The 288,358-nt window shown below is 38.9% G+C and overlaps 15 protein-coding genes across 24 annotated transcripts in view; 9 read left to right on the top strand and 6 right to left on the bottom strand.

The window, feature by feature from the left end:
- The window catches only part of LOC129106094 (plasma membrane calcium-transporting ATPase 1-like), a 93,583-nt gene extending 52,926 nt beyond the window's left edge, over positions 1-40,657 (top strand). The window contains 16 exon segments of the mRNA XM_054617422.1: positions 1,329-1,364; positions 8,525-8,547; positions 8,550-8,709; positions 12,391-12,605; positions 12,737-12,979; positions 13,073-13,314; positions 13,411-13,648; positions 15,536-15,715; positions 16,714-16,801; positions 17,035-17,141; positions 21,293-21,484; positions 25,055-25,268; positions 25,373-25,584; positions 26,526-26,633; positions 27,840-28,022; positions 37,063-40,657. Coding sequence (XP_054473397.1) covers positions 1,329-1,364; positions 8,525-8,547; positions 8,550-8,709; positions 12,391-12,605; positions 12,737-12,979; positions 13,073-13,314; positions 13,411-13,648; positions 15,536-15,715; positions 16,714-16,801; positions 17,035-17,141; positions 21,293-21,484; positions 25,055-25,268; positions 25,373-25,584; positions 26,526-26,633; positions 27,840-28,022; positions 37,063-37,323 — 2,702 coding nt within the window. The 3' untranslated portion in view covers positions 37,324-40,657.
- A 12,101-nt stretch (positions 40,658-52,758) lies between these two features.
- Positions 52,759-55,703, top strand: pth4 (parathyroid hormone 4). 2 transcript variants are annotated; one of them, XM_054617856.1, is made up of 3 exons: positions 52,759-52,790; positions 54,314-54,402; positions 55,409-55,703. In XM_054617856.1, the coding sequence occupies exons 2-3, from the start codon at positions 54,317-54,319 to the stop codon at positions 55,677-55,679; spliced, it is 357 nt and encodes a 118-aa protein (XP_054473831.1). In that variant the 5' UTR covers positions 52,759-52,790; positions 54,314-54,316; the 3' UTR covers positions 55,680-55,703. The 2 variants fall into 2 exon arrangements, with proteins under 2 accessions (XP_054473831.1, XP_054473832.1); XM_054617857.1 differs by having other exon boundaries at positions 52,781-52,790; positions 54,317-54,402.
- Positions 55,704-58,989: 3,286 nt separating this feature from the next.
- On the top strand, positions 58,990-72,181 carry cept1b (choline/ethanolamine phosphotransferase 1b). 2 transcript variants are annotated; one of them, XM_054617386.1, is made up of 10 exons: positions 58,990-59,215; positions 61,019-61,322; positions 62,634-62,808; positions 64,098-64,245; positions 64,341-64,482; positions 66,864-66,948; positions 67,247-67,378; positions 68,323-68,481; positions 69,371-69,496; positions 70,049-72,181. In XM_054617386.1, the coding sequence occupies exons 2-10, from the start codon at positions 61,129-61,131 to the stop codon at positions 70,169-70,171; spliced, it is 1,284 nt and encodes a 427-aa protein (XP_054473361.1). In that variant the 5' UTR covers positions 58,990-59,215; positions 61,019-61,128; the 3' UTR covers positions 70,172-72,181. The 2 variants fall into 2 exon arrangements, with proteins under 2 accessions (XP_054473361.1, XP_054473362.1); XM_054617387.1 differs by having other exon boundaries at positions 58,990-59,283.
- A 2,185-nt stretch (positions 72,182-74,366) lies between these two features.
- dram2b (DNA-damage regulated autophagy modulator 2b) lies at positions 74,367-81,630 on the top strand. 2 transcript variants are annotated; one of them, XM_054616872.1, is made up of 9 exons: positions 74,367-74,523; positions 74,816-74,876; positions 76,213-76,403; positions 76,913-76,980; positions 77,221-77,363; positions 77,468-77,645; positions 78,531-78,613; positions 78,792-78,884; positions 79,370-81,630. In XM_054616872.1, the coding sequence occupies exons 3-9, from the start codon at positions 76,273-76,275 to the stop codon at positions 79,484-79,486; spliced, it is 813 nt and encodes a 270-aa protein (XP_054472847.1). In that variant the 5' UTR covers positions 74,367-74,523; positions 74,816-74,876; positions 76,213-76,272; the 3' UTR covers positions 79,487-81,630. The 2 variants fall into 2 exon arrangements, with proteins under 2 accessions (XP_054472847.1, XP_054472849.1); XM_054616874.1 differs by having other exon boundaries at positions 74,816-74,881.
- Positions 81,631-82,691: 1,061 nt separating this feature from the next.
- On the bottom strand, positions 82,692-88,536 carry c17h6orf89 (chromosome 17 C6orf89 homolog). Its single transcript, XM_054617251.1, has 8 exons — positions 88,350-88,536; positions 86,266-86,533; positions 85,534-85,699; positions 85,150-85,298; positions 84,706-84,857; positions 84,302-84,437; positions 83,936-84,059; positions 82,692-83,173 (listed from the first exon to the last, which is right to left on the bottom strand). Exons 2-8 carry the CDS (start codon positions 86,452-86,454, stop codon positions 83,091-83,093), a joined length of 999 nt encoding a protein of 332 aa, XP_054473226.1. The 5' UTR covers positions 86,455-86,533; positions 88,350-88,536; the 3' UTR covers positions 82,692-83,090.
- Positions 88,537-92,549: 4,013 nt separating this feature from the next.
- Positions 92,550-101,631, top strand: nfs1 (NFS1 cysteine desulfurase). The gene is made up of 13 exons (XM_054616887.1): positions 92,550-92,844; positions 95,388-95,467; positions 95,594-95,710; positions 95,936-96,019; positions 96,821-96,973; positions 97,132-97,225; positions 97,522-97,656; positions 98,104-98,261; positions 98,356-98,461; positions 98,633-98,714; positions 99,115-99,198; positions 99,668-99,757; positions 100,193-101,631. The coding sequence occupies exons 1-13, from the start codon at positions 92,739-92,741 to the stop codon at positions 100,254-100,256; spliced, it is 1,353 nt and encodes a 450-aa protein (XP_054472862.1). The 5' UTR covers positions 92,550-92,738; the 3' UTR covers positions 100,257-101,631.
- A 1,131-nt stretch (positions 101,632-102,762) lies between these two features.
- Positions 102,763-127,784, top strand: cpne1 (copine I). Of its 4 annotated transcripts, none has more exons than XM_054617876.1 (16): positions 102,763-102,872; positions 119,363-119,491; positions 119,600-119,779; positions 120,414-120,488; positions 120,854-120,925; positions 121,500-121,583; positions 121,875-121,964; positions 122,075-122,170; positions 122,255-122,341; positions 123,472-123,531; positions 123,804-123,937; positions 124,476-124,530; positions 124,698-124,752; positions 125,184-125,317; positions 125,402-125,638; positions 126,407-127,784. In XM_054617876.1, exons 2-16 carry the CDS (start codon positions 119,363-119,365, stop codon positions 126,542-126,544), a joined length of 1,626 nt encoding a protein of 541 aa, XP_054473851.1. In that variant the 5' UTR covers positions 102,763-102,872; the 3' UTR covers positions 126,545-127,784. The 4 variants fall into 4 exon arrangements, with proteins under 4 accessions (XP_054473851.1, XP_054473850.1, XP_054473853.1 ...); XM_054617878.1 differs by lacking the exon at positions 102,763-102,872 and adding an exon at positions 116,443-116,549; XM_054617877.1 differs by lacking the exon at positions 102,763-102,872 and adding an exon at positions 116,443-116,615.
- Positions 127,785-130,863: 3,079 nt separating this feature from the next.
- On the top strand, positions 130,864-162,145 carry fer1l4 (fer-1 like family member 4). The gene is made up of 49 exons (XM_054617033.1): positions 130,864-130,942; positions 132,950-133,005; positions 135,301-135,389; positions 135,548-135,647; positions 135,744-135,838; positions 136,326-136,370; positions 136,513-136,665; positions 136,754-136,814; positions 138,377-138,508; positions 139,524-139,586; positions 139,678-139,762; positions 139,849-140,014; positions 141,152-141,332; positions 141,790-141,976; positions 142,090-142,169; positions 142,766-142,891; positions 143,099-143,171; positions 143,797-143,900; positions 144,308-144,416; positions 145,224-145,452; positions 146,590-146,722; positions 146,834-146,934; positions 147,036-147,123; positions 147,232-147,348; positions 147,445-147,597; positions 147,736-147,931; positions 148,639-148,763; positions 149,379-149,513; positions 149,625-149,798; positions 150,748-150,858; positions 151,039-151,200; positions 151,325-151,499; positions 152,925-153,037; positions 153,151-153,276; positions 153,800-153,839; positions 154,482-154,585; positions 155,262-155,396; positions 155,472-155,591; positions 155,799-155,926; positions 156,006-156,176; positions 157,182-157,336; positions 157,617-157,798; positions 158,410-158,495; positions 158,852-158,950; positions 159,241-159,358; positions 159,926-160,049; positions 160,555-160,859; positions 161,045-161,145; positions 161,965-162,145. Exons 1-49 carry the CDS (start codon positions 130,864-130,866, stop codon positions 162,143-162,145), a joined length of 6,171 nt encoding a protein of 2,056 aa, XP_054473008.1.
- A 3,327-nt stretch (positions 162,146-165,472) lies between these two features.
- On the top strand, positions 165,473-182,249 carry LOC129105276 (arf-GAP with SH3 domain, ANK repeat and PH domain-containing protein 2-like). The gene is given in 29 exon segments (XM_054616209.1): positions 165,473-165,598; positions 169,786-169,858; positions 169,993-170,138; positions 171,137-171,211; positions 171,423-171,472; positions 172,190-172,319; positions 172,579-172,664; positions 172,871-172,946; positions 173,101-173,184; positions 173,308-173,405; positions 173,581-173,650; positions 173,768-173,855; positions 174,035-174,083; positions 174,196-174,368; positions 174,994-175,127; positions 175,843-175,934; positions 176,050-176,236; positions 176,563-176,648; positions 176,734-176,849; positions 177,219-177,286; positions 177,381-177,488; positions 178,109-178,394; positions 178,827-178,836; positions 178,838-178,992; positions 179,089-179,152; positions 180,082-180,125; positions 180,938-181,092; positions 181,617-181,742; positions 182,161-182,249. Coding segments are annotated over 29 exon segments (3,030 nt in total). The 3' UTR covers positions 182,236-182,249.
- A 5,464-nt stretch (positions 182,250-187,713) lies between these two features.
- Positions 187,714-202,528, bottom strand: st3gal8 (ST3 beta-galactoside alpha-2,3-sialyltransferase 8). 2 transcript variants are annotated; one of them, XM_054616210.1, is made up of 9 exons: positions 202,390-202,528; positions 193,147-193,542; positions 192,185-192,296; positions 191,950-192,088; positions 189,569-189,762; positions 189,299-189,478; positions 188,639-188,684; positions 188,248-188,367; positions 187,714-187,881 (listed from the first exon to the last, which is right to left on the bottom strand). In XM_054616210.1, the coding sequence occupies exons 2-9, from the start codon at positions 193,295-193,297 to the stop codon at positions 187,714-187,716; spliced, it is 1,110 nt and encodes a 369-aa protein (XP_054472185.1). In that variant the 5' UTR covers positions 193,298-193,542; positions 202,390-202,528. The 2 variants fall into 2 exon arrangements, with proteins under 2 accessions (XP_054472185.1, XP_054472186.1); XM_054616211.1 differs by having other exon boundaries at positions 192,185-192,293.
- Positions 202,529-205,563: 3,035 nt separating this feature from the next.
- Positions 205,564-220,105, bottom strand: LOC129105821 (protein SSUH2 homolog). The gene is made up of 12 exons (XM_054617026.1): positions 220,014-220,105; positions 217,287-217,361; positions 217,125-217,200; positions 216,864-216,993; positions 214,725-214,785; positions 214,014-214,135; positions 212,605-212,667; positions 212,387-212,466; positions 211,506-211,598; positions 210,038-210,143; positions 209,494-209,601; positions 205,564-208,307 (listed from the first exon to the last, which is right to left on the bottom strand). Exons 1-12 carry the CDS (start codon positions 220,027-220,029, stop codon positions 208,167-208,169), a joined length of 1,071 nt encoding a protein of 356 aa, XP_054473001.1. The 5' UTR covers positions 220,030-220,105; the 3' UTR covers positions 205,564-208,166.
- Positions 220,106-226,598: 6,493 nt separating this feature from the next.
- Positions 226,599-233,640, bottom strand: rem1 (RAS (RAD and GEM)-like GTP-binding 1). Of its 3 annotated transcripts, XM_054617283.1 has the most exons (6): positions 233,419-233,640; positions 232,544-232,661; positions 230,159-230,568; positions 228,242-228,324; positions 227,448-227,655; positions 226,599-227,349 (listed from the first exon to the last, which is right to left on the bottom strand). In XM_054617283.1, exons 3-6 carry the CDS (start codon positions 230,532-230,534, stop codon positions 227,072-227,074), a joined length of 945 nt encoding a protein of 314 aa, XP_054473258.1. In that variant the 5' UTR covers positions 230,535-230,568; positions 232,544-232,661; positions 233,419-233,640; the 3' UTR covers positions 226,599-227,071. The 3 variants fall into 3 exon arrangements, with proteins under 3 accessions (XP_054473258.1, XP_054473257.1, XP_054473259.1); XM_054617282.1 differs by lacking the exon at positions 233,419-233,640 and having other exon boundaries at positions 232,544-232,734; XM_054617284.1 differs by lacking the exon at positions 233,419-233,640 and having other exon boundaries at positions 227,448-227,652; positions 232,544-232,734.
- Positions 233,641-238,458: 4,818 nt separating this feature from the next.
- pnp4a (purine nucleoside phosphorylase 4a) lies at positions 238,459-243,778 on the bottom strand. Its single transcript, XM_054617471.1, is given in 8 exon segments — positions 238,459-238,608; positions 238,987-239,066; positions 239,544-239,734; positions 239,975-240,150; positions 241,328-241,431; positions 241,904-241,964; positions 241,966-242,068; positions 243,756-243,778. Coding segments are annotated over 8 exon segments (888 nt in total).
- A 19,153-nt stretch (positions 243,779-262,931) lies between these two features.
- Positions 262,932-270,245, top strand: trib3 (tribbles pseudokinase 3). The gene is made up of 5 exons (XM_054616779.1): positions 262,932-263,075; positions 263,227-263,525; positions 267,108-267,383; positions 267,634-267,926; positions 268,500-270,245. The coding sequence occupies exons 2-5, from the start codon at positions 263,397-263,399 to the stop codon at positions 268,987-268,989; spliced, it is 1,188 nt and encodes a 395-aa protein (XP_054472754.1). The 5' UTR covers positions 262,932-263,075; positions 263,227-263,396; the 3' UTR covers positions 268,990-270,245.
- Positions 270,246-270,943: 698 nt separating this feature from the next.
- Positions 270,944-282,913, bottom strand: atrip (ATR interacting protein). Its single transcript, XM_054617057.1, has 18 exons — positions 282,668-282,913; positions 281,007-281,338; positions 280,458-280,540; positions 279,658-279,828; positions 279,455-279,567; positions 278,390-278,535; positions 278,198-278,296; positions 277,299-277,404; positions 276,439-276,621; positions 275,642-275,897; positions 274,887-274,940; positions 274,449-274,636; positions 273,518-273,654; positions 273,271-273,362; positions 271,949-272,035; positions 271,790-271,868; positions 271,458-271,679; positions 270,944-271,240 (listed from the first exon to the last, which is right to left on the bottom strand). The coding sequence occupies exons 2-18, from the start codon at positions 281,335-281,337 to the stop codon at positions 271,167-271,169; spliced, it is 2,421 nt and encodes an 806-aa protein (XP_054473032.1). The 5' UTR covers position 281,338; positions 282,668-282,913; the 3' UTR covers positions 270,944-271,166.
- Positions 282,914-288,358: the final 5,445 nt, after the last annotated feature.

The raw sequence follows: 288,358 nt of genomic DNA, 5'->3' as shown, positions 1-288,358 counted from the left end.
TTATCTTACAGATAACAAGAGGATGCACACGCACACAGCTTCATCTGTGAAGCTGGTGAAGCTGATGAAGCTGTGTGTGTGTGTGTGTGTGTGTGCGCAAACACACACAGGCACAAACACACTTTGCAGCAGTTCAGTCTTTGTCATCAATCACAAACCACGAGCTGAATAACAAAGAGCTGTGTAAGTGTGTGTAAGTGTGTGTGTGTGTGTGTGTGTTCATGTTGGTTTCGACCTTGCCAAACCTCCTTTCGTGATAAAAGCAGAGAGCTCCATATTAGGGCAACAGGAAGCTAATGCCCTGCGGAGGAATATACCCCTGACCTCCACCTGTCACATATCTGATCAATACATGACAGCTGAGAGTGATAACGATCAGAGTTCAGATATATATGCAGAGAAGGAAGTAAACAGAATCCATCAAAGTCACTTCAACAACTAAACACAAGCTGAACCAGTCCGCACTTTGTTTGAGAAAAAGTGCAGCTTTGTCAACAGCTTCCCACTAAAAGTTGGAAGGATAATTGTTGACCAATCGTTACATTTGTTGACCTTTTATAAGAAAGTCGACAATAGAGAGTCGACAGGTTATTAAATGAGAGAGAGACTGCTGCCCCTGAAAGACCTGAACCAGAGACATTCTGATTTATGTCCAGCACCTTAAAGGAATAGTTCACCCTCAAACAATAAAAACTCTACCTAGTACTCACCTCCCTACTGGGACCATAGAGATTCTTTGGGAGGTGAGTACTATATTTAATTTATATGAGTATAATGAATTTAATTATTGATCAATTAAAATCAAGATAATGTTAGAATATAGTTTGTTGTCATTTCACAGATGAAGCATAAACACAAATAAATGCAGTTTAGTTTAAATTGCATAATTTAAACTAAACTGACCTTTAGAACAATAAATAAAAACCACAAAAACTCCAATATACCATACAAACAACAAGCTAGTGTGTATAAAACAGATGTACATGTACACAGAACATTGTAGTAAATCAGACCAATAATGTATAATAGTTTTATTGTTTTACATTCAATCAAATTTTCTGAATCAAACTTTTATTTATTTTGCTCACTGATTTATTGATGAATTGATGAGCTCTGCCGTCAAACACTGTTGGTCCTCCGCAGCAGGAAGTGGCGTTTCTCTCTCCTCTGATTGGTCCATTCCTGCCCCACAACACACACACGACACACGCACACACCTGTGGGTTTCTATCAGTTTGAACTTTTGTGTTCTCCCTCAGTTTGTTTTGATCTTATTTTTCTTTTGAGCCATCTTATCAGCATTCCGCCCTCTCTCTCTGTCCGAACAGGTAAAAAACAAGGACCCCCCGAAAATCGCAACAAAGGTAACCCCTCCATTCATCCATCTGTCGCTCTCTGTTCCTCCATCCTCCCTGTTACTCACCCCCTCCTCACCCTCCACCCAGCGGCAGGAGGGGGAGTGTCCAGTCCATCTCTCTTTCTCTCTCTCTCGCTCTCTCTCTCTCTCTCTCTCTCTGCTGTTTAAAGGGGGACGTTCTCTCGCCTTGCTTTACCTGTAAAAGGGTGCAACTCTCCACCTTCAGGCCTTTTGACAGCCAATCACAGCGTTCACAGTTTTCATGGTAACTGTCGAAGGGGTAATAATGGGAGTCATTTTTTGTGCCTCAAATTCTGAGAGCATGTTGGGACGTTTTGAGCACAAGACAATCATTTTTAAAACCACATTAATTTAATTTTGTGTAGAAATGATCAATTTGTATTTCAATTAATTAAACTAACGTTTGATTGAAAGCTAAGCAGCCAAATAATTAAATAATTGATGTAGTTGCATTATTTTTTTTTTACTTTAAGTGTGCCTCAGAATTTGAAATGATTCTAAATCTAAGAAAATATTTTTCTCTGCTATATTTAAGAGGTGAACTTATTGTCAGTTAATTGAAAATTAATCAGAAGCCATTTAATTGCCAGTTAATTGTCAGTTGTCATTGTTTTAAGCTAATATGACAAAACTTAACTGGTCAGTTTCTCAAATATGAATATTTTCCTTTTCTTTCTTGGTCTTCTATGATGCTAAAAACAAGCATTGTTTTTGTACTTTGTTATATACTGCTTTGTTATTATTGTTAATATGTCATGTTGGGTTTTTGGAAGTTGTCATTTTTAATTTTCAGACATTTTATAGACTGATTAATCACTAAAAAAAATCGCAAATAGATTGACAATAAAAATAATTGTTACTTGACAACCTAGGGTGGCTGATAGTATTTAGTTAGTCAGCTAGTTATATAAATATAACACACAATTCAGGGATTCACACTTAAAGTCTGTTATTTTAAAGGAACTACTTTAATGAAAATAATGCTGTATCTTTATCATGTAAGAAAACTAGCTTAATTCTTCTATATCTTATCTGGCTAGTTTGCTAGTTACCTACCGAGACAACTAGGTTACAACTTAATAAAATACACATAAACTTCCAGAACAGAATTTGATAAAGGTTATTGAAAACTAGTATCGGCAGAGTGAAAGAGGTTATCATTGTGTGCTTTTGTGCTTATAATATCTAACACAAAGTATATTTAATGAGTACAAAATACAATTTTGTTTGCAAAGTTAAATTATTTTAATATAGTTTCTCTATAAAATATAATTTATGTTCTTGCATAAACCCAAATGTCCCATCGCGCTCTGAGAATTGAGACACAAATGTATCTCCACCAGTGAGGGTCTCTCTCACATGCTCGTCTGACCTCTAAGGTGTCCTTCATGGGTGACGCTGTGTCGAAATCAAGCGCTCCCTCGGTGCTTCCCTCAATATTTAACATGCAAGGGATTTTCTGGCTGCATGTTTGTGTCGATGACGTCATCGCTCCAACCTCCAAACTCGACCTGCCAACCGTCCTCAATGTCCCGTGTGATCCGACACATGTCCAACTTCCTCTGCAAGCTGTCTCAACACACACACACACACACACACACACACACACACACACACACACACACACACACACACACACACACACACACACACACAAACACACACACACACACAAATGCACACCAACACACACTGCTCCCCTCCTCCCGACCTCCCATGGTTTGAGCATCTGCTGTGGACAGAATGCTTCTTGATGTACACAGAAACACACACACACACACACACTCCTTGCTTTTGGATGCTCATCACACTTTTTCACACAGAAATATTTCGCAGAGCTGCAGTCACGGATGACCTCCAATAAAAACACACGGAGAACAAAATACACAGAAACACCTTTAGTCAGATTGATGATTTTGTAGTTTTCAGTCGTGTAAGAAGTTTTCAGGTCCTTTAAAAACTGTAATCTGAAAAGTAACTAAAGCTGTCAGACAAAAGTAGTGGAGTAAAAGGTACAATATATCTAGATGTAGCGGAGTAGAAATATTAAGTTCCATGAAATCAAAATGCTCAACTGAAGTATGACTACCAAAAACTCGAACCTAAGTACAGTATTTAAGTTAATGTACTCACATTCCTTAACTTGAGATTTCTCACCACTCTGTTGAGCTCATTAGCCAATTTGAGCTCAGAGTTTTGGTTTATGAATGTTTTTGCACCAGCAGCTGTTTATTGCTTAGCTACAATGATATTTCTTTCTGTCTGCTGGATGTAGAAGAAGCCGGCTGTTTTTACTTTATATTATTATGTTTCTGTCAGTTTACGGTGGAGTTCTTCTGCCCCCTAGTGGCCCAAAAACAATGAATGCAGCTTTAAATCAAACCCTGACAGTTGTTTAATACCGACATACGCTTCCAGGTTTTTCCCGTCTCTGTTACGCTACTTTAACGTCCTTCAGATATTTCACTGTAAAAGCCTCCTAGGGAAAGGAGAATTAGCTCAGGATTATTTTTATTGACTATTGATCTGCCAATCACACTTACCTGAAGCCCAATTTGACATCCAAAACCCACAGATATTCTGTTTACTATCGCATGAGACAAAAGCAACAAAGCCTCACAAAGATAAACTGGGACAGGCTTGAAATATGATTTAAACCATTTATCGTTTCCCAAAATGGTTATGGTTAATGGTTAATTTTCTGTAAATTGTCTGGTTGATAAATCGACTAATTTGTCTGAGGGGAAATTCCCTTTGAGCTTCTGAAAAGCTTTTAAAGGGAAACATCTGTGCAGGAAATAACACAACAGCGATACGAATTACAGCGAAGTAGAAGCAACTGGACAAAAGAACCGAAGGAAAACAATATTAGTGTTCAGAATAATGAGAGCAGCAGAGTGGTGAAATTACTCCTGTTGTGCTGAAGTGTTTGTATGAACAACACATTACAGAAGAGCAAATCAGAAAACAGGGAAGCTTCTTAAAATCAATTAAAACCAGTCCAGCAGAGTCATGTCATTTCACCACTCTGCTGCTCTCACTTTCTCTTTTTAACACCAATACTGTTTTCATTCACTCAGTCACCTCTGTGTCGCCTTGTTCTTTTTATGATTTCGATTACTGTTAAATTAGCTTGAATGAAACTTCCTGCAGATGTTTCACATTAAAAGCCTACCAGGAAAAAGGTGGTGTTTGTCCTTTTGAGCTGCTGGGAGGCTTTTAATTTGAAACATCTGTGCAGAAGGTGTTTAGGAAGAAGAAGTAAAAAAGGCCACAATGTTTTCTTGAGTTAGTGCAGGATTTAAAATGTTTTCCCCCATCACACAATTGCACACATTTATTATATTCTGATGAATGTGAAACCCAACTGATCCAAACAGTGCCGTGATGTTTGTTTTTTTGGCTGAAGCGAGGCTGTGGGTGTGTGTGTGGGAGTTGCACCCTTGCAGTATTAGTGGGCTGTGGGCTGTCGTCTGCTCCGTTTGTGTCTCTTCAGTTCCTTTTTATCCTTTTTTCGCCTTTTTGATTCCTCTCAGCTCTCTCTCACTGTTGCCTCCTTGCAGGGTGTTGCTCAGGACTTCATGTTGTCTCGTAATCACCGTTTGACTCTCTCCCTCCTCTCTGTTATATTGTTCTGTCTTGCTGAAGTCTCCTGCAGCCTCCACAGCTCTGCAGCCTCCTCCACCTGTCTCTCTCTCTCTCTCTCTCTCTCTCTCTCTCTGTCGTGGTTCTGCATCGCTGTCGTTTTTTTCCGATCCTTTGAGTTTCGTCTTCTGTTTGTTGACTTGCTTTCTTTTCTTTTCTTTTTTTCTTTTTTTTAATTGTCAGACACTCCTTCCCCTCTGCCCGCCGTGCGCTCTCCCATGGTTCAGTGCTGCGCCTGTTTACAGTTCTGTGGTTGGTCCGTGGGTCTCAGTCCTGTTCATGTGAAGCTGTGTCAGTTAGTTCTATGTTGTGGCTTGTTTTCAGAGTGGACCATGTGCATAAAGCTCCACGGCTTCCTGGTTTGACACCGACTCATTCCCACATTCAGAGTGTTTTAAATGTCACGTTGCGGTCATGCTGTTGTGAAATGACTTCCCTTTTTAGCAAAAAGGGAAACTTCTGATGAAACCCGGTGAGGCAGCGACTATGACAGTGATGGAGTTTTGGTATAAAATAAACATTCATGTTAAAGATACACTCCCTGCTTTTGCACCAGTTCCCCAAACTCCCTGTGGATGTTTTCTACAAAACATGAACAGGAAATGATGGTAATAGTAGCAGATTTCCTTTTATTAGAGACATTGAGCCCCATGCAAGAACATTTCTTATTTCTTTTCCATCAGATTTGCTTCTTCGAGTGCACAAACATCCCTGGTTGTAAATCCTTCGTTGTTCACTTGATGGATACCACCTGTTCATCAGGAGGTGTACTTCCGTGAGATTTGGTTATTAGACTAATCGGTGCCCCCAAACTGGCTTTATGAGGCGATCTGCTCTGCTGCGTTTGTAGACGAGCTCTGTTTACAAAAATGTCCCACAAGAGTTAAAAGAAGAATTTCACGCTTCAAGTCAGAAATCACGAGACAAAAACAATTTTTTTTTTGCAAAAAGTCTAAATTACTTTACATCTTAAATCATAAATCACTAGAGTAAATGTCAAACCACGTAACTGGGAGTAACGTCTTAAATGGGAATTAAGTTCATAATTCATTAGTTTTAATACACCAACCTCATTAAAAACAATGACATACCCTCAGTGGCCACTTTATTAGGTACACCTGTACAATTTAATGCCGTCCATTACAATAATACTGCTCCGCCATAAAGTTTACCTTTATGTTGCCTATAATGTTCAGGTTTTTTTATCATGTATGTAAATTGGAAGGACACAATATGATGTATTCCAGTGCAACAAGACTTTAACTATAACTTTATTATTTTATTATTTTACAGTTGTATTAGATTGCTTTAAAATCTAATTGTGCAGCAGCGTTCAACAACAAGGCAATTCAAGGAGCTTTACAGGAGAAATAAAGGCACTGACACAAGACATAGAAGAGACACAAGTCGAGATCAAAAGACACACAAATAGGATTTAAAAGGATTAAAACAAAGTAAAGTAATTGGTCACTGAGTGTTGGTTTCCAAGTCTACATAGTACTTAGTAGTACTCAGACCATGATCTGTTAATTAATAGAAGAATTAAAACGTACTTACTATTACAGAAAATACATCTAGACATAAATAATATAATACCATTAAAACCTCACCGCGTTCCCACTTTCACACTGTAAACAATGCAACACAATAAGCCTCTTAACACATCTATCTATCTGTACATTAATTAAACAACAGGATAAATCCCTCAGTGCAACAAGTTCACTTTTCTTTTCTGTTTGTTTGTTCTTGCATGAGGTCCAATCAGTCAGTTTGTTCAAATACATTTTAACTTCAACTTACTTGTGGAAACTCACTGAAGAAACGGCACAAAAAAAGTATGATTTACACTCTTAAACAGTCCAGATTATTATAATAATTATAATTAGATAGTTATTTTTCTTTTGGCTGCTTCCAGTGAAAGTTTCTCCAGCAAAAAAAACAAACCCAAAATGGAACAAATCTGATCTGAACAGTCGATGAACCAACAGAATTCATTACTTAACACCTCAGTAGGTAATAAAGATGTGACAATAGGAACAGACATTTGCCTCATCACTTTTAAATTGTATTCAAATTTCATTCAAATTCCCTGCTTAGATTTTTATATCACACGGGCAGAGTTTCTTCTCGTTACCTAGAAACTTCTTCTTCTCGGTCACCCAGGAATCTAAACCTGCTTTATGTCCATGATCTGTCCGTATTGTCGGTTCCAGAAGTGATGTTGACGTTGTTACCAGCAGTGACTCACCAACAGGGTCCAATAAGGGACGATGTATACGATGAATCAGAACATTTCCAGTATTTAATGTTAATAAATCATCCCAGTTTCAGTCGGCGTTGTCAGCTCAGTTGTTCACATCAAACCTCGGCGTGTCAGATCAGTGTAGGCCTGCTCTGTTTACATTCATCAACAGCTCACATTTCTTTGGTATGGAGATATGACAAAACAGCAGAGGATGAAGGGAGTGTATGCTGAATGCAATGTAAGCTCTCTTCTGCAGAGATCAAACAGTTCCCCCCCCAAAAAAAATAAAAGCTCCACGTTACAACACTACAGTCCAAACAGGATCCCAGCTGATGAAGCGGAATGCAAATACGCAGTTTGTTTATGCAAATGAGGAGCAAAGCCGGCGAGCAGGACGTGAATCCAGACTTCATAACTCAGCCTCGTTCCAAACTCTGATGTGAAACAAACACCGTGTGTGTGTGTGTGTGTGTGTGTGTGTGTGTGTGTGTGTGTGTGTGTGTGTGTGTGTGTGTGTGTGTGTGTGTGTGTGTGTGTGTGTGTGTGTGTGTCTGTGTGTGTGATTGACAGCCCCACGGTTAAATCCTCTCTGTTGTATCTGCTGTTCTCTGTTCTGTCTGCTGCTCTTCATTACGAACTGCTGCTCCCAACTCGTCTCTCTGAAAGCTACCTGGACCTTTTTTTTTTTTCTTTTTTTTTTTCTTAAATGATTGTTCTGTGATCATTAAATTGATGAGACGCTGCTCTTTGCGTTCAGCCAAAGGGGGGTCACCATGTTCATAAAGATGTTAAAGTTGATAAAAGAGTCAGAGGTTATTTTTGTTCTGATCTCTGAGAAGAAAAAAAAAAACTTGTCCGGTTCGTTTTCAGCTTTCCCCTCCGACTGAATCTGTAACGTTTTCTCTGCCTCTCTGCCCTTCATCCCCAAACCACTCCTCAACCCTGCTCCCTCCTCTTTGATTTGTGATTTATTATTATTTATTGATTTAATTCATTCACCTTTTGTCAACCCGTCCTGCCTTCCTCCCCTCATCCTCTGCTCATGTTGAAAACTTTCCATCTTCATTCTTTAAAAAACACCCGTCTGCCTCCTTCATCTCCACCTCTTCTTCATCACAAACCCTTTCCTTGACCTCTCCTAAACCTCCTCCTCCTCATCTCTTTTTTTACTCTCCTTACCCCCTGGTCCCACCTTCCTCCTCCTTTTACCCCCCGACCCACCACCCTTATCAACCCCCCCCCCCTCCCCCTCTCAGCCAAAACCCAGGACGGCATCGCCCCCTGGAGATCCAGCCGCTGAAGAGCGAGGAGGCCACCGAGTCGGAGGAGAAGGAGGAGAAAGAGGAGGTCAAACCAGTGAAGAAGGTCAACGTGACCAAGAAGGAGAAGTCGGTGCTGCAGGGCAAACTGACCAAACTGGCCGTGCAGATCGGGAAAGCTGGTGAGGAGACACACACACACACACACACACACACACACACACACACACACACACACACACACACACACACACACACACACACACACACACACACACACACACACACACACACACATCATATCAGTTTTAATCTCAGGACATGTTTAGCTTGGCACAAAGACTGGAAGCAGAGAAAGGTTTAGCTCCGATAAAAGAACTTTAAAGTGAAGTCAGGTCAAGTTTTTTTATAGAACACATTCAAAAGTATTGATTTACTAAAGTGCTTTCAGATTTAAATGACTTAATTGTGCATTAGATTTGCATCAAATGGAAACTTTTCTTTATAACTGTCATGCACAACAATTATGCATCTTAAAATCGTAAAGTGGCAGTAATACAAAGCGATGAGTGGTTTGTTCTTCCACTGGCATCCATAAAAAAACATCACAACAGTGCAGGATACTCAACAGTTTTTAACAATAAATAATTAAAAGCATATTGCTTGGGAGGGGGTTTAGGGAAAACGGTGAGGAAACAGGGCAAAAATAAATAGGTGAATAGGTGTAATGGAAAATATTAAAGCAACCATGTGGTCATATTATGATTAAGTGGACTCAAACACAGTTATAAAACATTGTTTCTTCAGACGGGATAAAAAGCTTTACTTTGGACACAGCCTTGCATTGAACCATGCTAACGTCAGCATGCAAACAATGACAATGCTAACATGCTGATGTTTACCATGTGCACCTTCATAGTTTAGCATCTTAGCATGCTAACATTTGCTAATTAGCAGAAACCAAAAGCACAGCTGAGGCTGTTAGCACTGTCGTCAATTTCGCAGGTATTTCGTCAAAAGACAAATATTTAGAAGTTTTGGAGGAACTGAAACGTTGACCTGATGATAGTGCTAACATTTAGGGGGATCTACGGACCGGGTCCTCTTCAGAGTATTTTTGTGTCGGCGAGCGTACTTCTCCCACATGCTTGGCACATGGAAAAAGTTTATTTTCGGTTGCAATCTGCAACATCACCACTAGATGCCGCCAAATCCCAAACACTTGCTCTTTTAAGATATCGGCTCACTACAGAATGGATTGGTGATAACATGTTAGCTAACAAGATACAACATGTACATTTAAAAAGTTTGTGAGTTGTTGAAAGGTGGATTTTTTTTCTCTTTAAGTAGAGCTATACGCTAGCAGTTTCCCCCTGCTTCCAGTCTTTATGCTAAGCTAGGCTAACACCTCTAAGGCCGATCTCCGTACTAGACTCACAACGATGAAGCTGATGCTCATCTTCTTACCTGACTCTGGGGAAGACGATGAACAAGGGGATTTCCAGAAATTTGGGACTGATCCTTTAATAGCACACAAAATGATCAGGCAGTGAAGGGACTGAGGGTCAAAATGCACTCAGTTTATTGGAACATGATTCATCCCTGAATTTAAGGTATTTTTTGTGCCATTTCAATTGACCTTAATACACCGCGGGGCTTTCAGGACAGGCCTCAGTCATACACTACAGAAATAGAATTTGGGCCGAAACACTTTGACAGAAGGTGAGTGACGTGAGAGGTGAAGCAGAAAGACACAAGCGAAGGATTTCTCTGTTCCACCTGGTCTCACCTGATTCTGGTTTTACCCTCAGGGGGGATGTCTGACTCGAAGGCAAATATTTATGAGACAAAAAACTTTTTTGGTTTTATTAAGGGAACCGTGTGGTAACCTTTAGGGGGTGGTAACATTAAGGGGGTATATATATATATAATAACCTGAAAATAAGAATACTTAAGGTTTACAATAACGTTGTTACCTTAGAATGAGCCATTTATATCTACATACAAAGCCGTAGATAGATATATTCATCAAGTCTGCCATGTTGCAACACCAAGTTACATTACGTTACATTACAGTCATTTGGCAGACGCTTTTATCCAAAGCAACTTACAATAAGTGTATTCAACATAGGTATTCAAGAGAACTACTAGTCGCCAGAAGTCATAAGTGCATCTCCTTTCTTAAATAGCATCTAAAAGCATAAACCAGAGCAAAAGTATAGTGCAGAGGCAAAATACTACGAAAACAATAATTGCAACAAACTAATACGAATACAATAAGTGCTACAAACTAATACGAATAGGATAAGTGCAATAAACTAATACGAATACAATAAGTGCTACGAGGAAGGCTCAGGGTAGTACTTCATGAAGAGGTGAGTTTAAAGATGGGCAGTGACTCTGCTGTCCTGACATCAGTGGGAAGTTCATTCCACCACTGAGGGGCCAGGACAGAAAAAAGCTGTGACCGGGGCAACTAATCGCCCCGAGGCAGCAGAGCGAAGTGGTCGGGTGGGGGTGTAGGGCTTGACCAAGGCCTGGAGATAGGAAGGAGCTGTTCCTTTCACTGCCCTGTAGGCTAGCACCAGAGTCTTAAACTGGACGCGAGCTCTTACAGGGAGCCAGTGTAGAGAACGGAGAAGGGGAGTTGTGTGGGAGAACTTGGGGCGATTGAACACCAGACGAGCTGCAGCTTTCTGGACGAGCTCCAGAGGTCTGATGGCCGACGCCGGGGCTCCGGCAAGTAGTGAGTTGCAGTAGTCCAGGCGGGAGATGACCAGAGCCTGGATGAGCACCTGCGCCGTCTCCTCAGTGAGGAAGGGGCGAATCCTCCTGATGTTGTAGAGGAGGAATCTGCAGGAGCATGTGACCGATGCAATGTTTGCTGAGAACGACAGTTGGTCGTCCAGGGTCACACCCAGATTCCTCGCAGTCCGAGTTGGCGTCACCACGGCATCATCAATGGTGATGGACAGGTCTCGGTGCGGGCAACCCTTCCCCGGGAGGAACAGTAGCTCGGTTTTGTCCAGGTTGAGCTTCAGGTGGTGTGTCGCCATCCACTTCGAGTTTCTACAGTAGCCCAGAATGGACAAACCAAACACTGGCTCTAGAGAGGGACATTCACGTTTTGATGCCTTGCGTTTGCCACTGTAGTTCTCCAACTCATTTGGCACATGATAGAAGTTTCAGTTGGTTGCAATCTGCAGCCTCACCTCTAGATGTCGCCAAATCCAAAACACAGCACCATCAAGTACCAAGGCTTCCTGCTAATAGTTTTACCTTTGTTTTGCATCCAGACCTCGATGTCTTGCTAAAATATAAAACAATAATATTCTTTCGGCCAGAATCACCACCTTTGATTTCATTGCGTTTTAAAAGCTTGATATATCCAAATGTTGCATTTAGCAAGCAGTCAAGTCAAACATTAAAGAATAAGTGGATTGACAAATACGAAAGCATGCAACCTTTTGCAAACTTTATTTATATATTTATTATGACTTTATTTGTTAAATGATAGTAGAGACAGATGGAAAACATGGAGATAGAGCAATGTAACATGAAATGTTCAAAATCGAACAAACAAACTTTTTTATATAGCCTCAACCAAACCACATTTTTACTCGCAGTACTTACAATGTTTTATTTTAGTTATTTGACATCAGATAGTCCCTGAATGCCTCACCAGACATTTTAAAAGTGTTGCCACAACAGAAAAAATGACAAACAACACAGGCTTATTGCTGTAATTTGATACCTCCAGTATGTTTTTCATATTTCATGCCGTGGAAACCAGCGGCCTCTAAATATAAAGCTGACACCAAAAGGACGTGTGCTTGTGTTTAAACTCTGCTCCTTCTGACCAGGTCTGATCATGTCGGCTGTGACCGTCATCATCCTCATCCTCTACTTTGTGATCGACAACTTCGGGATCCAGGGTCGCTCCTGGGTGGCCGAGTGCACCCCCATCTACATCCAGTACTTCGTCAAGTTCTTCATCATCGGCGTGACGGTGCTGGTGGTGGCCGTTCCTGAGGGGCTGCCTCTTGCCGTCACCATCTCTCTGGCCTACTCCGTCAAGGTGAGCAGGATGGGGAACAGAGGGGATTGTGGGAAACAGTACTTGTTTCAACTTTAAGGCCACGTCATGTAGTTCTCAAACCCACATCTTAAAACAAACCTAAACGTCTGCCCTCCTTCTCCATATTTTAGAAAATGATGAAGGACAACAACCTGGTGCGTCACCTGGACGCCTGTGAGACCATGGGCAACGCCACGGCCATCTGCTCCGACAAGACGGGCACGCTGACCATGAACCGGATGACGGTGGTGCAGGCGTACATCGGTGACACGCACTACAAATCCGTCCCCGAACCCGACGCCCTCAAACCAGACACTCTGGAAGTTATGATCAACAGCATCTCCATCAACTCGGCGTACACCACCAAGATCCTGGTGAGGAAACAAAACAAAAACAAAACCGGTCCTCTTAATAAGTTGCCTCTGTACCTTTTAAACATCACATCCAAACCTTTTGTTCCTCCTCAGCCTCCGGAGAAAGAGGGCGGCCTTCCTCGCCACGTGGGCAACAAGACGGAGTGTGCTCTGCTGGGCATGGTACTGGAGCTGAAGAGGGACTACCAGCCGATCAGAGATGAGGTCCCAGAAGAGAAACTCTACAAGGTTTACACCTTCAACTCCTCCCGCAAGTCCATGAGCACGGTGCTGAAGAACGCTGACGGAGGTTACCGCATGTACAGCAAAGGAGCGTCGGAGATCGTCCTCAGAAAGTAAGAAAAGAGATAAACACTGAAAAGTATAAATCTGCCAGAGGGAAGATGGTCGGATGGAGTAAATGGGTGACATTTCTCATTTTCTCTTTCCAGATGCTCCCGTATCTTGGACGCCCAGGGTCAGGCTCGCGTCTTCAAGCCGAAGGACCGTGACGAGATGGTGCGAAAGGTGATCGAGCCGATGGCGTGCGACGGTCTGAGGACCATCTGCGTGGCCTACAGGGACTTCCCCGCCGAGGCCGGAGAGCCCAACTGGGAGAACGAGAACGACATCCTGAACGAGCTCACCTGCATCGTCGTGGTCGGCATCGAGGACCCCGTCAGACCTGAGGTACAGAATTTTTGTTTAACTCCGCCCACTCATATAACTGCCTGAAAACACTTCCTGTAATCAACACTTCCTGTAATCAACACCTGGTGCTGGGTTATAGTCCTGTTTGGAGAGCATCATTGTACATGATACTTCATCAATTTTTGTCCAGCAGCCAGACTTTTGCTTAATTTAAGTAAAACTGGATGCCCACACTGGGAACCTTATTTTGGTACAACTGAGTATCAACACTGATTTGTTATTCAGGACCACTCATTGAGGGTCCCCCCTGGTTTTTACTTAAGTAGAACTGGGGACCAGTTTAGTACATTGAGCTCGAATCACCAGAAAGAGACATGAGCTCCCCAGAAGGCCCCATTTGAGAAATCTAAGTAGAGCTCTAAAATATCGACTTTCTTTCCGTTTAAATGCATGTTTTCCTAAATACTAGGGTTCCCTAAATAAATATTAGGCTAATGGTGGTTATTTGTTCATAACAATTTCTGCTAAATTGTGTAACGTGTCACTGTTATCCTGCCATTTCTTCCTTAACATTCGAGGATGTAGTATATTCATTATTGTCATGTGATGTAGCCTCGGTTTGCATTACTTTGTTTAACAGACAAAATCATTGCCTTCGCATTGTGAAATGGCATTTTTATTGTTTCTAGAGTGTTTTAAAAAAATGATGTAACGGTGTAACGGTTTAGTATGAATCATATTTTGTTTAATTGTTGTCCCAGGATAAATATTCTCTGTATCAAATTTTCTTTTGTATGTTTTGCATATGTGCATGTGCACACTATCCTTTCACCAAAAGCCAAAGTGTATTTTGAACACTGAGTATATTTAAGGTCTTCACTGATCATCGGTGTTTGTAATCTGCAGCTGCTTTCACTGCTACAAAATGAGTTCCTTTGGGTTTAAAATGCTTTGCATGTTCTGCAGCTATGAAGCAGAGTCACTAGAAGTTCAGTTTGTTCCTGAAAGAACGAAGAAAACAAAGAGAACAAAGAAAACATGGAGCCCAAGAAACCAAACCGATCTGACAGGCTGCTCATAATAATATTAAAGGGAAAGTTGTTTGGCTGAAAACATCCAACAGTCCATGACAGACTTGAGATAAACGAACAATGTGAACAGCGCAGTGAGTCGTGGTCAGGTGTTCGGAGGCTCTGAAGTGTTAAATGAAGCCTGTAATGAAGCTCAGAGAGCGTCGGTGCTGCTGCCTGCTGCTTTAATGTCGGAGCACAAAGAACACAGACCGGATGGAAATAAGTGGAGAGCAGCAGGCGTCAGGTTATCGCCTCATGACCTGTCAACACCCTGCAGAAGATTTTAGCTTTTAGGCCTTAAATTCATAAAACCCCCATCCTAGTTACTGTTGCCATGCGCCTGGCAGCTTTCCATTCCAGCGCTGCATATATTTAGTTTACAATTATAACAGCATGATACGTACATGCTATTGTGCTATTGCATAAAGTCATATTTCATAATGGCGGTCCAACCCTCTTCACTTAGGTTAAGACTCCCCGCTGATTGAATCAAAGATGTGATGTGTGTTTGTATTTGTAACACAGAACTCCTGTCGGTTTTTCCATCAAATGCCAGTTTGAGCCGCCTGCTGAGAGGAGGGATTTGCTCACAGATGTCTGTCTGTATCTCTTTTCTCTTCACTCTGTTATCAGAGATGAATGAGGTCTCTGTTTGGATAAAGAGCAGCTACAGTGGAGAACCTGCTTGTTGGATGAGTCTAGTCTAATACGTTTGGGGGTCTGAAAATGTTGTTCTGGATCCAGATTTTATTAAAAGACAGTGTTTCATCTCTTAATCTCCTTTAAACCGATTTATAGATAGTTTCTCTGACCTTCTGAACGTCTTTCATGACGTTTCCTTTCTCTCTTCCAGGTACCTGAGGCTATTACCAAGTGCCAGCGTGCAGGCATCACCGTCCGTATGGTTACCGGGGACAACATCAACACGGCCCGCGCCATCGCATCCAAGTGTGGCATCCTGCTGCCCGGAGAGGACTTCCTGTGCATGGAGGGAAAAGAGTTCAACCAGCAGATCAGAAACGACCAGGGAGAGGTGAGACGGAAAGTTTGACGCAGCCAAAAGTATTTCATTTGAGTTTTAAGATGACGCATAAAAATTCACCTTGATGTCATTTTTGTCTCTTCAAGTCCTAAACATGTTTACACATCCAGTAGCTAGATGGGCAACCCTTCAGAGTCCAGTATTAGTTTAATCATGCTGTGGGAAATATATTAACTTAAAAACAGGTTGCACATTACACTTGAGTTAGAACTTGAAATGATCATCTTCCTGAGCAGGTGGAAGTTTCGTCTTATTCACTGTTGTCATAGATACAGAAAGATTGTCGTGACTAATGATAGAAAATCTTCTGACAAACTAGATCCTTGAACAACTTCTTTTGTTGTTTGTTGCAGAAACTGTTCAGGTGTTTACTTCTGCAGAATCATTTACACAAAGATTTAAGTTTTCAGGAGAATTATGTTTATTATTATTGTACAGTCATACTCAATATTAAACCCACGATTAATGATCAATGTTGTATTTTGGCTAATTCCCACAAGAAGGCATTTTTCACACTACTTTTTAAAAAGAAGTCAGAAAACAAGTAAATTGTTCTTTAATACTCCACATAAAGCAACTATCTTAATACAGATGTTTTAGATGAGTTTTGTTTTAAGAGTTGTGACTAAGATGTATACTAATATGACATTTTAGAGCTAAAAAAATAAGTCAGTGTTCATTCAATCCTAATTTTGCATTTTGGTTCTGCCATTTCTTGTTACTCGTGAGCCAAAATACACTGTGATATATCTGCAATGAGCAAATATTATTTATTATTCTGACTCTGTTTCAGCTGCTGCAACTGAATTCTGTTTCTTACAATTTGTCAAAAGTCAGTCTGGTTATATAACCTGGTTGGATCAGTAGAACCCTACTCTGTAGATTGATTATGGTTTTTTGATGGTGATGATGGTTTCTTCACTCATTGTGATTTCACAGTATTTGGTACCTAATGTTGATTTTTTTTTTTTCTTGTGTTCCGTTTCTAGGTGGAACAAGAGCGTCTGGACAAAGTTTGGCCCAAACTACGTGTTCTGGCTCGTTCCTCTCCGACAGACAAACACACTCTGGTCAAAGGTGGGTTCAGTATTATATAATGTTTGTTGTTTATTATGTTTTACTGCTGATCTCATGTGTATTTGTCCTTGTGTACAAGGTGAGATTGTTTTCAGCCATATCTCAGATTGATTGAACTCTAATTGATCTACGGTAAATTGTTCTGGAATGTCTATTTTGAATTAATTTGTTGAAATGTTCATGAACTCATTTAAATGGATATTTTTGGTGTTGTTGTTGTTGTTGTTGCTCAGGTATCATCGACAGCCTGGTGGGTGAAACCCGGCAGGTGGTGGCGGTGACAGGAGACGGTACCAACGACGGCCCCGCTCTCAAGAAAGCTGACGTTGGCTTCGCCATGGTAACCACCTCTTTTTATATTTCACCTTTTTTCTTTCCACAGCTCTTCACTGTTTCAGTCATCTGCTGCTCCAGACTGCTCCAAATCATCATTACATAAAAAAAGAAAAACCCTTTTGAGTTAATTACATTTCTAATGCAGCCATGAAAAAGGGTTATTATCTCTAAACTTCATCCACAATAACTCTTGAGTTTTTAATGCCATGGATTCATTAAGATAGCTGTGAAAAATAAATCAATAAATGTTGAGCTTGGATGATCTTCGGCTCAGAGGGTCCCTGCTGCTATTTTCCAGAGAATCATAACACAGAGAGGGTTCTGTCTCTTATTATTGAGGTTCATGTCTGTCAGACATGAGGCGGTAGAAAAACTCATGTCACGATTATCAAGGCACAAATAATTGCAATTAACAATATTATCCACCTATTCATCAATATATGTTTTAAGCTCTTAAAATGGCAATAAAACATACTGGAATCACTTTAACTTATATTTTGTTAAGAAAAAAATATTCTATAGCTTCACTGATATGACACAAACAATTAAGATCTTAAATAAGGTAATCACTAATCATAGGCTTCCCCTGCATGATTAGTCAAATAAAATATCAACATTGTGTGAGTCTGTTCTTATATGATAAATCCTGTATTTAAAATAAAATAAAAACATTTTTCTCAGTGAAAGAAATCACATTTTGTTCTTCTCTACTGGGACAGTGAGCTAGATAACTTTTCACCCCAATAATTGAATTCACCACAACTTATTGTGAGTATTCTTTATCACAAATCACGATAAGATCCTATATTGTTCCATCCTTAATGTCTGTCTCATATACAGTAAATAATCGCAGTCTTACATCCTGGTCACAGACAAACCTGATCAATGATGTGAGTCTTATCTTATTTTGTCAAAATTTGCATAAAACAAAATTTCTAGCCATTCTGGTGTGTTTTAGACATTTGGATTTCTTTTTATTAATTTCCCCACATTATGATTTTTTCTCATAAAAACTGTCCCAGAACATAACGTACACACACACACACAAAATTATGCCCAACATTAAGATAATAATAATGATAAATGACATGCCTATCAAGTAGGGGTTTGTGTGCTCTGATGGTTTAAAGGGTTAAATGCAGTTTGGTTTCGTCTGATAAATCTTGTTAAAATCGAGACAAAGACACATTTAAACGTGAAGCAGCTCTGCTCGCTGTCACTGTGTAGTAAACAATGAATGTTTCAGCTGCTGCAGATCCACAAATATTCACAGTGCTTGGTTTCTCACAGCTGAGAACAAAGAGTTCCACTGAACCAATGATCAGCTGATACTCTGGCCGATACGGATAAATCAGAGTAAATTGCCTGTGGATGAGCTCGGTAACATCAGCTGCCTCCTCAGTGTGTTGTTGTGACCTTTGTTTACTGAGGAAAGTCATCCAGACACCAGAGTGCCGCTGAGCAGCTGCTGCACAGCCAAACAGCCCTCTGACGATAGTTACTGCTCCTAAACGCACCACAGGGGCAGTCTGGGGAGTTAAAACCGATGACCCTTCAGTCCTAATGTGTCCCTTTGGGAATATTTCAGTTCACACCCCAGTGTCCCAGTTCAATTATCACCTGTTTGGCTGGAAAACAGAGAGCGACCCTCCAGACTCGTGTCTGGGAGAGTCTGACTCTGCAGAGAGACACGGTGACATCACAGCTTCTCAACACGACACCAGTCAACAATATTCTCTCTTTAAAGAGGCCCTATTATGCTATTTTCCGGGTGCATATTTTTATCTCCAGTGACAGTTACAACATGTTTACATGCATTAATGCTCATAATCCTCCTTGTCTTTCTCATCCTGGCTGTCCTGCAGCACCTCTTCTCACCCTCTCTCTGAAACGCTCCGTTGTAGCGCTTGCTCCTCCCTCCAGAAAGCAAAGTCTGTCCTGATTGGTCAGCTAGCCCGCTCTGTTGTGATTGGTCTACGATTCACATTTAAAAAACTCTTCCTCCAGAGATTTATGTCACCTCCATAACATTGTGACCTCATAAAGTTACGGAAGTGAAGGAGATAATTCAATGGAGCCGTTTCAGGCAGCTCAGGAGCTTCTGAGGGGGAGGATAACTCCTTTTAGGCGTGAACTTCAGGTTTTACTCTGTACGGACCTTTTACATGTAAAATTATATATATAACACACTAAAGAAGAGGGAAAAGGTGGAAAAGCATAATAGGGCCACTTTGTAATCTTGAGCTGCATTATACCTAAAACAAGAGGCCAATGGCCAGCTTGTTCTCTCTAAGAAACCTGGGTAAAGACAAGCCTTCTGTATAGACATATATATATATATATATATATATATATATATATATATATATATATATATATATATATATATATATATATGTATATATATATATATATATATATATATATGTGTATATATATGTATATATATGTATATGTGTATATATATGTGTATATATATATATATATATGTATATATATGTATGTATATATATGTATGTATATATATATGTATATATATATATGTGTGTATATATATATATATGTATATATATATATATTATATATATATGTATGTATATATATGTATATATATATATATATATATGTATATATATATATATATATATATATATATATTTTTATATTTTTAACATTGAATTTCAGCGGTTTCTAGTCTGAAGCTGAGCAGATGGTCTTTCCTCCTCCTCGTCCTCATACTTGTCATATTGCTTCTGCAGGAGAAGATGAACACGGCAGAGTTTGAACGTCAGTCACATTAAACTCTACGTAAAAATAATCAGATCATCATGAGACTCCAGCTGGATCTTTTTATTAGCGTTAGAAAGAGACAACTTGGTGTCACAGCTGAGGTTTTTATGTTGACCAATAAGCAGTGGGAGAAATCTCAAGTGAGCCGTCGCTGTTTGTAAAACCAAACATTGATGTTCCTCTCTCAGATTTGTGTTGCAATATGGAATATTTTTTCCTACTTTCTTTCCTTAAAGATCATCTTACGACCCATTAGGTTTATCTTGCAGAAAATGGTTATGATAGCTGGAACAGATGATTTATTTTATTGTATTTTTAGCTTTAGAGCAGCAGAGACTGTTTGATGTTTGGCCTCTTTGTTATCCAGTGAGGCTTGTTAGATATCAAAGAGGCCACATCTCATGCACTGATTCCTCCGTTTGGATTCATTCTGACATCACACATACCACGGCATCAGTTAGAGGATCAGTCCGGCTTTATTATTCTATTTTTCTAACTTTCAAGTAATCTCATTAAAAAACATTATGTAAGTCTGTCTCTCAGTGATTTCCTACTCTGTGGCTCTCAGACCCAAACTCATTGGTTTCAACTGAAGATGTAAAATACAAAATATAGTTTCATTTTTAGAGAAGACTAAAAGTAATTTCATAAAACAGCTGCTTACTGTAGTTTTGGATAAGCGTCACTCAAACACCAGGAGATTTTCAGCCTGGATTAATCCACATTTGGAGCTCTGGTTCAGTTTTACCTAAACTTTATTTAAAAAAACGACAAAACCATCAAGACCCAAATCACAATAGGCCTTATCTTTACATTTTGAGAAGAACAAATTTACCAAATATAAACAAAAAATAAACACATTTTTGTGACTGCCTTTTCCGAATCATTTCATATTATCTTGAATAGCAACACCAGCCATTTTGAAGAGATATGCGTTTGATAAATGACAATTTTCTTTATGCATGTGTTGTTGAAAACATATACAGTACACGTTAAAAACCAAATAAATGCATATAGCTAATACGCCTTCTCCTCCTTTTAATTTCCTCTCATCAGTTAAACAAACATATTGTACGCTCGCCTTTAATATTAGATTCAACTCCGCTACAATTATCAGACCAATATGAACATTCAGACTCCCTCATGTGGCTCTCAGATTTAATGCAGATATAAATGTTTAATAAAAGACTATGTAAGAAATTCTGCACATTTATTTGGGGACCCTAAATAAAATCTCATGTGACCCACCTGTGGGTCAAAACGTTGTATTTAGGTGGAGCAGCTATCTGATTATTCTGAGTTTAAGTCCTAAATCATGAACCAGGGTCTGATCGTCCTCTTCTCGATTCTTTTCCTTCTCTTCAGGGAATCGCCGGCACAGACGTGGCCAAGGAGGCGTCCGACATCATCCTGACCGACGACAACTTCACCAGCATCGTCAAGGCCGTGATGTGGGGGAGGAACGTCTACGACAGCATCTCAAAGTTCCTGCAGTTCCAGCTGACCGTCAACGTGGTGGCCGTGATCGTGGCGTTCACCGGCGCCTGCATCACTCAGGTAGGCTGAAGGATAAACGCTGATGTGGGGTTAACTGCTCATGGTGTTGTCACATCATCTTTAAACACCAGGATGATAATGATGGACCGGTCGGTGTTTACATCTGCTGTTAAAGCTGAAATGATCTACTAGGTTTAAAATAATCAACCCTTTCATACGAGTTTCTGTAACAGAAGACATATTTGGTGTTTGTATGGAAGTCCAAGGATGACAATATTATCATGAAATCATTCAGTCAAAATAATTCATTAAACCTTCGTTGTCCTTTTGTGTGCACATCATTTATGATAAAAGACAAAAAGATTAACTTAATGTTTGTGCAATTATTTTACAACGGCCAGACATGGTGTCCTGTGATTGGTGCAATCCAGCGTCCACAAAGTCACATGAAAATGATCTTAAAATTCAGTTCAGTATTAGAACTGAACTCAAACCAGAACAGAATTAAAATTCAAATTGTAAAAGTCGAGTTTACAGTTTCATTTTCATTTCAAGTTTCACATTTTGAGAGCGTCCATTCCACATTCAATTACATCATCATAATGTCCGTGTTTAGCTTCAGAGAACACTGAAAATAATTTGTCATAATCTTGTCATACATCATTTGCACATATATGAACAATTAAGTTTATTTAATTTAATATTCTCAGCTCTGGACTTCTTTATATTCGCGGTATGACTCTGTGGATGGAAATGTTGGTTGTTCCACCACTCGAGGTCTCTATGATGGATTGTCTTGGTATTTATGTATCAGACATGAACATCCACTTATATTTGATTTGTCATAACTTTCGTGATCACCTGACTTTCCAACATAAGGTCACTCTGTTTTATTACCAAACACCTGCAACACTAAGTATGTTCCCATTGGCTTCAGCTGTATTTTGTGTTTACAGCTAATTAGCAAATATTAGCATGCTAACTCGCTAAGTTAAGATAGTTAAGGTGGTAAAAACTAAACTTGCTAAATATCAGCATGTTAGCATTTAGCTCAAAGCACAGCTATGCTCTGTCACAAATAATTTATGGTTTAAATAAATCCCTACAGAAACATTTAGAGGCAAAAAAATGACTCCGTACTTCTTAGAGAACAGGAGATCTTTGATGTTTTCTACATTATTTGACCTTACTGCCTCCTGAAGTTTTACACCAAAGGATTAGAACAGAAAGCTCAGTCTGACTTCCTACAACTGAGATAAAAAGTCAAATTCTCCTCCACAGACTTTAAGCTTTAATATCACCATCATGTTTCTGTCTTCAGTCAGCTGATTCGACCTCATTCAGGATTCACACGTTTGAATGAGAACTTGAGTTGTGCAGTCAGCGAATCAGTTTTTCTACCTTCTCTGTGGATTAAGAACATGAGCTCAAGCTTGTGTCTCACTGGCTATGTTGAATTTTGAGACTTATCTAAATTTCTTTTTGATCAAAACTCCACATAAACAAGTAAAGTGAGTCATTTTCAGATTCTTTTTTGATGCAACCGTCTGAGCGCTGCGAGGAGGCGATGCAGTCGTGTAACTTTTTTTTTTTCTTTCATAATGTGCCTCTAATCAGGAAACTTAACTCCTGACACAATAAAAAAAAGAAAAAAAGGAAAAAAGTTTCTTGCGGCTGTGCATTAATTGAAAGGCTCACAGCTGGCAGGACAGATAACTAACTCGGCTACAGAGTACAGAGCACAAAGTAGGCTAAGATACAGCCTGAAACCATGGCAACACGTCACCATCATAATCCTATAACGTATCGGGAGCTCAGCAGGTCTGAGGTCTCTGCGCTGTGTTTATTCTCACTGATCATCTAGAAACTGCTCTCTGTTCGGCCACCGACACGTCGACTCAGATCATTAAAAGATGGTAAACTGATGTATGTCGTTATTGTGTGAACAGAGGAACATAACAGGAGCGTAGGTTTGGTTTTCAGAAGAGGAGGGGGGCCAATGAAATGTGTGTAAATGCCTTTTATATGCATTTAAGTCAGTCTAGCAGACAACACACGCTATGGTATGATTGCTTATTATTATGGTATAAAACATATTGTGAACAACAGGAAGTCTATTTCTATTATTTTTTATTAAAAATACTAGTTTTCATTCAAATGTCTGGAAAAAAGCCTGATGTTACAATTGTCAAATCATTTTTATTTGCTTTTATTGAGTTGATATGGGTTTAGTTGAAAGCCTTTTGTGTCTGATTATTTGCCTCTAGTGATGTCACTTGAGTCAGCGTCGGTTGGGACTGAAGACTCGACGTTTTCAAGTGGAAAGAAAAAGAATATGGAAGTGTGAAGTTAGAAAGGAGTGAGGTTACCATTACCTGCAGCTGCTATTAGCATACAAATGCAGGTGCATCGTGGGTAATGTAGGTGCCAGGGTTTGACAAGGAAGAACAAAATGTGGGGGGGAAAACATGACTGTTTCTGTTGCATCAATTTTTGATAATTTATTTGTTTTAATTGTCGAATGGTTTAACCACAGGCCTCTTGACAATTATGTTCCTGCTTCAATTCCAGCGGTGGGACATTGTTTGCATGTCATACCTCTCTATCACTCTCTACCCATTCTTCTTCTACACATCTGCCTGATAAAGGTGAAAAGTGGCCCAAAAAAAAACCTGTCCATCATGAGTGTGACAGTGTTATGGAATTGCAATGTTATATCTAGGGAGCACTCTTATAAAACCATATTGGGATTCCTTGATAGAGACCTGATGCTAGACGACAAATTCAGTATCTTTTTAATAACCGGTGCTGAGAAAGTAGAAGTCATTTTTTGTTTTTAGTGTCTGCAGATCTAAAGGTTGCATTTGGCCTCAACAGCCTCCACCAATACATGTCCCAGTGGAAATTAAGCTTTCGGATAGATCAAGCTGGAAAAACAATATGTGGTGACATTGAATCGCTCTCTGTGTCGGCCTGGCTGGAGTCCAAAGGCAGACTCCAGCAGGGAGCTGCAGTCTGCAGACACAACGTCCTGAGGTGACATTCTCAAAGTGTTCAGACTGAATGTGAAATGGCTTTTAAATGCGGCAAAAATGCAAATATATTCAAACCGCTGATGAAGAACTGAGATGAACTGAGACGTTTGTGCATAATTTGAAAAGCCAGTTCGAAGCATTTAAGGAGGTTTATTGGCAGATATTGAATATGATTTTAATAAGTATGTATTCTTTAGTGTATCATCACTGGAAAATAAGAATTTGTTGTCTCTTTTTGTTATCTTTTGAATGAGTCGTTTACGTCTTAATAGGAGGCAGTTCCACTATGTTGCACCGCCATATTTCTACAGTAGCCCTGAATGGACAAACCAAACACTGTCTCTACACGCTCATCACATGGGAGATGTCAGTTCGTTGCAATCTGCAGTCTCACCACTAAATGTCACTAAATCCTACACACTGGCCCTTTAAGAAGAAAACTGTGCACATATAAGAAAGCTAATGAAAATGTGCAGGGATGGACTGATTGGTTGTTGTTCATATTTTCCTATAATCTGTTTGCTCGCTCAGATTTCCATTCCTTCCTGTACATTAAACTCTTGACCTCCTCCTCCTCCTCCTCTTCCTCCTGCAGGACTCCCCTCTGAAGGCCGTCCAGATGCTGTGGGTCAACCTCATCATGGACACCCTGGCGTCTCTCGCTCTGGCCACCGAGCCGCCCACCGAGTCTCTGCTGCTGCGTAGACCGTACGGCCGCAACAAGCCGCTCATCTCCAGGACCATGATGAAGAACATCCTGGGTCACGCCGTCTACCAGCTCACCATCATCTTCACCCTGCTCTTCGCTGGTGAGTCAGACTAACTTCACACTGGAGAAACCAGACGGGTGTGTCCTTTTCAGAAGGGAATTCATGGATATTAAGATTTATATTATTATTTGTTTGTTTCTCAGGCGAGTCCATTTTCGACATTGATAACGGACGTAACTCTCCCCTTCACTCGCCGCCGTCGGAGCACTACACCATCGTGTTCAACGTGTTCGTCATGATGCAGCTCTTCAACGAGATCAACGCCAGGAAGATCCACGGAGAGAGGAACGTGTTCGAGGGCATCTACAGGAACCCCATCTTCTGCAGCGTCGTCCTGGGGACCTTCGCCCTACAGGTAACTCCATCACCATCATCACCATCATCACCACCGACCTTCTTCTCTCATACGCTTCTTTTAAAGATGCATAGATAAAAAATGTAACCTTAAGCATTTTTAAAAAAAGATCATTGATATAAAATGATGGAGGAAGGGGGTCTATTGTATTTAACTATTTCAACATTGTAAAAAATGGAAACATGTTTATGCTCCATGACTCGGATCCGCTGCAAAAGTTAATGAGTTCTTCACCAAGTTTCATGAAAACTGGGATAGAAATGTATCCATAATCCACCCGAACGACAAATCAAACCAACAAATTGAACTGAAAACATAAGCTACTTTGCGGAGGGAAGGAGTTAATCATCAATGATGTCGTCTTTTAACTTAATTAATCACAAAACGAGATGCGTCATGATCTGTTTTAGGTCGTTAGTTAAGTTACTCCAAATGTTCTTGTCTTTGTGGTTGCATTTTAACAAAGTTCTCCACAAGACCTTTGGTTCCTCATGAAGACATAAATCTTTACAAACTGCTCACAAATATATAGTTTAATATTTAAAAAAAACTCAGTAATTTGACTACAGCTGCTCACTGTAGTTCCTCAAACAGTAGGAAACTAGGAGACTTCTTCCATCGGCGGATTAATCCACATGTGGCGCTCTAGTGAGTATTTGTGGCAGCAGGACGGTGTGTGTGGGATTGAGTCAAAATGAACTACAATGATGAACACAGTGCAACACTGAGGCTCATTTATGTGTTTTTAATAGTTTCTGAACAACAATGGAGCTCTATTGCACAGAGGAAGAAGATTTTTCAGGCTTTGGATAAACAAATAATACTTGTTAGTGGATCAATTAATTGTTGGTTGTGGTTTTCACATGGAGATTTGTCTAGAATAAAACAAATACTGAAGATTAATCATTTAAGACGTCCCATGTGTTTGTTTTCCGCCTCAGATCGTCATCGTTCAGTTCGGAGGGAAGCCGTTCTCCTGCACGGCTCTGACCATCGACCAGTGGCTGTGGTGTGTCTTCATCGGTGTCGGAGAGCTGCTGTGGGGACAGGTGAGACCAGAACCAGAACCAGAACCAGAACCACAGTGTGGTTAGTTCTGAACAAAAACCCTCTGGATCTCTGTGAACAAACATCACGTACTGAGGAGAAGATGAAGAGGTGGATTCATGAGGTCTGAGGCAGCAAAACTGTTGCCTGTCACACTTGCGCTGCTGCAGCGTTGCCATCACAACCATCGCCATGGTAATGAGGGCGGCAACATGAAAGCAGCGCGACTCCTGTTTACGAGCACCGAGGGAAAACAAACCCAGCGTGTCAGTCCCTCTGTGGAAACACACAAACACACCATCAAATGCATGATCCTGTTAACATGTACACACACACACACACACACACACACACACACACACACACACACACACACACACGCACACGCAGGCTTAGAAAGCATACATTATATAGAAGAAAAAAAGTTCAGTTCCCAGAAGCCCGCTGGGGTTCAGTTGGAGGGCAGAGACGGAGAACAGAGAGACAGAAAGATGCTGACAGAAACAGACTGATCTGAAGTCTGTGATTTATTTTGTTTCTAACAGAGAGAGATGGAGACAGAACTAAAAAGCTGACGTGAAGCTGCAGCTTGAGGCTTGGCCTGTGAATAAAGATAATATAAAATATAACATGCTTATTATGTAACATAATAATAGCAATGGAAGTAAATGAACAGAACGTAATACGTACAGAAATATAATCTTGTTATTTTAATTTTCATTGAGTATTTTGGACTTGAGGTATGTTAAGAATAAATCAAGCTTCCGTTAAAGATAAAGAATTTTGCAAGTGATATCTAGATTAAGTATTGCACTTCTGATATGAGACTTAAAATAGACTTTATTAGCGCTCAGCTGAACAGTTGGAAGCCTCAAAGCTTCATTCATCATTCCAATCCGGTCAAATATCAGCCTGCTGTCCCGCTTGCCGCCCCTGAACGGCTCAAGTTCCAGAAACACTGGATCCTACATTTCCCATAATGCAACTGGATAGCATCTTTTTGTTGAACCCTGCCTGTTAAAAACTCTCTAAGCCTTTTTTAACTTCATCCCCGTTTGTAAGTGTCGACTGTGGCTCAGTGGTAGAGCGGGGTTGTCCTTCAATCAGAAGGTCGGTGGTTCAATCCCTGGCTCCACTAGTCCGTGTCGATGTGTTGTTGGGCAATACACTTAACCTAACTTTATTTTATTTATTTTTTTTAATCTCAGCTGATCTCGGCCATCCCCACCCACCACCTGAAGTTCCTGAAGGAAGCAGGTCACGGCACCACGAAGGAGGAGATGCACGAGGAGGAGCTGACGGAGGGCGCCGACGAGATCGACCACGCCGAGATGGAGCTGAGGAGAGGCCAGATCCTCTGGTTCAGAGGCCTGAACCGCATCCAGACTCAGGTACGCCCGCCGCTCTGCCCCCCGGCACACCGCAGAGTCTAACCTTAACTCTTAACTTTACTTTTTGTTTTAAGGTTTTTTTTTGATATCAGGTTTTCAAGGTGGTGACTCAGATATCTGTTGTGTCAAGAGAGCTGCAGAAAAACAACAGTTGCCATGGTGACGCAGGAGGCTCTGGAAGAAAAATTGGACTTATTTTTGATATTCTTTGTTTGTTTGCTGTCAGTTGTCACACTGGTGAATTGTTGTTCAAACACGAGAAGCCGTTCGGGTAGATTTCTGATCGCTGTTGTCTGCAAAACAAACTTAAAATCAAATTCAGCTGCTCCCTCCTCCCTCCTCCTCCTCCTCCTCCTCCTCCTCCTCCTCCTCCTCATCTTCATCTTCCCAAAATCCAACGAGCGTTCCCGAAACAACGGGAGGTAAAGAGCTGCGTTTCATCAGGACAGTGAGGAGGGATTGAATTCTTTACAAACATTTCAGGCAGTTAATTTATACGCACTGCAGATTCAAACGGGAGTTTGCAGAAAGAAGCTAGTTTAGATAATTAGATTGAAACGTGAGCCGTTTTGGAATCATTTATCCAGAGAACTGTGAAGTGCTTTTGGACTAAAAATACAGAAACGGATAAACACAATGTCTTTGTAATAAATTATATAAAAAAGGGCCCAAAAAATTGTTTTATAGTTGTTAATATAAACTAAAAAAGTAGCCATTTTAATAGTTTCTGCAAGTCTCGGAATATGCCAGCAGTAATGTTGAAGAAAAACTCATGAGGTCAAAGTTTAGACAAAGTATTCTACACTTTTTTTTTGTCCTTGACTTCACATGTAGGTAGCGTAAAGTTGTGATTAAAGAGGACAACAGCGATTTATTTGGTGAAAATACGCCGACTGATAAAGTAGAATGAACTGTTACTTATACTGTGTTGATTTAACTTAAGCTTCAACAGTTTCTGCAGCCAAGACGAACAACGAAACACAGCAAGTCAGAAACAAACATGTCACAGATCCAAAATTTCAGAGAAAAGAAAATTGAAGTCTTTCATAGTTAACTGCATTTAAAAGGTATAAAGTTCCAGAAGATAATTCTTCTCACAAGGTAACTAAAGAGTTAAACAGTTCTTGGCTCTGCTCTGATGAACAGAGGTTTTGAATTTCACAAGAGATAAAATGTGATCAAGTTAAGGAGACATTTATGAACAGAAAAAGATGACGTGTAGTTCTCCTCTTGTTGCCAGTGAGGACAAGCCTTCTTTTTTCATGCAGCACTCAGTCATATGTACGATATGTATCTCCTGCGGGGCTCAACAAACTGCACCAAGTTGTTTTAAGGTGGAATGAGCAGGATATCTCTATAGTCAGGAACAGACATGATGGTCTATTGCACAATGGCTTTCATTTCCTGGAGAGGAAAAAAAGAAAACATAAATCTTTCTGCATAAACTGCACTAAGCAGCTGATAAAATGTCTCCACTCAAGAGTTTATGTATCTGAAAACAAAGAGAGAAAACTTGATAAATCTTGAATGTGTTTTAGTTTAGAGTTTACTACTTTAGTGCAGATGCGTGTTGCTGAAGTCTGAAGGAAAACAAAACTCTAAAAGAGGAAATGTTTTTGCCGTGACACCTGCTCACATCTGTCTCCGGTCAGACTCTGAAATGGAGGCAATAAATTCTTTACTCGTATTTAAAATCCAGTTCAGACGAGCCGACTGCTTGTTTGCGTTTCTGACTGGAGCTTCATGAGGAAACCGTCCTCCACGTTGAACATGTTCAGCCATGTGTTTGTGTTTAAATTAAAACACAGTGAAGGTTGAATGGGATCATTTTTAACACACACACACACACACACACACACACACACACACACACACACACACACACACACACACACACACACACACACACACACACACACACACACACACACACACAGAGCATTTGTTGTCCAGTTAATTTCACACTCTGCTGCAGAGCTTCAGTACAGAAATTAAAGACGGCATGCAGCGTGGGACAAAAAGCTTATAGGGTATTTTTATTCTTCGCTCAGTCGGTGTTGAAGCTAAACAGCAGCACCTTCACAGCGTCGTCTTCCCCTGTGACTCATCTCACAGTCTGGGACTCTGCTGTGTGTGTGTGTGTGTGTGTGTGTGTGTGTGTGTGTGTGTGTGTGTGTGTGTGTGTGTGTGCGTGTGATCCTCCTCCTACAGGATTCATCTACTCTCACTGAGCATTAGCATGTCCACAGGCAGTCCTATTCAGTCCCTATGGGGTTCATTAGCCTCGATGCTAACACCCACCTACAGTAACAACGGCCAACACTCTGCTCACACACACACACACACACACACACACACACACACACACACACACACACACACACACACACACACACGTCAGGTGTTTTCCTCTCAACAGTGGACTCTTATTGTGGCCGCAGGATAAACACATCTGAATTAATAATAACTGATATCTTCTTCTGCTTTGTCCTCTCGAGTTTTCTCAGTTTGACCTCTGAAAAGACTCAAACTAACAAACTTCTCTGGCATTTTCTTAACTGTAACAATATATATGTATTTATGTGTGTGTGAAAATACAGATGTATTTAAATAACGATATGAAACGGATCGATCACAGTGATGAACCTACAGAGAATTATCACCTAAATCTGCAGCTCTGTTAAGCTTTACAGAGCTTCATAGTGAGTTTGAGCTCATTGTTTATCCGACCAGCATATCATTCACCCATTCACACACTGCAGGCTACCATGGTGCCACCATCAGACTGGTTCACTCTCCCAAGGACACATCGAAAACGCTCTGATTGGAAACTACCTTGCCCACGGATCTGGAGCTGCAAACAGCAGACAGACACAGCTAGAGAACAACTGGTGAACAAAGTGGAGCATGTAGCAGCTAAAGAGATGGATATTTGTAGTTTTAATAGTTGGAGGAGGAAAAAAAGCAGAGCCAAAAGAGAGCGAATGGTGGACAAACACTCCAAATGAATGATAGTGTTGCTCCGTAACTGCTGGATGAGTAAAAAAGAAATCGTTTGACATACAAACTTACATTTTTTATTTTATTTTTGAGTTTTAAATAGTTCAAACGCTAATGTTTAAAGGTTATTTTTTGACCTTGAATAGTAGCTGGATTTCCTTAAAGTGCTCGGAACAAAAATGCAAAAGTTTAACTCTATCTGCATCTCAATGACACCTTGGTAACTCCTCCTGCTGATCACCACCACGTGATCCGATCAGAAGCCACTGAAATGACAGGCGGGTGCAGCCTCGGAGGTGGAAAAACACTTCTGATGTGTCAGAAAATAACCTTCACCTGGCCTTCATGACGCCGTAGGGTCTAGCGATGCGAGGAGTAACACGGAAATAAAACATCTCCTCTGTCTCTCCACCATCCGACACGCTGCAGAGACAAAGACGAAGCTCTCTTTCTTTTTCTCTTCACGTCTGAGTATCTGTAATATCAGTCTGTCATCCTCCTGGGATGGGAGGACGGGAAGGAGGATGGAGGATGGAGGCAACGAATAAAAAAAGAAAATGTCTGCAAGCTAATTAGGTTCTTATCTCTCCACGCTCCTCTTCCTGTCCTCCTCCTCTCTAATCCTGGTGGGCAGCGTTACGCCGCTCAACGCCTCGACAGTCGCACACAGTGGGGGAATAATTGGTACAAGCAGCACCTCGCCGCCGAAACTTTATCAGTCACTCCGAGTGACACGTTTTTTTCCTCCTCTTTTCTCCGCTCCTTCCTCCTCTCAAAGCGCTTCAGTCGGAATTTTCAAAAGCTCTTTATTCATTGTTGCGTTTCTTTCCCTCGTCCCTTTCTTTCCATCTGAGCTTCCTCACGTTTTTGTCTTTCACTGACAGCTTTAACTTTCCTCCTCACTCCTGATCTCTCCCTCCTTTACTTCTCCTTGTCTTTGTCTCGTGTTCTTCTGTGTCCATCAACTTGATGAGAATGTCTTTCTGCTGCAGCACCTTTAGTGTGTGTTCTGTAGGTTATCCAATGGGAAGATGGGGAACTACTTCTTGTGTCTGTCCTGTTTTTGCTGCTCTGTAGACCTCAGATATGACTACTGACCCTTCAAAACTGTCAAACTGCCTCTTTTTAACCTCTGTAACCTCTCTAGAAGTCTTTCCTCCCTCTTTGTTTCCTCTTTCCTCTGTCCTGTCTCCTCTGTCCTGTCTCCTCGCTCTCTAACGGTGTGTTGCTGCTGTCCTTCCTTCAGATGGATGTGGTCTATACCTTCCAGACGGGCCAGGCTCCGGTGCCCGGTGCCCTGCGCCGCCAGCCGTCCGTCGTCAGCCAGCACAATGACTCCACCGCCGCCAAAACTCTCTCTAGCCCCACCCACGTAGGGCTTAGCTCCTCCACCTCTCTTACCAACTCGGCCGGGGCCCCGCCCCTCGCTGCTGCTGCTGCTGCTTCCTCCTCCACTGCAGGCAGTGAGTCGGTGACCGGAGGCCAGCTAACACCTCGCTTCACCCGGCTGGACTCTGCTCTTTGTTTTTCATCTCTCTTGAACCGCATGAACGCTGCATGACTCACCAACACTAAAACACTGTCTCTGTCATCAGCCGGCGTCTGCACATCCTCAGCTAATCTGAAATATCTGAATATGCTATTATTATTATCAGTAACCTTCTGATAAAACATGATGGGACTGATGTGTCCAAGTTGTTCAGAGGATATTATGTAACTTTCACCTCCGGTTTGACTTCAGGAAAGAGCTGAAACGGCCTCTGAGCAGCATAACTAGCATCATATTAGTATTAGGATTTTATCATTACATCATTTCTGTTTAGGATCCCATTTTTTATTCTTTTAATTTGGTAATTTGCAGGTCAAAAAGACATTTAGTAGTATTTTTCTAAAATGGGAACCAAGCCAAGCTGGCTGAAAATATTTATTAAAAAGCGCCATGAATCTCAGAGTTTAATATTTGCATTGTCTACAGTTGCTTCACAATAAAAGCCTTTCGAAAGGTTTTCCAGCAAAGAAATGCTTTTAATGTGAAGCAGGAAATGCTCAGTTTGCATTCGCAGTAATTAAAACAGAAAATAAACCTCTGAAACATCTGCAGGGAAGCAATAATTAAGCAGTAATAAGACCCCAAGAGGTACAGTTTGCAGATACAAAAGTCCTGACAGCTGTACGTTATATTTTTAACGAAATAGTTCCACACTTTGGGAAAAACATTTTCTGTCTGAGACTGAGATAAGGAGATGGATCTCAATTTCACATGTGTGTGTTTTAGTTCATAGCTGGAGTCAGGACTTGGTTAGCCTATTAGCATAAAGAGCAGGGGGAAACAGCTAGCCGGGCTCTCAAGGTTAAAAAATACACCCAGCAAAGCTCGCTAATTAACATGTTTAATCCAGAAATGTAAAATAACTGGGAAGTCAGTGAGTACTGAAGATGCATCAACAAAAATAGGTGGATATGGTCTTTTTGTGGAATTTGTTAACTGTAAGAAAAATAGAATAAGTCGAGCTTTATTCTGAAAACCATCTAAAAGGGAATTTGCAGACAGGCTGATCTGTGTTTCATCTCTGAAAACCAAACTGTGCCTCCTACTTCACCTTCCTCCGGCTTTTTCTCCTCCATCTTAATCTGCTTCTCCTCTTTCGTTTTTTGAAATTATCTTTCATCACTTCCCCGCAGCCTGCTGCCTCTTCCTCCTCCTCCTCCTCCTCCTCCTCCTCCTCCTGCATGTTGTGGAGATGTAAACTCTTGAACATGCGTCTATTAACCCTGATGTGACTTGCTGCCTGATGAGTCGAGTAAAGATCATCAACTGTTGGCTGACGAGAAAAAAAAAAAAAGAAGCAGGAAAAAAAAAAATCTTTTGTTTTTGTTGTTTTATTTTCTTCTTCTTCTTCTCTGAGGCAACAGCATGGGCACCAAGATAATTTAATGGGTTAATCCTGAGCAGGGTTAAATCTGTCAGGCTCAGCAAGTCTCTCATGGTTTAACAGCCAAGAGCTTTTTAGTGTGTGTGTGTGTGTGTGTGTGTGTGTGTGTGTGTGTGTGTGTGTGTGTGTGTGTGTGTGTGTGTGTGTGTTTGCAAGTGTGTGTTTGCAAGAGTGTATGTGTGTGTTTGCAAGAGTGTGTTTGCAAGAGTGTATGTGTGTGCATCCTTGTGTGATGGTTGCATGTATGCTCTAAGCTGCAGCTCTCTTGTGGTTCAGTAATATAGAGCTTTGAACTGCAGGGTTATTAATTATGATGAAGAGTGTCTGCTGGTGCGTATAAATCAGTGTGATCAGCTGCAGCCTCTGTGGATTCATGACAGAGGAAACGACTTAAGGCGGAGAGAAGAGAGCAGCCAGAGGACAAAATGATTCTGGCTCTCAATGTGATTATAAATACTTAACAGTGTGCATGTGTTTGTTGTTTTTCCAGAGAGTGTGTGTGTGTGTGTGTGTGTGTGTGTGTGTGTGTGTGTGTGTGTGTGTGTGTGTGTGTGTGTGTGTGTGTGTGTTGTTTACTGGGGACAGGAAGTTTCTGTACTAGTGACACCATGGAGGCTGTATTATTAGCTGCTAAAGTGATCCTCAGACCCCCGAGGCCCCAGAAGTCACAGCTTTCTTGCATGTCAAGTGGTTGTCGGTATTTATACATATTTATGTATGAATCAAAATTTGATTTATTGAACATTTGATGCTGACAGTTGCAAATATAAGCTCAGTACAGTAATTAAGAGTTTATAGGGTTTGACATTGCTCACCAGCCACTGTAGTCAAAGCTACTTGTTACTCAGCATTTTCACTTGCCACAAGTTTGTTGTTGATTAAAGTTGACTGTTGTGTGATACAAAAAACAAGATTTAAAACCATTTAAAATGCAAATGACCACTTTAAACACCCCGATCAAGACATAACATGTGTGTCCCTGCAGTGATCACAGTCAGCTCTGATGTTGTGTGTTCTGCTCCTTTTGCATGACGACACGCAACTGATTAAGACAAAAGGCATAAAAGAAAAGAGCTTCTTTCTAAAGAGGACTAAAGAGTGAGTCATCTCTCGCTTCCTTCTCATCTTTATTGAGAGTTGTCTCGAAAGACAATGGCGGAAAAGAATGAACCAACCACGTTACAATGAGTGAATTATTTCAGATGCCTTTTGAGAAGAATACAATACTTTGTATTTATACCTTATGTAAATGCAGAATGTGCCACCCACTAAAGAGGCTCGTAAGTGTCACTGCGTTACCCGACACTGCATAATTCCACCCACATTTGGCGGGTGGGTGGATGCCAATGTCAAGCCCTGACTGAATCTGTATCAATATATATACATAAACGTATGTAGTTTTGCAGATAATCTTGTGACCCAGACGTATAAGACTTTGTCTGAATAGAAAACAGGAAAATCAAAGCTAATGTCAGCAAGATAACATTTTTTTTTACCTCATTTTAATCTGAGCCCAAAAAAGTGTTGATGGTTAGTACCAAACCTTTGGCTGCATTCCCATGGATTCAGGCAGCAGTAGACGGCAAACTGGATGTCATTGTGAACACTGGTGGAAGCCATCCGTCCAAAGTAAAAATATTTAAACTTTTTGCCGTCCTCCAGAACGGAATTTAGAGCACGATTATAGGCAGCTCCCTCACACAAAGAGAAAGTTGTTTAAGTTTGCAGTAGAGTATTAAGAGAAAGCTGCAGTTTATAGCTTCATGCTTCACTAGAATAAATATATAGAATAATGGACACATGTGAATGTTGCATTAGTGTTTGAGGACATAGACAAGAATGAAAAGTCAAACTGAGAAGACTTGTGTTCCCTCTGAGTAATCTGGCCGTGGAGAGACCAATTTTGAGATACAAACTATATTTGAGATTTCTTTAAGTCCAAAACTAGCAAAAATGACAGTGGTCAAAGAACAGAAAACACAAAAAAGTTATGTAATCAAGAGATTAAGCCATAAATACTTGAGTTTCAAGAACTTCGTCTAAATGAAATACAGTTAAAATAAAGACTTTAAATCAAGAACTATCTGATCGAGCAGACCAAAAAAGTGCCGAAGTGTCAAATCCAGCATTCAGGTTCAGGAAAGACAAATGTAAGGTCATGTATGTGTTTGTTTGTCCAAAAGCATGCTGGGTCATGTAGGGAATCATTACGTGGTAGGAGGAGGGTTGAGGGAAAGTGTCCAAATGGGCAAACGGATGTAGACTTCCTGTTCTAGATCTGGGTGTGTGTTTCCTGGTTTGTGTCCCTTATCTCCCATGAAGATAAATCTCAATGCTCCGGTAGAAAACACTACTTCTATCTTTGTTAGTTTTGGGAAAACCCTTTCATCACTTAACATATCCTCCTGCACAAAGCCAGCTCCATTAAAAATGTTTTTCTAGTTCAGTGTGGAAGAATCTTGACTGGTCTGCACAGAGGTCTGACCTCAAACCGAAGCAACACTTTTGGGATGAACTGGAACATAAGTGTCACTGATGTCACATCCTTCAGCCCCAAAATCTGGTAGAAAGACAGAAACTAGAAGAGCGGAGAAAGTTAAAGCAGCAGATTAAGGTTTTGGAATAACGTCTCTGACTTTATCAGAGTTGAACTCAAATAATTTGGGATATAAAAGTCAGTGGGTATGACTGTGTGTGTGTGTGTGGTGTGTGTGGTGTGTGTGTGTGTGTGTGTGTGTGTGTGTGTGTGTGTGTGTGTGTGTGTAGCAGTTGTAGTTTGATGCTCCTCCACATTCAGCCTGTTGGTGATCATTTCGTTGCAGTTTATCTTCCTGCACTGTTTCATTTTTTACCTTTTTGTGTTAATGCGTTTGCTGCATTTCGTTTTTTTTAGTTCTCCCACCATGTTCTCTCATCCAGCCGGCCTCCCGTTGACGTTGTGGTTTTTTGTGGTTTTTGCACCTCCCTGCTCGGATTCAGACACCGTCAGCCCCCCTCCACCCTGCTGCCTGTTTGACATCACCCATTTCATTCCAATCCGTAGCGTTTCATTTTTGCTCGTCCTCTTGACGTTTGTTTCTTTTTTTTCCTTCCCGTCTCTGTTTCAGATTAAGGTGGTGAACGCGTTCCGTAGCTCCCTGTACCCGCTGGAGAGCCCAGAGTCCCGTAGCTCCATCCACAGCTTCATGGCCCATCCCGAGTTCGTCCCCCAGTCCGAGGAGGAGGCCCGCAACCCCATCATGGAGGAGACCGGAGACGAGATCGACCCCCCCCCAGCGCCGCCTCCTCCTCCGGGGGCGGCGGCCGGAGGCGGAGGAGGAGGAGAGCCGCCCAGCAGCTTCCCACGCAGCTGCGAGTCATCCATCTGAGCTCCTCCATCCTCCTCCTCCTCCTCCTCCTCCACCTCCCTCCTCTTTTGTCAGCATCATCTGTCATCCCACCAACTGAACTGTCGCACTGAGGAGGGAAGTCGCTCTGCATCCCGTCATCCTGCACACACACACACACACACACACACACACACACACACACACACACGCTCGCGCATCACATCGTCTCCACCCCCCAGTCATTCCTGCCACATTGTGTCTTTCATAAACTGTGGCGTCGTTCTGCCTGTAAGTTTGTTCTTCCACCTCCATCATCACCACACACGCACACACATACGTATGAGAAGGTGGAGTCCAAAGTCTCCACCGTGGAAGTCCCGTCTTTTGTCCATTCATGTATATTTTTTAACCTTGATGATCATTTTGAGAAAATCTTTTTAAACTACGTTGGGTTCGATCTTCGCGGGACTCGCAGCAGCATGTCGTGTTTCTGTAACTTGCTTCATTCCGGTGTAACGCTCTCAAAAAACGGCACAGAACTTTTCAAAGAGTGCAGTGATGCCCGTGTACATACGCTTCTTTTCTTTCTCCGCTCCTCTACACAGCTAACAGCCGGGGTTTTGGTGATCAGAAGATTTCTTTTTTTTAAGGCAAAATGCAAAAATGTAACCTTTTTTTGTTTTTGTTTGTTTTTGTTTGTTTTTAAAAAAAACCTCTAAAGAATGTTAATTGATGGTTGATTCAAACGCCTGAGAATGTCTTGTGAGTGTGACACTACAGTGTTCAAGGTTCAACTGTTAAAAAGAAATGTTCTTCCCTTTATCGTGTCTGTATGTGTTGCTTTTTTTTCTTTTTTTTTATCAGCCGTGCTGCATGTTGAAGGACAGAATGTTTACTACCCCAAAAATAGCTAACACGGCGGCGTCCAGAGGGGGCTGGCTCTCTGCTCGGTGGGGGTCCGACCTCATCTCATCCAGTCTAGGTTCTGGTTCTCTCTGCCCCCCCCCACTGCGTCCACAGTGTCGACAGGAAACAGGAGCGTGGCTCTTGTTCAGTAGGATGCATGTTGTGTTTCATTCGTGTTGAGTCGCATGATAATTTAGGGAATGAATATTTGGGATTCTGTTTTTTCGACGGCCGTATGTGTTTATCTGCAGCAGCTTCTTGTCAGAACAACTTTAACTTCCTGTCTGTAGGACTGAACTTCCTGTTACCACAAAAGGACAGAAAACAGACTCATCAGTTCTCACATACAGTTTCTGTCGCCGTAGTCTGCGGCTTCAGTTCGTTTAGGTCGAACAAATGGAAAGAAACTAAACCAGAATACTTCATAGATGAGGCATTCAATGTCTCAAGGTCTCCTTCCTCTTCCCCTCCTCTGACAGGCTCATATTAGATAAGACCCGCCCACTTGAGGTGTGACGACCAATCAAAAGTGACAACCTGTGACCGTGACACTGTGAGGCGACCCCCCCCCGCTAAAAAACTGCCCACTGTGCCGCTAAGTGTAATTTGGATCAGAGCCGACGAAACATTTAGCTCTCCGACCTGAACACTACTGCCATTCATCTCTTTGCCTCTTCAAAATAAAAGCCCTAGAGTTCGATGCTTTCTACTGCTGCTTATTTAGATCTGTGTTGCAGCTAACCTTGCACAACCAGAACGCGGACCAATTGCTGGCAGCTAGGCACGAAGTTCAGGTGTGTGTGAGACGACACGGAGAGGCAACTGTTAGCTGAAAGAGGTTAGCATCGATGCAGCAATTGCGTCAGGTATATCAGAACTGGAGAGTATTTCTTTTTGCCATTTTCCAAACATTTTAGAAGAAGGCTTCTCAGATGGTTCTCGGCAGTAAACCATCATGTTAGGTTGCAGTTGCACCACACTTAGAAAGGTTTCCCAGACGCATCTTGAAGCTCTTCCTGGTGGTTTTCTAAGTGTTCCCAGACCAGTTTGGATACATAATCCCCACAGTGTGTTCTGGATCTGCTGGGGGTCTGAAGGTAGATCTCAGTTTGCAGAGGGTCCAGAGGGGAACCGCTCCAGTATCGATGCGTCTGTTTTTTTCCGCTCACAGTGCAGGACGTTCAATCCAGACAGGAAGTTGATGGATCTCTGAACAGCGTCTGGACCGTCTCTGTGTTTGAGACAAATCTTAGTACCGGTTCTGACGTTTCTGTTCCCCTCGTTGAACTAAATCAGTGACATCACACAGCCAGCAGCAGAGAAGGTGTTTGATCATCATCATCATCATCATCATCTTCGTCATCATGCCTCTCCCACTGTGCTGTGTTTGATTGGCGATTAATAGGAGACTGATGATGTCACCGGTCAGCCTGTATAGTTAAAATCCACTGTGTGAGTCACCGCCGCCGCCGCCGCCGCTCAGTACTTCCTGCCTGCCGTTGTCCACAGATTACCGTCTTAAAAAGAGGAAGGACTCATCTTCCAATCAGAAGCAGCGATGTGTGTGTAATCCCCGTCTTAGTCTGACTAGCAGCCATCATCCCGTGTGCTACTACTGCCATATTTCCAACTTTTTGTCATGACTAGGTTCTTCCTCTCCCCTCTGATGAGCTTTTTCTATGTAACTCAGAGCCATATTTTATAGGTTGTCTGTATTGTTTTTTTATCTCATTGTTATCGAGGTTTCCTTTGGACTTTCTCCCCCCCCCTCCCTCCCACACACACCTCCTCCCTCCCACGGCCCCCCTTTTACTCCAAACACGACCAAAAAGCAAAGGAGAAAAATCTTCAGTCGTCACTGCCGAACTAAGTTTAAAGGACCTCTACAATGTTTACATGAAAAAGCGAGTGGGTGGCAGTCTGCCTGCACTTATCTCATCCGACCACTTCCCTTTCATTCCCTTGCTTTCCTGAATCTTAGAGTTACTATTTAACTGAATGGGGAATCTTTCTTGCATGGTTTTCATATAAAATTCAATGTTTTGCTCATTTTTTACAATTCTTCTGTATTTTTATATTAAGTACTTTTTAATATTTTGGAGATATATGAATATATATGTATAGGCTGAAGAGCTTGGTGACAGTACAGTACATGAATGAGATGAATCTAACGTGGACTCTGTCTTTTTACAGCTCTCTCTAATATTTATGCCACGTGTGTCATCTTGGTCACCTGATGTTAGGGCTCAGAAACCTGCAGTGACTTGTTTACTTCCTGTCGGCCGCTCAATTGGAATCTCAACAGTCTAGTCTCATCGGCCCCCTTTTGACATGAGTATATTCACTTAATCTAAGATGTTGTGACACACTACACGCTATGTGATTTCGCAGTTATCCAACTCCATTAGAGTGCAGCCAATGCAAGGTGAATCAAACATTAAATGGGAGTGTATAATTATTTATCCAACCTCTGGGTTTCTTTGTTTCTGCACTTTGAAGCTACTACGACTGATTTCTTTGAATGAGTGGATTGATGCTGTTTTTTTCCAACTGACTGGTGTCGGAGTTTAAACGGCTTTTAAAAAGAGGATGACAGCTGTGTCCCGCTTCAGGCTCCGCCTCTGTTGTGAGGGGGCGTGTCTTTTACAAAAACAAGCTTTCGACCACATAAACGGACCAAAACTTGAGTAACCACAGGACCAAAGCAGAGCCGGCAAGAATCCTAAAAGAACCAATGAGTTGGTCTGATCCCCTTGAGGTCTTTGAAGTGGACCCATGAAAAGAAAACCAACCTGAACCTGACGTGAATAATTCTTATTGTTTGTTTTTTAAAAGCATCTTAAGACCCATGATGGGATCCAAAAAAGGGACTAAAAGACAGTTAGGGCGCTTTCTCAAGCCAACATTTAGTCCTTTTGTAATCCAACTCTGATGTGGACCAAAACAATCGGTACGAGACCGTTAGCAAGAGGATGGACAACAAATACATGGCAGGTTAACATGAATAGGAGAAGACCGACTTGGACTTCTGCAGAAATCCAAAGTTTGATTTACATCGTGGCCGAAGAGAACATGCAGAATATTCTGAATTAAGTCCACAAAAGTCGTTTTTAAAGTCGAGATGAACTGGAGGAGAAGAGATTTGTTCTCGCAGTAGATCAGAGCCGAGTCAAAGCAGAAAAACTCCCAACAACAATATTTCAAAGTCTGTGATTACCTGCATAAAAGTGGGAGCTCTTGAGACAAAAAAGATCAATTCTCGCCTTCGTACACGTTTTATTTGTTCTGCTTTAATAAGCGAACCAGACTAAATAGAAAACAAACCAAAAGTGAGATCGATATTACTCTGTTTCGGACCAGCCAAACGGACTATGGCTTGTGAAAGCGCCCTTAGACTCGGTCTGAATTGGTCTGACACCAGTACAGGGGGGCCCTACAGGACCAGATTAGACCGAATATAATCTGAACCCAGCTCCACTTGGGTCCCGGTCCTGGTCTTGGTAGCTAGATATTGCTAGCTATTAATAACTGTGACCAGCCGCTGTAATACCTTTAAGTGTTGGGGTTGCCATGGCGAAATCATGTTGAAATTTTAATTTAGGTATTTGCATTTTTACAGCCAAACTGTTTTTGTTCATTTAAATGTTTGTCTTTTTTCATAGTTTGTAGTGAACTGCTGCTGTACATGTTTGCATACGTCGTAAATTCAGGCCAAAGAACAAGAGACGCCACATTTTCTTTGAATTTGGTCATGAAATTTGGACGTCAAAGGAGGCGGAGCCTATGACGGGACACAGCTGCAATCGTAGATGTCATTGCCATTTTTTTACACCACCGCCGACTTCAGAAACATTTCTCGGGAAGAGAGCAGGACTGTTGAAAAACGCTCGTGACATCACTTCCTCTTCCTGCCGTGTGGCTCTAAACGAGACGCACCTTTTTCCAAGACGATGGCGCGTTCTCCTCTTTTATTTCTGCTGAATCTGGCAGAACAGCTGTGCTCCTACAGTCAGTACATTGTAAATATTGTCATATAAGGGGGTGAAGTGTACCTGCTGTCTGTGTCTGGTGACAGGAAATGGGAAATAGGAGAGGGAGGGGGGGGAGTGGGAGGGGCAATCAGCCAATCATCACCCAGCAAAGCTTTAAGGATGTTCTGCCAAAGTCGTTTCTTTTCTTCTTCTGCACAAGTTTGTTTTTAGAAAGTTTGCAGTCACATGACCCTCCCCCAACCCCTCCCTCCCTCCCTCCCTCCCCCCCCCCCCCCTCCCCCTCCATGCCACTTGGATAAAATTGTCCCTCTGCTCTTGCCATGGCCTCTTCTGTGGCCGTGGTGGTGGTCGTCGGTTGGACTGGTTGGACTGGTTGGCCTGGTTGGACTGGTTGCCCTCATATCTCACACCAGGTTCCGCAGCACAGCTCCGCCATCAGAGACGCAGAGTTCAGAAAAATCTGTTTTTCCAAAATGGGACTTCTTAAATGGAAAAAGGAACTCGCCTCTTATCCAGTCATTGTTGCATTTTGACTGCTTCCTCCTCAGAGCACTGCCTTTTTTTCTCAGAACAGCTTCCTGTTGTCGGATCTTAAAGGAATTCTTTGGAGAACCCCTCACATCCACCTCAACATTCACAAATAAAAAAAAAAAAAAAAAACATGGTTCAAACAAACTGGAATATCACAGTTGGAAAAGTCATAACCACTCAACATATATATCTATATATTTATATATAATCTCTGTATATTTATATCTAGTATGTATGTACACATTTGTGTGTGTGTATATAAACTAGATATAAGTACATAGATATGTATATGTATATGGTTTCTCAGTTGAACTTCACTGCAAAAAAGACTGAAAAAGATTTGTTTTCTGTAATTACTATGATACACAGTAATAGGCTGTTGGTGTTATTTTTGTATAAACATAATATCATCTATGTGGCATGCATGACATATATACAAAAATTTGGTGGTTTAAAGCAATATGTCCAACCTGGTGCGATTGGTTCTGTCGTGTTCTGTGTAGCCTAAAGTCACTCTGTGCGAAAAAGAGGTATATATATATATATATATATAAATATATAAAAACAAAAAGAGAAACTGCATTTGGATAAAACTAACTGTTCAGTATATGTGTTCAATGTTCTGTGTTCTGCATGTTTTAGTATGGAATGAAACATCCCAGAAATGTTGACTTGTTTTTAATCAAATTAATCTCAAATACACGCCCCCAAACACATGCAACATTACACACACACACATGCAGACACACACACACACACACACACACACACACACACACACACACACACACACACACACACACACTCCTGTATTTACACTGTGAGGTGAAACACACTGAGGAAATTAAAACTGTGTGACTTCTGATGGATGGATTGATGAAAAGATGGAAGATTCTTCTTTTTTTGTTTTGTTTCCATCGTCTAATTTATCCAGAAACTAAATGACTTGTAAACGATCTGTCAGCTCATCATTCACTGTTTCATCCTCCCGTCCTCAAACACACACACACACACACACACACACACACACACACACACACACACACTGAGATTAACAAACTGTCCTGAACTCATCAACCACCCATCTGTGCAGTGAGAGGAGGAGGGAGACGATGACAGTTAACAGGCCTGAAACATTCAGGTAGGCTTCTGCTCTGCAGGTGTCATCATCTCACCAATCACAGCCATTGATCTCCATCATCCATTATCCTCCCGCTTCTCTCTGCCGGTCCAGGTTTATGGGAGAAAAATGGGGGATAATAGAGTTTGTTTCTCATCTGAAAAATGTCTGATTGTGTTGGAGCACGACCGATATGTTGACTGATTTAATTTGTCACGGATAAATCAGTTTATGTATCAATATGCCGGCTGATAGAAGATTTTAATTTAGAAGTTAGGGTTGTTCACCAGAGTGTACTGACAAGTTTATTCTTCAGCTGTAGTATGTCTGGCTGCAACTAACAATTAGTTTAAATGTTGAGCAATTCCTCGTGTTTCAGAAGCTAAAATCAAAGAACGTTTGACATTAAAATATCAAAATGATAATATTTTGATATTTTTAAACATCAAAATTGTTGCAGATTAATTGATTGACAGGAAATTAATCAACACCTATTTTGACTTATCGCTTTAGCTCCAGTGAAAATATCCCAATATTATATATTTTTTATATTATATATAATATATTAACCAAATTCATTTCATTCACTTTTAAAAACATGTTTAGTTATTCATGTGTTCAAACTGATTTTATTGATCAGGCTCTAATTCACATCTCTGTCAGACGGGCAGCGTTGTTTTGATGTGAGGACAGATTTGTAATTCAAGAAAAACATGTAAACTCTGGATCTAAATTTGAATCTGATTATTCACTGCCATTAAAAAAAAGTCCTCTGGATTTTAATATTTTCGGGATGTAAAAAAAACAAAACAAAAAAAAAAACCTGCCAAAGCCACAGCATCTCCTCTTCAGATTTCTATTTCTACACCTGAACAATACAGAAAAAGCTCACAACAGGATGAGACATGTGGAACAACAGAACAACAGTATTTCCTTAAATGTATTAACAAACAGCAAGAGGGATTAAATAACAGTTAGTGATAATCTACCAGAGTATCTGTTGGATACAAACTTCTGACTTCATCGTAACACAACTCAACAGTTCTCCTCAAATTAGAAATCTGTATAACATAACAAATGTATTTATTGATTTTTTTTTTCATCCCTCTGCAGAAATGGCCGTCATGGCGAAAGTCTTGACCACATTTAATGTTTTTCCATCGAGGTGTGGATGAATGTTGGACTGTGTGGTCACGTTAAAGTGAACCGAGTGTGTTGAGACGTTTGTTTGGCAAATCTGTCAGCCAGGATCCAAGAAACACTGAGACCAGAAAACAACTCATTTGTTGTTCATTAATAGTTTTATATTTTCTATATAGTTTATTCCACAACAAGAAGGTCTAAATGTTGTTTCAAATCCTTCTGATGAAGAAAAAGTGAATCCTGTATTTACTTGTTTTTGGCGTCAAAGTAGTCAAATTATTTCTTTGTTCCAGACTAAAATATCTCAAAAACTATTTGATGGATTGTCATTAAAGTTCGTAAAGTCATTCATGTTCCCCAGAAGATGAATCCCTCTGACTTTAGGGGATCCTCTGACTCTTCCTCTAGCGCTATCATGAGGTTTATAGTTGTAGTTTTGAGTGTCTCAAGAACTATTGGATGTGTTGTTAGGAAATAATAAATTCCTCAGACTCTTAATTTAGCTCATCAGGTCAAAATCTTAATTTTGTCCAAAACAAATACCTGCAAAACTAACAACATTCCCATCAGCCTCAGCTAACTAATGCTATTTGTTATGTAAACTAAGATGGTGAACGTAGTAAATATCCCACCTGCTAAACATCAGCAGGTTACCATACTGACGTTAGCATTTAGCTCAAAGTGACTGGACCTCCGTGTCTTCAGTCGTCCTTGTCTGGCAGATTCTGAGCCTCAGCGGTGATTTGTTTGGGAGACAAAATAAAACTTCCTGTGCTTCCCTTAGTGTGTGTGTGTACATGTGCGTGTGTGTGTGTGTGTGTGTGTGTCACTCTCGTCCTGTCCGTTTCCATCAAACATCCTCCTCCTGTTTGCTTCAATCTATGCAACAGAATCCTCCAGTTTGGCTCCAGTGGTTCATCTGGTTTCTCTCTCTCTCCTCACACTCTCACTCTGTCGGCTCGTCTCTCGTCTCTTTATCTGCTTTTTTATTTTTCAGTTCTTTCTACAAAACAACCACGATAACCTGTACATTGATGTATGTATGTGTGTGTGTGTGTGTGTGTGTGTGTGTGTGTGTGTGAGAGTGTGAGTGTGTGTGTGTGTCATGTTGTTTTCTTTACTCTTTTGTAAGATATGATCATGTGGAATGCCTTGGTCTTAGTGTCATGTCGTTTGAACTTAAGCTGAACAAAAGATGATAATCAAGCAACTGAGTAAAAGTTGTTACATGAGTATATATATAATATATATAAATATATATAAATATATACAAAACTATATACATAAAATAAAGCCATTGGAATTTGAAATACATCTGTGTCGATTTGTGATTATTTGAAAATGTATTTTTGCAGATATTCAATGTACTTGTTATTTAGGTTTATTTTTCAGGTACTGAATGAATGGCTTCTTCTGGGAGAAGAATGATCGTAACACCTCATAAATTATTATTAACATTGCACTTTGAACTGGAAATCACAGAATGCTTGAGTCAAGAGTTTGTTAATAAAGAGAGCAGTCTCAAGAGATTACGATGAAGGATTAAAGAGGACATATCGTGGTCATTCTCAGGTACATATTTGTATTCCTGGTTTCTACCAGAAGATGTTTACAGACCTTAATGCTAAAAAAAACACTTAATTGTTCTCATACTGTCTGTCTGAATATACTTGTATTCAACCTCTGTCCGAAACGACCAGTTTTAGAAGCCGGGTCCTTTTAGAAAGCCCACCCGAAAAACTCCAAACTGCTCTGATTGGCTTGCGATAAAAAAATATGCCTCACCTTTGCAAAAAACCTTTCCAATAAGATTGGGTGGAGACACTCAATTGTTGCGGTATATTCTAATTTGCTTGCATGGGATGTAGGAAGGGGATCCAGATCTAATTGGCATGCTGAGTTAATCAGGTTTTCTGATTTAGGAAACCAACAAAAAATCTGACTGGTTTCTCTTATTTCACAGTTTGTGGATTGGTAGGAACTCCAGAAACCCAAATGTATGTAAACAAGCACAAGAGAGTTTTGCATGATATGTCCACTTTAAGATTTAAGTCTGGTGATATTCCTTATTCTCAACAATGAAATGAAAAACTATGGAAATACCAAAACCAACAGTGACTTTAGGTATATAAGTTTAGGTATATAAGTATACACACACATATATATATGTATATATATATTTATATATATATATATATATATATATATATATATATATAAGTGTTTCCTGGGTTTAACCTGGGGCCTATTACCAGTTTGACGTGCCCAGAAAATGTCTAAAGTTTGTGAAAAATCTCATGTGTCACCATGGTGATCTCTCTTCCTGTCTTTGTGTCAAGTGTGAATCAAAAGTTCAGAAAGTAGATATTATTTTCACAGAGATGTGGTTGAAGGACGATTACCAGCAGAGAGCTTCCTGTGCAGGATTCAAATCCCAGAAATCACATTTATGTGGCGGACGTCTTAGATCATCACTGCGTTACCATGGAAACACAGCTGTGATCATACATGTTGACAACATCTGTGACAATGAGCAATAATACTCGGTCAGAAAATATCCCTTTATGCCATTTATTGCCAGATATAGATATAGATATATTCTCACTGAACACAGGTCGACTCCTGATAATCTCTCCTTCCTCTAGTGCAGAGAGTCAGGACGCCCTGAGGGGTCGCAGGATAAACCTGAAGAGTTGTAAGGAGATTAAAAGAGATTTTTAAAAGCAGTGATAATGTGAGTGCTAATCTACCTGAATTTTTTTTTTATTTTATCCAACTTTTCACCAAATTTTAGCTTTCTCTTATAAAGATTCTGGATATTTTTACCTCTTTATGACTGTAAAAGGTATTTAAATGAAATACTGTCTGTTTAAGTGACAGATGACATGTGCAACCTTTGATAAGAGGTCATGAGTTCATACGGCCTAGCTGTAAAGGTTGTGCAAGAGTTGTCTGGTGAAAGCACTGCACACTAAGGTTGGGGGTTTTGACCACAATAGTCTTTCTCAAGGAAAGTTCAAGATGTGCCAGATACAGCCTTATATATAAATATACACTAGAGGGCTTCACATGTTACAAAGATTTAAAAAAAAAAAAAGCTTCCTAAGCATAAACTGTAAAGATTGATATGATAAAACAAGACCTTAGGACAGTCAGATTCAATCAAAACAGACTTGAGGATAAATAGATCTGATAAAAAAAGAAGTTGATCTTAACAGACTGAAACAGAGAGAAATCTGGTGAACATGATTTGATCTGAGACCTGCAGCAAGACAAAGGGACTCTAACAGACCTGACTAGACTGAATTAGGACCTGACCTGACCCTGGTCAGGTCAGGTCCTAATTCAGTCTAATTCAGTCAGGTCTCGGTGTCAAGGCACCGGTTGGACATCTCCTCAGGACAAAAGAACCAACTTATAGAGCTGCTACTGAGGGGAAATTGATATTTGAAACTGCTATAAACATATACAGTATGTACCTCCTTTAGATGTTAATGACCCCATGACCTTTCCGTTGGAGCCATGTCAGTGCACACTCTGTTCCTATAAGGTTCTTAGAAAATGTCGGCTGTAATGAACACTTCCACCTCTAGGAAGCGCTATTCATCAGCATTTAACACATCAGACAAATAGGTTTGTTGTCTCCTGCAGCTCTAGTGGACCTCTTCTTCCTCAGAAACCCGGTGCAACACTGCCACCATGTGGCCATGACGGTCCTGCTGCTGCAGAACACCGGATTTATACATCAAAGCTGGTTATAGATGATGAGGTACAGTGATGACATTTTTTTCTGTAATTTAGCCGAGCCGATGGCAATATAATATCATCGTGATAGACATTAAGCTCATTGATCCCTTTTGACTGAATGTCACAGATTTGAGACTCTTAAATACTGAAATACTTGACTACTTCTGACTCTGTGACACTCAGCGTCTAAGCCGTTAATGCGGGTGAGATTTGTAAATCAAAAGCTTCAGACCCTTCAGACTCTTTCTTAACTCTGACGGTCCATTTCAGCGCCGCTCTAAACCTTCTGATTCTGAAATACTTCAGCTCTGCACAGTATCATTGCTAAATACTCAGGAACACAAATTAATTAAATCATTTAAATGATTTAATATGCACACCTGCTGTCTTAAAGGCAGGCCTGCCATCGGGGTCAAAGGGTAGAGATGACCCCGACCCAAAGCCCAGGACAGCAATTTACTTACCGCCATATCACTAACAATACTATTGATATGTATTAGCATGATAAATCATTTAAAACACATTTCAACTTGTCATCTCTAAGATATGCCACTAATATGAAGATGTATTTGACTTGTAAGTGCCTGCTTTCATTTCAACAAGAGTTGTGCTGGTTTCAAATTTTCACGATTATTAAGACCCAAAATATCACCATAAATGTTATTATCACGTTATTCATCAAATATTTCTCATTCAGATTTTAACAAAAAAACACTGGATAGTAAACCTTGTATTGAAACTGCAAACACATTAATACAAAATAATAAAAACAAGCTGACAGTTGACAGTAAATTTACTTTTATGCATCTCATCATGTTTTCACTCTTTGTGATTTTGATTATGTTTTCAGGTTTTTGTTGTCAGTCTGTCCTGACGATCCTTGTGAACGAGAAACCTCATGAACGCCTTGAGAGGATCTCATCAAATTGAAACAAACGTCCATCTTGACTCATAGAGGAACTGATTAGATGTAGGTGGTCAAAGGTCACTGTCACCTTTCTGGTGAACTGGATATCTTAGAAACGCCTGGAAGGAATTTCTTAAATTGGCAAACTCTGCACACCTTTCACTCGATGAATGAATCAAAGGCATTATCTCCTGATGCAAACAGTTTGCTCTCCGAGAGCTGAATAAAACCTTCTCCATGGAAACCGCTTAAGCTGAGCTGTGAAGTCAAAGCAGCGAGTTTCCTTGTTGTCCGACACTTTAGCAGGTCAACAAGCTCATTTTAGCAGGTCAAACTGTGGCCACAGTGACTTTGACCAACAAACAGACTGTGGTTTCTCTGCTGCTTTATCAAAGTCCGCTGCAAACTGCCACAGTGTTCGCTGGTGGTATCAATGAATACAACTACATCATCTGCAAAAGAGCGGAGATTCAATCCTGAGACCAACAAACGGTTGAAGGGCTTTTTATGTGTGTGAAGTTTTTTCCTTATCTGAATTAAGACTCTCAGGATAGAAGGTGTTTTATTTTAAAAAACCCTCTGCAACAAATTTATGATTTGTTCAGAAATGTTGTGTTTGCATAAGCCGTAACTTAATACAGCCCTGATACAGCTGTAAGTGAGTGAAGAGTTAACACTGAGGCTAATATAAGGACACTAAATTACATGCTGCATCGTTTTATGTGAATCTCTTTTGTGAGGGAAGGAAATCTAAATCCATCAGTAACAAACAAAACAGAAAACCAAAAGCCATAACTGAATTTCAGGAATTCAAACAGAATAGTTATCCATATATATCACAATTACAATAGTAATGACCAGTGATATTTAACACAATTACTCTTACTCATCATCAGGCCCTGTGATTTCTGCTATGAGAATTTTTTCCATCCATCTTCTCTTTCTCTCTTCAGTCTCGCCTCTCTTTCTTCTCTGTCCATTGTCTTGTCTCTGACTTTCCTCACACCTCCGTCATTTACTCCTTAATGGATTAAATCACTCATCCTCGCTCCTTCTCTCCGCCCACGAGCCTCCGATGGCAGCCTACATTTCTCACGGAGGGAAACCAGTCCTGGAAGGTGTTGTCAAGACGACTGAGTCTCTAATGGTGACTGTGATGACTCCGCGGCAACCAGAGGCTTCAGTTAACCGGAGGTTCATTAGTGGTGGAGGTGGTGGATTTAAATGTGAAGGAGCTGCAGAGGAGCTCCAGGCAACAAGCATCTGGACTACAGACGGAACTGTGTGTTCAGAAAAGTTTGTTTTTGAATTCTCTATGACGTCAATGTCTTTAATGCATTATTAACATAAACTGCCTTATGATCTGTTTATAGCCCTGTATAATCACAGTTATCAGTACTCAGACATATTAACAATGCTAATCACAATAATCATAACTCATTGTAAAGAGTTTTCTAATGACCTATAAGGTCAATTATCATAATTGCTGGTCAGTCATTGTCATTATTTTGCAAGGATCATAGTTCATTACAACTGCCATAGTTGTAATATTTTATTATATTTGTATGATGCATCATAATCACGTTATGGTGCATTTTAATCACTGTTATAATGCAATATAATGTGATCATAAGTTGCTCTACAAGTGGTCATTGTTCGCTTTGAATAAACATATTTTTTTACAAAGTTTTGTGTTATTTCTTATCTGTTTATAATGCAGTATAATCACGTTATGATGCATTATAATGTGATTATAAGTTACTTTAAGTGTTTATTGTTTGCTTTAAGTAAGGGAAAAATATAATTAAATCTATGCAAGAACAACAAACAAAGAGTTGTAAAGTTATTGTTTGCTTCACTTAAAACAAACAATGACCACTTATAGTAATTTATAATCACATTAGAATTCATCATAATGTGATATTAATGCATTAGAAACAGATTAGAAATAACACAAAACTTTGTAAAAAAAGTATGTTTATTTAAAGCGAACAATGACCACTTATAGAGTAACTTATGGTCACATTATAATGTATTAATACAGTGATTATAATGTATTAATACAGTGATTATAATGCATCATTACCTGATTATAATGCATTAAAAAGAGGTTATAAGTAACACAAAATATTGTTAAATTAGAGTTTACTTAAAGCAAACAATGACCACTTATAGATTAACTTATGATCACATTATAATGCATTAATACAGTGAGTAAAATGCATTATAACACTGATTATGATATATTATAACAGTGATGATAATGCATAACAACTATGACCAGCAATTATAAAGTATAAGCTATTTGACCTTACAAGTCTAAAATGTTTAATAATGTGTTGTGATTACTTTAATAAAGCATTATGGATATTGATGATTGCTTACAGCCATAATCACACAGTGCTATAGGCAGATTTTAATGCATTAATATAGGTATAGTATACAGTATGTTATTGGCGTCATAGAGGATGCTACCAAAAGTTTAAACCTGAGCTGACAGTTTGCTGACGTTCAGTTTATCCTCCCTGACTCACTATTGTGTGTCTGCAGCTGTCAAACATCAATAAAAAAAAACATTTCTATAAATTCCTCTTTGTCAGACTCCTGAACCTCTCCGAGAGGAACCGGACGGATTAGACCAGAAAATAGAAAAACTGATAATCCCTCAATTGAATTTCATCCTCCTTTTCAAAAACACCTGATTATGTAAAGAGTGTCTGCGAGTGTATAAAACCTCCTCCCCAGACTCAACGAGGAGCAGGAGGCTGTTTGGGATTGTGTTCTCACAAATAACCCGGAGAATGTTTGATATTTTTCACTCCACAGACACAAATAATCAGATGTAGCAGAGGTGAAGGCGGTGCTGACGTTTGTTTCACAGGCAAATCAAACGCCCCTCTTTGAATCTGTTGTGAGTCTTAAGCCTGTGGGAGGTTTGTGTGTGTGTGTGTGTGTGTGTGTGTGTGTGTGTGTGTGTGTGTGTGTGTGTGTGTGTGTGTGTGTGTGTGTGTGTGTGTGTGTGTGTGTGTGTGTGTGTGTGTGTGTGTGTGTGTGTGTGTGTGTGTGTCTCAGGGGGCTTTATAAAAAGGTCCGGAGGTCGACCCTGAAGTCAGTTTAGTGTCTGATCATTAGAGGAGCTGCTGTCACCAACATTGGCAATGTAAGTAGAGAGATCGTCACTTAACGAACGTGTGTGATTGTAATTTATTCTTGTGTTGTTTTTTAGTTACACTTTTGTTATCTGTGTTTTCTTCTGTTCTGTTAAGAGTCACTTCTGTAAATGTGGTTATTTACGTTCAACGTGTTTGTCTGTGAGGAACAAACTGCTTTGAGATTCTGTCAGGCAACAACATTTTAAAATGTCTGACTTTATAACTCTATTTTTGTATGAATTTGTTTGAAAATCGAGGAATAGAAAAGGGAATAGAGCAGTTTTTATTTTTATTGGGTCATTTAGTTTAATTGTCATGTGATTTTTCTTTTCTGCTTTTGACCGATCAATTGAACAGCTTACTTGACGCTCAGATCCACTTGATTTGTTATTCAGATTTACCCACAATACCTTTCTCTGCGTGACCTGCAGAGACCCTTTTCTTCGGAAAACCGTTACTGAACCTCTGATTGGCCGTTCATCTTGTCCAGCATCACACCTGCTTTCAGAAATCTTTCCCCTTTTTACAGTACAATGGTTGAAAATGTTCTTAACCAAAGTCTAAATCTAAATTTCAAAGAATCAAACACTTGAAAAAAAAAGTTAGTAGTTTGCTTCTTCACAGAAAACAGCAGCTGTGGTCCGTTTGGATTCTGATACAGGCAGAAAAAATACAACACAATGTCAATTCAGAACAGCAGCTGTGTGCTCGACCCATCTTATGGTCTATTTAGATCATGTTCTGTGTAAATGCAATAAGGAAGAAAAGTACAGCGGCCGAACAGTTGATTAAAGCTCCTAAATGTTAAACTTTACAGTGTTGTCTTCAAATGACTGAGGATCAGGCTGCAAAATGTTGATCACATCTGGCTCATGTTGTATTCAGCGATCAAACAAAAAACTTGACCCTCAAGGTCCTCCGGCATTTTCAAAAGGGTTAGCTTTTAGTTTTAGCGACCTGAAAGGAGTTTAAAGATTTAAAAACATATGGGTAACATTTTATTTTGCAGATTCTGTATATTTACATTCAATGGATGAGGATATTCATCCTTTTTTTAGGCGCTAAACAGTCAAGTTGTGTTTGTCATTGTTGAGGTTTTGTGCAGAAAAAGGGAAGAAAAAGGGATGAATATTTGTGAGGAGCTCCTCTTTACAGGCACTCATTTATAAATGTAGATTTTTTCTGACTTTTCTCAAATCTTTGCTCTTTTCTTGTTGGTGATTTCACATTTTCAGAACTTTTTATTCTCTGCTAAAGTTTTTTTGATGAGGTTGTTTTTCCTTTTCCGATGCGAGGGTCAAAAGAACAGACGATGTCGTATGCAGAACAGATTGTAGAGCCCTCTGAGGCTAATTTGTGATTTTGGGCTACACAAATAAATGTATATTGCATTGAGAAATTATTCAAATACAGCAAAGAAAAATTTATTTTCTTCGAACAGGTCACAAGCGATGAGGAGTTAGTAGAAATTCTTTCTTTTCTCTCACATGGAGAGTTTTGATTTGAGTGTTTCTTGCTGTTTTTCTTCCAGAAGATGGAGATGTCACTCAGGCCTGTGCAGTGGCTCGCTGTCATGCTTCTCGTCGTCTTCACAACCAGCCAGTGTCAACAAAACGAGAGGTGAGACGCATGTTCCCACCTAATGTCATCTTTTTTACATGGTGCAGAGAATTGAATGATTTTGAATCCCTAAATGAGAAGTAACTGAATAAAAGTAGCAGTGGGAAAATGTTTGATGTGCATCAGCTGCAGCTTAGAGGAATACTTTAAAATATACGAAGAATATTTCCTACTCACAAAAGAAGAAAAACATCAAAGCTCAACTCACTGTCCATTAACAACGGTTAAAAATGTGTTTTACATCAAAGCATCAAGATTCATTTTTTTTGTGTGTAACTGAGCGGATTAACAAAAGCAGAAGGTTTCTCCCTGACTTAGTTTTTCAGAGAAATGTAAAACTGATGAAATGTGATTGATAGAAATATCACTTTGTATATGTGGGCGATGTTTGATTCATGTCTCCTGATGTTTTTGAAATTACAAACTTAAAACCACATTCATTTAAATAGATGGTAATCTATTTGCTGTTATACTGTATATAACCACCTATTCAATAGTTACTTATTTGCACTGTTTATATTGTTTACAACTTACAGAAACATTTGTATTTAGACATTTTATTTAAGTTGGTCGTTGGTGCTCTTTATGTATACACCTATTTTTTCACTTACTTGTGTAAATAATAGTCCTGACTATTATTTATCTTTATTTGTCTCATTTTGTGGTCCTTGTTCTTAGCTTTTAATTTCTATGTAACTACATCGAGAGCAATGCAAAAAAACAAAAATTCCTTGTATGTTTTCACATACTTAAATGTAATAATAATTACGAGAAAACATTAATTTAAATTTAAATTTAAATTTTAATTTTAATTTTAATTTTAATTTTAATTTTAATTTAAATTTAAATTTAAATTTTAATAATTCTGTGGTATTTAATTTTAATTTATTTTTGTTTTGTTGCTTTTGTACATTTACTTTAAATCTGAATCTATATCTGTATAAAATGTGTTATTTCTGACCTATACTGACCTGTGTGCACCGCTCACTCTCTCTCCTCACCGCAGTCGTCGAGCTGTGACCGAACACCAGCTGATGCACGACCGCGGCCGAAACATCCAGAGTCTCAAGAGGCTCATCTGGCTGTCCAGCGCCATCGAGGGTCTCCACACTGCCCAGACCCGGTCCGCTGATTTCAACCCCACAAAGGTCCTGAACCTGGCTCTGAATCCAGCACTGGTCCCGGCTACTGGGAACCCCCAGCCCACCCGGGTCCAGAGCCTCCTGAGAGACTTCTTTAATCCCTACCTGACCCAACAGCAAGACAGAGAGGCTTAACATCACTTTAATGCATACACATGAAACCTCTGTACATATAATAATAATAATAAATAATAATTATTTGTGTCCATCGTTTGTCTTTAGACAATCTGTCAGCTGCAGACGTGTCCAAATGTCTCCAAGAGTTTAAAAGCAGAAGAATTCATTGAGTTTGAGCTTCCAGAAGGTGGCCTTTAGTTCATGTATGGTCACATGACACTTAACACTGAAGGCTGGGCGATAACAAATAAAAAAAAAATGTATTCAAGCACAATAAAAAAAAAAATGGTTTTCCCTACAAACAGCAAGACTAGAACCATACTTTAACTCATATTATTAACATTATAAGCAGCCTTAGGGTAGATTAACCAACGGCACACCAGCAATAAGTGTGCAAGAGGAAATGTTGAAATGCCAAATTACCTCTTTCGCAGACATTTGCAAGTTATTTGTTGTAGCTTAACCCTTTCTACTCTGCCTCTGCTGTCACCAACATTGGCAATGTAAGTAGAGAGATCGTCACTTAACGAACGTGTGTGATTGTAATTTATTCTTGTGTTGTTTTTTAGTTACACTTTTGTTATCTGTGTTTTCTTCTGTTCTGTTAAGAGTCACTTCTGTAAATGTGGTTATTTACGTTCAACGTGTTTGTCTGTGAGGAACAAACTGCTTTGTGATTCTGTCAGGCAACAACATTTTTCACGTTAAAGTTTAAAATGTCTGACTTGTGATTTTTCTTTTCTGCTTTTGACCGATCAATTGAACAGCTTACTTGACGCTCAGATCCACTTGATTTGTTATTCAGATTTACCCACAATACCTTTCTCTGCGTGACCTGCAGAGACCCTTTTCTTCGGAAAACCGTTACTGAACCTCTGATTGGCCGTTCATCTTGTCCAACATCACACCTGCTTTCAGAAATCTTTCCCCTTTTTACAGTACAATGGTTGAAAATGTTCTTAACCAAAGTCTAAATCTAAATTTCAAAGAATCAAACACTTGAAAAAAAAGATTTAGATCATGTTCTGTGTAAATGCAATAAGGAAGAAAAGTACAGCGGCCGAACAGTTGATTAAAGCTCCTAAATGTTAAACTTTACAGTGTTGTCTTCAAATGACTGAGGATGAGGCTGCAAAATGTTGATTACCTCTGGCTCATGTTGTATTCAGCGATCAAACAAAAATCTTGCACTTATACTTCAACCCTCAAGGTCCTCCGGCATTATCAAAAGGGTTAGCTTTTAGTTTTAGCGACCTGAAAGGAGTTTAAAGATTTAAAAACATATGGGTAACATTTTATTTTGCAGATTCTGTATATTTACATTCAATGGACGAGGATATTCATCCTTTTTTAGGACCTGGCTCTGAATCCAGCGCTGGTCCCGGCTACTGGGAACCCCCAGCCCACCCGGGTCCAGAGCCTCCTGAGAGACTTCTTTAATCCCTACCTGACCCAACAGCAAGACAGAGAGGCTTAACATCACTTTAATGCATACACATGAAACCTCTGTACATATAATAATAATAATAATAATAATAATAATAATAATAATAATAATAATAATAATAATAATAATAATAATAATAAAAATAATTATTTGTGTCCATCGTTTGTCTTTAGACAATCTGTCAGCTGCAGACGTGTCCAAATGTCTCCAAGAGTTTAATAGCAGAAGAATTCATTGAGTTTGAGCTTCCAGAAGGTGGCCTTTAGTTCATGTATGGTCACATGACACTTAACACTGAAGGCTGGGCGATAACAAATAAAATAAAAATGTATTCAAGCACAATAAAAAAGAAAATGGTTTTCCCTACAAACAGCAAGACTAGAACCATACTTTAACCTCATATTATTAACATTATAAGCAGCCTTAGGGTAGATTAACCAACGGCACACCAGCAATAAGTGTGCAAGAGGAAATGTTGAAATGCCAAATTACCTCTTTCGCAGACATTTGCGAGTTATTTGTTGTAGCTTAACCCTTTCTACTCTGCCTCTTTGCCTTCTTAGCAGAATTTGTTACCCTTAGTGCTGACGAACCAGATTGGTGGAAGTTTAGTAGGTTAATGATTTCCACTCAAAGATGTGGTTGTTTTCATGAGGACGGCAGTCTTCTTGTTTAGTGCTTTCATCAATAATAACAGTGTCCTGATTAATGGGAGAAAAGTGTTTTTCTTTTCTGTCTTGTTGCTATGCACGATGCCTACATGAATGTAATAAAAAATACAGATCTGTTGGAGATGCAAGATTTGATGTGGTGTCATAATTGTAAAGTGTTGACCTCAATGTTGTTATGGCACGCTGATGACAATAACATTCCAATAATGGATAGCATTCCCTTTACATGTAAACCAACTTTCAACTTGATAAAAATGTACCCTAATAGTAATAACAGGTATTCTCTGTCTCAGCAACACAAGATCTGGAAACTTAATACATTTTCTTTTTTGCTGTGTAAATATATAATGTTACTTCAAAAGAAAATGTAAATACCCTGTGCAAATATAACCCAATCTGCTTTTATCCATCCACACAACGTTCACAACATTTCCAAACGCGGATGTGTGAATGTTTGTGAATGAATTAGTTGGGCAAGTTATTCTGTATAAATCATAAAGTCTATGGTATGAATGTGTGTGTGAAAGGCTGAATGTTGAAAATCGCTTTTGGTAGTCGGAAGACCAGGAAGACTTAAAAAAAAAAAAGCAAGTCTATTTATCATTATTATGAGACAGTAAATGTATAACATTTCAAACCATTGAAAAAATGTATATATAAAAAACCATTGAATGAGAAGGTGTGTCCAAACTTTTGACTGGTACTGTATATATATAAATAAATATATATATATATATATATACAGTACCAGTCAAAAGTTTGGACACACCTTCTCATTCAATGGTTTTTCTTTATTTTTATTTTTAAAATTAATATTGAAGATTTTAATTTTATTTTTAAATATATTATTTAGACATCCAAATATATATTATTATTATGCTATCTCAATATATATATATAATATATATATAAAAATTAATATTGAATGAAATTAAAATGTTCACTGTAATTTAAAAATAAATAAATAATGAAAAACCATTGAATGAGAAGGTGTGTCCAAACTTTTGACTGGTACTGTAAATAAATTTTAAATAAGTAAGTAACTAAAAAAATAATTTATAATCTTATAAATACAGACAGAATAATTATAGTTTTAGTATTACTAAAAGAAATAATAAATAAAATAAAAAGCTTGAAACATCTTTTTTCATCCTGACTCAGCGCGAACAAAAAAAAAAAAAAAAACCTGAAACAACGCGAGACTTCCGCGATGGCTAACGTGATCGTACGAGAACTAGCTCGCTGTGACACCACAGTGACAGTCACCGGTCGTGGTGCTCCACCTCCAGCTGCGAACGTGGCCCCTGCGGCGGTGTAATTGTCCCAGGGAGCAACTCGACAAGCTAAACCCACAGAAGGACGTCCTGTCTGCCGGCTCGAAGCGTCCCCACCGCCCTCCTCGGAGCGTCCGCGGCTCTCGTCCTTTAATCGGCCAGGTCAGTCGGTTGTTAGCTAGCTAGTTAGCTAGCTAGCCAGGCTAGCTCAAACTAGCCTCCATCACCAGGTGAGGTGTCAATAACACACTCTGGATTCACACATATATTTAATATGATGCTATTTTAAGTCATGCACATGTGAAAAATGCATAACAAGGCGGCAGAAAGCGAGACTATCCCCGCTGACACACGACTTCCGTAGCCGCCAGCTAATGCTAACCCTCAGCAGCAGCAGCATTGAGGTGGAGCTAGCATGCTAGCTAGTTAGCAGCTAGCATGCTAGGCAGGTTGTTGTTTTGCCTTTGGTCAGTGGCTCATGTGTTGCTGACTGTCACAAGCAAGAGGACCGACAACAACACACGTGTGACAGGTACAAGTACTGCAGTACTGGGCTTTAGTGTACTTTGAAGTACTTGTAGTTTACAAGAGTATTTACATTTAGTGTCACTTTGTAGTTCTGCAATACTAAGTTTTTACTTTACTTTATTTGATACCTTTAGTTACTTTGATTCAGAATTATAACTCAAAGTATAATCCACATATATATATTTATATATATATATTTTTTATATTTATATATATATATTTATTTATATATATATATATTTATATATATATAAGGCAACAGCATAATAATAATATATATATTTGGATGTCTTCAATATTAATCTACAATGTATTAAAAAAATTAAAATAAAGGAAAACCATTAAATGAGAAGGTGTGTCCAAACTTTTGACTGGTACTGTATATATATATAAATAGATAAATAAAATAAAATAATATATTTATATATATATTTTTTTTATATATATATATAAGGCAACAGCATAATAATAATATATATATTTGGATGTCTTCAATATTAATTTTAAAAATAAAATTAAAATCTTCAATATTAATTTTAAAAATAAAATTAAAGAAAAACCATTGAATGAGAAGGTGTCCAAACTTTTGACTGGTACTGTGTATATATATATATATATATATATATATATATATATATATATATATATATATATATATATATAAATAAATAAATATATATTTATTTATATATATATATATATATATATATAAATATATATATATTTATAATGGTTTTTCTTTATTTTTTACAGTAGATTAATATTGAAGACATCTGTCAAAACACATATGTTTGGAAACAAACAAATGCTCATTCAGAATATGTTTTATATTTTAGATTCTTTAATTTAATTTTTTTTGACTGGTACTGTATATATATATATATATATATATATATATATATATATATAAGGTGGTAAGCACACACATGTAGGAAAAGGAATTAAGCATATGTAGTTTTATGCATAACTTGTGGAAGGTCTATGGAAAAGAAAAAGAAGTTATTTAATGTATGGTTGCTATTTATTTATTTATATGCATTCCTTTTGGAAAATATTCTTTTAGGGCTCTTTGATCAGTATATGTCATAAATAACTGCAACACTAAATCTACATCAGAAAACATCAATAGTTATTATTCAATAATATGATATACATTAATATGAAATTGGCTTTTCTGTATATTTTTACTTAAAGTCAATGTCTTTGGCTTTTGGAGTGTTTTTCCTACAAAATAAGACATTTGAAGACATCACCTTGCTGAAATGGACATTTCATGATTTGGATATAAAACAAATGATTAACAAAGAAATAGATAAACTGAGAAAACAACAACATTTGATGATGAAATAAATTTTGTTGCATAATATATCTGTGTTCATGCAGTATACTGTGATATTTTCACAGGGCAGTATTGTGATATTGGGCCTTTGTTCGTAGGTTTTCGAGCCTCATCCAGCCCCACTGTGGATCTTTAGCCCCTCCGGCAGGACAGTGGCAGAGGCAGAGGCAGAGGCATCGGGGACCAGACCAGCAGGCAGCGGGGCTCCATGAGTGCGACGGGGCAGCAGCAGCAAGGGGGGGCCCTGCGTTCTCGCCGAAGCCTCGGCCGGGACAAGGACCCCGGGCCGGGTATGGGCATGGAGGCCGCCTGCTGGCTGGCCCCCGGAGTGCTGCGCAGGCTGATCGAGCTGCCCTCACCCCCGCTGTCCCGACACCAGCTCAAGAGACTGGAGGAGCACAGGTAACACTTGAGTCCTCTGAGACAAAACTGAGGTCAAACCTTATGAAGAGTTATTTAATGTTAAGTACAGTGATTAATCTTGTTCTGTGGTTGAGCAGTGGAATGTACAGAACTAATGAGTGATGTCCGGAGGTTAAGCCGTCTGATATCGATGTGTTCAGTGTGCGTAGAGCAAATTCATATGTGGCTCCGCTGTGTGAAAGGGCTGTTTGTGACATCTTCAAGCTTGAAACGTCAATTTTAGCTGCTGTTGAGGCTGAACGATTTACATCTTGTTAGTATTATATAGTATTGATTGTATTTTAAATCGTGATTGTTTTCTGCAAATTAAACTCCAAGTCTGCTTTTGTGGTCTGCACAGATTGATCGTACCAAATATTTTCACAAACTTGACTTATTTCAACTTGAATAAAACCAAGTAAATTGACATTAGCGAAGATATTAGATTAGTTGTATAAGTAACAATACTCTTTAATACCTTCAAACGTACATTTATATTTATTGGTAACAGCTGCACAGTTTTTCGAATTGTCAAAATGGAAAAACTGCTGGTGTGTCAGATCTGAAGACGACTAAACCTAATAGTTGATGACTCTGCTCTGTAGCGGTTTGAGCTAACGTTAGCGCTTCCTAGACTGACAGGACAGACTGCTTCACAGCTCTGAGTCCGGGAGGTCTCAGGTCAGAGCCTTTTAAGGTGGTACATTTAAAACAACAATATGATTATATGATTAGAAGTTTAAACAGGAGATTCTGTTGTTTCTGCCTGCCAGCTGTCTGCTGAGCTACCTGCTACATGTCTGAAATTAATGTGAGGTGGGAAAGATTTGCTTTGACTCCATTGAGCTTTTTTGAACAGAAAAAAACCCACTCCTGTAAAATTGTAAATGTACAGACATCTACTTGCAGTGAGCACATTAACAAGAAAACATCCAGTATTTACTTTTTGTTATTGTGCAAACTTAAAGAATTAACATTATATCTACTGCTGAGGTGACACTTTTAATTGTAGCTGATAAAACTAGTGGTTGTCCGATTTAAATGTCACTTGCTTCAGCTTGTTTAGTTATTTAAGTAAGTGATTATTGAAATTGCAGCTCTTTCTATTTGAAAACCTTATCCAAAAGCTATTTCAGTATAAAAACTAAATTTTCAGCTCCAATCAAAGTCAACAACAGTCATATCAATTATCACCCGTCCTTTTTCATGACTCCAATATTGCTCCATCACCATCATTATTTCTGGGCGGGTCGGGTAAATCTCCAGAGTAAAGTCAGCAGCTCCTCACTTCGCTGTTGTTCGTCCCTGCAGGTACAGCAGCGCTGGACGCTCCTTGTTGGAGCCTCTGATGCAGCGTTACTGGGAATGGTTGGTGGGACGAGTCCCGTCCTGGATCGCCCCCAACCTCATCACCATCATCGGCCTGGCCACCAACGTCTTCACCACCCTCGTGCTCATTTATTATTGTCCAACCGCCACTGAACAGGTTAGTGGTCACTCTGAAACAACGTGATAGTGGAGGGTCTTCATGTTAAAATATATTTAACACTCTAGAGTGCTTGTTGTCCTTCACTCATTAATTCATGAATAAGCTGTATTTTTGAAACGGCAGGAAAAGCAGAGTATTGAGAACATGAATTTGAATTTACGGCAAATTAAAACAGAAGCAGATCATAAAACAAGAAAGCTTCTTCTTCAAATATGAAGAAATGAAAATGGAGATGAAGGCCTAGTTTAAAGATGTTTGGATCTGCTTTGAGTTAATAAGTTGGATCCCACACTCCCTGCAGCTCACCTGTGCGTAATACCATGTCAATATTAATGTATAGAGTACAAAATACGCTGGATTTGGAGGTCAAAGTTTGATCCTCTTCCACAGAGTGTGTCTGAACAGGTGACGGTTCTTCTGCCTCCACTGTCTGAAAGAATCCAAGGGTTGTTGTTTATTGACAGTGTCTTTATAATTAGCTTTTTTCTCGGGGACATTGTGGCCCTGAACTCTTGCCTCTACAGCTCAGCAGTCAGCTCTGCAGGTATCGGATTACGGGGACGTCTTATTAATAATGGAGCAGTTCAGTGAAACAGATCCCGATCGCAGCAATGACAAGTGACCCCTGTTTATAAAGATCAGGGTAGACAATTAAAATTCAAAGATGAATAGTTAGAGAACATTTTTTAATGCAAATGTCTGGAACAATAATGTCTAACTTGTGCTATGATTTGGTGCCAAATACATTGAAGCAGTCTATGAGTTGTATCAACGTCTGTGTGAAGTCAACAAGTGACTGTAACATCAAATTAAATTGACTAATATCTTAAAATATTGATAGTCAGTTTTCAAATTGAACTGAATGAATTATAAATAATATATTCTTGATCAATAGATAATTATTATTCTCTCATTTCAAGTAAAATAAACACTGGATTTAAAAATAAAATAAATAGCAGAAAGCTTTTCCCCTTTCCGTTAACATCATTGTTGGGCAGTAAATGAATGTATTCTGATCATATTGGGCTCTAAAATCCTTTTATTTCTGTGCCTTTATTTTGGATTTTAGTGGGAACGTTTGGTCAAAAGATTTGTGCTTTGTCTCGTTGTGGCGTTTGACATTGCCTTTTTAATAATTGCCACGTTCTCTGAAGATATGAGACACACTGGTAGTGACCCATGATGTGGACTGTGCTCTCTATTTATGTGGCTAAATGTCGTTCTGTGTCACCCGACCTTGTAGAGATCTGATTCTGGTAGAGTGACCCCTGAACGTGTTTTTTCAGGCTCCTCTCTGGGCGTACCTGCTCTGTGCCGTTGGTCTGTTCATCTACCAGTCGTTGGACGCCATCGACGGGAAGCAGGCCAGACGCACCAACAGCAGCTCTCCGCTGGGCGAGCTGTTCGACCACGGCTGTGACTCCCTCTCCACGGGTCAGTTTCCTCCTGTTTCACCTGGTTCTTCTGTGTTTCAGTGGATCTGAAGCCCTTTTTTTACACTGACTGTGTTCATGTGTTTGTCTCTGCAGTGTTCGTGGTGTTGGGAACCAGTATAGCAGTGCAGATGGGCACCAACCCGGACTGGATGTTCTTCTGCTGCTTCGCCGGGATGTTTATGTTCTACTGCGCTCACTGGCAAACATACGTGTCGGGAACGCTGCGCTTCGGCATGTGAGTCAACTAAGCTGCTTGTTTTTGTCATTTAATGGGTTTTATTTATTTATTGTTGTTTGTTTAAAGCAAGAACATAATTTCCAAGTTCGCTGATCTCAGGAGTTACAGTTCAGTTCTGAGCAGATCTGCTTTATGAAAATGAGTTTCAGTTCTGATTCCAAAACATGTTTTCCTACAAAAACATACAAAATGCATCAGTATTTAAGGTTATCGTGAAATTGAAATGTATTTATTAATTGAAAACAATGCAACGGACAACAATACAATCATACAACAGAAAGGTTTCTGCAGTCTGAAACAGATGTGTGCTGAAGCTACAGCTTATAATTCCAACTCTTTTTACAATACAGTAAAATAAATTGCATTTGACATCAAGAGATAACTTAAAGCTACATTAAATAAAGTATTGTAAAATAACTTTGTCTAAATAAAATTAACAGACTGATTTAAATCATGAAATATCTGATCCAAAAATAAGTAAATGCAACTGTAGACCTTTCCTTTACTTCCACCTTTCTGGACACTCACATTTATGTCCACTGGCCGGAGTGTTCACAGCTCAATCCCTCTCAGCGCTTTGATTGTGGTGTTTCATGTATTTTCTTTATTTGTTGTTTCTGTGTTTCTTTATTATTAAGATTAAGTCTGATTCTGGTAAACCAACGATTCAACAGAATCATGTTTATTGACAAATACGTTTTCACATAAGAGGAATTTGCCTTTGTGTTTTGGTGCATAACAGTCAAAATGAACTAAGAGTAAATAAATAAATAAGAGTAAATGCTGCAAAAGTCAAGAAAATGAATGTAGATAAATAAAACATAATAACATTAAGAATATGTACAATATATCTGTTTTTTAAATAAGTGAGCTGTACAGATTTGTGCAGCAATATGCAGATATTGATGATTATTTAACGTTAAAATCAGTGTTATATGTATGCACTCAATATTCAAAAAGGCAAAAAGTATATTGCCAAATTAAGTGAATCATGTAGGCTCTGTTAAACAGACCAAAAGCATGAAGATTGAGTGCTAAAAAAAACATTGAGTGGTTGTTAATCACCTCAACAGACCTGCAGCATAAAGTCTGAAACACGTCAGATGGACATGAAGAGGTTTTAGAATCTGAAAACACATTTTGTTCACTTGATTTATAAAAAGAATAGATGAGCTAGTTACACTTCAGCCTTAGTGATTCCATTAGTGGTTCCATATTCAGTCCCGCTGGAGTAAATGTGGATGTCTTCTGTGTGTAGAGTTGACATAACAGAGGTGCAGATCTGTCTAGCTGGATTACAGATGCTCACAGCCACTGTGGGTCCCTGTCTGTGGAACATGATGGTAAACCTCCTGGCTGTCACTGCATGGCTCCCTGCTGTCTGCTTCCACAATGACCCCTGACCTCCATGGAGTCACATGTCTCAAACGTGTTAAAGGGAACTAACTGTCAGACAAGCTGCCTGATCTTATAACTCCCAGTGTTTCCGTGCAAATTCTAAAATGGGATTTGATTTTAATTGACATTACTAAATTGGACAAATATCCATTTCACTCGGTACAGACTCAGGAAATGATAAAGTGGGAATATGTATAATTAAATGCCCCCTCCTTTACTAGGAATCAAAAGAACAAATTATACCTGAGAGATATTTTATTCCTAAACTTCACTTCCTAACTCGGCAATAAACCAGATTCAAGCTCTAATTAGTGATATTAAATACTACCTTATTTCTTATAGTGTGAGCAGAAAATTCGGTGCATTTATTGTAGAATAGTTTGTATCTGCCCCTGCTGCTATTTGTTCCCAGTTGTTTGTTTGCATTAATCACAAGTTTCATATTTGCATTTAATTCCAATAAATAATAAATAAATACTGAATAAATAAATAAATAAATAAATAATAATGATCATATATGATAAGTAATATTTGTTAAAACATTTTTAAGTTTTATTGATTTAAACTATCACTTTATCTTAAAAAATTATCAAAATATTTCTTGATAATGTAAATATTTCTAGTTGCAGCCGTAATAAACACAAATCCAGACAGTCTTCTCCTTCTGTCTGTGAGGTGTTTCACTCTCACGTCTCTGTGTTCAGGTGGTTAGCTTAGCCTAGCTTAGCGTAACACTTAGCATGTACAAAAGGACAGCGACTTCCTGGAGTCTCTTCTGGTTATTAAAGAAAAGAGCCACTGACATATAACTGACCGCATCTTCAATGCAGCTGCTTTCCTGTTGAATCTCCCAAACTAAACGTCCCGTCGGCTCCCGGGCCCAGCAGTGTGTTGTAGAAGAAGAACGCAGGACGACTGTGTGCTGCTGGTAGACGTCACTAATCCTCACTGTCAACTCTCTGCTTTCTCCTCCCACTCAGCATTGATGTGACTGAGGTGCAAATCTTCATTATAATCATGTATTTGCTGGCCGCCGTGGGAGGATCTGCTTTTTGGCAGTCACTGGTAATTCTGATCGGTTCTACTTCCTACAGTTTGAGATTAATTGAGAATGATGACATAATTATGAAATGATGTTTGTGTTACCTTGCTCTAACATTTCTTGTTTTGACTGTTTTAGCTGTAATTGTTATCAGGAATACAAAGAATGTCACTCAGAAGGCTTTTACCATTCTCTAACGTTACTCATGGTGTTTTCATTGTGGATGTACTCACAGCTGTGATCAACACATCTTTTAATGTAAATGTTTGACTTGTATTATTCCTTAATTTTATTGTTTTTTTAATGTCTTTAATGTCGTAGATTCCGATCCTTAATATCCAGGTGAAAATGGTTCCAGCCATCTGCACTTTCTTAGGAGCCATCTTCTCCTGCACCAATTACTTCAGAGTTATTTTTACGGGAGGAGTCGGCAAAAACGGATCCACAATAGCAGTAAGTCTGGAAACTTCAGCACTTCTCCTGAAAAGTTGTTTTCTAGAGAACAGATCAATGTATATAAGAGCATGTCGGAGGGTGGATGTTTTTTTTTGTTTCGTTTTTTTGCATGATAAATCAGAAAATAAATGCTTCAAAGGAACTTCACTAACTACGTTTACATGCACAAAATACTCCCTTACTCAGAAAAAGGAAATACTCTTAGTTGCCATGGCTACATAGCTAAGGAAAATAAATATTCCTCTAATATTCCCATTTACATGCAGCCGTGCAAACTCCGATTAACGTAATCTGTGGTAACCATGCCAACACTGCCTCCTGCTTTCATTCCTTCTACCACCCTCTTAAAAAGGTGGGCATTCAGATTTGAGTGCACATCCAAAACCCTCTTGATATCCAAGTATTTCATAAGGTTTAAAAGTAGGTGTGTTTCTCCTTCTGGCCAGTAATGTGGGCTTTTTTTTGTTTTTGTTTTTTTGGCATGCATCTCTGCAAACTGTTGGCTTGTTGGTTTGTGTTTAACAACGCACAGAGCTCACCGTAAACAGGCAAGAGGCTGTGCGCCGCAAATTGTGGTAAAAAGCCCCAATTTGAGAATCATATTTTCCAAATGCGCTTTATAAATGTCCAAAGAATACTCCTAAAACCTAAATGATATCTGCATATCCCACATGTCTTATATATCCAAACAGAATATACTGTTTATGACTCGGATCAAATTTTGAAAGTTGTCATAATAATAGTTGAATATTAGTGTTCATGTAAACGTAGTCATTGTGAGATGTGTGTACATGCATGGGGTAGGAAAAAAAAAACTGAATGACAGGAAGTTGTTTTTGGGCTGAAATCTGCACAAATTACAGATTCTGTCGTAGCGGCTCTACTGTCCGTCTCCACCGACATTAACCATCTGTGTCTTTGTTCTTGTGTCTCGTCCTCAGGGAACCAGCGTCCTCTCTCCAGTCTTACATATTGGTTCCGTTATAATTTTGGCGATGATGATATACAAGAAGTCGGCTGTCCAGCTCTTTGAGAAACATCCGTGTCTTTATATCCTGGCGTTTGGCTTCGTCTCGGCCAAGATCACCAATAAATTAGTTGTAAGTCAAACCTTCTTTTTTTACTGTATGAACGAGAGGTTTTTCAACATTTCCTTCTGTCTATTTGACTCTAAATGGACCATAATTAACTAAATGAACATCATGCTGTATTGAAGAAGACTTGAAACTAGAGATAGGGATCATACATTCAAGTTAACAATGTTTACTGAGGGAATAAATCAAGAGAGAAGTAGAGTCATTTTCTCATAGACTTCTATACAACCAGAGGAGTCGCCCCCTGATGGCCAACTTCCAAAACTCTGATTTGTTGAGCTTTACTTGACTAAAATCCTTCAGATTTTAAACTGAATTAATATAGAAAAGATTTAACCGTTTTAACATTGGCTCTTCTTTCGTTCTTGGTAGAGGACTTTTGGAAAATCATTGTCCAAATCATAGAAAATATCCAACTGTTGGCAAAGTTAGCGAGTAGCTGGTGGAAAAAGTGGAACAAAAAAGACAATACTGATTGTTTTCTCAAATTTCTCTCTGTTGCTCATTAAACTGGTTTTCACCTTTTGGCTCCATTTTTTAGCTGGAAATTGTAACATCTGACCTCCTGTTTTTCTTTTACCACATTAGTTCTAATGCTTTTTAGTTAAATTTACTCCCATTAAAACAAAACAACCCAACAGAGAAATAAAACCATCATATTAAAAGACATTAAAGTACACATTAAACAGTGAATACAAGAGAAAAACTAAATGTACTTTGTAGTACCGAAGGTTTGTCATTCAAGAGTCAAAACAGCCTCAGAGAATATTCTTCTTTTAGACCTTCACAGATTTATTAGAGTTTTCTTGTGACAGAAAGTTTCCACAACGTAAGAGTAAAACTGGAACACAACTTCCCTTCAAACTGCTTAAAGACTTTTTTCACTCTACCACAGGTAGCACATATGACAAAAAGTGAGATGCATCTCCACGATTTAGCCTTCCTTGGACCAGGACTCCTGTTCCTGGATCAGTATTTCAATAGTTTTATTGACGAGTACCTGGTGCTGTGGATTGCGTTGGTAAGTACACAGATCATGCTAGCATTGGATACATTAACTAAATAAATAGATATATAATATGTGTGTGTAATTGAGATTGGTTGATGCCTTTTGTTATTTAAAGCTCAGAAAATCTACCTCATTCTGAAAAAAAAGTGTCACTTTTTCGCTGCACATTATTTACCTTCTGTGTGAAAGAAATCATGACAAAAACAACATTAACATATATTGACGTGTGAATTCATCGCATGATAAAAAGGTAAAAAATATTATGTATTAAGACACCTACATAATACATACATAAGATACAATATTAAGATATTATTACTAATAATACAAAGTCTAAATTCTGAGATACTGAGTAGACATTCTGAAATTGAGATGCAAAGCCAAAAGTGTGAAACACTAAGTTGGAATTGTGATTTTATAGGTGGAAACTAATTAAATCGTAAGTCAGAATTAACAAATGTGAAAGTAAAAACTATGCAACAATAATGACTTTCTTTTCCTTCAGTAATGTGTTTCCTCCTCCGCGTGCACAGAGTTTGACGCAGTGTCTTTCTCCTCCTGCAGATCATTTCCTTCTTTGACTTGGTACGTTACTGTGTCAGTGTTTGCAACCAGATTGCCTGCCATCTTCACATTTTTGTTTTCAAAATCAAGCCTTGTTCACTGCTCAGTTCAGCCGCTCACTGAGGACACGGCGCGCAACGACTGACTCTGTCCCTCCCCCCTTTTAGTCGCACTCATATTTCCTCCCCCCAAACGTAGAGATGCAGAGGATGACGTGTTGTTAGAAAAAAAAAAAAAAAAATATGTGCTTCTGCCAACTGAATGTGAGGACAAATAATATATATTGAGATACCGGAGTATTACTGTCATTGTTTCTTTTTCACCAGTGCAGAATTTGAATTTGTACCAGTTTCATCTTCTGCCCCAGTAATAAGAATTCTCCTTCTGAGAAACTCATGAACAAATATTTCAGGAGAGTACAGGTGCTACTCGGTATGTTCAACCAGAGAAACTTCAGTGTGTTTTAACTGTTTGTGTGCAAAGAAAAATGTATAGGAAACGAATCAAACTCTTTGCTTTTTCATGATTATAATTTTTGTAATATTTGCATAACTTTACCTTTTTTCTTTTTTTGCTATTGTAAATACCGAACTGTTACAGTGTCCGTGCTTTTATTTTAAGTTTAAAAAAAAAAAAAAAATCCTGCTTTGACACATTTATAAACCTTCATGTATATGATTTTTAAAACAAACGTTATCTCCTGCACATTAAAGGAAACTGTGCAACTGTTCAGCAAAAAAAAAAAAAAAAATACTGGTTTTGGTGGAAACTCAATGAAAAAACCTGCGAAATATTCACTGCCAATGTTCTTCATTTAATTTGTCGACTGAAACCACTTACTCTTTTGGGCGTTTTTCAGCCCTGCGTAGGGATTCTTTTGTGTTTTTACTGTCACGTCCAATGTTATTGGCTAATATATTCATTATGATAGTTTGGTTAATGCTTCATGGAGTTATGCTTCCATTACACTTATATTGTTTTTTATTGTAAATAGATTAAGATGAGAAAGACACGACAGTCCGGTCAGATATTTTCCAACATCTACCAAAAATATCTAAACTCAGAGGTCCACTCACTAGCAGTCCGAGCTATGCAGATATCCGGTACGAAGGCCTTTGAGTTCAGATTTCTCCACATTTTGCAGTTGATATGTTTAACGTTTATTTTTTAATCACCAGCCGTCATTTAGCTTCCTGTTACTTCACATCACTCCTCGTTTGCACCTTGTTTTATTATTCTATATGTTTCTTATTGTCAAAAAAATCCCATGAAAAGACCTAAACCAACAATGTGTCAGTCACTAAACACTTTCTGACTTCCTTGGTTACTAATGAAGACGTAAATCTTTAAAAACACCTCACAAAAATATAGTTATTCAGGAATTCCCTCAAGCAGCTTTTTTTTTATCAAACGTGACTCAAACAGGAGGAAATAGTGCATTTGTTGGGGACTATTTTCAGCAACGGATTAATCCACATGTGGTGCTTTGAGTTTTTGTGGCAGCAGAACGGTGTGTGTGGGATTAAGTCAAATTAAACTAAAGTGTGTGTGTTTTTAATAATGAAGGAACATGTCATTCAGTGCAACAGTGACGCTAATTGATGTGTTTTGAATGTTTTTTAAGACAAAAATGGAGCTCTATGGCTCAGAGGAAGAAGATATCATTGTTGATTTTGGTCTTTTCATGGTATTTGTTGACAATAAGAAAAAAACTGAAGATCACCAGACTTACGACTACCTACCACCATAACTGTTATTCATGTGAACGTCACTCCTTCATCTGTAACATAATCTGGTCGACGTTGTGTTTCCCCCAAAACAACACTCTGTACCTGGTGAACAGCTGAACGTTGGTCTCCATGTGCAGGAGATGAGGTCACACCATGACATCACAGTTTTTAAAGTGGTGACTGACGAGAATCAGATCAATTTATTATAGTTTTTTTGTCATTGACGGTTAATAAAAACCTGTTTAATTTGAAGTGGCTGCTGCTCACTCCGCCTCCAACATCATCTGATACTGTTACCGAGTGAGTGTTTTAACGTTGCTGCTTCTGAAGACAGCTTGTAGTGATGTATTAATGTGGAGAACATGTCTGTCCTTAACAACAGAGACTCTTTCTTGCTTTTGCATTTCGTGCCAGTGTGTTTTTTTTATTCATGGTTCGTTGAACAAACTCCTGTCTGCAGATGCTGCAGCCTACTGAGCCTCCACAGTTTGTTTAAAATGTCCAAGAAGATCTATGATGCCACTGATAACTACGAAGCTTCAGTGTGGAGTTCAGGTTCAGGGTGGTTTGGTCGTAAACCACAGTTATCTTCCACACACACAAAATTGATAAAGAGTCACTTCATTGAAATCAACAAAACATTTGTTCATTGATGCCTGGCGGTATCTTAACGATGGCATATTAGAGAAATATTAAGAATATTATGAGATTTATACAATAAAGATATTAATATTCTGAGAAAAAAGTTGTTTTTCATTAAAATAAAGGTTTGGTTATGATTTATTTTAAAATTCATAATGCATTTGAAGTTAGACTAAATTCAAATAAAGTGATCTAAAAAAAATAGGATTTTATTATCAGTTGGCTTACTGCTATTGGTGAAAAAACATTAATTGTTTTAACAATAAAAACAGTATTTTGAAGAAGAAAAAAGTTTGAATATTACAAGATTGAAGTAATTATTTTCCAAAGAATAAAGCACAAATAAGTGCAGCACCTGAGTAAATGTACATATAACATTCCACCAATTTTCATGACCATACACTTTTTTGTGTGCAAAATATTGATTATAATTCATTTGATTTGGGTTGTACAGTACCAGTCAAAAGTTTGGACACACCTTCTCATTCAACTACTTTGAAGAATCTAAAATATAAAACATATTCTGGTTTGTTGAGCATTTGTTTGTTTACCACATAATTCCATATGTGTTCCTTCATAGTTTGGATGTCTTCAATATTAATCTACAATGTAGAAATAATATTAAAAAAATAAAGAAAAACCATTGAATGAGAAGGTGTGTCCAAACCTTTGACTGGTACTATATATAAATAAATAAAAAAAAAAAATATATACATTTATATTATATATATATAATATAAAATAATATACATAAATAAATATATATATTTATATATAAATATATAAACCTTTGACTGATATGTATATATATAAATAAATAAAAATATATATATAAATAAATATATATATATATATAAATAAATATATATATATATATATATAGAAAAACCATTGAATGAGAAGGTGTGTCCAAACTTTTGACTGGTACTGTACATTAATCAGAATTACTAATTATTCCAAGCCTCTAAATTATCATTATAATAACATTAAATTATGTTTTATTAACTCTTCATATCTTCATCTCGCCTGACTCAGTGTCATAAGTATAAATATTTGTTTATTTAACATATATATAGTTTGGATGTCTTCAATATAATACAATAAATGATAAACTACTGGTACTGTATATATATATAAATAAAAATATATATTTATTTATATATATAAATAAATAAATATATACATAAATAAATATATATATATATAATAAATATATATATATATATATTGAATGAGAAGGTGTGTCCAAACATTTGACTGGTATGTATATATATAAAATAAATAAATATATATATATAATTTATTTATATATATAAAATATAAATACATAAATAAATATATATATATATAAATATATATACATAAGAAAAACCATTTGAGAAGTGTTCATAAATATATAAGAAAAACCATTGAATGAGAAGGTGTGTCCAAACTTTTGACTGGTATTGTATATATATAAAACAATATATATATATATATTTTATTTATATATATAAATATATATATACATAAATAAATATATATATATATATATATATATATATATATATATTATTTATGTATATATATAAATAAAAAATATATATACATAAATAAATATATATACATAAATAAATAAATAAGAAAAACCATTGAATGAGAAGGTGTGTCCAAACTTTTGACTGGTACTGTGTATGTAACCAAGAGTTAATCAGAATTACTACCTTATTCCAAGCCTCTAAATTATCATCATAATAACATTAAATTAAGTTTTATTAACTCTTCATGTGATCTTCAGCTGAGGACACACGTGTTTCCGGTTTGTGTTTCAGTCTCGCCTGTGAGGCAGAACTCAGGACAAAAATAACCCTCAGTGTCTTTACCTGCGCATGCGCAGTTCACCGAATACATCCGCCCAGTGGCAACACTTGTATCTCTTTAATGGCAGAGTCGCTGCGCATGCGCAATGCACCGCTCTAGACTGATCGGATGCAGCAGTCCAGGGGCAACACTTGTGTCTCTTTAATGGAGGGTTCCTGCACCAGTGTCCTCTGTGAACACCAGTGAATGCATGCAGATTAGTCTCTGGAGGGAGGTGATGGTCTCTGGAGGACTCTAACAAAGGTGAGTGTCATTATAACCCGAGTTTATGTCAGTGTGGCCACATCACGTGATGTTTTCTGCTTATCTCAGCTTAGTGTTGCTGTATGTGTGGTTTTTTTTATTTCATGTATGTGCAATTAAATGTGTCTGGTGGTTTCTTGTTGTGTTTTGGTGCAAAACAAGCAAACTTTTAAGAAGAAAAGCCTAAAATTGATTGTTTTTTGAATGGAGTCTGGTGTGTGAGAAACTTCCTTATCCATTTTTTTTTTTTTTTGCATATCTGTGTCTGACTTTCATTGTTTCACTTCCTCAGAGAGAACAAGGGGATTTCTCCAAACAGATCACAAGTGAAGCTGTGTGTGGAGGAGCTTCTGGTCAGGTTCATTTAAGATACATGTTGCCTCTTTTGTCTGTACATATAATATTTCAGTTATTGTGGCTTTTTTACTGTTTTTTTATTGCTTATTTATGTTTTTATTTCATTTTATTTTTAACTTGTCTTTCTTTTACTATGTCTCTTGTGTGCACTTTACCCTATGCTGCTGTAATCCTGCAAATTTCCCCGCTGCGGGAATAATAAAGGATTATTTTATTTTAGGAAGTCACATAAACTGATCTGAAATCAAGTTTTTTAAGTTTTACTCAGCCTGTAATAACTTATGTTCTGTGACAGATCAGGATACTAAATGCCCTATAGTGATCATAATGACAGCTGTTATACCTCAGTCTTCAAATTCTTTACATTTAAGCAGTTAATCGACAAATCTACAGACTATTTGATCAATTAATCATCTAATTGCTTTGTTTAATAAATGTCAGAAAATGGTAAAATATTAGTTTTTCCACAGTCCAAACTGACGTCTTCAAATGTTTTGTCCAACCGACAGTTGAAAACCCAAAGAGATTCACTCTACAATAAAAACATTAAAAGTATAAAATACTAAAATAAGGAAAGCCAGTATTTACCAATCGACTAATCACTTAAACCGCTTCTGCTCTATCAGATTATTTTACTTTGAAAACCCTATCCACATCAAACACCTTTACACATGGAAATAAATAAAGTCAATGTATTAATCATAAATAGTCATATCTTCAAATTTCACAAATATATATGTGGAGAGGAAAAGTTTCCCTCACAGTTCCCCCAGGCATTATTAGACCAGGGTTCCCAACCTGTAAACCAGTCATTGAAAACGCATGTAAAATAACAGAAAAAGTCAAATAATCTGAAAAGTCCTGTGTTGTCCTGTCAAGTTATTTCAACATACTGTATTTTACCAAAAACGATTCCTTCATTATATTACGACGAAGGTCACAAATTATGACAGTGGATAAAAGAAGACGTCGTCAAATGTCGTGTTTTGTCCAAACAGTCCAAAATACTCAGTTAACAAGAATATACAACAAAGAAAAGCAGCAGATTCAAACATTGGAGACACGGCAACATGAGAATGGATGTTGTTTTTGATTTATGGGTGACATAAACTATTGATTGATTAAGTTGAATCAAAATTGTTGACTTACTAGCCTTGTTTCAGCCCTACAGTGTAGATCAACTGCAAAATTCATCCGCAATTGTGTACGGAAAAATAATAAACAATGTCTGCAGCTTTATAATATTTGCTGCATTTTGACAATAAGACAGCAGGAGGAGGATGATGGCTGCTGTGTATAACAATGTGTGTTATGTTTGTGTGTTGTGTACAGGCCAGATTGAATAAACACACACACACACACACACACACACACACGGACAGTGAGGAGACCATGTGGTGGTTCCAGCAGGGTATGTGCTTCCTGCCTGCGGCGCTGGTCGTCTGGACGGCGGCGTCCTTTGTCTTCGCTTACATCACAGCCGTGGTGCTGAAACACGTGGATCCTCTGGTGCCTTACATCAGGTCTGAGTCTGGTCACACACACACACACACACACACACACACACACACACACACACACACACACACACACACACAAGCACTGTCACACTCAGTAGTTTCCATATGTAGAATTAATTTGGTCTACACACCTAAAATTATATATACATATACATATATTTTTTACTTTTTCAAAAGTTTCCATGATAATGCGGCTGAAAGTCGAGTATAATTTTATTTTTGTAACTCTGCAATTGTGTAAAAGAAAATTAACAGGACATTTGTTTAGTAAGTGAAATGTTAGAATATAGTTATAAATAGTTAAAAATCCACATTGCAATTTCCCACCTCCTTAGTTACCGTTGCCATGCCTCTCAATCTTTCAGTTCTCTTTATTTGGCGACTGATGCCAATATATGAGCTCCAGAACCACAATCAACCTTTTATCCTCTTCTTGACCTTACATTTTTAACTATGAACTCTTTTTTTTTTTCTCCAAACTCCTTTTGAATTAACTTTGTTTTATGTTACAGTGACACAGGAACGATGGCACCAGAGAGGTGTGTGTTCGGCATCATGCTGGATGTGTCCGCTTTTTTAGGTAAAAACACACACGAACACAAACACACACACACACACGATGAAACTTTATCATGTAAAACAGTTTCATTCAGTGCTCTGGGAACTTCGATGATCAATTTAATGTACAGATGTTCAATATTTTGTTTTAAAATTCAACTTCATATACAAAAAAAATCCTATATGTAAACAAAAAAACAGCTGATTATTGTTATTGGATTTTGTTTACTTTTAATTTATTATTTTGTGTGTGTGTTTGCAGGTATGGCCACAGTGTACGTGCGTTACAAACAGGTGGAGGCTCTGAAAGATGAAGGCGAGCTCAAGCTGAACAGACTGAACCGCTTCGGGCTGGTGCTCGGCTTGATCAGCTCCTTCGGGATGGCCGTGGTCGCCAACTTCCAGGTGAGCTCTGCTGGTCCTGGATCAGTTCACACCTGTACAGTGTGTGTGTGTGTGTGAAGTGTTGAACGTGTCATATGTGAATCTTTGTGTGTGTGTCTGAGCAGAAGACCACGATCTTCTCCATGCACCTGGTGGGGGCGGTGCTGACCTTCGGGGTCGGGGCTCTCTACATCCTGGTCCAGACGCTGCTCTCGTTCTACATGCAGCCTCACGTCCACAGCAGGACCACCTACCTGACCCGGCTCGGCATCGGACTCATGACCCTGAGCAGCATCATCAGCAGTATCCTTCAACGCGCTGACGGCCGGTCCAGAGCTGCAGACCAAAAACCTTAAGAGGTTATTTAAAGTTCAGGTTAAAGATCAGGTTAAAGGAAGATCAGAGTCAAAGGTCGTTGAGTTTCTTTAGTGGAAAGAAAAGCAGCCAGCTGCCGGTCACACTCTGACTCTCTGCTCCAAACCTTAAAATCATGTTGTTGTTTAAATCATGGAAGTCATTATAATGAGAAACTTTCTTGAAATAATGAACTAGTATCCCAAAAATAATCAGCAAATAGTCATTCTTTTGTCATTATTGAGAGATATTATGTCATTATTTTAAGAAAGTTTACCATTTTGAGATACTGAGTAATTTTTTTGATACCAACAAATCATTTTTAGATACTGTCTTATAATTTTGAGAAAGTTTCTTGTCATTTTAAGATACCAAGTGATTACTTGAGATACTAAGTCATTGTTTTAAAATACTAACTAATTATTTTTAGATACTGTCTCATCATTTTGAGAAAGTTACTTGTCATTTTGATATGCTAAGTCATTATATTTTATGATCCAAGTCATTATTTGTAGATACTAAGTTATTATTTTAAGATACATTCTCATTCATTTAAGATACTATCTCATTATTTTTAGATGATAATATCTTTATGGATCTTTCTTTTGAATCACAATAAGTTTTCATACATTTTTTTTTCTCTTACAGGCAGAAATGTGCTTCCATAACATCTTTCACACAGTTGACATGTAAAAACAAATAACAAGGCAGCAAAACATGCATGTCTGATAATCTGAAACAGAATATGAACCACATAGTGAAACACACGTCCTGTTGTATTAAAGCGTAATGTGTTTGAGCATCGCGCTGTGATCCCTAACAGCTTCCTGTCAGTGTTCGTATCGTCAGTCATCATGTACACTAGTCTGCCGGGAGTGGACGTACCTAACAAACTGCACTGGATCCCTGGAGAGACGGTCAGTTCTGCAGCATTAGAGCTGGATTTCATTTTTTTTAAAGTACTCGTGCTGATATGATGTCAAAGCTTGAGATATATAAACATGTTTCTAACTTTTCAGATGATTTCTGAACTCAAGCAGCTACAACAGAACATTATTTAAATCAAATAATTACACATTGTGGTTGGTTTTTCAGGGTTACACGGCTCACATTATCAGCACAATATCTGAATGGACTCTGGCCTTCTCCTTCATCAGCTTCTTCCTCACCTACATCAGAGATTTTCAGGTAATCTGATTTTTAAAATGTCTAGTCCACATTGTTTTGTTTGTCATATTTACTGTAAACAACCAGACAAATGATGTAGCAACAAAGAAGAGTGTAGAGATATTAAAGGTCCAGAAGTATAACTGTGTAGGTTCACGACTTGAAGGAATAGCTCGACATTTTGAGAACTTCCTTATTTGCTTTCTTGCAGAAAGTTAAATAAGATCAAAACCACATTCATGCCTGTAAAGTAAAGCATTTTTTATACTTCTGCTCTAAGAGTTAAAATATAACTAGTAGTTAACCTGTGAGGCTGGTGTATAACAGGATCATGTGACACTGGCAAAATGTGACACAATGGCAAAATATTTCTTTACACAATCATTCTTTTAAGGTCTTTTAAAGATCGGGGTTGAAAAATCGAATTCTTTCATTTTTATGTGGTTTCATTCTTTCTTTCTTTCTTTCTTTCTTTCTTTCTTTCTTTCTTTCTTTCTTTCATGAAGAAAATAACCTTGCGAGCAGAAGTAGATCAGCAGGGCACTCACCTGTACGACACCTGGCCGTCACATCTCAAACGAGACACCGCCGAGTCGTCTCCACTGCTGGCAGGAGGAACGTGACCGGCTGCACAGAATCCTCCTGATTTTAACTTTTTCTAAACTTGTTTAAAGGCTTTTTTAAAAAGACTCTTAAAGCTGGTGGCTCTTAAAGGGCCAGTACACCCCCCAAAAAACATATCCTCTCTTTTCTCTAAGTGGCATCTATCCAGTCAAATAGTTTGGATTGATTTCTGCCTCCGACCCAAAACATTGGAGGTTCATTTAGTAGTTAATCATTAAGTAATAAAATGTATAGTTTTTAAATTTAGTTTTGGGAGCTTGCAGCATTTTAACATGACAATGGTGGACAAATAACATCACAACTATCTGACTGGGGAGACAAAAGAGTGCTGCAGGAATGAGTCCTAAAACCCAGAAATGAGTTTAATTGCTACATTTCTGGTTCCCTCGTCTCTAATCGATCAATTGGTTGAATGTTTTTTTTTTTGTTAGATGCCTAAAATAAGGTCTGTGGTTAACACAAGCTTAAGAGATTTTAATGTAAGTCAGCAGATTCCCCTCTGGTGAACTTGTGTCTTGCATTCACGCTTGAAAAATTATAAAAGTTGTGTTTATTTGGTAAGATTATCATGCTGAACAAGCAATGAGGAACAAAAAATGAAAGTATCAAAACTTGTGTTTGCATAACCTGAAATCCATTGCCTCTTTGTGGAGGGAACCAGTGTGAGGCTAACTTCTGGGTTTGCTTACAAAACTACGTCATCCCTGCTGCACTCTAAACGAGGAGAATAGATGGACTATTTTTGTATTTTGGGTGAAATTACCTTTTTATCCCCAAATATGAGGCTTTGCCATCTTCCTTCAAACTGCAACAGTCTCTCTCTGCGACTTTGTCCACTTCAGCGCTGCACTTTATGCCACTTATACTTGCTTTTTAATTTTCTAAATACTACTGCTGCCTTTTAACTTTCAGTTATAAGTTACACCTATTCCTCCTGAAGCCCACTGGGGGTCAAATGTTTTTTTATCAATGATTGATGTTGTAATCAGAGCACAGATTATTGAACTGTAAACAGGGAGAGAATATTTGTACAAATACTGAGTTTCTAGTCTATTTACAGCGTACAGGATGGGTTAATATCTTCACTATTTATCACTCAGTTATCGGTCCGTGCTTTCTTTTAACAGTACGTTTTCAGTAAATACTTCTGATTATTACAGAATAACTTCCGGTTGTTGCTGTAAAGGCCAGATGAATATTCCAGATGCCTTCCTTCAGAATTCTTTACGTACTGTAGGAACTGAACTGCTGCTTTGCTTTTCTGTAGGTGCTGCTGCTTTGCAGGTTTTACAAATGCTCTGATAATAACTGAAGAGTCAGCGGCCTGATGAATACCAGAGTGTGGTAACAGGTGCTGCAGTGTGCCACAGGAGTAATTATATATTTCAACAGTGGTAAAATATTTTTTTTTAAATCAATTAAAGGATAACTTTATTCAATTTGTATTTGAATAACGCATAAACAAACTCAAGTCTAAAACTTTATAAAAACATTAATTTCCCAATTCATTTTATTTTATTATTGTTCATTCTGTTTTAAACAATTAATTAATTATAGCATTTTAAGGGTTCAATTTATTAATGCTAATTTAATTATATTCTGTTAATTTGTCTATTCAATATCACAGTTCATGTCTACTTCTTTATATTTCACTGTTTCTTACCAAAACACATCATTGATGTCTAACAAACGTACTGAGCTCATTTATTTCCTTCCTAAAAATTCACAACTTTTGTTTTTTTCTCAATAGTTTGATTTGTGCATTGTTTACCTAAATGTTTATGAGCTATCGCTCTACTTCCTGACTGCATTTGTTTATAATTTACTGCCACCAACTGAAAACTTTGCTACAAAGCGCTACAAGTTGTCAAACGTATTTATTATTTAGGTGTCACATGACTAAAAAAATGGAAACTGTCTCTAAATTTATTGTGTTTTTAAACTTATCAAATGATTTATTATAGTTTAAAGTCTCTAATTATTCTGGTGGCACAGTCCAGACTCTAAGTACCTGCTGTCTATTAACTAAGAACATATCTACAACATCTAATCACATACAAACCTTCATATCTTCTAACTCAGAGTTTCTACTGTACATTCCACTGTTGGTACATTATTCATGTTAAGACTAATAAAGATTTATGTATTGTTTGAAGTTGCTATGGTCACAATTTTTCTACTTCAAACTGCAGTCAAGTTAAATGTCAATGTCGTGTTTATATAATTCATTTAGATGTTTTAAAGCTGCACTAATCAATATTTGATTCTCAATGGATTAATGACATTTAGGTTGACGTTGAGTTTTACACGTCGCTCCGACAAGTTGAAGTTCATCTGCCGTCAGTTCGTCATCCAGCTGTTCTCTGATCAGCTGCTTCCAACAGGTCTGACCTTTAAAACAACTCGACACATTCTGATCTGTTTGGGACATAACTATCAAAAATACGTCAATATGTCCGCTTACAAAAGCACTCAGCGTCCTCTGCTGTTTTGTTCTTTTATTTACCTTCATCCTGTGAGCTTGATTATGATTTAGAAATAGTCCAAATTATACCAATATATATTTTTCTCTTGATTGCCTCTTTATCTACCCCTCTATTTTAAAAGCACTTCAAAAAACAATAAATATCCAACGCAAATGGACGCAAATACAACATACAGTTTAAATTTTCTCTTAAATTTAAGACTTTGAAAAAGATTCACTTCCTGTTTTTTTAAGACCCCCAGATTTGACATTAACGTCCAGCAAGTCAAGACATCAAATATCAACCAAATGTTCCCACAATGCACTGCAAAAAATAAAGAAAGGGGGCTCAATGACTGGATGAACGAATCAGCCCGAGCTCTGAGTGTCCCTAAATATAATCTGGTTTGTAAATTGATTAAATGCACAAAGACTATGCACCTCGTAAACAAATAATCTGAATGTTGTTTCTCTTCATTCTTCAGTTTAATGTCATGTCAGCTGTTTTCTGTTTGGGAGGGAGCTTAACTTTAAAGTTTGACATGTTGATTGAAGAAAAAGTAGGACTTGTTCTTCCTTAAAGTGGACTTACATGAACCTGTACAGCTGCAAACATTCTGTCTTAACCTGAAGACATTTCACTTCCTCTGGCCTTTAAATACGTTATCACCTACGAAGCTTCTGAACCAGTGTGATGCCAAACACTCAGCAGTGTTTCAGTAACTTCAGACAGAGAGAGACACACCCAACGGTTTGATGAAGTGTTTTTAATTGCTAGAGATCAGCTTGAAGCTATGGCACGAGCACAGCACATCCACAACATCGAAGCTGCTGCAGAGAGTTTAAAATACACAAAGACGAAGTCAGTCGTTTCGTTTCTCAGTCCTCGGACGACGACTCTCTAAACCTGCAGGAAATCCCTTTTTTGTTCAAACTGGCGTAATGTGTGCAGTGGTTTCCAGTTTTTTGAGGATGCTGGGAGGATTTTTCCAACGGACGGAAGGGGTCAGAAGAAAAAAGACTGGAGGGTTGTAAGGCATCAGTGGGCGGGGCCACAGAAAGGCCGGCGAGCTCCCTAATTCTACATTCACAGCCGATCTGCACGTCCTGAACTCTGTCCTTTTGCTTCCACCTGAACTTTAGAAGGCCGATCCGTCACAGATGATGTTCTGGCCTCGGCCCGGGAACAGCTCCATCTGCCAGTACCGAGGGTCGGCGTAGACTAGAGGAGGTCAGAGAGAACAAACATCAAGTCAACGTTCAGGAGAACAGACGCAGCAGGACTGAGCTACAGTTATGTTTATTTATGACGACACGCTGCCTCCTCTTAATCAGACTGTAGACATTTTTACATATTTGGTTCTGTTTAATTTGTGCACAAAATAATATATATCATAAATAATAATATTTTGTGTGCACAAGATAATAAGAATTATTTATCGATTTATTTTATTGGGTGGTGGCGCAAAATATATTTAAGTACTGTATAAAAAAAAAAATGTAATAGTCTTCTGTTGTAATCCACAGGTAATTTTCTAATTATTTGTTTAAATTCAGAGCCCTTTTTTTCCTTATGTGCACAAAATAAATATTTATACACACAAGATAATAACTTTTTTATTATTTATTCGGCAGTGCAAAACATTTTAATATAGTAAAACAGTATGACTGTATACACAAAAGATAATTATTATTATGACATCTTCAGGCGGCTCCATATAAAACACACATGCACACAAGACAATAATTACATCTATTTATATATTGATTTACTAATTGGGAAATGGGACAAAATGTATTTTTTAAATGTATAAACATCTGTCTGCTGTTGTTTTCCACAAGTGATCGATGTGTTTCATACGGAGCCCAAAGATATATTTTATATTCTGTGAAAACAAGACCAGAGTGTATTTGTACATTGTTGAATTGTCTTTCTGTCTCGTTAAATGTGTTTGTGGATTAAAACGGGTGCTGCGGTTGTTACCCATGTCTCCAGGTGTCAGCCACAGGTTGAAGGAGCTGCAGTGTTTCTGGCAGCGTTGAACGGGCAGAACTCGAACCGTTGGAAGACCCTCGCCGACCACCAGCCAGCCGAACACCCCGACACCCTGAAACACAGGATGAGTCACCGTTAGAGCAGAGGCTGAATACAGACTGTATATAAGAAGTGGACGTAGTCATCGTGACGTCACCCAGCGGTTTGGTGACTTCTGTTTTTTTGAAACCTCGAGTTTGGTACATAGTAAACTTTGCTTCTTGCTTTCATTTTCTGCCCTTATCACTCCTGTCAGTAACATGAACTCTGTATTCCTGTTTCTCAGTGTGGGGATGTCCTGACGTGTGAACTCACTTTGCTCTGGGAGTTTGTGCTGTGGGTGACCAGGCAGCGCTGCACGATGGTCCCAGCACTGTCCAGCAGGGGGCAGAGCTCCGCCTTCGGGAAGAGCCACCTCAAGACCTTCTCCCTGGTCCCAGAGCTGAACCTCCTGCACCAACAGCACAATGAAGTCATTATAATATACACCTCTGTGTCTCATGTAATCAAAGATTTACTCCACAAGGTTTATATAACCGTAGATGTAGACAAGGACACATTTCTTACAGTTCAAAATTGTCTTTTTATAGCATAAATCTTTTGCATCTACTTCTGATTTTCCTGAAATATTGTCCCACTGTGATTATGATGCAGGTCTGTGTTCCTCAGAACCGAAGTGGACCGGTGAAAACCTCGACTTTGGACAGAAACATATGTACCAGAGCAGAGTGAAGTTGGCGGGTCCTTGGGGGAGGCCCAGGTTATGGTTGGGCAGACCGTCGTCCTCCTCCAGCAGGATGGACATGGAGCCTGAATGAGCCAAGTAGAGCTCCTCGAGCTGCTGCCGCTGCACGCTGAGGGACTCCCCACCCTGCAGAGACCAGTACGGACAATAAGAAACCAGGTTACATGGTTAGATGAGGGGCATTTATCAAACATTACTGCTCATCATGACATCATAATAGTCGTGACAATGACATGATAACAGAGCAAAGAGATTTTGAATATCTAACAATAATCAAATTGTGATCACAAATCTTCTCTTCTCTCTCTTCAGCAACTTTCCAGTCTCTGCAAGTTTATTTTCTAAAGAAATGAGGTGAGAGTGAAGTTTCATAACCCTAAAGTTCAATCTTCTCATCTGGCAGGGTTTGACCTCTGACCTTTAGCAGGACGAGCTGCGGCCCCCGTCGCAGAGCCACCGTCCCTCTGAGGCTCTCCGGGACCTCCAGCACCGAGGAGATCTCCGCACAGCCAGAACAGTTGACCAGGTTCTGCCTGAGAGAGCCGGCACTCCACCATTCATGGAAACCTGCAGCACACACACACACACACACACACACACACACACACACACACACACACACACACACACACACACACACACACACACACACACACACACACACACACACACACACACACACACACACACACACACACACAAAAAGTAAAAACTCACAACTTTACTATGTGTGTTATTTTTCCTTTAGATACTCAGGAATGTCTCATTAAAAACTGTGTTTGTGTGCGTTCGTGCTTCAGACCTTGCAGGTTGTACTTCTTGGCGATGGGCAGGGACAGCAGGCGGACGTGGCTGAGGGGGGACGACCAGTTGTAACAGCCGAGGTTGACCAGACCCAGCTGTGGGCCGCTCTGAGGGTACGTGAAGGCGAGAAACGCCACCAGCAGGAAGCCCACCGCCACCACAAACTGCAGAGACAACGGGGGACATTACCAACACTGACGGATGTGTACAAACCTGTATGTTCTGTGTACTCTACAACTGGAAAGTGATTTATTTTACTGCAAGAAAAAAATCTGTATTTTCTAGAGACTAAATTCAGTTGGATCTGCATCAGTTTCTATATATTGGCAATCAAATGATCGCTTTCTAACACGATTTTGAGCCCAATGTGAGGCTTTAGCAGTCAATCAGATCATCCAAAATATAGTCTTTTTAGTTTGTAATCACTGTAATGTGTTATTGCTTAACCGCAATGGACAAATAGTACAACAAAGAGAGTATTTCAACAGTACAAACACAAGGAAGAACTTCCTCGCAAAGCCTGCAGTTGAAAATAAACAATTTTTGTGTGACAAACACTTAAAAAAAACCTTAAGAAGAATTAAACAACAATAAAAAAAGGCATAAAAAGCAACTAAATCCTCACATTTATCGTGCACTTTTACGTGATTACAGCCTTCAGTGATTCACTGATTATATTTCTCTCAACTAGAGGCCTTATCAGAGTCATATTAGCTTCGACAGGCTCTACCTTTATGGTGGCTCTCAGGATGGGGAACTGTGGAGGCTCTCTCCTCGGCTCGTTGGTCTCCAGCACCTGCTTGATGAACCTCTCGATCTCCCTCTCCGACATGCCGTAGCGGTAGCCCGACTGCCGGAGGATGTCGATGCTCTCCGACAGCTTGTCGTAGATGCACGGCTCGCTCGTCGTCGTTCCCATGACGACGGCGTTGGCTGCAGCCTTCTCGGTCAAACGCGTCGATGTTCAGCTGCTGCGGTCTCCAGGATCATGGTGTCAACTATGGAGTCATCAGAAATGTTAAATGCCACTTTGTGACTTTCAAAAGAACGGCCATCTATCATAACTAACATTATTTAAAAGGTGTTGACGTTAATTATTAAGTGCAATCTAAATGTGGTTGTTGATGTGTGTGTGTGTTCTCTCTTGTGTGGAGACAACAAGCATCATGCCAGAGTCACGCATACAAACAGAAAGTGCTGGGAAATATGGAGAAAATCAAATATGACAATACTGTGAACTTACATAATGAGACTTTTGATAAATAATCATCAGTAATGTGGATATAATGACTATGTGGGTTAAGGAAAATAATAGAACAGCTATCACAGTTCAGAAAATAACATCTCGTAACTGTAATGTAGCCTTTAAAACCAGGAAAAGACTTTATGCCAAATAACAATATCCAAAATCTATTATGTTATCTAGTCTCATATCACTATATCAATATAGTATTGATATATTGCCCTGCCCTACAAACAGGTTCATTCTCAATAGTTAAAAAGGGAATTCACTCATGGTCCAGGCCTGTTGTTTACCTGAAGAACTGAAGTTTGAATATGATGCAAATCTACAACAACAAACTAAACTAAATAAACATTATAGGTACATAGATAGATCTTCTATTCACCAGATCATCAAAGTAACTAGTTTTATCCTTGACAGGCTTTGTTAAGTATTTATAGAAATATTCTATAACACTACAGTGGTGAAAGAAGTACTCAGATCCTTTACTTGAGTAAAAGTGTACAGAACCAGTCAAAAGTTTAGACACACCTTCTCATTCAACTACTTTGAGTCAAAATATAAAACATATTCAGTTTGGAGCATTTGTTTGTTTACACACCTTCTTCATTTGGATGTCAACTACTTTGAAAAATCTAAAATATAAAAAAAACATATTCTGGTTTGTTGAGCATTTGTTTGTTTACCACATAATTCCAACTATGTGTTCCTATCTGGTTTGAGATTTGTTTGTTTACAATATTAATCTACAATGTAGAAAAAATAAAAATAAAGAAAAACCATTGAATGAGAAGGTGTGTCCAAACCTTTGACTGGTACTGTATATATATAAATAAATAAATATATATACAAATATATATATTTATTTATATATATAAAAAAATATATATATATATTTATATATATATAAAAATAATATATATATATATAAATATATATATATATACAGTACCAGTCAAAAGTTTGGACACACCTTCTCATTCAACTACTTTGAAGAATCTAAAATATAAGTTTGTGTCCAAACTTTTGACTGGTACTGTATATACACTACAGTCTAATAATACTTATTTACTATTATTATAGAAAAGAAACATATCCACAAATATATTGTATAATACAAAATATTGGTAATGTTGCTTTGTATACTACTGGGTGGATTAAATACAAGCATGCATTGTCAACAAATAGTGGAGTAAAGAAAACAATATGTGCTTCTAAAATATAGTGTAGTTGTACATGAAAGTATAAAGTAGCATACTTCAAAGTACAAGTACCTTTAAACTGTACTTGAGGAACCTTAAATGTACTTGATGTCAGTAAACGTCACATTCCAGCACTGGGCTGCTGCGTTTAAAATAATCGGACATTTGCATTGTCACTACAAACTCATCAAGAGTGCAACTCCAATATGTAACATTCACGGTCGTATTTAACTCCACGGGGTGTTGTAAACGTTATAACGTGACCACATCAGCTGCAGGTGCACTGACGTCTTAGTGCTCGTTTTGCTTTTGATCAACACTTTATGTTTATGTGGGTTAAAAAAAAACAGACGGCCCTGAACGCCTCACCTTAGAATGGCATCCAGCGCAGCAGAGAGGCGTCTGTTCTTCTTCGTGTTAAATGCAGAAATAAATGTATTTTTTAATCAAACTAGCTTTCTAGTTAAGTGACATGGCTCCCACAAACACACAGCCCGGAAGCAGATGTTAATTCTTCTTCTTTGGTGTTTGTTTTGATGGTAGGAAATGACGCTCAGAGGCGCATTACCGCCCCCTGCTGGACACTGAGGGTAGAACAGGAGGTTAATAAATCAATTAATTTAATACTTTTTTGTGATTTGTTTTTTGCTTTATAAGTTTCTTTTTGAAATTGTTAAGATAAGATAAAATAAGATAATCCTTTATTGGTCCCACAGCATGGACATTTGCAGGATTACAGCAGCAGAGAGGATAGTGCAAACAAGATACATAAGTAATAAAAAACAAAATCAAAACAAGTATTGTAAATAAGTAATCACACAGTAAAGAATAATAAGTAATCACACAGTAAAGAATAATAAGTAATCACACAGTAAAGAATAATAAATAAGTAAACTTTAAAAATCCACAATAACTAAAATATTTTATAAACAGACTTTTGCACAGATTTAGATTGTCATGTTTTTGTGTTTTATGTTCATATATATACTTGTATAGTATATAGTATGAATGTAATACTTTTTTGTGATTCTTTTCGCTTAATACGTTTCTTTTTAAAATGGTTAAGATAAGATAAAATAAGATAATCCTTTATTGGTCCCACAGCATGGAAATTTGCAGGATTACAGCAGCAGAGAGGATAAAACAAGATCAAAACAAGTATTGTAAATAAGTAAATAAGTAATCACACAGTAAAGAATAATAAATAAGTAAACTTTAAAAATCCACAATAACTAAAATATTATATAAACAGACTTTTGCACAGATTTAGATTGTCATGTTATTGTGTTTTATGTTCATATATATACTTATATAGTATATAGTATGAATCTAATACTTTTTTGTGATTCTTTTCACTTAATAAGATAAGATAAGAAAAAATAAGATAATCCTTTATTGGTCCCACAGAATAATAAATAAGTAAAACATTTGCAGGATGACAGCAGCAGAGAGGATAAAAACAAGATCAAAGTATTATAAATAAGTAAATAAGTAATCACACAGTAAAGAATAATAAACAAGTCAAAACTTTAAAAATCCACAATAACTAAAATATTATATAAACAGACTTTTGCACATATTTAGATTGTCATGTTATTGTCTTTTATGTTCATATACACTACTGTTATATATATATACAGTACCAGTCAAAAGTTTGGACACACCTTCTCCTTCAACTACTTTGAAGAATCTAAAATATAAAACATATTCTGGTTTGTTTACCACATAATTCCACATGTGTTCCTTCATAGTTTGGATGTCTTCAATATTAATCTACAATGTAGAAAAAAATAAAAATAAAAATAAAGAAAAAACATTGAATGAGAAGGTGTGTCCAAACTTTTGACTGGTACTGTATATATATTTGTTTATATTTATATGTGCACATAGTAGTTAAAAGTCTATGCTTACCTTAATTCTACCTGCACACCTTGCACCAATATCTTTGGAGACATCTGCAAAAATAAACACAGAGTCTAAAAAATGCTGATCCCAATAGTTCTGGACTATGCGCCAAACTGGAAGTTTCTGTTTCCTGTTTTTCATCTCCTGCTGTAAATTGAGGTCTATACTTGGCAAGAGGATTAACCAACTGAAACAATGGGGCTGTTCTGTAATTATGTAATCCTACTGTTTCTGCCTTTCCGTTCTGTCTCATTCCCAGCAGTCTGTCAAAATGCTCTTGGCAGGATGTGTACTGTGTTGCCTCTGGAGATAAACCCAGTATGCCTGCATTAACGTCACTTTTCTGATCTGCAAAGGCATTTTTGCCATTTCCACTCGCATCTCTGATACTTGAGATGTTTTGAATGATCCACTACGGACCCTCAGGGCCTGATCTTGTAATATATTGACCTCTTAGGGTTTGATCAAGGACAGATCTCATGAGTGTCAGGGTATATATTTGTAGAGATGCTCTACTTGCTCCCTACTCCTGTCCTGAACAGCAGCAAAGTATAATGATGACCTTTTACATTTGTTCTTAACTTTATCCAAATGCACATTCCGGATGTGGCTACAGTCTTCTTTATCTACTAGTACTTTTGGGGTTTTAATGGCGGTTGGCAACATTTGTTTAATTGAAAGTGCAGTGAATCTCAGTGGATCAACGATTAATTGTAGGTTCCAGTATTCATACTTCCATACTACTTAGTGTGCCAGAAAAATATTTGATATGTCCCAGTACATAGTATGTCAAATGCAGGATGCCAAAAATACCAGGATGTTCTATAACATCAGGTCGCATTTTGTAGTATGCAAGCCAGCATGCCTTTCTGGCTATTCTGACCCACAATCCTTTGCAAGGCAGATATATGAGCAAGAGGGTCAAAGCTCAAGGTGCTGTGTTATGACGAAATACGTTGGCCCAATTGAATGCGTACTGCATGCAACATTTAGTACTTTGTAAGGACAGCTGCAGTAAGTAAAAAATACATAGCACAAATGACTAACAACATAAATACAAATATTGCTTTAATTTGCAGATTCAGATTGATAACATAAAAATATGATCAACAAATAAATGATGATGCATTATTATAGATTAAGATAACACTTTATTCATCCACAGGGGGGACTACCCAAGCTACCCAGCAGATAGAGTATAATAAGTAGTTTTTGATATACTTCTTCTTCTTCTTCCTCTTCTTCTTCTTGTGAAAATGTGTGAGAGTTACACATTTCAATAGAAAAGCAGTGTAACTAATCACCAAGACACCTGAGTCATTTGAAGGTATTTGTACTTATATATTTGAAATTTGTGCGCCGTTGTGAGAACAAAAAATGTAAGTGAGGTTAAAATACAATAGAAGTGTTGAGGTAAAAGCTGATTAAGTTCTAAGTAAGATGCATCTTCTCAAATATACAGGAAGACTGGGGGCTTTAGTGCTGAATTGCAGAGAAAGCTAATGTGAAAGTCAGCAGAACACAATTATTTGTTAGAAATATAAACTGGGAGGAGGTCACTAATGTAATCTGTCGTAAGGTAGTGGAGTAATTTGAAAATGCAAAAAAAGCACCTTGCAAGTCATTGATGGTTGGGTGGAATACTTTGCATGAGAGGATTTACACAAAGAGCATGTTGATTAATATGCTTAGTAGTAATACAAACCATTAGAGAATAATTTTAATTTTATTGTATAATATATGTATTTATTATCTGTTTCTATGTAGTTGAGCTGCTGCAACACCTTTTCTAATTTCCCCATGGGGATCAATAAAGGAATATAATAATAAGAATAATTCCTATAACTGATATTAATAATAAATATATAAAACATTAAAGAAAATGCATGCAGGTGATGAAAACAAATGATACAAATATAATCAAATATATGATTAAGTGTTGACACAGAAGTTCCTTGTCTATTAAAACCACTACTGCTGATTGTTTGTGATTGTGGAAAGAAGCCATCAGACTAAACAACAGCGGAGCTTATGCTGATTGTTTGTGATTGTTTGTGATTGTTTGTGATTGTTGGAATAGTGGAAAGAATAATTCCTATAACTGATATTAATAATAAATATATAAAACATTTTTTTAAATGCATGCAGGTGATGAAATCAAATGATACAAATATAATCAAATATATGATTAAGTGTTGACACAGAAGTTCCTTGTCTCCCTGCTATAGCTGCTATATTTTACTTAAACTCTGGGTCAACCAAGGTTTCATAAGCTCCTGGATGTAACCAATCACAGCACAGAGAGCTGCTTCAAAACAACGCGTATCGACCAATCAGAGCAGCAGCCCGGTTAAAGGAAGTCCCGCCCCCTGTTTCCGCATCTTGTGCAACAACGACACCGCGTTACGTAAAGCTGTACGTCACACCGGAAACACTGCTGAAAGATTTACAAAATAAAACAGAATAAGTTTTCAAATACAACATTACCAGATTATAAAACTTATATTACAATTAAATATTAACCTATATATATATTTAAACACAAAAAACAACAAAACAGTCTTTTTGGGGGATTTTTACAAAAGAAAACATCGACACTAATTGTTCAAATATTTTATTTTGAAAGTAACCAAGAAGTATTGGTGTGCAGTGTGACATGCTTGATTGTGAGTCCATAACCTGGATCCAGTGTTTCTCCAACCAAACAGAAGCTCTCTTAATATAACATTTAAACAATAACTCAGTGATAAATCTGCTTTATTTTCTTCCACAGGAACCAGCAGGTTAAACTGGTTTCAGACAGGTGCACACAGGTGTTGTTGTTACTGGAGGTCAACCAGCCCCACATCCAAGATGCTTTCCCCAGGCATGACCGCCTCCTCTCGGCTGCTCAGGCCGATTTCAAGGCTCCCTCTCTGGCTGGGCTCTGATGGAAGAGCCGCCAGTTCTCTGCAGAAAGGTAAGAGAAGCCCGGGACAGGTGTGTCTGGTTATCTGGAGCCATGGAGCATGTTGGCACCAAACTAATCCCAAAGTGACGCAGTTCAGCAGGGAGACAAATATATATATATATACATATATTTGATTATATTTGTATCATTTGATTTCATCACCTGCATGCATTTTTTTTATATATTTATTATTAATATCAGTTATAGGAATTATTCTTTCCACTATTCCAACAATCACAAACAATCAGCAGTAGTGGTTTTAATGATGTTGTATAAGCTGTTTTAATATAATTCTGTGTCAACACTTAATCTATATTTGATTATATTTGTATCATTTGATTTCATCACCTGCATGCATTTTTTTTAATATATTTATTATTAATATCAGTTATAGGAATTATTCTTTCCACTATTCCAACAATCACAAACAATCAGCAGTAGTGGTTTTAATAGACAAGGAACTTCTGTGTCAACACTTAATAATATATTTGATTATATTTGTATCATTTGATTTCATCACCTGCATGCATTTTTTTTAATGTTTTATATTTTATTATTAATATCAGTTATAGGAATTATTCTTTCCACTATTCCAACAATCACAAACAATCACAAACAATCAGCAGTAGTGGTTTTAATGATGTTGTATAAGCTGTTATAACAGGTCTTAAATCCCTGTCTAATATCCACTTTATATTGCTGATAAGACATACAGTACCAGTCAAAAGTTTGGACACACCTTCTCATTCAATGGTTTTTCTTTATTTTAATTATTTATTTATTTTTCTACATTGTAGATTAATATTGAAGACATCCAAACTATGAAGGAACACATATGGAATTATGTGGTAAACAAACAAATGCTCAACAAACCAGAATATGTTTTATATTTTAGATTCTTCAAAGTAGTTGAATGAGAAGGTGTGTCCAAACTTTTGACTGGTACTGTATCTTTCAAATTGCTTTATTTATTAAAGTTTTCTTCCAAAAATGAAATTACATAAGATTACATTTGAATATATCATGATCATTTTATAATTTACCTTCACCCAATACTCCTTTTTACTGAATAGATCTTGAACACATCATAATGTCACCCATACATTAGCTGTTCTAACGTTAACTAGCTTTAATCAGGCTGATTTGTTGTTAACATTGTAGTATTATCACGGAAAGTTTACTAGAAAGTATTAATGCCGAGCTCCTGATTGCATATTTTTACAAAAATATTGGTCGATCCCTAATAAAGATCACATTTATTTTTCAATTGCCTGATCGGAAAACTGCATGAGGCATTCCACTTGTCCTAATACAGAGTTTAGTTGTTCCTGAGGAATGAAATAAAATAAAATAAATGGTTATATCAATGACAAAAGTATGCAGTAACATTTAAAGGGTCCATGTGAAATCTTTGACCTCTAGTTGCGCTAATGAGTCAGTCATAGTCGGTCCTAGTTTTGTTTGTAACAAGGGTGACTCAATACTAGGATTGTCACTGTTTCCGAAAATCAGGTTTGAACAAATTTGGAATGACCTGCAATTCAAAAAACTTTCCATTATGATGTAAGTTAGCTGCTCAGGTCAAAAGGTCAACTGAAAATGGATGTCTGGAGCGCCCTCTGCTGAATGACAAGGAAAAAGAATCCAAACGTTCCTTTGCACTTAAACTTAAAATTTTGATTTCGTACCGGTCATTACAACAAATCTATTGTTTGTTTCCAAGAAAACTCAACCGAACACCACTAAGTAGTGTTACACAGTAAACTCATCGCAAGATTGTGTTTTGCTGATAGGGGGGCTAATAAAGTGCAGTCTCACATATAAAGATGATGTGCCTTATTTTTGTTATGAAAGATTAAAAGTCAACAAAATATGTTTGAAATATATGTTAGAAAGATCATAATATTACACATGGCATGTACATATGTTTTGATACCAACTTGATATCTGATACAATGTTACATTTTCTGAACTCAACAGTTTTCCGTACCTGACCCACGAAATAGTTTGTTACATAGAACTGTCTGAGAAGTCAGCATTGGAACCTGTTTGGAAAAGGGCAGGCACTTAAAAAAACATACCTGGCAGGTGATTGGATGAACCACCTGTCAATCAAACTCTCACGGAAGCCATTGGAAGAGGAGCAAAAACATCTTTTTTTTTATGAGCAAAGCCTTCAGTCTGACCTTCAGACTGAAGAAGAAATGCTATGCTAACATCTTCAGGAGCCGCCATTGTTGTTTAGAACAAACAGTGGCACTGATTGGTCTGTGCTCTGGCTAACGGGACACAAACACATTACTTAAAGCCTGACAAGATTATCTTTTGTGTGATATGTGATGCCTGCGATTCTCTTGTGATCTTGTGACAACACTAAGAATAAAGCTGCCGTGCAAGGTAGCTGTTTTCCAGGCTCTGCTCTACAAAAAGAGTTGACAAATGAGTCTTCCAGTACCGACCCGCCTGTTGTGTGACTCAGTATTTAAGTCCAGCATCATCCAGATCTGATTAAAACCAGCTGACTGTCTTTCTGTTGTTGTTGTTTTTTGCAGTAGAGTTGATAAAGAAACATGAACTGGAGAAAGATGAGCCCCGCCCCCTCTACATGGACTTCCAGGCCACCACGCCCATGGTAACCATTACCAACCACTTTGTCATGGTTACATGCTTTACCAGCTGATGTCAGAAAGTTACTTACACTTACTTGAACATTTACACTTAAACTTGTGTGTGTTTGTCTTTGTTTTTGTGTGTGTAGGACCCCCGGGTGCTGGACGCCATGTTGCCATACCAGGTGAATTACTACGGCAACCCTCACTCCAGAACACACGCCTACGGCTGGGAGAGCGAGAGCGCCATGGAGATGGCCAGGAAGGTAGAGAGACACTCAGTCTGTACAGAGAGAGAAAAATAAATAAAAATAATTAGTTCTTATTCATTACAGTGCAGTGTGTATTAATGTTTAAACCATTAGTGGTCTTTTCATGTAAATTCTGTAGTTTACTTGATCATCATTTCATTAAATCTGAATCTGACAGACTGTTGTCTCTCTCTCTCTCTCTCTCTCTCTCTCTCTCTCTCTCTCTCTCTCTCTGAGCAGCAGGTGGCTGATCTGATTGGAGCCGATCCCAGAGAGATCATCTTCACCAGCGGAGCCACCGAGTCCAACAACATGGCCATCAAGGTCTCACTCTGCTCCTCTTCTTCACCACTTTCTCTTTATTACCTCCTCTTCATCACAACTACTCTCCCTCTGCTCTCACTATTAACATGCTGGTGCTAATCAGTAACAACAACTGGCAGATCTTCTCTCCAGTTCCTCTTTACGGTGCTGTTTATTACCTTGTAAATGTTCTTTAGGGTCCTAGTTTGTTAGCTTCCTCCATTTTAGATCAAGACTTGGAAGCAATGTGAGTTTTGTAAAATATTTTCGTGAAAGGCCTTTTTATACCTGATTCTGACAAGGCAGCACCAACCTCATTTAAAAATAACTGTGACTCTATCAACATGCAATATTGGCAACTAAATGTAGTTTGACAAATAAAAATGTACCAACATCTCTTTATTTTCGTTGACAAAAAGAGGAGACATAATATTATTATTATTTTTATTTTTTTAAAGTAAAGAATGACAACAACAGGACTCGTTGTTATTTCTCTGAAACTAGATTGGCTGAAATTTTCAATATAATCTGATTACTAGAAAAAAACAAAAATGTTAACAGTGTTATCAACTAAAACTATAATAAAATAACTATTAGATAAGACAAGAACGCCCAGACCTTTCGTCAACTACAACAAAGACAGTCAAGACAGCTGCTTTTGGTCATTGGCCTGAATATTCGTGTCAAAGTTCATTCAAGTTGAAATCGACGTAAAAAAATCAACTGCCCAAATTTACCTCAACCGTGTGATCAAATCTACTGATTCATGCAGAGCTAGAAAAACTGTTTGATATCTCTTTATTGACCCCATCTCTCCTGCAGGGCGTGGCCAGGTTCTACCAGACGAAGAAGCGTCATGTGATCACCACGCAGACGGAGCACAAATGTGTGCTGGACTCGTGTCGAGTTCTGGAGTCCGAAGGGTTCAGTGTCACCTACCTGCCAGTCCGGTCGAACGGACTGCTGGACCTGGAGGTACAAACGCCGAACGTACAGAGTGAAACGCATTCAGACCAGAAGTCATTGTACAAATTAATAACTCTGTGTGTGTGTGTGTGTGTGTGTGTGTGTGTGTGTGTGTGTGTGTGTGTGTGTGTGTGTGTGTGTGTGTGTGTGTGTGTGTGTGTGTTCAGCTGTTGGAGGCCTCCATCCGTCCTGACACCTCCCTGTTGTCAGTGATGACCGTCAACAATGAGATCGGAGTCAAGCAGCCCATCAAGGAGATTGGTAACCATGGCAACACATTTTTTTACTCCATTCGTTAGGCAAAAATCACCACTGGGTTGCACCAGCTATGTTTAAACCTAAACAATGCAACCAAACATCGACAAAGCTTTAGTATCAAACTAACTAGTTTCAGCGTATCGCTCAGTGAGTCTTTGCAACCAAACTTAAGAGAGAACTTTCTTATAGCTGGTGCAACAGGCTGCTGATTTCAGAAACATCCATGTGTCCGTGTGCACTGTAGTCTCTGATCTGATCAAAGCTGTTGATTAACAGAACTCTTCTCTTCCTGTCCACAGGTCAGATTTGTCGCTCTAAGGGAGTCTTCCTCCACACCGACGCCGCTCAGGCCGTCGGAAAGATTCCCATCAACGTCACGGACTGGAAGATTGATCTGATGTCCATCAGCGGCCACAAGATCTACGGACCTAAAGGTTAGCTGTAGCATTACTGTAGAGACAATCTAAACTGTTAGCTCAACAGACAAGATGAGGCTGTTTACAAACAACACATTTCACACATGTGGCTGTAAAGAGTGTTTTAAAAAATTGCATAAAACTTTCTTTCCAGAAGAAACGTGAAATAAAACCTAGATCCCCTAAATTATGAATTTTTAAAAATAAACTAGAATATGGCTTGAGCATATTTTTTATAAATTGCACTGAATATACATTTACCTTCTTAGTTTGAACCATTTGAAAAACTATTTGACCTACACTGACAACTAGTCTACGAAAGCATTTACCTTAGTTTATTAGGTAAACATGGCGAAACTGAAAAGACGGAAGATAGTGAGTCAGTGCCGAATTATTGACCAGAAAGGGGCCAAGTTGTGAGGTCATGCTGTTACAAAACGTGTGTGTGTGTGTGTGTGTGTACAGGTGTGGGTGCTTTGTACGTGCGTCGTCGGCCCAGAGTGCGCTTGGAGCCGCTGCAGAACGGCGGCGGGCAGGAGAGGGGGCTCCGCTCCGGCACCGTCCCCACCCCGCTGGCTGTGGGGCTGGGAGCCGCCTGCAGCATCGCACAGCAGGAGATGGAGGTGAAAACAAACGCACCCAAACATCCTGAGACTCAACAAACTCATCCAAACATCCTGGGACTAAATGTGTGTGCGTGTGTGTGTGCGTGTGCAGTATGATGATTACAGAGTGTCCATGCTGGCTAATCGTCTGGTCCAGAAGCTCACGTCTGAGCTTCCTGACGTCATCCTGAACGGAGATGCAGAACAACGCTACAATGGTACACTAACAAACACACACACACACACACAAACAGAAGTGCACAAATACACACCACTGTCTCATGCTTTACTTTCAACCAACGTTAGAGTTTTCTGTCGTAGGTCTGTGTTATGTGTCAAAAACTACAGAAGGAGAGGCAGATGAATTGATCTGTTTGTGTGCTTCTCAGGCTGCATCAACTTGTCCTTTGCTTATGTGGAGGGAGAGAGTCTGCTGATGGCGCTGAAGGATGTGGCTCTGTCATCTGGGAGGTCAGACACAAAATATAACAAAATAAAAATAAAAAACAGGCCTGAAGTTTTAGTTGGAGCCGGTGCTCCTGATGACTCAAGCTGTTTAGTCAAACTATGTTTATTCATGTTAATTTAACAGTTTTTGACTATTGTAGTTGCACGTGTATTCGTGCAGGCAGCATGGTACACATTCCTGCTGCCTGTTAATCCACATTATTCCCCTGACTGCTAGTTAGCAAACATGTAAACAATGTACAATTTAAAATATTTAAAAAATGATTCATGAGGAATGAAATTCATTCAAAATGTTTGTTAGACTTTAGGGAAGCTCATAATGTATTTTGATGAGAAACAACTTTTTGTTTGAGCTTTTTCTTGTATCTAAAAGATGAATGACTGTTTGTTTGTGTGCACACAGTGCATGTACGTCAGCGTCTCTGGAGCCGTCATACGTCCTCAGAGCGATCGGAACAGATGAGGACCTGGCTCACTCATCCATCAGGTACAAACACCCACACCCTCACTTTAATCCAGACCATAATCCTGATTACAACGTTGATTATAATCAAGTTTAAATAAATAAATAATTTCAATTCAACAACATTTTTTAAGAAGTATATTATGATAAATTATTTGTTGTTTAAATTGTAAGAAATAAATTATCTTCAAGACTAGAGTGTAAATTAAAATCATTTTTTGAAAATTAAACTCGGTTGACTGAAACATCTGTCTGAACATCAGCAGCTGGAGATGATTCTCTGCAGCCTTTCATCTGCTTTGACTTCAGTTGAATCACATGTAGGTTAAAGTAAACCTGTGTGTGTGTGTGTGTGTGTGTGTGTGTGTGTGTGTGTGTGTGTGTGTGTGTGTGTGTGTGTGTGTGTGTGTGTGTGTGTGTGTGTGTGTGTGTGTGTGTGTGTGTGTGTGTGTGTGTGTGTGTGTGTGTGTGTGTGTGTGTGTGTGTGTGTTAGGTTTGGTATTGGCAGGTTCACCACAGAGGCAGAGGTGGACTACACAGCAGAGAAATGTATCACGCAGGTCAGCCGGCTCAGAGAGATGAGGTGAGTTCAGCTGGACCCATAATTACGTTTTATTTTTTTCTCATTTCGTTCTTAATTCGGTGTCGTTGTCCAGGATTTCTATTAGGAATGTGTTACCCAGATCTCAGATATTAACTAGATGGGAAAAATATTGTTACTAGTGATAGAAATTATGAAAGACTAAGCTCTGAAAATAACCAGAATTAAACTGGTGCGCCACTTTATCTGTCAATGGCAATATTGTCTGTTATGTGTTATAAATCATTATAGAGTTATGGGAACTAACCGATAACCTGTCTCTCTCTCTCTCTCTCTCTCTCTCTCCCTCTCTCTTCCTGTCTCACTCTCGCTCTCTCTCTGTCTCTCTTTGTCTCTGTCTCTCTATATCCCTGTCTATATCTCTCTCTCATTGTCTCTCTTTCTGTCTCTCTCTGTGTCTATCTCTCTCTCTCTCAGTCCTCTGTGGGAGATGGTCCAAGAAGGCATCGATCTGAAGAGCATCAAGTGGACGCAGCACTAGACTCCCCCCCACTTCCCGTTTACTTCCTGATGACGACGATAGATTCCCAGGGAACTCTGGGAATTCACTAGCTTTAACTTCCTGTAAACAAACACGCACAAACTTCCTGTCCGACTTGAAGTCTGTTTGTAGCTGCAGCTCTGTGTCTCCGTAGAAGCTCCCCTCGTTGCTCTGTCAGGAGATTGTTGATAAGAGTTTGTTGTAAGTTGTTCTGTGACACCGTGGTCCCGTATCACAAAGTCTGTCTTTATGTGGGTTACCTGGCTTCACTTTAAGTTATCTCTGGGTTCAATAATCCAGTTCTGAAAGAGGAGCTCTTAATTACAGACGGTCACATGTAACAACATGAATTATTTTATATGAAATGAGATGAAACTGCGAATCCTGCAGGGAAAAATATATTACTGAAGCAGCAAAAAGTGGTTTAAGGTGAAAGATATCAGATGTAATCACACAACTAGAATAAAATAACAAGCTGTTGAAGGATTTATGTTCAGATATTAAGAGAAAGGCAGTTTATCCGAGTGGGAGTCTACTGATCTATAATCATGTCTCTACTGCTCTTTATTACTCGTCAGATCATTGTGAACACAGTACTTTCATCTCTGTCAAAACCCTGTGTCTATTTTTCCAGTGATTGATTGGACAGTGCTGGACTGTTGTTGATGGGTTTTGATCTGAACCTCTGCACCACATTGATCTAACCCGGTTAAAAGGGAGCGAGTGTCATGATGACAAAAAACCTGAGTTAAAGTCAAAGGTAGCCGTCTATCCTCGCTGTGGAAACAACAGAGGAACAGAGACAGTGTTACGCTCGGGGCTGCAGCTGAAGGCAGCAGAGAGATATTTACTGAGCGGATATTTAATGATCCAGTTGATGATACACAGTTTGACTCCTGCTCTGTTCACATGTGATACTCTCTCCTCTCTGTCTCAGAACTCCCTCTCACAGTTTTCCTTCCTTCTCTCACATCAGATATTCAGTTTTCAGTAAAATGCAGTGTCATGTCAGTTTATCAGCAGTGTTTACTGTGTTAGCAGCCGCAGTAGTTTGATTATTTTGTTAAAGTCCGGAACGCACTACAAGACTGTAGCCTTGATTTGACCACAACGGCTGATTTTCAACAGTAAGAACAGATGAGGTCCAGTCTCACATTCTAACTGAGACCAAAGTGTGTCTGATGATTGTTGCTAGACTCTGGAGGTGATCGTGAAAGTCTGATCACAAAAATCTGAAATATTTGGGTGATAACTGGGTTTTCACACTGATATGATTTTCAAAGTCTTGTATTGTGTTCCTGGATGTTCCATCTACTGTTACTCTTCATGATACATAAGTTATATTATCCAATAAAAGCCTGCTGAATTGTTATGCAATAAACCCTGAGTTCTTCTTTTATTTTTATAAACCCCAAATGCTTTATACCGCATAATTTATAGCCTGAGCTAGTTTTCAAGGCCTGTCCATAATTGGGCCTGAACACAAATACACAAATACACATTTCAACAAGCAAAAATATACACAACACAAAAAGACAATTGGTAAAATCAAAATACAATAAAAATATATACCTAAATATCTTCTACCTAAGTTATATAAGTGCTTAAGTGTTCATCTTTATCACTACAGTCCACTAGACACCAGCAGACTATTTATTTTACATTATATATAGTATACATGTATAAACTTGTATTTGTATAGTAAATGTATTTATTTTTTTTGCTCTTGCATTTCACTAGCTCAAACATGTACATAAGTATCCTTCCACCATAAAGTAAACAGATTCCTAAATGAACCATGTTTATACAAAATAAAGTTTTGTTTCAAGTTATTGTTATATGCAAAACAATTACAGATTTGCAGAATAGTGCAAAAATATATTAAAAATAAATAAATAATATATATATATATATATGTGTACACTAGTTGCGTACTGAATTAACTCTAATGTAAACAGGAATTAAGTACATGTGAGAAGTTATAAACATGCAGTATTTTTACATATATAAACAGGTTGTAAAACAATAACACCAAGGCAAAAACATTATTCTAAAATAAAGCAAACAAATTCATAAATGAACCATGTTTATGCAAAATAAGTTATTGTTATATGCAAAACAATTACAGACATGCAGAGAAGTGCAAAAATACATTTAAAATTTATATATATATATATATATATATATCAAATATATATATATATATATATACACTAGTTGCAAATTGAATTAACTCTAATGCAAACAGGAATTAAGTTATTGTTATATACAAAACAATTACAGACTTGCAAAATAGTGCAAAAATATATTTAAAATGTATAATATATATAAAATATATATATATATATATATAAAATATATATATATATATATATAAAAATATATATATATATATATATATATATATATGTACTCTAGTTGCAAGTCAGTCTTCAGCCTGTAGGGGGCGATCTGACGTCATAGAAAAGCTCACCCTAACTCTCGCGTAATCTCGTGTGTTATCGCGGTGTTTGCTCCGACATTTCGTGCATCAGCGGCCACCACGGAGAGAGAGAGAGAGAAAGAGAGGAGCGTTCATGAGTTAAAACCTCAGTGTGTTTGTTGACAAATTTCTCGGTAAGAATCAAGCGGCGGCAGGACCGCTCAGTGACACACTCTGCACCGGGAGAGCGAGAGAGGAGCCGGTGCTCGCTGCTCCGCTCCGACACACGCACACAAAGCGTCCAAAACAAGCTAGGCGGCTAAGCTAAGCTAAGCTAGCTAAGCTAAACTCAGTATTTACGTCTTACGTCAGCTATCAAACCGACACTAATTTATCCACTGCGGGTTACTAATGTGTCCACTGCGGGTTCATGGTGTAGTTTCACTGTATGGAGGGAGCAGGGAGGTGTTTTGTCAGGTTTTAACCACATACATGTGTCGGGTGTGCAAGAAGGAGTTTTCCGCTGCAGTGAAAAGGGCCACGCCCCGGAAGTGACGTCAATCTGGTGGAATTAGCATATTGGAGATGAGTGACGGTTGTCTTGGAGACGGTGTGGGTTTTAGATTTTTGCCACTTTCTTTTTTTTTTTTTTTTTTACCAGAAACCAATTACAGATGGAGAATGGTTGAAAAATAATTAAATAAATTTATGAATTATATATTTTATTTATATTTTATTTATATATATATATATATATATAATAAATTAATACATTTAAAAGAGGTTTTATTTTGGTGGTTTTATATTAGGATGTATTGGCAATGACAATTATGGATGTATAGTACCAGTCAAAAGTTTGGACACACCTTCTCATTCAATGGTTTTTATTTTTTTTTATTTATTTATATATATATATATATATATAAATAAATATATATTTTTAAATTTATTTATATATATACAGTATCAGTCAAAAGTTTGGACACACCTTCTCATTCAACTACTTTGAAGAATATGTGTTCCTTCATAGTTTAAAATAAAGAAAAAACATAAAAATAAAGAAAAACCATTGAATGAGAAGGTGTGTCCAAACTTTTTGACTAGTACTGTAAATATATTTTTATTTATTTATATATATAATATACAGTACCAGTCAAAAGTTTGGACACACCTTCTCATTCAATGGTTTTTCTTTATTTCTTTATTGTTATTTTTTTCTACATTGTAGATTAATATTGAAGACATCCAAACTATGAAGGAACACATATGGAATTATGTGGTAAACAAACAAATGCTCAACAAACCAGAATATGTTTTATATTTTAGATTCTTCAAAGTAGTTGAAGGAGAAGGTGTGTCCAAACTTTTGACTGGTAATGTATACATTAATATTATATTATTTTGGTGGTTTTATTTTAGGATGTATTGGCAATGAGTATTATGGATGTAAAGCCAGATATGTAGTCTGCACAGCAACTTATGGGTCAGGTCCTGGTTAAAGCTTCGAGCTGAAATGTATTGGTATATATATCATACCCAAAATATCAATATTGTTAAAGGCTACCAAAATCCAGTATCTGTCAGGTAATTGTTCCCTCACAATGTGCTGTACGTTAAGGGTTTTGTTGCATATATCTTCTTCTATGTCAGTCGTTTCTCTTTTTGTCCCTGTGCAGGTCAGTGGACTTCTGTACAAGCAGAACCAGAGATGTTTATCAGTGACTTTTGAAACAGATGGATGAATATGGTCTGGAGTTCACATGTTGTATTTAAGGGTTTATTAAGATGCAACAAAAGTCTTGTGTGCTCCAGGGTTTCTATCACAACGGATCCTCTTGTTTTTCTCTCTGTTGAGATTTGAGCTCCAACATGTGGAGATTCCCTCATCCTTGTTCTTAAAAAAAAAAGATGCAATCTTTGTTTCTGAGTTATTAAGTCCACGGGTGTCGTTCCACTCTTCTCGTCCAATCCCATTCTTTTTGCTGTGTTTTGAGGTTGATGACAACATGTGGACAGCAATGTTTTCCAGCTTTGATCAAGGCAGTGTTTTGCTCTTTAATCCTGAATTTTCTGGTTTTCTGGCTGTTTTGAAGGAGGTTATTTTCTGTATCCTATCAGCTCTATCTTGTTTCTTGGCTTATGTGAGTGCAAACTTCAGCCTCGGTTGAACCTTTTCCCCTCTCTGGTTGCCTCTGACACGATTAGCTGTTGCCGTTTCCTCTCCTGCTGTGTTTTATCCTCTTTCTGCTGTTGATGTTTCTCACAGACTGTCCGAGGTTGACACCCAGAAGTAACATGAGAAGTGAATGTCCAGGTTGGAAATTCCTAAAAGGTAAATCTTGAAGAAGCATTAGGAGAACTGACGATCAAATGTCAGTGTTGTTGTGAATTGTCTGTGCTGAGGTTTAGAAATAAAACCATTGACGTTTTGCATTGTGTGTGGTCGGCTGCAGGTAGCAGTCTCACACCCAAGACTGCCTGAAATGTCTGAGTTTAGTGAGATCTTCATTTAGGACTATGATGTCAGACAGTCCTGGATCAGGGCTAGTTGGAGAACAGAACCTGAAGATGTGTATGAGGATCAGAGGATTGTGTTAGCAGCGAGCATTGCTCCATTCGCTGTTTCTCAGTTGGACAACAGGGTTTATCAGTGTTCCTCTGCACCTAACTTCTGTTTGCTTTCTCTTCTGATCAGCTGCTGTCTTTGGTGCTGTGCTGTCAATCAGTCGCTGATGTTGCTCTGGATTTCATAATGCTAATGTCAATCTGGTTGATATAATGCTAATGTTGCTCTGGTTTACATGTACCTGACATTGCTTTTGTTAAAATGTTGGTGACATTGATCTCATTGCTCTGGTTGGTAAGTTACTGCTGTTGCTCATGATGTTTTTTGTCAATGTATAACAGATTTGCAGGTTGAAATGTTGCTTGTGTGATGTTCTACAACCAGTTGCTGAAGGTCTGCGGGCTGATGTTGTTTGAGGATTGAGGAGGCAGAAGGTTCAGTCCTGCTCAGCTGCTTGTTGCTGGTTGTCTGGGTTGTTTCTTGGTGTTTGGAGGGAGTTGCTGGTTTGTTGGAGTTGGTTGCTGGCTGGTTGCATTTCAGCATGTCCAGTCTTCAGTTTACTATTTGTTCTTATCACATTGATTGATATTTTGGGAACGCTGCCAGGCTTTAGTGATAATAGAATTTGGTTTTGGACCGGTTTGTCTGCACTGAATTCTGATTTTCTTCCCCCCCTGTTGCTAGTTGTAAGTCTTTTGTGGCTGTTGATGATCTTGATTGGGTAGTTTTTATCGTTATGTTCAGCGTAAAGACAACCTTTTAGGAGTAGGGCATAAAATCATACAACACACAATACTTTGTAAATATTTGACCTTTCGTTAAAACTGAATGAGTCAGTTATTCACGCTGATTAAAAACAGCCTGCCAACTGCTGAAAACACCAAAACTTAGCCTACTTCCAGTATATTCTGTGAAGAGTTGAATTCCATCAAACTGTTTTGAACAGGAATGTGTTTTTCATCTGACCTTTTTCACCAGGTTTCAGCTTCCTGCAGAAATCCTGTCTGTTAAACAGTGAAACTATACACACAGCCTAGTTGCATTGGTGAGTTGCAAGTTGCATGAGATTCATGAAGGTTTACTCTTGTAAAAAATATTTCAGACTACAAGGGACGTATTTGTACTGCATGGTAGACAACAGTAAGGTTTAATTAAAAGAGCCAAAGAGACATGTACTAATTAAGTTGCATCATTTTTGTGTAAGACTGGCATTGAGCTGAACTGCTTTGCTGAAACACAAAAGGGACGGTACATGCATTCGCCCTCAAACCTTTCTGTTTGGTACGCAACATCCTTTATGTACGCCGTGTGACCCAAACAGTTGTTTATGTCTTCTATTTGCACATAAGGAATATCAATTCTGGGGCGCAAGTCTTTCCAAAAAAGTTTTGGCAGCCCATTCTCTAGTTGTCGCCCTCAAACTGTAGCCGGTTGTAGTACGGAAAGCCGGGTAAATAAAGCTCAATGTGCAATGATTTGTGTTAAACTGTATGGCGACATTGTTAAACTGAAGTCTGGTATATCTGTACACTTAAAACATTAAATTACAACTTTGCCTGAATGTATCAATTAGCAGAGCGAACCAAAAACAGACTAGATTGACAATATGACAATATATGAGTAATTTAACTGTTACAGTAAGAAAAAAGGCCAATGAGCTTTGTTTTTCAAAATACTTAAAAAAAAAAAATAAAAAAAAGTTTGTACCAAAACGTATTGAATCGTGAAAACCAAACTTCATCCTGAACCTAAGTTTTGTAGAACGTTACATCCCTAATATGTAGATATTGCTCTTGTACAGTCGCACCTGTATTAACTGGGCGGTCTAGCAGCAATCTAACAGCACCATAGCATACATTTATATAACAAAATTGAACAATATTTTACCCATTTTTTTCGGATGATAATGTCATTAAACATGACGACAGACATTCAACCTTTGTCCAGAAACCTCAATCAAAGCCTCGAATGTTAATCGAAAAGACATTCGCTACAGCCCTAGTATGTACACTTACATACAGCATCAGGGATATGCTAGCATGTTGTTAATGTTTATTATGCACTACTGAAATACGGTGAGGCATAGAGAAAGAGAGACCGAATAGCGCAAAATTCATAACACGTTTTATAATTGAATATTGTTCTTTTATCGTGGAAAAGTGAGGACCGTTATAGTGGCCTGCCAATATTGTTGAACAATAATCTCGTCATATAGCCCATGCCTAATGTATACGTTTTCATTTATTTCTATGTATCTGACAAAACGTGAGCAGATTAATGAACAGTGGAGATATGTTAATGCTTAAGATTGCTTCCGTTAGGGTTTAACAAAAAGTCTTATGTGCAGCATAATCTCTTAAGATCTGACACAAGTTAATCAAATTTACTAAAGGCTGCAGATGGATGGAGACAGTTTCAGTTGAGCTTTCTTGCTAGTTTTCTTGGAAATGTTTCACCCCCAAATCCGTTTGAATTACCACTGGTTTCCAAATGTCTGGACTCCAAAATTGGTCCATAAAATGTAAACACGTTGTCAGGGTTATTCTGAAGAAACTTAAATGTTAGCAATGTTGGCTAAGATTTTAGTGGCCTACTAAGTCACCTCTGAGTTCCCTGAGGAAACATCTGGAAACCACTGGTCTCCCCCTTTTTGCTCTTCATCTGACAGTAGTGTTGCTTTTTCCCCAGGTTGTAGGGCTGTTGTTTAGCAGTCAGTATGGCGGTAGTCATCAGGCTACAGGGCCTGCCCATAGTGGCCGGCACCATGGACATCAGACACTTCTTCTCTGGCCTAACCATCCCTGACGGGGGAGTGCACATCGTGGGGGGTGAACATGGCGAAGCCTTCATTGTCTTCGCCACCGACGAAGACGCTAGGCTGGGGATGATGCGTACAGGCGGGTCCATCAAGAACTCCAAAGTGTCGCTGTTGCTTAGCAGCAAGACAGAGATGCAGAACATGATTGAACTCAGCCGCCGCAGGTTTGAGGCTGGGGCGGGCTCTGTGGAGACCGCCACACCTTCAGCAGGAAACGCTAATCGACAAGCAGGCACTGCCCCCATACCCACAGTGCATCAAGGGGCAGGAGGTAGAAGCAGTAGCCATGGAAACCAAGGTTTCGGTAATACCCAAGTCTCAGTGACGGCGGCAAGCTCTTCTCAGGAGCAACCGAGCAACAAGGCAGTAGTCAGTGTGGTGCCCAGCTTCCCCAACAGTTACAGCTCCGCCCCCACAATCACCACAGCTCTTGCATCGCTCAATGCAGGCCCCCCACCCATCCCTCCACTTCCCAGCATGCCTTCCATGCCCCCCATGCCCTCAATGCCCAATATTCCAGTTCCTCCTCCAGTGACCTCCATTCCGCCCTTACCTACTGTCTCCCCCATGTCCCAAGGACCTCCAATGCCTCCTATGTCCCACCTCTCCCACATGTCCTCCATGCCTCCCTTCAACCCCTCCCTACCTCCCCCAGGAGGAATGGGTTCAGGCCTCCCTCTTGGAACCCCCAACCCCATGCTGTTTAACCCTCTCTCCCCTCTCGCCTCGCTGGGCCTCCAGGCTCATATGAAGGCTGCTGCTGCTGCTGCAGCGGCCGGAGCTGGAGTGGCCCATCCCGATGAGTTGTTTGTCCTCCTGCAGAACCTCCCGTTCTCCTGCTCAGAGATGGAGGTCAGGGAGTTTTTTCGGGGTCTGGGGGTGGAAGGGGCTCGCCTGCTGAGGGACGGGCAGGGACGGCCAACTGGCAGGGCTATGGTCAAGTTCTTCTCACCCCAGGACAGCTTTGAAGCTGTGAAGAGGGGAGGTGGCATGATGGGCCAAAGGTTCATTGAAATCACCCCAGGCTCTGAGCGGCAATGGGCCAGCCTCAATGACGGCATGATAATCCATGCTCCTCACAATATCGGCAAGTCAAATAACAGCAACGAGTCACAGGAACAGCATCATCGCCGTGGTAATGTCATGGCAGGAGGCAGGGAACAGCGAGGAAGGTCACGATCTCCGCACCGGCAAGAATTCTGTGTCTACTTGAAGGGCCTGCCCTACGAGGCGGACAAGAAACAGATAAAAGAGTTTTTTACTAATTTGTCCATCATGGAGGACAGCGTCTACATTGCTTATGGGCCCAACGGGCGAGCCACAGGAGAGGGCTTCCTTGAGTTCAGAGCAGAACAGGACTACAAGACTGCTCTGGGTGCTCACATGCAGTATATGGGCACCCGCTTCATCCAGGTCCACCCAATCAGCCGTAAGGGAATGCTTGAAAAAATAGACACCATTCGCAAACGTGAAGCATCACAGGGTGACGGCAAGAACCAGGATGGCTTGAAAGTTCCCAGGAACTGCGCCCACATCACCAACATCCCTTACAATGTCTCCAAGAAGGATGTCCGTGCCTTCCTGGAGGGTGTGGGGCTTTACGAGGACACCCTTAAAGTTCTGACTGATAGCCATGGCAACGGTTTAGGGCAAGCTATCTTTCAGCTGCGGACCGAGGAAGACGCCCGCAAGGCCGAGAGACTGCACCGCCAAAAACTCAATGGCCGTGATGCCTTTGTCCACCTGGTGACCTTTGATCAGATGAAGGAAATTGAAAGGAATCCTCCTCCTCAGAACAAGAGGGGCCAACGCAACCAGAACCAGCAGAACCAAAATCAGAACCAGCACCAGCAAGCCCAGCCCAGTCCCCAGCAACCCCAGATCAACCCATTTGCTGGGATTAGTGGGGAGGAGTTTAACTTTCTCAGAAACACCATGGGGAACCTCAATAATGCCCCCTTTGTGACTCCATTCTCAGCCCCAGGGAATGGTCTAGCAGGCCCTCCTCCTCTCCCTCCTCTGGGAGCAGGGCTGGGGGAGGTTAACCTTGGCGTGGCTCCCCCATTAGTTGCAGGTCTTCCTGGAGCTCCAATCATGGAGCCCCCGGGCTTTCGACCTGGAGCAGCAGGAGGAGCTCCGTTCAGCCAGGATGGGCTGAGAGGGTTGGTGCCGTTTGACAATGCAAACAGAAAAGGAGGTGGAGGAGGACAGCCCAGAGGGGGAGGGGCTAACAACAACCAAGGGCGGCCAGGGGGAGGAGCTACTGGTGGTCAGCAGGTGTTCACTCCAGGAACTGAAGGTCTCCGTAACCAGCCAGCCCCTGGAGGATCCCAACAGTCCCAACACAATCCCAACAGTCAGCGTGGTGCTCCTGGCCCAACAATCGTAAAGCTTCAGAACATGCCGTTCACTGTGACCGTGGACGAGATCATGGACTTCTTCTATGGCTACCAGGTGCTGCAAGGCTCAGTCTGCCTGCAGTTCAGTGAGAAAGGCCTGCCAACTGGCGAGGCCATGGTGGCCTTCCAGAACCACGAGGAGGCCACTGCCGCTGTTATGGACCTCAATGACCGACCTATTGGAGCACGTAAGGTCAAGATAAGCCTGGGTTAAAGCCCTGCCTAAAACAGACTCAGTAAACAACATGTTACACCTACCTGGATCAACCATACAGGTGAAACAAAGCCAACTAAATCCAAGCAAGATTCTGGAGTCAAACACAACTACAGCTCAGTTTAGACCTGGTCCTGCCGCTGGATCACTGAAGCCCCTCCCCCTATGTGTAGATAATGACAGGTAAGCCCCCCCTCTCCTGCGAGTTGTCCAGTAGAAAGACTCTGATCAAGACTTTGCTCTTTTCTGCAGCTCGTCCACTGACTCTTGTAGCACAAACCTTTGATGTTGATGTTGGCAGGATTTTGGTCCTTTCTTACCCTGTTTCCAATGCAGTCATGTCCAGAGTTGACACACTGAATATATTCACCTGTTTTGTTGTTATGGTAAGGTATCATGATCATAAAGAGGGTGACAAACATTGTTGCTGTATGCGCTTAAATATGCTGTGCCGCTGTGGTTTAAAATGTAAATGCTCTGTTGCTATGGTAATATCTTAACATGTTTGTTGCTGTCCTAAAATGATGATGCAAAGCCACAGTATGTTGCTGTCCTAGAATGTTTATTCTCTGTTGATATGGTTAAATCTTAACATGCTCTGTTGCTATCTGAAATGATGATTTAAAAAGCCACAGCGTGTTGCTATGATAAAATGTTTATGCTCTTTTGCCATGGCGAATTTGTTGCCATGGTAATATCTTCATCTATGCTCTGTTGCTACGTTAAATTCTTCACATGCTCTGTTGCTATGGTAAACCATGCTGTAGATGAAACGACCACAGTGTGTGGTTCTCTGTTGCTATGATAAGGTCTTCACATTCTCTGTTGCTATGGTAAAATGATGATAAAACGCTATGTTGCCATGATCAAATGTTTCTGCTCTGTTGCTACGGTCAATTCTGAGTTGCGACACTGCTCTGTTGCTTTCTAGAGGGATTTGGGACAGATTGCTGACAGATGTTTTATTTTGTATATAAGTACTTTTTGTCGCTGAATCTTTTTCTTCTGTCCCATTTTTTTCTAATGTTGCTGTGTTTGAACAATGCCACCTTCTTACCTTCCCTTTCTGCAGCACATGCTCAATACTGTGTGTGTTTGGACTTTTGAGTGCTGAGATGAAATCTGTAGAGATTTTTTAGTTCGGTAGCTTTTTTGTTGTTTGTATGTTTTGGATGTTTCCACCTTTAAAGCAAATTTTTTTGTTTCTATTGTCAGTGTGAACAAACTTGTATGATCGTATTACCATACATGATGTGGAGTCTCCTTTGCTTTGGCTAATAAAAGGACGTTCCTGATACTCGACTGCTCTTCACTCTCTGATGGAAACTTATCTGATTAATGGATTCAATGGAGTTAATGACATTTCTTTACTTTGTAAAACTTGAATGGACGTGTAGGTTGGTTTTTGTTTGGAATACAGATGACCATCTCATGGACAGCTTCAATGCTATATAAGGTACTTAAAATAACTCAATATTCAGCATGCTACAGCTGAGAGCTGCTGGGTTAATACTTTGTTTTTTAGCTCCCTTGCATTAACGGTAGAATTTGGTTTTGTGAACTACCTTTTGTATTTCTGAGAAAGAAAACCTGAATCTTTCTTATAATCTTTTCCCCCTACTTGTGTTGTGGTTACATTGCAGAAAAGTGAATTAAAGGCAATAATGCGAAAAGTTTTGTAAAGTAACGCAGAAGTACTGCAAGTCATGTAAAAAGTAGTTTGCTGTGACCTTAAGGGGGTTCTGTTTTGATCAAATCAATCATCTGTTTTTTCTCAAGAAAGTGCAATAATTATTAAGGCTCATATTAAAGGGAAAATTTAAGCTAAACAAACGATTACATTCTGATTTCCACATTAATGTCAACGCTGTGGCTCTCAGCTTCTGTGATGTCATTCATGCTGCAGATTTAAAATAAAGCTTCACTTATTCAAGTTAAGTCAACACATGCAGCCTCTTGTACTGAACCTAACAAGCAGGAAGCATCAGTTGAAGCATACTTGTCTATAGAGTCGGCTACTAACAGGTAGTGGTTAACCTCAAAACTGGTACAATGATAACCATATTCAAATGCTTGTGCATGCAGCCTTGGAGTGTGTGTGGGTGTGAAATAAATAAATAAACAGGCTTTAATAAACTGAACTGATATCCTGTCTAGACAAATGGTTGTTGGTAAAAATCATGTGTTGTGGAGGATACGCATTGGAATAAAACGAAAAATCCTGACGATTTGGCTTGTGGATGGAGGCCGTGAGTCTGAGCGGTGTCTCTGTGGGTGGGTTTGATACAGATGTACTGACGCAGAGCTATGAAGCATTCAATAGCCCCCCCCCCTCTCTCTCTCGCCTGTTCAATAGACAAAAAGAAGGCAGGACTTGCAGGTGAGTAACGGATGCAAAGATGCTCCATTAAAAACATGAGAAGTGACAGACAAACTGATACACTGTTGTCATAGATGGATAGATTCATTATTGTCCTTTTGCATGGAAATGTATCGCCACAGGCGGTTAAATTTAAGATTCACATTGACTGACCAAAAGAGCATAAATGTTATTTATAATAGGATTTAATAGATCGTAGCATTAGATGCTGGGTTGGGCCCTCTAGGTGGTAGATTGTGGTTTGGAGATAGTGTTTGGATAGTAAATGGTGGACTGTAAACTAGTGTTTAGCTAGATGGTGGCCTGTAAATGGTCACGTTTAGATAATAGATGGTGGTCAACTGATGGTTAACGGTGGCATGGAATTGGTAGTGTTTAATAGATGGTAGATGGTGGCCTGATAATATGGTGGCCTGTAGACGTTTTAGATAATATGTGGTGGCCTGTAGATGGTAGCGTTTAGATAATATGTGGTGGCCTGTAGATGGTCAAGTTTAGATAATATGTGGTGGCCTGTAGATGGTCAAGTTTAGATAATAGATGATGGTCTACTGACAGTAAATGGTTACGTTTAGTTGATAGATTGTGGCCTGGAATTGGTAGCGTTTACATAATAGATGGCGGCCTGCAGGTGGTAGGTGATGGCCTGTAGATGGTACCATATAGATGTTAAATGGTGTCCTCTAAAGGTAGGTGGTAGCTTTTAGATGATAAAAGGTGGCCTATAGGGGGAAGATGGTGCTTTGTAGGGGGTAGGTGGTTGCCTGTATATGGTAGCGCTTAAATGAAAGATGGTGGTCTGTAGATGGTAGTGTTAGATGATGAATGGTGGCCTGTAGGGAGTAGATTGTGCCCTGTAGAGGGTAGGAGTTGGCAAGTAGGGCGTAGGAGGTGGCATGTAGGGGGTAGGTGGTCGCCTGTAGATGGTAGAATGGGCCGTGTAGGGGCTAGATGTTGCCCTGTAGGGGGGAGGTGGTGTTCTGTAGAGGGTAGGTGGTGGCTTGTAGGGGGTAGGTGGTGGCTTGTAGGGGGTAGGTGGTGGCTTGTAGAGGGTAGATAGTGGCTTGTAGAGGGTAAGTGGTGGCTTGTAGATGGTGACCTGTAGAGGGTAGGTGGTGGCCTGTAGGGTTTGGATGATAAATGGTGGCGTGAAGGGGGTAGATGGTAGATGGTGGACTATAGATGGTAGTATTTAGATAATGGATGGTGGCCTAGAGGTTAGTGTTTGGGGATCTGTAGGTTGTAGAATGTGGCGTCAAAGGCCATTTTTGTTATGTTCTTGCTAGTTTGACTGTTTATTTCCACGCAAATCTTAAAGTAATAGATCTATAAAACTGTTCTTCTCACCATAGTTTTAGTGCAGGTCCTGGTATGACTAACTCAGTACAGACCTGTAGTTTGGTTAATAAACTAAATTCTATTTCCAGACATCTGTGTTGCTGCATCCAAACTGCTTCTTTTTAAAGAATAAGATCATTTGACAATTAAAGTGATTATAGTATTGTTTGATTCCTTGTTGGGTTATAAGATGAATATAAAAACAAATCATTAAATTTATACAATCAAATAGCATTCAGTAGCCCTCCTATTTCACCACGAGTCTGTCCGACAGATTCACACACAGTATCCTGGGTGTAAGCTCTTCATTGAAGCTGTGTGATGTTGTGGGTGGTTTTTTCCAGGGAGGTGAATCACTAGCGGATGAGAGTGATATGATGACGTCAGAGATGGCTGAGGGAGGAGTGTGTGGATGTGATTAACAGGATTGAACAGAACATTATGGTTCTGTATATGATGCCGCTTTCTCTTTCTCAGCACTGTGTTTGTTCTGTGTTTTGGTCTTTCCTGTTCTGTTTCTCATCAGTGATGTGACGCTCTGCTGCCTTTTCTGACTCCATGGTGGTTCTACTGCAAAGGATGAATAAAGTGAAACTGTTTTGCTATGTATGAGGAAGATGGATCAGGTTGTTCTACTGCTCTCCATTATACTCCTGAAGCGTTTCTATCTTGTCTCTGATCATCACAGTTCAGTTTATTATCAGATACTAAGTGCTTAAGCAACAGTACTTCCGGCTTGAGTGTCTCCCCTTCAACATAAAAGCACATCAATTTACTTTTCAACCAGTCTTGCCTTTTCAAGTGTGAAATCTCATTGATTACTTTGAAAACTGTAGTTTGACAAAAAATAAAAACTAACAAAGAGACCACTTAGTAATAAGTCATATGTAAGGCTGAATTTATTAGGCTGATGATTATCTAGCCAGAGCAGTTTCTAAATGAAACATTGCACAATTAATACATTTCTTTATGAACAAATGTAATGTACAAACACTGCTGTTCTGTTTGTTAAAAAAACTATTAAATTATTTTTATTTGATTACTGTAGGAGTATTTTACTCCTAGTTTAATTTACCTGTATCAAAATATTAAATAGTGTGTTAGCTTGGACTAAAAATTGAAAATATCTCATTTAGGACCAAATTAGTATTGTTGCATTCATTTTTATCTATTGAACAAGTCATATTATTAGCCTGGATTATATTATTTATCCTTAAATACTTTTAGGAGAGAGCAATCTCAGTTTTACAAGATATCAATGAAGGGCTTGAGGGACCATGGACTTAAATAAAGTCATATAATAAAGCAGCCTGTCTGATTCTGCTTACTTTGGACCCTCTCTTTTCTTTATTTTGTGCTATGCTCTTTGTGGTGTTGGCTTCATGGAAGCAGAATAGGGATTTCTGGCCCAAAATCACCCTCCTCCAAGGTGCAATAAAGTTGTTGTTTATCCTACAAGTGTTGATGGAGTTTTGACCTCTGTGGCAACTTAATTCAGAAGTTCATGAAATAAGTTGCAGCCTGTATTAACCTGTGTTAACTGTCCAAATGGGCAAAGCATTTGCTACAAGCTGATTAATTACAGCCAATCCTGTGCAATACTATATCTATAATTATTCTGTCTGTATTTATAAGATTTTTTTTTAGTTATTGTGGATTTTCTATTTTTCTTCCTTCCTTCCTTAGTTAAAATACTTGTCTGTTTTTTCTACTATGTACCTTGTTTGCAGTATGTCTATGCTGCTGTAATCCTGTAAATTTCCCCGCTGCGGGACTAATAAAGGATTATTTTATTTTATCTTATTTTATCCTATTTTATCCTATTTTATCTTATTTTATTTTATCTTATTTTATCCATGGGAGGATTTGAAAGTATTTACTGTGGTGCCCGCTTTTATTCTGAAGGAGCTTGGGCGGGACTCTCTCCAGCTAGCGTGACTGACAGTGTTCTTACCCAATCAGAGCGCGGCTTTGTATCCGCCTGTCCAATCAGAGCGCGGCTTTGTATCTGCCTGTCCAATCAGAGCGCGGCATGTCATAGTGCCGCTCCCTGCTTGCTTAACCAGCTGCACGGAAGAGAAATACTTATTTTCTGCTGCATTTAAGCTCAAATATCAACTCAAGCTGTGGTGAAACTTTGTAAAACAGTCTGACAGGTAACAGTTAGTGTTGTCTCAGGTGTGTTTACTCTGAAAAGGGCTCGTTTCCTGTTCCAGACTAATGTGAGTGTTTGTTCTTGTGGTTTGAAGAAGATAAAGTAAAGATAAAGTGATTTTAAAAGTGTGTATTGACACAATACCATGTGTGTGAGAGAGAACAGTGTGTGTTTTTATTATACTGGTTAAACTGGCTCACTGGTTTTGCAGCCTCATGTTCTCCAGACCTCCATTCATTCCATGCTGGTGTTGCGTTCAGGTGCTGCTCGTTCAGTTCAGAGAGTTTGAAAATAAAACAATCTCAGGTTGATTTCAAAGTGTAATTTTGTCCAGTAAATTATCAGGGTGACTTGTAGGATCCCAGCAGAAGTTTGAGTTAAGGTGTGACATTAAAGCTGTCTGTGTTCAGGTGACTTAGTTCAATTAAGTCACCTGAAACCTGCAATTAACTTAATTGATGGTTATTTTAACAAGGTATTTGAATGCATCACTTTGGACTGTATGTTTCATAACTACTCAGTTATTGGGGAAAGATCAATTAAAACTAAAAAACTAGGATCTGTGAACTAATGCAGCTATTTTATTATCACATAATCTACCATTTATTTTACCATTTAGAGTCTGCAGTGAAGGTCTGTAGTTGTAGTTCTTTGTTTATATGTTTTTATTGGTGGTGTCGAGAAGGGCTGCAACTAATGCAGCTATTTTATTATCACAATCTACCATTTATTTTCTTGATTTGTTGGTTAATTGTTTGCTCTATAAGATGTTGACAAACGTTGATTTCAATTCCCTAAAGCCCAAGTTGTTGCTTGTTTTGTCTCCCAAAAGAATCCCAACATGTGTGATGTGATGTGATTTCTGCTTGACGAGTGACAAACGATTCACTTTGGACTGTAGGAAATTGTTATAGTTTCATAACTACTCAGTGATTGGGGAAAGTCATTTTCAGATCAATGAAAGAAAAATTGCAGAAATGAAACTAGGATCTGTGAAAAATGTTGCTCCTGATGCAGAAGTAGGTGTTGTACTGTCAACATGGAAAGTTATGAATTCTATCCAATGGTCAAGATGTTCTTCCTTAGTAAAGTACATAAGTAAATAAAAAAACAAAACTTTTTAACCTTTAAATTAATCTACAAAACCAACATGTATAAACTGCATTCACCAACAGATTAATTGAGAACCAAAATAGCTATAAATTGTGACTCATCTTTGTTCCAACATATTGAAAGCAGGTGTGGATGAAATATTTACATCTTTTGCAAGTTAAAGTTGTAAAGTTGATATCTGACAGAATTGTCAACTCGTTACGCTCAGGTTCAGTCGACATGAAATAGGTGGAGTTGGTGGATTCAGAGGTGTGGTTGGCAAAGTCAAACTAGAAATACCACAATTTTTAAAAGCATTATCAGCAAAATGAGCTTGGAGTATGAAAGTTAAAATTCATTATGGAGGCAAGGCGGGCTTTTACATTATTATTTATTGTGCTTTTAGATTATAGTACTGATGCATAATGAGTAATATGAAAACAGTATTTTATTGATGCTAATTTTAACCATTTTAAAGACACTTAGGTGGTAAAGTTTACTGTTTAACAATGCATTGTATTTTATTTGCTTAATATAGGTTTTTAAAATCCTCATATGCAATGTAAGTAGAATCTGTAGCTGCTAAATTAATGTTTTGGAGCAAAAAGTACAATATTTCTGTCTGTAATGTAGTGGAGGAGAGTATTAAAAAAAGAACATGTACCTCAAGATTGTACTTTTAACTTGAGTAATTGTACATGGTTACTTTCAACCACTGGTTGGTAGTTAGAAGAAACTTAAGGTGATTAATATAATATTTGGCATATTTGTCTATAAACAATAATGCAATAATAATTACATTATTGTATCACTATCAATATATGACAGTATAAGTCCCCTGAAGCACAATTTGAAAAGTTGCATTACTCTTTGTAGTTTTTTGTAGTTTTACTGGAAGCAAAAATCCTCTAATTTACCAAAAATCCCTCAGTATTTTCTCTTTACTTCAGGCTGTATATTTTGTCACATTTAACTTGTTTTTCAGTGACTGATCACATCTGCTTCAGAGAGATTATTCACCACAACATCCTGCCCACAGCTCAGCCTCCCTTTATAACTGCTATTAAAGAAGATTATCGGAGGCTTCCGCTGTGGATCACAACGTTCATTGACTGGTCGCTTCTTTTGCATGCGGCAAAGAGACATTTGTAGAGTCATACAGTGTTCTCTTAATCAAGGGCCACAGAGAGCTTATGACAACCATAAAGTGAGGCAAGAGAACAAGATAATGATCCCAGTTGAACTCTTACCTCACTGAAAAATGTTTATGTCTTTGTCTCTCTGGTGCAGCAGTGAAGTAAAAGGACAAGGATTGTTTTTAGTGCAGATTAAAGTTTGAAGAATCATAAAGAAACTGTTTGGATTCAGCGTTGAGTCTGCAGTGAAGGTCTGTAGTTGTAGTTCTTTGTTTATATGTTTTTATTGGTGGTGTCGAGAAGGGCTGCAACTAATGCAGCTATTTTATTATCACAATCTACCATTTATTTTCTTGATTTGTTGGTTAATTGTTTGCTCTATAAAATGGTGACAAACGTTGATCTCAATTCCCTAAAGCCCAAGTTGTTGCTTGTTTTGTCTCAAAAAAGAGTCCGAAACGCAAAGAATGTGATGTGATTTCTGCTTGACGAGTGACAAACGATTCATCAAATGTCGAAACAGTCGCTGATTCATTTTCTGTTGCGTTGAATCCTGATCTGAAGGTCTCTCTCTGCCCCCCCTCAGATGGCGGACTGTGTCACTAAAGTGGAGCTGAGTATCTCCTGCACCGACCTGCTGGATAAAGATGTCGGCTCAAAGTCTGATCCCTTGTGTGTGCTGCTGCAGAGCTCAGGAAAGGACAGCTGGACCGAGGTAACGTAAACAATACACGGGTCTTTGATATATATTTTTTGGGATTTTACAACTCAAACAAACCGTCCTCTCCCTCTCTCTCTGTCTGTTTGTCCGTCTCCCTCTCAGCTGGCTCGTACTGAGCGTTTGAAGAACACCTCCAGTCCGTCCTTCAGTCAGCGTCTCAGGCTGGATTATCACTTTGAGACGGTGCAGAATCTGAAGCTGGGCGTCTACGATATCGACAACTCCAGCTCTGACCTCGGAGATGACGACTACCTGGGAGGGGTGGAGCTAACACTGGGACAGGTAAACACGCCAGACTCTGTAGAAGCGTGTTTTTTTCCCCTTTGACTCTGGGAAAAGTGGGAAAAGATGATTAAACTGATGCTTTTTTGGTTGTTTACCTTTTATAATATGCTACTCTATATATTACACTGGTTTGGAGACTCTGACTTTGTTTACATGCACATTAATACTCCACTATTATTCTGAAATTGATACTGGTTACCTAAACAGCATATTCCATTTGGATATTCTGAATAAGACCTTATTCTGATTGTAATATTATCTGATAAAGAAATGTGGGAAATGCTGATACTACTCCTGTTTTAGGAGCATTCTTTGGACATACAGCATATATACAGCGTATACAGCACATAACTGATGCCGCAGGTCGAAGGCAGTAAAACTGATTTGATGATTTGTCATTTTCAATATTTTACATAAAGTCATTATGAACATTTTTACCATTTTCTGTTACTAAGATTCAGAATAGTTTCTCCGGTTCACACCGCCCTCTGCTGGATGAACTGTGTGATCACAACACTGTCTCTGAATTATATGCACTGTATTTATGTAGAGCTTTTATCCAGAGTGCTTTACAGTTGCTGCTGTAACAACAACCTGATACAAAGATTTACCTCCTCCGTGTGATTTTCAGGTAGTTTCCAGTAAAACCCTGACCAGACCTCTGCAGCTGAAGAAAGGCAAACCTGCAGGGAAAGGAAGCATCACCGTATGTACTGTTTGTGTGTTTGTTTGTTTGTTTGTTTGTGTGTGTGTGTGTGTGTGTGTGTGTGTGTGTGTGTGTGTGTGTGTGTGTGTGTGTGTTTTGTGTTTGTTTGTTTGTTTGTTTGTTTGTTTGTTTGTTTGTTTGTTTGTTTGTTTGTTTGTTTGTGTGTGGCTTGCTTGCGTGTGTTCTTAAAGTATAACTTTCCCAAAAAATAATTGTATCACAAGATTGAAATTATGGAGCTAAATGTCATACATTGTCTCCATGAAGAATCCTGATCAAAACAATATTCAGATTATTGCGACTATAAAGCTCAGTGTGTGTTTGTTTGTTTATGTGTCGGTGTGTGTGTGTGTGTGTGTGTGTAGGTTACAGCAGAGGAGATTAAGGACAACAGAGCCATTGAGTTGGAGTTTGAGGCTAAAAACCTGGACAAGAAGGTAACTGTGCTCCTCATCACCTCTCCACTTCTCTGCTCTGTCATACTTCTTTTATTGCTCTTCATATTGCTCATCTTCGTCTTTCTACTTGAACCAGCTTTTCATTAATCAGTCAATAAGTTTGTGTTCAAAGGCCTTCCTTAGTTCTCAGTAATTACAACTAAACCAGGTTGTACCACTAAAACTTAAGGAGTGTATTGTCCAGTGAAGACTAAAGTAGATGTAAATCAGTTGCTAGGAAACTTCTGTAGTGCCCTCCAATCAAAAACAAACAACAATGTAAACAAGAAGTCACTTCATCATGATCTCTTGCTTAACATCCAGTTTATATTTATATTTAAACTATCAAACTTACCTGACAATCTGTTTGAATTGTATCTGTATACATGCATATTTCAGATTTCTGTCATTTCATTCAGTCAACAGTTTCTCCTGTAGTATCTGATTGGAAATATTTCATTACAACAACCTGAGAATTAGGACATTTGCACTAAAATCAGGTTGTAAACCAGTTACTTAAGTACATGTAAACACACTGAATGAGACAGCAGCATGTTCTCTTTTCTCTGTCCAGGACACGTTTGGAAAGTCTGATCCATTCCTGGAGATTTTTAAAAAAGGAGACGATGGAAAGTGGCAGCTGGTCCACAGAACAGAGGTACACACACACACACACACACACACACACACACACACACACACACACACAACACAGTCGTTTGTACCTACTACTCTGAGCTATTGTTGCTAATTTAGTTATGAATATTTAATGTTATAGAGAAATAATTAAGATTTGAAACCATGTTGACAAAATGTCCTCGCTTCTAAAGGTCTAAAGCTATAATTGAGCTAATTTAAGAGCACATATACACACACATTGAAGATGATGTCATTGTGATGAAGATGATGGTGACCATTATGAGAATGATGAAGGTGTTTGTGTGTGTAGGTGGTGAAGAACAACCTGAATCCCACCTGGAAGAAGTTCTCTGTTCCTCTGCAGACGCTCTGCTGCAGCGACCTCGAGAGACCGCTGAAGGTTAAACCAATCAAAATCTCCCTGAATTAAAATCAACCAATCAGAATCCACCTTCAGTCATTACAGCCAATACAATCTTAGTTACGTTAAATCTCCTCCTCCCTCTGCAGGTGGATTGCTCTGATTATGACAGCGATGGAACTCACGATCTGATTGGCTCCTTCACCACTAAAGTGTCCGAGCTGCAGAAAGCTGGAGGGTCACCGGTGAGTTCACTGACAATAAAACATTAGACGTCTTTCTATTGGCCAGTCAGAGGTCATTAGACTGTCTTATGTGTCTTCCTCCAGGTGTCGTTTGACTGCATCCACCCCGAGAAACAGAAGAAGAAGAAGAGCTACAAGAACTCTGGAGTCGTCTCTCTGAAGAGCTGCAAGGTAGAGACCACGTTACCCAGAGTTCTCTGCTTTGTAAACCTTAAAGCTTTAGAGTAGAAATTGCTGTCAGTCCGAGAGTAGATTCCTCCTTCGATCAATCTTTATCATCTGTAACCTGAACCGAGCCGTCTGATTGGCTCTATGAGGCGCATACAGGAAGAAATCATTGTTTATGTGCTTTTGATTTTTACTTCCACATTCACCACTGGAGACCTTGATCCGCCATTTTAATTGTCTCATAATATTTTAACAACATATAGATGGCTGCATTTAGAGATCACAATCACTTACAGAAACAGAGGGGGAAAAAAAGGAAATGGCTTTAAAAAATAAAACTGCTTCCAGTCACCACATGTACACTTATCTACTTATGTGTCTTGAAGTAAGTAACCATCTGTTACATGTAGAAGTCCTGCAATGCAATTAAGTATACTTAGCTAAAAGTACAAAAGTATTAGCATCAAAATGTGCTTAAAGTGCACTTTATGCACAATGGCCCATTTCAGAAATATCTAATTATTATATTTCTGGATTATAATTATTGATGAGTTAATGTGTTCATCACTTTAGCGTGGCAGCTGCTGAATGTGAAGTTTATTTGAATTACTTTATATTTTGCTGGGGTTACTTAACCTTTCATAATACATCATGATTTATGAGTTGATTTACAATTTGTAACGAGCTAAAGCTGTCTTATAAATGTAGAGAAATAAAAGGTAAATATATGCCTCTGAGATGTAGTGGAGTATAAGTATAAAGTAGCATTAAATGTAAATACTCTAGTAACGTACAAGTACTGCAAAATATCACTTTAGTACAGTACTTTAGTCAATGCACTTAGTTACATTCCACCACTGGATTGATATACGTTTCAGTCGGATGTTGTGAATGCATCCGTCTTTACTCCGTCTTTACTGTAACTACGTCAATAAGTCTGTGGAAATGAACATTTAAAAGCTCACTACACTGGATATCTTTCAGCATAGTTTCGTGCCGTAACTGCTAAAGCGTGAATGTTTTGGTGTATTTTTAAACTTCAGGTCATTTTCCTCTGATTCATGTGTGTGATTTTAATTGAGTGTATTTTATAATATACTCATGAGCCATTTATTCACACTGTTTGTTTGCAGCTGTTGACCCAGTACTCCTTCCTGGACTATGTGATGGGCGGCTGCCAGATCAACTTCACCGTATGTCAACATAAATCAACACATACACTTTTTAAATGCTTTATTTAAATCCACCAGTCACATTCAAGTTCACGATTGAAATAGAAAAAGAAGATTGCAACATTTTGATCGAGATAATTGAGCTTGTTAGCCTTGTGAACAGAGATCTATTAAAAACACACTTTTTGATTAAATTAACATCGAAACAATGTATTTGTATAATAAATGAATGAATGAATGTTTGTAAGTGGGTGTTCATGAATGAATGAATGAATGTTGTATGAATTCTGCAGGTGGGGATCGACTTCACCGGCTCTAATGGAGACCCTCGCTCGCCCAACTCTCTCCACTACATGAGCCCAGACGGGTTGAACCAGTACCTGACGGCCCTGTGGTCCGTGGGTCACGTGGTCCAGGACTACGACACGTTAGTACACACTCGCACACAACCTACACCTGAAAAACTACACCTTCAAAGTTATGCACAGTAACTATTTAGGATTACAGGGCCTACATCTATAATCCAACACCTAAACTGTATTCCTACTCCCTAAACCTTACATCCTTTGACCTGAACCCTGCACCCTTACACCCCTACATTCTAAACTCCACAAACCCTAAACGCTAAACCCTTACAACCTACACACTGATCAAATGCTTAAATCCTATTCTATATTCTAAACCCTACATCCTACATCCTAAACCCTACATCCTATATTCTAAACCCTACATCCTACATCCTAAACCCTACATCCTATATTCTAAATCCTACATGCTAAAACTTACATCCTTTATTATATCCCCTACATCCTAAACCCTAAATCCTACATCCTAAACCCTACATACCACATTCTAAACCCTACATACCACATTCTAAACCCTACATACCACATTCTAAACCCGTACAGTAAAGTGCTTCTTCTTCTGTGACTGTAACAGTGTTTTTTTCTTGTTTCATGTTTCAGTGATAAACTATTCCCAGCATTTGGTTTTGGAGCCAAACTGCCTCCAGACTACAAGGTCAGTTCTCTAACAAACCAATCACAACACAGCATTCCAGAGGCTCTATTGGTCTAGTGTGACATTGCTTTTTTTTTTACACTTTACCGAAAGTGTGCTGTGTGAAAACATTACCTGATTTTGTGATTTAATTGAATTAATTTAGTCTTGTGTTGCTGATCTTACAGGCTGCACACCATGAGTTCGCCCTCAACTTCAACCCCACTAACCCCTTCTGCCAAGGTACACACACACACACACACACACACACACACACACACACACACACACACACACACAAGCTTATACACACACACACACACACACACACACACACACACACACACAGTAAAAGTCCTGTATTCGAAATCATACTTAAGTAAAAGTTCTGAAGGCCCCTGAGACTGACATATTATATTATATGAGACTAGTACTGATGTACTAATGTGTAACATTTAACAACCTATGGGTTACATTGAGTCACTGTATTTTATATTAAAAACTTGACCAAAATTTGAGAAGAACTTCCAAGAAATACTTGGATTAAATTCCCTGTAATCAGCTCTAATTTCATAACCTGTTTTCTCATTTTCCATATTTGGATTGTTTCAGCTGTTCAGCGTATATGAAATATTTTCATCTGTGTTAAACGTCTTCCCGTCTGTCTCTCTCAGGTATTCAGGGGATCGTTGAGGCCTACAGGATGGTGATACCTCAGCTGAGACTCTCTGGACCCACAAACTTCTCTCCCATCATCACTCACGTCGCCTCCATCGCCGCCCAAGCCGCGCAGACCAACACCGCCTCTGTGAGGACACACAAAAACACACACAAACACTCAAAATTTAAACCAAAAACACACACATTAACCCACGTCTGTGTCTCTGTGCAGCAATACTACGTCCTCCTCATCCTCACTGACGGCGAGATCACTGACTTCGATCAGACCCGGGACGCCATCGTCCGGGCGTCGCGGCTGCCGCTGTCGATCATCATCGTGGGGGTAGGGCCGGCGGACTTTAAGGCCATGGAGCTTCTGGACGGAGACGACGGCGTGCTGAGGTCGACGGTGGGGGAGGCCGTCGCCAGAGACATCGTCCAGTTCGTCCCGTACAGGAAGTTCAAAGATGTAAGTGTGTTTGATTCGGCGCTCAGATCCTGTTCCGAAATGTAATGAGTTCTTCTTTGACCCATGCTTCACTCTTCCTCAAAGTTTCATGAAAATTGTGCCTGTAGTTTTTCATGTCAACATACAAACAAACCTTACCAAAAACAAAATATCCTTTTGGGTGGTACTTCAACAATCTGAAGAATAAGATAAAGATAGACAGAAGATGAAGTTTATGAATATACAGTACGTCATACAAGTATTCAAATGTTGCTGTGCAGTTTTTAAGTTTATAAAAAAATGTACATGCACATTTGTCAGAGTTGTAAACGGTACAATACAATTTTGCACACACAATTTTGCAAATATGCGATCTGCAGGACAATGTGAAGGATTCACAGAGGAGAATGTGCTCGTTTGAGAATATACACAGGTCAAAGTTCAAAGACTCATCCCCAGAGGAACTAAACTAAGAACTAACAGTCACCTTTTTTCATTCCTGTATGCATTTCAAGGTTGAAACAAAGATTTCTGAACAAACATGGGACATCCTGCAGACTCTGGTGTTAGAGTTGGATGTGTTGCTGAAGCCTCATATGAGCTTCAGATCATCTTTTCTATACACTTTTGCACAAAACAAAGACTGTAGATTTTTTCCCCCCATAACCTAGATTGGAAGCACATAAAGAAACAACTACAGGAGGAATGATTGTTTTTGTTATGATGGTTTTTAGACAGACCTGTCCTCTGATGGTCTCTTACATCCCGTCTCTCTTTGTCTCTCTTCAGTCTCCACAGGCGTCTCTGGCTCAGTCTGTCCTCGCTGAGGTTCCCAACCAGCTGATCTCTTATTACAAAATGAGAGGCCTCGAACCACCTAAACCAGCTCCAGCTGCAGCTGCACCTGCACCTGCACCCAAATCCTAAAGCCTGCACCCACAAAGCCTTAACACCCCTGCACTCCCTACGCCCACCCTTAAAGCTGAAGCCCCCCCCCACATCTCATTCCAGGATCAGACCACTAGCAATGTTGACCGACCCTTCAGGGGACCAATCTGATGTGTTGCTAGAATTTCAGCCAATCAAAATGCGGCATTCAGCTGTCAGCCAATCAGAATGCCATGGGAAAATCTATTTTGTTTTTTTATGTTTCTCTTTAATGAGTGGGATGATAGTAATGTAGAATAGTTGATTTTTGATTGATTCCTTCTGCTGCTTCCACACTAACTATGCAAATCACATGTTTTTACTAACATGTGTTTAATAATCACAGACACACACACACACACATACAGTAAAAGTGTCGGCCATTTTTGGCTCCACATTCCGTCTCCTTTATCGTTGCCACAGTAACAGAAAAAGGTCGATGATCTCCTGAGAGCAGGAGTTTGTATGTGTAGAGAGAAATGTAGGGTTTGCCCGTTCACCTCCATTATAGTCATATCACAGCAGCATCTAGTGGATATGAGAAGAACTGCAGCTGCAGGGCACTCACTTTAAACAGTATATGTTACCATGGCAACACCGTGGTCCAGCTCTATGTGTGTGTGTGTGTGTGGCTCTGATTAGCTTTATTGATCAGGTATCGTTACTTAGCACTTTGCTCTTGCACTATATGCTGGAATATTGTATCATGAGTATATTATATACACCTTATCATAGCTTTAATCCTGTTGCCTTAACATAAAACTTAGCTATAGCCTTAAAGTAGTCTTTAGTGCCGCCTGTATGACCTTTGCACGCCATGTTTCCAGATTGTTCTGTCACGACTCTCAGTGGTTTGTTGATGCCGCCATCAAGACGCGTTCAAGAACCTGCGTGTCCTAAAATGGGTCTGACCCCTGTTTGACCCTTAAAAACACCAAACTTAATCACCTATCAGTATTACACACATTTTATCATCAATTAATCGATTATCCCGAATCAACCAACTACATAGTGTAGTGTACACACCCTGAAGGTGTACCTGAGCATCACACTGAGAGTCCGTCTGAACATCTGCCTTATTTCTTTGCCAAAGACTTCAGTCCTGTCAAAATGTGTCAAATCTCATGTTTACTGTCGCGAAGCCACAGTTTATGTTACATTTATGAAAGAGTTATTGCCAACACTTCTTCTGCACTCCACAATCACTTAGAATAAACTTTTATAAGCACTTATATCACCACCACCTTTGCTTTGGCTGGGTTTTTTTTTTTTCAGGGTCCATTTTATTAAAATGAAATATTTGTATATTTTAAGCGCTGAGGTTTGTTTGAATTTAAAAAAAAAAGGGTTTATTCTTCATGTTTGGGAACAAATTAACGATTGAATGCTCTTGAAGAAAAGCTAGGAAGTGATTATTTTGTCTAACATATCGGTGGTCTAATTTTAGTTGAAACATTCTTTTATATATCAGGCAGTTTGTCTTCTTTCGTCCTCTGAGGTGCCAACAGTCTGCTGCTTGTTTTTAAACAACAAGATAACAACAGAAGATGTTACCGGATGATTGAAGAGAAAAATAGTTTACAGCGTCTTCTGCCTTCTCATCTTCAATTTTTTTTTAGTTTTCTGATTTTTCCAAAGGTTTTTATATTTTGGCAAAATGTTAAAATCAGTTCTTAAGGACCATTTAAACCGTAGCACAAAAAAAAACCATGAAATGCACATGAATGCTCCATATTAAGCTGATTAAATGGACCATAACTTCAGATTGTTTTCTTTATTTTGATGCCATCTGCCTCACATTCTGTAGATTGGAGTTTGTCCCTGTCAGGCTGCCATGATGTCTATTTGTTTCTATTTTGTTGCCAAGAACTTGTTTTGTCTGTTCTCTTGAAGGGGATTTTTGTTCTCACAAATATGGTTTAAAATGTTAAACGTATTCGAACGGGAGGAAACTTTAAAATGACTGTTAATGAAGCAAAGTTAATTTTATCAAATTCAACATCATTATGGAAATCTGATCTGAGTTCAGCTGAACATGCTATATTGTCACTGCAACCCTGGCTGCATGGTCACATGGTGCTGTGATGTCATCAATTAAAGGAGAAATGTTGCCCAAATTTCTAAAAGCTGCAAAGAATGTGAAAAAAAGGCTGCCTTAGCTTGTCTTCATAAAGAACTACCCCTCCCATAATGCTTTGCTCCACAGTGTAGCTCACTGTGATCAAAAAGCTTTTCATCCTCTTTGCTGTTAAACGTTTGTTAAACTGATTGATCGACAGCATCAAGTGACCACCAGCTCCACTGCTCACTTATTCAACTAACTGCTATTAACTAACAAGTATGACTAAACCAGTATAACCAGTAACATCATGTCTGTATGAATGTACCTGTTATAATACAAGAATAAAAAAAGGTTTGGGAAAGAAAAACATATTTTAACTGTGTTTCATTGGATAGAGTTGCTGTTTGAAGGATTATTCCGCTTTATTCCAACTTTTATTTTCATAGTTTTTACTATAATTTCTTTCCTCTGAATGTGTGTTTTATTGGCCTGTTGATCTTCTTTTTCACTGATGCCACTGTGTCGCCAGATCTCACCTATGAACTTGGTGAGTACAACGTAATTGATGATGGGACACTTCATCAGTCATTCCTCATCTTTAAATCATTTTCTCATGTAAAAGTAAAACACTGCATTGTTTGAAAATATAAAACTAAACTTCAAGCCTAAATTTGGCTTATGTTTTATATACAAATTACATATGTGTTTCTTCTGCAGTGGTGGAAAGTAACTAAGTACACTTACTCAAATACTGTACTTAAGTAAAATATATAGATACTCCATGTGATTATTTCAGTTTTTTTGTCTCAAGAGGTAAATATTGTATTTTTTTACTCCACTACATTTATTAAGGTTACTTTTCAGATTAAGATTTCCCAAGAAAAATATCAGATTTCGTTTTTCAGATAGTTTCAGTCGAAAAAAGGCCCAAAGAGGTTAAAAAGAACAAATAATTTCTCCCATTAATCATCTAATGACCCCTCAGATTTATCCGGTGACCCTTTGGGGACAGTTGACCCTTAAATTGATAACCACTGGACGGACGGGCACGAGGGAACCTTTCCATTGCCTCTCAACGGCTCTCAACATGTCGGTGGCGAGCCGGCGGCTGATAGCTAACGATGCTAACTAGACATTACTACACAATATCTTTACATGGATAAAAGTTATTGATCAGTATTCATGTTCAAAATGTTAAATACAGCTTATTTAAATACCTAAAGTAGTTCAAAGTAGCTCCACCTTTAGTAGCTATCAGTAAAATGCTACTAACAGACTGAGGCATCAGTATAACAAATATGGTAATGTCATAATCATATATGAGGAACTAAACAAGTAGTTTTACTTAGTAAAATTGTTTTTAATTTTTCTGTACTTTTACAAGAAACATTTTAAAGGCGGGACTTTTACTCGTAGCAGTATTTTTGCATTGTTGTATTGGTGCTTTTTTTTCAGTAAATGATACTTCTTTCATAACTGTGCTACAGCAAGAAACTGAACAATGCTACATTATTAGGAAATAATACTGAAGTATAAAAAACAGGTGTGATTGACTGTATGTTTAAATTAAATTCCTATTTAACACTGTTTTGCTTCCCGTCTTTATCTAACCAGAACTCCAGATGTGTCTATGAGGTGGCTGATAGATCAGTTTTTGACCGTCTCCTCCAGTAAGTAGCGTTTAAATTGTAGATATGTAGAAAACTTTTAGTAAAATTATGAAGTAAACACTGTTTAACTTTCCTTTCTGGTTTTCTTCTTTCTTCCAGCTCGGTTGTTTTTTTTTTCAAACAAAAGAGAAACAGACGTCAAAGAGAACAAACACCAGACTTCATGAAGAAAAGAGCAACTTTAATTCAGCACTATGATTTTGCAGCTTTTGGTTTTAAATACACAACCTGGTGTGTGTGTGTGTTTTTATAAGGAGGAAACTAGTTGAGCAACTCTATTTGCATTCTCAAACATAAGACAGGACCTGCCCTAACACACGCACACACACACACACACACACACACACACACACACACACACACACACACACACACACACACACACACACACACACACACACACACACACATCCTTTCACACTGTTTGACAGAAAACACACACAGCAGTTTAGTTAGTTTCCAACTGTTGAAGAAGGAAGACATAAGAGAGCTCATAAGACGACTTCAGAGGGACACAATGTAGAAACCTGAACAGGTAGACAGGTGAACAGGTGTACAGGTTTGAACAGACATTCATCAGGATCATCATGTCCATCAGTGTGAATCTGAGGAAGATCTCCAACCTGCCGGGACGATACGACAGGAAGGTCGAGCTTTGCTTCAGAGGTCGGTAACAAACACTCACCTGTCCGTTCGTATCTACACGGAGAAAACTAGACTACCGTAACTTTAGTGTACTTTTGGTCTCTGAATTGTTTTCATGGTTTGTTTTTGACAGCTTCCAAAGTACATTTACTCAATAACTGTACTTAAGTGCTTTAATTGAGTATTTCCATTTAATGCTACTTTGTACTTCCATGACAATTCAGAGGCAAATATTGTACTTTTTACCCCACTACATTTATCAATTAACTTATGTTACATGTTACTTGCTGATGTAATATTATAGCTAAAACTTTATTCATAAGCTGCCCAACAAAGTTATTGAAATTAATTCGATTACGTTTATGTAAGTACAATAAATGAGTACTTCTTCCACCTCTGGGCAGAGATGTGAGATGTGTTCAAATACCACACTTTAAAACTTCTTCATTTTAAGTAAAACTTCTTATTTGAAAAATAGTAAAAGCTTATCAGTATTAAGTAAGTACTCTTTATGTAGAATGTCTCATTTCAGATTGTTGTAATATTATATACAATAGTGTATTACTGTTATGAAGTACTCTAACGTTTTACTGTTGTAGCTGGTCAATGTAGAACTCATTTCCACTGCTCTTCATCCTATTAGGTGGTTTAATCTATAAGTAATGAATCGTAGTCTTTCAGGTCATCGTTTGTTTAATTTTTTTTTAAAAGTCTTCATTTCCTGGAGTAGAAGTTTAGAGGCGCTTAAATAGAAAGTGCTTAAAACTTGTGCATGAGTGGACATATTGACTTTTGAATAAAAGAAAAGGAGACATGTCCCTCGACTGCCGCTCAGTGACGAACACAAAGGACATTTTATACTAAAAGTACATTCATTTTGGAATATAATCCAGATGTTTGAAGTGTAGATTTTGTCCACCATCACTTCCATTGGAAGCATGTTATAATTGGATTTTTTTATCTCCAGTATGAACAGGAGGAATAATCTCAAAAAGCAAAATGAGCACACAACTATTGTTTTAAGACAGACTGTTGAAAAAACGTGAACCATTCCTTATGTGTAGATGTTTATCAGAGCTCACTGTTTTAAAGTACATGGCTCTAATGAGCTCATATCTTTGTTAGTTTTATTTAATTTCCACATAATAACCAAATACGTAAGATGCAGTATGCAGTATTCCAGTAATATTCAGGTCATGGTAAGAAAAAAGAAAATATAAAGTAATTACTTTGAATTATCTACAAGCACGTATTAATTAGAAAATTTTCTCCATGATAACATTTTTAAGGAAACAACTAGTTTCTTCATTGATCTATCGATATAATATTAAATATTTATTTAGATTTCTCTTTATAAAATCTACTTCATATACACTTCCAGCATCAACAAAACAAAACAAAACAAAAAACAACACCACATTTAACCGCTATGTAAAACAAACAAATTCAATCTCAGTATCTTCATTATTAAACATAAAGATACGTCATATATAAGTCTTTGAATACAGGTAATCTCAATGGAGAACATCCATCTTTTGTCCTTCACTATTTAAAACAACAACAATACATATGATCCTGTTGTGTCATTAGTTTAAATAAACAAAAAACAATAACCTCAAATTAGGTTATGCTATAATTTAATACTATATATTTGTCATTTTCAATAGTTTTTTCCATTTTCAAATAATTAAACATTTCTTTGTTTACATTGCAGTAGTGTAGCAAGTTACAGTGTGCTTCTTAAAAGTTAATTTAATCCAGTAATATAATACATATTATTGTGAAAGTGGCCACACTGCACAATTACCTTTCTCTTACTTTTTTAATGTATATTTGGACGCTAAGATTGTTGTACTTTTACTTGAGAACGTTTTTGAATGCAAGGCTTTTACTTTCTTACATTTTTACAATGCAGTATTGCCATTTTTACTTAATTTAAAGATCTAAGTACTTTTTCCACCAAGTTCCACCAGCCGGTTAACATCAGTACTGTTGCTGTGGTTACATGTCTGTCTGTTTGTCCTCCAGGTTTCACCCATAAAACCAAAGTCCTGCAGTGTGAGAACTTTGCCATCTTCAACGAGGTCAGTAAACCAACGTCGCCACAGGTGGACACGTTCAGAGCCAATCAGAACACAGAACGATGATGTCATCGTTAGAACCAGCCTCACTTTCTCTAACGTTTACTAACATAAGACTTTGGTTGTATTGAAGTGAATGGGATGTGAGAGTGAAGATTACAGACGGTCGGTTCAGGTAGAAGCAGCTGAGAGGATGAGACGCAGCTGAGATTTCAGATCACATGACCTTCATCATACCTGTGTGTGTGTGCGTGTGTGTGTTACAGCAGGTAGCTGCAGTTGTTTGTCTGCTTCAGATTGAAACTATTTTAATGGAGCTGATAGGAAACTGTACCACTCCTACAGTACACACTCAGACACACAGCCGTTCCTTCAACACACACACACACACACCTACAGACGTGATTCTATTTTATTCTACTGCACTCTACTGTACCCATCAGGGCCCGAGGAGAAATAAAACAACAACAAAAAACTATTAATCCTCTTGAATTAACAGTTTTTAGCAGGAATTACCACACTAGTGGCTCCAGGGATTACAATGTCAGTTTAATTCAGACTAAAACATCTCAACAACGATTTGATAGATTTTTAAGACCTTTTGACAATCATCTTTCTCAGAGGATGAATCCTAATGACTTAATATTAGCATGAGCAGCTTAATACTAGCATGCTAAAATAAGATGGCGAACATGGTAAACATAATACCTGCAAAATGTCATGTTTTCAGCATTGTGATTGAGAACATTTTACCATAGACATTAAGCCATGACGTCACCCATAGGTGTCTGAAGTCGTGTGTTTGACGGCTCTCTTGAGGACATTTGAGCCATTTTTTAACACTTTTCCTAAGTCCCCATTTCTGCAGAATTTGCCCCAGGTAATTACCCACAATTCTCTGCATTGTGACTTAAAACACAAGGTCAACAGGGGAAGCATTTTTGAGAAAACCGAGTAGGTCAAAGGCCTGGAGTAACTTCAAATGATATAATTTAAATTGGTGAGTTGTATGAAAATTCACCTCCCGTTCAGTTGTAATTAAAAGGGAAATTAGCTAAAGACCAAAAACATTTATTGTACCAGGCTGTAAGTTCTGCTTTAAAGTTGGGCATTTTAACAAGGGGATCTCGAAGTCTCACTGTTGGCTTAATTTTTCAGCACTGGAGGTTGATATTCGATTCGGACACAGCCCTATAGTCTCATTAAACCAAAGTGGTCGACGAGCCGCAGTGTACTTTAATGAGTGTACCATCCGTGACTTGGTGGGTTTAACCAAACAACGACAGCCGCTGAGGCTCATAGGAACTGTAGTGTCTAGAGAGCTAGTCAACTGGAGACTTTCTTGAAAACAAGCCTCATTAAAGTGTATGAATTTACAAATTGAGAACATGTTTGTTCACCCGCTTCATCACATTGCCACCTGTTTGTTGACATAATCACTGCCGACAGGTCAGAAGATGTAATTACAGGAACCTCTGTGTGATGTCAACACAGCAGTGAGTCCTGAGTATCTGTGTTTAGTTATTTTCCTCTGTGGAGCCTCTGAGTAAGGCTGGTGTTTGTTCTTCAGGTGTGACCAGGTGTGTGTGTGTGTGTGTGTGTGTGTGTGTGTGTGTGTGTGTGTGTGTGTGTGTGTGTGTGTGTGTGTGTGTGTGTGTGTGTGTGTGTGTGTGTGTGTGTGTGTGTGTGTGTGTGTGTGTGTGTGTGTGTGTGTGTGTGTGTGTGTGTGCACCTAGACCTACTGTAGCACACGGTGATTAATGGGTGTGGTTGGAAATATCCAGTGTAAAGACAGAAATACGCTCTTCCTTCTTCCTCTAGGCTGAGTTTTTCTTTTGAACAAAAGTTAGCAGTTGGCCTGATACTTCAATGTTTAGCTGCTGTATCTCATTGTGTTGGCCGTTAATCACAGGGTTGGTGGTTCAATCCCCGTCTCTGAAGTGTCTTTGAGCAAGAAAAGGAACTCTAAATTGATCCTGATGTGTGTGTATTCAACCTTTATTTCAACCTTTTTGGTAAATTACACAAGAGACAATATATGGGAGAAAAAATATCAATGCGGGCGTTCATGTGACCGTACTTTGCTTATGTTATGACACTTGACCTATTAACATATACTGAAGAAGGCTGTGAGATCTGACTGATAGTTTGGAAAAAGCAAATATATATATATATATATATATATAAGCAAATATATATTTTGTATTTACTTGTATTTTCTTTTCAGTTAATTTCAAAACATAAATGAAGCAATTTTACAAAAAAAGTAACCTGTTGCATGTGTCCTTGTGTGCACAGCATTTCCGGTGGCCTCACTATGGTAAAGTGATCAGAGATGAAGTTTTGTCCATCAGTGTTTACAACTGCAGTAAAGTCTTCTCCAACAGGTAACACACACACACACACACACACACACACACACACACACACACACACACACACACACACACACACACACACACACACACACACACACACACACACACACATATATTGTTTTAATCTCAGACAAACAAAAAATGTCTGTGTGTGTGTGTGTTCATAGACTGCTGGGTAAGCTGGTCGTCAGCCTCCAGCATGTCGTCACAGCGGGGAGGCTGTTGCTACGGGAACCGCTTACTGACGCCAACTACAGCCCGACTGATGTAAGGACACACACAAATAAACACGCACATATATTAAAACGTCACCAATGTTGTTTGACATCTCTTTGGTCTTTTCTTCTTCTTCTCTCTCTGTAGATTTACATCGAGTTGGACATTCGGTATCATCCAGTTGAGGGAGCAGCAGGAAACTGGGAGGGACTCGACTTCCTGAAAGTCGAAGACCAGGATGAGTAAGACATCGTTTCCACACTGAACCCAAAAACCCCCCACATATTCCACTTAACTTTAAAATAAGTGAGGAAAACATAACTTTTTAGTCATCATTTGCAGGAGCACTCCCACATTCGTCTTAATCTTCTTCTTCCCTTTCTTCTCCAGAGTCGTAAGAGAAGACTGGTTTCACAGAGATCATTTAGACTGCTCTGTAAATGTAGGCCATTTCCGCTCTTAGATTATTCAAATGAAAGTTGGACAGTTTTGACAAAATAAAGACTTATTTTAAGCCGTAAAAGTTAGCCACCCGACTGCCAGGCTAATTGTCATAATTGGTGGTTTGCTATGAACAGATAACTATCACTGGATCACTTTGATAATGAATACAATTTAAAAAACGGATGATTCTCAGACAAACTCTGGTGTTATAAGAAGTTTTTTTGTGCAGACCTCCAGATCTGACCAGACTGAACACATGAGTCTTTTCTCTTCCTTCATCCTCAGATCAGCTCTGGTCATCAGGAATGACGGATTTAATGACCCTGAAAGGTGAGAAGTTACACAACTCACATGTTCATTGTCTTAGCTGGAGCCTTACTGGATACTGATACAGTTGTTTCTATAAAAAGGTACTGTCCAAGTATGCCCACAGTATTAACTATTCTCTCTCTTTCTCTCTCCCTACTGTTAGTCAGCTGACTGTCGCTCGCCCAGGTCAGCTGGAGAGAGAGGCTCGTCATCTGGGCCGGAGCCTGGTCCGGACTGGGGATGAAGATGGAGATGACAGTGATGATGACATTATGGACCTGGAGGCCTCCGACATCATCTTCACTCCTCTGCTGAGGTCTGGTTCCTTCACTGTCTATTTGTTTACCTGAGTTCTGTCAACTCATGATCTGCTGACAACAATGTGTGTGTGTGTGTGTGTGTAGTCGTTGCAGGCCGATGAACAAATATGTTGCCACTTCGATGCCCAAAGTCCAGAGCTTCCAGGTGAGTTCATTCCTCCAAATCCTTTTTTCTGAGGCGTCTGTGCTGGTGGATGTTACCGTGGCAACATGGTAATCAAGGCAGCCCAGACATCCTTTTCTCCAGCCGCATCCTCAGGCTACGACTGGAAGGGTCCTGAGGTGATGTGTAATCCCTCCAGCATGGCCAGAAATCCTTTAATTAAAGTGACTATTATATATATATTTATTTATCTCTATGGTAGAGGATGAACCTGCAAAAAATGATCAGCTGACTCTGCAGCTCACATTGACTTAACAGAGTATTTAAAGTGATTTTCAGCTGTTTGTTTAGTTCTCTGACCCAAAACTTTACAGTTTTTGTTCACTCTCACATTCATTCTGCAGCAGGAAGTGGTTTTAACCTTAAAACCCCTAGAGGCTAAAGGGTAAATGATGATCAACAATGTTTTGAATATGGGCTAAGCCTTATTTTAAAAAAAGGGTTTAGAGAAACAGCTGTAAAAACCCAATGTACACGACTTGCTCAGCACCAAACAGCAGATAGACATAGTAAGGCCAAATTCCAATCTCCACACTCACAGGTCAGAAGGTTACCCACAATTCCCCACAATTCATAGCGTTGTGATATTAAACAGGTTTAATAAAGGCCTATAAAAAAAAGTTAAAATAAAGAGAACAGCACATCTGTGTTCAGCCTGGTATATTAAATATACACAGAAACGTTAACTTTAGGGATTAACAATGGCACATAAAAACACATGAAATCAGAGGAATGCAAGCAGAGACTATATTACACACCTGGTTCATTCATTAACCAGGTCTTAAAAAAAATTATTCAAGCAGTTTTGACAAAAGCAGGTAAATAGATTATTTCACATTTATCTCTCATCTCGAAAAGGCAAGAGCCTGGAAAACATTCAAATCAGGGAGTAAATAATGTAAAATAAACACCCACAATTGTACCGAACATGTTTTCATGTTCTCAAGGTTACGTTTTATGTCGCAGCAAAGTGCTGTCCCATTCGTATTTATACCATTTCAAGCTGTTGCAGCCTCTCACACTCCAGAGGGGTTCAGGGTTTAAGCCTTTAGGAGGGACTTTGGGCCTCAGAGACAGGCTGGTGAACTAAGTGGAACATTTTTAGCAGCTAAAGAGACGGATATTACCCTTTGATAAAGTGCTTTACCTCCCGCCTGAGAATATGGACATAACTCTGGTTTTAGACCATTTCACACTTTCACATAAATATTTTAAATATGTTTTATTTCCTGTTGCAGTGTTTGTGAATGACATAAGATGATTGGAAGTGAACACGGACCCAAGCTTTTGCCTTTGAAACAGTCTATACAAGCACTAGCGCTCTGTACTTCTGCAACAGCCCCACCAAGACATTCTAAGGGTCATAATCCCTCTTCAAGTCCACAAAACATATAGACTGGATGTGCAAACTCCAATAGACCCTGCAGCATCCTTGATTACTGTTCCGCTGATTAGCAGACAGACGTCCCTGCCATTCAGAGGACACCATGAAGCTTTACTCACATGATTGAGGTGTGCATAAGTGTGTTTGTGTGTGTTTGCAGTTGAACGTGAACATCCTGGAGGCTCAGAAACTGGTCGGAGTGAACATCAACCCTGTAGTTTTCATCAGAGTGGGGGATCAGAAAAAACGCACCCAGACGCAGAAATCCACCAACTGCCCGTTCTACAACGAGGTAATGCAGAGAGGTGACTGTGCAGAGGAGTATAGTACAGTAGAGTATAATGGAATAGACATTACAGGTGGGGACGGGGGGTTGTTCAGGGGCAGATAGGAGGTCAACAGCATCTTTCAAATAGACATGGTGTACATCATCTGAAAGCTTGTGAGATGAATATTAATTTGAGATGGAGTTTAGCACTGTGTGTCAAGTTTTTCTTGTCATTAATCATAAATACAAAAAATATTGAATTAATCAATTGGCTTACAATAAATTGTGAAAGTGTGAAAGGGCTTAGAACATGATGATGGAAGAATATAACGGCCGTTCCCATGCTCACTTGTGTCTCATAAGTTGTTGCATCCATATTTGATTTGATATCATTTGTTACACAGATTTGGTGTTAAATTTTAAAAAAAAAATTTACCACTTGAGAACTAATCAAAATTTGTTGAGGAACAACATAGGAAAAAAATGCTTTAATTTGATATAAAATATTTTTGATACTTGTGTTTTTTCACTATTGGATGGCGAGAGCCTCTGTGCGGGAAAGTTTTCAGAAACCCCCTTACAATCAATAAACCTAGGAAAATCATACATGTGGCATTTTTATGTGATTATCATAGAGGTCACAATAGGTCATTTTATACAGTGATGTCAAGTTTCAAAAAATGGTGTCACTATGTGTCAATGTGGACTAACATCATCACACTTACATATATACGAATAATAAAATTGGACTAATTGGATCCTTAATATCAGTATCAACTTTCCAGTCACACTGTTTAGGGACCCAGTATGCAGAAATATTAAAATACACAATTTTAGAATAGGTGAAAATTACACATTTGCATTGCATGCAAAAAAATGCACAGCCCCCTTCCCAACAAGCTAGAATGACATGGTTCAAATGGATTTCTGAGGGTGTCTAGTTTGACATCTTTCCAGTATCTTCACTCTACCTCTAAAGATAACTAAAACCCTCAGCCTTTGAAATACAGCATGTCGGTTTCCTCCTATTCTCTTTCAGAACTTCCAGTTTGAGTTTCAGGAGGCTCCACAGATCCTCTTTGATAAAGTCATAGAGATAAAGGTCAGTTCTGCTCTTTGGTTGTTTTGTTTTTTCACTTCTCTTTATACTGCTGTTACCATGGTGACAAACTGTAAATGTCACCTCCTCTCAGGTGTTCCACCGGCGGACTCTGGCCTTCCTGTTGACCCACATTGGAACCTTTAAGATTGACATCTCCACCGTGTACAACCAGCCAGGTACCAGTACGGCTCACACTGCAGCACTGATCAAAACACAGCACAGCACTCACTGAGCTCTGACCTCCTCTCTGCGACCTCTCCAGACCACCGCTTCTACCAGAAGTGGGCTCCTCTCACCGACCCGACAGACACCAGGTCAGGGATCAAGGGTTACGTCAAGGCCAGCCTCAGTGTGCTGATGAAGGGAGACGCTATGAGCATGCCCAGTCTGCCACCACCCTCATCTGGAGCCAGTGAGGACATTGAAAAGTCAGTAACGACACATCTTGAATTCATTGTCATATAATAATAATATTAGTAATTATATAGAGCCTTTTTAAAAAAAACAATGTTACAAAGTGCTTTTCAATTAAAACATGATCCAAGTAAATAAGATCAAGATTTAAGCAAGATAAAATCATTAAAATAAAAAATAAAAACAATTTACCATCAGTAAAGAAAAAGCCTTTAAATAAAAGTTAGTCTCAAGAAGAGATTTTACGGAAGATACTAAGTTCTACAGCTGAGCGGCAAAATCCTGATCACCTTTAATGACAAGTCTGGATTTTGGAAGCATTAGTATGGCCTTGCTAGAAAATCTTAAGTAAAGACAGGAATCAGATCATCCAAGGCTTAAAACAAGCAATAAAATCTTAAAATCCACTCTAAAAATCACAGGTAACCATGAAGGGCAGTTTGGTGTGATGTGGTCGCTTCTCTTAGTAAAATCCTGGCAGCAGTGTTTTGTATCAACTGCCTGTTTTTCGATGTTCTGCCTGCTGAAACCAGAATAAAGTGCGTTGCAATAATCAATTTTGGAGGAGATAAAAGCATGGATGATCTTTTTTAAGTTTTCAGAGGAAAGGAGTGATTTCATCTGATGGTAAGCTGTCTTATTTGGGCAAAGCAGGACTGTACAACTTTAGTCACCTGAGCATCAAAAGACAAATCAGAATCAAAATTGACACATAGCTTTTAGGCCTAATTAGATAAATTGTTATAAAGGCGCCCAGACTAGAGAAGAGATTATGAATGCTGCGAGTGCTTGGGCTACAGTAATAATGATGGTAATAATGTCGATTTCTGATTTGGAGTCATTCAGCTGCAGGATATCAATTTTTTTATTAACGCTTGTGGTACCAGGCCTTAATGGGACATACAGTTGCGTATCATCTGCATAGCGGTTGACGTCAATGTTGTGTTTGCGCATATGAATCATTGATCAATCATCATTTCTTTGATCACATAAAATATAAGTCATGAATTGGACATGGCCAGATAGACATACATGGGGCCTTGAGAAAAATGAGGTGTGGGTCACCGAGAGCGGGACCTCCAAACTACATTAGTAAAAAATTGGACTACTTTGAGGCTAAGTTTAAACAGCTGGTGAATTGTTTCTTGCAGGAACCTGTTGCTTCCTCGTGGTATGGCTTCTGAGCGTCCGTGGGCTCGGTTCCGTGTCCGGGTCTACAGGGCCGAGGGTCTGCCCACCATGGATGCGGGGCTGATGGCCAAGATGTCAAAGGCCACTGACCGGACAATCTTCATCGATCCATACGTACTTTTGACCTTTGCTGGACAACAGGTACTCAGACATGTGTATATGCACATGTTTTTATATATTTTGTGCGTTGTATATGTTCTATCTTCCAAGTAGGCTACCAAAACAGTCCATGCTCTGGGGGAATGTTTGGGGCTGAGCTTCCTGGGCTGGTCGTAACTGATTGTTGGTGGAGTAGTAATCAGATCACTTACTTCAGTAAAAATACCAATACCAAAGTGTAGAAATACTTAGGTATTGGTAGGTAAAATGTGTACATCCCAAGTACTACTTCAATAGAAGTTCTTAAGTATTAACAACGAAATGTACTTCAAGTATCAACTTGTTCATGTGGTGGAAACCTAAACAGGAATAAGCAAAGGGAACTTGTTGTTACTTCTTTCTTTCATCTTGCTCCAGAGTTCTTGGAACCTTTTGGTTGAAAACGCTAATTGTCTTTTAATTTTACAACAACTGTGTGTTTGTGTGTTTGTGTCTGCAGGGGGAGACGTCGGTTGCCAGCGCCACCAACTGTCCAGTTTGGAACGAGGAAATCTCCTTCATTGAGCAGTTTCCTCCTCTGGCTCAGCGAATCAGAGTCCAGGTCCTCGATGACGCCAAGATGGGAGACATCGCCCTGGCAACACACTTCCTGGACCTGCAGCAGATTTCTGACCACACTAGGAATGGTACGACCCGCAGTTTATACACACACTTTTTCACTTTAATGGAGACCAGCCAGACTCCAATGTCTGAATGTCAGCCCACCTTGAGAATTTACGGTAAAATATCTGTCCTGCAGGGTTTAATCCCACTTTTGGACCAAGTTGGGTGAACCTGTACGGATCTCCTCAGAACTCGACCCTTGGAGACGTCCACCAGGTAAACCAGACAGGACCAAATCAATCCTAATATTTAATATTAAAAGTTGTCACTCATAATTCTGCATTGCATCCAATCACAATAACGCTTTGAGCGAATCACTGCACAATCGATACAGTGTCATGGCTTTCATCATATGGGAGTTGGTGTGGTTTCATCCAAAGTGGGCTGGGAAAATGATAGGCACGTCTACACCTATTGCGGATTCAGTACCAGTATGGGCTGAGCCATATGTCAAAACTAAAGTTTGAGATTCTTTCTCAAACCGTAACATTGGTTGGAACCTATGCCACCCCCTTTAGACCCCCATGTTCAAAATGCCCAACTTTATAGCAGAAATATACAAGTTTACAGCCTGGTACAAAAATCTTTTGGACTCTATATAAAATGTTCCTGTCTATGACAATGAATTTTTAGATAACTCACTTGTTTAAATTATATTAAAGCTTAAAGTCAGTCATAAATGAGGGCGTGGACAGGTGGGTGCTATATAATATTTTATACAGTCTATGGTTGTTATTCTGCCCTTTTCAAGCCACCTATTATGTTTACAACAAGTATTAGAACAACCCTCACTAACTGACTCTCTTCTCCAGGCCTTGAACCAGGGTCTGGGTGAAGGAATCTTCTACCGCGGTCGGATCCTTCTCGCTCTCTCTGTGGAGGTTTACTCCTCCCCTACTGCCGTCACCCCAGAAAAAAGCTCTGCTGCCTTAGGAAAGGTACGTCCTACTTATTGTATGTTACCACAGACTTTAAACCAGGACAACACTGCAGTTTATCAGCAGCTAGTAATGATTTTGTTACCTTGGCAACCACGATATCTAATAAAATCGTATGTAACCTTAATGATACCAACCTGATCAGCTCATCGAATCTCAAATATCCCTTTTGACTCTTATGTGACTCCTTCTTGTGTGTCTTTGAAGGTGAAGGGAGCGCTGGGGAAGTTCGGACTGAAGAAGAAGAAGAGGAGCAGCAAGAAGGGAAATAATAAGGAAGGTCAGTCTGTTGAGGAGAAGCAGGAGGAACAACTTTAAATGGGAGAGTGTGGTTTCTAGTTGTCATTTAGTGGAAACAGAGAGGTGAACCAGTTTCATGTTTTAGCTCAAGGACATAGATGGATATCAGTTTCTTCTCTGAATGTCCACTGTCGAGACCAGAGCATGCTAAGTTTAGCTTAGCACGCAGACTAGAAGTAGGGGGAGACTGGAAGCCATCCAACAAGTCACAAATATGTCTGGTTCACTATCTAATTTATTGACTCAGATGAAGGATCTCAAAACAGAATGTTTCCCAATGTTTGAGATTTATTCCAGCTGTAGTTCAAATATTTGCTTTTAAAAATGATTTGTCTCAAAGCCACGATGTTGAAAGAAAAAGCAGAAGAAATTATGCCATACTACAGTACAAATGTCAGTGATTTCTGATATTTCCGCCCCTAAAGAAGTTCAGAGTAACGACAACCTGGGAACAATAAACAGTCTCTGTCACTGTCAGTGTTGATCATATTATTACAGACTCATATAAGTCGCCCCACGGGCATTTTTTCGACGTCTTGGTTAGATTCCTCCACATGTTTTTGTAGTTTATTCATTGGTTTGTTTATTTGTTGTTGTTGTCGTAGCGTCTGCTTCTGCCAGCGCAGTGGTCGACGACTCTGGGGACGCTGGAGTTGAGGTACCAGAGACTGTTACCGTGGAGATTGAGGAGATCCACCCACTCCCGGAGGTCAGTGCCACCAGCATAGATACTAACATTGTTGAGAGGCAATGCTAATTGGTAGTTCCATTGTAATATTAGTGGGAAGAAGCATAGTAACCCCATTTTTGACTGAAGGCAACCACTGCATATCATAGATCTCTAATTCTTTTTTGCGTGTGGACAAACATTTTTCATTTTCACCTCTCATCTCTAACGTATAATTGAATATCATCTGCATAGCAGTAACAAGATATACTTTTAGAACTAGTTTTTACCTGCTCAAGTGGAAGGACATACAACACAGGTCAAACAAAAGAGGACCCAGAACAAGACTTCACCCCACAAGTCAGAGTTGCAGATGAGCAGGTGATCCAGGTAGAAAAGAGAGTGAAGTCCTGTAGCTCTCAGGTTTTCTTATTATTTTTCGTCCTCAGGGTTTCGCGGGACAACCGGAGGACTTTCTGTTGTTTGCATCTCTGTTTGAAGTCACTTTGATGGACCCATCTGTAGGAACCAGGCCGGTGACCTTTGAACTCTCCATAGGTAAACAGTTTATTCTATTTCCTGGATATCTGTACTAGGACAATTATGAAACTATGTCATAAAACACTGATCCTTCACAATAACATTAAACAAAGGAAAGCTGGAACAATTTTTCTTAGAAAAGTATGTAAACGATTAATCAATTATCAAAACAGTTGTTGAATCATTTTTTGGAGACAAAAAATCCATCAATTGACTATTCGTTTAAGCCCTAATCTGCACAGTTAAATAAATGTTTCACTGCTTTTCCAGACCAGATGATACGAAAATGTTATCTCCCATCATTTATTATCGTGCAGAGCACATTCTCATGGATACGTCCAGTTTGTAGAAACTGAACATCTGCTGCAGTTTCAAACTTGGCTTAAATACAACCAGCTTCACCCTGAAGTTGGCAAAAACCCCAAAACACACAAAGCATTAAAAAAAATGAAAGTGTTCTTTCTTTTCAGCATCGAATGAGTTGGAAGAGGACAGTTCTTGTATTGGATCATCAATATGGCATATTTGTAAACACAGTTGAAATTCAAGCTTTTAAACAACATCATTTGGATTTAATCAAAACTTTTCTGGTACCAGAGGACCAAATGTGAGCTGGCTCCAGCTCATTTGGAGGTTGGCTCAGTTTTGGGGGTATGGACTAAGGATAACTTTGATTAAAAAGAAACAAAAAAAAAATTTTAGTTAGTGCGATGGGCCAGATTTATGCCACTGCTGAGCCAGACCCCTTTGGCTGAGAGTTCAGAAGTGTAACTGTATTTCGAACATCAAACCCCTGAGCTCCATCAACCGTTTTGTTTCTGGCAGGGAATAATGGGAAGGCCGTGGGGGTTGAGAGATCCAAGAAGAGCCAGAGCAAGGAGGAGCTGAGGAGGAGCAGGGAGGAGCTCAGGAGGAGCAGAGAGGATCTGAACGAGGAAGCGCAGGGCCTGCTGGAGTCAGAGGACGAGCTGGACCGAGAGGAGGTCCTGAGTGCCGAACCCGAGTCCAGATCTGTGTCTGCTCCAGTTAGACCCGAGCCCACCGAGTTTGACAGGTATTTGACCACCAAATCCACGACTATGACACGTGTAGTGTCTGCATGGGGGGGAAAGGCCACACAAACCATCCAAAATGTGCAAACCTGGCCAAAAATGTATGATACAGTGTTTTCATGTACAAAACAAGGTGTATCCCAACTCTCATTTGACAAAAACACAAGAACAGAGGTGGAAAATGTCTCAATTCCATTCAAGGTTAACTGAAAATGATTCAGAAATATTATGGCCCAATGTTAATATTTCCATCCTAACAAATAACCATAAAGATGTGGCCTGTCACCATTGCTGTCAGCTTTGTACAGACTTCCTGGTTGTTATGAAGACATAGCTAATGGCTGCTTACAAATAAATCCAACAGCTAAGGTAAATAAATAAGGTAAATAAAAATAAACGGTTAAAGAAAGTCCATAGACTTTCTTTAACCGTGTAAAAGAAAGTCTATGGAAAGCAAGAAATGTATGAGTTATGAGAAAAGAATGTATCCCACATAGAATTGTTGTGAGATGAATAACATCTTCACCGATTATTTGTTAAAAGACAGTTCAACAACAGGAAATTAAAGAAAGTTATTGTGGCGTGTTGCTCAAACTCTTTTGCCCTTTCTTTGAGAATGCAAAGTCTTTTTTAGTGGAAAATAATAAGTAAGGAAAAATTGTTATAGCAAAAGTGAATCTGAAAAGTTGAATGTCTTTGAGTGTGAAAAATGTGTGTGTCTTTGATACCTTTGTACTTTGTTACCCATGCACAGGACTTAATATACATCTAAAAAATTGAAAGTGACCAAAAAAGAGACACCCTTCTCCCGAGTCACATCATCCAGCTACCTCTGGGTGATTCCAAATCTGAATTCTAAATCGAAATCTGCCTGAGAGTTTATGGAGCAAAGCCATAAAGATGGCAGAATGATGCTACTCTAGGATTGGCCAGTCTGTGTTTTTGGGCGGGGCTTAGCAAAGGGTGAAATAGTCCCAATAGGTAGGCCACTCCCTTGGATGGTAACTCGCTGCCATTAATGTAGTCCATCTACCATCTACCACTGACAAGGTGGCAATTCTTTGAGGAGTTACATCTAAAGTAACAATCCAAAAACACTATCAACTGGCTGTGTGTCTGCTCTTCTGTCTGTCTCTCAGGTCGTTCCAGTGTATTCCTCTCCAGCCTCCCTCCGAGAAACAGAAGCCTTGTTTGTTTGTCTGGTCTCAGTTTGAAGATCACAACTTTCGTTTCTATCAGTCCAACTGGCTCAACAAGACGGCCGACAGGCTGGTGAGTGATCTCTTCATTTCCTTTTCATTAACAAATAGAGTGTATCACACAATCCGTTAATAATGGTGGACATATTTCATCCTCTCTTCTGCTTCACTCTCCTTCTTTTAGGAGTTCGGTCTTGATGAGGTGGAGCGTCTCTCGAGGAGGCCGAGGAGCAACGCGAAGGAGCGATTGGTGGATGTGCTGCTGGAGCTGGTGGCCGCATGCAAGTCAGTCTCCACCTCCCGAACAATTTATAAGAATAGATTTAGTTTGATTAGATTTTTATTGGTTTGTCTCTCTGACTGTCCTCCTGTCTGTCTCTCTGCAGGCAGTTTAATGTTTTCGCAGACAGGAGGTCTCAGTCTCGTCCCAACAACCTGGACAGATGCAGGAAGGACTTTATCAAGAAGAATTTGGTGAGTCTCCTCCCACCTGCCTCCATCTACCTGCCTGACTGTCTGACTTAATGTCTGTCTGTCTGACTTAATGTCTGTCTGTCTGACTTAATGTCCGCCTGTCTCCAGGTCTTTCTGGCCAGACAGGCAGTGAGGTTCAGGCGGAGGCTCACCAGGCGGATGGTCAAACAGCGGTTGATGGACAGCAAGAAACTCCTGAGGAAACTGCGCCTGCTGGCTAAAGAGGTCAGAGGTCATGAAGCGGTCTCTATATGTCGCCGCAAAGACAATCAAAGGTTGCAGTATGTTCAGTATGTCTGACATATCACCCTCTCTCTACAGCCTCAGACCACCATCCCAGACGCGTTTCTGTGGTTACTGAGTGGAAGCAAGCGGTTGGCTTACGTCCGGATCCCCGCCTACTCCATCCTCTTTTCATTGGTGGAGGAGCAGAGGGGGCGGGACTGTGGCAAAGTCACCACCCTCTACATGAAGGTAACGGACCTAACACTGACGACCATTTAAAAAAAATCATTGATGACGTTCTCTGATCTGATTCGTCTGTCTGTCTGTCTGTCTGTCTGTCTGTCTGTCTGTCTGTCTGTCTGTCTGTCTGTCTGTCCGTCTGTCCAGTCGCCAGGAGGTTCAGCGTATCAGATCTTCGCGAAGCTGGAGGTCTACCTGTGGCTCGGTCTGGCCAAGTACAGCAAAGAGGTCACCACCTCCCTGCCGGAGGAGTTTAAACCGGTCTATGAGGAAGAGGAAGAGGAGCAGAGGAGGCTGGTGACGCCAGGGAAGAGGAAGCTTCCTCTCACTCTGTCCTGCCAGGGTGAGTCAGCAGGGGGGGAGGGGCGTGGCTTCTGCACAAGGATAATTGTTCAGGACTTCTTCTCTGTTGTCTTAATGAATGGAGAAATGTTTGTCCTTCAAAATAAAAGCCCAGTGATTAGTTTTATTTTTTGACTTGTCAATCCTGAAGCTCTACCTGGACTCAGTAGCAGTCTGTCCTAGAAAAGTTTAAAATGTACTTTTACAAGACATGTAGGTCCTACTTTTACACATTTAATGACCTACATGTACACTCTAGCTATTTGTTATATTATCACAAGGAGGCTTTAATGACATAATTTCTTTAGTTTTGTTTTCCTGGTCAGAAATGGCAAATACAACATCCATGAAGGATATTTTTTTATTTCTCCTTTTGCCTTTGCAAAACAGAACTTAAAATAGTTAATTAGTTTACAAAGTGCCTAGATTTTTAATTGATTATTTATCATAAGGAGGCAAGTCTCTCTACAATTTTGTCTGCCTGATGTGTTGAACGTCACGCCCCCTAAATTCTGATTTTGATTGTCTGTTAGTGTTTTTATCATTCATCAAATTGCTCTGAAAGTGATCCCAACGATATCGGTCACCACTGTTGTTCTTGTTGTAATAGATGTGTTGTGGAATTATTTTTTTTAAATGATGATTTTAAGTTATTGTTGATGTGGACGGCCCTTTACTCTCTCTCTCTCTCTCTCTCTCTCTCTGCAGACAGCAGGTACTTCCAGCTACGATGTCACCTGTACCAGGGGCGTGGCCTGAGAGCTGCCGATGACAACGGCCTATCAGATCCTTTCGTCAAGGTCGTCTTCTCTACACAGTGCCAGGTCACCCGGGTAGGTCAACCGTCCCAACTTGTTAAAAAGTGATATTGATTTAAAAACTCTGATAATTCACATTTTTCAACCTGCTCTGATAAATCAAAAGTACTAATCAGTTTTTCAAAATAAAACTGTGATTGGTGTCAAACAATCTGAAGTCTTCAGTGTGTAGTATGTCACAACATCAGTATTTGTCCTTTACAATGAAATTCAGTCTGTTCTTTTATGTCGCAGAATACGAGAGGAAGTCAGAAAGAAGGATGTTTTCTGTCCGTTGTAAAAATGTGTTATTATCTCCAGTGAGATATGAAAAGGGTCAAAATCTGTTCGGCAGATGCAGAGATATACTGACTTTTAATTCCTGGTAAAAGCTAGGTAGTAATACCACCTGGCTGTACATTTTCCCATGATGCAATGGGATAGTGTCTTTCTTAAGCCCCTTGTTGCCTTGACCCATGTCTTTCAAACTCCACACCTCCAGTTTGTCTGCAGGTTATACATTTGTAGTCTCAAAATAAAATACAACTGTTTTCATACATATTCTGTGTGTGTTTGTGTGTGTGTATGTGTGTGTGTGTGTGTGTGTGTGTGTGTGTGTGTGTGTGTTTGTGTGTGTGTATGTGTCTTCAGGTGATAAATGAGACTCTCTCTCCCGCCTGGTGTGAGTGTTTGCTGTTTGACAGAGTTCTGCTGGAGGGGACGAGGGAGGAGCTCCAACAAGACCCGCCTCTCGTCGTCATCAACATCTATGACCAAGACTCCATGGTAATGCTGACGTTCTTCTTCTCCTCACACATTCTGTTTTCTGCACATTCAGTGACGTCATATAAGCTTGTGTGTGTGCGTGTGTGTGTGTGTGTGTGTGTGTGTGTGCAGGGCAGTATAAAGCCTCTGGGTCGGGCATTCGCCGAGCCAGAGTTCAAGTTGGTGGAGCAGCACTACCAGAAGCCCCACCTCCGTTACTATGACATCATCATGGGCAAGGCACCCGCTGGCGAGCTGTTGGCCGCCTTCGAGTTCATCGAGCTGGACTACTCTGGGTTTGGAGAGGTGACACCTGTCGACCAATCAATGTCTCTCTGTTTGTACCTCTTTATTGTCCATCATTACTATCAGTGAAAGTAACATTGTTTGTAGTTGAGATCGAGGCATCACTAAAAGGAGGTTTGACAAATTCAGATCCCACCTGAAGGGTTGATCCTACCAGGTGATATGTAGAAGCTTGAGTCTGGTAACATTTCAGTCTATGGACCCCCTTATTATAAAATCGCACCAAAGTCAGGCTTAATTTTGGGGATGGAAAACTGGCATGGCGATTTTCAAAGGGGTCCCTTGACCTCTCACCTCAAGCAAAAAGTCTGGGAAGTGATTAAATTGGGTTTGACATGAAAGCTGAGACACTTGTTGATCCAAAGACTCCAATTGTATTGTTGTGACCTCTAGAAAAATCACAGCCTCATGAAACTTAACAACCACAAAGTAGAGCAGAAGCTCAGCACTCACTCTGCGGTTTCCCTAAGGTAAACACTGTTTGCTCTGTCAGCACTTTTGCCGAAGTTTGTACTGTTAGCTCTGTTAGCATCGTTAGCTGTGAGCTGCCGGCTCGCCTTCGCCATTTTGATAGGCAATTGAAATTCTTCCAATATCTTGCACCTGTAACTTTAATACTTACAACATTTAGAGGGTCCAAGGTCCAATCCAGTCTCATGAATTTTCTAATGGAAAACACTGTATTACGTCATCCAAAACAGGAAGCCACCCAATTTGAGACTTATTCCGGCACCTCTGGATTAGATCATTTGAATAAACTTGTCAGATTTATTTTTAGTGATGTCGGCATTTTTTCAAATCGCTGCTTTTAACTTTGTGAAAAAGATGTTACGTTTACTGATAGAAATGATGGACAAAACCAAAAGTCTTGAAACACTTAAACACAAAAAAGCAGAGTTGATGAATTAATTCTAGACATTGAACTAGAATATAATTTCCCTCCCTGTAGCCCTGCCTCCCCAGCAGTGTGGAGCCTAAAGAGCTGACCTATCTGGAGGAGCACTATTGTTACATCATCCCAGAAGGAGTCCGACCTGTTCTGAAGACCTTCAGGATTGAGGTCACACACACACACACACACACACACACACACACACACACACACACACACACACACACACACACACACACACACACACACACACATACACACACACACACAATACATTGACTTACAGACATTTCCTGGAGACATAAACGTGTCTGTGAAGTAACGGGTCCTACCTGTGTGTTTGTTCAGGTGCTGTTCTGGGGTCTGCGGGAGCTGAAGCGGGTGAACCTGTTTGAGGTAGAGCGCCCCCTGGTGAGGGTGGAGTGTGCTGGACAACAGCTGGAGTCTGAAGAGATGGAGAGCTACAAGATTCACTCCAACTTCAAAGAAATCGTCCGCTACATCAACGTGGTCGGTTTCTAGTTATTAGCTACTTAAGTCCACAGATCTTCTTAAAGAAATACCTTTACTGGACTTAGAGACATGGCTCACCTTCTCTTTACTGTTTCCTCTTTCTGTGTTTATGTCCGATCAGGAGCTGCCGGAGCAGGCCTACCTCCACCCTCCTCTGACGCTGTTCGTGCTGGAGCATCGGGCATTAGGTCGGCTCGCTCTGGTCGGGACCCACATGGTCCAGAGCCTCATAGACTACGCTCCACGCACGCCCGGTGGGGAGGACGATGAGGAGGAAGACGAACGTAAACCAAAAGGTTAGAACTATGAGAGAAGTGATGGTATTCACAGCAGTAGTGTCGGCTAGATAGTTGGTCGTGTTTGTTACAACCAGACAAGGTATTAGGTATATAGATATGTTTCCATAATAAGTAAATTGACCACTTTCTAAGCCTTGTCTCTCTAGTTGCTGTTGCTCTGCCTGTCAAGCGTTTGATTATGAACGACAGGTACACGAGTTGCAGATTTACCACCAAAATGTTCCATATGTTTTGAAGAAATGGAGCCAACAAAAGCAGTTTATCATTCCAGCTTTTGATTCATTATGTGTGCTGAAATCAGCTGTCACTAGCTGATCAACCTCAGCTCAGTGAGTTAGTTTGTTTGACTTTTTAAAGTTTTTTTCAACTGATTTGTTTTTGCAAAAGGGTCTTCTAAGTAAACTTCCTTTAGTAGTCCCACAGCGAATTTGCAGGATTACAGCAGCAGAGTGGATAGTGCAAACAGACAAATAAACAAATAAGAGACATAAGTAGAAAGACAAGATCAAAACAAGTATAATAAATAAGAAATCACACAGTAAAAGTAATATAAATAAGTAGAAAAACGTTAAAAAGCAACCACTAAAAAAATATATAAAATATGATATGAACGGACTGAAGGGTTGTTCATATTGCACAGTGAATTGCACAGAATATGTACATTGCACATTGGATATATTGGATTGATGTTGAACATAAATGGATGAATGATTGAGGAATTGTCAGTTTTGGCATGTGTGGTCTACTGGGAGCAATGTCGGTTGTGCAGCTTGACAGCAGCAGGAAGGAAGGACCTGCAAATAATCCTTATACACTTGATTCTTTGGTAAACATGATATCGTGCTAAATCAGCACATGTGTAATGATGCAAAGAGACGTAAACTAGCTGTTGTCGTACTACATAGGGGCCTATATAATTTCATATTTTCAAGAGAATTGTCTTTGAGGATGAGGACTGACTAATGAGTTTGACAAACTAACTGCAGTGAAACTTTCTCAAATCCAATAAAGAGCAGAACAGGGCTGTTAGCGTTAGCGTTAGCTAAAAGGGAAGGGAGGCCCGGGAGAACCAGAACAGACTGTCGGACCCTGCTTCAGTCAAATAAGAGATTTTCTCCATGGACTCTGGTGCTCGGAAAGAATATCAATTTTGTCCACAGGGACCGCCAAAATCAACACTAGATGAAAGATCCTAGTAGCTTTTACATGTTTATTTTCTAGGAATTAATTGATACATAAATAATCTAAAATACAAATGTGAATTGTTTTGACTTAATCCAATGTTTTCTACAAAGATCAGTCTACCACAGCCGAACAACACCTGAGAAGCTCTGTAATGTTTCTCACAGCTATGCTCTCCGGGATTAATAGTTGACTTTTCTCCTAAAGTTTTTATGGACATAATTCTCTCGGTCTTTCCAGTGAGGCAGAATCCGAAGAAGGCCAACACTCTGATGTTGGTGAAGGATATCGGACTCAGCGGCCTGCCAATTAAACAGTCAAAAATTCCCATGAACCCCATGAAGCTGATTAATGTACGTATATTTATCTCCTCTGTGTGTTTAAATACACAAAACTGTTGAGACAAACACGATTCAACCATAAAGGGTTAAAGAATGAGTTGATGTTTACACTTAAACCCCTCCAGGCCCCTCTGAATAAGCTGTTCAAGAAGGGTGGGGAGCGCGAGGCGCTAGAGGAGGAGACGCCAGAGAAGGAGCAGCTGGATTGGTGGTCAAAATACTACGCTTCGGTGGAAGAGATGGAGAGACAGGTGAGCAGTTATTTACCTGTCTGTCTGAATGAATGTGTTAAAAACCTTAATTCAGGAATACATACAGAAGACAAATTAGAGATGCAACTTCATTGAGGAGGACAAACGCTTGTAGCATAAAGAACTACCTACGTCCAATGTGCAAAAAGTGAAAAGAAAGTGTTCAAAACCTTACTTTACTGATATTAGATTTTTTTTAAATCTGCAAATATGATGAGATAAATCCAACCGAGTATCTGCGTTCACAATTGAATAAAGAAGAAAGAAAATATCGAGATGTTTTCTTGTAATTATAAGATCTTTATCTCATAATTACATGATTACAAGGAAATTGCATTTTACTTGTTTCGGGACTTTTCCAACAATTAGTAAGTGAAACAAGACAGAAGAAGAAGTTAAAACTGAATTTCTTTACAGTTAAAATATGTTGAGGGTTACATATTCCAGCATTAAAAAAGAGACCAACAGTAATTACTAAATAATTTATTTTCTCACCATGTCTGCTGTGTTGTTTTGTCTACAGGCCATTAAGGAAGGGGAGATGGAGGAACAAGCAGAGCACGGTACAGTAATAACTCCTACTTTAATATTTCATCCATTCCGCCATATTTGTCTATTAAGTAAAAATATTAAATTATTTATCATTTGAATAATAACTCCTACTTTAATATTTCATCCATTCCGCCATATTTGTCTATTAAGTAAAAATATTAAATTATTTATCATTTGAATTATTTTAGAGCAACAACACACACGGCTGATATAAGTCACAGAGTTAAAGTGTGTTCAGCTGCAGTTCATCTAATGTCCACTAGTTGCTGCTGTGATGAATCATGAAAGCTATATTGAAGTGAATAGAAACCCCATACAGTTTTTAAAGAAGTTTTAGCAAAGCTCTCAGCTGATCATTTACTTTCTTCTCATGTCAGTCTGAGGGCGGATTTTTTAAATCGGTGTTCAAATTACATAAATACAGTATATAGCCATGTATGTATGTAGGGTGTCCAATCATGTGATAATGGAACACTCCAAAACCAAAGGATTCTTCCTTCCTTAAGATCCTTCACCGTTTTTGGGAATGCTCTTCACCAGATTTAAGCAGTAAAACATGATGAGAGAAGCAAAAACATATATTTGAACCATAAAACAAACATATATGAAAAACAATGTTAACAGAGTTGATTTTTATTTATTTATTTATTCAGATGGGGCTAATCTGACCATGGCGAATATTGAAGAAGAGGAGGAGGAGGAAATCGTGGTGGTGGAGGTTAAACCTCCAAAACGCAAGAACATTGCCACGCTAAAGGTGAGAGGTCACTGTGATTGACAGCTAACAGTCAGCAATACACTCTCAGGGGCCGAACACACCGAGACGTGTCGCTAGAAACGCGTCACCCACATAACTTGTTTTCCTCTGGTACAGAGCGCCTGGTGTACACTCCTCTCTAAAGCCAGGCGCCACGTTAGATAGCATAAAAAGTTTAAATATTTTCATGTTTTCAGCAAGAGGCGTGGATTCCCACCGCATGTCAATGTCACACTTGACCGAGGAAGCCAATAAAATCAAGCAACTAATTTACAATTGACTTGCTGTTGTGATGCCGGTAGATTTGCTAAAAGCAAACATTGATATTAGCGATATAAATTCACGATGAACTATATAATTTTCTGCAGAATAACAGCAAGATCTTGATGTCTGCATTGAGTCATCACCCTGTTAATTACTAAAGAGGTTCTTCCTGAAGGGCTGAGGTTCTACCCAGAACCATCTGCTTCTAAAGAACCCTTTTTTTGAGGAAAGGATATTTTCAAGGGTTCTTAGTAAGACTATGGGTTTCAATAAAAAAAACATTTTCATCCAAATAACCATTTATAGGAAGAAAGAGTTCCTTAAGGTTTGTTAAAAGCATCGGTGTTAACAGATTTGAACTCACGTTATCTTTTTTTAATTTCTGCCTCTGTGTGTCTGTTTGTATGTTCAGCTGTATGGAGGCGATCTGGAGTCGGAGTTCAGTCAGTTCCAGGACTGGCTGAAAACCTTCACGCTGCATAAAGGCAAAGCGAGCATTGAGGATGAGGACGAGGATGAGGACGAGAGACTGATGGGAAAATACAAGGTACCGTAGACGGAAAGCTGTCTTGTCCGTTACTCTGATGAGAAGTGATCATTATTTCACGCTCTCCATCTCCAGGGCTCCTTCCTGGTTTATCCGATCGATCCGGGAGATGAAGACGACCCCACGTTTCAGATCACCAATGGAATCCCCAAAAACACAGCGATCAAAGTCTTGGTCCGAGTCTACGTCATCAAGGTTCCTGTCTCTCTGTTTTCATCCACAGACTGTCTTTGTCTAACTCACCTGAACCGTCCAACACTTTATAAAATCTCCTTTACACTGATTACTTTTAAACCGTTGTTACATTCAAGACTTTCAACCTTGATCAGACATTTAAGATGCTAAAAACAACCCTTTTCATGACAGACAAATTCATATTCTGCCTTTCACAATATCCTGCAGGCCACCACTCTGGCTCCCACAGACCCGAACGGTAAAGCCGACCCGTACCTGGTGGTCCGAGCTGGAAAGCAGTCCCTGGACACGGTGGATCGATACATCCCCAAACAGCTCAACCCCACGTTTGGAGAGTCAGTACCCGTCTGTCTACCTGTTCAACACTCTCTATCCGTCTGTCTAACTGTCTGCATGTCTCAAACTGTCTTTCAGGGTGTTTGAATTCACGTTGTCTTTCCCGCTGGAGACGGAGTTGGTTATCACGGTGATGGACCACGATATCATTGGAGCCGACGACATGATCGGCGAGACGCGGGTTGACCTGGAGAACCGATTCTACAGCCGCCACAAGGCCTCCTGCGGTCTGGCTCTCTACTACGACACGTTAGTATCACAACTACATCACAAGAGTATCAGAACTACAACATGTTAGAACTAGTACTAGAACATTTTACTACCAAAATTGTGACACATCAGCACCAGAATGATGACATGTTGGTATAAAAATTGAGAAGCGGTTTATGTTTAACTAGATGTGAAACTAGAACCAAGACAGTACAAGTAGTAGACATATCGGTACCAAAACTACAACACATTAGTACTACTACTGCCCCATAATAGTGTCTAAAAAGTGTCTACAACATGTTACTACCAAAACTGTGACTCTAGTACCAGAACTAGAGAACTAGAGTTCAGACACGTAGAAACAGTACGACATGTTAGAACAAGAACTATGAAACCATAGTACAAATACGAGGACATTTTATGTCCAAAACTACAACAACAAAAAATAGTGCTAGTGTTACAACACAATAGTATAAAAACTACAATTTTACTGCCAAAACTGTGGCCCATTAGTACCAGATCTAAAACATATGAGAACCAGAACTCGAACTCCTTAGAAAAAGTACTACATGTTACAGCAGGTTTTAGGACACTTGAGTACCAAAACAAAGAAATGTTAGTACTGATACTGTGACATGTAAGTACCCGAACTATGACATGTTGGTACTGGAACTATGAGTCATAAGTATCAAATATGTGACATGTTAGAACTAGGACTGTGACACCAAAGTACCAGTAGGACACATTAGTACCAAAATTTTGTCCTACAACACAATAGTATCAAAAATACATATGTAATATGATCAAACACATGTGAGAACCAGAACTTCAATTCCTTTGAACAGTTCTTATGACACTTGAGTACCAGTCCTATGAAATTTAAGTACCAGAAGACATGTTAGAACCAAACATTAGTACCACTATGACACATCAATAACATAAATATGAAATATAAATACAAGAACTACTGTATGTGTTACTTACTTTGTCAGTAGAGTTAGAATACCTGTTTCTTTAAATGTATATTTGTGTATCTCTCTACAGTGACGGTTACAATAAATGGCGCGATGGGAAAAACCCTACGGCCGTTTTGGCCGAGCTCTGCAAGGCCAACGGCATCCCGTCTCCAGAGTACAGAGTGTCTCAGGTCAAAGTCCTCAACAAAATCTTCAAGATCCCACCTGACGCAGTACCTGAAGGTAGCTAAGACAGACAGACAGACAGACAGACAGACAGACAGACAGACAGACAGAACTAGCCAGTTAGTCATTGGTAGGAGGTTATACGTGTATTATGAGGTGTCCTTATATATGAAATAATGTACAAAACGGAAGTGATACAATCCATCATTGTCCGTCTGTGGATCATGAACCACTACAAGTATTTCTACGACTACTTAGGCTCTATTGCGGCTAATACTACTACAGATGCAATAATACTACTGCTACTTCTCTCAGTGTTGTTGTTGTTGTTTTTCAGGTCTGCTAAAGAAGAACCAGCGGTCTACGGAGGAGGATGCAGAGATGGAGGAGCACCAGGCCCTGAGCGTGCTGCGTCGCTGGGGGGAGATGAATGAGTTCATCCCTGGAGCCGTTCCTCTGGTCCCGGAGCACGTGGAGATCCGGTCCCTCCTGAACCAGGAAAAACCGGGACTACCACAGGTACAGTGGAAACCGCTTATACGAATCGAAAAAACCCGGGACAGACTCATTCCAAAGGCTGTTTAAATGACAACATATGGGGACAAAAAACTAAAACTATTGTCTAAAGGAACTACCAGAGCACACTGCTGCACCTGACCGCATTATAGCTTTGTTTGCAAACTTTGCTACCAGTTCAGCATTATTAACCTACAGTTTGTTTTAGGCCTGTTCAAAATTCTTAGAAATGCACCAAATCCACCGCCATGCATATACTTTGTACTATTAGTTGCACCACTGACGTTACTGGGTTTGTAAACGGCTCACAGTGGTTTTAGTCTATAGCCTAATTATAAATTAAACTACAGTAAGCTGTGTTTTATATATAGTACTGGACTGTTTATAACGTATTTGACACAGCAGGGTAATTTAATTTGTACTTTTTTTGAAAAGCATTTAAAACAGCTGTAATGAAGTTCAGTTAATAGTAAAACTGTGCTTTGCATTACTTTTTATTCATGTAATAAATAAATAAATCTCAAATAGATGGTAATCTCCATTAAAAAGAAAGAAAAACAGTTACACACTTATTACTAAACTTCATCAGCCGTGTTTCTGTTTGTGTGTTTCAGGGTTACCTTCATATGTGGGTTGACATGTTTCCAACTGACACCCCGGCTCCGCCCCCTGTGAACATCAAGCCCCGCCTCCCTGAACAGTAGGTCACAAACCAACAGTCGGACAATAGAGTCTATATAGTACAGTAGAATGAAATAGAATCTATTGAGTACAGTAGAGGCAAATATAATCTATATAGTACAGTAGAGGCAAATATAAACTATATATTACTGTAGAGTCCAATAGAATCTATCAAGTACAGTAGAGTCCAATGAAATCTATATATAGTACAGTAGAGCACAATAAGATCTATATGGTTCATTAGAGTGGAACAGAATATTTTGAGTACAGTAGAGTTGAATAGAATCTATTGTATAAGTAGAATGGAGTAGAGAAGGAGCTACAATTTGTGACATAAAACAGATATAACCTTTGTCGTTGTTTCCATGACTACAGGTACGAGCTGCGAGTGATCATCTGGAACGCCGACGACGTGTTTCTGGACGATGTCAACCCGTTCACCGGAGAACCGAGCTCTGACATCTACCTGAAAGGGTCAGATCAACACGCACACACACACACACACAAAACACAAATGAAGGGTTGTAAAATGATTAACAGGATACGAAAGAGGAGAGAAGAAGAAACAAAACTTTTTACACCAAATTATATTTATTTATTTATGATTACTCTCAAATCTATTATAGTATTTCAAGGGTAAATCTAATTTTCCCTTGAAATACTGGATAGTTTTATCCCCTCAAGACTCAAAAAATCATCAGCGGCCGGAATCCATTCTTTGTGAATTTGCCCGTCAGTGTTTTATTCTGTTCTGATCTCTGCAGCTGGATAAAAGGAATGGAAGGAGAAAAACAGGAGACAGACGTCCACTTCAGCTCTCTGACCGGAGAAGGAAACTTCAACTGGAGATTTGTGTTTCGCTTTGACTACCTTCCTACTGAGGTACACATACACACATACACCTGGTGATTCCCAATGAATGTACAAGATAAGATAAAATAGGATGAACCTTTATTAGTCCTACAGCAGGGAAATTTGCAATTAAATTTGTATTGAAGAACTGTCTGTAGCCACCAGGCGGCAATCAGGCGGCAACATTCGGTTCTGCTGAGTGAAGGGGGTTCCGGAAGTGTCTTAAACTTGCATTCTCTCTACTGACCAGCAGGGGGCGACTCCTCTGGTTGCAAAAAGAAGTCAGATTGTATGGAAGTCTATGAGAAAATGACTCTACTTCTCTCTTGATTTATTCCCTCAGTAAACATTGTAAACACGAGTTTATGGTCTCAATCTCTAGTTTCAAGCCTTCTTCAATACAGCATGATGTTCATTTAGTAAATTACGGTTCATTTAGAGTCAAATAGACCATAAAGCAGAGTATGCTTTAGGGCGGTCTTACCACAGCTTAATCGGGGTGGTGTGTGTTCATAATGCGGCTGTAATGAACACTGAGGGTCGTTAACAGTCACTCTGGTTGTTAGTCACGGTAAATCTCCTCCTCTCGTCCCGTAGAAAGAGGTGGTGTTTAAGAAGAAGGAGTCATTTTTCTCTCTGGAGGAGTCAGAGTTTCGACAGCCGGCTGTTCTGACGCTGCAGGTCTGGGACTACGACCGCATCGGTACCAACGACTTCCTGGGTGAGACACAGAGACAGACGAGACAATGAATACTCAAATATTTCACATATTTTACCTTTACTGAAACAGTCTTATAATGAGCCACAGGGCTTTATTTCCTATTTCCCCTGTTCTATGAACATTTTGTTATCTGTCCGTTTGAATTTGCTGGTAATTTGAACACTTCCTCCATGTTTATGGCTTGATAAATTCAGCATAATGTCCAATTTGTGTTGTCGAAAAAGATGTTTTCTTTTTTTGCTTCTGTTTGGTGTATTTACATGTGTGCTAAATGCTACTAAATCCTACACATTGCTCTTTTGATTTGTAGCACGTTGAGCTCTCGGAGCGACTGTAAAAAGCAGTTTAAAGAGCACTTCAATCTAGAAATCTTAGATCTGCATATCTCCAAACATGTTGCATTTTTATTCTAGATTCATGGTGCATCATGAATCTACATCACCATTGTATCGTCACTACATTACAGAGTAAACGCTTTAGACACGAACATCCTCTTCCCTTTCAGGCTCCATAGAGCTTCGTCTCAATGACATAGTGCGAGCGGCAAAGTCGTCCAGTAAATGCACGATTCAGATGGCGAAGGAACGCGCCGGCCCTCGATTGTCCATCTTTCGCGCCAAGAAGATGAAGGGCTGGTGGCCGCTGATCCGCCGGAAGACGGCAGAGGACTTTGAGAAGGAGGAGAAGGAGAAGGAGGAGGCCAAGAAGAAGGGAAAGAAGAAGAAGAAGAAGACAAAGGACAAGAGAAGTAACATGAAACAGGAGGACATCGAGTACACTGACAGCGGCGGCAACACTTTCCTGCTAATGGTACAAAAAAATATACGATATGCTAATAACGCTAATGCTGCCAGACAAAACCAAGACACAGCAACTATAAATTATCTTTAAACAATCCTCTGTGTGTGTGATTGTGTGGCTTCTATTACAGTATTAACGTTAAATATGAATTCTAATTTAAACCCCTGTTTGTGTGTGATTGTGTGTGTGTGAAGGGGAAGGTGGAGGCGGAGCTGCAGCTGGTGACATTAGAGCAGGCGGAGGGCAACCCTGTGGGTCGGGCACGCAAGGAGCCGGAGCCTCTGGACAAACCAAAGTACGACACACACACACACACACACACACACACACACACACACACACACACACACACACACACACACACACACACACACACACACACACACACACACACACACACACACACACACACACACACACACACACACACACACACTTTTAAAAGGATGGGTTCACACATTTTTAGCAACAAATTAAAAGTAAAAAGAAACTATATTATATTATATTATTAAATTAAATTAATAAAAAAAAATAGAAGTTATTTTATTTTATTTTATAAATAAATAAATACATATTAGGCGTTGTTGAAATGAGATGGAGTAGAGGAATAAGGTAGCAAAAAAAGGAAATACTTATGTAAAGTACAAGTACCTCAAAACTACTTGAGTAAATTAATTTTTCCAACACTGCGTATATACCATCAACTCCTGTCTATAAATCACATATCTGTTCAGTTTATACTCCGACAAAGGAGTTTAAATAAAACTGTTTGGAGACTCGCATCTTAAAGTTTTTGTTGCTTCCTCCATTTTGGATTCTGCGACTCTTTTTCCCCTCAAAGGTCAGCGCTGTGAAAGCTTTCTATTGGTCAACAGAGAAAAAAATAATGTGTCAAAGTTCACTATAGTTGAAAATCTATGTGAAAGATTTTCATAGATGAACTCCAGCTCTGAGAGTGAATTCACTGATTCAAAGTGATCCACTGAAATTAAACAGATTTATCAGCGAAATGTCAGTTTTATTAAATGCTGCAGTGATCAGACCTTTAGCCCGAGGTCGACTCAGTCCAGATGCAAACAGCTGTAAAAAACGTCTCCTCTCCTCCTCCCTCTAGTCGTCCCTCCATCAGCTTCACCTGGTTCATCAACCCGATGAAGACCTTCATCTTCCTCATCTGGAAGAAGTTCAAGAAGTACATCATTGCTCTGGTCATCCTCGCCATCCTCTCGCTCTTCCTCGGCCTCATCATCTACACGCTGCCGCAGCAGATCAGCTCCCTCATGATCAAAGGGTGAAGAAACCTGCGGGGAGTCTTCATCGCCTCTTGCTGGATCTCACAGACTGTCTCAGGTTTCTGATCCTGAACTGATCCGGTTAACGGCTGACTGAAGTCATATTTACTGCTAAGCCTGATCAGTAAAACTCAGATCATAACTAAATAACTAAATATGTGCAATTTAAGACGTTTGGAGAGCAAAAATTTCAGAACATAGCTTAGAAACTATGTCAGTGAGCAGTAGAATAAATGATCTGTCAAGCAGTAATACGTGAGAATCAGGTTAAATGTTGCAATGAATGATTCTCTGCACTACATTACCCAGCATCCTCGTTTATATGAACATATCCTGGGTCATGTTGGCAAAAATCTGAAGAAATTACTGGAGACCTATGACTGCAGATTTAAATCACATATTTATTATTATGTAAATTAAAGATCTGAGTGTATAAATCAGCATCTTTACGAAACACAAACATAACTCTGTTGTATAAAAGTCACATTTTGTTGATTAAATATAGTTTTGGTTGAAGATGTTCTATTTTGAAGGTAAATAAAATAAATAAGTACAAATATTTTTTTGTTAAATCTTGAACTGACTCAGAACTGAAGCTGAAATTTTATTTGTACCTGATTGTTCAAAAGTTGTTAAAAGTTATCTGTTATTTCTGAGTAAATAAATGAATTAATAATAATATCAGTAAGAAAACAGACAGTGACCAGACTGTTAAACAAATATTATTTGGTTTAAATATTATTTGATTAGCGAGTTTTAAGAATTTGAAAGATTTATTACTTTGCTTAGTAAAAGTTATTATTTAGTTTAAAATAAAGCTAAAGTCTTGATATCGTCCCTCCGAGGCTGCAAATGGCGCATTCAAATCTAAAGGGATCATCCTCTGGTGAGCAGGAATGCGATCAGGAAATCTCCTGGCAACCTGTTAAATATATATTTAGATATCAGTCTGTGGACTCCAGGTCTGCAATTAGCATCCTGAGTAAAATGTTTTATAACCGACCACAGGAAGTGACTCTTTTTCAGAAAACAGTTTTCTCCTGTTGAGATAATTAGAATAAAACAACGAGCAGCACAGTTTGATTTTTGAGGATGAAGGAGTGAAGTAAAAGTCAGACTTCATCCTCGTCTTCAGCCTGCTGCACAGGAAGTTATAAATGGTTTGTTTACAGACGCTCGCTCTGATTGTTTCCTGTGAGACTCTGATGATGTCGGATTATGTTGAGACAGACTTTGGCTCGTTGCCACGGAGACCGGAAGGGTGATGTCAATTCACAAGTTCACAATTCTTCAGCTGATGTCAGACAACACTTGTGGTTATTTTAAGCAACACCTGTCTAAACTAAAAACTAAAATATCTCAACGACTTTTTGATTGATTGCAGAGATGTTTTTGTACAGACATGCATGGTCCCCAGAGGATAAACCGTACAGACTTTGGTGATCCGCTGTTCCTCGAGCGCAACGATGAGGTTCACATTTGTGGGTTTGTGTGAAATGTCTCGAGCAACTAATGGATGAGTTGCTGTGAAATTTGTTCCAGACAAGATGAATTAGAAAACTTTGAGGAGCTTTGTGAATGTTGGTTTGCGACAAGGAGAAACCCCCATAGTAGCAAAGACCCCAATGTTTCACCTTTCATGGTTCTTGTCGAAAGTATATCAGAAGTTGTGGTCTCTAAAGATTTATTTTCATCTAAGAGTCATAAATAAAGATTTCTTTATTATTTTTGTTTTATCTTTTCTTTATTTTTCTTGTAAATACAGTACCAGTCAAAAGTTTGGACACACCTTCTCATTCAACTACTTTGAAGAATCTAAAATATAAAACATATTCTGGTTTGTTGAGCATTTGTTTGTTTACCATATAATTCCATATGTGTTCCTTCATAGTTTGGATGTCTTCAATATTAATCTACAATGTAGTAAAAAATTTAAATAAAGAAAAAACATTGAATGAGAAGGTGTGTCCAAACTTTTGACTGGTACTGTATATATATATATATATAAAATATATATATATATATATTTATATAACTATATATATATATATATATATTTATATAACTATATATATATTTATTTATCTATATATAATATATATATATTTATTTATATATACCAGTCAAAAGTATACACACCTCCATTCAACTACTTTGAAGAATCTAAAATATAAAACATATTCTGGTTTGTTGAATTTGTTTGTATCCAAATATTCCATATGTGTTATTATATTTATGTTTCAATATTAATCTACAATGTAGATAAAAATATTTATTTAAAATTGAATGAGATATATACTGTATATATATATATATATTATATATATTTATCTATATATAAATATATATATATATATATATATATATATATATATACACAGTCCCAGTGTCAAAATGAAAATAAAAATAAAGAAAAACCATTGAATGAGAAGGTGTGTCCAAACTTTTGACTGCTACTGTAAATCAGAAGTTTTGGTCTTTAAATATTTTTTTTCACCCAAGTCACAAATACAGATTTCTTTATAATTTTTGTGTTTATCTTTTCTTTATTTTTCTTGTAAAGTGTTTTTTACATATTCACAGTAGCTTTAAACAGACACGGTGTCACGCGGTTTACTGTCTCCCTCTGTTCTCGGTCAGCAGGGCGCGCTCCCGCGACAGAGACGCGCACCGTGAACGCGCCTCTACATGCGGTTAGAATAAAGAAGGAATAAGAAGGAGGAATAAAAAAAAAAAAAAAATAACCCAGCTCATGATGAAAAGAAATGAAGCTGTTTCTGCAGAGGAGAACAGAGCCCGGTTTGATTCCCACATCTGAACCAGGTCCAGGTGTCCAGAGGATCCGGGTCCTGAGCTCTTTTGTCAGCCGGTTCACACACCGACACCGACAGACACCCGGGCGGGTTTGTGGGTCTGTATCTGAATGAAGCGGCTCCACTGCCGGTGGTTTTATTGAGACAGACCCCAGTGACCCGGGTCTGTGTTCATACCTCCGGGTTTCTGCAGAACCTGCAGGGTTCTGGTCTATTTCTTGCAGGATTTTGATCCCCTTTTGTTTGATGCTGATGCTGCGGTTCACGGTGAATCACCGGATCAGGTCTTTAATTACCGGGTTTTACATCAGCCTCTGTTCACGAGAACTGGTTGGATTATTTCATCTTTGCACAGGGGGATTTTTTCTTTAAATGAACATTATTTTTATTATTTATTAGAATAGATCCTCGCCTGGTTTCCTCGGTCTTTTGTGTGGAGCTGATCTTTCAGGATTGTTAGACTGTCCTGGTACCGGTACCGGTACCGTCCCGGTCCTGTCCCGGGTTGAGGAGCACCATGCCCGAGTGTGTGTCGGTTTCAGACTTCTTGCAGGAGGTTCAGGAGGACTGGAGCTCCCCCACCACCTCCTCCTTCTCCTCCAAGATGATCAGCTGCAGGAACACCGTCTACCTGCTGGAGGAGGTCAGTACTGATGGAGGTGATAGTAGTTATAGTGAGTAGTAGTGGAGGTATTAACAGGACTAAACTACAAAGGGGCCTTGAAGAAAAGAACATCAGCTACAGGTTATCTTTTTTATAAAATCAGCACTTTAAAGCCAGTCTTCTAAAAAATGTAGTTTGTATTGTGTTGTCAGAAAATCATGTTTGATTAAATGTTTGAAACAATATGTAATGAATATATCTGCAAGGACGAAATATGTTCGAACTGAAAGTATCTGACAATGTTCTTTAACAAATTCCTAGTGCATCTTCTGAAAATGTTATAAAATCCAACATTTACCAACAAACAGACAACTGAAAATGTATAAAATAAACTAAACCAAAGAAGTGCATTTCCAGATATTAAAAAATCTGTTGCATAAATAACCCATAATTAACTGTATTTCATTGTAGTTTGGTAATTAATGTGACTTGACCTCACACAAATTGCAACAAAAGCTATTTTAATTGTATCTTAACCTTAGAGCATCCTCTTTGAAATATAAAAAGTGTAAATGAATATTTTAAAAGGAAAAAACCTGAAATCCAGGAAATCCAAAATGGCTATCATCTGCCTGAGTGACAAGAATGATTCTAAAAGCGGATGGACAGAATTTCTGTTAATTGTACTTGAAATAAAAAACAAAAGCCTGATAAAGGTTTTTATGGTTCTGTTGTCATATAACGCCATCTACAATTTCAAACTAATAAGTGATAAACCATCATTTTCATGAAGGAGCTTGTAGAAGTATTATCTGAAAAGATAAAAGTTTAATTCTTACAGCTTGAATTGTTGGTTAAGTTAAATTATCTTGTTGCTGTAAGGTGTCAAGGATTTTGTTTGTTTGTGAGGTGCAAGATCTTCCTTTTGTATCTTGCTCAGAGTAGAAAATGTATATTTGAATAACCTCATTGTCATCAATAAACAGGACACACAAACCTCTGAAGATCTATTAAATTGAAAGAGATATAGAAGTTATTTCCTTAATTAATAAAGTTTAAAAAAAATGCTTTTCCTCACAGGCCTTAAAGTCACTGAGAATTTCCGTCCAGTAGGAAGTGAGTTCTTCCTCTGACACGCTTCATGGCTCATCTTTGCCTCAGGGGAGATTCCTCCCACTTTAATCCGGCCTCAGAGTCCACGTCGATTCCTTCAGACGTCTTGTTTTGTCCGACCGACCGTCCAACAAACATTCAATCATCAAAATATTTGAATTATTTTATGTCCATCTGCAAAAAATGTACCGAATAATAGCTTCAAACAATCTGCTGCTGTGTGATGTCTGTTTCTGTCTGTTTGAGTGGGTGGGGGGCCACACACACACACACACACACACACACACACACACACACACACACACACACACACACACACACACACACACACACACACACACACACACACACACACACACACACACACACACACACACACACACACAAACACACACACACACACACACACACACACACACACACACACACACACACACACACACACACACACACACACACACACACACACACACACACACACACACACACACACACACACACACACACACACACACACACACACACACAACACACACACACACACACACACATTATTGGTCAGTGGAGTCATTGACCCGAAGACTTTAGATCTTCGACTGTCCCTTACAGTCGGCATACGTAACCACGGCAACAGATAAAAACCTTGTTAGTATTCATTGCTATTGTTATTTCAATGGTTATGAGGAGGAGCCAGAGAGATGATTATTAATCAGGAAGTGAGTTAATCTGCAACCTGCACATCAATGCTGCGTTCATGGGAAGCTGTAAAAGTTGGACATTAGAAACTTCTTAAGCAGTACCCTGTTTGTGTTACATGATGATGATAAGCTGACCTGGACTGAGTGGGTCTGTGGTTCATCAAAACATGAGTAGAACAAGTTCTAAATGTGTGTGAAGGAACTGTTGGTAAAAAGACGAACGCTGTTTTTTTCCCACACCTTTACGCAGTGAACAGTAATTCATCTCACCTGTTCCTCCTCCACCTGCTTGTGCACCTGAAGGCTCTTTCACATACATGAACGCCTCCAGACTGAGGTTTAGTGGGCGTTACATTCCAGGAGCAGGTGTTCAGGAAAGCTTCCCAGCATGCACCGGGACAAAGGATTTATGGACACAAGTCTCATTTAATGTCTGACTTTATCTGTTGATATACAGTTAGTTATTAAGAGGAAGCGTGGTTAGACTGTGAGAGACACAGCGACAGGTTTGTTACCAGCTGAAATGTTGTCGTACTTCTCTTCAAATACTGTAAAGGTTTTCTGTTTAGACGTTTCAAAGCTGAGATCTATATAAAATTATTTCATTGATGCTTCCACAAGATAAAGAAATCACTGATGGTTGAATAAATAATTGCATTTCACAAAACAGATTGGACGCAAACACAAAAATTCCCTAATACTTTGAGTATCTGCTGATACCGAGTCCCGATTCATTACTTCTGTTTCCCTTGATAATACCATAGACTGTAAATAAAAATCACGAAATTATTAATTAGATTATTATTAAAATAAGTCCAATGCTTTACAGTTGAATAGCTCTGCAGTGCATTAAAGCATTTAAGGGAATCTATTGGCAGAAATAGAATATATTATTGTTAAATGGTTTTTTTTCACCTGAAAATCTGAGTTTTAGTTAGTTGCAATCTGCAACCTTATCACTAGGTGGCACCAAAACCTACACACTACCTGCAGTTCATGACCTTTTTTGTTCATAAACCAAGGTAACAATTTTTTGGGGGGTGAAATTATACCATTTTTCATCTTATTTATTTGCATCACTGAGCACCTGTGGCTCCATAAAACATCTGTGCATGTGTGATCAATCTGTTACTTTTCCCTACAATGTAATTGAAATTGACCAAAATAAGCCATATCAATTATTTGTTGACTGTTAAAAATAGTTAATGCAAATTTGTAATTTGATACCTATCTAATTTAGGATTTATTTATTACACATATGTACCAGTGGGATCGTCAAGAAATCACATAAATCAAATTCACATTTTCTGAGCACATTACTGTGTGTGGCCACGGTTGATAAATTAAACCCCTAGTGTTTGAAAGTGTAGTGAGCAGTACAGATAAAATGCTCAGTCATATCATACATTTCCTGCTGCTGGTTTGAGGTGGAAACAGGCTAAGAAAGGACAGCACAGACGTCCCTCTTCCTAGCAACGCCTCCAGATGCTCCTGGGGGATCTGGAGGCGTTACCAGGCCAGATGAGATACATTATCTCTCCAGTGGGTTCTGCAAAATCTGCAAAGCAAGGCACCCAGGAGACATCCTAATCAGACGTCTGAACCACCTCAACTGGCTCCTTTTAGTGCTTTTCAATCAAATCAGGATGCATTTGAATTCCTGTATATTTATTAGAGAGAAATGTATATTTTTTAAGTTTAAACACCTAAATGTAAGTCAAAATACTTTATCACATCGATGCAAAAATCCTATAAAAATCTGATTGGATCAAACCTGATAATTTATTTGTAACATGACAGACAACAGGGTTTTTTTCACCTGTCACAGTAGGTGAATCACAGGTGTATATAATAAAATGAATACTGGCTGAATTCCATTTAGCTGCTTCAGTTTCAAGGTCCTGGTATTGTGCATGTTGCATCATTGTAACACCGTCTTGGCTAAAGTTGAATAGAACTTAATTAGCAGTTATTAATAACCTCGGTGCTTTTTCCGACAATGACTAAGAGTCAAAATGTCTACTGGGGGAAAAAAAAGCCTCTGTGGTCTGATTCACCCAGAAATAATAAAGACAGAGATGTCGACTGTGAACTGACACACACAGGAATGTAGCGGCCTGTTGTCAGAGAACAAAGCTCGTCCTCTGTGTGTGTGTGTGTGTGTGTGTGTGTGTGTGTGTGTGTGTGTTGTGTGTGTGTGTGTGTGTGTGTGTGTGTATGTGTGTTGAGTCAGCAGGTTAATTAGTGCCTCTACACACACACACACACACACACACACACACACACACACACACACACACACACACACACACACACACACACACACACATTCAGCAGAATCAATCACTAATGTTTAAAACATCACTTGAATGTACAAACTAGTAAATATGCATGTGTGTGCATATTTGTGTTCAGGTTTTGGATAGCGACCGGTTGGTGTTGCAGAAGATGAAGAAAGCTGCTAAAGCCAAATACACATCAGGACAAGGTACGCACACACACACACACACACACACACACACACACACACACACACACACACACACACACACACACACACACACACACACACACACACACACACACATTACTTCCTGCTCTAACGACATGTCTCTCTGTCAGACCACGTGTCTCACCTGGAGCAGTACATTAATTCGATGGAGAAGCTGTCGGTCAACTGTCACTCAAACGGGGAGTCGGAGGTCGGCTCCGCCTTCTGCCGACTGGCCGACTTCTCCAAAGATCTCCTCTCGCCCATGAAGAACCTGGTAAGTCACTGGTGACAGTGGTACTACGTCACAGAGGTCAGAGGTCACAACACCTGCACCGGATAACAGTCACAGCCTCCAGTTTAGTCTGAAACCACGATGACTTTACCTCAACTGATGACTGGAAAAACGTCTTATTTAAACCCTATAACTGGTGCTTCACTGGTTTTACCAAACCTCCATTTGTAGGTAACTTGATGAAACTAGTCCATTCCAAGCTTCTTGAGAAACCCCAAAACCAAAAAACATCTGATTACATCTCATCTCATTCCAAACTGCAATTGGGAAAACTTCTGATTAAAACCAGTTGGATTTTATATGTTGCATTAAAAAAATATATATTGAGAAAAACCTTTGATTAAAAATACTGTTTTCTAAAACAGAACTCAACTATTCCATTCTAAGTTTAAACTGAAAAAACGTGGCTTGAAACGTGTCAATTCCAAACCCAACTAAAAAAAACTATTGTTAAAAAATCAATAAGCTCTTAATTGGTTCACTCCAAACTCCATATGACATTCCCTGCTTCTGTGAACTGTTCCATTCCAAACTTGATTGTAAAAACCTGTAATGACAAAGTCCATTAAGATATCCCTTAATTAAAACCTCTGTTTCTACAGATGCTCCATTCTAAACTCCATTGATAAAAACTTTTTAAACTATTTTAAACCAATCTGAGCTCAACAGTTGAATGTAAAACGTCCATCTGAAAAACTAAAATCTATTGGTTGTTAACTAATCAACTGCAAACTCAAATTTAAAATCACTTTTTCACTTACTGGTCAATACCAAACTGTATTGGGAAAACACTCTTAAAGACTAGTTAGCTCTGAACCATCAAGATCTTTATTTAAGAACCATGTTTTTGTCTCCACTTCACCCATTAACATCGCTGAATTAACAACATTCTGGGCGTCATCCATTAATATAAATCCCTTTTTAATGTTTGTGGACAGTTGAAGTTTATATTATTGTATTTTTTTTATGTGTGTGTGCAGTTGAAGAGCATGCTCCACAACATCAACTTCTTCCTGGACTCACTGGTTAAAGGAGATCTGAGGGAGGTGAAGGGGGTGAGGAATTTATCTTTACTTGCTTTCATTTCACCTGGATGATGCATATAAACTTTAAACCTTTCACCACAGTTCAGTCATTATTATCATCATATTTGCTTCCGGTCGCCTCAGGATGGAGCTCTTTTGTCCCGTGACTGAAGTGTCTGCAGCCTCATCAGTTCAGTGAATCTAAAATCCTGTTTCCTCCTCTGACCGTCTCTCTTTGTAGGATCTGAAGAAGCCTTTTGACAAAGCGTGGAGGGACTACGAGAGCAGATTGTGAGTGATGATCACACTGAATAATCTCAAGCACACAGAGAGTGATTACTTGCACAACAGTACCTCTGTTATTATCTATTTTTGGAGTATCCTGGTTATGTGAGTTTGTGCCAAATGTATCTTCCTTATGGTTTCAGAAAACCTGGGTTAAGTTTTTGAGAAACCTGATTATTTCTGCTGGAGTTCTGTGTAGTTTTAGTTAAAACAAGAAAAAGTGAAGATAAAAGATGTAAAAAAGACGGTCATAGTGAAAGCGTAGTAAAACAAATCCACCCATCAACCAACTGGGAGCTTCAACACAGGACAATAAGACGGAATATTTTGAATAAGGTGCAGGAATTATAGTTTAAACATTAAGCATGGCTTCATCAGGATAATGTAATATAATATAATGTAATATAATATAATATAATATAAAATTATTAATATAATTTAATTTAATTTAATTTAATTTAATTTAATATTCAATTCAATTCAATTCAGTTTATTTTGTATAGCCCAGAATCACAAATTACAAATTTGCCTCAGAGGGCTTTACAACCTGTGCACATGCAATATATAAAGGATCTAAATAAAACAAATTAAATATTAATTGCTACACCTTCAGTTTAGGATTCATTTGTGTGTGTGTGTGTGTGTGCGTGTGTGTGTGTGTGTGTGTGTGTGTGTGTGTGTGTGTGTGTGTGTGTGTGTGTGTGTGATTGTGTGTGTGTGCAGTAAGCAGGTGGAGAAGGAGAAGAGGGAATTGGCTCGTCAGTATGGGATGGTGAGGAATGAGGTCAGCGGAGGAGAGATCGCTGAGGATCTCGAGAAGGAGAGACGCTCATTCCAACTGAGCATGTGTGAGGTCAGTGACTCCATCTTTGACTCTCTCCTCCTCCTCTACCTCTTTTTTCTTCCTTCTCATCCTCTTCCACTTCTTTCTCTTCCTTTTTCTTCTTTAATATTTTACTTCTGCTCTATCTGCTCCACCTATTTCCTTCTCTCTGCTGCTCCTCCTCCTCCTACACCTGCTGCTCCTGAACTATTCTGAAACACATCCATCACTTACTAAATGTGCGGCCCTCTCTCTTTTCAATGAACACACTCCTCTCTCTGTCTCCCAGTATCTGATTAAGGTCAACGAGATAAAGACGAAGAGAGGAGTCGACCTTCTGCAGAACCTCATCAAACACTATCACAGCCACAACAAGTGAGAACACACACACACACACACACACACACACACACACACACACACACACACACACACACACACACACACACACTCAGACACACACACGCCTACATGCATTAAATTGACATGGTTTTATTTATTGTATCTGTGTGTGTGTGTGTGTGTGTGTGTGTGTGTGTGTGTGTGTGTGTGTGTGTGTGTGTGTGTGTGTGTGTGTGTAGTTTCCTGCAGGAGTGTGTGTCCACCACTCAGAGGTTGAAGCAGTACATGGAGGAGCTGAACGGAGTCCTGATCACTGTACGACATCAAGTACACTTTAATATTGTGTCTGTAGTTCTCACTGCAGCCTCCAGGGGGCGAGCAGGCAATCACACTCATGTTGCCTTCATTTCAAAATAAAAGCACATTTAATCCAAAGATTAAAAATATGTAATGACCAGATAACTTGCAGGTGAAGCAGCGTCAGGAGGAGGAGAAGAAGCAGCTCGTGACTCTCAGAGATCAGCTGAGGCCGGTCGTCCACACAGAGCAGCAGGTCAGAGACAGAAACACTGACACCAGCTGACGGTATAATACTGTTGTACTGGTAAATAATGTGAATTTAATGTGTGTGTATATTAATGTGTGTGTGTTAATGTGTGTGTGTGTGTGTGTGTAGGACACGTTGCCTAAGCAGGTGTACAGTATGCATCAGCTGCTGGGAGACAAACAGTACGGGACAGAAAGATCAGGATTCCTCTACAAGAAGAGTGACGGGTAAAAAAATAAATAAATGTACACACTGACCATCAGTATAAGTACTGCAGTAGTAGTAGTAGTAGTAGTAGTAGTAGTACTGTAGTGGTAGTAGTAGTAGTAGTAGTAGTAGTAGTAGTAGTAGTAGTAGTAGTACTGTAGTAGTACTAAACCTGTGTGTTGGTTTGTGTTTCAGGTTGAGGAAAATGTGGCAAAAGAGGAAATGTTCAGTTCACAACTGTTACCTGACGATCGCTCATGCCACTGTGAGTTCACCTGTGTGTGTGTGTGTGTTTGTGTGAGATTAGCTGTGACCTCTGACCTCTAACATTAAAGTTATAATAATTGATGATCTTAATACTCTCTCTCTCTCTCTCTTGCAGCCTAATAAACCTCCTACCAGACTCAACCTGCTCACCTGTCAGGTTAAACCCAGTGTGGAGGACAAGAAATGCTTCGACCTCATCTCTCGTAAGATACACACACACGAACACACACATAAATAATATACACATTAATACATTTTACACATAAATACAGATACAAAAGAATGAAACTAAAGTGAGGTGCTGAGGTCGTTGCTAGGCAACACTGCGTCTTACCTGCAGCGCTGTATATTTGTGTAATATAACAAACACTTTGTCCTCCAGATAACCGGACCTACCACTTCCTGGCAGAGGATGAAGCGGAGTGTGTGGCGTGAGTCAAACATAAACTTTATTCTGACGAGGTGTTAATAAAGTCTGTATTTATGTTGATGATCTTAAAATGTTTTAATTAATAATATGTGTGTTCATCTCTCTGTGTTCAGCTGGATCTCGGTGCTCAGTAACAGTAAGCAGGAGGCTCTCAGCGTGGCTCTGGACGGGGGGAGGGTCGGGGGGGGAGGCTGTGAGAGCAGCGTGGAGGACCTGACCCGGGCCATCACTGATGACATCAGACGGTTGCCGGGCAACAACAACTGCTGTGACTGCGGAGCTCCGGGTAATCAATCAATTAATCAATTAATCAATGCATATTCATTTCTTGGGGTGGCTGTGGGTGAGGAGGTAGAGCGGGTCGTCTTTTAATCAAAATAAATCTTATTGCATAAAATGTCCTATTAAAAAGCAACAGAAATTGTGGTTCTCAGACAGACTTCATCTTAAGGACCATTTTTGGTTTATTGAGATGAACTGCATTTATATAGAAAGGCGTAATATAAATTACAGGTTGTCATTGAGATGAAGAAGATGATGACATTTAAAGTTAGAAAACAAACAGTGGCAAATATAAGAATAATCATAAAAAACATCAGATGTAAAGTTTTATTAATTTCGGGTTTTATTAATTAGTCAATGGTCAGAAAATAAATCTGCAACAATTTTGATAATAAATCAATTGTTTGCCATTTTTAAAACAAAACTCCCTTTGTCAAACCTTTAGTTTTTCTTCTATGTATGTAAACTTAATTAATCAAGTAGTAAATACTTGATAATGAAAATAATTGTTTATTGTGTGGTTGTTTCTTCTACTTTTTTTCTATCACTACTTTCAATGCTTCTATCAGTGAAACTCTTCTAATGGATACAACACTAAACTTTACTTCTCTCTCTCTCTCTCTCTGTAGATCCTGGATGGCTCTCGACCAACCTGGGCATCCTGACCTGTATCGAGTGTTCAGGGATCCACAGGGAGATGGGGGTCCACGTCTCCAGGATCCAGTCTCTCAGTCTGGACAGTCTGGGGACCTCAGACCTGCTGGTAGGTCCGACCCGTCAGCTAACAAGCTAATCCATCCTTCAATCAGCTGGGTTTAGATGAGTTAGGATGGAGTTTTGAAAACATGTGATTGGATGTTTCTTACTGAAGCAGTCATAGTTTACATCTCAAATTACATTTAATGTCCACAGTCACAACTTTGACTCTTTATAAGACGGAAACCTCAGGTTCTGAAAAAGTCCAGTGCCATTGCTGAAGTGTCTTAAGCCTGCATTCTTTATAATGGCCATCAGGGGGCGACTCCTCTGGTTGTATTGAAGTCTATGAGAACATTACACTATTTTCAAACTTGATTTATTCCCTCAGTAAACATTGTAAACATGAGTTTATGGTCTCAATCTCTAGTTTCAAGTCTTCTTCAATACAGTGTGATTTTTATTTAGTAAACTATGGTCACAGTTAGGCTCAAGTTAACTAAACCCAGCTGACTACAGGACGGAGTATTGTTGGATTAGCTTGCTAGCGAACAAGATAAAACATGTAAATCAGAATGATTTGGAGTTGTAGGAGGTTGGATTTCCCTCTAATGTAGAAAGGTTAGCAGTTACTCTTTACTTCAGTCAGTTCTGACTTTTCAGTTCTGTATATTGAGTTAAATTCAGAGCTGACATTTACTTTCTCAAGAGGCTTTATTGTACGTATGCTGTTTGTACAAGAGAAGAGGTAGTGAGAAAATGTTGTCTTCTTTGTCTCCCAGTTGGCCAGAAATGTTGGTAACTCTGGTTTTAATGAGATACTGGAGGCGAACCTGCTGAGTCCATCGCTGAAGCCCTCCCAACACAGCCACATGTAAGACACACACACACACACATCGTTTTTTGTTATTCTAGTAAAGAATATAAATATATTTTAAATAAAGTCGATACTTTATATTTATTGTGTGTGTATGTATGTGTGTTTGCAGGGGGGAGCGTAAAGACTTCATCCTGTCAAAGTACCAGGATGTTCATTTTGTGAGGCGGAGCCACAGCTCAACTGCGGCGCTGCGACTCAGCCTGCAGGAGGCGACCAAGAGCTGCGACATCTACAGTCTGATTCAACTGTACGCTCAGAGGACGGAGCTCAGCCAGCCGCTGCACGCACACATACAGGTACACACATGTACACACACACACACATGTACACACAGACACACAGACACACGTACAGGTACACGCATACACACACAGACACACATGTACCCACATACGGGTACACACTGGTATACACACATATGTACGCACAGGTTCACACATAATGTTCCACACATACACGTATACAGGTACATACAGGTACATACACATAAAGGTACACACAAATACACAAACACACAGTTATTTGCAGGTACACACACATGTACAGGTATACACACACAAGTAAACGCACAGGTAAACTCCCATTAACACACACACACTCAATATTGTTTCCATGCCAACAGGAGAGAGGGGAGACGGCGCTCCATCTAGCCGTCCTATTGGCTGACCGGACGTCGCTGCACATCCTGGACTTCTTAGCTCAGAACTGGTCAGTGTGCTCCGACAACGTTTGTGAGTGATGTCATCTCAGTGTGTGTTAATGTGTTCACCTGCGTGTGTGTGTTTGTCCTCAGCTCCGACGTGGACTCGCAGACCTCATCAGGAAACACGGCGCTGCACTACAGCTGTCTGCACAACAAGAGCGACTGTGTGCGACTGCTGCTGAGAGCCAGGGCCAGCACACACATGAGTAATACACACACACACACACACACACACACACACACACACACACACACACACACACACACACACACACACACACACACACACACACACACACACACACACACACACACACACACACACACACACACACACGATTGAACATGGTACATGTGAGGACCCATAAACGATTTAGAAAGTGAGGACATTTTGTGAAGATATTTAAAAAAAATGGAAATTTATGTAAAGTGAGAACATTTTTACAAAGTGAGGATTTCTTTTTAAAGGTTTCTTTCCAAAAAATCTTCCCTCACAAATGTAAAATCACACACTAACTCTTCCTGTTTATGGTTCTGAGGTTTCGGTAATATTTTGCCCGTTTGCGTGTGAACAGGAAACGAGTTGGGAGAGACGGCTCTGGACGTGAGCCGCAGGTTGAAGCACGGCCAGTGTGAGGCGCTGGTGAGCTCCTCACTCCGATCACACGCCTCCTCCTGTGACCGTCGGTGTCAACGATGCATTTAAACTAAACTAAACTGTGTTTGTGTTTGAGCAGCTGCAGAAAGCCCAGTCCAACCAGTTTGACCATCACGTCCACGTGGAGTACGAGTGGAGGCTCCGTCATGACGATCTCTACGACAGCGACGATGACTTTGAGGACAAGGTAACCATGGTAACTGACAGCCTGCCCATTTATCTGCTTTATTCCTTCTTTGTTCAAGAAGAAAAACATTCAGTATGCATAAAAAGCCCTGTTATGACAATAAATATTCTATGTTTTATGCTTTTTAATGAAAATTATTTAATTAAAAATAAATAAAAAATCTAAAAATTAAATATAAAATAGTATATTTGTTGATTATTTCAGCAGTCAAGAAGCGTCCTGCTTTGACTCTTTCTTTCTTGTTGTTCTAATGCATTAGTCTCAGGTCTAACAATAAAAAAAATACTCAAACATTCATTTTTTCCTGAAAATAATGTTTTTTAGGACGGGGACTGCAGTTATTGTGTTTTTTATATATATGTAATTTAATTTTATAGTAAAAGGCATATTTTATTTTGGCTTCTTTGAATTATATTGTCTATGTGCATGAATGCCTTGATTGTTTTGTATGTTTTACATTTTATTTTAAATAATTCTATATTTAATTTATTTCTTGTATTTCTTGTAGTTTAGTCCCCACACATTGAGGTTTAAAACTTTTACTGCAACAATAATAATTCAACAATAATTTGACTTGAGTGTTTGACTCTCTCTCTCTGGCTCCTCCTCTTCTGTTTCAGAACGGCCCGGTGAAGAAGGAGCGCTCCATCTCATCCTCCTCCTTCACCTCCTCCTTCTCCTTCAACTCGCGTGCCTTCAGCTTCAGTCAGCCCGCCTCCTCCTCCACCTCCATCGCCCCTTCCTCCTCTGTAGTAGCCGGAGGAGGTGGAGGAGGAGGTCTGCTCAGTGTCGGGAGGAGGCTCGCCATGGCCATGGAGCTCCACAGTCGGCCCGCTGGCTGCGCCTCCAGCCCACCTCCTCCTCCTCCGTCCTCACCTGCGCCTCCGCTGCCCCCCAGGGTCAAAGGTGAGCTCAGATTCAGATTTATTATAATATCTGTAATGTTTCTTTTGTCCAATGTTTGCTGCCTGACTGCAAAAACGACGCACATTTCTTCTTCTCCTTCACACTTTGTTGTTTGTGCTGAGATAAGATAAGATACGTTGGATCTTAAGCTCACAAATAAAAGCTGTTGTTTGCATAATGGTAGATAGAATGGAACAAATAGAGATCAATCGCTAATAAAGACCTTGTTAAAAGCCATTACAGCCATGTTGGATTAACTCATAGTATAATGTTTCTTGCGGTAAATTCATGATAATGTAGATTTCTATAGTATTAAATCAGTACAACAACAGAGTCATTCTCATAACTAAATAAATAAAGACCGCATTAATAAAGACCAGGTTCTGAAAACAAAAATCAGTCCTCAATCTCTTCTGTCTTTTCGTCCTTCAGTTCCCAACGTCCCCCCCTCCGCCTCCCGCTGGGGGGGAAGGGGTTGGGGAGGAAGAGGAGGAGGAGGGGGAGGTCTTCTTCCCCCTGATGGGAAACAAAAAGTCAACGCCTCCACCTCCCATCGCCGTCCGACACAAGAGGAGCTGCTCCGAGTCCGGCAAGCACGGTAACATCTGAGAGACACACGCTGCAATTAGTCCGTCAGAGTGCTGCTGTGTTATTAACTAAGAGAGTGTGTGTTTGTTTGTTTGTGTGTGTGTAGATTACGGGTTGCCAACCAGTCCAAGGATCTACAGCGGCCCGGACTCCTCCTTTAAGAAGTGTGTGTGAGTATCTGAGACACAATCACACTGATTTGAAATCTGGCAATCTCAAAGATTTTTTTTTTTAAATGTCTGTTAAGTCACAATCTATCAGTAAAGGACGTAACACGATGGTGATTGAGCCTATGGCCTACTGATGAAAGTACTGCAATATTTATATATTTGCAGAATTACAAATTGGGTGTCAGTGGTAACATTTCAACACACACGAAAAAAAATTTGAACATTTGAAGTTCATGTTTCAACAAAAAGGCTCTACACTCCAAACAAATCAATTGTTTTTACTTGTATATAAATTCTAAATCAACCAGGACTGAAATCTTGAAATGGTAATCCTTAAGATTTCAGTTCGGGTTGATTTTGAATTTCTTTTAGAGTGAAATCATTGAATTGTGCTTTATGTTTAACAGTCTGGAGTATTTTTGTTGGTACATGAGCATCAGAATTGTTTTTGAATAGGTCCATTTTTATTTTATATAATGTAGAAAAACTACAATACAGCATTTTTTTTTTTCAGGGAATGTCACCACAGACATCCAGTTACTAATTCTGCAAATATATAAATAGTTTAGACGATGATATTTAAAGGCACAATGAGTAGGATTTGTATTTGTGTTTACAATCTGGAACCTGTTTGCCACGTTTTTATAAAAGTTGACGCCAAGAGACATCCTGAACACGACAGAATAAGAAAATACAGTTAGAGGGCAGCGTCTCTCATTGTTTTGAGGAAAACCCAACTGATTCTGCCTTCAAGGTTAAAGTTAGGAGTTTATTCTCATCAGTGTGTTGAAGCTGAACTCAGAGAGACTGTACTGACCTCTAGTGGATGCAAGATGAACTACAGGTCAGAGTGATCTGATTGAGATAATAAACTTCTTCTTCTTCTTGTCTTCTTCTTGTCTCTCTGTCTTCTCTGTCTGTCTCTCCAGTCCATCGTCTCCTCTCAGCTCGCTGAATGAACGACCAGAAAGAGGTACTTCCTGTCCATAAACGTTCACGTCTGTTTTATCAGTCTGAGATCTGATGAATCTATCATGTGTAACTCTGAGTGATAGCTCTCTGTGGAAGAGGAATATCTGGGGGTAATAAAGTTAGATTTTAAATCCTTGTTTGATACTTTAAACAGATGGGTTTACATGTTCATCTGTGATATAATTTTATTTAGTTTTCTTTCTTTTGTATACCTCACTGTAGAGCAGCAGCAATGGGAGTTTAGGCAGAAATTTGTAGCATCTCCATTGTGAGAATTTGCGGAAATTTCTTGGTCTTGTATCTTTGAAGTTGGGAAACTATGATGATCCATCTTTTCTGGCATTCTAGACCATTAATTAATCTATTTAATCAAGTTTCATGCAGATAAACAGATAATATAAAGAATTGTTGGTTGCCCTACTGTATTTCAAAACTGCAAATTACATTTCCAGATGCTTATTCTTCATATTTATTTGCATTCCTACAATATTCTCATATTTTTTTCCCCTTATGTTCTTTTATTTTAAGGCAAACACATATTTGTTTTTCTAAACCCCCGTTAATCCGATAGACTTCACACTTGGCAGGTTTATTGCTGAAGAAACAATGAAGTGCAGTGTTGAGTGTGAAGTTGTTTGTACAAGGGATTCTTTAAAAAGCTGCACTAGTAAAAGTACAAAAAAAATCTAAATCTGTTAAAATATTATTGTTTTATTGAACAAAAGAATTAGCGTGCTGTCCCTCTATTAAGTACTTTAAATTACATTGAAATGCATAAACAATATATTAACATTGTGTCTCTTTCTCTTTGAGGTTTTCGGAGAGCAGACAGTGAAAGTTGCACCTCCCACTTCCTGCACCCGGCCAGAAAAGCCCCACCCAACGGGTCTCCCACCAACCGGCGCTCTCAGAGCTTTGAGAATGACACCCGACGCCCCACCCCACAGCCGCTTCCTCGCAGATCATTGGTGAGATCTCCAGAGACATTTAGCTCCCTAACAACCACCTCGAAAGACCTTTGAAACCTCAGAGCAACACTCCAGCAGCATCTGAGCAACCGACTTCGACAGCCTAGCAACCCCAAACTAAACACATTTACACCATTTAGCTAAAAGCACCTTAGAAACCACTGTACAAATATCTGCAGCCTCCCAGTTACATTAGCTTTAACAGAGAGCACACTTTGGAAATGTAACCCTTTTTTAATAATTATTACTATTTATTAGTAGTGTAGGACATTTTTTAGCATTGTTGGTTTTTTTTTGAATATTTATTGTTTTTAATTTTAAAAAAAAAAGATTCTTGTTTTTAGATTTTTTCTGTATTTGTATTATTATTTTTATTTTTTATTATAACAAAAAAAAAAAATATATATATATATTTAGATGGAGACTTCAAAATAAAGCCCAGTGGGTTTTCTTGCACTGTATGTTATGTTGAAGTTTATTTATGCAATGTAAAAATAAAAATACACAAACTATTTGTCCATCAGCCTCGGGGTGCAACGAGCCGCCGGGTCGAGGCGCTGTACGACTGCCAGGCCGACCACCACGATGAGCTCAGCTTCTCTGAAGGACAGGTGCTGGTGGTGCTGGGGCAGGAGGACTGTGATTGGTGGGTACGTATCAACATCCTGCACTCTGATTGGTGCTCCCACTGATGTGGACTCTTAGAACAGTCTGCAAGGCAAACGCAATTAACAGGTAACGATGCTATTTCTGCTGGTCTTGCAATGACAGGAGCTTGTAACCATGGTAACTGTACACAACACAGATGCTGTAGCATCAGAAAGCTTTGAAGAACATTTTATAAAAATGACAAATACACCATAAAATGCCACAAAACTAACAATGATCAAATTACCAAAATGTGATTAAAACCAGTCTAAAGTATAAAACTAAATCAGAATCTGGTGAAAAAAAACAACATTTTTGTTTCTCTAAATGTTCAGTAAAAATATAAATGTAAATCAAAATGTGTGTGTGTGTGTGTGTGTGTGTGTGTGTGTGTGTGTGTGTGTGTGTGTGTGTGTGCAGCACGGTTACATAGAGGATGAACCGGACCAGAGAGGTCTGTTTCCATCGTCGTTCGTCCAGCTGCTGTCAGACTGACATGAACCTGGTCCGCACCAGACCAGACCAGGCCCGGTGCGGACCTTGGACCAGTACAGATCCAGACAACATCAGTCAGCCTGGAGAACCAGAACCTGGAGCTCAGGAGAACCAAACAAGATCAGTACGAAGATGAACCCCAGATCGGACTTTCGGGTTTTTGTCCCAGGCCTTCTCCCGGGACTGGACTGATCTGGTCCTGACCAGCTCCAGCATCCTGTGAGTTCACGTGATCAACGGTCCAGCCACAGTTCTTGTTGTCATAGCAACCACAGCTTCTTACGCCTTCCGTTACCATGGAAACATTACAAATGACCTTTTAATGAAGAATCTAGACCAGACTAGATCTTTGATGTAGCCCGGGTCATGTGATAATGTTGCCACGGATACCGCCTCGCACAAACCGATAGCCGACAATTCAAGTCTGATGTTGACAAAACTTTTATTTATTTATTTATTTTTAATTAAATATAATATTTTATTAAGAGCACTTACTCCAGTGGAGACACTTCACTTCAAAATAAAACAATCCACTGTACTTTTATTTTGAAGTTCAACCGAAAACCACTTTTCTTCTGTTGTAATTCATTGTAATGTATTCAATGTTATTGATCTGGTGGAGATCAATCAGCACTTCTGACCCATCTCAGGCTTCGCCACCTTGGAGGGGCGGGGGTAAAAAAGGTCCAAAGAGTGACTAGAGCACAAAGGATTGTGGGATACTTAAGACCAAAGGATAAATACCAGTCACTCAGGTGACATCAGAGGAGGCGGAGCCTGAAATGGGACACAGTTGACGCTTCCAGCTGCCTTAAAGATTTCACCACGCCTCAGTGAGTAAGTACAGCAGCAAGTTACTGCCACTGTTACAAAAATTAGTTTGCTCAGTTGATAGCATTTTATGCTATATTGACATTTTTTTTTTTTTTACAAGAAACTTTAATGTAACTTATCACTTTACAATTATTTTCTTGTTTTTAAAAATTGTTTCTCGTTAAAGCAAGACATTTTCGTCATAACGACAAGTTTCATGATAGGAAAAAATCTATGATTTGTGGTAATAACAAAACAGAATAATTTGGCCCCTAAAGAAAAGAATCATAATGACATAATATCTATAGTTGAAACTGAGCTGAATGTTTTATTATGGTGGCAGCAATGAACTGCCACGAGGATTTTTTTTTAACTTTTATGGACTTTAAATTTCTCAGCAGAACTTTTCTCATCTGGGTTTGATTGTGTCGACATTTACCTCAAGAGGTTTTGACTGAAAAAAAAAAACACCTCTTAAATTATTATTTTTTTTATTTCATTCAAAAGGACAACGGTGGGTTTTATGTTTCGTTTCAAATATCACAGCGCTTATGTCTGTTTGGTACCTATGAATGAAGGAATCAATGATGATCAGCAGGTTGTTTAATTGAATCTGGCTTTCATCAACAGTCACAGTTTAAACATGATGAGCTGAATTAAAGCTGTGATAACTGAACAAAAAAATCATGATTGGTTGATTTGATTTAATCTACAACTTCCTGCATTCCTAATGGAAATTATCTCTAAATTTCCAGACTGCAAGGAATCTAATAAGCACAACTTTGGATTTATACTCACATCAAACTTGATTTTTTGATTTTTTTAAATCAATGTGAGGAAGTAAATCATTCTACTTTAACTCTGCAAATTCGATAATCTTTCATCTGGATGTTAAATCCTCCTCAGGACTCTTGAGGGCTGCTGCTCTGTCATTTAGTGGCTAAACGCTGCTCATAAAGCAGAGAATTTCAGGAAATGCGTTTCAAAAAACTGTGAAAAACAGGCAGCAGATGTTTCCGCATCTGATGACTCAGCCGTTTAAAGAGACCATTGGACTTGTTCCAGACAAACCGGGTTAAACTCTTAACTGCAGCCGTGTTAACGTCAGAGCAACAGCTTCCAGATGATAATTCAGCATTTGTGATAATTTATAGAGGCCTTGGTCTGCTTCAAACTAAGTGCTTGTTGGACCGTCTAAAATCTCCCCTTTCCAACAGCTGCATCTAATTATTTTTTGTCCCCACAAAGACAGATTTTTTGGACGGAGCTCGGGGAAGCGGTTGGATTGCAGCCAAGAGGAGTCTATGATGACGGGCTTTTGAATCTGTCATCCAGTGAGGCTGCTGGCAACAACTATTAATGATTCATATTAGACGTTGCACCAACAAGTTTGTTTGAAGCAGACTGAGCTCTTTACTGAGCGATTTCACACTGTTAGGTTGGTCTGAATCCGGAAACAAAGTGTCAAAACTTGGTTTATACTAACCTAATTCAACTTTCTGAAAGTGGTTATATCTCATCGTGGTCTGCTCAGTCAAAAAAAGGAAATGAATAATTTCACTAGAAACTTCTACCACATTTGTGACATTTGAAATTTGATGACACACTGCTAATCAGAACTGAAAAAAAACCCTATAAAAGCCAAGGTGAGAACGTTAATGTACCCGATTCTACCCATTTGTACTCAACTATAGGTTCACTTTTGTATTTTAGGTTTCTACTAGAACATGTTTTGCAAAAAACACATTATATCTCTCTTCCAGTCTTACTCGCTCTGTTTTAGCACCTGTCTCTTTAAGGCCCCTGTATAGTAATGACATTACAACCTTACTAAAGTCATGATGGCTCGTTTAAAGGCACAGTTTCTGAATACACGTGTATTTCTTCCCGGATCAACCGTCATGATACTTTTACAGTATCTATGTTGCAACTGCTTTATAATAAAAAAAAAACATGGCAATCTTCTAACAATATCGAACCTTAGTTGTACTTTCTGTGTAAAGTTAATCACAAATCAAATTTTCAGTGAGATTGTAGATGCATTTAGTCGGTAGATGCGTTATTATTTCCTTCCAAAAACCAGCTACTATTCCCGGCAAAAACACGTCATTGATATAACAGATGCTGCTTACAAGTGCAAAAGGTCAAACAGCTAAAGAAAAGGTGATTTAAGGCATTGGAGGATAACTTGATGATCTTTTTACAGAACAAAATGAGGTGAAATCTAATAAAAAATGGACATTCTAAAGAAAAACTGACAAAATGCACTGACGAAAAACCACATTCATCGTGTGAAAGATGGTCAATTAACAAATGTCTGTTTTAATACTATACTACTAATAATATTTTTGTCATGTGCAAATTTCATCATCTACCATGAGGGTATTTGTGCTGACCACCAATGTCCAATAAGTTTCTCTTCCAAACACAGAATTTGTAGAGTAGCCTTCGTGCAAAACAAAAAGCGCAGCTGAAAGAAACTATATAAGTGATTTAAGACGGACAACCAGATTCAGACACAAACTTTCTCAGTGTGAAAACGTCCGGACACTCCTCAAAGTGTAAACAAAGCCACAGAGATTCAGATGACTGTGATTGACAATCAGCAACAGTTTTTTGTACATTCACAGTACAGGTGGGACAGTGGGACACACTGTCGACTCCCTTTAACAGGAAGTCCAGCAGACAGCCGACTGACTACTCTGCTACACTGGTCAGTCTCTCTTCAATCATATGGTTGGTTGTTATTTTTGGTTGGACTTACATTGCACTACATTTCCCACTCATCCGTGCAACACACACACACACACACACACACACACACACACACACACACACACACACACACACACACACACACACACACTCACACTCACACTCACACACACAGGTGGCGTTACTGATTGTTTGACATTGTCCTTGTTAAGTTTTGTTAAATAAATCTTTAGTTAAAAGTCGTGCAGGGTTCTCCTCATCTTTGTCTCCCCCGTCAGCTGTGACTCAGAACAGTTACATCACGACTTTCCATGAAGTTCAACAGTCTGCAGCATCAAATCACATCTTAGTTGTTGTTTAGAGTTTAACTGTACTGTTTACCATAAACTTTGTCCGCTACGAGTGCTCCATTGAGAGAAAATTATAAAACATCTGCTCTTTTCAGTCTGGCAGGAAAGCAACATCCTCCAGAGCAGGAAGGTTTGCGTCAAGTGTCCGTTATAATAAATGGATGGATTATAAATGATATAGAATATAAAATGTCTTGCAACATGATTGGACAGAGAAGCAACAACATGGCCTCTTTGGGCCATTTTTTCTTTATGGCAAAGTGCTTTCATAGTAACAAAAAAACAAAACAAAGAGTTTATACCTGTAAAATGTCTATAAATTCAATAGAAATATAAGAAAAAGTCTGTGGTTGTTTCCCGCTTTGAACAAAAAAATTGTGGTCAATCCTTGTAGTCGCAGACAGTCTGTCTTTTTAAATAGTGGAGGGTCCCAAAAAAACAGTCTGTATGTTCAAGTTGAGCCGTAACTCATTTAAACCAGCAAGTGTCTAGCTCCGCCCACCAAGTGGAGGGGCTAGGTTTAGCCCCTCCCACTCCCAAAAGTGGGAGCGCACCCTCCTCATCCACAGGTAATCCAGGTGTGTAAAAATGTCGCTGCCCGACAGCGGCTTTAGTCCACTATGCCTGGATGTCTGACTTAAGGCAGATGTGATGATTGTACATATGTCTGATTTCCCCAAAACAAATTGTACGCGATCCACTGTCGACTCAAATTTGACGACAGCCATGTGTCCCAACACCAGCCAGTCAACCAGACTCAGCTGGTTACCAGACGAGATGTAGCTGCTTCTTATTCACAACCATTAAGTGGTGAATGATCTGCTGGACGGTAAGTGGATTGGTCCATCAGTCAGTAGGTCAGTTCATCAGTTAGCTGGTCTGTCTGAAGGTCAGTCCATCAGTCAACAGGTCTGTCTGTAGGTCAGTCCATCAGTCAACAGGTCTGTCTGAAGGTCAGTCCATCAGTCAACAGGTCTGTCTGTAGGTCAGTCCATCAGTCAACAGGTCTGTCTGTAGGTCAGTCCATCAGTCAGCAGGTCTGTAAGTCTAAATGTCGGTCAGTCCATCAGTCAGCAGGTCTGTAGGTCTGTCTGTAGGTCAGTTCATCGGTCAGCGGGTCTGTGGGTCTGTTCTGAGGTCTATTGATCAGTCTGAGGCTCTGTCTTTAGGTCTGTAGGCCAGTCAGCACGTCTGTCAGTCTATAGGTAGGTCAGTCCTTCTGTCAAATCAAAAAGTCTGTAGGTCAGCTAGCAGGTCGGTCCATCAGTCTGCAGTTCTGTAGGTGAGTTTGGAAGTCCATCGGTCAGTCAGCAGGTTTGTTGGTCTGTCTTTGGGTCTGTAGGCTTGCCAGTACGACTGTAAGTATGTAGGTAAGTCCTTCAGTCTGTGGATCAAAAGGTCTGTAGGTCTGCCTGTAGGTCAGTCCATCAGTCTGCAGGTCTGTGGAACCGTTTGGAGGTCTATCGGTCATTCAGCATTCAGTCTTCTTTGGGTCTGTAAGTCTATATGTCGGTCAGTCCATCAGCAGATCATGAGCGTTGTGGGCCTGTTAGGGGGTCAGCAGGTCATTCCATACCAGGTGTGTGGGTCAGTGGTTGTGTCACAGGTGCAGACTGATCTTGCCCTCCTTGGCGAGCTGGTGGATGATTTGCGTTTCAAAGTCGGCGTTGTGGACTCCGGTCTTCCTAAAGGCTCCAGCATAGCGATTCTCCTCCCAATAGTGATGCCAGTTCCCCTGCTTGTCGGCGCCGTAACCGAACACCGACACCTGAACGCAGACAGGAAGTGATGCTGTGACGTACCGCAAGACACTACTTGACCAAGTCCGTCACTAAACACGTCCTTCATTTGTACATTTGAATGCGACGTGTGAAGACTTTCAGTTCTATTATCATGATGATGCATTTAAGAGCAAAGACTTTTTGAGAAATCTCCCTGTCTGAGGTGCATTCAGGGATACTCAGACAAAAAAAATGGATATGGAAGAAGGATGGGAATTTGATTGTTTAAATGTCTTTGCTCCCTGCTGCATTACTACAGTATAGTACTACTGACTTGAGTTGGACTGAAAAATGTAATTGACTAAATGTTTGTGTAGTATGTTTGTGTCAGAGATGAAGACACAGTCTCCTACCTGGTCACAAGTGTGCAGAGCGAAGATGATGGCCAGCATTCCAGTGGACGGGTAGCGACCGTTACCCTCAGTCCATTGATCGTGAGCATACTTAAAGAACGCCGGGTTCACCACCAGAACCTGCAGACACATACATACAGTGTTACCATGGTAATATGTCCATTGGCTCTCTGGCAGATTTCACATATTTTGCAGTGAATTGTTTAAATAAGCAAGTGGTAAGCACCAGAAGTTTGATTTCATAATTATAAATACATGATCTGCTGAACTAAGAATTTTTTTTTCCTAAACTGTGTGAAAAGCTGTCTGAAACGATTTCTTCAAGCAAATAAGAATGAAAATGGAGGACAACAGAAAGTAAACAGAGAACATGATGGAGCATTTATTTTACCTTGTCTTTATCAGCCTTCACTCGGTCTTTAACCCTCATGTAGGTCCTGAAAACACACATAGAAATAATAACAAGTCATAAAAAAGCTCAAGTTTGAATAAGCATGTAAGAATAAACAGTATTCTTGATGATTAAACTATGAATATATAAAACAAAAACAGTTCACAATCTATCCTGCCTGATGTAAATATTCAACCTGTTGTTAATAATCAGGGTACTGTTGAGTATATAAAACATATATTATTTGGTATTTGACCTTAAATATTCTGTCCAGGTAAACAGATTTAGCAGTATTTATTTTTTTGTATACATTTCAAAATGTTGAATATTTCTTATGTTCTTAATGTATATTTAAATACATAAAGAATATCAAAACTCTTTATAATGCTTACACATTATCTAGTACCTTTTGCCTTATCTGATGTAAATGTTTCATGTAATCTGTGTCTGTTTCACGTACATATTTACTAGATTTTCCATATACTTGGGGTTTTGAATATACAGTTTTCAACAAAAATGGAACATTATAACCTCCATTAAGGTAGAATCTACTGCAGGACTTCTGTATTAGACTGTATTAGTTTATTAGAAACACCTAACGGAGTGTATTTCTCACTTTATTTTCTTGATTTTGAGTGTATTTGTATCTGTATTTCATACATTTTGATTACGCCGGTGGACAACGCGCTGGTCAGCCACTCCAGGTCTCTGAGTTTGAACGGAAGCAGAACCAGGCTGATGCCACGAGCAACATCCACCGCGCTCTCCGGGTACAGGAAGTGATGCGTCGTCCGATTCCCGACATCTTTCTCAAATCCTCGAGTCACCGCCTTGTTCATCCTGTGGAGGAGAAAGGTGAAGAGGATGATGAGGAGGAGGAGGGAGATGAGGAGGGTGAGACGTGTGTGGGCGTGGACAGTAAACACGTACCGGATTACAGAGTTATGGGAGTCGATCAGTTTGCCGTTTTCTGACTGTCGAAGGTTGCCGGAGTTGCCGACCACCGCGCAACTACGGCAAGTGGAGGGGAGGGGTTTGAAGTCCACAGTTGGCGGGGAAATGACCTTGAACATCTCTGACATCACCTCCTTTAGAGACTGGTCGTTACCGAACCGCTGAAGACTCTGTGAAGAAGTGGAGCATTTTATGTTAGTTTTTTAAATACAGCATAATTTAGTAGAGATCCATTAAAACACACTTTCCCAGAGCTTGGAAAATACATTTTTATTTTAGGCTGTAAAAGTTTAATACAGTTACAGTTTAATCACAGCTCTGGAGGTTCTTTTAGTATACAGCGTACTGTGGATCAGATTGATGATGTTAGAAGCATTTCCACCCCCCTCTGCCTCCCTTTAATCTACTAATGGTTTCTGCAGCAGGACATAATCTATTAATGCAGGAAATAGACAGACATTTGGCTCTTCATCCAGACAGCTGACAGGTAAAACACAAATTTAAGACTTTTTACATTTATATTTTCTGAACAGACAGATTTTCATCAATGGTCTTGACCATTAACTGAAACACATTAGATATGATGGATATTACAGATTCATCTTTGGTCTTCTGAATCTGTGCCATAAAACAGCCATAGTATAGAAAGTCAAAAAATTGAATAATAAAATCATAGTATAGTATGTCATAAAACTGTCATAGTTTAGATTGCCATAAAAAAAGCATAGTATGGCAAGTCATTTTAAAGCCATATTATGTAAGTCAAATCATAGTATAGTATGCCAGTAAAAATAAAAAAAGAACATAGTATGCCTTAAAATGTAATAGCATAGTATCCCATAAAAAAATAACAAAAAAAGTCATAGTATAGCATGCCAAAAAATGAAACAAATGTCAGAGTATAGTATGAGATAAGTCATAGTATAGTATGTTATAGAAATGTCACAAAGTTCACGTCAAAAAATGTCATTAAAAAAAAAATCATAGTATAGAATCATAAAAGTCATAGTATAGTTCTTCATAAAAAAGGTCATAAGTCATAGTCTCTCTCTCTCTCTCTTTCACACAAGAGCGCTGGAGGGGGAGCAGAATTTCCCCAGCTGCATCCAATCCCATAATCACCATTTCTACAAAGACACAGCTCTGCCACATCCACCTTGCCAAATCTTAGTTCTTTCTCAGTCAGTCAGCCATTCTTGCCCGTTTCCCCTCAAATAACCCTGTTTTTTTTTATTTCCCTGCAGTTCCGTCTGCTCTGCTCCCTTGTCTCCAGTTTTTTTGTCTCGTCAGCCAAGCTCCTCTGCTCTGGAGTCCCTGCTCGACTAGGACCACGGCTTACCCCTTGCACAGCACAACCAGCCAACAGCCCTATTTTCCAGGCGTGCAGTCGTGACCTTTGCCCTGCTCTTCCCATATTAAATATATCATTACTTAAACTGTGCAATAAAACACGTATCATTCCTGCCTCCTCTTCTTTGTCTACACTTTGATTCACCTGTTCAGCAGCCCTTGTAATACATAGTATGTGATAAAAATGTAAAAAAGTAAAAGTATTGAATGTTGTTAAAATGAAAAAAAAGTCATAGTATTACATGTCATGAATAAAGACATAGTATAGTATGTTATGAAACCTCATGGCAAAAAATTGCCAAAAAAGTATTAGTATAGTATGTCAAATAAAAAAAGGTCATAGTATAGCGTGTCATTACAATGTCATCAAAATTCATAGTATAGGATGCCAAAACAATATAAAAATAAGTCATAGTATAGTTTGTCATGTTATAAAAATATCAAATTATAGTATGCCATTAAAAGGCCATAATATAGTATGTCATAACAATTTGATAAAAAAAAAAAGGTCATGGTATAGCATGCCAAAAGAATTCAAAAAGTCATAGCATAGTATGCAAAGAAAAAAGGCCATAGTATAGTATGTCTTTAAATGTCATAAAAATATCATGGGATAGTATGCCATACAAAAACCATCGTATAGTATGTCATAATATTGTCATGTAATAGTATGCTATAAAAAAGTCATAGTACAGTATGTCATAACATTTCATAAAGAATACACAGTACAGTATGTCATAAACAGTCATTGTATTTTCCACACAAAACTGTATATACTAAAGTCATAGTATAGTATTCCATAACAAGTGATTAAATGTCATAGTATTGTATGGCATTAAAATATTACATAAAAGTCATAGTATTGTATGTCATTAAATTAATTATCATAAAAGGTCATTGTATCGTATTCCTTAAAAAAGTCATAGTAAGTGTGGCCTGCCAGCTCTGATAGGAACACCAACAGTAACTTGATTAGAAATTGTACAAGTCTTGCTTTTTGTCCTTACCAGCCACCATCTGAGCGCGTCAGGGTCAAAGTTGTTGTTGGCTTCTCGGAGGACGGGCTGCTGTTTCGGGTCGTAGCGTCGGCTGAACCAGTCTGACCTCCCCAAGTCAGAAATACAGGACTCAGAACAACCACACGACCTGAAAGAAGAAGACCCACAGGAGTCACACGTGGACAGGAAAGAGAATCATGGGAAACGGAGTCCATGACTTCTTGGATGTTTCCTCAGGTCATACCTGGAGTTCTCTTCAGGCTTCACCTTGGCTTCATGTTTGGTGGTGCGGGTACGAGGGGAGGTCCTGGGAGGGTCAGGGGTCGGATCAGCAGGAGGCGCCGTGGGTTCAACTACTGCCAACCCAAAACAGACTGAGAGTCAGTGAACATTGCATCATGGGAGCTCTGCTAACACTGTTAGCATCTATATGAATCAATCACAACACTACAACTGCTAATACTACTACTGCTCATAGTATACCATTGCTACTGCTACTACTTTTGTACTTCTAAAATTACTTCTGCAACACAGTTTTCAACTTGATAACACCATCACAACACTAGTACTGTTGTTTTACTGCTACTAATGCAGTTTTATTATCGTTATGATACAATCACAACACCAAACTGATATTACTTTTACCTCTTTCATCTCTAATACTTGATGAAGTACATCACTACTAATATTATAATGCTAATACTATACTTCTGCTAGTATTGTTCCTTCTACTGTGAATACTTCTACTGCTTTTTCATACCGCCTCTTATACTGTTAATGCTAATTACTACTCATAGTCTAGCTACTTCTGCAACTATTATTACTTCACTAACACTAATACTACCTCTGCAAATACAATAGCTGCTAAAATTTCTATCACGATGATACTACTTATACTGTTGCCGATAGTTCTACTGGTGCTAGAAGCAGCTTCTGGCAGTTTTCAAGAAATATGCCTTATTTAAACAAAGTTGGGAACATTTTTAGGAAAACATTATGGACAATCTAGTATATTTTCCATAATGTATATTACAGTATAATTCGGGGAATATTAATCAAACCTGTCGCAGAAAATGTTCAAACTCTGTCGGCTCCATCAGGTCATATTTCAATGATGGATAATACTTTAAACCGCTCTGCTGAGTTTTTTTTACACGTTTGGTTTGAGATCTTTTGACCCCATTGATGACGACGTCAGCTCCTCACCTGTCTCCCAGCCGATGGGCGTGGCCCGGCTGATGGGCAGGGCTAACGACAGAGGCAGGAAGTGCCCCACCTGGATGCTCTGACTGGCGAGCATGAGGAAGAGGATGGCAGCGATTATCACGGCAACGCACAGCTTCCTCCTCAACAACATGGTTGGACGGATGATGAGTGGGCACGAGCAGATGGAAGGGTGTGTTGTTGTTGTTGTTTTTGAGCTGTCAATCAAACGTTCAGCCTGCTATGACAGCATATTTGGACTGTGTCATATGTTGTCATCTGTACATTTTGGTCCGTTCTGTCGTCTCTTCCCTCAGCTTCATCTCCATGAAGCCTGAACTTATTGTCTGGTGCACCTCGCTGCTTTCCGTTTGGTGGAGACAGGGATTATGGTTTCACCTGGTTTAGGCAGAGAGAAACAGTGACTTTAGCATCATCAAAAATAGTTGGATACTACATTTGTTTGTTTAAAATGAATTATTAACAATGTAATACATAACAGAAATAAATTTGTGTAAAATCTTCACCCTGTAGCTGCAGACTTTCTGCACTAGTTTATCTCCAAACAGTTGGTCACAAATGAAAGCTGTGGAACCAGAATAGAGGTCTGGCTGCCTGTTCAGTGTTGATGTTGTACTGCTCAGGAATTATGGATTATAGACATAATGTTCTGATGCAGGTTTCACTACGCTAACCTAATAAAGTAGACCTGGTGCCTCAGTCATTCTGCATCTAGAGACACACACATATAACAAATAACATATACATATGTTAACATTACCAAATTAATTGTATCTATAACAAACCAATTATTTACAAGAACAAAATAATTATCTAGCAAAGATTATGTGTTGACCAATACATTTGACAAATAATCTATGAAGAGTTACTGTTGAGAAAACTGATTAGACATAACAGACTATTGATAACACTATATGATCTATAAAAAACTATTTATAACAAATGTATTTTCTATAACAAACTATTAATGACAAATTAATTATATATAACGTGTTTACCCGTAACAAACCATTTATGACAAACAAATGAGCTATAACAAACTATTCAACAAACCAATAATCCATATCAAACTTATTATGACAAACTAACTAAACTAATTAAACTAGACTATTTATTACACTGTTATTATCTATAAATTCCTCTGAGGAAAAAAACAGTAACAACAATAAGTTCAACACAAAGAACATGGAACACGCTGCCTTCTTCCTGGAAGAGGAAGAGGAAGAGAGGTCTTGCATTTAACTTCTGCAGATTCATGGAGTCACCCTCTTCCTCTCACACTCCACCTCCCCTCCCCTCATGCAGGAATGTCTCCCTGCAGACAAACTCGCTCTCTGAATACCAATCAGATCTGGATTCAGTTCAGTTCAGCTTCTCCCGTTTCAGCTCTCCCTCTCCTCCTGTCGGCTTCAATGCTCAATGTCTTGCTCTCACTGTGTGTGTGTGTGTGTGTGCAGTCCTAATTAGCCAACCTGTGTGTTTGTGTTTCTTCACTACTCTGTTGTATAACTGATATTTATTTCATAATGTTTGTTGTATTGGCTTTGACCACACACAGCACACACACACACACACACACACACCACACACACTGCTAATAGCCTTAATTCCCCCCTCTACTAGCAGCTCTAAAGCTCCTTTCAAGCCTGCACATTGTTACATAAATGTGATGCCTCATTCACACGTAGACCTGGTTGAATCTGTGACATTTCTGTAACCCTTTAAAACGACCCATGTGTGACCTGGATGTGTCAAGATAAGACAAAGGCTTCTGCAGCACACAGACCCAACCTCAACCCAGAGAGAGATTAAATACATTTTCAGTCAGATCAACTTGACAAGGACTTCATTTTCCATGCACTGCTTGTCGCTTACGGTCCAATTAGCAACTGAAGATGTGAGACTGGAGATTGTTTCCCAAGTAGCCAGTTTACAAGATCGTTTCAAACCAATAAAAAGCTAAATCATCATCAGACGATAGCCAGTGGGTTCCTAGATTGCATTTTGGCCAATGCATTCCACCTCTTTTGCTCTCCAAACACAGACATTCAACCAAAGACTGCTCAAACGTGATTAATCAATACTACTGGGACTAAAAACTGTATTTTTTGTTAACTTACTATTATATATTATATAACAATATAATTACATGCAGCTCAGATTTTCTTTGAACTGTCTTTGAGTTGTAAAGAAATAACAACAGCACTTTTATTTATGCTTATTATGGAGGTTTGTCACGGTTTGCAACTGCAGGAAACACGTTGAATGAGCTGATTTTCATTGGTTTAGGAGATTCGCCTCGTGTCAGAGATCACGCAAGATCATATATATCACACGAAAATCCATCTCGTCAGGCTGCTAGTAATGCGTTTGTGTTCGTTAAACCAGAGGGCGGACCAATCAATGTCCTGTGAGGAGCTACTGGCAGCTACAGGCTTTACATGTGTATGATGGCGACTGTTTTTTCGGAACAAAAATGGGACGGTTAGCATAGATTCTGCATTAAAGTCAGAACTGGAGAGTAATTCTTCATTGAAAGATAAGCAAAGGCCAATTTAGGCTTTTTTTCAATTGAAAAGATGTTTAGGTGGCAGGTCAGGTCAGGATTTTTCCCCTTCGATTGGGACAAAAGAGGTAAAAAAACATCAAACAAACACAGCGACAAAAAAAATCCATCTGATAAATATCACCAAGCGATATGGCTCCTTATATGACATTCATTTAAATTTGGTCATTCATCAGGAGACAGACGCATCTCAAAGACAAAAATGATTTACTGTAACAAAGATAAAAGACAAAAAATTATCGACTGAAAAACTGGCTCAACCTTACAGTAACCCCTGTTAAAACTACTGCAAATACTATCAGACCTCAACAACTACTGTGAGCGTGATTTTGGGGAACAAGACGAGAGCAAGACAGATACTGACACCTCAAAACACTGACGCATATCTGTTCGTGTTATTTATATCCTCCCCAGGTGGGAAAGTTCAACGCTCTCAGGAGAAAAGCTGGGAAAATTTCCTGACAGTAGACTTAGCTCCTGGATTAGCATCTGTATTAGCATGTTAGCACAAAGCTAGACTTTGTGCCGTGTTGACTGTGCATATTTGTCCTGGTACAAAAGGGCTTTAACACGGGAGATGTTCAGAACAAAGTGTTTGTTTTGGATGTTTGGAAAGCTGGATGTTTGGTTTGGATGTGAAAGTCCACACAGAAAAAAGGACGCATGGATGGTTAAAAATGAATTAATGGAAAGAAGTCTGTAACTAAACATATTGGTAAATTGCCAGTTTTCAGCCCTTTTCTAATTCAGAAAACACCACAATGCTGGATCTATCAAGCTATTCAAGAGACAGAGGTGACTCCTACATGTTTCTATCAGCTTTATTATTTAAAAAAAAAAGCATGAACAACAAGCACATGACAAATTAAAGCCCCACTTATAGTCAGAGTTGACTCAGATGTCCTGATTCTTGTACAGGTGTAGACATAACAAGGAAATCCTGTTTGCTTACATGCTGCATCGACAGCGTTTTGCCAAATATTCATGTATTCATCCATACAGATGATCTGAATGAAAATATGGAGGAAGGAGGCAGCTGGTCTGATTAATATATTCCAGTGATCAAGTGCCAAGTCAACTCATTCAGTGTTTCTAGTTTATTAAACTGGTTGTATTTGCTTTGAACGAAAATGTAGGACAGAGAACGTAATTAGCCAAACAAGACGAGTTAAATTGTCCGCTGTGCAAGAAATATAATTAATTTGGAATATCTCAACCCTGCATCAAATGTGGAACATTGCGATGCTTGGAATAATAGCAGAATATAAGTGTTCATGTAAACGTAGTCCGTGTTAATCTGAACAGAGTAAGAGAGACGAGTAGAGTTTAGAGGACAGAGGAAGGTTATCTGTCCTCTGAGTCACAGTGTCTGTATGTTATTTTAGGGTTTGGAGGGGAGGGGGGGTTAAGGGCCACATGGTTTCCTCTACAGAGAAAACCAAGTACTAAGCACTCCCCCCTTCCTCTCTCTGTGACCTCTGACCTCTGTGTTGACACCAGAATGGACACCAGCTGCTCCGACGATGGGAGTAAAGCAACAAGCTGAAAACTAATGACACCACAGAAGAAGAATGATGTTAGTTCTCACACTATCTTCCACAGTGACAAGGATCCAAATCTATCGACTTTCTTAGAGTGTTCAGTTCACACAGTTTGATGAGATGATAAGACTCTGCTGTCTGTTAGATAAGATAAGATAAGATAAAATAAGATAATCCTTTATTAGTCCCGCAGCGGGGAAATTTGCAGGATTACAGCAGCATAGGGTAAAGTGAACACAAGATACATAGTAAAAGAAAAACAAGATAAAATAAAAATGAAATAAAATAAAAAAATACGACCAAATCTCTGAAGTAAAAACAACAATAACAACATAAAAGCAAAAAGCCACCACCCTGTCTTTCTATTCAGGCGGACTTCAGGTTTAATCCTTAACTCTGCACGGATGAATGTTCTAGTTTCCACAGAGACGGCAGAAACAGGACATTGTTATTTCAGTCAAGTGTCACTGACCAGAAGCCGAATGGAAAATGTGTCGAGCTGAAGCTTCAAGAGGAGCTGCAAAGGGCTAAAAGTAACACACACACACACACACACACACACACACACACACACACACACACACACACACACACACACACACACACACACACACACACACACACACACACACACACACACACACACACACACACACACACACACACACACACACACACACACACACACACTTTTAAATAGTGACTTCAGCAACTGCTAAAACAAACAACTGCTCAGAGACACACTGACTTCCAGTTAAAACACTGACACAGACAGACAGTCAGACTCGGAGTCTGGGATTCTGTAATATATATATTTGTTCTGCAAGGGTCCGAGAAGTCCAGCTGTCTGTTTTTTAAACACGACACCCGTTTCCTGTCTGAGGGATCCCTCCTCTGCTGCTTCTCAAATGTTTTACCCTTTTTCCTCTAATAAAAAGTTTTTCTTTACGAGAATGGAGGCTCTAAAGATAAAAAAAAAAAGGTTCATATGATCTGAAAGAACTCTGTGATTGTTAGCTTTAGGAATAACAAACTGACTGGAGTCCTTAACAATCAGTCTCTGTAGTTCTGATCTAGAGTCAGGCCTCTATAATTACATCTCTAGCCAAATAGAGAGAAGAGAAGGACGGTTGACTCGCCTCTTTATCTATAATTATTTTATGTATCTGGTTTCAGTTGTCGCATCAACCGAACTATCATAAACACACCTCACATCAAGCACTACAAGAGTACTATTCACACATACAGATAAGCAATATAAGAATATTACAGACACAGCATAATATATATATATATATATATATATATATATATATATATATATATATATATATTTATACTGTATCGTCTAAATTCATCACTGGGGTACAGAATTACACTTAAAATATCTACTTAAATGCTACAGAATCAATAAAATTTTCACCATAAAGCAAGAGACAAAAGGAGTAGATAAAGTAGCATTAAATACATTAAAAAAAGTCACTATTCACGAGCGAGAACTGCAACATGGCTGATAGAAAAACTACAAGAAAACGTTAAGAATACAGAAGAAGAAAATGGGGTCAATAAGGTCAAAAAAGATCCAACAGAGATGAATACTACAAAATTATTATAAGAGTACAGTCAGGTACAATAAGGTTCAAATGTTCCAGAGACCAAGTATTATAATAAGTATTATGATATAGTCAAATACAAAAATGACACCAAAAAACCTCTCTGCTCTGTTTGTTGTGAGGCTGTAATGCTAAATTGAACCCTCATTGGGGTCAATAAAGTTTGATCTTAACTGTGAATCGATACATTTTTACTTTATCTGCAAATCAATACATTTTATCCAAAGTGTTTTTGTAGGAAATGTGTGTCGGAGATTAAATTACAAAAAAATACAATAAAAAACTAAAAGAGCAGCAGGGTACAACAGACTGAAAAAATACTGAAGATATATTCTAGAAATGTCTGTAAAGATTTACTACAGAGGCTCTTTTTCTTGTGCTGCTGCTGTAACACTAAACTACCTCCTTATGATCAATAGTTTGATCTTATCTTAAATGTTTTTGTAGGAAAAGTGTAGAAGATAAAACTACTGACAGGGCGCAATAAAATCAGTACAACAAACTGAGTATCTCAGGAGGAAATTGTGGATGTTATAATGAAGGAGTCCTTCAACAAGATAACTACAGGTTCCTAAAGAGGAATATTATAGGGATATAATAATACAGTAGAGCCTAAACAGACACACTGTGAACAACACAGACAGAGTTTATATGGTTCACTGTAAGAATATTAAATACTAAACTAAAAGGACATAAAAGGTCACACAAATGAACAGAGATAACGATACAATATATCATATACACATCACATATATATAATTTCTATACATACAAAGTACAACATTTAAATATATTTTTTAAGCGATGCCCCTAAACTTGGCAGAAAAGACATGAAATGTTTGTTGTTGTTCCTGAAAGTGACTTTCCTGCTTAAGAATGCTCAAAATAGACTAAGCTTATTTATGAACCTCGGGGGGAAAATCATCCCACTTGAGGAACGAATTACAGTTTTAAGGGAAAACTTTGATCTAAATCTCAAACAGTTGGCTGTTTGACTCTGAAACCTACCAGCATTTGGCCTGTGGCTAATTTCCAACCCCCTGACTCGATCTCCCTCACCTACCTAATAAAACAAAAATCAAAAACTTTACTGAGTGATGTAATCTTAACAAATAGACCACCAAAGTAAAGTGTACTCTAACTTTGTTTTCCCACTCTACATTGGGGATCATTGCCCTGTTTCCTTTTTATAAGGAATGAAAAACAATTCAAGCTTTATCTTTTTTTAATCACTAAAAGGAATTTTAAACATTTCTGTGAACGAGCATTTACTAACGAGCCAGAGAAACGGACTCACTAACCGAATATTTACTCAGCAGAGAAATAAATCTTCTTTCTCGATAAGGAAAGCAAAATACCAATTATTAAATGATTTAATTTACTGATAGTGAAGGTAGTACTGGAAAATATTGAAGTCATTGAACCCAAATCCTGCCTCATCTCTGCCCATGTTTCCTCTTATAATGGTCCAAATCTGACAATTCAACAATAAATGAGTGACGTCCTTACTCATTGATTTCATATCGTTTGGAAATATTTTTCAGGACTCAAACCATGCTACTATAGTTAGTGAATACAAGTGAGCTATAAAAACTGTTCCCATGTTGTCAGGAACAAAGATATAATCTAAAGAGACCAAAAACATGTTTGAACCCGCCTGTAAACATGTTTACCAGAGTTTGCTGGTTGGGGATGAATAACAACGCCATAGTCTTTCACAACCTGCCGCTTTACTGATAAAAAAGCTTTTTATATTCAAATTGTCAATTATTTCTGGGACTTTTACAAGCAAGGTAAGTAATAACTGTAAACATATGTAAACGGCAAATTCGCTGGAGTCAAGGGTTAACCAACAGTGATATAAAAGATAACAACCTCATGTTAGACAAGATGCTGTAATATGGCACAAAGCACAGTTTTACGAGGGATGTTGTTTTGTTTGAATAGAGAAAAAACAATGCTGATATATTTTAAGATATATTTAACTAAAATGTTCATACTCTTTTAGAACGACTTTAACTGTGTCACTGTGTTATTTCAAAGCTTTTTTCCCCCTATAATTAACCATGCTGTGTATATCGTATATCGGCCACGATTGGACGATATGATAAAAGTGATAGGATGAACAAACGATTTGTGTCTCGCCCTGCTTAAATACAGTACCAGTCAAAAGTCTGGACACACCTTCTCATTCAACTACTTTGAAGAATGTAAAATATAAAACATATTCTGGTTTGTTGAGCATTTGTTTGTTTACCACATAATTCCATATGTGTTCCTTCATAGTTTGGATGTCTTCAATATTAATCTACAATGTAGAAAAAAATAAAAATAAAGAAAAACCATTGAATGAGAAGGTGTGTCCAAACTTTTGACTGGTACTGTATGTATGTATATATATATATATATATATATGGTACTGTATGTATATATATATATATATATATATATATATATATATATATATATATATATATATATATATATATATATATATATATACAGTACCAGTTCCAAACTTTTGACTGGTACTGTATATATATATATATATATATATATATATATATATATATATAAACTTTTGACTGGTACTGTATATATATATAGTACCAGTCAAAAGTTTGGACACATCTTCTCATTCAATGGTTTTTCTTTCTTTTTTTAATATTATTTCTACATTGTAGATTAATATTGAAGACATCCAAACTATGAAGGAACACATATGGAATTATGTGGTAAACAAACAAATACTCAACAAACCAGAATATGTTTTATATTTTAGATTCTTCAAAGTAGTTGAATGAGAAGGTGTGTCCAAACTCAAATAAACATAGGATTTATTAATATATATAACAAATACTATGAAAACAACAACCTGACCGCCTAATTGTTACATTACTTATAAATAATGAATAAAACTATTCTCAGCTGTGATCCTATAACGTCACAATGCGTCGGGCTGCCAGTTAACGGGTATTTTAGGAAGCAGCAGATCATTATGGGAGGGACTGGGCGGACTGGGCAGACTGGGGTGGAAGTCTGACTTCGTTTGCAAACTATAGGAAGTTACATTCTGCTCACAAAAGATACAAACTATGGAAAAGTGCAACATCAGGACAAAAACATCAAGTGAAGTTGATACAGTAACTAAGTTCAGAGAGTTTGTCGACAGTCTGTCTGCTCGGCCCGCCTCTCCTTCCTCTCCTTCCTCTCTTTCTCTTTCTCTCTTTCTCTCTTTTCTTATCAGTCTGCACCACATGTTTCTTTTGGTATCACACAACAACCACAGCAAAAAAAAAAAAAGCACATAAAACATCCACAGTTAGGGTTAGGGTTGATGGAAACTTGGAAATTGGAAAGTTTTTTTTCTAAATCAAAGTTTTCTTGCATGCATGCAACACACACACACAAACACACACACTGTGATCTGTCCACACACACACACACACACACACACACACACTGTGATCTGTCCACATGCACACTCACACACACACACACTGACCTGGTAAACAGCCGGTTCAATGGGACAAATCTCCAAACTGAGCTGGACTCACATGCAGAAGTTGCAGCCGACTAGGTTTTTGTTCTTCTCTTTGTGGAGCTGCAGGCTGATGGTGATGCGGTGCAGAGAGGCCCCGCCCACCGGGGGTGAAATGAGAAGGCCTGGGGTGGAGGAGGAGGAGGAGGAGGAGGAGGAAGAGGTTTTTTTTTTTTTTTTTTTTTTTTTTTTTTTTTTTTTTTTTTTTTTTTTTTAATTTATAGGTGTGTTGGCTTTTGCATGTTGGCAGTGCGTTTCTGTTGCAGATGTGTTTCGCAACAACACATCTGTAAAAAAAAAAAAAAAAAAAATCAGTCATAATTCTCAAAAGACGTTTTAAATGGATCCCAACGACAGTTTATAATAAATCACACAAAACTATTAATCAATTGGAGAAAATAAAATAACTGGATCACATATTTAAAATGTTTTTTTGGGGGTTTGGCAAACCTCTTTATGAGCTGATGATCTGAACCCACTTTGCTTCTTGAGCCTCACTTTGAGTTGGGATTCAAGCTCACACAAGCATGTGGATTGTATGGACATGTCCATACCAATATTTTTGGTAGAGATTTTTGTCCCCATTGCCAACAACCCTTTACCAGCTCAAAACTGAAAGCCATCAATGTGAACATTATCTATGGTGATGAGGCGATTGGAGACAGCAGAGACTGTGGTGAACCGCTCCCTTATCAAATATGTTTTATGTCAGCTTGGGTTTAACAGGACGGGATGATTTTTTTTTTATTGATATATTATGACATCCAAGAAAACACACAAATATGTGGTAAATGTTTTGGACATGAACATGAATCTTGCTGAAACACATTTGAGCTATTACATTCCAGAGGTTTATAAATTAAGTGAAACTGAGTTACTTTATCATTGAGGTGAATAGGTGCCACGTGCACATTTAAAGAGGTTAAAGACGCAAGAGAGGTGGGAAGAGTAAAGAAAAGTCTACAGGTGTGTTGAATCAGCAGATATAACATTCAAATGAACATAGTTGCTTAAACTGGATGATTCAAAGACGCATTTAAAAAAATAGTGTAGACCATAATCAAGCTAACGTCAGCTACCTACTTGAAAATTCTTTCTCACGCCAACTTTTTTGTATTTCCAGCCGACCTTTTTTGAAACAACAATCCTGTTAAAGTAAATATATGCATACTGATACATGATGACATGAATAATGTGCCAATGACAGGAGCAAACAGAATCTGTTGCCAAAAAAACAGAAGCTGAAGCCAAAGCGAACAGGCCCCAAGCAGAATTATAGTTTGTCATAATGATATTGCATTATAAGTCTTAATGAAAATTGTATTTTGTTTGAACATCAATCCTGTTTGATAGGTGATGTTGAATATTGGAAAAGCCTTTGAAGATGAGAAATAATGTATTTGGGAAGGTAAAGTAGCAGCAGTGTAAACTTCCCCAAATCTACTATCATTCTGATACAATATCACTAATTTAGTGTCATTCATTGTCAACTCTTAATATTAAGGCAAAAGCTTAAAAACTTAAATAAAAAGAATAGATTTCTCCAAGAATCATAATTTCCATAATCCATAATTTCTATTTAAAATCATAAATACAAAAAGATTATTGGAATGAATTACATGAAACGTTATTTATTAATAAATCTGTGATCATTGGATGTGGACTTCTTGTGCGGGATGGATGAAAAATATTTCTTTATCTGACAAATGTGAACACGTTAAAAGCCTCAGAGATCAGTTGAGACACATGTCTTTGTTTATCTGACAGGAGATGAGACCGACTCATCCGCTCGCCTCCAGCAGCCAGAGGGAGGAAATACAACGCAGGCAGAAAATTACCATCAATTTTGAGCTGGGAAGAAAGAAGAGGAGGACCGTAATGTAGTTTATCTCCGACAAACTGTTGCTGCAGTGCATTCTGGGATGGGCTTCAGACAGAAAGGGCATCTGACAGCTGATCTGATAGTGACTTCCGCAGAATGTCAGACTGCACAGAGACAGGAACAGAAGAGATAACAGAGACACACAGAGAGATGAGAATCAGCTCAACTTACAGTTATTCTCCACAAAACAAACCACCAGAGACAATAGAAAAGCATTATATGGTATAATAGTATAGCATTGTGAAAAGAAGCCATTCTGCAAAATGAGTTATTTTACTTTTGGTACTTTAAAGGTGCTACATTTTAAATTCACAGCATATCTACTGCCTCCACGGGGCTTTCAACATGGTTACAGCTGAGCCTAACAGCGTGGCTAACAGCGCAAACAACAGCAACAGTGCTAACAGAGCTAACAGTGTCAGCCTGAGGAGGAACCGGAGGATGGGCGCTACAGTAACCGCCTATGAGAGCAGTGCAGAGCAGGCCGTGAGCTAGCATAGGGGCATGCAAACATGTACTAACATGACCTAACATGACCTAACATGCGCACGCCTGTTGATCTGACTATGTAAAGAAAAGAATAGAGAAGCTCAGATGATAACACACACACACACACACACACACACACACACACACACACACACACACTCACACACACACACACACACACACACACACACACACACACACACACACACACACACACACACACACACACACAGGGAGAGTGACTTCATTCTCTGCTCAGGCAGAAATAACTCCACTATATCTTTACATGGATAAAGAAAAGGAAAAAGTTGCACCTTTAAGCATATTTCACTTATAATACTTCTGTATCTTTAATTAAGTAACTTTTACTTGTAATGAAGAACTTCTAGACTAGGGTATTTCTACTTTTACTTAAGTAAAAAAATTGGAGTACTTATAAATAGACAACAAAAAACAACAATTTTAAAACAACATTGAAAAAACCCCACCAGGGCATAATTACAACCCTGAACCACACGAAAATACATCTCTGTTACATATGTTGTATTCACAAAACCAACTAAATACAATGCATTTGCAAAGGAAATGATTTTAACAGTATTGAGAAATGAAACCTACTGTATAAGATACAACATTCAATTCAATTCAATTCAATTCAGTTTATTTTGTATAGCCCAGAATCACAAAGTACAAATTTGCCTCAGAGGGCTTTACAATCTGTACACATGTGACATCCTCTGTCCTTCCCTCATATATGGAGAGAAAGGTTCAACAGATGTGAAGGCGTATGAAGTCTCTTCTGGGGCTTCTTCACTTCCTCCTTCACACGCTGAAGGTATCTGCTTCCTCATCGAGTCTCACTCGAGTCAAAACAATCTCTTTTTCACAGCTTCCTGTAAAAGTTCAGCTCAGAGTGAACGCCATCTTAACCTTCAAACATTAACACTTCAGATATCTGCTTACATTCAGTATCTCTCCAGATCTTATTTTCGGTTGTTTTACATATTTATTAGCAGTGTGTGAGTTTCTACGGACATATATTTAAAATACATATAGAGCATATTTGTCAATAAATGTCTTTTAACAATATTACATGTACAAAAATGTACAAAACAATAACATAAAAACAGTCATGAATTAGATTAGGATTCCATTATTTAGACATCCATCCTGTAAAATAAAGGTTACATAGTATAAGGCTTGATTTTTTTCCCTTTAACCTCCAGACAGATTGTTTAAAAAAGCCCATTTTCTATTAATTTTTTTTCACAAATCAAATCAAACAGATTAAACCACTTAAGAATATACTCTTCTTACCATCACCAAGCTAACGCTAACAACATTAGCTAATGCTCCTTGGAATTTCAGAGAAAGGAAAATGAACGAGTTAAAAAATAACAAAAAGCTAGTGGAAGTTAAATAATAGAATAAAATTAATTAAATTTAAATGCATGGTAGTAAATGGAAAAAAGTTAAAGCTATTTGCTATCTTTTTACATCTGAATGGAGATTAAAGAAAAATACTTTGTATTACATTCTACACTCAATATTATTTGCTCATGTATTTAGTGTTATTTGTCTGATATATTTTTTACAGTTTTGGTTACAGTTAGTTGTAAACAGATGTGACAGAAGCAGTCGAGCTTTAAAGTTTATTTTCAGCTTCAACAGTAACATACGATTAATAATCTATTGTAAAAACAGAGTATTAATGAGTAACATCACCATCGGGTCCGTAAGGTTAGAAGCAGAGATGGTTATTAGTCACAGTATTGTTTTAAGGCAGAGGTTTTGAAAGTGAGAGGTGGGGAAGCTTAGTGAATGGAAGTGAAAATGTATTACATTAGATATCAAAATTATGATCAAAGAACAGCATCAATGTGTGATTTGGTTAAAGAGTTGGGGAACTTAACTGTTTTTTCCCACTTTCCCATATTCAGAAACTAATAAATGCCTTTTTTTATATATTGGTGCACTCTGAAGTTAACTCAAACAACACATTTTAGGCTATCTTGCCTTACTTCTTGAGTGTCTATGTGATAAATATACAATCACGGGTAAAACGTAAGCTTTGTCTGAGTGGAGGCCCACAGTCTCCGACTTTTAAAAACTCCGGTTTTAAGGCATTTACTTTTTGCAGATAAAAAGGGACTAATCCATAAAAGTTTCATCCCATTCCAGCATACATCACTTATAAAAAGCATATTTACATCATCGTTGTTTTCAAGAGCACTCAGCAAATTAAAACGTTTTACTGCTGAAAAGTGTTTTGGTATCGTTGACCACAGACAGACAGACAGTAATATAAACACCTACCAAAACACTCGAAACCACCCGTGTCATAGATCCCGCTACAGTGGCAATCTTGATGACCTCATTTTGCCATGATGACACACACAGACTCAAAAGGTGAAAACTGTACCAGTGTCTGTGACGCGGCTGGTAATAAACCCCCCGAAGATGAATAATAATATGATAATATACATATATATGGTCATTTACAAACAAACAGTAAAACGTACAGTACCAGTCAAAAGTTGGGACACACCTTCTCATTCAATGGTTTTTCTTTATTTTTATTTTTTTCTACATTGTAGATTAATATTGAAGACATCCAAACTATGAAGGAACACATATGGAATTATGTGGTAAACAAACAAATGCTCAACAAACCAGAATATGTTTTATATTTTAGATTCTTCAAAGTAGTTGAATGAGAAGGTGTGTCCAAACTTTTGACTGGTACTGTAAGCTTTACTGTTTGAAGTGGCCTTGTCCTGTTAGTCACAGATACACATGTACTGAAGGCAATGTGTTAAACACCAGATCGCTCTCTACAGGAGATTAGCTGTACTGCAGGAGGGCAGTTAAAAAAGGCAGAGGGTTGTTTATTTTGGTCATGAAGTGAAATGTTGATATAAGGCGATATAATGTAAACAGTAGTTAGAGTTAAACCTGAAAAGGACAGTTTTGGAAACACAAAGACAAACAGATAAATCGATTCCCTCCAGGATTGTTCACTTAATGTCGAGTACTTTTTAATCTTAAATTGGACTGGTAATAAAGCCAGTTCTAAGAAATGTATGTGCTACAAAACTACAGAACAATATTCTAAATTAATTCTTTATCACAAAAAGATGTGACAGGTTTATCTGCAAAAAGTTTGACCTGATAACTTGTGGGAACCTCTCTCCGTTAAATTGGACGTTTTTTGTAGATTTTTTAGGTCTTTGGTTAAAATGCATCCTGGAAGGAGGGTATAGTATTAAAAAAACAACGGAAAAGCAGTTGGGTCAGTTTGTGTGTGTGTGTGTGTGTGTGTGTGTGTGTGTGTGTGTGTGTGTGTGTGTGTGTGTGTGTGTGTGTGTGTCTACAGGATGACACAGCAGCAGGTTGCCGGGTAATTGTCTGCGTTGACTTTCTGCTCGTTGCCGTAGACAAAGTAGACGTGAGAGTCGCTCTTCCACTTGTAGTTCACTTTAGTGATGGGGATCAACTCGACTGTCTGCCTCTGAGAGAGAGAGAGAGAGAGAGAGAGAGAGTTAAAAAAATGTTAAAAAAGGAATAGTTTCAACATTTTGGGATACACACTTATTCTCTTCTTTCTATTTCAGGATGTTGTTAGCTTAGCTTAGCATAAAGACTGGAGTCGGGTGGTAATAGCTAGCCTGGCTATGTCCAGTGTTCAAAGACACACAAGCTAACCCGTCTAAAGCTCAGCCTCAACTGACACTTCAACTGCTCTCGCTTCTCATATTACAACTGCTATCAGTTATTATACTTTTTGATAAGCTGGTTTCATTTTTTTAATGCACCTGGTTTCCCTGACTACTGATTACAAACAGTATTTATTACATTAAAGAGAAGGGAGCTTGTGACCAAGAGGTCGCCGGTTCAAAACCCAGACCAGCAGGATGAGAAAAGTGAAAAGAAAAGGACTTCCTGATTATAATCTTGTTATCTCACTTATAACATGGTTACCTGACAGAGAAAAAAAAAAAGATTCATCATTATTTATATTTTAATTGCGATTTGCAACCCAAATCTTAAGTTTGTCACATTACAATTACTCTGTTTCCTTGGAACAATCTCTTATGCAATGGAAACTTTGTTCACTGCTCCAGTAAATAGGACGGACCTTTAATACGACTTGTCAATGGGATAATTTTGTAGTCCGCTCAGCTACAAGCCAGAAAGCTAGCATTATGCTCGCGATATTAAAAGTCAATAAGAAATAGCGAATAGTGAAAGGGAGGTGAGACAATTGCTTATACGTGTTATATTGATATATACTCGAAGTATCGCATCATCAACACAAAGATTGTGTTGATGATGTGTTCATATGTAAATTTGTAAAATGTAGATTTGGTAAAAAACTTGAATAAATCCAGTTGTTTTTAAGGAGATGTTTTTACATCATTATAAAATAGATATTAGAGGGAATTAAGACCTTTTTAACTTCCTTATACTATCTCTAAGCAGCTTCAAATACTTCATTAAAACTGCCAATGCCAAGATTTATTTTTTCCTAATCATTCGAATTGTGTGTTTTTATACAAATAACTACTATAAATGCGACAAAAATCGCTTTCATTTACAAAAACGACCAAAAGCAGAAAAAGAAAAGGCCCTAATGGTACCTATGTTGTATCTTTGGTGTATCTTTGAGTTTCTCTTGCAGCTCTATGATGACTCACCTGCTGCAGGATCCTGGCATTCTGGGCGTACTTGGCCTGGTGATCTTTGATCATTCGCTCAGAGGCCTCGGAGATGGCCGGGTTTGGGAACCCAAACAGTGGGTAGATCTGAGAGGAGACAGAAACCCAGAGACTAAAACAAAGTACTGACAGTAAAACAGAAGTTTATCATTAGCAACATCCTCCAATTACCCCACCACCCTAGTTGTAGTTAAGGAACATCATGAATGGAGGGAAGTCAGCATATTATAATGGAGTTGCCCCGCCTGAAATATTTAGTTATTTTTGTATATATTAAGTAAGATTAATTAGTCTTTTAATATTAAGGGGAAACAGGCAGTGGAGCAAAACCACACAGCATTTACCCCGTACTTGAGCTGCTGCAATCTAAATCACATATGCAATAAAGCAATTATTTAACCTGCCATCAGGTAGTTATATTGCTAACAGGATGATAACAGGTGTTTACAACCACCGCTATCTCAGTATATTTAAGTGCAGTATTCCAATAAGTGTGTGTGTGTGTGTGTGTGTGTGTATGTACCAGGTACTGGGAGTTCTTGAACAGCTCCTTCCCACTCACTGAACGGAGATCATCGACCTGTAGACCAGAGTTCTGCTGCACCACGTGGTCCTCCACGTTGTTAGTCCTTAACACACAGATACACAAATATATACACATATTAACACAGACACACACACACAGTTATTTAAATAAGAAACTTGTACAGACGTATTTGTATCAATTTAACTTCACATCATGCAGTTTATCTTTATGCCACCAGAGGGCACCAATGTGATCCATGACAACACTACTGTCCACCAAGTCCATCTAATATGAAGCCACATTAAAGCTACTGTTTGTAGAATTAAAACATAATTTAATCAAATTAAAATCGTCGTATTTTTTATTAAATTTTAAAAAACGTTTTTCGTTATTGTTTGTAGAAAAACTGTAGAAAATGGTTCAGTGTGTGCTGCTTTCAGCCGATCAGTTTCAGAGTAAGTGTGATCAGTTGTTTGAACATCCTCAAGGATCATCTTCATACTTCTGGACCTTCTTCAAGACCCATGCGAGCCTTCTCAAGGACCACTTGTACATCTTCGAGGAGCACTGGAACCTCAGGTGACCTCTGGAAGCTAAGGCCCCATGAATCCTCTCCAAGGACCAATGTAATATCCTCCAGGACGGCTGAAACATCCTCAAGGACTAAGGGAACCTACTCAAGGACCACCGGAAGGCACTTAACAATCCCAGGAACCTCCTCAAGGACCACTGGAATATCTTCAAGGACCTCTGGAGTCCTAACGACTCCTTGAAGCTCCTGAAGGCCCCATGGGCCCTGCTCAAGGACCACTGTAACATCTTTCAAAACCACCGTTTAATCTACAAGGAACCAGAGAACCTTCTCAAGGACCTCTGGAACCTCCTCAAGGACCATCTGAACCTCCCTAAAGGGCCCAAGGGAATACCTTAAGGACTACCGGGGAAATCTTTCAGGAACACTGAAATATCTGACTCTTAAACAAGGACTCAGGGAACCTCCTCACATACCATGGTAACATCTTCAAGGACTACTGTAACATCTTCAAGGTCTCTGCAAATCTCCTCAAGGACCTTTGGAACCCATCAAAGACCCCTGAAAACTTTTGGACGCCCTCTAAAACTTAATTGAAGACCATTTGGAACCTCCCCATTGACTCCTGGAGACCCTTCCAAGGACCCAGTGGAACATTGTTTATGACCACTGCAACACCATCAAGGTCTCACTGTATCTTCTCAAGGACCCCTAGAAACTCTTCAAGACCCTCTACAACTCCTTCAAGGATCATTTGAACCTCCTGAAAACCCCATGGAACATCTTCAAGGACCTCTGGAACCCTGAATGACGCCTAGAACCTCTTAAAAAGGCCCCAAAGAACCTCCTCAAGGTCTGTTTAAATCTCCTCCAGGACTCCTGGAACCTGCTGGTGGACCCCTGGAACAGCTGTAGTATCAGCAGCAGACTCACCACTCCACCTTGAGGTTGATGTACGACAGCAGTTGTTTTTTTCCTTTACAGGTCTCACAGTCGATCGTTCCATGCGAGTCACAGTTGGAACACCTACACACACACACAAACACACACACACACACAATCAGACATGACACACATGTTTCACATTCTTCTGTGATCTGATCCAGTGGGGGTTCTGACTGTACAGTGTGATTTAAAGGGCCATACCGCTGTTTTTAACGTTAGCTAGCTCCTTATCTTCATATGCTGCTGAACATTTTTAAACTATCAATCACTTTTTTTGATTGATTTCCTTCCTCCCAGAGTCATCTATTCTCATTGATTCAACCATTTCTTCAATTGAAAATCAAAATCATCTAATGGGAGCTTTTATGTTTCTGTTATAGTTGTATTGCATTTTTTCTGTCTTTTAACTTATTTAAAAAGCGACAGAATACCAAAACTGATCCCTCCACATGCAGCATGAAATCACATTGCAGCTGCAATTATTATTGATTGTTACACGGATGTATGGAATACTTGATTGGTGAATTATAGCATTATAGAGTCTATTATTTCCTTATAGCTCACGCTTCTATAAATAAAAGACTGTTGCTATTGATTGGTTGCTATTGGTCTATGTAATACTTGACATCTTAATTAAAACGCAACGTTTGTACAGCTGCACTGTAAACCGATACATCAGCTGTTCCTCTGTTGTATTTCTCACAAACTAGTTGCACGAGTGTTTAAAACACAGCTGCTGCAGGATTATAACGTTAAACCTCTAGGTCGGTGGTTCACAACCTTTTTTAAGCACAAGCCTAAAAAAAGGTTGTGAGTCACGGACCTGGACCGTGACTCACACGTGACACCCCCCCCCCCCCCCCCCATACCTTTCTTTTCCTGTAGCATCACAGCGAGAGCAGCGCTCATCATTCTTGCTCCCAGCGCCACTACACTCCCAGCACTGCTTCTACAGAGACACACACATGAATAATATTAACATTTACATTGTAAATCCACATTAAACTAAAATTATTTTATATGTAATCTACAACTATTATGCAGTTTATTATGACTAATTAATGATTAATTGACGGGTACTTCTTACATGTCCATCTCCATGGCAATCTTCACAGGGCTTCGTCCCACTACTATGGCAGTCTGTGCAGTCCTAAACACACAAAAACACACACAGTTAAAAATAACTTTACAGTCTGTTGGAGTCACACTGAAGGGGCAAACGCACTCAAAGTGATAATTGACGAGCCTCATGTGACACATGCTTCAGTTGCTGCTCCGATGGTGCAATGCAGGCCTCGGATTTAAAAAGCCAACTCAACAGAACCAGCAGTGTTTTAGGAAAAAGGTTTTTTATGGCCTTTATTACAGATACTAATATTATTTTCAACATATTTCTAATTGAGTAACGCTATTTGACTGTAATGTAATGTAATGTAATGTAGGCAGGGACAAGTGTGTATTAATAACAGTTACCCACGGTTTATTTTCGATACATTTCTATTTGAGTAGCCTATAACGTTACATAAGGCCGGAGGACAACTGTTGGGTGTGTGCTGCTTTTGTCAGTTAGTTGAACAACAGTAAAGCCACCGAGGACCAGGCATCTCATTTCCTCTTTTATTTTTCCTTCCCGGTCGGTGAAAGTCACAAAAAGCACAGCTAATGATAACTTTATTTTAAACCTAATTAATTGCTGTTGTTGGGTTTTTGTAGTATGAGTTAAAGCCGGGGCCATTTCAATTTTTTGCCGTCATTTGGCAAAAACTCTAAAATAACTTTTCAGCATTTTATACCTCAAAAAGTGAGAGTTAGATAACTAAACTTCTGCACCTCCTCTTGGCTTTAATTTCAGATTCTAGAGAATCTAAAGTCTAATTTTGGTCAATAACAGATCATTGTCACAGTGTTAGCTCACAGCAAAACATAAGTAAGACTCTGAGGTGAGGTAAACATGAATCATCTCAGAGTAGATGGCTAAAGTTACATGTAAAAAAAAACCCATCATCTTACTATGTTGTTGGGTGCCAGAATCAATATTGTACATTCAAGATGATAATCTGTGATTCCAGGCTCTTGTGAGGCTCTTCAAGGTCCCATGTCACCCACTCAGGGACCAATGAAACATCTTCCAGGAACCCCCCAGGATCCTTTTCAAGAACCCCATATAAGTTCCTCAAGCCAGGCACACCTTTAGGAACTTTTGTACCCTATATAAGGATTCCCTGGAAACTCTTCAAGCACAATTTTAATCATCTTAAGGACCCCTGGAAGCTCTTAAAAGGCCAGTGAACCTCTTTAAAGTGAACCCTTGAATCTTTGGAACCTTCTCAAGGACCTTTCCAACCTCCCTTACTCCCATACTCTAAGCTGAGAGAATCCTGCTCTCTGATTGGCTGTCAGCTGTAGGTTTAGTTTGTTAATTAGAAGGTAGAATCAACCGCGGGTAACCGTATCAACAAGGCGGTCATTGACTGACAACTTCTGTTAACCAATCACCTTGATGGAGGAGGTGTAGGGCACGCGGATCTCCTCCTTGTGATCGGTGAAGAGGCCGGGAGACGTGGTCTGGACCTCCCAGGGCCGGGGCGCGGTCGCGGTGTAGAAGTCAGCCTGCTCACCTGTCAGTCACACAAGAGAGACGTCACACTCACCTGTCAATCAGAAAACACCTGACACCTGCTTCCTTAGTGATCAGGGTTATCTCAGGTCGGGCTCAGACACTTCCGATTTATTACAGAGAACAAAGGAGGTTCAAAGTTTACAAGAGGTACGTGTTTAGCAAAAGACACCATCCAGCTGCATTGTGGGAAATGTAGGAGCCAATGCTTTGGAGATGTTGATCCATATTAAGGGCTTAAAGTGACAGAAAATCCTATCAATATTGAAATGAAATACTGAATCACTGGAGGACTGAGAGCTGTTTCCCATGTTGGTGTGTTTAAGGACACTCCGACATCTGTAGTGTGAGATCAGGTTACTGACAGGAACCTTTTAATTACAACAAACAGCCAAATTCACATAAACAAAGGGCTGTTTACACATTCAGACTTGGTTTAAGGGTTAAAAAATACCATGAAATTGGCAGGTTAACTTTCTGAAAAACAGTTTTAAGAGTACCAATTAAGTCACCACAAACTGTTCATCGACCGCACCTTTCCTCGCCTGTATTAGGGTCAGGTTGCACAAACGTCTGTGTGTTTTGTTTACCTTCATAAGGTTTGGTGGCCCACTCAGTTTGCCTGGACTCAGTGAACGTCTCCAGTCGATACTACAGAGCAGAAGACACATTTCAAAAAGAGACACTACATGTGCAGTGTAGACTTTTCAGCTGAATATAAAAGAGTAACAGCAATAACATAACATTAGAATAAGAAAATGATTACTGATTAATGATAATCTACAGTGATAGAAACACTAAGTAGTAATTATCACAGTGATTGTTGTATTAAAATCGAAGGATTTAGGGAACTGAATTAGAAGAGGACTGATGCTCCAATCCGATCCGGTAAATATACTTATAAGGATATCAGTATCTCCAAATAAATGTCCATAAATGCACTTAGAACACAAAAGGAAAAAAAGACGGTCTTCATAACTTCATAACTTGCCTGAGAATCATTACATTTTTTAGTTTTCTTCAGTATCAAAGTAACCCGGTGATAATTGTCAGTGCATCCATGAGAAAGTTGCAAAAAGCTAATTCAGCTAAAGTTGTAGCCTTTTATAAACTAACTGACTCAATGCTGAAGCATTTTGAGGAATGTAAATCCAGAATTAAGCGCATGATTATCCCTCAAATACAAGTAAGGGTGCAGCTTAAGTCCAATCAGTGTTTACACGTGATGCGTTCAGGGACAGTACTGAGAGCTCAGAGCACAATCAATGATGTTAACTACTTAAAACATAAGAAATGCATCAAGATGTTTCATCATCAGTCTGATATATATTAGCAGCATTAGGGCTTGTTAACATTTTAATGTCACATGAGCGTCTCTGAGGTCACATGGCTGTCATGCGGGAGTCATAAGAGTCACATAATTAAACTGTTAGACTCTGATCAGAGGCTTCTTTAAACTGTCTGTGTGTGGAAACATGCAGTCTTGTATATGTAACCACCACTGCTACTACTATTATTATTATTATTAGCCACATTTCTACTACTATTACTGCTTTTATTATCATTATTATTATATTACGTTATATTCACTGCTGCTGTTATTATTTGTAGTCATCATTTTTCTATTATTATTCTGCAAATATTGGTGCCAATACTGCTATAACTACTCTTGTATGTGTTGGTTATATCATATGAATCGACTATGTTGTAATTCTATTATCTTGTTTATTCTGTACATATGACTTATATTGCACTTCTGGTTTTCCCGCTGTTTAACGTTTTTTTGGTTTGTTTTTCGTCCAAAGGCAGATTTAGTTGTAATCTGTACAGATTGTAAAACCCTCTGAGGCAATATAACGTTCAGAATGTGAACAGATGATCCGGACCACAATGTGATCAGATCCCAGAAGGATTAAATGGTTCCATCCCTACAGAACATGACTGGAGCATCTCTAAAGTGGCAATCCCTAAGATTTCAGCCGTGGTTGATTGAGAATGACTATTTGAGTGAAAACAAAGGTATTGTGCTCAGAGTTTAGCAGTACGGAGTCTTCGACTGCGTCCGAAATCCAATACTAACACGCACAGTTCCATTTTCTGTGTGTAAACAGTGAAGAAAAACTGCATTTTTTTCAGGGAATGTCAAGAAAGGGCTTGTCGGTTCTTTTCTGTGTATTATTCCCTCTCTGATTACAAGCACTGCACAATGCTATGGACAGAGTTTATTTTACTGTCTAAAGGAAGAACTAGATTAAATGAACTGATCCATCAACAAAACTGAAAACCTAAACAAATTAATAACAAATCCGTTTAAAAATAATTTCTCTTTACTAAATGTTTTTAAGCGAAGTTATTTAATTTAGTTCAATTAAATAAAGTGACGTTTCTTTATTATTTAAAATAGATTATTTGTTATCACAGTCGTTCCGTTCTGCAAAAACTTAATTGCTTTTTAAAAAAAGGGGCGAAACCCCAGTTTAGAGTAGACCATGGTTTAAACACAGACACCCAGTTTGTAGTACTGCAAATATATACTGTAAATATTTTAATACTTTCATTCGTGGGCCATAGGCTCAGTCAGTATTGTGTCACCGCCATTGATAGATAGTGACGCAACAGACATTTATTTAAGTAAAACATCTTCGGGATTGTGACTTTAAGTAACTAACAGGGCAGTAACAGCACCCGTTAACGGCATCATCATAAGGAGTGTGTGAACATCACGTCACCCTGTAGGTGTTGAACGGCTCCATGTTGGTGATGACTCCGTCATTCACGGGGCTTTCACTGTAGCAGCAGTGAGACGACACAAAGCTCTTGAAGGCCTCACGAGCCGAATCCTCCGACAGAGTGGGGATGCTACGAAACAGACACAAACACATCATGAGTTTAATTAGAATATTCTCTGACGCAGCCTTTTCTAATCTGGTCACAGTCCAGCATGAGCATCATTTTGATTGGCTGGTGAGACAGACGATGTCAGGTCTTACGTCCATTCATTAGGATTAGGGCCGGGTTGGGGCGGGGCCACAGGCTCCAACGGCATTGGAGGAGGCAGGTAACCACCTGCAGCAACAACCACAACAAACATTAATTAGTTGCAACATCATGAATGCAATGTGATAAGTGTTTGGGGTTAGGGTTCCTCTTACCTCCACCTGCTGCGATGCCTTCATAGCCGGGCACGTTGCCAAACGTGTTGGCTCCGTTGGCGTTGGGAGGATACACTGTTTGAATAAGAAATGGGTTACAGTTCATATCAGTGAAATCACCAGTGTAGGAGGAGCATCGGTGTGACACGCCTTAAAAGGAACAGTAAACAATTTGAGAAATACACGTATTCGCTTTCTTGCCAAGAGACGATTGCTACTATTGTCGTATCTGTACGTTAATAATGAACCTGGAGCCAGTTAGCTTAGCTTAGCACAAAGACTGCGAACAGGGGGAAACAGCTAGCCTAAGGAGAGGAGGGTTTAGGAGAGGAGAGGAGAGGATGGGGAAGGATAGGAGGCTGTAAAGAAGGGGAGAAAGGGGTAGGAAAGGAAAGAAGGAGCTAGAGAAGAAGATTGTGAAAGAAAAGGAGGCAGACAAGGAGTGGAAAGAAAAGATTTAGGAAAGGAAACAAGGAGGAAAAGGAGCTAACGTGAAGGCTGATACTCAGTTATCATTTTACTTTCATCTGGACCTATTTCATTTTATTTAAGTCTTAACATACTTTCAAACCTATTGTTTTTAGGTGGAGTTTTGTTTTGTTTGAATTGTCCTGTTCGTTTGTTCTATTATTGTCATTTTAAAGGAGGGTGCATAGAACTACTCTTTTATTGTACATTAATCTTTTTCTCGTTGTATTTCCTCCTATTTTATGGTATAAGTATGGCTGAAAATGTTAAATACAGCACATTTCTGCTATGCCTGTATTTCACCATTTTAAAAAAGGGAGAGGTGGGAAGAGGGGAGGAAGTAGAGAAGAAAAGAAAGGGAGGAGGTAAAGAGCTAGATGAGGCAGGAAAGGCATGGAGGAAGTAGGAATGCAAAAGAGGGAGTAGAGAAAGAGATGAGGAAGTGAACGGAGTGGTGGATGTAAGAAAAGGAGGAACTACAGAAGGTGAGGAGGAGAGGAAGTAAGGAAAAAGGGGGAAATACAGAAGGAGGTGGAGAAAATCACTATATTTATACTTTTTTACAGTATATTCACATTTCAGTTTGTCTCCCATGTTTCACTTCAATTACTTAAATTCTTGAATGGCTTCATTTCATTTTGCCGAAAGGTGTTCTTGTCGGTTCTTGTCTGAGTGCATTTCCCCCGTATCTGATTACAAGCATTGCATAACGGCGACACACCACCTGAAGCTCAACCTGGACAAAAACCAAGCTACTGCCCCGCTGAGACCGGTCCATCACCATTGATGATGCCGTGGTGACGCCAACTTGGACTGCGAGGAATCTGGGTGTGACCCTGGATGTCATTCTCAGCAAACATTGCATCAGTCACACGCTCCTGCACATTCCTCCTCTACAACATCAGCACCTGCGCCGTCTCACTGAGGAGACGGCGCAGGTGCTCATCCAGGCTCTGGTCATCTCCCGCCTGGACTACTGCAACTCACTACTTGCCGGAGCCCCGGCGTCGGCCATCAGACCTCTGGAGCTCGTCCAGAAAGCTGCAGCTCGTCTGGTGTTCAATCGCCCCGAGTTCTCCCACACAACTTCCCTTCTCCGTTCTCTACACTGGCTCCCTGTAAGAGCTCGCATCCAGTTACAGACTCTGGTGCTAGCCTACAGGGCAGTGAAAGGAACAGCTCCTTCCTATCTCCAGGCCATGGTCAAGCCCTACACCCCCACCTGACCACTTCACTCTGCTGCCTCGGGGCGACAGGTTGCCCCGGTCACAGCTTTTTTCTGTCCTGGCCCCTCAGGACAGCAGAGTCACTGCCCATTTTTAAACTCACCTCTTCAAGAAGTACTACCCTGAGCCTTCCTCATAGCACTTATTGCATTAGTATTAGTTTGTTGCACTTATTGTATTCGTATTAGTTTGTAGCACTTATTGTATTCGTATTAGTTTGTAGCACTTATTGTATTCGTATTAGTTTGTAGCACTTATTGTTTTCTGTAATTTGCTTCTGCACTATACTTTTGCTCTGGTTTATGCTTTAAGATGCTTGTTTAAGAAAGGAGATGCACTTATGACTTCTGGTGACTAGTAGTTCTCTTGAATACCTATGTTGAATACACTTCCTGTAAGTCGCTTTGGATAAAAGCGTCTGCTAAATGACTGTAATGTAATATAATAATGCCCACTTACTCACAATGGAGAGAGATTATTTAACTGTTTAAAAGGAAGAACTTAATTAAATCAATTGATCAATCAATAAACCCAAACAAATGAATCACAAATAACTCTTTCTGACAGTTTGAATGAAGGAATTTCTCTGACCTGAATTATGCTTTTAAGGTGTTAATGTAAGGCAATGAATAAAGTAACGGGTCTTTATTATTTAAAATATATTCTCTATTGTTACAGTTGGTTTAAAAGCTGCTTCCGTTCTGCAAAAGAAAAGAAGAAAAGGGGCGAAACCCCAGTTCACAGTAGAACAAGGTTTACACGTCTGCAGGTCTAAATACAAACTGGATGCACAATTAACTCGGAGAAAATGAAATCTTTTTGACACTGTGTAGAAATCCTGATGTTTGTGAATTAGTTTTTTTTAAATATATAATAAAATAATGGTTTGCAGGACTGTGGTGAGTGTGCATGTCTAGTTCTCCCTCTGAGTCCTGCAGCAGCTGCTTGGTGTTGTGTTTCATTATGTTTCATTATGTTTCATTATGTTTCATTGTGTTTTTATGTTTCATTGTGCTGTGTGTGTGAATCATACCTGCGCTGTTCATCATGATGCTGCTTGATCAGAGATGTATCAGGTAATCAATCTCTTCCTCTGCCTGACACCGCCTTTAAAATGATCCAGTCCCAAAGTGTCAAGGCTGCGACATTAAGACACCTTCCGGGGATTCCTTCTGAAAATAAAGGTCTGACTCTAGCTTTTTTCTTACCCCAACTTTTTTTTTACTACTGAAGTTACACAGACACAGTTTAACCATCCAAAAGGTATTTTTGTACTTAATATGATCGTTATATATTATAGAAATAAGAACTGGCCTACATCCCAATGTTTATATTTAAAGTAAGCAGGATATTAGTCACCGTTCCACATTATAAGCAACAAAAATAATTATTATATTCCTTTATTGATCCCCATGGGGGAAATTCAAGTGTTGCAGCAGCTCAACTACACAGACACAGACAATAAATACACATACTATACAACTACACAGACAATAAATACACATACTATACAACTACACAGACAATAAATACACATACTATACAACTACACAGACAATAAATACACATACTATACAACTACACAGACAATAAATACACATACTATACAACTACACAGACAATAAATACACATACTATACAACTACACAGACAATAAATACACATACTATACAACTACACAGACAATAAATACACATACTATACAACTACACAGACAATAAATACACATACTATACAACTACACAGACAATAAATACACATACTATACAACTACACAGACAATAAATACACATACTATACAACTACACAGACAATAAATACACATACTATACAACTACACAGACAATAAATACACATACTATACAACTACACAGACACAGACAATGTACAGAAAGGTGCATCAGTATTACCACTGATGCTGTTACAAGTTACATGCATATATCTATCATAACAATAGTTATAATTGTATGTTTATAGCACCCTTTAAAACAAAGTTACACAGAACTTTGACAGACAGCAAAAGCAAAGAAAGTCCAACCAAACACTGTATTTAAAAAGGGCCCTGCACAAATAAGACACATTTAACAATACATTTAAACACTGATAAAGCAGTTCAATAGATGCAACAATAAAAAAAACAATCAATGCAATTAGATACAAATGAAAAATACACAATAAGAAAACATAAATGAAATAAAGAAATAGAAATTTTGTAAAATTGCCAAAATGTAACATGTTAAGTGTAATAACTGCTAAATTCAAGTTCACAGTGATACAGTTTTTATTTCCCTGGCTTAAAATGTTTAATGTTAAAGATTTAGAGAAGAAGAAGCCAATTGCACACAGATAATTTAAATCTGCACAATACAATTTGTTAAATTATACAAATTTACACCTCTATCAAATGTCCTGTTTGCACTCAAAATTATAATATGTATGTTCTCAGGCTCTACTGTCGTTGATAAACACTGCACACTGGGACACCTTCTGTAAATAAAGGTTACTGAGACAATATTTGCAAAGGACTGCAGGCTTTTATTTTGAAGTATAAGGACGTCCCTCCTCCTCTTTGAGATTTCCACTGCGGTAACTGGATGACACTGCAGGAATGTCAACCACGCCTCATCTGGATGTGAGTACAGAGCAGAGTTGATAACATGAACAAAAACATGACACAAAAGAACTCCTACAAACTGAATTCACTGGATATTTGCATAAAGGAATTCTCTGGATATTTGTAATAATTATTTATTGAACAGAAATGATTAAAAAGGAGATGTGATGGGGTGTTTTAGCAGCATCAACTCTGAACTCATGTCCTCATAAAGGGTTTTAAACTGACCCAACTCTGACAGAGAACATGAGTGTTATTTAAAAATGTCGCTCAAGGGTCTCAAACAGGTCCTGAGCTGCTCTCTGTCAGTCTCAGACGTGTTGAGGCGGTGTGTGTGTCCTCCAGGTAATATTTATCTGGTCAACAGGATGCAGCTTCTCTTTGGTTCCTGACATCTAGGTCAATCTTTATTGTTTTTAGCAAACAAAAAAAAAACACAATACAAAAAACAACTGCTCTCCTCCTGGACATCTACCAGGCTCAACATAAAATGTGTGGTGGTTATATTTCTTACATCAATCTAGGAATGAATGAATGCCCTCAGGTACCTGTCAGGCTGTCAATTGTTCATGGCTCCTGCCTTGAGAGTGATGCATTCTTTGAAGCATGGGACAGATTGAGATTATAATCTCAGGTTTGGGTGAGGCCCCCACCTACACATGCAACAAATTAAATGACTGTACAATTCCAGTTTATTACTGGCAAAATGTTGCATCATTTTTCGCAGTAAGCGATTGCATTTGAAAATGAGAAATGACCACTACGAAACTAATTTCCTCCGTCCTTTGATTTGAAAATGATGAATTGATTGAATGAACTGTCAAGTGTTCATTTAACTCATCAATTTTGGTTTTTATAGTGAGGCAGTTAGAATATAAGCAGACTTCCCAGCATATATTGCTTATTTTTTGTTTAAAGAAAAACATACATTATGGTAAAAGGGTCTCCTTTGATTTTTTTTTTTTTTTGTCCTGCAATTATAAAACTAACAATTTTGTTTAGTTTTAAGTTTATTTAAATTCACATGTTATAATTTTTTTATATTCATAACATTGCTATTTGGATTTTCTGAATTCTCCTTTTAATGTTTTATCATTGTTTGTATTTTTTATAATAATTAAAAAGCAGCCAGCCTCCAGCCAGCAGGGAGAGCCAGAGTCTCTCACACACTCAAACACACACAACACACACACACACACACACACACACACACACACACACACACACACACACACACACACACACACACACACACACACACACACACACACACACACACACACATGCTGCTGCTGGCAGAGAGGCCTCAGTTTACATTCCTGCTCCTCTTGGCAGCGTCGGGGTGTGTAAGTGTGTGAGTGAAGAGGCCGAGTCACAGCCCTGAGGGTTTTACACTGAACCAGAGACAGACGGAGAGGAAACTGTGCAGTTTAAATAAACACCGAGGGGTGTTTGATTATCTGCGTTCTCTGCTCTCTTGCTGTAAATCAAATGCACCTCAAAGGGGCTGAAATGTTTGAAATGTCCTTTAGAATAATGTTCAGGTCAAAGACGTTCAGATATGCAACAGAATGTTTCTCTCAGTCAGTCTGAAGCTCAACAATCAGCTGCTTACAATAGTTTCTAATTTCACCAAAGGGAGGAGAAAATCAGTTCATGTGGTTTTTTTTTATGTTCCATAGGGAAAACATACTTTGCTTCATCCAAAGGTCAATTTCACACCTGTCGTTTGGCTCATTTGGTCCAATTTAAGAGAAAAGAAAATACAAAGGATCTCATGCAAGAACTCGTTTGAACAGTTTCGTTTTTAAGTTGCTTGAACGAGTGATTCATGGAAACTTCATGCGCATTTATAAAGGATTGTACATTTCATTACTTTGAAGCAATTTCATGTTAGTAATTCTGATAAAACATCCTTTGTTACAATGCCTGTCAGTGCAACATCACCTACTACAGCATATTTTTCTTTTGGCAATCGTTCACGTCATTAATCTCCTTTCTATGGCAAGATGTTTTTTCTTTTTTGAATCAATTTTTCTTTCTTATTCCCCTTTAACACTTGAATACCCTAACATAACAGAGCGTTGTTACTTAAACCTGTGGTTTTTCGTGCTTTGACAAGTCAAAACGTCTTCCGTGGAAAAGGCCCATCCACCTCCTCCTGTAAATGAATACCATCTGAATGGGCCTTTTATCCCATTAGCTAAAACTCTAAGATAGTTAATACATGGCTAACCTTTGACTCACACCAGATTTATAGACATTTATCCTAAATTTGAGACTTTTATCGTGTTTGGATTTGAAGCAGTTCATCAACAAGTGACATGAGACATATAAAAAACTGTTTATCTTTATAGCCTACTGTATTATTGTTAATATTTTAATTAATTTGTATGTGCAGCCAGTTTATTCACCCGGTTGTCGACCCTTGAGCAGCTTTTAACAGACCAGTCAAACACAAATTATGTAAACAATGTCATTTTCTTTAGCTGTCCATGCTAAGTCCTTGTTAGCTGTGAGCTAATGACCCGCATCAGTCAAAAGCTGCTGACTGGAAATGCTTTTCCACAAAATCTGCCTAACAGGCAAATGCTGGCGCTTTATCCCACCAATTGTAAATAAAACAAAAGAAGAAAAGCGAGACGCAGATCCAATCAGAAATCAAATAAAAACGTTTACACCGCAGAGAGGAAACACTGAGGAGGATTTTCTGAGGTTTCTATTCTTAACAGATTCAGGAGGGAGTTGAACTCACAGCTCTGAGCCTCTGGTCCTCCTCCACTGAGAGGATGTTTACGCATCACTCCATGTGTGTGTGTGTGTGTGTGTGTGTGTGTGTGTGTGTGTTTGTGTGTGTGTCATCCGGGTCGAGCCGAGTCATGCATTTTTTCCATTACCCTCATCAAATCAATGTTAAACACTCCTCCTCCATCTAATGTCCCTGTACAACCACGCTGTGTGTGTGTGTGTGTGGGTGTGTGTGTGTGTCACCGGAATGCAAGATCAATAAACAGATAGGATATTTGATCAGAAAAACTGGGACAACCAGTCTGCCTGATGTGGTTTCCAGATAAACTGCTGCTGATTTTAAACCAGTTTGTTGTAATTTCACAGCAGCTCAGATTCTGTTCACTTCTGATAAAAATAAATGACTTCGGTCTCCTGATGTTTCCTCTAACGGCACTAACTGGTTGACATTTGTGGCTTTGAGTGAAGTATCATGAAATTTAAAACAGCGATTCAAGTCATGATTGAGTTTTAGAAAAATCAAATTTGTCCAATACTTTGATTTAAGACTAAATAATACATGCAAAACGTTCCCATGAGCTACAGTTTAGTGTTAACTTTCAGTAAATATTAGCATGCTAACACGCTAAGATTAAGGTGGTGAACGTGGTGAATATCATACCTGCTAAACATCATCATGTTAGCATTGTTATTGTGAGCATGTTAGCATTTATCTCAAATACAAGTACAGCCTGAAGACTGAAGACTTTTAGCCTGGCTTAAATGTAACTTTCAGAAATAAACATTCTTATATTTGAGCTGATAGAGTCGCTTTCAATGGGATATTTCCATTGGATTATGGATTTTTGCATAAAAATAAACTCTGTGGCAAACACAAGCTCATGATACTTTCACGTTTTGGAGATAATCTTCACAAATGAACACCACTTTTACGATGTTTTTAAGCGTGAATGCAATCATCAGAAGTGAAAAGTTAACCATACGCTAAAAACTACACCACGGTCACATGACTTCACTTCACATCACCAACACAAAGCTAAAAGTGGACGAATATTATGCATTATGTCTCATTTAGCCTCTTGTTAGCATGAGACACATAAAAGCTTCAAAGTTCATGAGTGGGGTATTTACTAATTTACTGTTATATACAGTACCAGTCAAATGTTTGGACACACCTTCTCATTCAATGGTTTTTCTTTCTTTCTTTCTTTCTTTCTTTCTTTCTTTCTTTCTTTCTTTCTTTCTTTCTTTCTTTTTCTACATTGTAGATTAATATTGAAGACATCCAAACTATGAAGGAACACATATGGAATTATGTGGTAAACAAACAAATGCTCAACAAACCAGAATATGTTTTATATTTTAGATTCTTCAAAGTAGTTGAATGAGAAGGTGTGTCCAAACTTTTGACTGGTACTGTATTATACAACAAAACCTTAAAATTGGGTAAATTACATACTTTATTTCAGGCATCTAACCAAAAACCCATTATAAAAAACTCATTGACTTCAAGAAAAGGGAACCAAAATCTCACTTATTTTAGGTTTCAGAACTCATTCCTGCAGCACTTTGTATTGTGCGCAGGCTAACAAAGCCCTGAGCTAAACTCAGGGCAGAAAACTCCCCTTATGAGAAACTGTCTCATCCATCAGCCACACACTCGGCCTGTTTTTTGTCAACCCCACAGTTGTGTTCAGCATGTAACCCTGACACCTTAACGGCCTTCTTCAACTGTGGCGGAGCAACGGACCACGCGTCACCAGGGCAACAGTAAACATCCAGCAACAACCGATGTTTGTGTTTGGTGGAAGACAGAGGTTTGATCCCTGCAGCTCCTGCAGAGAGGTGGCTAAAACTGGAAAGGAAACCCACATGAGAAGTTTTGATGAGTATTTCTTGAATTAAATCACATAATAAAGAAACAAACAAACAAAAAAAATGTAAAAATGAATCTAATTGAAAACTACCTGGTAAAAAAGCGAAACAGGGAAATGTACTGTAATATGATGGATCATACTTTTTGTGGACAAAAAAAAACTTAGCTCCCTTGACCTGCTGTGACTACATGATTTGATTGGACAATCACTGTTTGGGGGAGGGGCTTATTGCGTGGTCTGTTGTAAATAATACAAACAAAATAAGTAGGGAAAAGTAATATAATTAACTGAAATGTGTCATCATAGTGATGGTCATCTGTATTACACGTCTGCTAAAGAGAGGATTTTGAGTCTGTTCCTTTAAGACTTTATTCTGCAAGTGAAAACAGTAGAAACCTCAGGAGAACAGCACAGTGGACACAGTGGAAACTACAGGACATCACCTGTTCACACACACACACACACACACACACACACACACACACACACACACACACACACACACACACACACACACACACACACACACACACACACACACACACACACACACACACACAGTCATTCAACCTCTAACCCATCAGTGATGATTCTTCACAGTCTGGTTCTTTACGTCATCTGGAGGAAAAGTCACAAATATTTTCAGCACAAACAGGAAATGTCGTTCAGAGTCGTTCACAGCAACGTACAAAACTGTCTGCTGTCTCCATTTTTTTTTTCTGTCATTTTTGTTGTCGACTCTCGAAACGTGAGATAACCTGCAGACGCCATAGTCCACGAAAAATCACAACCAGAGAAAACTTCAGCGAGTCTCAGAAGGTCCAACCCGACGCTCCTGGTGGACGTGCGTCTTCAGAGGACGGCCAGGTCGTGGCAGCTCTTGGAGCGCACTTTGACCGCCATGCGCTGGTTGTTTCGCGCCACCAGTCGGTCCAGGAAGCGCCGAGCCTTCTGGGTAAGGCTCTCCTTGCGCTTGAACGATGAGCCTCGTCGCTGGTCGGCCTCGCCGTCGTCTCGACGGAGGCGGATCTGTCGGATCACGCCCTCGAACAGCTCCGTCACGTTGTGCTGTAAAGACGCAGACGTCTCGATGAACTTACAGTCAAACACCACCGCACACGCTCGGCCCTCTGGGAAACAAATACACACACAGAGAGAGAACAAATTATCAAAACAGAATCCATCAAATGTTACCTGTATTCGTTTTTATGTGACCTTTGACCCCCACCTTCCACAGCGACCTCTCTGGACCGCACCAGGTCACTCTTGTTGCCCACGAGTATGATGGGAAGGTTCTCGGCCTGACGGGTGCGTCGCAGCGTGATACGGAGCTCAGAGGCGGCGTCGAAGCTGGCGCGGTCGGTGACGGAGTAGACGATGACGTAGGCGCTCCCGACCTTCAGACAGTGGTCCTGAGAGGAGTTGTCCTCCTCCTCCTGACAGGTGGAGAGACATGGACACAGAGATGGAGAAAGAAACATTTGAGTTTTAAAATCCAGATTTTAGGAGCTAATTCTTTGTTCCTGTTATTAGGAGGCATTTATCCGAGCAAACTCGTCAATAGTGATCTTTTTCAACATTTGGACACTTTTTTTTATCCGTGATGAAATCCAGCTTTAGGAAAATTCAGAACTTGAGGATATGCATCCCTGACTGCCACTAATTTTTTTAAATGTTATTTTTATGCAAAGAAACAGCAGAACTCCGACTTTTGGGGTTTTCTAGACAGTATTTTGTCAGATGTTACTTTTCTGGTCAATTTATCCAATTCAAAATAACAAAAGTTCTCCTGGTAAATTTAATTTTTATGTTCCTGAGATCACAAAAAACACAAGAGATTATTTGGCTTTTTATTTCATGATCTCAACATAATTATTCAAAACAAAAAGTGAGAGAAATCTGATTGAAATCCATCACATCAGGTCCCTTTGCAGGACACCATGTACCCATAATTCTCTGCTTCACAACTGACCTCTAATGCTCCCCAGCTGGACTTCATCAACACACACACACAAAATGTACCAGTTTGTCGTTCTCCCAGGTATCCATGACGACGAGTGTGGATTCCTCTCCATCTACTGTCAGTGTTCGTTCGTATGTGTCCTCTGAAACAAACAATAAACACACTTATGTTTACAGATCTCATGGTAATCTATCCAGTAGTTGTTTTTAAAATATTTTTACCAAATAGCTGGACTACCAACGTCAACGACCAACATCATCGTCTCTAGAGCCACGCCGCGAGCACGGCCAAAAACAATAAACAACATGGTGGACCAACAACAAACCCTCCCCTGCTGTTATATCTCTGATAATAGATAGACAGACAACAACCTGGTAAACAACAATGACAACACAGTTCATAACTTGAAGCAAACAACAGCATCTGAGCTCTGAGAACACAACAAGAACACAAAAAACATGTAAACCAAAGCAGAAAGTAAACCAGACATTCAGCTCAGTTGACCTGAAAACTAACAGCACCAAGTCAGACTCCGGATCAATGGATCAATACAGGTCGTCAATCATGGCCTCAGGCCAATCAACACGTGACACAGGAGCTGATAATCAATGATGTCGGGTCAGTGAAGGTTGTGCTGTCAGAACAAAGTCAGAGACAGAAGCTGAGCAACTGAGCTGCTGAGGACCGAGAATGAAAGCTCCAACGCAAAAATGAAAAACATGGCTGAAAACATTGATGAGGTTCTTCACTCTCATGTCTGTAAGAGAGTATGAAACAATCCAACATCATCTCTAAAGATCACTAATTAACATCAAGGTCATTCATAAAAATATCATATAATTAGTAAGTTTTAGATGTGCTGGTAGGCTGATTAAGAAACCTTTGGACAGAGCCTGGCTGGCTGTTTTCAGTCTTCATGCTAAGCTAAGTTAGCCGGCTTCTACTGGTGGATTTATATATTTGAATCAACTTCATGGCAGAAATGCTACTAAGCATAGTTCCCGAAATGTCAGGCTTTTCCCTCAATGCATCCTATCAGGTTGGTAACCTGAAAGTTTGTCCTGCTCAAAAGTCTCCTGCGGCACAAAAAGCATTTTTCACCATAGAAAACAATTATAACAAAGAAATGTTTAAAGTTATTGACAGAAATCCAACAACTGCAAACATTATCGTCGTTTTAATGTTTCGTTTTATTTGGTTTTACTATTTTATCTTATATTTGTTTACTATTTTATGTTTATCTATTTCACTTGATTTCATTTATTTTGTTCGTTTATTTGATTGTCACTTGTTATTTCATTTTATTTCTTAGTTTAGTTTTATCCTTACGACTGTTTTTAATGTGTCATCTATTGCGCTGTTTTGCTGCCTTATCCGTCGAAGCACTTTTCTAATTATTATTATTATTATTATTATTATTATTATTATTATTATTATTATTATTATTATTATTATTATTATTATTATTATCAGTTCTTAGTTCTCTTTGTATTTGCAGCATGTATCCATCTCGTGTTTGCTAACATTAGCCACCACGAGCTAACAGACCAAGAAAGTGTGTGTTGAACTAAACAAAAGTGTGTTTTTATTATATGGATTAAAAAAAATATTGTAGGAATAATAATGTTTTCTTTGTCTTGGAGGAGACAAGATAGACTTTTTTCTATTTTTTTTTTAGCATTTTCTCTTTAACATTAAGTATTAAAAGATAATACAGGGCAATAATACGGGGCGGCTGTGGATCACGAGGTAGAGCGCTCGTCCTGCAACCACAAGGTCGGTGGTTCGAACCCCGGCCTCTACAGTCAACATGCCGAGATGACCTTGAGCGAGACACCTAACCCCAAGTTGCTCCCCGGGCGCCTCTTAGCAGCCCACTGCTCCTCCGGGATGGGTTAAAATGCAGAGAACTGTGGACTAATGATTATTATTATCATAAACTAGATAAATTAATCCAACAAGACTTGACCTCCCACCTCCAGGTTGTTCATCTTTTTCTGTGATTCCGGCAAAGATGCCAGCGAGGCTCGTCTTTCCGACGGCGTGGTCGCCTAGCAACACCACTCTGTAAACACAGTCCGAGTCGCTCTGCGAGTCGTCGTCCGAGTCCGAGCTCCACTGGGCGCGGTAGTGGAGGGACTTGTCTCCGGGGTGGTAGGACGCCGACTGTCCCAGAGGGAGGTGGCTACGCTGGGGCCTCGGCTGCTCGGGGTCCGGCCGGTTGATGCCGGGGAGCCGAGGGTCCTGAAGGTCCCGAGTCCAGGACGGGTGCTTGTAGAAGTGGGCTGGAGGGATCGGCGTGCTGTCTCGCCGCCGCAGGGGCTCCTTCTCTCTCTGGGTGTTGAGGGTCATGTTGCTACGGTAACGGCATCAGGGCAGGCCAGACCTGAGGAAGGAGACGGGACGATTCAGGTGTCAGAAAAAAGTTTTGTTATCTACGGTCTTTAACTTTCTTTAAAGGTCTTCTGATTGACTTTCAAAATGACCAATCACAGAGCGTTACTTTAATCATAGAGAGCTTAAGTCCCGCCCCTTCTTCAATCTAATATCAGTCTTTCTGAAAAGATTAAACATAACACGTTCTTTATTAAGTTGACCGTCCATTTTCCAAGACAAAGCAGCGATCACTTCTGCCCCCTTGCAGAAGTTTAACCCCTCTGGTTGCTGCGGTGATGTAGAAGTGTACTACAGGGCGTGTCGGTACACTGTGACATCACCACTTGGTGTGCTTACAGGTGCCACACACTGTAAACGTTGCAACCAGAGAGGGCGTTGAAACACTGACAGCTCTCAGGGTTTGCACACCAACAATAACGGTACAACACTACACTGTGCACTGCTAGTTCGGCCATGTCTTAGTCTCAAGAGACTTCCTGTTTAAATGAGGTCAAACAAATAAGAATAAATCAAATTAGTCCTGTCTGGTTTCAGGGTCATATTTCACCCCAAAATACGCTGACTGTGCAATAACGTGCGTCTGATGGGGATCCTGGCACTGAAAAGTGAAAACCATTATACTGGACTGGAAGAAAAGTTAATTTGTGTTCATTGCTGAATGCTCAGAGTTCTCTAAATCTACTTTCTGATCCTTCAGGGACTTTAATAAAAAATCTGAAGCCTGGCAGAAAATATCAGAGAGGAAAGGATACCAGTATAGAAAATGCGTTTGCTGTGTCTGATAGACATTACTCCTCTATATCTTTAGATAGATAATAGTTGTAAAGATCAGAATGTTAAATAGAGCTCCTTTAAGTTAGCTCCTTAGCTTAGCTTTAGTTTGAATGGGAGTAAAAACAGGGCACTATTCAAGACAGCTGCGACGTAGAGTTAAGATAGAATAAACCTTCCTGAGCTTTCATTCATCATTGTGAGTTTCATGGAAAATGTTGGTGAGATAAGAGAGATTAATGACAGAAGAACAGCAGAGGACTTTTTTCCGATATTTACATTTGGAACACATTTCCTGTGACAGGCTACACCCATTAACATTCACAATGACACTCAGCTGAGCTCCATGTTTTAAAGTGTACAATTGTGTGGTCTAGTGCTATTTTTACACATCATCACATACATTACTTATTGTTTTTTTTAAATAAAAGCTGTCTCAGAATAAGTTTAAATAACTGTACAAATAATTAAATATGAGTAAAACAAACTGATAAGACTGAATATGATGTTGAATTTTGTTTGAATCCTGGTTACTAGAAACCGTTTCTACCCATTAGGACCCGCTAGTATGCATAGGAGAGCACAGACACAAACAAACCTCCTACAATAAATAATTCAGGTATTTAAAGGTGCCAAGTACGACAGTCAGAGATAGCGAGGGCGGGTTAGACCAAGTCAAAGCTCCTGTGTTTGGGGTTATTTAATGAACTAGATACTGTAACTTGTTTGGGTTTACAGTAACAGCTTAATTAATTTTAGCTTTTTTTCTTTTCACAACAGAATAAAGCACCAAACAGTCAGGAGGTCAAAGGTCAGAGGTCTCTTGTCTACAGTAAATGAAATACAGCATGTGCTTTAGAAAAATAAGATCAAACTATAAAGGTAAAAATAAAGGTTTTCACATTTCCCAATTACACCTAAAATGTGAAATGTCTGAAAATTTGCCAAGATTGAAATATAACATGATATTAAATATGAAATGTTTGTTTTTGCATGCAAACTACCTGGAAATGCTGTGCTTATATAATGTGAATTTGTTTTTGGACATTTCACAAGTAAATAAAATAAATGAGTATAAACACAAAGTTGACAAATGCTGTTTCTGTAACAGACAGCTAAAAAACAAAGAAATAAAAACATCAACAGAACATAACATGCAGAACATAACATGACAGAGAGATAGATAAACTCACCGTACAGCCCATCCACAGTCCTGTGCTGGATCCAGCCTCAGTAAACAACAGAACTGAACTGGACCCCGTCTCTCTGTCTCTGCCGGTGTAACAAAACCCTGGTGCCACAGTAACCCGCCTGGAAAAAAAAAAAAGTTCCACAACAGCGTTAAAAATTCAGCAGTGGAATCACAGAGTTATCTAGCTCCCTCTGTGTGAGTGTGTGTGTGTGTGTGATTGTGTCAGAGCGACAGCAGAGGAGAAACAGATAACTGAGGAGGGAGTGTGTGTGTGTGTGTGTGTGTGTGTGTGCATGTTGGTTTATGGACAAACACTTCCTGTTTGACCCAAAAGACACAGTTTGTCTTCATTAAACAATTCAGTTAAGATAAAACAGTTAACATGATAAAAAAAAAAAGTCAGCACTTGAGGTTAAAGTTAGTTTCACCAACGTAAAATACAGAAAACATAATGGAACTGAAAGCTATATATATCTAGTTTATTCACTAGCTTGATGCACACGATTAGAGATGTGTATTTTATGTATTATTCTTCTACATATTTTAAAAAGATAATTGTCTAATGAAGAAAAACTTTACAAAAAGCATTGTGATTCATAATAAAGTGACAAAGATAAGCAGTTTAAATGACAAAGGACCAGTTTAAGTCAAGTCCCTTTACGTGACCAACAAACATTTAAATCCAGTATTTCCACAGAGTATTGACTATCGATCAGTGGCCGAGTTTTAAAGCGAGTTCAATTGTGTTCAGTTGCTATAATGTCCACAAAATGATAAAACTCTGCCATTCTCAAAACCTCCACACAGATTAAAATAAGCAGGTGTTTGAACCATTTAATCTTGAAATATTAAAGATGCATTCCACACATTCTTTACCTGTGAAGGTCAGTTTAGTGGTTGTTGTTGGTCGAAATTTGTCAGATCTGAGAAAAATAACATGGATGATTTCAGAACAGAGAGCCTGCATTACAAACTGAAAGTGTGGAGTTTGAATGAAGACGATAAGTCAGGATATCGGTGCTTTTTCTTCACAGATGTTGTCCATTAATCATCATAATCTCTTTGTGAATCATCCAACTTCTGAATGTATCGCTGTAGTTTCCTGGCAGCTCTCATAGTATCTACAAATAGAATAAAAAACTTTGACTCAGTATCTCATCATTTTGATTTAGAAAGTCATTATGAGATACTTAGAAAGTCAAATTGTTAAGGCATCTTCTCATATTTTGGATTTAACATGAGTATATGAGTATCATTGCTAACTTTTTCATGATCCCCCCCCTCTCGCTCCATTTCTTTTGGGCATGAGCTGACATGGAAAATTGGATTACAGAGAAAAACACACACATCACTTCCTTTGTGTCGGCGTCAGTCTCTCTTACTGAAACTCAACACATCACAGATGTTTGGATTTTATTCCGCCCCCTCAGTTTAAAAGTTTGACATTTAAGAGGGGGAGTTTCCTCCCAGATGTCCACCGCCTCATCCCATACAGTGAGAGTAAAGTACAGTTCCTCTCAGTCACCAGCACAGGAACCAATCACTGATCATCCACCAGTTTATCAGCTCCACCAGCAGCTCCATCACTCCCTCTGCAGGCCGACTGATATCATTGTTATTTAAATTAGAATAAAATCTGTTTATCCTACAATCAATTCCTTTATTTAAATTGTGACTCATGATTCTCCTCTTCCCACGATGCACTGCAGGAGGCTCCCTGAGTGGAGAGAGAGGCATGCTGGGGGTCCAGGTTGTCAGTTTGATCCTGATTGGCAGGAGGAGGTGGAGGTGTGGCTGGAGTGAGGGACATGAAATAAGAGAAATTGTAACTTTTTTTTTTATTCATGCATAAAGGAAATTGAGTTTTGATCCATAAAGTCTTTTTTCTCACCTTCAGGAGGAACCACAACAGTGATCCATTTCCACAGTTTGTCACGGATAGACTTCACTGCTGCAAGAGGGAAACAAATCCATATCAAGCTTCAGTCAAAATGAGAAAAAAACAGAATAATTCAGATTTTCACAGTTTTATCTGAGCTCCGTGTAAAAAAAGGTTCAGTTTCAGTAACGGATGTAGTTCAACTGATCACCAGCAGGTGGAGCTGCTGACTGAACTGATGGTTCAGAGTCTCTAAAAGGAAGAAAATTACTTTAAAAGACAAATTAAGAGTTAAAAGTTAAGGTTTAATTAAAGGTTGAACATCTCAAAGGTTGAATAACTAAAAACTCAAGTCAGATTTATCTCTACAGCCAAAAATCTAAGATTTGTCTCAGAGGTCTTTACAATCTTATCCACACTATGACATCTTGAATGTTAAGAAACTCAATTTAAAAAATCTTCAGAGAAAAAACCTTTCAAAGGAAATAAAATGAAGAAACCTCAGAGAGAGAGCGACAAAAGAAGGATCCCTCTTCCACACATGTAAACCTGACATAACAAGATCAGTAGGACTACTCTATAGAAATATATCATTTTGAAGAATTAGATTTAATTTCACTGTTTTTTATTTTTTAAATTGAAGTATTTTTCTATTTAGCTGACACTTCAACCCCTTTCAATTTTTTCAATTAAACTGACAATTTAACTCCTTTTAGTTTGTTTTACAAGGTTACAAGGTTTTTTGTTTGTAGTCCCAATTTGCTGAATATAAAAAAGAAAACAAACAATCACAACAAAAACTTCTAACTTTTAACTGACTTTTCGACCCATTCGGTTCCTGGAGTTTCATTTAAACTTTTTTTTTGTATTTTAGTGCGTGAATTTCAATTGTCTCTTCAACTCCTTTCAGTCCGTCCACTTAAATTGACCTTGATTTAGGATTGTCCATTTAGCTGATACATCAACTCCTTTCAGCACTTTGAATGCAACTGACACTTTAACTTCCTTTAGTGCTTTTAAATTCAGCCAACATTTAATGCATTAAAAGTGTTTGCTCTTAAACCGACATTTCTCCTGTCAGTGCTTGTAAACCTAAAATTACTCTTAAACTGCTTTCAATCCTTGCTTTTAAACAAATTTTTGTTCTTTCAATTCAACTGACCCAAATTTCATCGGTCAGTCAGATTTTCTTTTAGTGCTTCTGTTAGAACTGCCACTTCAACTTCTTTCAGTGCAGTAAACTTAATTTGACGATGCAGTTTTCAGTTCTTTTTGGTGCTAAAACTTCAGCTGTTTCTCCCACAGAAATACATTTCACAATCTGTAAAATGTGTGTTTGATTATATTTACAGTCTGCATGAAAGAAGGTCCGGTTCAATATTAGCTACCTCTCTTTGGAGCTGCTGTTGACAACTCCGGGTTTGATCCAGAATCTGAACCTCGTTCTCCGCTAACATCCTCTTCAGGTTCTTCCCCAAGATCCACTGCAATTTCTGAGCTGGATTCCACCTGGCGAAAGACTCGGTCCAGCAGCTGGTCCAGCAGTTGTTGGGCCTGGTCTGGCTCGGTTCTGATGGTCAGCACACGAACGGGTCGTTCAGCTGAGAGCCGCAGCTCTGTGAGGTTTCTGAGGAATCAGAACCCAGAGAGAAGCTTCAAAACCGTGAACCAGAACACACGTGTAGACCTGCAGAGCTGAGAAACTCTCTGTTTTAGGACATTTTCCAACCTGTATCTTTCAGACAGATACAGGTATATTCAGAAAAATAGTTTTTTGAACAACGAATAATGTAAACATGTTTTGGCAGAGACCAAAAATAGAAGTATGACCCTGTTAATGAGCATAATATGTCTCCTTTAACCCGACACTGTTCAGCGGATCAGTGTAGTAAATGATCACCTGCTGACAGAACATTTTGAAGTTTTCAGTGTTTTTCAGTGTAGTTTGTAGAAGCAGGTAAATGTGATTTACCCAAATATGAAGAGGGTAAGATACTTCTTTGCTAGTCCAGGTAAGACCTTGGTTGCGTCTGGAATTCCATGCTAACATGCTAAACACTTTCTGTGTTTTGGTAAATAAAAAAATAAAAACTAATCAAACTAAAACAAACAGGTTTGAAACATAAATAAAATCCACAATAAACTAAATGTGAGAAAAAAAAAACTTGAATGTTGATGCAGTTTTAAAAAGCAGAATTGAGCTGGTGATGTCTGCATGAGGGTTCTTGCCTGTTTGTTCTGCTGTGTCTGAGGATCCAGCAGAGAACCAGCAGAACTATCAGAACCAGCAGCAGAGCCACAAGGGAGACGATGAAGAGTTCAGAGGTCATCTTCACCCAAATATCTGAACACCAGGGGGCAGCGATGGTCTCTGCTCCTCAACACAACACACCTGTTTAGGGAGAAAAAGGTAGATTTACATTGAGGCTAAAGGTTTATCCTTGACCTTGAAACCTTAATCTAACCACAAGGTCCATTTAGTAGCCTCATTACTGTTATGTGGAGTATTAAACCTGAACTTTTAAGCCACCATGGATAATAACTCTTAAAAGTGCTCAGGGAAAAATGTAAAGTTGAAGCTTCTGATTTTCCAGCACAATTGAGAAAACTGCCTCTGGTGATGAAGATCATGTGATATGATAGAAAGCTCCTGAACACCTGCTACATAGACCTAAAGCTAAAAGTGTTTTCAATCAACTAAAATTGTTTTAATATAAAACCTCTTCCCTCTGATCATTCAAATGATCTTTTTAAAGATAGAGAATAGATCAATAATCAGGATGTTTTTCGTATTGTGGCTTTAATAAAAAACACAACCTCTAGAGGACACTGGCAGAACTTCACACTAAAGCCAGTAGTCTGGAGAAACATAAAGTCAGAGTAAAGAATAACTTTCATTCAGACGTTCTTCTATTCAAGCATGTACTGATTTGTATTTACCACTTACCTGCCTCTCCTGTTGGGATCCTGTAATTTGAAGTAAATCAGTTGTTCAGAAATTAGCAGAAAGAATCAACTGAAAAAGTTGAAAGAAAACATTCTGTTTTCTTTGAATTTCCTAAACCAATCTTCTGAACCTTTCTGTTCTGGCAGCATTTTAGCCTAATAAAACCATTTTTTTTCTACCAATAACAATACTTGGCCTTTTCCAGAGAAAGTCACGTAAGAGGTCGTTCAAATGTCACGTTTTATTGCAACCAAAAATCAATTGTTGTCAATGTAAACACGTTTGGTTGCTAAGTAACCAAAGCTGCGACAGGAGCACAACCCCACTTCCGAAAAACTTTGGATACAAATGTTTAAAGACCATCAGTATGTTAGTATTATAATTATCCTTGTTGACATTTTGCTCAAAGGACTGCTGTGCCGAAGTGTCACATGACTTTCTCCAATTTAAATGTCTTATCTGCAATTTCAAAATACTATTTATCGGTTTCCTTTTTCTTTTTCTATGTCTTTTTGCTCTTATTGTCTCTCAAGACTTAGTGTTGGTAGATATGGGTTAGGGGGTTCTTCCCATTCACTTCAATACAGTCAGAGTTTTATCACAGCAGCATCTAGTGGACATTAGAGGAACTGCAGCTGATCACACATCAGCTCAACACAAGGAGGAAACAGGAGGCAGTTTGTCAGCATGCTATTTAATCAGAATATGTTGATCAGGAAGGCAGTGAATGTTTTTACAAAATAAAATGTACAGGTGAAGAATCTTTAGAAAAATCTTTGTCTCATATCTTTTTATATTAAAACACCATCAGATACAGTGGTCATTGTTATATTAATCTGTAGGAGCAACATAGAATATCTTACATTTATAATTACACTCAAATGTACCCTGATCGATAAAATATTAGGCCCCATGTTGATATAAATAAAGTGTTTATTACAGCAAAAGGACAAAGGATGATAAGAAAATCTTGAAAATACAACAATCAAATATACATACACTGTGTGTGTGTGTGTGTGTGTGTGTGTGTGTGTGTGTGTGTGTGTGTGTGTGTGTGTGTGTGTGTGTGTGTGTGTGTGTGTGTGTGTGTTCAGACAGCATTATTGGTGGTGTTGTTATTGATATCCATCCTGCTGATCAGTTCGGTCACTAACTGCTGCACAGTGTGAGAACGCATCCGGCCGACCTCGAGGACGCCCTCGTGGTTCACACTGTCCAAGTCCTCGTAGCTCTTCACCACCTGAAACAGATCAATCAATCAATCAATCAATCAATCAATCAATCAATCAATCAATCAATCAATCAATCAATCAATCAATCAATCAATCAATCAATCAATCAATAATCTATAACACTGTTTGAGTCCTCATAACTCTTCACCACCTGACACAGATAAAATATCAGATCAAACTGAGTCATTTAATCATTCAATCAAATCAGTATGTCAGGTAATCAATAAAGCAACTCATTGACCAATTAATTAAGTAATCAATTAGTAGCTACCAGAAGTTGAAGTTCATAATTCTTATTAATCAGGTTGATTGGTCACTTTACGTACTGCAACTTTGTTTTAAGTCACAATCGATCAATACTTTGACTTATTGATCAATGTGTTTACCTTGTTTGTGATCAGAGAGAGGCCGAACACTCTCAGACCGCAGTGAGTCGCCACGACGACCTCAGCAGCCGTACTCATACCTGTAAACGCACAACACCTGATGTTACTGAGAACACAACAGTACTAACGGTACTGGATAAAATACTGTGAATACTACTTTAGTAATATCACCACCACTGTGATGATAATACTGTGAATAATACTACTGTTACTGTTAGTACTGACACAAACACTGTGATGATAATACTGTGAGTAATACCACTGTTACTGTTAGTACTGACACAAACACTGTGATGATAATACTGTGAGTAATACTACTGTTACTGTTAGTACTGACACAAACACTGTGATGATAATACTGTGAGTAATACTACTAAATCATCAGTATGTTGTTTCTTTACGTTGCTGCAGCATCCGTCTGGTTTCTCTATATGTATGTGTGTGTGTTTGTGTGTCTGTTTGTTTGTGTATTTGTGTGTGTTTGTGTATGTGTTTGTTTGTGTATTTTTTGTGTGTTTGTGTATTTGTGTACCTGTGTATGTGTGTGTGTGTCTTACCGACGGCGTCCACACCGAGTCGGTGCAGTAATCTGGCCTCAGCGATGGATTCAAAGTTCGGCCCGCCCACCATGGCGTACACGCCCTCCTGCATGAGGTCGGCCACGCCCAGCTCCTTGGCGATCTCCATCGCTAGGCAACGCAGGTCCTTGTCGTAGCAACCTGACATGGCCGGGAAACGAGGCCCGAACCTGTAAACAACAAATCATAAACAACGAGATGAACAGCTGAAACAAAACCCTCGACAACAAAGAGTCAGACTTCCATACTTTGTTGCGATGACATTTTCTGCATATCACAAAAAACATCAAAATACGATCAAAATAAAAAACAACTGCAAGAAAAACAAATAAACAATCAGCTTCATCACAAACACATGAAACAACAATGACCAACACAGGTAAATATATATATATATTTATGTGTCTTACTTATCATCGTTCGGTCCGCTCAGCGGGTTCAGACCGACCAATCCAGGGAAGTTGACGTGGTCTTTGATGATCATGATGTCACCGGGCTGGAGGCCGTCGGCCAATGAGCCGGCAGCGTTTGTCACGATCAGAGTCTTCACCCCCAACAGCTTGAAGACTCGAACCGGAAACGTCGTCTGATGAGGAGACAGACGGACGGGTGTCTTGTCATAAGTTTGGTAATCATTTGTCTCTTAAACATAAGGAGCTTCCTGTTGAGGTTCGTTGTCATGGAGCCGGTGGTTCTTTTTAAATCTTCAGACATTTTTGTGCTCTAAATTGAAATTCTCAGGCAGCAATTACATAATCCACAATTGTATCAGTCAGAGTGCCAACTAGAGACAGACAGTCAGGTCTAAGAGAGAGAGAGAGAGAGAGAGAGAGAGAGAGAGAGAGAGAGAGAGAGAGAGAGAGAGAGAGAGAGAGAGAGTGTGTCTTTGTGTGTAGGTGTGTGTTTCGGCATTTGTGAACACAGCTCGAGCCAGTTCGATCACATGCAGCCTTTTAGCAGGCTGTTCAATGGTGCTATTGTTTCCCTTTATATCACACAGACACACACACGCGCAGACACAAACACACACACACACACACACACACACACACACACACACACACACACACACACACACACACACACACACCCACACAGACATTATGTTACAAGTTCAGTCTAATACTGTATTACACCAAGGTTAGCGCAACTGAAGGGGTTTAATCAGCTCACATACAGTCTGTATGTGTGTGTGTTTATTGTTTATTGTTCTGTTTGTATTTACGAACACTGTTAAACATGTGAACGGGTTGAAAACGGTGCGTTCATGTGCAATTTTCTGGTCTGGAAAAATGTGGTACTTTTTTACAGATCTGACATTTGTTCCCAGGAACAAAACGATCACAAGTAAATTCTTAACCTTTGGGAAACACCGAAGTGTCTTAAAACTTGCATTCTCTCTACTGACCAGCAGGGGGCGACTCCTCTGGTTGCAAAAATAAGTCAGATTGTATGGAAGTCTTTGGAAAAATAACTCTACTTCTCATTTGAGTTATTACTTCAATAAACATTGTAAGCATGAGTTCAGTCTTTGGTTTGGACAGAGCTGTTTCCTAGTTTCTTGTCTCTGACAGGATGCTGGTGGTAGCTTCATATTTACTGACCCACACATGAGATCGATATCAATAAGTATATTCCCCAAGATGTCAAACTATTCCTTTACGGTTAGTTAAACATGTGTGTGTGTGTGTGTGTGTGTGTGTGTGTGTGTGTGTGTGTGTGTGTGTGTGTGTGTGTGTGTGTGTGTGTGTGTGTGTGTGTACCTTGCAGAGCGAGTGTCCTTCATACATGTGGAAGCGACCCTGCATGCACACACAAGGTTTCCCCTTCAGCTCCCCAAAAACCAGCCGACCTGCATGACCCTGCACTGCAACACACACACACACACACACACACACACACACACACACACACACACACACACACACACACACACACACACACACACACACACACACACACACACACACACACACACAGTCAGGATTAAAAACTCTACATGTAAACCTGTATGCAGACGACTAAGGAGATGCTGGAAGGTGTTTTTTATTTTACTGTTCGATGGAGCTATGCTAGCAGTTTCCCCCCGCTTCAAGTCTTTGTGCTAAGCTAGGCTAATCAGACAATCCTGTTTTTTAGGTAGACATTGTGCAGATTGAGCCGGATTCCTCGTTTGGGTCACCCCAAACTCATTTTATGATTTTTCTGATCAGTTAATCTTAGTGTAGTATATATGTGAATAAATATGCAGGGAACATCTCTACACTTTCAGGCTGTCAGTCAGTAATAAAGTGACTCATCAAATATCAATTAACATTGATGGTATTAAAATATTGTACCTGTGCTCTGTGGGAAGCCCGGTATGTCAGAATAAGCGAAGGAGTCCTGACACTTGAGCTTCGTCGGCGAGCATGCCCAGTCCGGACCCGCAGATGATCGCCACCTGGGGGCGATGCTTAGTCTGAGACATCAGCCAATCAGCTGTGTTCTGGTATTCATCATGACTGCAGACAGGAAGAAGAGGAGACACATTTTTAAAATCAAATTAGGGGGAATTTTTCAAGTGTGAATTCACAAAAACCTCCACTGCAGTGTCTTTAAAGTCACCAAAATACAACTTTTATTTTCTTTAAGCAACAGAGGAAGGAGGAATATTTAAACGTGCTTCCACATCTGAAATACAATTATAGAAATAGTGCAATGAAAAATACATTATCGAAATTGCAACCCAGTATCACTATGTTAATTGTTAAATAATAATACTCACTAATGCTTTTGTTGTGTTTACATGTGACACAATGTAGAACACATGAATTATCAGGATACAATGCAAGAAAATGTGCAACTGAAAAATCACAAACTGGTGATATTAGTGTTTACCTTTCTCAAATATCTTATTGATTTTCTCTCTGAATAAAGGAACATTTTGACATTCAGGGAAATAGGAATAATCACTGTCTGATGACACCACTCACATATTTCATGAAGACAAATCTTCAAACAGCAGCTGGTTAGCTTAGCTTAGCACAAAGACTGGAATCAAGGGGAAACAGCTAGCCTGTCTCGGTCCAAAGGTAATACACCCAAAGATTAACATACTTAGTTAATTAATATGCCAGATTAAAGGGGATTATGTGCCAGACTATTTTATTTTTCCACTTGTTGTCGTGGCAGCTGGGAAGAGACTGAGACAGAGTTTCAAAGGACAGGAGCTTTTCCACTTTAACCAGTTCATTTTAGGGTCAATTTTGATAGAATTTTTCAACTCTGACGTCTCGATTTGTTAACAAACGCAACGACAGAGCGTATTTCATTCCTGCCAATACATCCCTCTAAATACTGCACACTTTACCTTAAAAAACCTATAGCAACTCTTTACTTTATACAGCCGGTGTTTTACAGTGAATTTGTTTTAAGAAACCAGTACTAACAAAACACTTACTGGTTCCCACCGGTACGTTAATGTAGGCAAAAAGGAAGAACACAAGAATATAAGGAACAAGTGAGAAATAATTTGGTATTTTAGAGGAAAATAAATAATCAAAGGTATTTTTGTAAATTCTCAGATTTTGCAAAAGCTCCTTTTTGTTTTCTTACTTTACCCCAAAAGTTTTTGTAGAAAATTGTAACTGTAAATTACTTAATATCATGATTAGATAAAAATCTGTGCTGTTAATATAATGCTTTTTACCAAACTTTTTTCCCAGTTATATACTCTACGTCTTGTTTTCCTCTACTGTGTTGACATTTAAGGACCAGACGGAACCACAAAGTATTTTATTGATATCTGATTCATAAAATGAAATAACACTGTAATCTGCAGGTTATTTGAATTCGTTAAGTCTGGTTACCAGTAACAAGAGGCTCTCAGATAAATCTGACAGGTCATTAACTGATTAACATGACAAGAAAGCAGAAATAAAACATTATAATGAATTTTTATCATCTCAACTCATGACATTTCATTTCTTTTTTCTTGTTAATTACCACATAATAGTACCATTTAAGAAATGTTTTGTTGAACTGGTCACAGTAGAAATATGCAGTCACGACGGGTCACAAGCCCGAAACATTAGGAAACACTGGTCTATTATTATATTCAGAGGAAGATGTTGATACACTTTTTATGAAACAACAATACAACAATATAAAGTATAATTGTAATAAGATATCATAAAGAAGTTTTGTTACCTGATTTGTTCCTTGCTGTGCATGATGAACGGACGACAGAGATGATGATGATGACAATGAATATAGAGCAGACTGATGTATGTGTGTTTCTGTCACAAACGTGTGTGAATGTGTGTAAAAGTGTGTGTGTGTGTGTGTGTGTGTGATGGAGGGACAGACAGTCTGAGTGCGTCCAGCTGATGCCAGTCGGCTTACATACTCACCGGTCACATGCTCCTGATTGGTCGATAACTCGCCCATTCATCAGCTGCATTGGCATCAAGCCCCCACTGACAGAAACGTGATTCTACTTCAGTTTTCACACACACACACACACACACACACACACACACACACACACACACACACACACACACACACACACACACACACACACACACACACACACACACACACACACACACACACACACACCATATTTCATCCCAATCTAACACACCATATTTCATCCCATTCTAACACACACACACACACACACACACACACACACACACACACACACACACACACACACACACACACACACACACACACACACACACACACACACACACACACACACACACACACACACACACACACACAGGATGACAGCCCTGGAGGCTCTGGAACACACCCTTGATCACGACATAGAGGAGGATGTGTCTGAAGATGAAAACCATCTTCAGGTCAATTCAGATTATGATGAAAATTGATATTCCTATTCCTCCAAGCAAGACATTCATCCATAACGAGTACTTTTTCTTTTGGTACTTTATTATTTTGATGCAAATACTTTTATATTTAAAGTACAATTTTGAATGCATGACTGCACCATTTGGGGTAACTTTCTATAAATGATGAAATCCATCTAAACTCCATTTATTAACTAATTTCAGTGCACATAAATATAAAACTTGAATCCACACAGACTCGTCCTTTGAAGTTTTCGCTTATTTCTTGACTGGGACCAGTAACAAGTCATGTTGGGGTTAATGGTTGATAAGTAAATAATTATTACTCTGATCAATAATTCTCCCAAAGCCACATTCTCAACAGAGACGATTGGTTTGTGTCCTCTACAGGTAAACATTTGATTATTTACAATCTGCTTGCAGGTTTTCACTGATAGTCAGGCTTTCTTTTAGTGTATTAGTTTAGCCTAAATAATCATTTATGCATATTTATCTTGTTACTAAATTTAAAAGGTTTCAACTCAACACGTGTGGTTAAATGTTCCGAGAATCAATAACTGCTTTTCAGTTAGCAAGTAAGTACAAAGTGTACTTGTAGTTTTCAAATGAGGTTTAAAATAAATCAATGTGTAGCACGTTTGCATCACTTAGGTTAAATTTGTCCACCTGAACTGAGAAACCTCCGTCATGCGCCGACGCAAAACTCTCGGTTCAGCCAATCAGAGCCCAGATGTGGCGGCCTTAATGAGCAGCAGCTCGTCGGTCCGTTCTGTTTGACGGTAATTGAAACTGTGTCGGGCCTCATGACCGGTTACACACCTCACATGCTCTCCTGCTGCCGCTCTGATCAGCAGCTAATGAGGCTCATGTGGGTCTGATGGACGAGGACCAGAGCTGGACTGGGACTGACAGGAAGTGAGCCTTCATTGGTCCGTCTGTGTTGTGAGTCCATCCAACTAAAACCCCAAAACCTCAAAATTGAGCCTCAGAACATTTTCTACCTGCAGATTTTTAAACACATTTATTCTTTTAAGATTATTTTGGGGGCTTTTTGCCTTTCATGGATCCTGATAGTGGAGAAAGGAGGAGAGTTAAGGGCCACAAGTTGTATTTGAACATATGGTCGCTGTAGTAAGGGCCCCACAAACCTCAAATCAACTCCTCACAACTACAAAATACATACATCTTCTGAGAATAAACAAAAACTCACATTGAGCAAAAGTTTCACGTGACACAGATGATGTCTGAAAATGAAACATATAAATCAGTGTCTTGTCTTTTAGTTTGACACGAGTTTGTGTGTGTGTGTGTGTGTGTGTGTGTGTGTGTGTGTGTGTGTGTGTGTGTGTGTGTGTGTGTGTGTGTGTGTGTGTGTGTGGTTTAACAGGAGCCATGTGGAAGCTAGTTAGTAGGTTAATGAGCGGAGCACAGCTGGTGGTTAGAGACACACAGACAGAGTTTTTTTTTAGGACAAAATCTGGTATTTCTTACATGATACATATACAGTTTATGAATATAAGAAATAAATATTAAGTCTTGAGCGTAACTGGAGTGAGACAAATGATGTTGTCCTGCTGATAGCGGCGTCAGTTCAGAAACTTAATTTTCTGTCCAGTATCATGGCAGGTGAGGAAAAAGTTATGAAATGCAATCTATCGTTTCAGAGACACATAATCGTCTGGACGTACTTGTTTTGAGCCCAACTATGATGTTTTTCCTAAATCTAAGTGGTTTTGTTGCCTAAATCTAACTTTCGTTTTTAACATAATTTCATCCCAAAAAAAAGTTGGTCAGAGCAGCATGAAAAAACGGACAATTTGAATTCCTGTACACGAAACCAATAGATTGCATTTTGTGACTGTGAACTGTGAAAAATAAAGAAATTAACTTTCTTTTTACAATCAACACTTGCAAATGAAAAGGTAGTAAATCAAATCAACAGAGAGTTTTGAACAAAAAATCACTGGACCTAATAAAACCAAATAATTGAACTCACCATTTTGAATTAAACTTACATGAATCGTCGAAAGGGTCTTATGGGTCCAAATGAGAGGAATAATTCTCCACCACAGCCCCTAAATTTATTTTATACACTTTTCCAACAGAAATCTGATCAGCTTTTAATAACAGATAAACAGATACATTTGTGTCATTTTACATTTTTTTTCTGACACATGTTGAATGAATGAGCTGAACGCTCAACATTACTGCGTTCCTCCACCTCAGTCGAAATGTGAAAAATGTGACCACGTCCGTTTAAACGCCACTCAGATATTTGGCATTCCTGGACCTTTGTGATTGTACCAGCAGTCTGTCGTCTCCTGCACATTATTTCACTCCTGCTGCCTCAGCTCGACGAGGACAGAGAATATCTGAGAGGAGCTTCACACAACACAGTTAAAGTAGTAGTAATAAGATTATTTCCTATTGTGCATCCTATGTCAATGATGAGGGACAACATCCTCATCATCCTCATAGCCCTGGGATTTTTAGAAAGACTGTATGTAAGAAGTGGACGTCGTCACTGTGACGTCACCCATTGTTTGAGAAAATTTCAATGCCTCGAGTTCAGCTTTGTGGCCGTCGTCATGAGAGGGTGGAGCTAAGTACAATCGGCCCAAATGTTAAAATAAACTTTCATGAATTAAAAAGATAGTGTTAAAGTTTTAAGAAGAAAACACGAACAACTTACAGCTGGCATACTCTGCTTTATGGCCTATTTGAGGTAATAAATCATTTGAGAAGTAGAGTAATTTACTGTCAAAAGGACAGTATTTGCCTTTGAGATGTGGTAGGGTTAAAGTATGAAGTACCTTAAATAAATATATTGTTATTTAAGGTACTTGTACACCTTAAGTACAGTACTTGAGTAAATGTTCTTGGTTAATACATCCTGGCATTAAACACTAACAGCAAACACCAACAATGTTTAGTCAAAAACATAAATTCTGCTCAGTCTGTTCAGCTCTGTATGTTTTTATATAACAGATATACGTTGTGTCTTTTATTGCTCTTTAGGACGAAGTGACGTGTGTCTCTAAAAACAAAGTGAGTGAGTAAAATCTTGACCACGTCAGAGAATATTTCAGATTCTCTGAGAATAATTCAGATTCTCTGAGAGGCGACTCAGACCGTCTGCTGCTCCACAAACTGATGAAGGAGGGTTTTATTTTGTTTCTGGCTCCGAGGGAAACTCAAGTTTTGTTTCATAATGAAAACAGTTTTGTGTTTTTTTTTTGTCAGTGTGACGTCGAAATGACTCAGCAGAAGAAACATCAAGAGACAACAACTACAACTTTGGATAATAATATCTTCCATTAACTTCTCTAAGTTTGACTAGTTAGTATTTTAATATTTAAATTTTAATTGTTTTTTTTGTCCTGCACAAAATTTAGCCACACAAACGTTGTGTCATTAATGTTCACGTCTTCACGTGTGTTTTGTTAATGTCGAGCAGGTTGTCTCTGATTTAATTTGAAAAGTCCCAGAAATAGATAAAATAATTTCTATTTGTGACAAACGCAGAAAAAAAGGAAAACAAAGAGCGATCCGGTGAGAAAATGTTTGTTCATGTGTGTGTGTGGTTTAGTTGGTAAGTGTTTGGGGTCAAAGGTCAAAGCTCAGGGGTTGAGATGTGACTAAATGTGATTCAGAGTTTATTAAATGAAAACCTGTAGGATTGTGAGTCTCTCTCCATTCCTACAACTTTCATCCTTCCTAAAGATAAATCACCTCCCAGTCGCCCTCCAGCAGCTTCTTACATACCTCACACACAGAATCGTATATGCAGACTTGTGACCATCAGTTCACAGTCACAAGTTTGGATTCCACTGGATTTCATGACAGTTTCAACAAGACCACGACTTTCTGGTTCTCTCACACGACCATGTCTGAAAATAAACTTTTATAAAACCTTCAGTCTGTAACCTGACGACTATGACAAAGATAATATGTAAAAAACATAAATACCATTTAATGATGGTTCCTAAAGTGAGGAGGTTTCATGTAGAGTGGGGACTTTTCTGTACATTTTTGCAGAAGAGGGACATTTTTTTCAAGTGAGGACAGTTTTGTGTAGTGGTGTCAATTCTGTTAAGTGAGGACATTTTGTAAGGTGGGAATTTTTTTCCGAATGGGGACATTTTCTCAGAGTGAGGACATTTTTGCAAACTTGGGGCATTTTTATAGAAGGGGACATTTTTTGAAGAGTGGAGACATTTTTGCAGAGTTGGGACATTTTCATAAAAGGGGGACATTTTTGCAGAGTAGGGACATTTTTTTGCAGAGTGGGGACATTTTTGTAAAAGGGGGACATTTTTGTAAGTTGGGGACATTTTGCAAAGAGAGTACATTTTAATAGAAGGGGGACGTTTTTCAGTGTGGGGACATTTTCATAAAAGGGGGACATTTTTGCAGAAGGGGGACATTTTTACAGAGTGAGGACATTTTTGTAAAGCAGGGACATTTTTGTAAAGTGGGGACAATTTTTGTAAAGTGGGGACATTTTTGTAAGTTGAGTAAATTTTGCAAGGAAATGATATTTTCATAGAAGGGGGACGTTTTTCAGAGTGGGGACATTTTTGTAAAGTGAGGACATTTTTACATAATGAGGACATTTTTACATAATGAGGACATTTTTACATAATGAGGACATTTTTGCAAAAGTGAGGGATATTTTCACAAAGTGGGGACAATTTTGCAAAGTGATGACATTTTTGCAAAGTGGGGAGATTTTTGTAGTGAAAAAAAAACCAAAGTGAGAAATATTTCTGGGAAAGTGAAGTCATTTCGGTAAAGGGGAAACGCATCGTCTGGATTTACCTGGTGAGCTGGTGGAGTTTGTCTCCCTCTGGTGGCTGAAAGTTGTCCTCACATTTCATTCAGTCCTTTTGAATCAGACAGAAACAAACACAGACTGAACTTTAATCACACGGCTGCACATCAGAGTTCATATGAATCAGATGTAAATAAATCACCTGGGTTGTGACATCACAGTCGAGTCGCAGTAGAGTGTTGACAGTCTGTGTGATCTGACTGATCTGACTGAAGTCCTTCACTTCTGGAGCATCAGAGTGCCATTCATCAAAGAGAGAGTGTGTGTGTGTGTGTGTGTGTGTGTGTGTGTGTGTGTGTGTGTGTGTGTGTGCATCATGCAGACATTCTGTGCAATTCTCTCACACACACACACACACACACACACACACACACACACACACACACACACACACACACACACACACACACACACACACACACACATTCAAACTCTCATCATGCTGTTGTAACTCCTTTTAAACTGTTTTAAACTGTTTATATATATATATTATTATTATTTAGTTTTTACTGCAACTTTTAGTCAAAATTCTGGCATCTCATGACCTCCATTTGTTATATTAAGAGGAAACGTTAACTCTAATTTATATTTTAAACAATCATTTACTAAGATTTGTTACTGCCGAGCACAGCAACACTAGAACCTGACATTTACTTTGATCAGCTGACAGCAACGTGTTTGGATTTTCACAGTTTTTGAGTTATTAGACAAAAGAAACAAAGCAGCTGCACTCACAGATAAAAATATGTTTTAATTGTTTATAAATGTCTACATTTTATTTCATAACATGACTATCTACAACATTTATATTTTGTTTGTCTGCACAGTGTTGTCTGAATCCTACTGAATTTTATATTGTATCTCTTTTTTGTTGGTCTAAAAGTGGTTCAATTTAAATATGTTTAGTCTGAAGAATACTGGAATCAGAGAGGATGATGTAAATGTTATTTTCCCGTGACTGTACTGAGGACTTAACACATAATTTATAATTCATCCACCTGCCATACATTCCTGCCATACGGATGTCATCATCTTACATTGCATATATTATTATATATTGGTTGCATTGTTTATTTATTTTTTTACTCATTACTGTCTATATTGCGTCACTGTTTCATTTTTATTTTATTTATTTATTTGTTAGATTAATGCTGGAGAAAGGCATCTAACAATCTCACCACATGTGGTACTGTGTTTGATTGACAATAAACTTGATCAGATTTATTTTATTAAATATCAATTTGTAATTGTTTAATGTCAGACTTCTAAAAACAAGTCATAACCTCCCTGAGCAGACATCACTACAGCCCTGTGTTTGTATTAGTTTATAAAGTTGGTTTATTTATTTAGTTTACATATTTAGTTTCTCATCTCGTCCATCCTGAACTGTAGTTACATGTAAACCTGAATTCATATCATTCAGTCTTCACTGTTGACTGAATTAAATAAGAAATAACGTTGAAAATTAACAGATAAAACAACAGAAAAGGCTTTGATTTCATTTCAGTTCACTTCATTTCATAAATGTTGGAAACTTCAATGTGTGTGTGTGTGTGTGTGTGTGTGTGTGTGTGTGTACGTGAAGATGGCTGCCGCTGTTAATGCAACTGTTATGGATGTGACATCATGGCAGTACGAGGTCAACACACACACACACACACAGACACACAGGAACAAGTCAACACTCTGTAACTCTTCTGCAATCAGAGGCTGACTTCATCTTTCAACCAGCATCAGTGTGTGTGTGTGTGTGTGTGTGTGTGTGTGTGTGTGTGTGTGTGTGTGTGTGTGTGTGTGTGTGTGTGTGTGTTTGTGTGTGTTGGTCAGCATTGCGCGTTGATTGCACCTCGTTACGGCAGAAAGCAGCCGGATGGTGATGGAATGAGTGTGTGTGTTTGTTTGTTTTGTTTGTTTCAGTCGGAGATGGTTGAGTGTGTATGCGTGTGTGTGTGTGTGTGTGTGTGTGTGTGTGTGTGTGTGTGTGTGTGTGTGTGTGTGTGTGTGTGTGTGTGTGTGTAGGGTATTGCCTGAAGTTGCATTTGATGGTTGCACAGGAGAGCAATGAAACCATGGCCACACTCACACACACACACACACACACACACACACACACACACACACACACACACACACACACACACACACACACACACACACACACACACACACACACACACACACATATTTGAGAGTAAAATATGAATTAATATTTGATGTTTCTTCTATATGTACATTATTTAGGTTTTTACAAACTGCCATAGTTTTTATTCCCTCATCTTGATGCTGAAAACGTAAAACCTTTTTTTCGTGTCTAGAAAATTAAGACAAACATTTATTTCATCATTTACTTTATGTAGTTAACACTTTTATTGACGTTCCTTTGATGAACTCAATCAAAACTCAATCGAGTGAACATTTAGATGTCAGATCTGTCAGCTGCTCAGCGAGTCAGCGATGACTAAATGGATAATCACAGCTTCGTCCTGTGAGTCTTTAAAGTTACAGCAAAACAAATGTTCAACATCACACAGAGATGAGATCAGTTATGTCACATTGGAGTGTTTTTGATCCAAGTTGTTGCAGGAAAGTTCTAGCTTTGTTATCTGGAAGTCTGACTTTTACAAAAAACATCAAGAGATTTAGAAATGTCACCAGACAGATACGGAAAGCCGAAAGTGTCATTAAACAGCTCTGTGTTCACACGATTTATGTTAAGAAGTCTGCTTTTTACGCAGCTCTACTTAGGGACTTTAGAACGCCGCTTTTTAGGCCGTAAAAAAGCAGTGAAAAACAAAATGTTCCCTTATGCTAATGAACCCGTTCTTCTGTTTTGTTAAAGCCAGTAAGCTCAAAAGTTTCTGTAACCAATCGGTCAAGAGTAAAACCAGATCGAAGCAAAACAAGTGCCGTAAAATGTGTATCTCTCCATCATCAGTGAATGAAGACAATTATATAGCTTAAGTGGTAAAAAGAGGTCATTATTAAAGAAAATGAAGGCAAATTACTATTTCATTCTCTGAATCCTGTGCAATTCACAAAGACATCACAGATCACGTCCTAACTATGGCAGACATTTGCAGCACTTGCATTGCTTTGGTCTGTTTTACTATTGATCGATTGGTAACAGAAACTTTTGGCTTACTGAAGGAGGGTCTCACTAAAAGCCCCTCAGTAGAGCAGCACAGAGAGCAGAGTTTAGGCTGCTCTTTAAACGACCCAAAAAGCTGAAAACAGAGGATCTTAATGGCACTGTCAGCTTTCCATCGACAGACAACCATTCACACTTACATACAAAAAAAGGGAAATTCATGCTAACTTTGCACTCACCATGATCCCGGACCGGCGCACTGGTTGTTTGGTGCAGGTGCCAGTTTGGAGCAAGCTGATCCTCCTGGAATCCTGCAGCTTTGTCGCTCATTGCTCATTGAAATCAATCTCGTGAACAAATCCAAATTATTCAGCCTGTGCATATTCTGTGTTTGCAATATTAATCCTCGAAACAATCATTGACCTAAGTGTTCATAAATACACACTTGGGCAGATGGGGTTGTCCTTTTGGTTCATTTTCTGTCACCAGCATAGCATTACGATCACAGCGCAGAACAAATCCTTTTCTCTATTTGCAATGAAATTAAGCCGTCAAAATCTGGTGAATCAGTGTTAATGACTGATTATCTGGCGATGGCAATGTGTTCTCCTCAGCTGTGACGAGGGTGTGTAGATGTAGATGAAACATGGAGTTGTTCAGTTCTACTCATTTAGCAGCTGGCTAGTTAGCTATCTTGCTAATTCCACCATGCTACAGTTACAGAGCATAAGAGGAACCACATGAACTGCTGAGTTTGGTCGGCGTTACTTAAACATTTAGTTCATGATGGCTGTTATGCCTTCAATTAGCCGCAGCCTCCATGTCTGAAAAGTCAAGCCAATGCAGAAGAGCCTTAAACTTGCATTCTCTCTACTGACCAGCAGGGGGCGACTCCTCTGGTCTATGAGAAAATGACTCTACTTCTCTCTTGATTTATTCCCTCAGTAAACATTGTAAACATGAGTTTATGGTCTCAATCACTAGTTTAAAGTCTTCTTCAGTACAGCATGATGTTGATATAGTAAATTATGGTCCCTTTTAGAGTAAAATAGACCATAAAGCAGAGTATGCTTTAGGATTACTGTGCTGTACATGGCGTCTCCACATCACTCCTCTGCAGTCCAAATATAGTAACGTCCGTTCACTGGTTTCAAAAAGGAAAGATGGCAACGTCTGTAATCCAAGATGGCCACGGCCAAATTGCAGAACTTGATGCTCCATAACGTCGGTCCAGAAACCAACCAGTGACATCACGACGACTACGTCCTCTTCTTAAAAAACAGTCTCTGCTTAAGCTTATGCTTCATCACTCAATGTGATTAACATATGTAATAGATATGATGTTATATTGTCAATGCACAGTAATTCAATCTCTTCACACAAGTCGACTTTCCCATCACTTCCATCCATCTCACTGGTTGTTCACTGAGTTGCAGCTGATCTTTATCCATCAGATCAATAAATCCTACTAAACCCGGATTATGAGAACAAACGATCGCTCTCTGCTGTAATGATGATGATGATAATATGTTGCTTCCTTTTGGTAATAAGGGAAAGATTTGATGGTCACACGGGAGGAAGAATCTGATGCTTAATTAGCTGCTGATGCAACGCACCTGAGGAGACGATGACGAAGACGCTGATGAAGATGAAAGGAGGAGGCAGACAAGCCGGGACAGTTAGCCGACTGGTAGAAGGTCGACACGCAGGTGAGACACACCTGACGACAGAGAGAAGACAGGAACATCCTCGAGTTAATCTGCAGACGGCAAAACTCTCGGGTGGTGGAACAGCACACACAGGAGTTTGGTTTTAGAAGAAGAGTCAATTAATTAAAGGGCAAACGGATGAAGAGTCGAAACTAAAACTCTGTTGAGCACAAAACCAGAAACGTCAATGGAGGCAACAATGAAATTAGCAGAAGCAAAGAAGTGCAGTTTTAATGGTTGTGTCTTTACATGCTTTACTGATATTTTAAACATCAGAATGACAATCAACGATTTCCTTTATCGCATCAAAACAAAGAGGTTCACAATACAGGATAAAAACATAATTAACAGGATAATAAAGTGACACCTCCGATGTGAAGTTTACCAAAAAATAAAGATCTAAATTCAGATTAAAAATCTTGTTTTTGCTGTCCTTAGCCTTATTTAAATAAAATAGAATGCTAATTAGCTTTAATGAGGAATTAAACTAAATTCAATCAAACAGATTAAATGCTCCAAAAGATCCTGCTATAATCAATTCCAGCTCTTTCTTTAACAAAGACAAAGACAGTCAGGAGGTCAAAGGTCAGACTCCCCGTCTCTCTCTCACACTCTCTCTCTCTCACACTCTCTCTCTCTCTCACACACACACACACACACACACACACACACACACACACACACACACACACACACACACACACACACACACACACACACACACACACACACAGAGTCATGTCACAGTGGATGGAGTCGTCATGCCAACAGCAGACATTACTGCTGGTTTCATCACAGAGACAATCCCAGGCCGGCCTCACTGTATGTGTGTGTGTGTTTATAGAGATGTACCCCCCCCTCTCTAACCTCTCTCTAACACACACACACACACACACACACACACACACACACACACACACACACACACACACACACACACACACACACACACACACACACACACAGTATTTAATTTTCTTTTTATCTCAGTTTTGCATCATCCCTGGTGACCTCTGTGTGTGTGTGTGTGTGTGTGTGTGTGTGTGTGTGTGTGTGTGTGTGTGTGTGTGTGTGTGTGTGTGTGTGTGTGTGTGTGTGTGTGTGTGGTGGAAGATTACAGAGGAGTAACTGAAGAAGCTCAGACAAGATCAGGTTTCATATATAAATATATATTAAAAAACTTTAGTTGATGTAAATGCCAGTTTGTTGATCTTGAATGCTTTGGATTGTTGGTTAGCAGTACGCACAGAGATCATTTTCAATGTTTGGTTTATGTTTAAGCGACCAGATTTGTTTTCCTTTTCGTTGGTCAAAGCATTTCAATCATTGACTGCTGGATTTAATGAGAATAATTATGTCCTAAAGAAGATTACCAACACTGCATTTAACGGTTTGCGTATTTACATTTTCTACTTATTTTTTTAGATGTGGCTGTAGCAGAATGTAGCTTATCCCAGTGAGATTAACAGACATTTTGTGTTGTTTCTCTGGAAATTAAAGCGTTTTTAGAAAGTAAAAATGTGCAAAGTGAAATAATAAGTTTTTTTAAGTGAGATCCATAGCTGTTCTGACTGTGTGAAGTGATCTATGATGCGAGTTTAAACAATTGTAAAAAAAAAAATGTAACAGTGCTCTTAGCCCAGTTTAAGTACTTCCATATCTATTTTTCTTTTGACATGTAGATATAGCAGAATGCTGCAAATTCCAGTCAAATTTATAGTCATTGAGTGTTGTTTTTTTGGAACTGTGCGAAGATTGTATGTCAACACGTGTTCACGTCTTTATTTATGATCATTATCTAAGACTAAATGCTATATAAATACTGTGAAAGTATCAAATCACTCAATTCATGGAGAAATACACACAGCCCTCATTCAGAAACTGTGCCTTTAAACTAGGCGTCAGGATTTTTGTACGGTGATGACGTTAAAACTTTTATATTTAAATATACCAAAATATATGGACCATTTCACAGTTTAAATGTGTCCCAGTTTATTTACGGTTGCAGTGTATGTGAGTGACATCAGCTGACAGGAAGTAAACATGGAAACAAGCTGTTGCCTTGGCAGAGAGGGAATACAGGTGTATTCAGACAGACAGTGTGAGAAAATAAAATACTTTTGTGGACTTTAAAGCGTGTTAACATGTTCTAGTAGAAACCCAGAGTGAAAATATGAACCGCAAAATGAGCAAAATGTGTCATCTTTAAAAACTGGTCTTAGAGGTGAGTTTGGCTCCAACAGGTGAGCGTAACTCGCCCACATGTCAGTAAGATATTTGACTCAGCTTAGCTTTTTAAAACCAACACAAATCTTTTTATCTAAAACGTTAGTGTTAGCTGGTTTAATCTGTTTTTAAAGCACTGGATCAATATGCTCGAGGCTATCGTGACGTTGAATCACCCCCGAAGCTTAAACGGTCTCTTAAAGCTCCCACTGTTCCCAACGTTCATGATGCCCCGAAGCAAAACACACAGGGAGAGAGAGAGAGAGAGAGAGAGAGAGAGAGAGAGAGAGAGAGAGAGAGAGAGAGAGAGAGAGAGAGGCCATCACAGCAGACGGCACACAGGAAGTGGATCTAAAGCTGTAACACACACACAGACACACACACACACACACACACACCAGCCTGACTCAGGTGGCAGTCAAAAGTTAAGCATCACAGCGGCACAGGTGATAATCCTGAAAACGAGGACAGTGTGAGGGACAACATGTGTGTCTCTGTGTGTGTGTGTGTGTGTGTGTGTGTAGTGTGTGTGTCTGTGTGTTCGTTGTTATCAGTATGTGTGTGTTCTCGTGGAGGGCCGTAGTTGAGTCAGACACTTGGCCTCTGATTTCATCACGTCGGTTATGAAAGAGACAGTTTTACAAACACACACGCACAAACTCACACACACACACACACACACACACACACACACACACACACACACACACACACACACACACACACACACACACACACACACACACACACACACACACACACACACACACCCTCTGTTTCTTCAATATTTCATCATGTGGCGTAAAAACACACTAACCATGTGGAGATAACCTGCTGTGTGCGTGTGTGTGTGCGTGTGTGTGTGCGTAACCAGGTCAGTTGAGGCTCTCCACCTGTCGTTTGGAATCTGTCCAATCAGAGCAGAGCTGACTACACAAACTCACACAAACACACAGAGGTCACCGCACACACACAGTCAGAGTAAATCTACATAATGAAGATGACCTCATTTCCTGTAGAGCAGCAGGCGTCTGTCTGCGCTTCCTGCTGGGATTAACTCACATGTCTCACATGTCTCACGTGTCCATACGTCCATGTGAGGACTCTATACACTGACTAACATTAGTACACCGTTAAAAACACACAGTACTCGCTCTGTGTACAAACTACTCTTGGAAAGCACTTTCTTTAATCACATGTAAGTTAACTGTTAAATTAAGCTACCAAGTACATTTACTCAAGTAATGCGAAAGTACAATAACTGAGGTACTTGTACTTACTTAAATATATCTAATCTATGCTACGTTGTACTTCTACTCCACAACATTTCAGAGGCAAATATTGTACTTCTTACTCCACTGCGTCTATCTGTTAACTTGAGTTACTTTACAGATTCAGATCAATAATAAAAAAATGTATAGTTATGTATTGTAGATAAAGATCAAACTGGAATAATATTCCTGTAAAATATATAAAATTATTTTGAAATGGGACATACTGCATAGTACATTTTGATGATAATACTTGTTAGTTGTACTAGTAGTAGTACTTCACTTTTACAAACTTTGGACAGGAGTGTCACCACTCTAAGTGATATTATGATTTAATTTTGAATCATTATGACAATGTTGGCATGCTGATGTTTAGCACCTTTAGCGTGTTAGCAGAGGTTTAGTCTATGTAATACACAGGCACTAGTATTTTCCGTATACACAGTGAAAAATGTGCAAGGTTTAGAAAAAAACGGATGTTTTCAAAGCAACTATTTTGACATGACATTGCAGGTTAAACACAGGTGCAACAAATAACATGAATTATGGCTCTGTTCCATTTAGGTTGGCCTTGGTATTGTGCATGCTGGCTCACTGGAATGACCGTGACACTAAATGGAACGGGACCATAATTAATTAATCAGTTACACCTGTGTTTAACCTGCAATTACATGCCAATATGGCTGCTTTGGGTTTTGTGGCAAAGCTTCCACTTCAGGAATAGTTTTTTGCCAAATTTTTGCAGAGAAATGTGACAATAAATTGAAGAATCGTTGGTGAACATGAAGAGCTAATCCTCTCTCTCCACCACAGCAGATCCACCGCGACCAGAGACTCCGTAGGATACAAACCACACCACTCGATGGGACAACAGGTGTCTAACTACTAATGTGTCTTTGGTCACATGGTCCGCTCCGAGCCAATCATTTCAGACCATTTTCCTGCTGCCCAAACCACTTGTCTTTAAGTTGTTTCATACAAATTTTGGGCAAACAAGTTGTAAATGAGCAGTGAGATGATGATTTAAATTTAGAGCAATGTTTTTTCATACCTTTATATTATTTACAATATCTCACATGACATGAGCAATATTTTATAAATGATTCTGTTTCATATCAACTCATAATCCAAAAGAGCAGATTCCCCTGAATGAAAGGTCAGTAGGTCATGTGAGTTATTTCAATTCATCCTGAGGTGAACATGAATGTCTTGTGTTATATGACGATATATCAAACTGTTCTTGAGATATTTCAGTCTGGATCAAAGTGGTGGACGGAGACGAGGTCACTCACCTGTGTGTCTGTAGATCTGAGACGGGTGAGACGGGTCAGACGGGTGAGACGGGTGAGACGGGTGAGGGAAACACAGTTTATAAAAAAGGGTGTCACACGTGTCTGAATGTGACACAAACTCAGGTGAACAGATCAGCTGCTGAGCCTCAGACCCAGGGATTAAGTTCAAAGGTCAAAGGTCAGCAGCTGGCTGCAGCTCTGCAGGTCACCTGTTCAAGGTTTACAAACAAACAAGACTGTGACTGAATACTTTTACTGTCATAATAAAACCTCTTATCTACTGCATTAAAATACTACTAGTGTCAAAGTAAAACCTCATATCTACTGCATTATAATACTACTAGTGTCAAAGTAAAACCTCATATCTACTGCATTATAATACTACTACTGTCAGAGGAAAACCTCAAATATACTTGATTATAATACTACTACTGTCAAAGTACAAACAAGACTGTGACTGATCTACTGTCATAATAATAATACTACTACTGTCAAAGTAAAACCTCATATCTACTGCATCATAATACTACTACTGTCAAAGTAAAACCTCATATCTACTGCATTATAATACTACTACTGTCAAAGTAAAACCTCATATCTACTGCATTAAAATACTACTACTGTCAAAGTAAAACCTCATATCTACTGCATTATAATACTACTACTGTCAGAGGAAAACCTCAAATATACTTGATTATAATACTACTACTGTCAAAGTAAAACCTCACATCTACTGCATCATAATACTACTACTGTCAAAGTAAAACCTCACATCTACTGCATCATAATACTACTACTGTCAGGTAATAAATAGGAAAGTCAAAGTAACATTATTTGTATGTCACCTCTCAAAAACAAAGGCATTTCAAAGTGCAAAGCAAATGAACCAAATTGCTCTTTTTTGAAGGCACTACATCAAAGTTTGTGATTTTGGCCTTTAATCATTACATCAGTGTATAATATAATAATTTATGATGTAATAATCTCCAATATATATATAAAAAACAGGCAGCTGTTGTTCAAAATTAAACCTCTGACTGTTGCAGCTGCTGACATCATCACCCTGCCGTCTCTATGGTATTTTAAATATATATCCTCCTCCCTTTTTCACAGAGTTGCTAATATAACTTCTTAACTCAACTTGCTACTGGAACATTTTTTGTTGGTAAACATTCGCTCCCAGAAAATGTTGTTTTGGCAGTAACAAGAAATAAGTGTCAGACAAAATGTTACCTCTTCGATTACTTTCTGTTACAACAATCTAGAAACTATGACTCAGGTTAAATGAATGTGGACAGTGATAACAACACTCATTGCATAACAAGGAAACAAATAAAATAGGAATTTTATGTCTGTATCTTCACAACCAAACTGTTTACTTTATTTATCATTATGTGTTATTGTAAAACTTTGTCAGTGGTGGAAACTAAGTATATAAAGTACTGTATTAAAGTAGAAATTTGAGGTATTCTTGTACTTTACTTGTGTATTACCATTGTTCGCTACTCTACACTTCTACTCCACTAAAGGATTGTACATTTTTACTCCCTTACATCTATTTGAAAACTTAAGCTACTTTGCAGATTCATATTAAGGTAAACAAATATAAATAACATATAAATTATGATGTAATAGCACAAGCTACCCAGCAGGAAATAAAGTCAATAAAATTTGCTCCATCTTTATCAGCTTCAACGTAAAAGTAATGAACACAAATAAAAACCTTTATTTAATTAAAGTATCACATATTTATAATTCAGAAATGTGGTCCTTCTGCATTATGAGTACTTTTACTTTGGGTATTTAAATTATATGATGATAAATAATACTTTTGTACTATTACTTAATATAACTTTTGATTGTAACAACTTTATTTCTACACTTTTTATTTCTATTTCTACTAAAGTAAAAGGGTATTTCCTCCACCACTCAATAATATTATGATAAATAATACTTTTGTTCACTAAATAATATTATGATAAATAATACTTTTGTACTATTATTTAATATAACTTTTGATTGTAACAACTTTATTCTACACTTTTTTATTTCTATTTTCATTAAAGGGTATTTCCTCCACCACTAAATAATATTATGATAAATAATACTTTTGTACTATTACTTAATATAACTTTATTCTACACTTTTTTATTTCTATTTTCACTAAAGTAAAGGGTATTTCCTCCACCACTCAATTATATTATGATAAATAATACTTTTGTGCTATTACTTAATATAACTTTTGATTGTAACAACTTTATTCTACACTTTTTTATTTTTATTTTCATTAAAGTAAAGGGTATTTTCTCCACCACTAAATTATATTATGATAAATAATACTTTGTACTATTACTTAATATAACTTTATTCTACACTTTTTTATTTCTATTTTCATTAAAGGGTATTTCCTCCACCACTCAATATTATGATAAATAATACTTTTGTACTATTACTTAATATAACTTTATTCTACACTTTTTTATTTCTATTTTCATTAAAGTAAAGGTTATTTCCTCCACCACTCAATTATATTATGATAAATAATACTTTTGTACTATTACTTAATATAACTTTATTCTACACTTTTTTATTTCTATTTTCATTAAAGTAAAGGGTATTTCCTCCACCACTAAATGATAGTATGATAAATAATACTTTTGTACTATTACTTAATATAACTTTATTCTACACTTTTTTATTTCTATTTTCACTAAAGTAAAGGGTATTTCCTCCACCACTAAATATTATGATAAATAATACTTTTGTACTATTACTTAATATAACTTTATTCTACACTTTTTTATTTCTATTTCTACTAAAGTAAAAGGGTATCTCCTCCACCACTAAATTATATTATGATAAATAATACTTTTGTACTATTACTTAATATAACTTTATTCTACACTTTTTTATTTCTATTTCTACTAAAGTAAAAGGGTATTTCCTCCACCACTAAATTATATTATGATAAATAATACTTTTGTACTATTACTTAATATAACTTTATTTCTACACTTTTTATTTCTATTTCTACTAAAGTAAAGGGTATTTCCTCCACCACTAAATAATATTATGATAAATAATACTTTGTACTATTACTTAATATAACTTTTGATTGTAACAACTTTATTATGATAAATAATACTTTTGTTATATTACTTTTTTTATTTCTATTTCTATTTCACTAAAGTAAAAGGGTACTTTCTCCACCACTAAATAATATTATGATAAATAATACTTTGTACTATTACTTAATATAACTTTATTCTACACTTTTTTATTTCTATTTCTACTAAAGTAAAGGGTATTTCCTCCACCACTAAATTATATTATGATAAATAATACTTTGTACTATTACTTAATATAACTTTTGATTGTAACAACTTTATTCTACACTTTTTTATTTCTATTTCTACTAAAGTAAAGGTTATTTCCTCCACCACTAAATTATATTATGATAAATAATACTTTTGTAAATATTACTTAATATAACTTTATTCTTTACACTTTCTTATTTCTATTTTCATTAAAGTAAAGGGTATTTCCTCCACCACTAAATTATAGTATGATAAATAATACTTTTGTACTATTACTTTATTCTAACTTTATTTCATTTTTTATTTCTATTTCTACTAAATAATATTATGATAAATAATACTTTTGTACTATTACTTAATATAACTTTATTCTACACTTTTTTATTTCTATTTTCATTAAAGTAAAGGGTATTTCCTCCACCACTAAATTATATTATGATAAATAATACTTTTGTTCTATTAACACAACTTTATTCTACACTTTTTTTATTTCTATTTTCATTAAAGTAAAGATTATTTCCTCCACCACTAAATTATAGTATGATAAATAATTACTTAACTTAATAAACTTTATTCTCCACTTTCTTATTTCTATTTCTCCTAAAGTAAAGGGTATTTCCTCCACCACTGTACACTCCCGTTAAAGACACATAATGAAACCACTGCGTTGAGTCTGCTGTGAGTTTTCTGACGACTGCTCGGCTCAGGATTGCAACACTCAGAGCTCCTCCCTCTCTGGAGGCAACAGAGTAACCAGACCTGCGAACCAGACCAGACCAGCCGAGTCCTCAGTCCTCAGTGAGCCGGAAAGTTCTGGAGAGGAACCGGGTCAGAAAGAGAGAGACCAGCCTGGATCCACAGCAGAACCAGGGACATCCATCTATTTACACTGGGACTCAGTTTGACTCGGTTTGACTCGGCTTTGTTCACTTCTGCTCCTGGAAAAAATAAAATATATATATATATTTAAAAAAAAAAAAAAAGATAATTCCATTTTTTATTTTTATTTAAAAAGAAAAACAGTTTGGGTTCTTTTTATTCTTTTTTTGTTTTTTCACAGTCAAGACTGGAAAAGAAACTGAACCGACAGCTGACTGACGACACGTTGCGCAACCGAGACAATAATACAACAACGAGACAAAGACGTCATCCTCCAGTTCTCCCAGTAGCAGAGCTGCTGGTCCCAGTTCAGACTCTTCAAGGTGGATTTTTTTTTTTTTTTTTTATTTTATGTCTTCAACAACTTCTGGTCCACAGACCGACAGAGAGACTATCTGCTCCAAGCTGACTCTACTGGGTTTCTACTGGTTTCCTGTTGACCTGCAGTCCCAACCAGTCTGTCTGTCTGCAGAGCACAAGGTAAGAAACCGACCTGAGATCAGATCCTTTACTTTACAAATAGCAGTAAACACATTTTTTTTTTTTTTAAATCTTCATTTACAAGCAAAGGTTGTTTATTCAAGTATCTGTGAAAGTATGTTTGAAAGTGTAATCAGCTCTCATTATGCAGGATTACCTCTTTCAGAGTGTTGAATTACTATTTAAACATTACTTTTACTAATGCATAAGTGAGTAAAGAGCATTATTATGTTGTACCTGCACGAGGTTGAGTAGAATACTTCAACTAAATGCTCTTCAGTCATTTTACTCCTCTGTCTGAGAGCAGCTTATACTGCAGTAGAGTTGAGCAGACTCTATTGAACTCTGCTGAGTAGACTTTATGAAACTCAGGATGGTCTTCTTCATCAGAGGAAGAGTTTGGGCTGTCATGGAGAATGGTCTGTTGACACAAGAGCTCATTAGCTTTTTTGTTTTTAGAGTTTTGACCTTATTAGGCTTTATGTTTACACGGTGGCACACTGTAATGATTCAGGTGAAAGTTCTGGAAACAGCTAGTAAGTGGGCCCTTGAGTCTGGGATTATTTGGTCACAGCAGTGTTAGGGGAAAAGAAGAAGAATAAACTTTGATGTTTTGATGCTCTAAAGTCAACAATCTCCACGACACCTGAGTGAAAAGGCTCAAAATGTTAACGTACTGCAGCCCGAGTGAGAACTGTCACCACAAATATAAGTGAAACAGAAAGTGCATTACACTGTGTGTGTGTGTGTGTGTGTGTGTGTGTGTGTGTGTGTGTGTGTGTGTGTGTGCGTGTGTGTAAAGACAGATATTCAGATCCAAGGATATGGAGCAATAAATAAAAATAAAAATGACTTATGATCATTTGATAGGGAGCCAGCTGGTCCAATCAGTAATCAATCTATGTTTATCAAGCACCAACAAAGAAGATAAAAAGTAGCCGGACAAATATAGTAAACTATGAGATACTATAGTTTAAAATGTGGGAGAAGAAAATATTTAGTATTAAAATTTGAATTAATCAATTAGTCAAACCACTGTAAAATGATCAGCAAGAACTTTGATAATCCATTAGCAGCTAAGGTTAGTGCTTTAAGCAATTAATGATACAAATACAGAAGTTATGTCTTCTCAAATGTGAGGATTTGTTTTTCTTTTTCATTTTAAACATTGTAAACTTATTCTCTTAAGCTTTGGACCATTGGTCTGAGAAAACAAGTTTGAATTTTGGGAGACTGGACATTTTTCACTATTTTCTAACATTGATTATATATCAAACGATTTGTTAATTAAAAGGAAAAAATAATTGTCAGATTAACGGATACTGAAAAGTTGCAGTGGAGTGTTAAGATGAGTTTGAAAAAAGATGTCAGACCTGCAGGACGAAGAGATACGAAAAATGATTAAGGCCAAATGTGAAATATTAATTTAGGGAAATACATTCTTCACATGTGGCCGTAACCCTCTTCCGTAGAGAGAAGATGTCAGAGATGAGAACAAGAGTGAAACTTTTCAGATACAAGAGTAAACAGAGACCAGGAGAGTTCAGTACATTCCAAAAAAAAGAGCCAAAGTGAAACCTGAATTTCCAGGTTCTTTTCTAGAAGTAAGAAAAGCTCGTTCAAAATCCCCTTGACGTCTGTTATAACAACATTAACTAAAAATCCAACCTTGGGACATAAACTGAACTACTTAAAAAAACTAAAACAATACTTTAGCAGAGAGCGTCGGTGAATCTTATCAATGGCTCGAGAGAAGATGAGCCGATCACATGATTCTAAATGTTCACTGGAGTTGTAGTTTTTTTCGTTCGGTCACAAAAAATCCTTGTTGTCAACTTTAATGTTAAAAATTCACAAAGGTTTCAAGCTCCGATAGTAAAGTCCTGCAGTGGATGCTGATCCGTGTCAGAATATGGAAACGTAAACCTCTTTCCAGAAAGACAGATGACAGAAATGTTCACAGAATGATCCAGTAGAATTCCAGTAGTGTCTATTGAGATATGCGTTATTCCTCGTTTATTATTAACATCTCCGATTGTGTAACTGCAGCTGACGAGATGACACATCAAACAGCACAGATTCACTCTATGTGCGTGTGTGTGTGTGTGTGTGTGTGTTTTTTTAGGGGATGACGTTGACGTTGCTGTGGCGACGCTGTGACTCAGGGTGTCAGTCAGAGTGAAAGCAGCATTGGCCAACAGCAGGGTTGCCACACAGCGTCACCACGGCAACTGCAGGCTTTTAAAAACTTTGTAGAACAACGGACACACACACTCTCACTGTGTGTGTGTGTGTGTGTGTGTGTGTGGTTGGTGTTGACTATTTAAAGCCTGTTTAAACTATAAACTGTTGTGCTCTGATGCAACGATCTGAAAGCTGAAGCGTGTGTCAGCTTACAGGAAGTTGCATCATGAAGCCTATAGACACGTTAGCATGTGAGCAGCGGAGACACAGTGAGATGTGTGTACTAATACAAGTAACCTGTATGTGAAGTACAACAGAGGAGCGTTTAGTGGAGGGAGGAGGCTCAGAGGCAACCGTTTACAGAGTCTCCAGCAACTTCTTATTTACATTAAAGTTGTTGTAGTTGAAGTGATGATTTTTATTGACATAAATGTCTGTTAAGTCACAAACACAATGGTGATTAAACCAATGGCCCAATGATGAAAGCCTTTGCATTTGCAGTATTACAAACTTATCCATGCTCTGTTTGGATCTCAGCAAAGTGAGATCCAAAAAATACACTTGCAATTTCCACTTTTCCACTTTGCCATTAGGTGGAGCCAAAGAGATCAATATCTCTATCTAGTTACTCTAAACTGTCCACAATAGAGCGCTGCAGCGAGGAATCATTTTTGTTGTCTGACGCTGGAAGTTAGCATCGCACAGATTCCCTCCTCAAAAAGCCAATGAGACTTATTGTTATATTATTGCAGAAAGTGAACTCTTTGGCGAACAAAAGTTTATGATACTTACGCGTTTTGTTCAACAAGATAATCTTCACAAATGAACACCACCGTCACATGAGCGTGACTAAAAACAACGAGGCTGTGAAGGTGGAATAGTTTTGGTTTAGTTGACTCTTTTAGCCACTTGTTAGTAACCAACTTTTTTAAGACACTTTAGAAAACTTTTAATTTCCCAAGAGGGGTTTTTACTGACGTTTTCTATACTGTAGCAAAAAAAAACTCGAAAATATCTTAAGATTATGTTAACCACACACATTTTATTTCAGGCATCAAACCAAAAACCCATTAAAAAAAACGAGGGAACCGGAATTGCATACATATTAATTCATTTCCTGGTTTAAGGACTCATTCCTGCAGCACCCCATTAACAACCTTTTATACAGTAAATGTAGTTTCGATGCCTTCTATACTTGAAAATCAGTAAAAATAAATAAATTATACAAAATCATACCTGAAATACACCTGAGCTAAACCATAAAAGTGAACTGATATCTGCAAGTATAATCTATGCTTTATCATCAGGTGGACACGCCTCCTGCAGCTGCTTCACAGTAAGCATAAAGCTGTAAATTGTGACTAACTAACTAATGTCACTTGTCTCCTCCAATCACAGATGAGCATGGGCATGACCGCAGCTCGGTCTCAGGTGTGTCTGAAGAGGCTACTGGACGAGCCCCAGGACATTGTGAAATGTAAAGTAGCTCGTCTGGATCCGAACCCTCCAACCACCGGCCTATCACACTGCCTCAGGCCCAGAAGCCCCGCCCCCAAGTCCAACCAGAGCCAATCCCCATCCAGAGTCGGATCTTACTTCCTGTTTGAACGCTGCGAGGGGGAGAAGAGCTACAGGGCCGAGCACGCACACACTAAGCAGCAATACACCTGCCAGGTAGAGTACCAATGTCACACATACTGCAAAAATACTACTGATACTATTTATACTGCTAATACTTCTAAAAATACAACATGTACAGCCGCAAATACTGCAAATAACTGCATAAAATGTTGTGAAACTGTATAAAATACTACAGATACTGCATACAATTACTATTAAAGTGCAAAAAGTAGTAATATTGGTAATACCGCTGTAGTACTCGGGATATTGCTAAAATACATGCAACATGTTGCCATGGTTCCAGGTGCTTCCTCTACGTGGTTACCAAGAGCGGTTGGCAGCCTACGCCCGCATCGGTCACCATGACAACATCTGTGGCCTGCTGGACGTGGTGATTGGCCAGGACAGCGTGTACGTCTTCCTGCCCGGTCACTACGGCGACATGCACGCGTACGTGCGAAGCCGGAAGCGTCTCGCTGAGGAGGAGGCGGGGCATCTGTTCACTCAGATGCTGAACGCCGTGATGCACTGCCATCAGCACGGAGTCGTCCTCAGAGACCTGAAGCTCCGCAGGTTCGTCTTCACCGACAAATACAGGTGAGACTTACAAAGTACTCTGATAATACTAGTATTACTACATATTACACACACACACACACACACTGGTGAGACTGACTGACAGGAAGTACTGATAATACTGCTGATACTGCTAAAAAAAACTTCTAAAATACTGATGCTGACTCTACCCTAATCTTAATAATACTACCACTGAAAAAAATACTTCACAATACTGCCTATACTACTTAACATACTAATACTAATACGAATATAAATTCTTCTTATACTGCATAGCATACTAAAGACAATTCTGCCAATAAAACGTCTTATTACTGCCAATACTGCTAAAATACTACCACTAGTAATACTCTGAATTACTATGGATACTACTGACACTGCTAACAGTACTGCTTACATTGGTGGTATTAGCACTATTAGTGGTATCACCAATATAATTAGTAGTATCAGTGACGTTCAGATGAAACCTTAAAGAAATAAATACTACTAGTAATACCTCTAACACTACTTTGACTATTATTACTACTTCTAACACCAGTACTACAGATACTACTGCTAACACCGCTGATGCATTGTGGTTCTTTCTTTCTGCAGGACGCGTCTCGCTCTGCTCGGCCTCGACGACTGCGTCCTCCTGTACGGTAACCACGACGACGACTCTCTGACGGACAGACACGGCTGCCCCGCCTACGTCAGCCCCGAGCTGCTGACCAACGGGAACCGGTCTTACTCGGGCCGCGCCGCGGACATCTGGAGCCTGGGCGTGTCTCTGTACACCATGCTGATTGGACGATACCCGTTTCAGGACACGCAGCCCGCCGCGCTGTTCGCCAAGATCCGCCGCGGGGCCTTCAGCGTGCCCGACTGGCTGTCGCCGCAAGCCAAGTGTCTGATTGGCTGCATGCTGAGGAAGTCGCCCGCCGAGAGGCTGACGGCGTCGGAGCTGCTGATGCACCCGTGGCTGACCGGCCCGCGCACGCCACATCACAACATTAACAAGACGCATCACAGCTCGCAAAAAACACTACAGAGTAAACGAGAGGACGATGACCAGGTGGTGCCGACGTGGACGGAAAAACACTGACACACGATTGTACCTCTATACTTGTGAGGACACACATTGATATATTTCATCACTTTAGCTGCTCACTGAACTTCACCTAAACCTGATTCTGACTTTAACCCTAAAACAAAATCCAAACCCTCAAACATCCTTCAGACAAAGCGTCCCACAGTGTTACTATAGTAACTGAAAGGACGACAAACAATGCTTGCCAATTACCTTTTCTTCCACGACCAAGACTATGACGAGACGGATCGGACCTCAATAAACACTAACTTTGACGATATCAACATGCAATATTGATGAGGAAATAAGACGAGATTAAAATGTTATTTAAAAAAATAAAAAGTTAACCAAAATCGCTCTTTGTTTTTGTTGACAAAAAAAGAGGTGACTGACATTTATTCAACAGTTTTAATTAACAAAGACGATAATAAAATAGTTGAATAATACAACTTAAATGCCCAGACTTAGTCAAATAAATCTTGACTGAAGTAAACAGGATAAGGTGGACTAAATATGATAAGAACACATGTGGACATTCGACACAGGACTCTGAAAAAATAAAAAAATAGCTGAAAAACAAACAGTCCTCACAACCCTTTCAAAAACTGAAGCTGGTCCTCACAAAGATAGACATACAAGAACACACACACACACACACACACACACACACACACACACACACTACATAGTCTGATCCTGGATTACTTGACTCGACCTTCATGTGCCTTCCTCTCGCTGTGTCTCAATTCAAGCTCTGCCAGATTCATATCAGCGTCACCAGCTCCACCAGTACCTGACACAAAACCAGAACCAACGGTGTGTTCAGGTGCTGTTTGTCAACTCGTAAAGTGGAGAATTTCCCAGTTCTCCTTCAACAAAGTAACATCCTTCAGGGGCGATTCGATTGATCCACTTCGACACCAGATTACATGATTATTTCTGATTGAAGACGTTGATGAAGACTGAACAAACCGTTGGTTTTAAAGTGGACTCTGAAGGAGGCGGAGCATAAAATGGGACACAGCTACTTTACGTCAGTGTTTACACTTCCTGGTTGCATTATGAGAGAAGGATCGGTCAGTGTTGGAAAGTGACCAGACATTTTACTGTAAAAACAGAAATAGCCAGTTTAAATTCAGTGTCACATCCTTTAGTGAATAGCTGCCACGATCACTGAACATATTTTCCTGACGGTTATTCTCTGGATCAAAACTTCATTTAATAATTCTTTTTTTGTGTTAATCATGAAAACGATTATTTAAAAAAAAAAAAAAAAAAAAAACATGATTTTTTTTCTTGATACATGACATCAAATTTTGTTAATAAATCTCAGTATAAAGGACTTTATAAAAGCACTGTGTGTTGTGTCACAATAATAAAATAATGACGTGTTAATCTTGAGTGAACCAGGCTTTAATAATTCCCAACCATCCAGTCTGGTGTTTCTTTTGACTGACCGATCCAACACAACAGAGCTGCAGCCAGCCAATAGGATGCCTTCTTCTGAACGTGTCACTCAGACCTCAGATACATCTGGAGATAAATAAAGATGTTTCACAAACTGTTCTGGTCCCGATCTGCTTTTTGTTTTGAATATTTTATATTGGTTTTAATTCCCACTGTATTCTGAACCTCCATCACCAACAGGAAACATACAGTCAGTATGAAGTTTGTCTGTATTTTTCTTGTGATTAAAAGAAAGAGATGCTAAGCTGTTGTTAGCCTGTATCTCACTTGGTGGAAGCATGTCTGGAGTCTGAAGCATTTACAGGTTTGGGATGTTTTGAAGCCTCGTCTCTCCTCCAATCAGAAAACACTTAAAGGTGAAAGATCAGAGACTTAGAGCATTTCCATTGCCTCTTAACGGCTTTCATATTGTCAATGGTAAACTGGCGGCTCATAGCTAACGGTGCAGAAAAAGAAACAAACAACAATCAGAACATGAACTCTGACAGACGCAGTTTTCTCACCTTTACGTTTTATTGTTAAATCACATCCGACAGCAGAAAGAATCCTGTGACTCCGTCCCTTCAGTCAAACCTCTGACTTTTCTCTAATCCTTCATTTCTCTCCAACTTCCACTTCAGTCTTTTCTCTGTCCTTGTCTCAACCTGAAATATCCAATCAACAGTCAGTCAACTGTCGTTCTTGTCTGTCCACTGGTCACTTCTGGAGTCTGTGTCAGCAGCCAATCAGGAGCCAGTATCAGTGTCCATGTCATCAGTGTCGTCTCCCTCCGAGCGGCAGATCTCCTCCAATGCCAGTTCTGACAGACAGGAAACAGGAAGCGGAGAACAAATACTTCCGGGTTACAATGGTTGAAATGAAAACCTGCAGACCGCTGGCTGTCCATGGCACAAAGCACTGTTTGGGTAACATTTTCAAAAATTGCAAAAACACAATTCAACATTTAACTTGAACAGACCATTGTGTCACCATCCATTTATGTACGTGTATATGTGAGTGTGTGTTTGTTTCAGTACCCTCGCTCTCGCTCAGCTCGGGGATCTTCCTCAGCGTGTCTCGGACAGCGGGGATCACCTGGTCATACATGTGCAGCAGCGGCCGGCAGTTCTCCGAGAAGCTGCCGTGATGCAGCAGCAGCCAGTGCAGCAGCAGCAGACACTCTCTGAGCAGAGACGCCGACGGGCCTCGCCACCATGGCAACGAGGGGGCGGGGCCCTCCTGTGAGGGCGGGGCCGGGCCTGAAGGATGAAAAACATAAAAAAACTCTTGACTGGTAATCCTTGATTTAATGAACAGTTTTAGGGTGAATATTTGCAGCCTTGTGTTTTGAATCTGACGTGAGACCGACCGGTTGAGTCCGTCTGATCCTGAGAACCACGAAGATCCAACCACTGACGATGGAAAACAATCACCACTGTCTGAACCACCTGAGAGAGAACGAGGTGAGATAAGAGGCTTGTGGAGAAAGGTGCAACCCAAAGTTTAGTGTCACTATATAAAGTTTTACCTCAGAGTAACACTGACAGCTGCTGTGCTGGCTGGGGGTCCAGCTCTCTGCTCTCTGAGTCATCAGTCTGCTCAGCAAACGAACCACCTGAGACACAAAGACAACAATGGCCAAAATAGAAGATCTGTCAAGTCTCAAATAAAAGCTGTGTTCAAATGTAAACAGGCGGCAAAAACAAAGGAAGGTAGAGCCTTTGTAAAGCTTTGAGGGGTGGAAATATCTGATCTATACTGTTGATAAATGATAATTACTAATGAATGTACATTTCCACAGCCATAATGCCATCAGTACAACAACAGAATCATAAACTCCCCACTCTGGTGTACTAATACTTTGCACATTTTTTTCAATTGTTGTGATACTCAACACTTAAATATATCAAGTAAACATGAAGGGAGGATTTAGTTTCCATCAACATGAAGGCTTCTTACTAAAATATACTTATAAAAACACAACAAAAATCTAAATAAAAGGCCTGTTTCTATTATAAAAAGATATTAAATCCATGTTGACTGGTTATTGTCCTGCTTCAGTGCCTTATGGGCCAAAATGTGATGATAAATATCACAGGTATAAGCTGTTAACCAACCTGTCTTGTTCTCTTTTATCATAAATAAGCGTGTTACTCACTCGTGTAAAGGCCTCAGTGTCACAAACGATAAACTAACAATAAAGGAAATCAGCAACATCAGCAGTTGAAACAATGCATGGATGTGTGGTATATGTGCAGTGAAAGTGTTGGATGGTGAAAAATGAAAAGAGGACAAAGCAGCTGAAGGGAGAGAGAGAAAAAGCACACGAGCCAGATGTTACGGCCTCGAGCACAAGTGAACTAGATCGACTCATGACACACTCTCAGCCCAGTTCTCTGCTGAGGTTGCCCACTACACAGTCAGAGGTCACAGTACTTTATATAAAGTGCTTGTTGGATCGTTTAACAGCATCTTTTATAATAACTGTACATAACAGACATCACGGTGTTAAGGACCGTTTTACACAGTTATTGACCAGGTATGTGGAAGTGTGAAAGTAGTCAAAGTTTAAACATTTGTATTTTTTCATTCACTTTTCATGTGAACAACAGCGAGCGACACCATGAGCCATTATCCCCACAAGAACAAGTCGTGGTGTTGAGACTACAAAGAGGCACAAAAGACGAAGAGTTGATGGAGAGAGATTAGGGAGGCGGTGCGATGCAGGAGGCTACAGAGGTGCAGAGATCAGTACGTGGAAACGGGTGAGTATGTCTCTGCAGTGTGTGTGTGTGTGTGTGTGTGTGTGTGTGTGTGTGTGTGTGTGTTTGTGTTGTGTGTTTGTTTTACCTGCAGGTCCAGCAGAATCCAGTCTCTGTGTGTTGCTCGGTTGTCTGGTCTGGTTCTGATGAACTGGAACAACTTCAGGAAAATACACGGGTCTAAAGAAAACAACAACAAAATCAAACACTGCTGCGGTGAGGTTTATTCAAATTATGTGCAGCTGAAACCTAAACAATGGAGTGATAATATGAAGCAAAATAAAGATGAAAGAGAATATCACAGAGAGGTTTTGACACATATTCGGATAATTCACCGTGCTGAGAGCAGAGCTGCTGAGCCAGGGTCTGGTGGTCGGACATGGACGTGAGGACAGACACACTCCCCGAAACCGTCTGCAACCTGCAGTCTGCTGACAAACACACACACACCACTTGCAACACACACTGCAACCTGAGAGAGAAACAAAAGACAGTGTCACCAGTGTAAACTAATAAAAATCACGAGTTAACAATGGGAGGATCAATTCATCATTCTAGTTAAAAGGTGGGTTCTTTTTGTCTATTTACTGTTGGTCAGACTGAAGAATTCATGTATCATCATTTATTTCTATTCTCTGTTAGGTCACCATGGTGACCGTAAATCACACCGGGTAGTTTACAGTACACTGTTACATAACAGAGTGAATGGAAAAGTCCTATAATCACACACACACTCCCTGATCAGCCACTCCTCTTCCTCCAGAAATATTCCCCTCAGGTGAGTGTTGCATTTTATAGGTGTGTGTGTTTGTGTGTGGGTAATCCGGCATATTTTGCAATGTAATTGGAGGAATGTCAAAAAATAAAAGTGTGCTGAAGTGTGTTTCAAAGTTTCATGACTCATTCACTGCTTCCTGCAGCTCTCACAAATTACAGTTTCCTTTTATGGTAAATGTGGTCAGTGAATTTATCATCAACTGACATTTCAACTGTCAGGTTGTCTTTGAGGTCTCATGTTAATGTACCACAAACTGCAACCGCAATGAAAAAGGTGCTGAATGCTGCATACTGTATTCAATTAATAATAATCTCCATATACAAAGATCTGTTTTGTCATATGATCAGATCTCTTTACTGTGGGCGGTAATGTTTCAATTAAAATCTGGTCAACATAAAACTGTGTAAAAACAAGCAATACGACCCACTGTGACCTTTGACCTCCTGACTGCTTTTAATGGTGATGGCGCCTGCAGCGTGTGCGTCTACCTGTCTGCGTGTGTGTGTGGCGTCCTCTCGATAAGGACGCACAGAGTCTTCATGGCATTGAGCACAAGCTCCTCATTCTGAAAACCAACGTTGTCGCCGCCACCAAGCCCCGCTTCACACAGCCGCAACACTGACTGCAGCAAGGCATTCTGGGAGCACAGACTCACACCTGAAGCAGAGTGTTCACTCTAAGAGCAGAGGGACGGAGGAGGATTATATTAAATGGTATTCTTTGAGGGGAATTTCCAGTGACAAATCTGTAAGTTTATCATAATAACATGATTATCAATATGTAGTTTCATATCACAAAGTTGATATTTCAATAACAACACTCACTAATTAAATGAAGATAAGGAGGTAAAGTTAATAAAGAAATATACAACATAATAACGTCTAAAGTAGAAGAGTGTGAGTCCATCAGTGCGTTTCTTTTTGTACCTTTATGTCTGTAACTTTGCTCTGACTCGCGTTTGACAACACAGCTTCCACCACCTGGGAGAGAAAATGAGAAAGTGATGTCAGAAAGTCTAAAAATTTCAACAAGGAAAGATACACTGAGGTCATGATCAGGCAGAGCGCGTTTTTGCAGCCTTCGGCGGCTTTGTGTAACTGTTTTCGATGAGAGTGACGTGTTTTGTGTGCTGCTTGTGCATTTCGCAACGCCTCGAGTTTTTCCACTCGAATGCGGCTCTGGTTTTTGCAGGAGAGCCCTGAACGCCTCCAGTTGAAAGAAATTCAACTCAGAGAGAAAAAAGCTCCTGATGTCATAAGTGTTTTTTCCACATTGTAGTGTTTTCTGCTTGATACCCGCAGTTATATGACTTAAACAACCGCTGTTAAATTGTTTTCACTAGTTTAAACTGTACTATTTAACTATTAAGTAGGTTTATTAGGTAACTTACAGTTCACTGTTTGTGTTAAACTAACATTTGCACTCATTCAGTGGGTGCCTAGAAATGCTAAAAAAAAAAAAAAAGATGCAATAAACTACAAAGCGCTCTCTTTCTGATCAGGCTTTTATACTGGGTTGACAAAGCCTTAATCAAAAAAGAAACTACAGATGCAACAGTGATGGAAACGCACAGTGTTGCAAGTAATGGAGTGGACGTGATATCCCACTGATTTAAACGTCTTTATATCAGTATGAAACTTTGAGATGTGCAATCTGGTTAGTAAGACTTAAGGTTCATCACCTCGTCACTGTGGGCCACCAACAGGTAGAGGAGCCTCAGAGCAGCCAAACCAGTGTCCTCAACGCTGAAACCAGTCAAACCAGCCTCATCCATTCTCCCTGGTCGAGCCGCACTGCCTGCTGGGAGCGAAGGTGCAGCGGTAGAGTTTGAACCGTTGCTGCCAGCAGAAACGGTGCGGAGGGAGTCCAGAGTCTGACAGAGTCGAGACAGGTGAAGCTCCAACAGCGGGAGGAAGAGGACAGCTCCGGGACACGAGCTACACAAACACAGGAGAATTTTTTTATTGCTTAGATGAATGTGAGTTGCCCAAATCATACTTAACATCTGTATCAGTGGTTCATTTCTTGCTAACTTCTTCAGTTTTAATGTGTATAACAAATGTACATAAACATGTTTTTTTTATCGTGAAAAGTAAAAAAAAAAGACTGTTAGTATAAACATGCAAATTAACAAATGTTGTGGCATCCTTTTCCTGTCCATTCAACACCAGCTGGTCTTATTTAATTTTGCATTTATGGTGTTAGTTCTGTGTGAGCACAGTATTTCAAATATAGTGAACCAGTAATAGTCAGTGTTATACAGGCCTGATATTTTGTATCTATATTTACACATGGCCTCAAGGTGTTTTGCCATGTGGTCTTTTTTCATTACTGCAGTTACATAATTTGGCCACAAGAGGGCTCAGCTGTCCACAGAACCGTTCAGCTTTCACTGTGTGCTGTTCTGGATTATTCAGTGAGCAGCAGATAATAAAGTTAGTGAAGGTTCAACAGAGCCGCTGCAGTGTCTCATTCTACCTTTTGTTTCTGCTGCTGCTGCTGCCGCTGCCGGCTGCAGCTGCTGGTCGGTTCTGACTCAGCATGTTGAGTCCGGTTACAGCCAGACTCTGGAGAGGACTCAGAGAAGCTTTGGGAGCTCCACCTTCACCCCCAACGACACTGACAGCAGCATCAGAGTGGAGCAGAAAACCTGCAGACTCGCTGAAATCATAACATACAAATAAACATAAAAAACAACACCACATTAGTTATATTAGTGTTTTAAAACAGTTCAGCTCCTTTGTGCTCGGGCTGCAATGGGAACTACTGAGTACTACAACCACCACCACTGCTACTACTGTTGAGACTGCTGTCAGTCCTACATCGCATGTCAATTTGTGTTGCTCAGGTCACTCCATTACATTAATTATCCAAAGAAATCAAGGACAGTTTTTACTAAAGATTTGAGTTTTGGTGGATTTGGTGACCCCTGGTGGTGACCGAGAAGAAGTGGCTGCATTAAGTGACCTCAACACAATGACATTTCATTAAAAGTACAAGATTTCCAAAGGTTGTCTGGTGTGTTGGCTTTAGAAACAAACTCAAGGACCCAGATTTAGACACACAGCATAATGTGCTTTCTCTTTAATTTGATTAAAAACATGATGACTTTAATGAGCTTGAAATCGTCTTTTGTACGATCTGTTGGTCGATGTGCTGCTCTGCTGAAGCAGCTTGCGGTGACATGCCTTGCTCAAGGGCACTTATTGAACTAATATCCCTTTCTCTTAAATGACATGTAAACACCTTCCCTTCAACTACTACAGACAGAACTGCAAAATATATATAACACGCCATAACCACCATGTTGTCTTGGTTACAGCGCTGTGTGTGTTTACCTTGCTGTCAGGTGGACGTCAGTCAGACTCATAGAGAGAAGGTGAGACAGGCCGAGGCTGCTGGGAGACAAAGGCTGCTGCAGCAACAACCCCAGCAGGACGCCACCTGGAGGACAACACACGCACACGCACACACACAGACACAACTTTCATAAAGTTGTTGGACTTCTGAGAGACCGATTCCAAAAACAATGAACAAAATATTTCCAACATTCAGTCCCCAGTATGGGCCAAGCTCCAAAAACTGGATCCTACATTTCCCATGATACAGCTGGATGCTGTCTTTCATTAGACCCTCCCTGTCTGGTAAATGCCCTCTTCTTTCAAACTTCAAGTCTTGAAAAAAAAACAAAAAACTCAACACAACCCTGATGACACCACTAAGACATCATTATGGTTATTTCCTCAGACAAAACTCCTCCAGAGTGACAGATGACATCACAAAACCTTAACTTGTATCTGGAAAAAAGAGACCCAGCGGAATGACCCTTAACCTTCTATACTGTCAAAGAGGTGTCATCAGCAGGTGAATTATGTACAAACACTTGAGTAACAACTTTCTATAGATGAAGTTCAGCCTAACTGATCCAGTGTCAGTCCCTGGTTTCAGAGGGTTGTGATACAACTTTCAGTTTCTGAGTTAATTGACATTTTTATCAAAAATCAACTCACAAGTTGGTGTGGAAAATAAAGTTTCTTTACTCATCATGTATTTTATATTTGCTTACACTTGAATCCTGGTCACTTGAAATGTAATTAAATAAAAAATAAATAAAATTAAAATATGAGTGATCTGAATTGTTCAAAAATTAGAAACCTGTCAGGAATATATTTTAAATGAACTATGTTGCAGGTTATTTATTTCCATTAACTCTTATGAAGGAGTCCTGCAGACTGACCTCTGTGCTGCAGGTGTGCCGGTCTGACGGACAGGAAGGGGTCCGGGTGAGACACTTCCTGTCTGTCGACAGATCTGCTGCTGGACCCCCCTCTGTCTGCTGCAACACACAAACAAAACCACATGTTAATGTTAGTCCTCAACACGCCTGTTTCATCACCACATCAGCCATCACCTTCGTCATGTGACCCACCGTCTCTTCGAGTCTTCAACGGCGTCGTTCTGGATGAGACGTGGGCTCCAAACGTCTCCTTGGTGATGAAGCCATTTCCTGTTGGAGACGAGGAGCTGCTTCCGCTCCCATGATGCAAATGGGCGAGAGAGCTAAGCACTTTAGGACTGAGAGGAGGGAGAAAGAAAGATCAGCCAATCAGAGTAGAGATGAGACGATGACATCAATCTGACTTGGTGTGATAAATAAATATAAAAACACACACTGTTCAGTCGAACAGGTTTCTAGTCACAGCTGCATGTTACCCTTCAGTGTGACCTTTGATTTTAAATAGGAGTACATAACTTGGAGTTTACTGTGCACACCTGAGGATGAGAAATGCTAAAATGTAGTGAGCAAAGTTGGATGATTTAACATCCAGTAGCACTGAATGAACCAAATCGAACTGACATCACTGTTGTAAACACAACAATAAAAAATAATAGCTGACCCTTAAAATATTCATTCATTTTTTCTAGTGAAGTTCAAAGAACTTCAAAAATATAAATATAAAATAAAAATATATTTATTTTTGTTAGAGCATTTTGCCCAGAAATTCAAATTAAAAGCTTTGACATTATCTGTTAAATCAGACTTGTCAATGTATTAAATACTTCATACAAAAATAAAGGCTCTTGTAGAACCATGTGGTGTTGAATTAGGTGCAATTTGGACAATCAATAACAATTAAAAACAATCAAATCCTACATCAACTATTAAACACAAGCAGTGTGGCTTTGATTTATCTGCTCTATTTGTTGGCTATAATTTAGTAATTGGAAAAAAACACAATACAATAAATTTCCCAATATTGGCCAATCGTTTATCAAACTGATATATATTGTGTGCATCCCTTATATAGGCCTTAAATATTAAAGATTCTCTACTATGTAACTCCACAAAGTCTTTATGAGTTTACACAATGTGTTTTGTCCATCCCAGAGACACCAAACCCAAAGACATGTAGTTTACAATGATACAAAACTGAGAAAAACAAAACATTTATGATTATCAAATCAGTTTTTAGTAATATTGACGACCACTGACCTGTTTCTCGGCAGTGGGGAGGCCGTCTTGGTTTTGTCTGAGCTGTGAAGTTTGGTCTTCATCTCAATGATCTCTGCTTCTTTAAACTGCAGCTCTGACTGCAAAGACTGAACCTGAACACAGAGAACATTTTCTTTATCGTGTTATTCTGAGAATTATATGTACTGTACGTGTGTGTGTGTTTGTGCGTTTCAGCTCCTCACCTTCCTGTTGAGCTCCTTCTCCCGGTCGCTCTGCTCTCTCTGTTTCTGGGTCTCCAGTAGGATCTGGTTCTGCCTCTGGGTCTCCTTCTCCTGTTGAGCTCCTTTCAGGGAGTCCCTCAGGACTCGGATCTCCCCGCTCTTCAACACGATCTCCTCCTCCACCTCCTTCAGCTAATAATGTACACATTCACCAACAAAATGTATATTTAAAGAGTCTGTTCTCAGCTGGTATGAGGCGTTCACTAGATTTGATATTAACCCACACTGATATCTGGATATGATCTGCTATAGATGGGCTTACAGGGTAAATGTGACAGAGTTAGCTAAAAGGCGATTTTTCATTCGTAGACCCTGTACATTTACAACAACAACAAAAAGCAGAATATGAGGTTTTTTTCAAGTGAACAAATTAGTCTATATGCATGCAGATCAATATCAAAAAGGGAAAATTATAGTGTTTTTAAAGATATACTAACAAATTAAGTGAGAGTTTTGTTAGTTTTGTGATACTTAGTGATTTAATTTAAGTTATTGTCATTTTGGTTTTATTATAATTGCACTCTTCCCACCTTTTTTTTTTGTCTCACAAGTTTCATACTATAAATAAAGTTTAATCTTATCCTAAGAGTCCCAGTCAACATAAATATCAAGTCACAGAAAACTAAGAAATTACATTTAGTTATGCTATAATCTTGCGTGCAAATGCAATATTGAATGCCTTGCTTTTGTTCACTTCCCTGATTTTGTGCCTGTTGGATGTTTTTAAAAAGTTTTAATAGTAAGAAACGAGTGAGTCTCACCTTCCTCTTTAGATCTGCATGCTGAGTTTCCAGCAGACTGTATGAGTCTTCTCTGTCCGACCCAAACCGCTGCTGCCTGTTACCTGAACACACCAAACAGCAGAGCTTTGTCAACACGTTCAACACCAAAATGCTCCCGAGCTCACAGCATGTGATAACTTACTTAGTTTTTCTTATTTGTTATTCTGCAAGCTCTTCTTTTAGATCCTGTCTGTATTTTCTCAACATTCATGGATCATATGACTTACTAATTTGCATTCAACCTAAAACCTTTTCACCTTCAACAAACACGTCTACACTCTATTCAGGTATGGATTCTTGCATCTCGACTGTGTTCGCGTTTAAACCATGTGTTGGCACATTTGATGCCAGTGGAAGAATAAAAATAAGTAATTTTCTACCCCCATTGCTTATTTTCACAGTTGCTTTAGTTAACATCAACAATAGCTTCGTAAACACTGAGTGATGAATGATTAGGTAAATGATCAGCAAAAATGACAAATTATAATGCAGTTAAACTCTCAGTGATCAGTTCTGCTCTGAACTCACCGAGAGGCTCTCTGCCTGGTATCCCAGCGTTTCCTCTGCTGCTGAACCCAAACGTGTTCTCGCTGCTCTGATTGGTTGTCGCTCTGCTCACAGGTTTGTTCTGCCCCGCCGACTGCGGCCACGTGGACCCGCGGGCCTGCTCCATCGGTTTGGGTCCTGGTTTCATCCCAAGTCCAGGTGCAGTCGCCGCAGTGATGGCCTGCGAAGCAATGATGTCGATCTCATTCAGGTCGTCCTGGGTGAAGTCGTCATCGTCTCCAAACGGGTCGTTGAAGGCCGTCACTGCATCCTGGTTCGGGCCCCGAAGGCGCTTGGTGGGGGGGAAGTACATGCTGTGAGGGATGAAGAGGAAAGAGACAGGAGAGTTAAGCAGCTACAAACAAGTGTTGGTCTACAATGTTGTTGGTCCAGCATCAAAGTCTGTATTTATCATATCATATTTGTCCGTATATTCAGACTAGGAAATCAGTTCTAGTTGGCTAAAAAAATCCAGAGTGATTCAAAGATGGTGTCAGTTGATTTTGTACTCTGATTATGTCCTGAATATTGGCCTTGGGTCAGTATCCATAGAGCCACTCAAGAGTAAAGTTTTAGTATTATTTGTGTCAAAAGTTTAAGAACACAATTATGCTCGTATTCTCATTATTAAGAAGAATAAGTGCCATTCATTAATCTTTATAAAAGTTATGACATGCACCCCCATATTATTAAGAGAGCTGCAGACGTCTCTTTCGGCACAGAGGCATAACACACACTTTATCCTTCAGAGAGAGATACGATAAGATAAGATAATCCTTTATTAGTCCCGCAGCGGGGACATTTACAGGCTTACAGCAGCAAAGATATAGTGCAAACAAGGTACATAGTAGAAAAAACAAACAAGTATTTTAAATAAGTACAGTACCAGTCAAAAGTTTGGACACACCTTCTCATTCAATGTTTTTTCTTTATTGTTATTTTTTTCTACATTGTAGATTAATATTGAAGACATCCAAACTATGAAGGAACACATATGGAATTATGTGGTAAACAAACAAATGCTCAACAAACCAGAATATGTTTTATATTTTAGATTCTTCAAAGTAGTTGAATGAGAAGGTGTGTCCAAACTTTTGACTGGTACTGTAAGTAAGAAAAATAAAAACCACAAAATGTTATAAATACAGACAGAATAATTATAGTTATAGTTATAGTATTGCACAGTGTATTTAGTGTAACTAGTTTTGAAATGTATGGTCACAACACACACACATCAGGTTTATAATTAAACATAAACCTGATAGATTGGGCATGAATACAATCAAACAATGTTCAAACTAACTATATATAAAAAGTTATGTGAACATTTTGTGTGAATATGCAAAACAATAGTCTGCTCCTTTTTTAAAGAGCAATATTGACAAAGAAAATCCAAAGCTCAAGATGCATCTAAAAGTATAAAGTTGTCATTCCACACACAAACATATATGATATATATCATATCACACATCTGCACACAGACACATGTTTGGCTCATAAACACAACTTTAAGACCTTTATTTGTTTTTAAATAAACTTCATTATGCATCTTCAGAAAGCTTAAAGTCTCTGCAAGATGATTTAATAGCAATGAGTTGAATCCAGATGCTATAGGAGCAGCTGTTCTGTTGTTTCTGTGTTACCTTGTCTCCTGGTGTCTCTCCTGCTAGCCTTTAGCTACACAGATAGCTAGCTGTTAGAAGTTAGCCTGCTAAGCTAACACAGCTCTCTACGTCACAACACGCTCTGATTTTCTGTTAAGACTTCATAAATAGACGTGAGAGGTGTTCCTTTAAACGTAGCCTCAATTAAACGGTGGAGAAAATAAAGGTTAAACAGTGGAGACCGACTGCTAAACAACATGAAGTTCAGGCTAAAAGTTCCGCCGGCTTCCGTGTCGCTGAGAATCTGACCAATCACAGCACTGCTCTGACGGGCCGGCCAATCACAGCACTGCTCTGACGGGCCGGCCAATCACAGCCATGCGTTGGCCTGGTTGCTGTACGGGTCCCTGTTGGAGACAAACTGTACTAAACGCGCAATTTAAAGAGGCGCTCGATTTCAATGTGTTAAACGAGCACAAACACACATATCTATCCATATAAATATATACATACACATTTATTTATCTCTCTCTCTCTCTCTCTCTCTCTCTCTCTCTCTCTCTCTCTCTCTCTCTCTCTCTCTCTATCTATCTATCTATCTATCTATATATATATATATACCAATATAATCTATAATGTAGAAGAAAATAAATATAAAAATAAAGAAAAACCATTGAATGAGAAGGTGTGTCCAAACTTTTGACTGGTACTGTATATATATATATATATATATATATATATATATATATATATATATACACACACATATCTATCCAACTACTTTGAAGAATCTAAAATATAAAACATATTCTGGTTTGTTGAGCATTTATTTGTTTACCACATAATTCCATATGTGTTCCTTCATAGTCTGGATGTCTTCAATATTAATCTACAATAAAATTAAAATAAAGAAAAACCATTGAATGAGAAGGTGTGTCCAAACTTTTGACTGGTACTGTATATGTATATCTATATATAAAACATATACCATATGTAATATATATAAATATACAGTACCAGTCAAAAGTTTGGACACACCTTCTCATTCAATGGTTTTTCAAAATATTTATTTTCTTCTAATTATAGATTAAGGTAGATATTATATATATATATATATATACATATATACCAGTCAAAATATTATGTACCAGTCAAAAGTTTGGACACACCTTCTCATTCAATGTTTTGTCTTTATTTCTTTATTTTTTTTTTTCTACATTGTAGATTAATATTGAAGACATCCAAACTATGAAGGAACACATATGGAATTATGTGGTAAACAAACAAATGCTCAACAAACCAGAATATGTTTTATATTTTAGATTCTTCAAAGTAGTTGAATGAGAAGGTGTGTCCAAACTTTTGACTGGTACTGTATATAAGCACATATAAATACATAGATACATATGTATATTTGTGTATTCATTTATTTGTTTACAAGTATATAAGTTTATTGCCAAGATTTTCACGTGCAAAGCATTCAAATTGGTATTTTGTTAAATAACAATTAACATAGTAAGATACAATAAAAGATAAAAAGCAAGCACAGCTGTCAAGAATTTAAATAATAATTAAAATAAATGTTTTAATTAAATATGCATAATATATCTGTGCTAAAGTGAAAGAGCTGTACAGTTTTATGCAGGGATGTGCATAAATATTGACCAAGGAATGTGGAGAAGTTGAAGATGTACAATGTACAAAATCCACCAGGTAACATCTGTAAAGCCCACTACACATTATATGTTTGTTTATTCTGTACGAATAACAAAGTGTAAAAAAACGAGGCTGTGGTTTTACAGGAGGTTATGTGCGGGACTATTTCTTGGACAGGTGCACAACCTTCTTGGGATCTCAGCTGGTTTCCTAGCAACCTCACACTGATGATAAAACTCTTATAACCATCTTATTTTTATTATTTCTAGCCCAATTTGTGTTATTACTCCATAGCAACATAGTCACATACTATAGCCACAATTCACCATTCAATGTCTGGATTTTGTGAATTAATTGGTCCCCTTGTAACATCCGTCGTGTTGGTAATCTGATTAGCGAACCCCAGTTCTTATCCACTGATGGATGTTATCATGAATCACTGTATGCATACTATCCACATATAGAAGCTTCTTGTGGCTTCTCAGCAACAGCAAGTGTGCGTTCCATTTTTAGACACAGACAGGTCTGTGTGTCGCAGCTGAGGCTCTCCAGTGTGAGTGTGTGTGTGTGTGTGTAACACTGACACATGCTCACTCTCTCTCTCTCTTTCTCCCTCTCTCTCTTTCCGCCTCCATACTTCAGTACAGAAATGGCAAAGCTCAGCGACAGGCATCCAGATGCACCCATCATCCTCATCATAAGACACACACACACACACACACACACGATCATCACGAACATCTGCAGCATCACAGTTTCACCGGTATCACCAGCATCACGCAGGTCTCCGCTGCACAAATTCATCTCTTCATGTCTTCAAAAGATAATTCATTCAATAAGCAAAGTGTCACACACACACACACACACACACACACATATATTTGGCAGGCGAGCGGGTTGCCACGACAACCAAACAGTCAAAGCAGGGTCACTGAGTGGATCAGATGAAATGAAGCCTACATACACGTGTATGTGTGTGTGTTTTTTCTGACTGTCCTCTCCTGAAGAGTCCTCTCATGAGGCACTGTAGTTGGACTCAGACTGCTGTCCAATCAGAGCGAGAGCTGTGTTCACATTAAGATGGACAGAATGTCCCTTGTGATGTGATGTTCATAGATACATATAAACCTTTCTGGAAGAGACACCAGGTTTAACTCAAGAGTTTAACTCCCTAGAATAGATTGCTGCAGGAATGAGTCCTAAACGTTGGAAAAGAGTAACGTTTTTGTTCTTCTGGTTCCCTCATCTTGATCTCAATGGTTTTTTTAGAATAGGTTTTTGGTAAGATGCCTACAATAAGGTCTGTGGTCAACACAAGCTTAATGGATAATAATATTTTGTTCTACAGTATTAAAATATATCAGACAAAACCCTCTTGTGAAATTAAAAGATTTTAAGTGTCTTAAAAAAGGGGGTTGCTAACAATTGGCTTAATAAGACAACAAAACGTCAAAAAAATCAACTAGTGCTTCACATTCTCGTTGTGTAAACTCATGCCACTGTGGTTTAGTTTGCTTTAGCCTAACGTTAGCTTCTTACTTCTACCGATTGCATTCGTGCTTCAAAAATTGTAAAAGTCGTGTTTGTGAAGATTAACTTGCTTAACCAAACATGTAAGGGTCAAAACTTTTGTTTTCCAACAGCGAGCTTGCATAAGCTTGAGGAGAACTCAGTCTCCAACTGAATATTAATGTTTCCATCTGATTCATGTAAAATGAGAACCATGCATTAAGGTTTTAAATATTTACCTGCGTCTCATAAATGTAGACCATTATGTGAAAATGCATGAGCGGCAAGTGTTTCCTGTATGGAAAAAAAAAGGTTGATATGTAGGCTATTTTGACATTCTAGCATATTTCACAATAATATATGCATTTTACTTCAGCACCTATGATCAATAACATTATAGATTACATTTAACTAGTTAGTTTTATTAGAAATGCATTGCTCATGTGACTCAACCGTTGAAATCAGTGATGTGTTTAAGTTCTTTGGCCTCAGTTATTAACAGCTGCTATAATTCCCACAAACCACCAGATGCCCAATCACTGCGCTCACTGAGTTCAAGGCCCTGAAGGTTTGAATCTTCTTTTTCCGAGATAAACAGAAAGGAAGTCCGAAATAATAAGTTGTTTTAGTTTCAGTGCAGATTACCACTCCTGTCCTCTACCTGTCCTCTGGTCCCTTCCAGTTTGTGATACTCGCTTCATTTGTAAGTCAATTTGTGCAGACTTAAATTCTCCAAAATTTGTGACCCAATCTGAAGCAGGATACCTCTAATAGACATGAGGACTACATATCCCAGCACACTTTGAGCAGCATCTGCTGGAGAATCCTGGATGAACAGCTAGAAGATGGATGGTATGGTGGTGTGTTTCCTCTGTTACTGTGTGTATCGCTGCAGTACAGGCTCCCTCCTGTACATGTCGAGGCTTCGTGAGGAGTTTCAGTCAGAGAGGAAGACACCCAGAGGGAGCCCGCTGCATCTGATTGGCTGATGACCCTTAACAGGCCACCAATCAGACACCTTCCTCGCTTTGTGACTGCGTGTGTTTCCCTCTCCGTCTCTGAACACACTGTGTCAGCCTGCGCATCTTTTTTTAGTTTTTTTTTTTGCAGAGCTGCATGCATGCATGAGTGCGTGTGTGTGCAGGATGCTAAAACTGGGGGCTGTGAAGGAGGGGGAGGGGCGAGGATAGAGATGTTTAAGAAATAGATAATAAAAAAGAAAGAAAGACGGATACATAGAAGAGAAGAAGAAGAAAGGAGGAGGATAGTGAGGAGAGGACAGATGCTGAGGAGAGAGTGAGAGTGAAAGGCACGTTGAGGAGTGATAGACGGAGAGAGTGAGGAGGAGGAGGAGGAGGAGGAGGAGGAGGAGACGATCTGCTGGAGGAAGCAGCAGCATCGTAGATTTTCACAGGAACCAAGGCAGCTCTCCTCTGTTGCCGTGACGATGGGCTGCTGGCTCTCTGGACCGTGGATGGGTGACCAAACGGTGAGCATCCAAAGACCAGCCTCAGTGTTATAAATGATGCTGTGTGTGTTTAATGACAACTCATTTGAAGAAGATGGAACTTAGCTCTGTGAGGTGCTTTGAGGTGTGTTTGTGTGTGTGTGTGTGTGTGTGTGTGTGTGTGTGTGTGTGTGTGTGTGTGTGTGTGTGTGTGTGTGTGTGTGTGTCTGAGAGTGTGTGTGTAGATGCAGATGCAAAATGGCATCATTTTTATGATTTCTGCTAGACTCACGCATTTGTGTGCGTGGATGATTAATCTAATTTATGTTTGTTTTAATCTAAGACAGTCTGATTTTCTATGTGAATATTCAGAATTCTCATGTTGTGTACAAGACTGTGGTTCATATTCGTCATCTCCATCTGCTGAAGGCTCACCGTCATTCTGCTGCCGTCCTCTGTATCCACACACAGGTGCCATTTTGTGCTCCTCAGCTATGTGTGTGTATTTGTAAGTGTGTGCGCCTGGTTGAATGTAGTGGAGGGTGACTCATGGTTGTGATGTGCTGGAGTTAACAATACTGTTCATGCATCTATTTTTGATGGCTGCTGAGATGCTTGCGTGTGTGTGAGTGCGTGAGTGGGTGTGCGTGTGTGAGCAAAGCAGGATGAGGCTCATACTGGCTCGTAGGTGTTAACCCTTTAACGGAAACATGGACACCATGTTCAAACTCGTCATATTTGATTTTAATCGCTCAAAATTCGTATTGGACTAAATCCACCATCTGTCTGCAGGCAGAGCTGTATCTTGTGACCCAGTTGCATAATTTCAGCTAATTCAGAGTTTTCAGTCCATGATGTGTTGTGCACACTGAAAAACTAGACTAGAAGTGCAGTTAAAATGGCAGCGTGCAGACTAAAATTTGATTGTGGTATCTTTGAACTGGTTTTCCCACAATGCATGGCAGCATTAATTTAATTCCTCTAGTGATTCAGTCTGTCACTTCCATTAAGTTGTTGGACTCAAGAGAAACAGATAAAAAAAAAAAAGAGAGGTGAGAAATGTTGACTCTAAGTCCATAGTATGGATCAAACTAGATCCTACATTTCCCATTATGCAT

This window comes from Anoplopoma fimbria, chromosome 17, assembly GCF_027596085.1.
Source record: "Anoplopoma fimbria isolate UVic2021 breed Golden Eagle Sablefish chromosome 17, Afim_UVic_2022, whole genome shotgun sequence".
Taxonomy (NCBI): domain Eukaryota; kingdom Metazoa; phylum Chordata; class Actinopteri; order Perciformes; family Anoplopomatidae; genus Anoplopoma; species Anoplopoma fimbria.
Note: the sequence above shows the minus strand (reverse complement) of the source record. Positions and strands in the feature narration are given on the sequence as shown.

What these genes read in the sequence shown, in the direction of transcription:
- st3gal8 (XM_054616210.1), bottom strand. Translation starts at nt 193,297, where the DNA reads ATGTTGTTGAGGAGGAAGCTGTGCGTTGCCGTGATAATCGCTGCCATC. An exon ending in AAGCCTGAAGAGAACTCCAG is followed by an intron (nt 192,089 to 192,184) that starts GTATGACCTGAG and finishes TTCTTCTTTCAG; the next exon opens with GTCGTGTGGTTGTTCTGAGT. An exon ending in TGAAGGCTGATAAAGACAAG is followed by an intron (nt 188,368 to 188,638) that starts GTAAAATAAATG and finishes ATGTGTCTGCAG; the next exon opens with GTTCTGGTGGTGAACCCGGC.
- pth4 (XM_054617856.1), top strand. Translation starts at nt 54,317, where the DNA reads ATGGAGATGTCACTCAGGCCTGTGCAGTGGCTCGCTGTCATGCTTCTC. An exon ending in CAGTGTCAACAAAACGAGAG is followed by an intron (nt 54,403 to 55,408) that starts GTGAGACGCATG and finishes TCCTCACCGCAG; the next exon opens with TCGTCGAGCTGTGACCGAAC.
- trib3 (XM_054616779.1), top strand. Translation starts at nt 263,397, where the DNA reads ATGTCTTCAACAACTTCTGGTCCACAGACCGACAGAGAGACTATCTGC. An exon ending in AGCAGCAATACACCTGCCAG is followed by an intron (nt 267,384 to 267,633) that starts GTAGAGTACCAA and finishes CCATGGTTCCAG; the next exon opens with GTGCTTCCTCTACGTGGTTA. An exon ending in GTCTTCACCGACAAATACAG is followed by an intron (nt 267,927 to 268,499) that starts GTGAGACTTACA and finishes TTCTTTCTGCAG; the next exon opens with GACGCGTCTCGCTCTGCTCG.
- c17h6orf89 (XM_054617251.1), bottom strand. Translation starts at nt 86,454, where the DNA reads ATGGGAACGACGACGAGCGAGCCGTGCATCTACGACAAGCTGTCGGAG. An exon ending in CGCAGCTCGTCCTGCTAAAG is followed by an intron (nt 84,858 to 85,149) that starts GTCAGAGGTCAA and finishes TGGTCTCTGCAG; the next exon opens with GGTGGGGAGTCCCTCAGCGT. An exon ending in GCACAAACTCCCAGAGCAAA is followed by an intron (nt 84,060 to 84,301) that starts GTGAGTTCACAC and finishes CCTGTGTTTCAG; the next exon opens with GGTGTCGGGGTGTTCGGCTG.
- rem1 (XM_054617283.1), bottom strand. Translation starts at nt 230,534, where the DNA reads ATGACCCTCAACACCCAGAGAGAGAAGGAGCCCCTGCGGCGGCGAGAC. An exon ending in CCTGGGAGAACGACAAACTG is followed by an intron (nt 227,656 to 228,241) that starts GTACATTTTGTG and finishes TCCACCTGTCAG; the next exon opens with GAGGAGGAGGACAACTCCTC. An exon ending in CAGAGAGGTCGCTGTGGAAG is followed by an intron (nt 227,350 to 227,447) that starts GTGGGGGTCAAA and finishes TTTGTTTCCCAG; the next exon opens with AGGGCCGAGCGTGTGCGGTG.
- cpne1 (XM_054617875.1), top strand. Translation starts at nt 107,961, where the DNA reads ATGGCGGTAGTCATCAGGCTACAGGGCCTGCCCATAGTGGCCGGCACC.
- atrip (XM_054617057.1), bottom strand. Translation starts at nt 281,337, where the DNA reads ATGTACTTCCCCCCCACCAAGCGCCTTCGGGGCCCGAACCAGGATGCA. An exon ending in GTTGAAGACTCGAAGAGACG is followed by an intron (nt 278,297 to 278,389) that starts GTGGGTCACATG and finishes TGTGTGTTGCAG; the next exon opens with CAGACAGAGGGGGGTCCAGC. An exon ending in GCAGCTCTGCTCTCAGCACG is followed by an intron (nt 273,363 to 273,517) that starts GTGAATTATCCG and finishes TGTTTTCTTTAG; the next exon opens with ACCCGTGTATTTTCCTGAAG.
- cept1b (XM_054617386.1), top strand. Translation starts at nt 61,129, where the DNA reads ATGAGTGCGACGGGGCAGCAGCAGCAAGGGGGGGCCCTGCGTTCTCGC. An exon ending in AAGAGACTGGAGGAGCACAG is followed by an intron (nt 61,323 to 62,633) that starts GTAACACTTGAG and finishes TCGTCCCTGCAG; the next exon opens with GTACAGCAGCGCTGGACGCT. An exon ending in GTCCAACCGCCACTGAACAG is followed by an intron (nt 62,809 to 64,097) that starts GTTAGTGGTCAC and finishes GTGTTTTTTCAG; the next exon opens with GCTCCTCTCTGGGCGTACCT.
- dram2b (XM_054616872.1), top strand. Translation starts at nt 76,273, where the DNA reads ATGTGGTGGTTCCAGCAGGGTATGTGCTTCCTGCCTGCGGCGCTGGTC. An exon ending in CCTGAGCAGCATCATCAGCA is followed by an intron (nt 77,646 to 78,530) that starts GTATCCTTCAAC and finishes GCTTCCTGTCAG; the next exon opens with TGTTCGTATCGTCAGTCATC. An exon ending in ACTGGATCCCTGGAGAGACG is followed by an intron (nt 78,614 to 78,791) that starts GTCAGTTCTGCA and finishes TTGGTTTTTCAG; the next exon opens with GGTTACACGGCTCACATTAT.
- fer1l4 (XM_054617033.1), top strand. Translation starts at nt 130,864, where the DNA reads ATGTCCATCAGTGTGAATCTGAGGAAGATCTCCAACCTGCCGGGACGA. An exon ending in GCCAGTGAGGACATTGAAAA is followed by an intron (nt 140,015 to 141,151) that starts GTCAGTAACGAC and finishes TGTTTCTTGCAG; the next exon opens with GAACCTGTTGCTTCCTCGTG. An exon ending in GGAGGAACAAGCAGAGCACG is followed by an intron (nt 153,840 to 154,481) that starts GTACAGTAATAA and finishes TTATTTATTCAG; the next exon opens with ATGGGGCTAATCTGACCATG.
- LOC129105821 (XM_054617026.1), bottom strand. An exon ending in AGGCATCGCAGCAGGTGGAG is followed by an intron (nt 217,201 to 217,286) that starts GTAAGAGGAACC and finishes TTGTTGCTGCAG; the next exon opens with GTGGTTACCTGCCTCCTCCA. An exon ending in ATTGCCATGGAGATGGACAT is followed by an intron (nt 212,467 to 212,604) that starts GTAAGAAGTACC and finishes GTGTCTCTGTAG; the next exon opens with AAGCAGTGCTGGGAGTGTAG.
- nfs1 (XM_054616887.1), top strand. Translation starts at nt 92,739, where the DNA reads ATGCTTTCCCCAGGCATGACCGCCTCCTCTCGGCTGCTCAGGCCGATT. An exon ending in CGCCAGTTCTCTGCAGAAAG is followed by an intron (nt 92,845 to 95,387) that starts GTAAGAGAAGCC and finishes TGTTTTTTGCAG; the next exon opens with TAGAGTTGATAAAGAAACAT. An exon ending in CAAGATCTACGGACCTAAAG is followed by an intron (nt 97,657 to 98,103) that starts GTTAGCTGTAGC and finishes GTGTGTGTACAG; the next exon opens with GTGTGGGTGCTTTGTACGTG.